This window comes from Rhinopithecus roxellana, chromosome 15 (assembly GCF_007565055.1).
Source record: "Rhinopithecus roxellana isolate Shanxi Qingling chromosome 15, ASM756505v1, whole genome shotgun sequence".
NCBI classification, from domain to species: Eukaryota; Metazoa; Chordata; class Mammalia; order Primates; family Cercopithecidae; genus Rhinopithecus; species Rhinopithecus roxellana.
The window spans coordinates 70,793,156-71,059,973 of record NC_044563.1 but is presented as its reverse complement, the minus strand read 5'-3'; the positions used below and the strand labels follow the sequence as shown (position 1 = coordinate 71,059,973).

The 266,818-nt window shown below is 48.4% G+C and overlaps 7 protein-coding genes, 1 long non-coding RNA gene and 2 pseudogenes across 28 annotated transcripts in view; 6 read left to right on the top strand and 4 right to left on the bottom strand.

Annotated features, from left to right (window-relative positions):
• Positions 1 to 23,530: 23,530 nt before the first annotated feature.
• RPUSD4 (RNA pseudouridine synthase D4) lies at positions 23,531 to 105,656 on the bottom strand. 3 transcript variants are annotated; one of them, XM_010353008.2, is made up of 8 exons: positions 105,429 to 105,656; positions 104,861 to 105,026; positions 103,498 to 103,699; positions 99,745 to 99,838; positions 99,525 to 99,669; positions 98,291 to 98,388; positions 97,444 to 97,718; positions 23,531 to 23,724 (listed from the first exon to the last, which is right to left on the bottom strand). In XM_010353008.2, exons 1-7 carry the CDS (start codon positions 105,615 to 105,617, stop codon positions 97,479 to 97,481), a joined length of 1,134 nt encoding a protein of 377 aa, XP_010351310.1. In that variant the 5' UTR covers positions 105,618 to 105,656; the 3' UTR covers positions 23,531 to 23,724; positions 97,444 to 97,478. The 3 variants fall into 3 exon arrangements, with proteins under 3 accessions (XP_010351310.1, XP_030774349.1, XP_010351309.1); XM_030918489.1 differs by lacking the exon at positions 23,531 to 23,724 and adding an exon at positions 69,544 to 69,763; XM_010353007.2 differs by lacking the exon at positions 23,531 to 23,724 and having other exon boundaries at positions 96,193 to 97,718.
• Positions 105,657 to 105,704: 48 nt separating this feature from the next.
• On the top strand, positions 105,705 to 159,328 carry FAM118B (family with sequence similarity 118 member B). 7 transcript variants are annotated; one of them, XM_010353010.2, is made up of 9 exons: positions 105,739 to 105,808; positions 106,395 to 106,459; positions 131,597 to 131,689; positions 136,813 to 137,065; positions 147,076 to 147,303; positions 150,890 to 151,018; positions 153,142 to 153,427; positions 157,666 to 157,725; positions 158,531 to 159,057. In XM_010353010.2, the coding sequence occupies exons 2-9, from the start codon at positions 106,431 to 106,433 to the stop codon at positions 158,542 to 158,544; spliced, it is 1,092 nt and encodes a 363-aa protein (XP_010351312.1). In that variant the 5' UTR covers positions 105,739 to 105,808; positions 106,395 to 106,430; the 3' UTR covers positions 158,545 to 159,057. The 7 variants fall into 7 exon arrangements, with proteins under 7 accessions (XP_010351313.1, XP_010351317.1, XP_010351312.1 ...); XM_030918490.1 differs by having other exon boundaries at positions 105,740 to 105,808; positions 157,669 to 157,725; XM_030918492.1 differs by having other exon boundaries at positions 105,773 to 105,808; positions 106,395 to 106,455.
• Positions 108,305 to 108,432, bottom strand: LOC115893826 (annotated as a pseudogene).
• Positions 159,329 to 165,332, bottom strand: SRPRA (SRP receptor subunit alpha). The gene is made up of 14 exons (XM_010353009.2): positions 165,066 to 165,332; positions 164,389 to 164,472; positions 163,933 to 164,096; positions 163,559 to 163,719; positions 163,149 to 163,308; positions 162,859 to 163,015; positions 162,564 to 162,655; positions 162,344 to 162,462; positions 162,118 to 162,204; positions 161,645 to 161,817; positions 161,336 to 161,549; positions 160,762 to 160,925; positions 160,575 to 160,673; positions 159,329 to 160,428 (listed from the first exon to the last, which is right to left on the bottom strand). Exons 1-14 carry the CDS (start codon positions 165,180 to 165,182, stop codon positions 160,300 to 160,302), a joined length of 1,920 nt encoding a protein of 639 aa, XP_010351311.1. The 5' UTR covers positions 165,183 to 165,332; the 3' UTR covers positions 159,329 to 160,299.
• A 39-nt stretch (positions 165,333 to 165,371) lies between these two features.
• On the top strand, positions 165,372 to 175,960 carry FOXRED1 (FAD dependent oxidoreductase domain containing 1). The gene is made up of 11 exons (XM_010353016.2): positions 165,372 to 165,667; positions 167,814 to 168,034; positions 169,313 to 169,423; positions 169,684 to 169,802; positions 171,222 to 171,316; positions 171,624 to 171,725; positions 172,091 to 172,167; positions 172,358 to 172,518; positions 174,231 to 174,360; positions 174,914 to 175,018; positions 175,270 to 175,960. The coding sequence occupies exons 1-11, from the start codon at positions 165,382 to 165,384 to the stop codon at positions 175,522 to 175,524; spliced, it is 1,662 nt and encodes a 553-aa protein (XP_010351318.2). The 5' UTR covers positions 165,372 to 165,381; the 3' UTR covers positions 175,525 to 175,960.
• A 3,480-nt stretch (positions 175,961 to 179,440) lies between these two features.
• On the top strand, positions 179,441 to 179,538 carry LOC115893792 (annotated as a pseudogene).
• A 1,178-nt stretch (positions 179,539 to 180,716) lies between these two features.
• Positions 180,717 to 192,822, top strand: TIRAP (TIR domain containing adaptor protein). Of its 9 annotated transcripts, XR_004053652.1 has the most exons (6): positions 187,420 to 187,792; positions 188,415 to 188,541; positions 188,759 to 188,917; positions 190,373 to 190,945; positions 191,569 to 191,680; positions 192,172 to 192,822. XR_004053652.1 is itself a non-coding variant. In XM_030918277.1 (5 exons), exons 4-5 carry the CDS (start codon positions 188,851 to 188,853, stop codon positions 191,005 to 191,007), a joined length of 702 nt encoding a protein of 233 aa, XP_030774137.1. In that variant the 5' UTR covers positions 180,717 to 180,927; positions 187,609 to 187,792; positions 188,415 to 188,541; positions 188,759 to 188,850; the 3' UTR covers positions 191,008 to 191,129. The 9 variants fall into 9 exon arrangements, 8 of the variants coding, with proteins under 8 accessions (XP_030774137.1, XP_030774140.1, XP_030774143.1 ...); XM_030918277.1 differs by lacking the exons at positions 191,569 to 191,680; positions 192,172 to 192,822 and adding an exon at positions 180,717 to 180,927 and having other exon boundaries at positions 187,609 to 187,792; positions 190,373 to 191,129; XM_030918280.1 differs by lacking the exons at positions 191,569 to 191,680; positions 192,172 to 192,822 and adding an exon at positions 180,717 to 180,927 and having other exon boundaries at positions 187,602 to 187,792; positions 190,373 to 191,129.
• On the bottom strand, positions 192,201 to 202,476 carry LOC115893595. Its single transcript, XR_004053653.1, has 2 exons — positions 202,362 to 202,476; positions 192,201 to 192,494 (listed from the first exon to the last, which is right to left on the bottom strand). It is a non-coding gene; the product is annotated as an uncharacterized LOC115893595 (long non-coding RNA).
• DCPS (decapping enzyme, scavenger) lies at positions 201,931 to 241,857 on the top strand. Its single transcript, XM_030918275.1, is given in 7 exon segments — positions 201,931 to 202,455; positions 204,350 to 204,524; positions 227,418 to 227,563; positions 234,319 to 234,432; positions 239,386 to 239,496; positions 241,453 to 241,686; positions 241,688 to 241,857. Coding segments are annotated over 7 exon segments (1,014 nt in total). The 5' UTR covers positions 201,931 to 202,254; the 3' UTR covers positions 241,721 to 241,857.
• Positions 241,858 to 251,322: 9,465 nt separating this feature from the next.
• Positions 251,323 to 266,818, top strand: part of ST3GAL4 (ST3 beta-galactoside alpha-2,3-sialyltransferase 4) — a 61,185-nt gene continuing 45,689 nt past the window's right edge. The window contains exon 1 of one of the 5 annotated variants that reach the window (XM_030918269.1): positions 251,323 to 251,520. The gene's annotated coding sequence lies outside the window, so the exon portion shown is untranslated. Of the gene's footprint in view, positions 251,521 to 251,556; positions 251,961 to 266,818 lie in introns of those variants that run through there. The other 4 variants (XM_030918270.1, XM_030918271.1, XM_030918272.1 and 1 more) reach the window with 4 other exon arrangements.

Sequence of the window (266,818 nt, the reverse complement as noted above, 5' to 3'; positions counted from 1 at the left end):
CGAAATAGCCCAGCCCTCATGGCTGAGGGGGTGTTTTCAGAGACTGTCAGCACGGCGGACTCCTTTGATTGTTCTTACTCTCGCCTCATGACTTGTGTTGAAGGATTTTTGTCTACTAGACAAATTGAATTCATTAAATGACTAATTAACTTTGCTGGCTTGTATTTTACTAGTCGGGCCTACAGACCTGGTCATCCGAAGCTGCTGATGGCAAGAGATAACGGCTGCTTCCACATGGAGATGATTTAATTGCATCCCAAGCAAAGAATTGTGATGTTATGGTGAATCTGAGCAGCCTTGTTATTTATTTTACCCGGTGGAGTTTACCGAGTATGTGTGAACAAAGCAGAGTTCCTGCCCTCCAGGAGAGTTGAGTCTTGGAGGAGATACAGACAGCGTGATGATGTTATGTTCCAGGCAAGCACAGGGTTCCAGGGGCACAGCCTTGGGAGGTGGGTTACATGTTCTCCTTCTGTCCCTCCAGACGCACTCTGCACCTGCACCTACCTACTGCATGCCCCAGGCTCACTCGAAGGACTGTGCCAACCGTGCTCCTCTGCCCTCTCTCTTCCAGTCGAGTTTTTGCCAGTGGGATTCCCTGGCAGGAGGGGGAGGAGGTCAGCTCCCTCCCTGATCACCCACATGGATCTGGGGCTGCTGGGGCTGTGATCCTCTGCTGAAGGCCACAGAGCCTGTCAGGAGGCCCCTTCTTACAGCTATAGGTCTTGCACGGTTCTGGTAGCTACCCCCTTCCCTTGTCCCTGTGGACCTACGGTGGAATGAGGACTTGAGCTGCTGTTGAGCCTCTTGGTGCTAGTTGTTTCACCATCCCTTGTTGGTGTCCTTTAATCCAGCCAAATACATTGTCAACAGTCCCTTCTTAAACTCTCCTCAGTTACCCCATTTGCAGGACTCATCTGTTCCGGCTAGGAACCTACCTGACTCACACATGTAGGAAAGCTTCCTAGAGGGTTACCATTGAAGTTGTTATCTGAAGAATGACTAGGAATTAGCCTTAGTGCAGAAGTACATGATTTATAGGAGATGTTTTATACACACTCAAATAGCTGCTCCCCAACCTCCTTTGCTACCTAACGGACATTTAGGAACTAGGTGAAGTCCAGGTTGGGAATCACTGGCCTAAAACCCAAGAGGCTGCACAGATCCAAATGCAGGCGCCTTGGCTTTCTGCTTGCAGACTCTAAGGTGGGAAGAGAGGAAGTCAGGGGCTGCCTGCACCACAGGGGCACTTCCCCTCAGGGGCTCTCTGGGACATGAGTGGAGGCCCTGCCATTTCCATTCCTCTCCCTGACTGGCTCTGTCCTTTCAAAGAGCCAGCCCTTGGGGAGGCTGGTGAGAATGATGCCTGGGGAAGGAATGTGTCCTGCTCTGTCAGGCTGAGGGGGACAGCTGCCTGAAAGATCAGGTTTCAGGAAAAACAGGCCTACCTCCTCCTGCATAGCAATCCGGGGGCTCCTGGGTGCCTGGACACCTGCCGAGGTCCCCTCCCCCAACCCCTCCCACTCTTCTCGGGGATGGGAGAGAGCTGAGCCCAGCTGTGGGTCTGTCACGCTCTCCCTCCCATTGCTTCTGGTCCCTCTCCCACTCCCTGTCACCTCCAATTAGACAACTCACATTCATGCTTTTCAGAATCTGGCCTTCCCACCAGCTTAATTCAGCACCTGCCCATGCCCTCCCCTGCATCTCCCCCCAACCCCTGCCAGTTTCCGGGGGCTTCCATTTGAGATTTCATGCTGGCCTCACCCTCATGTCTTTATGGAGAACGCATTGCGCTTCTTCCTGCCAGGTCCTGGGCTCCAGCTCCCCTTCCTCTTCCATCTACCTGAGCCTCCGGGTCCTGCCATCTTTGGAGGTTAGCCTATGTCCCTCCAACACCACCAACACCAGCACCTGCACCTCTCATGAGGAGCTCTGCTACCCTGTATTATTATGTAAATAACCAGCTACTATTATTTTCAGCGCCTACTCTGTGTCAGGCGCTTTGTCGTGAGCCAGCTCTCACTATAACCTGACTAGTTAGGGTGCTACCATCACCATGTCACTGTTGAAGCCATCAAACCCAGAGACCTGGGATCTTCTGTCTTGAAAGCCCTGGCTCTGAGCACTACACACACTGCCCTGTCTCGTCTCCCAGGCGCGCTGCATGTCTTTGGGGTAGGGACCATCCAGTGCAGTTCTCATGCTCCGCTTGGGCTGCCCAGCAGCATTGGGCACATGGGCTGTTCTCCACAGGACAGCTACAATTCTCCATTTAGGGCTTGAATCAGGTCGTGTAGGGCTCTGCTCAAAGGCAGCCATTCTCAGGATACAAGCCAGAGTCTTGTTAGTGGCCCACAAGGCCCTGTGCGATCTGCTGCACTCTCTGTGCCGCTTCCCTGCTCTGCTCCAAGCACACTGGCATGCTTGGGACATGTTCCAAGCGTGCTCAGAGTCCCACCGTGAGTAACTGGCAAAGCCAGCACCCAGGACTCCTGTCTCAGGCCAGAGCTCCGTCCACCACGTGAGGCTGCCTCCCAACTGCCTGCTCCACAAGACCTTATTTCCTGCCAGAGCCGAGGAAGCTGCGTCCTTGACGCAGTGGCTCTGTTCCCACGTGAGCACCGTGGCCATCGTGAACTCTCCCACCCTCCTGCTCCTGCAGCTATTGAGGCCTCCGGGTTGGCCCCACCTCTCTCTCAGAACTGTGTCCCCCCCTCCCTTTCTCCCCACACTCCCAGGCCACAGGCGCCCTATCCTTCGGCTGCACGTACCACTCCCAGGGGGAACCAGGACCCCTCGCCACTGGGCCTTCGCTTGTGCTGTTCCCCACTTGTGCCTGTCCAAGTCCTTGAGGTCCTGTTCTAATCACACCCACCTGTGAGCTGTCCCAGTCTCCCCTCTGTCCCTTCTCCACTCGAATAGCAGCCACTCTCCCTCCCTCTGCTGTTCTCCATGACCTGTTGATGATCCGTCTCCTCACCCTCAGCTCCCACCTCTGCCATCAGGCCACTTTTCTTTTTTTTCCTTTGAGATAGGGTCTCACTCAGTTGCCCAGACTGGAGTACGGTGGTGGGATCTCGGCTCACTGCAACCTCCACCTCCCAGGCTCAAGCGATCCCCTCCCCTCGGCCTCCCAAGTAGCTGGGACTACAGGTGGCATACCTGGCTAATTACTGTCTTTTTAGTAGAGATGGAGTTTCGCCATGTTGCCCAGGCTGTCCTCAAATTCCTGGCCTCAAGCGATCTGCCCACCTCAGCCTCCCAAAGTGCTGGGATTACAGGCGTGAGCCACCGCGCCCAGCCTGGCGCCACATTCTCAGCCTTTTGCTTATGTGTATTTCAATCTCCACCTTTAGACTGTGAGACACTAAAGGCAGAAAAAGCGTCATGTACATGTCATGCCCCATGGTGGCTGGTGAACAGTCCATACATGCATATTTTAAATAATTCAGTGGAGTTCTCTGAGGGGGTAACTGAGGACCAGACGAGAAAAGAATTGCCCTAGGTCATGAGGCAAGGTCCACAGCGGGTGTCATCCCAGTAGGGATGCCAGATGCGGTTTTCATTTCAGAGAAGCAGCCCGTATGTATTTAGCGTAAGTGCCAATCAGACCTGTAGGGCAGCCCCAAGACTCTTGTTTCTGGGCGTTACTAGTGCAATTGTTATATCATGTGACAAAAGAGAGATGACGCAGAGGAGCCTACTGTGATCTCAGGAACCCTTCAAGGCAGTTTTCTTTGGCCGGGGGCCGGGGTGGAGAGGAAGTCAGAGATGAGAAACGTGCTTAATACGGTAAGTATGTCTCAAATATCACACGGGACATAGGCTGAAAACAGCGTCAGTCAAATTTAACTGGGTCTTCTGTCATTTTATCTGCTAAATCTGGCAACCTTATATCCCAGGTAAGGCATGGGCAGAGTCGGTGGGGCATCGACTCACTCAAGATGTCCCCAACTGGCACAGCGTTCCCCAGACTGGAAGTGGTTTGCACACTCCCTCCAACCAGAGAAAAAAGAGAGGGTTTCTAAGGAACCCACCCAATACCTGCACATAAGTTGTAGCAACTTTCCTCACCTGGAGCCCGTAGATAGAGTTCAGGGGTCTGTGACTTCTGATGGGAAAAACCGTACACCTTCATTTTCCCTACTGTCTAACTTAAATATTTCCTTCAATTAAGAATATAGGCATTGTCAGTAGCTATGACATTGTTACCAATAGAAATCACATTACAGCTTTTCAATTAGAATGGCGATCATTAAAAAGGAAACAACAGATGCTGGCGAGGCTGTGGAGAAATAGGAACACTTTTACACTGTTGGTGGGAGTGTAAATTAGTTCAACCATTGCCGAAGACAGTGTAGTGACTCCTCAAGGATCTAGAACCAGAAATATCATTTGACCTAGCAATGGGGCCCATGGACTTCACCAGACTGCATCCATGGCACAAAAAGATGAAGAACCGGGCTAGAGGCCAGGCCTGGTGGCTCACGCCTGTAATCCCAGCACTTTGGGAGGCCAAGACAAGTGGATCTCCTGAGGTTAGGAGTTCGAAACCAGCCTGACCAATGTGCTGAAACCCTGTCTCTACTGAAAATACAAAAATTAGCTGAATGTAGTGGCAAGTGCCTGTAATCCCAGCTACACCACAGGCTGAGGCAAGAGAATCCCTTGAACCCAGGAGGCAGAGGTTGCAGTGAGCTGAGATTGCGCTACTGCACTCCAGCCTGGGGACAGAGTGAAACTGTCTAAAAAAAAAACTGGGCTAGAGGAGGCAATGTGGCATAAGGAAAGAAAAGTCATAACTATCAGGCCAACTGGGTCCGGACCTCGGTTTGGATGCTTCATCTCTGTGAAAATGAGGCCATTTGTTCACCCTTTTGAGTCTCAGTTTTCCCATCTGTAAAATAGAGTTATTGAGAGAATTAAATAATACATGTGAAGCACCTAGCACAGGCTGGTCCTCAATGTGAAGCACCTAGCACAGGCTGGTCCTCAGTAAATGAATGCTAGTTATGATGATCAATGCCCACCATGATCGCCAGTACTCACAATCACAGTGCCGTTGATTCTGCCTTTCCCTCTTCTCCAAATCTGAGCATAGATGCCCTTGGCTCTAGCAGGGACAGTGGTGTCCTGTGGCCTCCAAATAGCTTTGCCCCATATAACCACAGCCCCTGCCCTGGGTCCCACAAGGCTCTGGTGAGCCCTTCTGACCGCCTCTGCCCTGTCTCTGGCTCAGCCCACACACCCCACCGTTCCAGCAAAGAGGATTCACTGTTCCAGCAAAGAGGACAAAAATGCACATCCACCCTATGGTGGTGACATCCTGCAGTTTGCTAATGAGAAACAAGTGGCCTTCCATGCTCAGTGCAGAGGGAGGAGGACAGATCCCCACCTCAGCCCAAACCCGCATTCCTGAGGTGGCACAGGGTGACACAGCCAGGAGGGTGCAAAGGACTCCTCCACCTAGATGGCTCCTTGGACGTGGAGGCCCTTGGTGGGGCAGCCTTCCCTTCCTCCTCTCCCACACCACAGCCCTTCCTGTTATGGGGCACTGGACAGGGCTTCGGTGTGGGCAGGAGGGCAGCCAAAGCCTGAGTCACTGGGAGGGGACAGCTGGGTCTTGAGTTGTGGTCTCCGTGGGGAGGACTGGGAGGATGGGGACGGGTGCAAAGGCTCTTCCTCTCCACTCCAGAAGAATCTCTTCACCCTCGCTGAGGTGTGAGCTGGAGGCCTGTCTCTGGAGTCCTGTGCAACCGTCTCAAACCTCACTGCCCTTCTCAGCCTCCAAGGCCCACCTCCTTCTCTAGGGGCACCCACTCCCTCCTCTGCAACTCACTTCTTTCTCGCCGCAGCCTCATTAGTCAAACAGAAAACAGAGGCCCATAGAAGGTCATTGACTCATTCTGGGTAACAGAGCAGTGTGAGGACTAACGTCTACTGCCTTAGACTCTGAGTCAAACTGGAGACTCCGGCTGGACCCTTGGCACTGGAAAAAGGGACTGTCCCTGTGTCTGGGGTGACCCGGCATGTGTCTCCCAGTCTGGCCCACCGGCAGCTCCATCCCCAGCTCCAGAGGCACAAGTAGGTCAAAGCTAGCCTCCCTGAGCAAGGCCTGCCTGACACCTGCCCAGAACCCTTGGTGCCCCTCTCAGCTATCTGTCCAACGCACAGGCCTCTCTGGCACCATCCGAGGCTGCACACTCTGGCTCTTGCTACCTGCGTCCTGCATCTACGCCCTCCACACCCTGGGTCCTGGGGTCCTTGGCGACTGTCTTCTACAACACAGCAGCCTTGGGGTGTCTCCTTGCCTGGGTTTCAGTATCTTCTGGAGCTCTGGAGGGAGAGCTTCCTTTCTCTTATCAGCCCAATGCAGCCCCGCTCAGTCGGCTTGTGCAGCCTCCTCTGAAAGGGACTCAGTGTCTAGTGAGGGCCCATTTCCTGGTTCATAGATGGTGGCTTCTTGCTATGTCCTCACATGGTAAGGAGGCGGGGCAGCTCTCTGAGGCCTCTTTCATAAGGGCACTAACCTCATTCTCGGGAGCTCTGCCTCCATGACCTAATCACCTCCCAGGGGCCCCACCTCCCAAAACCATCACACTGGAGATTTGGTTTCAACACATGAATTCTGGGGGGACACAAAACATTCAGACTCCAGCATTTCCAATACGACTCCAATACCCCAGCACACCACCCAATTCTTGGCAGTCCCTTCCCTTGGCCCTTGTGGCCCCCAGAACCCACAGGGTCCCTGCACGCAATGGACTGAGCCCCAGAGCCACGCTGCTGCGGCCCTTTGACTTTTCCCAGTGTCCCGTCCCATCCAGAGAATTGGACCTCCTTGGAATGATGCTGACCCAAAAGAAGGCTGATTTGCAGCACACTCTGGGATGCTGGCCACGGGGCCAGTGCTCTCAGGGCCCAGCGTGATGGCTGCCTCCCCCCAGCTCTCCCGTCTCACACCAGACTCCCTCATGCCTTGGAGTTGAGTCTGCAGGAGCTGTGGCCAAGGCAGGTTCTGGACCCCATTCCACCTCCCTAGCCCCTCCTCTCTCCTCCAAGCAGTCCCGTAGAGGGTGCCAGCCCTGCCTGGGGCTTTGGCTCCACGACAATTTCCAGGTCTACCTTGCGTGGGGACTGGGGATTGGGCATGATAAGAAACAGCCCATGACAAATGTAGGGTTGAGAAGGTGGCCTGGAAGGCCTCTGCAGCGTGGATGTAGAAAACTCAGAGGAGAGTGGCTGGCAAGAGCTGCCCAGTCCTGGGCTGCCCAGCACGAAGGGAAGCCGGACCTGGGGGTGGAGAGAGGGGCCAGGAGATGCCCTCATCTCCCATGGAGCCGCCTGCTTACCTTCCGTCTGCTCTGCTCGCAGTACTGTCTCCAAGCTGCTGGCACAGCTCCCTCGCAGGCTGTTATTGTCAACACCTTCCCTGATGCCTGGTGTTCCCATGGAGGCACACTGCCGTCGGCCACATCTTTGCCACACCCTGTCCTTGCCACGCCCCAGAGACCTGGGAGAAAGGACCGGGGATTCAAGGTCCCCAGGCAGCCCAGAGTGCTGAGAGACCTCACCCCCTTGGTTGCCAAGCCCCTCTCTCCTTGGCTTCTCTCCTGTGAATTTGAGACCCCTCTCTGCTGTTCTACCTATGTCTTCTCCAAAAGCCTAGGGAAGGAAGGCTCTGAGTGGTGGAGACCCCTCACTCCTACACACAGGAAACATCACTGGTGTCTCCCAAACCCACCTTCTCCAGGGATCTTTAGCCCCCAGCCTAGCAGGTAGGTAGCATGGTTTTATTTTGAACAATGAGCCCAGAGCCGAGCTGAGCCCTTTCTCCACTGAAGGCCAATCTCTTGCCTATCCCCTGCCACACAACGTTCCCACCCATTCTGGAACATCCTTAGTCAGGGACTGTCTGCATGGACTAAGGAGAGGCTTGGGGTGGCAGTAACTGGACACTGTCTATGCCTATGTCACCGAGGGATACAGAGGCAGCTATTTCGTGGAAGAAGAAAACAGAGAGGCCCAGAGACAGGCTGGGGAGAGACAGAGGCAAAGACCAAAAGCAGCGTGACAGACACGAGCTGGGGGAGACAGAAGGCCAAATTGACACCACATGGCCGCCACGCTGGACCCCAGGACCCAGCAAACAGGCTTCATGCCGTCAGTTGCCATGGTGACAAACATGCAGGAAATATCCAAGATAACTAGAATAGTGGCAATTACATGTGTTTTGGATAAAACCTTCCGTGGCCCCACCCACTGCAATGTATTCGTTGCATTACTCAGGATATACTTCCATTTTGCACAATCGCCTTCCCCAAGAGGCTGGGGCTGGGGGTTCTCGGGTCATCGAGTGAAAGGCACGGCTGCCCTAGGGAAACGGGTGGACCTGAGGCAGATTTTTGCTCAGGAAAAAAAGGTGCATTTTGTGCCTCTCACCTCACTCCTGCCTCTCCGAGTCTGATTTTGGGTACCCATATCCTTCTGCTCTGGAACACAAAGACCGGGAAGAGTCTGAATTCCTGTTTGAAGTCACATAGCAGGGTCTGAGGATAGATGGGATGTCCTGGGAGGTCCTTCAGGAGCCCACAAAGCATCCCAAGGGAGTTCAAGATCCACCAGGAAGCCACAGCTCAAGTGAGGGCACCTGAGGCTGTGTGCAAGCTGGACACCCTGGCAGTGCCCATGCCTCCTGCTGGAGTGACACTGCCGCTGCTCCCGAAGCAAGGGCAAGGTATCCAGGGGGAAGAGGCAGAGAAGGCAGGGAGGAACAGGACCGCTTTGGGGCAGGTGACTCTGAGAAAAGGAAGAAAAGGACAAGTTTGGCCTAGTATTCACACAGAAAGGTAATTCCCACACCTGCGAGAATGGAAGGAAGGGGGACATCTCAGAAGAGAGTAGCGCCTCCTAGAAATACCCCCATCCCCCCCAGCTTCTCAAGATTGACAGAGGGTTGGCGGGGGGTGTGCCAAAGTCACCACAAAAGGCTCAGCTGGAAGCCAGCCAAGACAGTCGGTGCTCACCAGACTGTTTGGACTCCCCCTGCACTCTCTGGGTTGCTGGCAGAAAAGATTCTGTGGAAAGGACACAAGATTTCAAGTCCTGCCACCTACTGCCCGTACAACCTCTGTCAGGCCCGTGACTTTCCAGGGCTTCCATCCTTGCCTCTGCTGGGTGGAGCTAACACACTAACTTATCTCTCCGGGCTGCTAGACGGAGTAAATGCCACAGGGCACGTGGGAGCACTTGGCACATTGTAAAGTTCTGTGTCCAAGCTGTTGATTGCTGTTGTGACTCAGGCAGAGAGCAGCGGGCAGGCCTAGGGGCCAGGGAGAGGTTGCAGGCAAAGGTTCATGTGAGGAGACTCTGGTTTTTCTAATGACACTACACCCAGATTTTCCGATCTAAACAACCAGCTTCAGTTGTGATTTCCCATGTTGGAAAGTTTCTGGAAAATGATCCCTGATAGAAATGGGTTTGGGAATGGTCCACCTGGACACAGTGGACCTTACTTGGCTTGGAGCATTCCCCTTGGGAATGCCAGAACCAATTCGTGGCCTAGGGGACAAAGGGTGCCGCTCTAACCAATGACCCTTGCTCCTGACCCTCTTCAGTGACCACAATCCTAGCCAGAATCCCCCACCCCCCACCCCTACCACCAATCAGGAGCATGAGCCAGGCCTGGAAGCGGCCCTTAAATGACCCTCTAGACCCAAGTGAGGTTTATGGCACCAGCTCCCTTGGGAATCTAGGGATCTTACAAACTGAGATGAAACCAGATTCGCTTCCATTTTTGCTGTTGGGGAGAGTGAAATTCACCCCACTCATCCCAAGTTCAAAGCCTTACTTTGGTACCACGTTGCAAGGAATGTGGATGGAGGTGAGACAGAGAGGGAAAGTAAAAAAATGGCTCAACCCTTGGTGCTCAGTTTACCCAGTAACTGCCAAGTGTAGGGAGGGACTGGCTCAGGGAATCCTGTTTCCCAAACCTAGGACCAAGGCAGGACCACTGGAGGAGCAAGGAGCTGTCAACCCCTCGCAGACGGCACACCAGCTGGGCATGCAGGGGAAAAGGCAGACCAAGGCTGGGCCCAGGACCTCCACCATCCCTGGTTCTGGGGGAGGACAGCAGGAGGCCTGCTCGGCAGAACACCACCCACCACCTCCCCAGCTGGCTGCCTTTTCTGTATCTGGTTTCACTCTCTCCACACTTATTTGCTACACCAGCAGAAGAGGCAGCTTCAGTGGCAGAAGGCTGGGTGTGTGTGGTGGGGGTGGGGGATGATGGGGGCAGAGGTGGGTGGTGGAGTGATGGGGTAGAAGGAGGACCCAGACAATCCCAGTTGCTTCTCCAAACGCTATCAGGAAAGTTCAGAGCTAATAAGAGCTATAGAAGACTGGAGCCCAGAGGAGGGCCTAGTGCCTGCTTGCACCCTGTCTTCACAGTTCCCTAGGGTGTTTGAGAGCAGCAGAGGCAAACGGTCCATTACAGAAGAGCCTTAACCTGAGAAGGGGGAACCTGATCTCCCTTCCCTACTCCATAGCCCCAGCTGGGACCCCAGCCCAAGCACCGTGGAAAGTGTGGGCAGAATATGGAGGCCCAAAATCTGCCCCCAAAACTTTGGGGTATGGTGTTTCATGGCCTCAGGGTAGGGACATAGTGCCGGCAGCCACTTTTTTTCTGTTTGCCAAGGAGCTTTCTCCCTGGGGATTAACAGGGCCTTCCTGCCACCCCATCTGGCTGGTACAGGAGCCAGAACACCACCCCTGGCTGCCAGCCAGCCCATGTCGGGGGAGCCAGGGCTCTCTCAGACACTTACAGACGTGGTGCTGGGGCCGTAGGGCAGGAAGAGGGAGGCAGAGGCCTCTGGGGAGTCCCTGGCCACCCAGCTGGGAAGTCCTGACCCTGAAATTCAGCCGGTCCCTACCTCTGGACTGTGGCTGAGGGGGTACAGAGAGTCAGGAGGGTCTCTTGTTTTGCCTTCCTCCTCCTCTCTCTCCTGAAGACAGGGAATATATAACCAATCTATAACCTGGAAGACTGAGGACAGGAGACTAGGAGGCAGTGGACTTCAGTCTTGGTAAGATGTGATCGCCCACTGGAAAGGCCAAGCCTAACTAAGGGTGGACATGCTCTTTGACAGGGTAGGAATGGGACTGAGAACCCACTGTCTCCTCCTCATACCACTGCCTGCCTTTTATCCACTTTCTCTCAGGGACCCCCGAGACCCCGTAGCCAGGAACCCTCCCCCAGCCCCAAGAAGGGAAGGAGGGCCCACTGCCCTGCGGGGTACTGAGCAGCTCCACCCTGCTTGGGAGGAGGGTCAGTGAGAGAGCCGCCAGCACATCAGATAAGGCCGGGCCTGTGTCCCGGAAGGCAGCTCTCTACAGCCAGCAGCACCCATAGAATGGGACCACGCCAAATGGCCCCCAAGACCAATTCTCATCTCACGCTATGTAGCCCCCACCAAAATGACTGTAGCCTGCACTTGTCTCTCCGCTCGCCCTTCCCTGCACTGTGCTGAGTAAACAAACACAGCACTGAGGCAGCCCTCTGCTGGCAAACACGTCTGACTTAGCAACCGCTCCTAGAATAAATAAACACCACAGGCTTACACACACACTCAGACACACTTGCTCGTGCTCTTTCCTGGAACTGGGGACTGCTCCCTGCCCCACGTGCAGCTCCCGCCGGGCCCCAGCCTCCAACAGGCTACATCAGAGTTGTGCCTGAGACTGTCACCTTTTGCCTGGGTGTGGGGACGAGCTGGGCCCTCAGGTGCACAGAGACCTGGACCCAGGCTTGGGGCTTCCTCAGGCAGCCCACCAGTCCCAGGGCGCGTGGAGGGGGTGCTCTGTCAAGAGCCACTCGCCCTGAGGGGACCACTGGAATGAGACTCTAGACACTTGGAATTACAGAAGTAAAAAAACCTTTGACAAGATCACCGGCTCAACCAGCAAAACCTCAGGCAAGAAGGGGGTGGCCCGAATCCTAAGGATAGGCCTCACAGAGCCTCACAGATCAGAACTGGGGCCCCAAACCCTTTCCACTGCTCCACAGAGGCCCCTCCCCCATCCTCTGGATTCTTCTGACAGTTGCGTCCCTTCGGGGCTGGGATAGCTTAAGGAGGGGAACACCACCCAGATGGCAGATTCAGAGATGACAATTGGGCAGTCAACCTCCTGCTTAGTCCTGGAAGGACCTTCTCAGCAAGGCCCTGCTGGCCTTTACCCTTCCCTGGGAGCTTCCCAGGAGGTGTCCTTGCCCTCTCCTTGGGAAGGGTGGCGTCTTGAGACTGCCAGCCCCACAGCAAGTGCCAGGTATCCCCATCAAGAAGTCAGATGAAAATGTCAGTTACCTGGAGGCCTGTATTAAATGTAGGGGAACAATATAGGAAAAATCACTTAGGCCAAAGAGACTGGAAGTTCCCCCCAGGAATTTGTGTTTAATACATAAGAAAATGCAGGAGCACTGAGGCGGGGGTGGTGGTAGCGTCCATTCCTGCCTTGAGAGACAGCTACAGACCAAGACAGGCCTGGCGTCTGGCAGAGTAACACAGCAGAGGCACATAACTTGAGCTTCGGGCAGATCTGCTTTCAGATCTCAGCTTTTCTCTTATGAGCTGTGGAGGACTGGGCAATTTACCTCATTTCTTTTGTCTGTAAAATGGGGGAAATTCCCCTCTTTCATGATTGCTGTAAAGATTAATAAGGTGCCATATATAAAGACTCCAGCATAGCACTCTTGCCTTCAACAGTGACTGACAGAGATGGCATGATTTAAAATCCCACCCTTTGTTAAAGCTGGAAAAAACATATTTACTGAGCTGAAACAGCATATGTGAGAAAGTGCATTATAGTAAAAAAGACCTACAAAATTGAGGCATTATCATTTAAAAGTTTCACTGTTCAGATTAATCTGCACTTTGTATATTTCTAAAGCCCACGCCTTATTCAATGACTGCATATTGTTACTATAATAATTGTAGTCAGGTACAATAATTGTTCAATAAAATAGCAATAAAAGTTGAATGAAAAATATTCATCTTGTCAGTCAAGAGGGTATTGTTACTATAATAATTGTAGTCAGGTACAATAATTGTTCAATAAAATAGCAATAAAAGCTAAATGCAGAATATTCATCCTGTCAGGCAAGAGTGTATTTCTTTTATTTGCACTGTCATAGTGAGAAACTAACGGTGGCCAAGAAGAAAGCACATAAAGAATTCGCAATCGCAAAAATATGGAGCTGGGGACTGGGCACAGTGGCTCATGTCTGTAATCCCAGCACTTTGGGAGGCCAAGGTGGGCAGACTGCTTGAGCTCAGAAGTTTGAGACCAGCCTGGGCAACATAGTGAGATCCTATCTCTGAAAAAAAAAAGGAGTCAACTTAAATGCCCATCAACCAACAAGTGAATAAAGAAAATGTGGTAGGCCAGGCACACGCAGTGGCTCACGACTATAATCCCAGCTCTTTGGGAGGCCAAGGTGGCGGATCACCTGAGGTTGGGAGTTCAAGACCACCCTGACCAACATGGTGAAACCCCGGCTCTACTAAAAATACAAAATTAGCTGGTCGTGGTGGCACATGCCTGTAATTCCAGCTACTTGGGAGGCTGAAGCAGGAGAATCTCTTGAACCCGGGAGGCGGAGGTTGCAGTGAGCCAAGGTCACGCCATTGCACTCCAGCTTGGGTAACAAGAGCAAAACTCCGTCTCAAAAAAAAAAAAAAAAAGAAAAAAGAAAATGTAGTATATGTACATCATGGACTACTACTCAGCCGTAAAACAGAACAAAATAATGGCCTTTGCATCAACTTGGATGGAGCTGGAGATCATTATTTTAAGAGAAGTAACCCAGGGATGGAAAACAAAACCATATGTTCTCACTTATAAGTGAGAGCTAAGCTATGGGGATGCAAAGGCATAGGAATGGCAGAAGGAACTTTGGAGACTCGCAGGGAAGGGTGGGAAGAGGGTGAGGGATGAAAGAGTACACACTGGGTACCATGGATACCCTGCCCGGGTGGCAGATGCAGCAAACTCTCAGAAATCACCACTAAAGAACTCATCCATGTAACCAAAAACTACCTGTACCCTCAAAACTATTAAAATATACATTTTTAAAAAGAAAACAAAACATTGGGGAATAAAACAAAGCCATCTTTGTATACAAAGACAACGAAGAAGAAAGCCCATAAAGCCGGCTGGTGGCTGCAGAGGCCCACAGGTGTGCCCCTCAGGTTGCAGGTGTGGGGGTGAGGACTCTGAGGAGGCAGTCTCACCTGGACTCCTGGAGACCCGCATAGCCCTCCCTGGGAGACACTATGGGCCTTTTCTACGTGTCCCTCACCTCTCTGTCTTCTCTGGCTGTCTGACCCCGAGCTGCCATCCGTATGAGCGGACACGGTACTCAGGGCCAGGAGACTCAGAGCAAGGCCAGGAGGGCACCAGGGCTGGAGGTTGGCAGGCTGAGAGTCCCGGGGCTACACGGGAAGTGGTCAGCTCAGAGCCAAGGCTGTGGACCAGGGCTGCTCCTCAGAACTAAAGGCTCGCAACCAACTACTGGCTAGACAGGCTGGGAAATCAGGCAGCACGGAGTGCTGCTGACTGTGAGTGCGTGGGCAGGAAGTTGAACTCACAGCCGGTAGACTAGGACATTGGGCAGCAAATCTAGGAAGGGTCTGGGCAGCAACTATGGGACCTTAGTGGCAAGAAAAGACTTTGATATGGGACCAAAGACTGGCTGAAGAGGGAATGCCTACATGTTGTTTGCCAAGTGCAGGCCTCAAGGCCTGAATTGATAGGTACAGGGAAGCACTAAATGGCCTGGGGTGTGACAGACTGTGTGCAAGACAGTTCCTTAGAACAGACGCAGAACTCGCCATCCTGAAACTACCCGCGTGACTGACTGCAAATAGCAGCATGCACTCGTGGGGAATAACATGGTTTGTGGCTCTTCTGTGCCACTTACCAGCTTGGGAGAGTTACCTAGCCTCTGTCAGTCTTCAGTTTTCTCATCTTTAAAATAGGGATAACGACACCTACCTCATCTGGTAGTGGTGATTGTGTGAACTCAGTGATGTAAGGGATGTGGAAATGCTTTAGCACTTGGCCTGGCCCTGCTGAAAGTGCTCCATAAAAGCTGGCATGATTACTAATTAAACATTTATTGAGACCACCCTGGCCAACAGGGAATCCCCGTCTCTCCTAAAAAATATATAAAAATTAGCCAGGCATGGTGGTGGGCACCTGTAGTCCCAGCTACTCAGGAGGCTGAGAGAGGAGAATCACTGGAACCCAGGAGGTGAAGGTTGCAGTGAGCCAAGATCGTGCCACTGTGCTCCAGCCTGGGGGAACAGAACGAAACTCCGTCTCAAAAACAGCAACAACAACAACGACAAAAAGTTTATTGAGTGTAGGCCAGGCACGGTGGCTCACGCCTGTAATCCCAACACTTTGGGAGGCCGAGGTGGCTGGATCAACTGAGGTCAGGAGTTCAAGACCAGCCTGGCCAACATGGTGAAATCCTGTCTCTACTAAAAATATAAAAATTAGCCAGGCGCACTGGTATGCACCTGTAATCCCAGTTACTCAGGAGGCTGAGGCAGGAGAATCACTAGAATCCAGGAGACAGGGTTGCAGTGAGCTGAGATTATACCATTGCACTCCAGCCCGGGCAACAGAGCGAGACTCTGTCTCAGGAAAAAAAAAATAAGTTCATTGAGTGCCTATTATATGCCAGGCCCTATACTTTGTATAAGACATACAAAGATGAAAAGGTGTAGATACTACTTTCAACAGGTCTAGGCTTCCAGGGGTGGGCAGAGGCTCCTACTTAAGATAAGCAATCACAGCCCAGCATGCTTATCAGCAGTGGAGGCAGGTACAGAATGCAGAAGGGGAAGGTGGGGCAAACAGCATTCGAATTTGCCTTGAGAAATCAGGGAAGGCCTCCAGGAGGAGACAGGGCATGAACTGAGCCTGGAAAGCTGAATAGGAGGTTTTCTGCTGGACAAGTGGAGACAGAGCAGTGCAGGTAGAAGAAGGAGCAAGAGCAAAGACACACACACAAAAATCAAGTCACAACAAAGCCTGCTGTGTTCTGGGAGTTTGGACAATGAACTGCAGTGCTGCTGTGGCTTAAAGAGGAGAGCTTGGCAGGGGAAATGAAGCTGGGCTGACAGATGGGACCAGAGCATAAAGGATTTTTTTATGCTATGTTAAAGAATTTAGATTTTACCCTGAGTGATGAGAAGCCACTAAAGCATTTTAAGTAAGGGAGTGATGGACAAGATTTATTGTATAAAAAGACCACTCTTGCTGCTATGGGTAGTATGGATCGGCTATGGTCAGGACTGGCTGAAGGGAAACCAGCTGGGAGACTAGCAAGAAGTGAGAGCCTGATTGAAGGAAGCCAAAGTGGGGCATGCTGACTCACCCTGTAATCCCAGCACTTTGGGAGGCCAAGGCGGGCAGATCACAAGGTCAGGAGTTCGAGACAAGCCTGGCCAACATGGTGAAACCCCATCTCTACTAAAAATACAAAAATTAGCCAAGCGAGGTGGCGGGTGCCTGTAATCCCAGCTACTCGGGAGCAGAGGCAGGATAATCGCTTGAACTTGGGAATCGGAGGTTGCAGTGAGCCAAGATCTTGCCGTTGTACTCCAGCCTGGTGACAGAGCAAGACTCCGTCTCAAAAAAAAAAAAAGCCGGGTGGAGGTGGGCTACAGGTGAGCAGATGGATGCTTAAGCAGGAAACCTGGCAAGACAGACTGGGTGTTAAGAATGAGGCAGAGAGGCCGGGCGTGGTGGCTCAAGCCTGTAATCCCAGCACTTTGGGAGGCCGAGGCGGGCGGATCACAAGGTCAGGAGATCGAGACCATCCTGGCTAACACGGTGAAACCCCGTCTCTACTAAAAAGTACAAAAAACTAGCCGGGCGAGGTGGCGGGCGCCTGTAGTCCCAGCTACTTGGGAGGCTGAGGCAGGAGAATGGCGTAAACCCGGGAGGCGGAGATTGCAGTGAGCTGAGATCCAGCCACTGCACTCCAGCTTGGGTGACACAGCGAGACTCCGTCTCAAAAAAAAAAAAAAAAAAAAAAAAAAAAAAAGAATGAGGCAGAGGCCTGGGAAATGTTGACACCCTTCTCCAGGATGGGGTCTTCAGAAATGTGACCAGACTCAGAGGGAAGCGAGAGTCCTGCTTTGGTCTCAGAGAACTTAAGGTGGAGCTCAGAACAAAGTCCCTGGTTGGACATGCAGAGCTGGGGTCATGGGCATGAGGGTGTAGCTTAGCTGCAAGCGGGGAGTGTGCAGAGGGAGGAGGGAAGACAGCATTGGATAGCTGCAGATGGCCATGGGAAATCCCAACCAACGTGCACGCATCTACTGAAGAAAAGAGGACCCACAAAGGAGACTGAAAAGAATCTTACAAAGTTGTAGGAAGAGATCCAGGAAAGAGCAGTGTCACACAGCACGAAGGGGCAAAGCATGTCAGGATTGCGGGTAAGGTCAATGATGTCAAATACTGCTGATAAGTCCCGTACAGAAAAGACTGAAATGTGACTACAGGTGGTCTCTGATGACTTCACAGAGGGCATTTCTTTCTATTTCTTTCTTTCTTTCTTTCCTTCTTTCTTTTCTTTTTTTTTTTCTTTTTTTTTTTTTTGAGATGGAGTCTCACTCTGTCACCCAGGCTGGAGTGCAACGGCGCAATCTCAGCTCACTGCAACCTCCACCTCCTGGGTTCAAGTAACTCTCCCACCTCAGCCTCCCGAGAAGTTGGGATTACAGGCACTTGCCATCATGCCCAGTTAATTTTTGTATTTTTGTAGAGACGGGTTTTCACCATGTTGGCCAGGCTGGTCTTGGACTCCTGACCGCAGGTGATCTGTCCAACTCGGCCTCGCAAAGTGCTGGGATTACAGGCATGAGCCACCACGCCTGACACACAGAGGGCATTTCTGTGATGACAGTGCATACCAGACTACAGTGAGTTGTGGAGTCAATGTGACATGAAGGGAGAAAACACAGAGGACACTTGTGAGAGGCTTGACTAAAAAAGAAGACATGAGGGGTCATGGAGACTTCAGGTGGAAGGAAGGTTTAACTTTGTTTTTTAGTATAGGAAATACTTGAATGAGTATATATGCTAAGGAGAGGTGGAGCTTAAAGACTCAGAAAAAACTCAGGACAAAAGAGAGGATCTTAGAGCAAGGTCCCAGAGGACACAGGAAGAAATGGGATCCGGACGACATGACCCTCTTCCTGAAACATTCTTAGCTCACATCAGCAGAAACAGACTCTGAGACTCTGAGGTTTTCATGCAGGAGGATTACTGGGGAGAGATCTTAGGAACCAGCCCTGAGAGGGAGCTCTTATGGAAAAGGAGGGTGGCTGAGGCATGGAGGTTTGCAGAGCATCACAGGCAATGGAGGAAATTCTTTCCTGAGGGACTCCTTTTTCTTTTCAAAATGAGAAATCGTCGAAAAAGAGTGCTTGAGGTCTCCAGAAGAGTGGAAAAGGCCTGGAATGACAGTAGGAATCACAAGCTGGGATTAGTGTGTACCCTGGAGGGTACAACAAAGATCAGATGCCATAAATCTGTGGTGTCACTATCTTCTGGGCTGAGTGATTTTTCCCCAGTCAGGCTCTGCGTGCCAGAAGTACAAGCAGAAGAGGAGGCTTAGGGTGAGGTTAACCTAAGGCTTATTTCTGGGCTTCTGGCCTACTCTCTGCTCCTGCTGGGCGCCTGTCTCCAGCTGGGACTAGGGGAAGAGCCTGCAAGTCGTGCCTCTACTTGAAGCTTCCTTCTCTCTCTCAGGGTTGCTATTTATTGTGTCTTGGCCAGTGCACCAATCCAAAAGTTGAAAAAAAGCAGAGTACACATCAAACCATTCCCAGAATCAGACTCTAGGATGATTTAGAGATCAGTGACTCAGATACATGTGGATTATATTTTCCTCTGACTACATACTTGGTTAGAAAATCCTAGCCTGGGACTTGGAAGTCATGGGTCCTATTTGGGACACCCAAGTTGCTATAAAGGGGTAAAAGGTGTGATCAGTTCCAGTCCCTGGATCACCTGGCAAGGTCTGAAAACCTCTGTTTGAGACGGGATAAATTCCCAGGACTGCAGACCACTGGACCAAACTTCTAGGAGGCAAGACTTGTGGACCCTGGTAAGAACCCAAGCCAAACCTTTCATGGGGCCAACCCAGGGAGAAACTGGCCCTGCTTGGCTGGCTTCTGCTACCGTCACTCATCCTTTCTAAGTGAGAGCAGCCTTGAGGCCACAAAACAAAGGCCAAAATGGCCTCAAGGACAATAAGCTCAAGGTGAGCTTGGATAACTTCTTTAGGTCAAAAAAGAGGAACCCCAGGTTAGAGGGCAGGTATTCTTCTGGAATAAATGAGTTTGAAAATATGAAAGTATGGAGAAGAAAAGAGCAACATTTTGTCAGGGACAGAAAAAAAAGAGTCAAAAGACCCCAGTCTTCACTCCGGTTCTGTGATTTTAAAGAAGTCAATATCCCCTTGAGGTTGTGGCACCCTCTGCTGAAAATGTAAAGGTTTGGATTCGATGATGACTCATCTTTTATTTCTGATCTTACTTATCTAGTTTTATGTCCTTTATGCTCAATTTAAGCTCTTCCATGCTCTGCCTCTCCCATATCCATTTTTCTTCTTCCCAAAGGGCATGAAAGTATTTGGTGAGCTAAAAGATGTTGGCCTTCTCTTCCTGTTTCTTGCTCAAACTCCAGTTCGCTCTCCAAGCTGTCATTAAACCATCCATCGATTCATTCATTCATTCATTGATACCAGTTTCCCCTCCACCACTCTAACTGGAGCTGAGCCATTACACACATGGTAATCTTGTGCACAAGAAGATAAGAAGTCTACCAGGGACCCCAGGGGCCAAATAATTGGGCAAAAACTAGGCAAGGGGTGGGCCCACTCGGACCCCATACTTCTTCCTCATCAGTCAGCAAAGGGAGAGGTCTCTTTTTCCAGCCCTCTCTTCCTCTGCTCATACCTTGGTGAAAGGAAAGAATGACCCACAACGTGACCCCATGCCAAGGATGGAGAGGGGAGAGAGATATGCAAGGGTGATGAGGCTTTGTGTCAGGTGGCAGTAGCTGGCAGCTCTCCATGCCTTGATCTCAAGGCCATATTCTCTCAAAGGAATGATGGTGGGAGGAGAGCCAGGAAGAGATCCTTGAAATGAAACGCTGGAGTGCTCGGGATGGACCGAGCTCCACAACAGCTGTCCTGCAGATGGGGAAGAGCATTTGAATCTTGAGTTTATATTTCTAGAAAAACTCCCCCTCCCACTCTCCCTTGCTGTATTATGGAGTTTTTGTGAGGTTTAGAAAAACAAACAGAATCTAACCATAACTGTCTGAAAGTGCTAAATTACCAAGAAAGACATAACAGATTAGCAGTGCAAACTGAGCCTGGGTGGGAGACAGCCAGCACACGGGGGATCCGAGAACAACCCATAGGGTGGTGGTTTCTCTGCTCCCCTTCCTCCCTGAGGATGAGCTGTCTTCGCACACTGCAGCCTCTCTGGTGGCTCTGAAGGCTGAGCTGCATTGTCCAGAGAGTCTGAGGTTTAGAAATGGGGTACCATGTCCACTTTCAAACCAGCAACACCCCCAGACTTGAAAAGATATAACTCATGCCATCAAGTCCATCTCTGGCTCTCAGGTAGGACTGCTCCTATCACCCTGGTTGGAGGTGAAACTCTTTTCTGTTTCTAGAGACAACCTTCTCAGATGAACCTGGAGGGCATTACATTAAGTGAAATAAGCCAGTCATAGAGAGATAAAGACTGCATGATCTCACTTATATGTGGAGTGTAAGAAAGTCCAACTCACAGAAACAGAGTGAAATGGTGGATCCCAGAGGCTGCTGCGTTGGGGGATTGAGGAGATATTGATCAAAGAACACAAAACTTCAGTTAGACAGGAGGAATATGTTCAGGAGACCTATTGTACATCAGGGCAACTACAGTTCATAACAATATATCTTATATTTTAAAATTGCTCAGAGAGTAGATTTTACATGTTCTTACCACCATTAAATAAGGATGTGAAATAATACATATGTTCACTAGTTTGAATTAGCCATGCTGGCCTGTATACATATATCAAAACATGATGTTATATGCCATAGATAGGCACAATTTTCACTTGTCAATTTTTTTAAAAAATAAGCTTTGAAAAAAGAAACAACCTTCTTTATCTCTTCCCCAGGAATCTGGGAGGGTGTTTAGGCAGGTAATGATTCAAAACTCCCAGAATGTTGGAATCCAAAGGACCTTAGAATACAGCCCCCATCCTTCACTTTACCAGTAAATGAACCGAGGCTCACAGGGAAGAAGCACCTTGCCCAAGATCCCCCAGCTGGTGAGAGGCAGAGCGGGGACTGGAACCTGGGTCTCCCGAATCCCTGCAGATGCACATTCTGTAGCAGCTACTTACAGGCCTTCCATCCAATTGCCCAGTTCCCCTTTCCTTGTTATTTTTCAATGGGTTGCGTCCAGTGAATTTATATCCTTTTGACCAATCTGCAACTATAGCTTCTATGATTTTGAAGTTCTCGTATCTTTTCCTTAAAGTCTCCTCAGTTAAAATCAGTAGCTTGCCTTTCTTGAGCCCCTGCTATTTGTCAGCCACCAGGAACTCAAAGGTAAAAAAGGCACAGTGCCTGTCTTTAAAGACTGATGGCCAGGAGCAGTGGCTCATGTCTGTAATCCCAGCACTTTGGGAGGCCGAGGTGGGCAGATCATCTGAGGTCAGGAGTTCAAGACCAGCCTGGCCAACATGGTGAAACCCCATCTCTACTAATAATACAAAAATTAGCCGGGCCTGGGGATGCATACCTGTAAACTAGGGAGGCTGAGGCAGAAGAATTGCTTAACTCAGGAGGCAGAGGTTGCAGTGAGCAGAGATTGTACCATTGCACTATAACCTGGGTGACAAAGCCAGACTCCGTCTCAAAAAAAAAAAAAAAAAAAAAAAGATTGACATGAAGCCAGAGGGGAACTCTGGAGTTCTCTCTGACTAACAACCTAAACTCCTCCTGCTAACTCTACCTATTGCCCCGCTACATCTTCAGGATGTGTGCAGAATGGGTTAGGAAGGAAGTAGAAGTTACTAAGTTAAGTTACAGTCTGCAAGGCACTGTTCTGGGTTCTGGAAGAGAGACCTCCCTACTCTCCAGGAGACATGTGAAAGACCAGCCTCTAGTTTACTAACAGATGCGGGACAGATAACTGGGATTTGAATTATAGCTCCACAATTTACTAGCAATGAGACCACAGGCAAATTATCTAATCTTTCTGGGCCTCAGCTTCTTCTGAAATGAGGATAGTGAAGCCCACCTTACAAAGCTGTTATGAAAATCAAACAAAATATGTGAACTCCCTAATTCCATGCCCAGTGCACAGGAGACCTCAAAAATGCTACTTTCTTTCCTTTCTCTTGAATTCTGGTCTTATGTGACTGTGTGTTACCCAGAGTGTGATGATCGCTGAAGATTTCAATGTGTATTGGTCTGTTCTCACACTGCTAATAAAGACATACCTGACAGTGGGTAACTTATAAAAGAAAGTGTTTAATTGACTCACAGTTCCACATGGCTGGGGAGGCCTCGCAGTCTTGGAGGAAGGCAAATGACAAGCAAAGTCACGTCTTACATAGCGGCAGTCAAGAGAGCTTGTGTAGGGGAACTCCCCTTTATAAAACCGTCAGATCTTATGAGATTTATTCACTATCATGAGAACAACACAGGCAAGATATGTCCCCATGATTCAATTACCTCCCACCAGGATCCTCCCATGATATGTGGGAATTATAGGAGCTACAATTCAAGATGAGATTTGGGTGGGGACACAGTCAAACCATATCACAATGCTTTGTGGAGAGAGTGTTTCACTGCTCTTCTCTTCGAAGCACAGCAAAGGGGACTGGCTGGCCACCCTCTCCCTTGTAAGTATGACTTCCCACTTCAAGTCTGCCTGGTGTAGACCCTGATCTTGGCTCGGCATGACACCCCTTCCTTCAGGCTAAACTCTCTCCCTTGGCATCCACCACTGGAAAAGGATGAGCTGCCCTAATCTGAGCCACACTCTATCTCTTTTGAAGACAGAAAAGTGAGGGGAAGCCATAGGGAGATGCATTCCTCCTTGATGCGTCATAAAAGACATACAGATTTAATGTCAGAAGACAGGCTGGAAACCCAGCCCTTCCTCCACATCTGTGTCATCCTAGCTCCACTGACCCTCAGTTTCTTGATCTGTGAGAAGGGAAAACAAAAGCTGCTTCAGTTAGTACTGTGGAGATCAAATTGGAAAAGACACACGAATAGTCATAACAAAGAGGAAAACATTAACACTACGCTGATACCACTGTACTATTATTGTCTCTCCTCCTGTTCCCCTGACACATCTCGAGTGAGAGCAGGCCCAGGCCAAATCTGCAGAAATCGTTTTATTCTTGCCAAGCAGCAGTCCTACCTGATGCTTTCCAGTTGGTAAGGGCAGGGCTCTCCTCCCTCCACCTGAGCTGTGGGAGGCAGGAGGCGAAAGGCCAGTCCCAGAACGGGAGCCATGGAGCTGTCTCCTTCTCAATCTGTCTCTGGGGGAGTGCTCTTGGCAAGGAGCAATGGTTCCAAAGGCAAATGTCCAAGGTGAAATCCATCACAGGGGCCCTGGACTGGGATAAGATAGAAGAAAGTAAATCAAGCCTCCTTGAGATAAGAACACATAGCCTGGAACATTTAAAAAATGCAACTCTACCAGCTGCCCACTTTTGCGAAGTTTTAAGGCAGAGGACTATGCTAGGTAAGAAGGAACTGAGACCCCATCCACCTATTTAAAAAGTGGGAGAAGCCCCAGTGTGGGGCTTCTCTCTTCTCTCTCCCTCTTACCACAAGTCCCAGCCAGAGAGGAGCAAAAGGCATTTTTAATGAATCTCTATCAGCAAAGAAACAGGGAAACACAGAGGCTGTCCATTTGCTATCAGAGATTAAGGACAAGGGTTCTAGGGTCAGGCAGTCTGGGTTCTAATCCTGACTTTTACACTGTACATGTAGTCTTAAACAATCTACTTAATCTCTATGAACCACAGTTTCCAATAGGGATAATACTATGCTACCTTATAGAACTGTTTTGAAGACTACATACGGGATCATTTTTATGGAGCATTTACTGCAGTGGTGCGCAGAAAGTGTGTAATCAACAGTGTTATGACTATTTATAAGATCTGTAAGAGATCGGGGAGGCCAATACCTCTCTAACTTCCTTTATATCCCATTTGTATAGTCATTTCTTTAAAATTCTCTGAATGGTATTCCCCAAAAACAAATCTTGTAGCATCAGTCTTGGGTGTTGACTGCTATTGAACAGTGGACATTTTTCTTGCCATTATGTCCCATTTGTAACCTATGACCATACCTGTCCCACTCACCACCTCTCCAAAAATGTGTATGTTTAAGTGTTATGTCTGACTGGCTGAGATTGGAACATCTACAAAGAGGCGTTTTGACCACACTCAGGTCATGAAGGGAAGAAAATCGTTAACAGACACCTGGAGTCTGAAGATAGAGATGTGGGGAAGCAAGGGAATAATGTCTTAGGCAGGAGGTCCCTCGGTCAGAGGGGAGGACTCTGCATCTGAAAGAAGACTTTTGTGTCCCTTGAAGTCCCCCTAACCTTATCTTCATCTTTCCCTCTCTTCATTATCAATAAGCCACACATGTTTTCCATGTGCCTGGGCTTGGCATGTAATAGGAAATGTTTATATCTTGGTCCCCAATCTAAAGCTATCAACAGACGGGTGAGGTGGCTCATGCCTGTAATCCCAGCACTTTGGGAGGCTGAGGAGGGTGGATCACCTGAGATCCGGAGTTCGAGACCAGCCTGGCCAACATGGCAAAACCCCGTCTCTACTAAAAATACAAAAATTAGCCTGGCATGGTGGTGTGCACCTGTAATCCCAGCTACTCGAGAGATTGGGGCAGGAGAATCCCCTGAACCTGGGAGGCGGAGGTTGCAGTGAGCAGAGATTGCACCACTGCACTCCAGCCTGGGTGACAAAGCAAGACTTCGTCTCAAAAACAAAACAAAACAAAAAATAACTAAAAATAAAGCTAGCAACAGTCTAATCAGAGAGGGCACCCAGAAGCCTGGGATGTCTCAGGGAGTCTGGGAACCTGGCCTTCTTGGCATGGAACCCACGGTAGAGGTGAGACGGATTCATGGCAGGGAAAGGGAAGCAAAAACTCAAGGGCCCTGGAAGGGAGGCACAAACCTGTGGCTGCGGCGGCACAGTCAGCAGAGAAAGCTTTACGGCTTCCTGAGCAAGGAAAGTGCATGATGAACGTGTGAACATGGTGTGTGGGGTGGGTGGGCCAGACCAGAAGCCCTTGCGAGAGAATGAAGGAGTGCGAGACCCAGGTTTGACGTTGGCTCAGCCACGCACCAGCTGTGTGAGTGACACTGGGCAAGTCGCTTAACCTCTCTTGGTTTCTCACTTGGAATCATAAAGCCTGACTTCCAGGTTTGTCATGAAGCTGCGAGGTGACATACGGAAGGTTGCTTTGTGCAAATGTATGGTTCTAGTGGCTGGAGTGGTGTGCTGGGGAGATGAGCACTGTGGGAAGGGAGGCCACCTGGGGACAGGTGGGGCTGTATGGCCAGGTAGGCTGGTGGGGACAAGGGCAGCATGGAGTGGGGGAAGCACTTGAACCTTCTTCTACTGTGTGGCTCTCCTTCTGCTGCCCACGGGTTCTAGGGGCTGCATAGAAAGAGTCCCGGGCGCGGTGGCTCAAGCCTGTAATCCCAGCACTTTGGGAGGCCGAGGCAGGCGGATCACGAGGTCAGGAGATCAAGACCATCCTGGCTAACATGGTGAAACCCCATCTCTACTAAAAAAAATACAAAAAACTAGCCAGGCGAGGTGACGGGCACCTGTAGTCCCAGCTACTCGGGAGGCTGAGGCAGGAGAATGGCATAAACCCGGGAGGTGGAGCTTGCAGTGAGCTGAGATCCGGCCACTGCACTCCAGCCTGGGCGACAGAGCGAGACTCCGTCTCAAAAAAAAAAAACAAATAAAAAAAAAAAGAGTCCCATAGACTTAAACCCTCTCTCGGCTTAAAACCCACAGTAAGAGGCAGACAGCTGAGAAGATCAGGGAGTGACAGAACATGAGTGGATATACAAATAGACAAGATTAACTATTTCCACTGTATACACAAGAGGCTTTGCTAACACTCGGCCAATTAGAAAACTAATCTAAACAGCCACCAGCTTCCATTCTCCTAGGAGCTCTCCAACAGCTGTTCGCTTGCACTTGCCGCTGCTCCCAGCAAGTGCCCCGAGGCTCCTCCTTGGGTCTGGTCCCCACTTGAGCCTCAAGGGCTCCTCAAGAGCGAAGGATTGTGTCACTTCCCTTTCCTTTCCCTGAACTCCCCATCGGGTCCTGTTGCTGTTATTACAGGGGGCTCCCTCCATGTCACTGCCTCTGAGAAGCCAATCCCCGCACAGAAGGACCATTACAGCACTTTCCAGGCGAGACTGCCATTCATCTGGGAGGCATGTACATGAAGAGAGGAAGAGCAAAGCCTTTGAAGTCTGACAAACTGGAGTTAAAAACTCCTAGATCTCCCACTGTTGTGCTCTCTCTGATACCCTGTTCCCTCGCCTAAAAAGAGGATAATAATGATACCTACTTGGGAATTAAAAGCAGGCTAGGTGCGGTGACTCCTACCTGTTATCCCAGCACTTCGGGAAGCCGAGGTGGGCGGATCGCTTGAGGTCAGACATTCAAAACCAGCCTGACCAATATGGTGAAACCCCGTCTCTACTAAAAATACAAAAAATTAGCCGGGCGTGATGGCGGGTGCCTGTAATCCCAGCTACTCAGGAGGCTGAGGCAGGAGAATCACTTGAACCACTGCACACCAGCCTGGGCAACAGCGAGAAAGGAACTAAAAGCAAATATATATGTACAGGTGTATGTGTGTGTGTGTGTGTGTGTACACACACATATCCCTCTATTTAGATAAGCAAATATGTATATATGACAAGCTAGTACAGTCCCTGCACACTGTAAGTATTCAATGCATTGCTTTTGCCATTATTATTACTGTTGTACTACTACTACTATTGTAATTGTCATTATTGCTCTTTCTGAGTTACCCAAAGGCCAAAAACAACTTTGACTTGGGGGCAGGTCGCTTCTAACATGGTTCCTGATGGTCTCTGTCTCGCAGCCTCCACATCCTTGTGTAAAGCCCTCCCCTGGAGTGTGGGTGGAACCTGGGACTTGCTTCTAATCCACAGAATATGGCAAAGGCAATGAGATGTCACTTCCTTCCTCAGGTTACAAAAGACTGTGACTTCCGTCCTGCTGGCTACCCTCTCTCCAGCCTTCTCAGCTTGCATATCTCCACAAAGCAAGCTGCCATGCTGGCAAGACTTATGTGGCAAGGATTTGAGAGCATCCTCTGGCCAGCAGCAAGCTAGGAACCAAGGCCCTCAGTCCAACAACCCTTGAGGGACTGAATTCTGCCAACGAACACATGAACTTGGATGTGGATCCTTCCCCAGGTGAGCCTTCAGACGAAATGCCAACCCTGGCCAAAATTTTGGTTATAGCGTTGTGAGAGATTCTAAAGCAAAGGACCTGGCTCAGTTGTGCCCTGACTCCTGGCCCACAGAAACTGTGAGATAATAAAAGTGTGTTGTTTTAAACCATGATATATTATGGATTTGTGACACAGAAATAGATAGCTAATACAACCTCTCTGTCTTCCTAGCCCAGCACTTGGCATATGGAGTAGAAGTCAAATGTCAGTTGAGTGTATGAATGAATGAATGATGATGGTAACAGGTAAACTCATCAGGACCTAAGAAAGGCCTAGATGGGCTAGATCCAAAGAGAGAGCTCTTTCCCAGCACCCACTGCCTGTATCTCGTGTCTTCTCTCCCTCACAACCCTGGCTCCCTCCTCCCTTCCCCTGTCCTCAGGACCTTGCTCTCCTCTTGGTTCCTGCATTTAGTCATTCTCTCTGAATTTTTATTTTCCTCCTCCTAAAAAAAAAAAAAAAAAAAAATCCAGCTCTTTCTAAAATATCTGACCCTGGTGAATTGGAATAATTTTTGATGGAAAGCAGTCTTGTCCAGAAAGGCTCTTACCCACCCTGCTCAGGAATGTAGTTGCTGCAGATATTAAAACAGACCTGCAGGCGTCTGCAGTGAGTGGGGAGCTCGTGCCAGCAATGACCTCAGCCTGCACAGCAGGGCTCTTACCTAGGACAAGCTGCTGCGTTGAGCTGGATCACAACAGACCTTCTCCAAACTCTTCCCCTTCCAGGTATCCCAGACTGCACCCTCTAGTTTAATGCCTGAGACACACCTTTCCACCCAAGCCTGGTGTCAAAAGTCAAGGGCAGTGCCACCAGGCCTGTGAGACAGGATGCTGTGGGTCCCACTGTCCCTTCACATTCAAGTGGCTTTGGCTAAAGAATGTGGGCCTCACGCTGGCAGCCCCCTTTCCTGTCCTCTTCTCCTGACTCCATGCCTCCCACTCCTGACAGCTCCAAGGGATCCTGTTCAGGTTGAGAGGTATCAGGCTTCATTTCTTCTGCAAGAGGCACCCTCCCAGGGAAGGCCAGGATTCTCAGGGCAGAAACTGGAGCCTGGCACCCCTCATGGTTAAGGCTCCCCATTGTGTGGCTGAGCTTGCATTCAGGCTTAGATCTTGCCCTGCTGAATTCAGCTCCCATTGTTGAATCTGAAGTTGCCTAAGATGAAGTAGAAACTTGTGTCAGTTTTCAGATTCCCCTCTTCCACTGGGAAACTCAGAGAACTAGGAGTATTCCAGCTGTAATGTATTCCAGCCTCCAAACTCAGAAACCTATCCCCGGATCATCCCAGGAATTACCACAATAGCTAACGTTTACCTAACACATTCTTGTATGCAAAGTACTTGTACACATGCTATTTCTCGTAAGAATCCTACAATATTTTTAGCCCCATTTAACAGAGGAATAAACTGTGGCTCAGAGATAGTAAGAATTTTCCCAGTTATGTAGTGAGCAAGTGGTAGAAGAGGAACCTAAACCAAGGTCTGTTGACTCATACATAGTCCAGTCTTCTTTCCACTACTACTCATGCTCCCAAATCTGTAAGGCTCATTTTCTTCTAACTTTGCATTTCATTTGTAAGTTGATCACTTTGTACTTACATGTACCCATTATATTGTCCAATTCCTGCTCCTTCCTCCTTAGTCTTCCCCCATGCCAACCTCTGGAGGGCTGGGTCAAGTAGCTTTATGCAGATCAGCAATGGATTGACCACTGGTCTTCAAGTCTGGAGATCCAGGTTTTAAGTTCTGGCTCTACCACTAATGAGGGGTATGGCTTTGAGTCAGTGACCTCACTTTTCTACCTTACTTTTGCAATGTGAAGGTGACAAATTGCGTGGTCACTGGAGTCACTTCTAGCTCTAGAACTATGATTCTTTGATGTAATTCCTGGTTGGGCTTCTTCTTGGGGAGGAACAACTTTTCAAGTCAATGGGAAATTCACTCTTGCACTATGAATGCCATCCGGAGCTTGGGCTGAGAAGGGCGAGCACTTAGCTAACCGCTCCAAAGATAATAGGAAGACCCTGTCCCCCACCTCTGCCTGAACAGGTCCCTTCATTCCTGGCTTCTTTATCTGTCCTTCCGCAACACGTTGTGACCTCTTTTGGGTAGGATTATAAGCTCCCAAAGGCCTCTGTCCTTGATCCTCTTTGACCAATGATTATTGCCCAAGCCGGTACCAGACAGGCTGGCACTTCCCTGATCTCCTCAGGATGTCTGTGAGCCCAGGCTGAAGGTTATTCACAATCCCCAGTGCTAGGGAGACCCAGGGGGCCCCGCAGCTGCTCCTGGCTGTCTGGCTGAACAATGCCGATTCTGTCAGGTCTCTCGGCTGAGCCTTCTTGCAGAGGGTATTCGGGTTGCAGTATTAACTGGAGGCATCTCAGCTGCTTCCTGTTCCTTGGGTCTCAGCACAGATTCCTGAGCAAAGACAGTCAGCCCAGCTTTGCATCTGACCTGAGCCCCCAGCAGTTGGGGTTGGGGGCAGGAAAGATGAAAGAGCTTCGCCATCATCTCAAAGCAAGGAGTCAAAGCTCCTCAGCTGGAAGGGGCCCCAGGGACCAAGTGCCCACTGGACACTGCTCCCAGACATGTCAACCAGGTACAGAGACAGGAGTGTAGCTCCGTTCTCAATCTTTGGGAAAGTAACTCTGCAGCCTCCTAGGTCACTTCTTTCAGGACGAAAATCTAAGAACAACTGTCCTCTCTGCAGCCAAACCACTTGTACAAACTACTGATATTACTTGTACCAGTGTGAACTCCCCACTTCAGCGAGACACATCCTCCTGCCTGTCCCCCCCCCTCAGCTGTCCCACCCAGTTACGAAGCATGGCAAGTGCTGTCACCACACTCCTATGTCCTTCTCATTTCCACAGCCACTCCAGTTCTTTTCTGGCATCACATCTCTGCTATAAGACCACTTATCATCTCCCTAAAACTGCTGTAACTGATACCATGAGACTCTAGCTAGGCTGTGCATTCTCATTTGTTTTTCTTCCAGATTTCTTTTTTTATTTTTTTCTTTTGAGACAGAGTCTTGCTTTGTCATCCAGACTGGAGGGCAATGATGTGATTTCTGCTTATTGCAACCTCTACCTCCTGGGTTCAAGCTATTCTCATGCCTCAGCCTCCCAAATCGAGTAGTTGGGACTACAGGTGTGTGCCACCATGCCCGCTAATTTTTGTATTTTTAGTAGAGACAGGGTTTCGTTATGTTGGCCAAGCTGGTCTCAAACTCCTGGCCCCAAATGATCCACCCGCCTTGGCCTCCCAAAGTGCTGGGATAACAGGCGTGAGCCATCACACCTGGCCTTTCCCCAGATTTCTAAATACCCCATGCTTACCTGACAATTTTTGCCAATGTAGTGATCTTTGTATATTCTTTCTCTCTCTCTTTTTTTTTTTTTCACCTTAGTGTCTCTCTAACCTACTCCAGAAACTGGGAGCTCCTCTGCTGTACAGACCAAGTCTCCTCCCTCTCTCTGAACTGTTACTGATGCTTGCTTTCTGATTATTGACCATCAGGAAGTCCCACCTGAGAACTAACGCTCTGGCTACAGTTGAATCCCATTTCCTGTTTGGTTGGAGCCTGGAAATGTGATAAGGCTTTGGCCAGCTGCCACTGTATTAGCTGGTTCCCAAGGCCAATTTGGGGATACGAAGGAGAAAATGACTCCTATTACTGAAACAGTGTTTCAGAAATGCCCCAGAGTAGAAACAATGGTCCCTGCTGCACCGGGATCCACTGTAACCCTCTTCTTTTGCACCCAGCATCCTGGCCTGCCACACGGCAGTTCTAGTAAGACGTACTATGTAATGAGGAATGTAACTCAAGCCCGGTCACACCAGAGACTTGTGGAAGGGCGGCCACCAGGCAGGGGACACAGAGACACCAGTCAGGTGGCCAGCGCCATCCTCTGCTATCTCCACAAATGGGCTAGTTTCTTTAAGGTTTTTTTTCCTTGAGTCCTAATGAAAAACAAGTTGGAACCATGATTGGGGGCGGGGGTGGGGGCTGCAGGGCAGAGTTTACAGGCACTTGCAATTTCTTAACGGCTCCCTCCTCACACATTCCTCTGCATTTTTCCCTTTTATTAACGTGGCATCTTTCCCGGGACACTTTATGGGACCGTGTGTTTTCACTTATGCCCTGATTGGGGTTGATCGTGTCTCTCCCTATGAAGAGCCCTCAGATCTCGCTCAAGGCCTCCCCTGCACCCCCTGCAACGGTGCAGGCCATTCTTTCGCTCTGGGGCTCCTGGGCTCATCTCTTAACCTGTCCCCAAGGGCTCCATTGTGTTTTCTACCACACAAGGTGCTCTTCTGCCTTAGGATCGCACCTCATGTGGACCCCAAATAAGACACCCCAGTTGGCCGACTCAACTCTGAAGTCACCTCTGGCACTTGCCCCCAAATTAAATCTGCCCCAGAGGATGAAAAGGAAGATTTGCCACACTGAAGATTTTCAAAGCAATGTGTTGTGAGTCCTGAAGGCCATTGCCCAAGAGGAGCACTGAACACGTTTTGAGCTATAGCAGCTCTGATAGAACACAGCTCTCCGAGGGGCCCGCTTTCAAAGGCGCGGCACGCTTTTCGGAGAGTCAAGCTTTGGCGTGTTTATTAAAAAAGACACTCATGTTGCTTTCAGGAACGCTGTGCTCTTAGCTCTTCTTTTCTCTTTAACTCAGTTCCAAGAGGGGCTGGGACTGAGGTTTGGAGCTTACTTGCTCTCCTTCAGCCCTGTTTTAGACATGTTTCCACCTAGCCATCTCCTGTTATCTGGGAGATTGCCCCGTTTCACTCAGACAGGAAGCGGCAGGCTTGGCGGCAGCTCTGTGGTCTTTGAAAACATACCCGCTGGGAGTTGCAGTTTCTTCTTCTGTAAAACGGGGAAAGTAATATACATTCTGCAAGGCCGTGAGAAAGACCTGGAGCGACGTCTGTAAGAGGCCTGGCATGCTAAAGGCCTCAGTAAATGGTAGGGATTTTTGTTATTAATACTATTACCAATATTAAGCAATTAGCCAATATATATTGACCTCTTTGAGAATCTGCTTTTGTTCCCTGGTCCCTCCCCTTGTTCATCCAGGCCTTCTCCCACTGCAACGCTTTCTTTCTGGAATGTCTGTGGACAATACAACATCAAACTCCCCACTCCTGGCTCCAGGGCAAGAATCTCCGAGTTCTTTGGGAAATGCAGTGCTGGGATCGTTTTCCTGTTGTCAGCAGGCTCTGGAAGAGGCATTAGCCCCACGAGGTTTGATGTGGGAAGTTTTTACAGGTACTGCTCATCTGGTGGGCAGATGTAGCTTTGCAGCAAGATAGAGCTCTGTCTTCCAGATGGGAAGTGCCTAGGAGTCTTGAGGTAGAACTGGTTCCTCTCTGCTTGGAGCTAGTGTGGGTACACACATGGGCCTGTCACCTCCTTCAACAGCCCAGGGATCCTTGAGCCAAGTTAGATGGAGTGACTTTAGCCTCTGAAACTCACATCCTGGCAATCAGCTGACCATACCTCCATCGTCTCCGTTCCCCGCAGCCCAGACCTCTGCCATACCCCAACACACAGACACACACGGTGTTATTTCCAGGGAAGAGGAGGATAATCCTGGCCAATAGCAGTGGACACACTGGAGGTTTCCCCACAAAGTAAGAGTTTCATTCATTCCAACATTCTCAAGGTAGTGAAACCGGATGCAGAGGGCTTCTCAAGGTAGGGTTACCCCAGAGCATTTGAGCATTTTCCTAAAGGAAGACGAAGGGGGGTAGTAGCCCGTGGCTGAGTTCTCCTCCCTTATACATCCCATTGGATATCCCCAGTCCCTAATTCTCCACTCCAAAGCCCTGGCTCTGCCTTGATAGAGTGGGGATGTGCCTGGGCCATTAGTAGCCATTGTCCACCCTTTTATTGCTCGGGCTTTTTGGGGGGACCTTTATGCAAAGTTGCTCCCAACCTCATCACATCTGGTCAAAGTGCTTTTAGTCACAAGGGGCAGAACTCAGTTCACAGGAACACATATAGAAAGTAGATATAGAAGGGGCCGGGCGCGGTGGCTCAAGCCTGTAATCCCAGCACTTTGGGAGGCCGAGACGGGCAGATCACGAGGTCAGGAGATCAAGACCATCCTGGCTAACACAGTGAAACCCCATCTCTACTAAAAAAATACAAAAAACTAGCCGGGCGAGGTGGCGGGCGCCTGTAGTCCCAGCCACTCGGGAGGCTGAGGCAGGAGAATGGCATAAACCCGGGAGGCGGAGCTTGTAGTGAGCTGAGATCCGGCCACTGCACTCCAGCCTGGGCGACAGAGTGAGACTCCGTCTCAAAAAAAAAAAAGAAAGTAGATATAGAGATAGCTATGAGGGATATGAGACTTCAATTAAACTAAGTACCCAGCCTCGTCGTTCTCTCTCCTCCTGGGCTGCGGTCTCTTGGTTCAGCTTTTCTCTGTGCATGACTTTGGTTTGCCTATGGTTTTATAACATGGCCCTAACAAGTCCTCACTGATCATGACATTTTACTTGAGCTCCTTACGACCAAATGGCTAGACTCTGCTTTTTAATTTCAAACTCCTAAGAGAGAAAAATTGGATGACTGTTTATTGCCAACACATTGGCTGGTCTTGGGGACTTATTGCTGGTCTAGTTAGCCGTGGCTGAGGAGCAGAGCACATGGTATGAAACCCATATAAGGCAGCAGGGGCTGAAAGTGGGAAACAACTGCTGTGGGACGCAACACAGGCTGGTACTCCATCCGAGGTGGGCCTGACGCACCCGCTGTGTGCTTCTGGGATTCACCCGAGGGACAGGAGTGGGAAACAACTGCTGTGGGACGCAACCCAGGCTGGTACTCCACCCGAGGTGGGCCTGACGCACCCGCTGTGTGCCTCTGGGATTCACCCGAGGGACAGGTAATAGCCATCCTCAGTGACTCTGTCTCGGTAGAGGCTAGCCTTGGAGCTCAAAGGCCAGGGAAGCAGCAGGTCCACTGATGCAGCTGCCGCCTCCACAGCATGCTGGAGACATGGTGACATTCTCCTCAGAGCACTTACAGAGACAGTGTCCTGTGAAAACAGCGCTGGACTGGGAGTCGGCAGTCCTGGCTTGTGATCCAGCTCGGCTGCTAACCCCCATGACCCTGGGGAACTGGCCTTCTTCCTCTAGGTCTTAGATTCTCCAGAAGTTAAAAATGAATTTAAAAACTATTATTATTAATAATAATAAACCATGTTGAATGAAATCATCTCCAGGGTTCTTTTCAATCCCTAAGATTCCCCTAAGCCTCCCCCATCTCCTCTTGACAACTTCCCAGAAATGCTTTCAAACGGAGCTCTTTAACCCATAATTTGGTAGGGCCTCTGCCAGCTGCCTGTCTCCCACAACACACCCAGTCCCTGTGATAAGTCCTCCTCAGGGGCTTTCCAGCCTAGACCTGCAGCCATTCAACAAAGTCCAGGCAGGGCCTTCCCAGGCAACTGATTTCTGAGCTTCTTAGAGCGGGAGGACGGGGTCTGAGCATTTGCTGTCTGGCCACACCAAAGAGGGAAGTCTGGGCCTGAAGATGCATCCACTGGGGAGTTTCCATGTTGGTGATCAGGGCCTGGGAGACCAAGAGAAGCGCCAGAAGAAGGGTCAGCAAAATCCCCAGAGAAACGGGGACAATGAGGGGAACGGAGCTGGAGAGGAAGAGAGGAAAATACTGTGGGTTCCTGGGGAGGGGGGCAGGGGTGAGGGAAATAGTTTGTGTCTTTTGGCAAGAAATGAATAACATTCAAAGAATATGCAAAATGCCATTCTAATCGGCACCTGTTCTCTTTGGAGCCAGTCACTCGGCCCACAGCATCTGAGGGTGAGTCTGGTTTGGGTCTCCCCAGGGGAGGAAATACAGCACATTGAGATCCACTTGAGTGATGACAGAGGCACTGGTCCCAAGAGGGGCAGAGGAAAGGAAGGTACCCTCGGCCTCCATTGCTCCTTCCTAGCCCAAAATACTCTGTCACAACCCCCCCAGCTCCACCCCAGGCAGATGGCTACAAATTTTGCAGGGGCCTCTGAGCATTCCCTTGGCTAATAGCCACATTCCAGAACAGCATATGTTTCATCTCAAACCCACAAGGTTTGCACTTCCAAGTGGAGCCAAAGAGAAAACCTTGGCCCAGGCTGCAAATTTCTGAGGAGAGGTGGGGGTCGGGGCGGCCCCAGGGAGGCTGTAGCTGTTATGTTGAAGAACATTTGAGTTCGAGTTCCTGCAAAGCTAGGTCCCAAATATATGAGAGACGCAGTCCTAATTCAGAACCCCTCAAAGTACCTACCAGGAGAAGGAGTGAGCAGCGCTGCTTCCTCTCGCTGTCACCCAAATGGCCCTCTGCCACCTGCATTGCCACCTGCATTGCCACCTGCATGTTCCTCCAACCCCACACCAGTTCTGCACCTTTGCCTAACTTCATGGCCCCTTTGGAATCAATGATTCACAACCCAGGGCTGCGTGGGGTCTGGGTGGGGAGGGAAGAAAGAGGGTGACTCCTGATCTCACTCTACCCCTTCAACGATGCCTGGGCCTCATCTGCGCCGGCTCCCATCTCCGTACTCTGAAATGTATTTGGCTACTGAAAGGCATCATGTCTGGAGGAGGGTTTCGGAAGCACAGGGCTGAGCTGGGTGGAAAGGAGGAGTGAGGCAGGGGAAATACGAAGACATGAGAGCTGGAGGGGCGGCGGGGCAGAGGTGCAGAAAGGGACACAGAAGGGTCTCAGCTGGGAAGAGGGAGAGGCACCTTCTCTCCTGGCGGGTGGGGAACGGGGGTGGGGGATGGTGGGAGTCCGGGTCCTCTGGGGGTTCTGCTCTGTGGTAAGCTAAGGGATTTCTGACAGCAAAGTAAACTGTGGTGTGCTGAGTTTACCCAGCTCCAATAAGCAGTGTTGGAGTGTTTAATGTTTCCTTCCCACTGAATTGGTTGACAGGCACTGAACCGCAGCCAGCCTCTTGCTCTTTCTTGAGGAGGTAGTAGGTGGGGAGGTTAGTACAGGGCTGTCAGGAAAGCTGGCGCCCCAACCCAGGATGCAGAGGCTTGCGTGGAAGCTGGGAAGTTCCCCTCACATAGGTCCAAAGTTCGCATCAAGGAGGAAGAGCCTGAAATACAAGTCACCTCCTTATCCCAACCATCCCAGCCCGGCCAGTGTGCACCAGCCCTCCTGCCCTCTGCAAAACACAGCCATTTATTTCTTTCGTCATGCTCAGCTTTATTAAATGCCTGCCTATGCGGCTGCAGCCTCAAACAGCCGTGCTTATGCGGATGGATGCAGAAGACACACACAGACCACAAAATAAATCAGGAAGACACCAGAGTTCAGCACCCAAGTACAAAATAAACTATGCCTGGCAGGATGCCCAGCATGATGTGCTGGTGGGTTTTGTGCTAAGCAAGGATGAATGGGTTGAGGGATAGGGAAAAATAACTTTCTTTTCTCTCAATCCAAGGAGACTCCTGGGAAGAAACTAGCATGCGCAAAGTTCTTAGATGGAGTGGAAGAGAAAGCTGGGACAGACGAGATCTCAGGGAGTGGAGTGGACACAAGCCCTGAGGAGGGGCAAGAGAAGCAGACGACGGTGCATCCAGACAGTGGGTGTGTGTAAAGGGCATGGAACAGCTCAGAAAAAGGACACGGGGAAGGTTGGAGTGGGCTTTAGGCATACAGCCAGAAGCTGGCCAGGAACTGCAGCAGAGAGCCCTGGGCTACTACTGCATCCTCCCCATCCAACTAGCAGAGAATCGGAGGTACACCCTGGACCTACAGAACAAGGGGAGGGGACCAAGTGCTGGGGAAGTGGGAGAAGCCACAGTGGCACCAAGGAGCAGCCCAGGTGAATGACCAGGGCATGGGATGCCCATTAAGCAGTGCGCATGAAGAGGGAGGGGGAATGTGACAAGATTATTAAGGGGTGCACAGCAAGGTCAGGGAGCCGCCTGGATGAAGATAGCTTAAAATAGAATAAATAAATAAATAAATAAGCCAGCAGGGGTCATTCACGGCTTGGAAGTGGGAGGATGAGAGAGTTTGAGGATACTGCTCACAATGGTGGGTGTGTAGATATGTAAAGGTAACACTGCTGCTAAGATCTTTATGCAATTTCAGTCATATTTTCTAGGATCTCAAGTCCTGCATTTCTACAAAAAATATTTAGAAATAGCCCCCCCTTGATCAGATGTGGTGGTTCACGCCTATAATTCCAGCACTTTGGGAAGCCAAGGCAAGTGGATCCCTTGAGCCAGGAGTTGGAGACTAACCTGGCACACATGGCTGAACCCTGTCTCTATTAAAAATACAAAAAATTAGCCAGAAGAGGTGGCACTTGCCTGTAATCCCAGATGCTCGGGAGGCTGAGGTGGGAGGATCACTTGAGCCCAGGAGGTCAAGGCTGCAGTGAGCCATGATGGCACCACTGCACTCCAGCCTGGGCGACAGAACCAGACCCTGTCTCAAAAATATAAAAATTAAGACAAAATAAAATAAAAATAGCCCCCATAAAAGCAGAGAGTAGAAGAGACTAGTAGCTTTCAAACAGGCTCCAAGGTGCACTGGTAGAGCACCCTGATGCCCAGGTCTCATTTCAACCAGAGCAGCTCAGCTTTATCTGTTATATTTGTTTATGCATTGTGTAAGATTTCTTTGAAAGAAAAGCCTACCATTGTAAGCCTGTAAAAGAATAGTTTGAAAGCCACTAAGGTATAATTTCTTTTGGAATTCCCTACCAGCTTGAAGAATGACCATTCCCAAAAGAAACCTGCAGTGAACACATGTAACAACTTTTGGGCATGATTCCCAAATTCAAATCACCTGGCCTGTTGTCAAATCATTTGTTCTCACTCTTTTGTTCAAAGGAAAAATTATGACCAGCATAAGGAATTGTACCTCTCCCCTCTTTTCATTTGGTCCAGGAATGGGAGACACACACACAGCACAGGTTCTGCCATGCCTCCAGCTCGTGCCCACGACAGGCACCATGAGTCAGTTATTACACTCTCTGAACAATGACAACAACACAGTCTTGGGGTCCTTCTAAACAGAGTGCCCAGGCAGCTACCCCCAATCTGGACAAATTGATACATTGGCTGAAACCTCTCTGCTAGCCCAGATTTTGTTGGCTGACTCCAAGAATGTCAGCTAAAAGGAGCACCAGTGTCCCTCCCTATCCAACTCCCGATGTTTTAACGTGGATTCTTTTCTATTTCCTAAGTGTCTCGGCTGGGTTGAGAAATAAAGGGAAAGAGCACTAGAGAGAAATTTAAAGCTGGGTGCCCGGGGGAGACATCACATGTCAGCAGGATCCTTGATGTTCCCCGAGCAATTTTCAAAAGGGGAGGGAGTGCACGAATAGGGTGTGGGTCACAGAGATCACATACTTCACAAGGTAATAAAATATCACAAGGCAAATGCAGGCAGGGCGAGATCACAGGACCACGGGATGGGGCGAAATTAAAATTGCTAATGAAGTTTCGGGCACGCATTGTCGTTGATAACATCTTATCAGGAAACAGGGTTTGAGAGCAGAAAACCTGTCTGACCAAAATTTATTAGGCGGGAATTTTCCTTGTCCTAATAAGCCTGGGAGCGCTACAGGAGATCAGAGCTTATTTTATCCCTTCGGCTTTCACCGTAAAAGGTGGCACGCCTTAAAGGGGCCGTCTATAAGCCTACCTTCAGGGCGCATTCTCTTTCTCAGGGATGTTCCTTGCTGAGAAAAAGAATTCAGCGATATTTCTCCTATTTGTTTTTGAAAGAGGAGAAATATAGCGCTGTTCCGTCCGGCTCACCGGCGGCCAGTTCAAAGTTACCTCTCTTGTTCCCTGAACATCGCTGTTATCCTGTTCTTTTTTAAGATGCCCAGATTTCATATTGTTCAAACACACATACTCTACAATTTGTGCAGTTGACACAATCATCACAGGGTCCTGAGGTGACATTCATCCTCCTCAGCTTACGAAGAAGATGATGGGATTAAGAGATTAAAGTAAAGACAGGCATAGGAAATCACAAGGGTATTGATTGGGGAAGTGATAAGTGTCCATGAAATCTTCACAATTTATGTTCTTCTGCCGTGGCTTCAACCAGTCCCTCCATTCGGGCTCCCTGACTTCCCGCAACACCTCCCCATCCCAATATCCTTCCTGGCTCCTGGATCTGTTGGACAAGGGACCGGTTATATATTTTCTATTTTTATTTTTAAATTTTACTTTAAGTTTTGGGATACACGTGTGGACATGCAGGTTTGTTACATAGGTATACATGTGCTACGGTGGTTTGCTGCACCTTTAAGCTCCGCATACATTAGGTATTTGTCCTAATGATCTTCCTTCTCCTTTCCCCCCATCCCCACGCTGACAGACCCTGGTGTGTGATGTTCCCCTCCCTGTGTCCATGTGTTTTCATTGTTCAACCCCCACTTATGAGAACATGTGGTGTTTGGTTTTCTGTTCCTGTGTTACTTTGCTGAGGATGATGGTTTCCAGATTCATCTATGTCCCTGCAAAGGACATGAACTCATCCTTTTTTATGGCTGCATAGTATTCCATGGTGTATATGTGCCACATTTTCTTTATCCAGTCTATCATTGATGGGCATTTGGGTTGGTTCCAAGTCTTTGCTATTGTGAATAGTGCTGCAATAAACATATGTGTGCATGTATTTTTATAGTAGAACGATTTATAATCTTTTGGTTATATACCCAATAATGGGATTGCTGGGTCAAGGATCTAGGACTAGCCATATTTTTAACAGGCCAGGTAGGCCCGGCCTTAACTGGGGGGGCGTGAGGGGGTCAGGGTAAGGCCTTCAAACTTCTTGTTAGCTGCCTTGGCCCTAGAGAAAGAAGCTTACAACCTATAAAGAAGAGGGCCATTCCTCACACCTTGCCATCCAATGCAAAGTTCAGGGACTGCTACCATACACGACGCAGTCTGTATCTTCAGACCCTTCCCATCTGTTTATTCTCTAAAAATATATATGTGTGAGAAAAAGACACTCGGGAAAAATTGTAAAGGACTTTGAACTTGTTGAAAGGGGAAGTCTAAAAAGGGGTCGAGACAGAACTGGATTCCAAATCCAAAGCTGGATTGGGAAAGAGGAGCTCTCTGGTGGCATCCAGTGAGGGTGCAGGGAGAAAGGCACGTCACGGCCCAGGAATGATCTGGAAGGGGCCACTGTCAATGAAACAAGACAGAAGAGATGAAAAGGCTTATGTGAATGTGGGAGAGGTAGGAGGGATGTGAATTTGGTTGATGGTCTTCGACCATTCATTCATTCATTTAGAGAAAGGGTCTTACTCTGTCTCCCACGCTGAAGTGCAGTGGTGTGATCATAGCTCACTACAGCCTCAATCTCTGGGGCTCAAGCAATCCTCCTGCCTCAGTCGCCTGAGTAGCTGGGACTCAGGTGCACACCACCACCATACATAAATATATTTTTTGTAGAGATGGACATTTTTTTTGGTTTCAGTCGTCGCTCTGTCACTCAGGGTGGAATGCAGTGGCATAATCTCGGCTCACTGCGACCTCTGCCTCCCGGATTCAAGTGATTCTCCTGCCTCAGCCTCTGGAGTAGCTGGGATTACAGGCACCAGCTACCACGCCTGGCTAATTTTTGTATTTTTAGTAGAGATAGGGTTTCACCATGTTGGCCAGGCTGGTCACTATGTTGGCCGTGCATGGAGAGATGGAATGTTACTATGTTGCCCAGGCTGGTCTCGAACTCTTGGCCTCAAATGATCCTCTCCCAAAGCACCGGGATTACAGGTGTGCTGGCCTCAACTTTTTAAAGAAGCAGAATTACCTTTTCAGAAGAAATCTCCCTCAGATCCCCTAGGATATAAGCTGGTAAAGGAGTTACTATAGTTTGATGTGGAGAGCAGTTCTCCCTACACCAGCTCTGTGCCTACACCAGCTCTGTGCCCGCCCTCAGGACTGGGACTCAGAGAAGTACAGTTACTGCCTGAGGTCACCTGGCTAGGAAGTGGCTCAGAGGGGTTTAGAACTCACACGTGTTGGCCAGGTGCAGTGGCTCATGCCTGTAATCCTAGGACTTTGGGGGACCAAGATGGGTGGATCACAAGGTCAGGAGTTCGAGACCAGTCTGACCAAAAGAGTGAAACTCTGTCTCCACTAAAAATACAAAAATTAGCCAGGCGTGGTGGCGCACCTGTAATTCCAGCTACTCGGGAGGCTGAGGCAAGAGAATCACTTGAACCCGGTAGGTGGAGGTTGTGGTGAGCCGAGATCACGCCACTGCACTCCAGCCTGGGCAACAGAGAGAGGTTCCATCTCAAAAAAAAAAAAAAAAGGAACTCACACGTGGTGATGACAGAGGGTCCCATGTCTTCTCAGGAACAAGACACACCCACTGCTTTGTTCATCCCTGTGTGCCCAGTGTCTGGGATGGGGTCTGGCACCCAGAAGGCCTTCATATGGGTGTCTGCGGAAGGCTCCTTCCACCGTAGCTGTCCTCGGCATTGACTCAGCCTCGCAGGTCATCAGGCACTCTCAGGGAAGTTTTCTGTGCCTGGAGTCTACTTCAGCCCGCTGTTCTGGGTGCTGTCTCGAAGGCCAGTCCCTCTGGGATGTGTGTTGGGATGGGGATTGGGCGAGCACCCTGGGCATCGGCAGGTGAGGTCCTTCACCTCTCCTTCTCCGACGGACTTCTGGAAACTTGAGGCATCCTCTGAGCAGCGTCGTTCCTGCCCTTACTTGGTCAGGGAGCTGTGATGCAGCCCAGAGACCCCCCAGTCCTTTCCTCCCCCCATTCTCCTCTCTGTGTACCTTGAGCACAAACACTCTGGAGAGCTCGTGGAGAGACGAGTTCCAGCAGGAAGCAGGGGGTGTCCTGGGGGCCCAGGGAGAGAAGGCCCTGTCGTCTGTAGGGGCGGCAGGTCTCCACCGGTGCTCAGCCCCCTCCCTCACCTCCTCCCATCTTCCTCAGGATCCCGCTCCCCCACCCCCTCATCCCTCTGCCCTGCCAAGTTTGGGACATGAGAACAGGCCAGGTCCCCTCTGGGGAGCCCGGGGTGGGCGGAGTCAGGCCTGGCTGGGCCTCCAGGTTGGCCTGCCCTGGCCCCTGGGTTTAATAAACTCTGAGAGAGGTTTTCAAAGGCTGCTTGATCTTACCCATCAGGCAGCCCCTGTCTCCCTTTCAGAGCCGCAGAACTGGAAAGAAAAAACCGCTCAATGAACAAGGCGGCCAGAGAAAGCTGAGCCGCGGGGCACCTTCTATGAATTTCTGATGAGCGCACGGCCCTGACTCCTGGGTCCTGGCCCAGTGCAGTCAGGGATGTTAGTTTAAGTCATTTCGCACGGTTCACTGGCTCTCTGAGAGCAGCTTGTCTCCAGCCTGGGCCTCTCTAACAAGCTCTTTTTACTCAGGGCTTCTCTGAGCATACACCTCAAACAATAGCAGCTTTCAAGGGGCTCTGCCCTCCTCTGGCGGCTTCCCTCTCCCAACCCCAGCCAAGCCTAGCCTCTATCGCTCACTGCCCACCTGAGTGCCCCCACCCACAGCCTGACCCACAGCAGCATTCAGGGAAGACTCGCTCCTTCCTTCCTTCCTTCCTTCCTTCCTTCCTTCCTTCCTTCCTTCCTTCCTTCCTTCCTTCCTTCCTTCCTTCCCTCCCTCCCTCCCTCCCTCCCTCCTTCCTTCCCTTCCTCCCTACCTTCCTCCCTTTCTTTCCTTCCTTTCCTGTCTTCCTTCCTCCTCCCCTTCCTTTCCTTCCTTCCTTCCTCCCTCCCTCCCTACTGCCCCTGCCCTTTCTTGCTGTAAACAGGGCAGGAGTGTGCAGCGGTGCTCTCAGGAGCAGGCCACACTGCCACGCAACTCTAGAACACTGAGTGGATGGCACCCCCTGGGGTTGTGCAGTGAAGAGCCCCCAGTCAAACGCAGCTCATTCCAACACTCTAAGCCTATTGGGCTCCTCAGCCCTCTTGAAACTGAGCAATTTCCTCCTCCCTTTAGTCCAAGGAGGGAGCTGGCTTCCTCCACAATGGAGGCTGTCACCTGCCCCGCAGGGCCCAGACCTGGTGGGGTTGATGGAGGAGCCTCCAAGAAGCATGAAGCCAGCTCAGAGCACCTCTAGTGCACAAGCCTGAGAGTGGAACATTGGCGGCAGCGTCCCCCTGCAGAGGGGCTCCCCAGACACAGGAGGGGCCATGGCTCTCATCGGTCCAGGCCTCTCTATCTTCCCCATTCCCACTTTTCTCCACTGTCCCCTGCTATACCTCAGGGCAGTGATGAGACAACTTCCAGTCCTCCCTACCTGCCTCTGGCCTTCTTGCTCGCTAAGGGGTCTTAGGAAGAGACTCCTGGGAGGAGGAGGTTCATTAATCAGCAGAAGAGTCATTTACATGTTTAGACTAGACCCCCGGCCAAAGCAAACAAACAAACAAAGTTCATATTGAGACAAGTCAATATTTGACTTAATGAGACTGCCTTGCCCGTTGAATGCTTTGATGATGACCTTTGACCTGGGAGCTTTGGAAGGCATTGAGCTGCCATCCCACAGACACTGCACTTTGGGAGGGGCTCCAGCCCCACTCCTAAAGCACCTGCCAGCAATTAAAATTCCTTCCCCAGGGATCTAGGCCCCGCCTCTGAGGTCATGGGGTCTCTCACCTTTCAGGAGTCCCAGGCAGCCCAGGACTTCTTTCTTTCTGGAAGCTGCTAGAGAAAGCCCAGTTTCACATCCCCTTTGCAAACCCCCCACCCTAATAACCCACTTTCTTCAGGAAGTGAAGTCTGATCAGAGACAGCCTGGCAAGAGGAAAGAATAAGAAACTGGGGACAGGACCCTGATCCCAGCTATACCTTCAACCCCTGTTTGCTGTATGACTTTGGTGAACATTCCTGTTCTCCAGCCTGACTTCCTCATGACAGTGTGGGGACTGGATTTCTTTCTTTCCTTCTCCTTCCTTCCTTCCCTCCCTCCCTCCCTCCCTCATTTCTTTCTCCTTTTTTCCTTCCTTTCCTTTCTCTCTTCTCTTCTTTCTTTCCTTCCTTCCTCCCTCCCTCCCTCCCTCCCTCCCTCCCTCCCTCCTTCCTTCCTTCCTTTCTTCTTTCTTTCTTTCTTTCTTTCTTTCTTTCTTTCTTTTTCTTTTTGACAGAGTCTCAAAGAACAGAGTCTAAAGCGCAGTGGCTTGATCTCGGATCACCACAGGCTTGACCTCCTAGGCTCAGGCAATCCTCCCACCTCAGTCTCTCATGTAGTTGGGACCACAGGCACACACCGCCACACCCAGCTAATTTTGAATTTTTTGTAGAGACAGGGTTTTGCCATGTTGGCCAGGCTGGTCTCAAAATCCTGGTCTCAAGTTATCCACCTGCCTAAGCCTTCCAAATGCTGGGATTATAGGTGTGAGCCACCACTTCTGGCCCCATGTTTCTTAAGAGTTTAGTTCCTACTTGTCCAGTTTCAGAATCCCCTGGAGGACCCATCAAAAATGCAGATTTCAAGGCCCCTCCCCAGACCCGCCACTAAAGCAGAATTTCTGGGGGTAAAGCACAGTCTGCATTTGAACATGTGCCCCAGGTGAGTTTTAGGTCCACCAGAATTAAGAACCACTGTCCTAGTTGGTCCCAAACTACAGCTTTAGCTGAAAATCTGCCTAGGTGCTCAGTTCGAAGTCACTTTAGCCCTATTCAGGGCTGGATTTTCCAGGAAGCTAATGGCCTTTGCACAGGATCCTTGCAAGGCCCTGGGAGGAATCCTGGTATATTTGTGTTCATACTTCTGAATTATTTTACTTAAAAAGAGTTCCCACTACGACCACCAAATTGTAAAAGCTCAGGCCCCGCCAAGCCTGACTTTGCTCCTGGTTGAACAGTTGATTAGTGATTTTATATCGAATCTGAAGTTTTGCCACAACTCTCCCCTCTGCTAAGTTCATCTTCAGTTTCTCTTGCATTCCGTGTCCTTGTAGAGTCCAGTGTTCTTTGCACAGTGAGAGCCATAATATTATCTCTAACTATCACTTCTACTGAAATCCCAGAGGTCAAATTTCAATGACCCACTATGGCCAGAGGTAGAAGTAATTCCAGAAACAGAAAAGTGTCCCAGGCTGGCTGCTGCCCCCAAACTCAGACTCTATTCACCAAAAGAGATTTATTCCCAGGTGTGGAACAGGTCAGACCAGGCCAGGTCAAGAAAGTCAGGCTCAGTTTTTAAGCCAATTGGCCCATTCTTCACATCAAATCAGATTTAAATTCAAATCTTGACTTGGCCTCTTTTCAACTGAGCAGTGCTAGAACCTCAGACTCCTCTTGCATGAGGAGATGAGGATCCTGTATCCAGGACTGTGGCGAAGGTTGCAGGGACAGTGGATGTAAAGACACAGTTGTAAAATATTGCTCATCAGGCAATATGGAAGCAGAGGGGCCTTGACACCATCAGTGATCTAGAGTGTGTGTGGACTGTGCCAAATCCTTCCAATGCAGCTCTGTTGCAGAGAGGGGACCAAGGCCCCCTACTGACCATACTCTCAGGGGTAGGAGTCCTGCCTAGCACTGCCCAGCACCCCTCATGCACCAGTGCACCCACAGGGACTAAACAGTACCCTGGTGTGCACTGCACTCCCTTCCCTCCTTAGTGTGGGTCACAGAGCTGAGCACAGAAGCAGCGGGGCGGGGGCGGCGGGGGGGGGGGCAGGACAGGATGTGGGTGGAGAACCTCTGCTCCCCTGACCCCCTGCAGCCCTTGGCAACTCAGGGGGAGGGGGAGAGGGAGGAGGCGAGGAGGAGGAAACTACATCTGGTTTGAGTGAGGCTCATAGCCAGGAGAGCAGGGCCCTAAGCTGGGAGGAGAGGAAGCAGGGAGGGCTGGCATGGGCCTTGGCCAGTCCAGGAGAGCAGAGGGAAAGTGGCTGGTGTTCGGGGAAAGCAAATAAATAGAGAGGTTGAGACGATAATAATAAAGAGAAGAGCCATTAAAGTGAAGAATAGAGATTGTGTCACACCCAAGACAAACAGAAAATAAACAGCCAGTAGATCCCCTCCGCAGATGTTCGGCACTGAGTGAAGACAGATTAAAGATGCGTGGAAGATGCCTAAGTCAACCAAGCCTCCACCAGCAGCAGCTGGAGAGCAGGTGGACGGAAGCCTCTGCCAGAGAGGTCTTTGCGGCTGAAGGGAGCCAGCCCCAGAGACCACAGCACCCTCCGGAAGCCGGCACCTGCAAGCACAGTGTGGGAGGAGAGGAAGATGCCGTCCCTCCCTGGACAGGGCTGGTCCCTGTGTTGGTGCAGTCCCCTTGGCCTCCTGCAGGACCGCGTCCCCCAGCACCCAGGTGGAGTAGGTTCTTCAAGTGGCCTCATAGAAATCCTGCCCCTTTGCTGCTTTGCCACCAGGCCCATTTCAATGACTCTTCAAGGACCTGGTCTTTTTTTCTTCTTGGCATCTGGTTTCTGAGCTGACCTTTGTCTTGTCCCAGTGAGAGGGTGGGGGAGCTCAGCATCGGGGGTACTGCACCCCCATTGACTCAATCTTCTTCTCTGGGTTCTGGCACCACAACAGGCGCCTTGGGGGTTACAAAGATGAATAAGACACCATTCCTTCTCCAAAGGTATTTATGATCTGGGATAAAGGAAACTCAAATTTTTTGAGTGTCCATTCCATAATACCACTCTGCCCGGTGCCTTCAAATGGTCTACCTTATTTATTCTTCAAAATAACCCTGTTCGTAGCAATTATCCCTTCATTATTCCTAACCAGGAGGAGGCTGAGGACCAGAGAGATTTGGTGCTGTTTCTACGGTTGCAAAGCTAGGAAAGGATGATCTGGCACTCAACCCAAAATCCAGTGCTCTTTCTCCGACCCCGTAAACAACCGTAAGGTGAAGGAGAATTTGACAACAACCAAAGAAAAGCACATGCTCTTAAAAGATACAAGAAAGAATTATCCTGTCTCGCATCCACCCCTGTCCCCTTAATGAGAACCAAACTTCATCTTTCTGTTCTGTGCGCCAGCAGGGAGGAGCCGGCATATCCCATGCCCAGCTAGGGCCAAGTGCCTGCAGGTGTCTGAGGAATGCTAATGGCCGTGAATTGGGGGAGGGTGTGCACAGGCTTTTCTGCAGCATTTGCTTCCCATTAAGCCCATTCCTCTCCAGACCCTCCTGCCCCCTCCAGCAACATGCAGCTTTCATGAGCCAATTACCATGTCCAGGTTTTTCTGCTCCTCTGAAGCCACTGACACTGCTAACCAGGCACAGATGCAGTAGGGCATGCCCCTGCTGTCCACCTCAGAGCAGGGTTTTTCTTTGCCCCAAGGACCACAGGTAGAGGGAGGAAGGTTAGATAGTCTAATTTCAACTCAGTCCCCAACAGGAAGGGGAGGCCTCAAAGGGCAATTTGGTGATTATGAGTGGATTTCTGAGTGGAATAGGATCAGCTGGGTGACTTATGCCTAGCCAGGACTGAAGAGTCATGGACAGGGCAGGGGACCCAACTGGGAAGAACAGAGACTAGGTTTGAAATAATGTGCAGGCCAGGAGAGCTTCCCCCGAAACCTTTAGTTTACAAACAGGTATCCAGAGTCTTTTTTTTTTTTGAGACGGAGTCTCGCTCTGTCGCCCAGGCTGGAGTGCAGTGGCCGGATCTCAGCTCACTGCAAGCTCCGCCTCCCGGGCTCACGCCATTCTCCTGCCTCAGCCTCCCGAGTAGCTGGGACTACAGGCGCCTGCCACCTCGCTCAGCTAGTTTTTTGTAGTTTTTTAGTAGAGACAGGGTTTCACCGTGTTAGCCAGGATGGTCTTGATCTCCTGACCTCGTGATCCGCCCGTCTCGGCCTCCCAAAGTGCTGGGATTACAGGCTTGAGCAACCGCACCCGGCCTCCAGAGTCTTAAGAGTAACTTAATTCAAAACAAATTGCATTAAAACCTACTTAGAAACTAATCAGAGAGTCTGAAACCTCATATTTTCTTCCTATTTCTTAAATCTCATCAGCCTTACCATATTTTCAACCTCTTAAAATTTTCTTTGACCTTCAAGTCTCAGTTTTCCATGAACTTCCACAGATATTCCTAGACAAATTTAACCTCTCCTTTTTCCTTAATCCCTCCACACACTGGCTGTATTTCCTTGAATCCAGTTTCACTCTACCATATCTCTGTGGACTTATTCTTATGTATTTCCCCCCAGAAATTCCAATGTTTCTTTAATCTGAGGACAGTGTCCTTTCATCAGTTCTGGAAAATTAAATGTTACCATGTCCCTTTCTCTATAATTCTTCTCCTCTGCAACTCCCTGTAAAGGTAATTTGGATCCTCTCATTTTATCCTGTATGCTTTTTGGCTTCTCCTTCATATTTTTTCTCTCTCCTGTTTCCATGCTACATTTGGTGTAATTTCCTCTGATCTGTCTTTCAGTTCACTAATTCTCTGCTCAGCTTCATCGAATCTGCTGTCTGACACATCTGTTGAGCTTTTAATTCAATGACTATATTTTTTTATTTCTAGAAAGTTCTTGTCTTTTTTAACAAATTTGCCTGTTTCTCCCAAAATATTCTATATTTTCCTTATGTTTCTATGTTTTCATCTTTTTAATCATTTTAAACATAGTTATTTTAAAGTCTCTTTCAGATTGTTACATTGTTTTATGTTATTGAAATGCTAAACTAGTTTGATATGTTTGCTGACTTTCTCTAATAGTGTATCATTTCCTGATGTGGTTTGTAATTTTTTTATTGTTTGGGCAACTTCAAAGGGGATCAGATTTTGCTGTGAGATGCTGTTGCTCTGGGGCACATTCCTCCCGAATAGTTTTGTATTTCCTTCTCTTGATACACCATGAGTTTTATTGGTCTGGGATCTATTTTTATATTAATTTCTCAGCTTGGGAATTCCAGCAGTGGAAATTCAGACACTGTAGTCACATATGGTTCAGGCCTGGAGCTTCTATTTCTCACAGAAGACTTTTTCCTATTTAGAGTCCTAGTCAGGAGATTAACTGTCCCTACCCTAAGCCTCTGATTGGTATTTTTTTTTTTTTTTTTTTTTTTTTTTTGGTCCTGGTTTCTCTGAGGGTATATCTCTTACAGGGTCCCAGTTTTTGCATAGGTCTCAATTTTAGCCATCTTCTTCTTATAGACTAGAGATCATGTCACCTTCCCCCAGGGCAGCATCAAAACCATAGTGCCTAGCACCTACAGATACATCCATCCTGATGTCCCACATGGAATAGCACCATGGCTTCAGCTGGGGGAGCTCACCACTCAGACTTCACATTCTATGTTTACTTACTGGTAATTTTTTCACTGTGTTTTCCATTCCAGGTCATGAATGTCAAGCACTTTTTTTCTCCTATGGTGCCTAGCATGGTGCTCTGTAATGAGCCTTGCCTTCTTTTTTAGCCATTCACATACTCAACATCCTTAGACACCTAAACAGGACTCCTTTATACGTGCAGAATCCAGAAGCCAGCAGGGCATGAGACGTGATGGAAGGAGGGGTTGCAAGGGGAAGAGGAGGAGCAGTAGCAGTGAGAACATGCCTGGAGCAGGATGCTCCCCTGCTCTTCCTGGAGCTTGTTTCTTTCCTAGGACCTAGTGCAGGTCATGAGGAGAGATCTGGACCAAGAGCTGGACCTCCTTTAGTCTAATCTCGGGCACGTATGAGCTGGGTGAACTGGGAAGTCACGTTATCTTTCTTGAACATCTGTAAAATGGAGATGAGGGGTTGGCCTGGGTGATGCCCAAGATCCCTTCCAGGTCTCACAGCCTTTGGAGCTGCAAGTGAAGAACATGAACTGGTCACAATGGGCTGGGCTCTCACTCAGGTGTCTGCCACCTTTTCCCCACCCCAAGTCACCCACTGGAGTTTCTGGCTCTCCTGTGCCACTCCTTCCTCTAGCACCCAAACCTCTCCTTTCCACGCAGCCTCTTTTCACCGTTCCCTGCTGTCCTGTCACATCTACTCCCTACTGAGGCCTTTATCCTGTGTCTGTGTCTTATGAGAGGAGGGTGACACTGTGGTGGCAATTAGTATCCCCTCCATTGGTGGGGGGATGAGTCTCATGGGGCATCAGAAGGGAAAGGCAGGTGAACAGTGACCCAGCACCTAGGTGTGCAGAGACCCCATCTGCTTCTAGCTTCTGGGGTTTCCTGAGTCTTCGACTGGAGACCCTGCAACTTAATGAGCCTCTTGAGCAGTTCAGAAACAATGAATCAAAACCAGCTGGAAGCTGCCCTCCGACCCAGCTAATGACTTGTTTATTGTCAGAGCAGCAGTGCGTCATATAAGGGAATTTCAAAGTGTCACTAATTGGCAGAGCGCCAGTAAATAGCACCATATAAATCTGAAGGCACTTCCACTAGGGCTGAGGACTGTGGAAGATACAGCTGAGGCAGGGGGAGAAGAGATTGCAGGGCGTGATGGTGGGTGCAAAGTGCACCTGTGTGTCAATGGCTGCAGCCTCTTCCCTGTATCTCTACCATCCCATGGGGACTGTGTTTGCTCCGTGACTAGGGAAGAAAGCCCTGTGATGGGCCCTGTCCCACCTTTGATGACACAGTACTGCACACCTCCAACCCCAAGATGCGTCGCTTCCTGCCATACTATGGGGGACGCAGCTTGTGGCACTGTATTATGGGAGAAGGTGTCCTCTTGCCGAGGCAAGGACTCCTGATCTCATCCGAGTCGGGTGAGTAGATCTGTAAACATAAAGTCCCTTCTATGCATTAAACAGAAATGTTCTGCTAAAAGAAGAACTGCAGCGAGACCCTTACTCCAGTGGGCCCTTCCCTACTCTCCCTTGAGTTCACTTCTTTCCTAGAAGGTAGTGCAGCTCATAAGGAGAGACCTGGACCAAGAGCTGGACCTCCTTTGGTCTGATCTCAGGCATGTATGAGCTAGAAGGACCAGGAAGCCACGACTGACAGGATAAAAAGAAGCCCCTTCTCACTCAGCAGGACCCATGAGTTCCTGCTGGAAGCAGAACGAGAAGGTGGGCCAGCAACGGGTAATCAGCAAAAGCAATGACTGTTCCTTCCTTGCTCCCAATGCCTCTCATCCATGCAGCCTTGCTGGCAGCTCCACACTTACCTATTGTTTTGAACTAACAATTTGGAGAACAGGAAGCAAGAGTAAGTGAGAAAGGAGGAAAAGCATAAGGTAGAAAATAAAAGGGGGTGGAAGGGAAGACAGGACGTCAGCATTTCAAGCGGTGTAACCTCTGTGAGGCTTGGCGGGCCAGGGCAGGCACAGAAAGCCTTTTCCTTCTGGCCCGGCTGGGAAGGCGAGCTTGGGCTCTGCAGCTCTGTGGAGAGAGCAGTGATCTGGGAGAGGCACTGAGGGCTGATTCCTTCGGGTTGACCATTCTGTGTCTGGGAGTGATGGCCCTAAGGTTAGGCCCAGCCTACTGCTGGCTAAGCTTACGACACGTGGCATCAAGAAGCGAGGTGGAAAATGGGAGGAAGGCAAGCTCTGTGTGCAGCAGAGAGGACAGGAAGTCCAAGGACATCTATGATCTCAAGATGACAGCAAACACTGCGTAAATTTAGGGACATCCATCAGGGCCAACGGTGCAGCAGAGAACTCCCTAGCATAACCCAGCTGATCTCTCACAGGTGAGTTCCATGATTGTCATCCCCATTTTACAGATGGAAAACTGAGGTCCAAAGATTCAGGACGTTTCAGGGCCTGTCGAGGAAGTTCTGAGGCCTCGAGGCTGCTTACTCGCCCACTCAAGCACTCCCAAGCATGGAGGGAGAACTCACGTCCTGCGCCCTGGGCTGGGAACGGTGGAACTTGGAGAGGTGAATGAGCCACGGCCTGTGTCCTCCACGGGCTTCAGAGCTAACAGGGGAAATGGCATCCCAACAAATAAAGAGAATGTAAAACGCGACGGGGAAAGAGTTGGGACAGAGGAATGAGCAGAACACATGGGAGAGGATGGGGGTAAAGTCTGATCTGGTAGCAACAGGGAGCACTTCACAGAGGGGTGAGATCTGAGGTGAACCTTGAAGAAAAGACAGATTTCTAACAAGTGAGCGAGGCCTGCAGGGGAAAGTCACGCCCCACCCAGAGGGCGCAGGCGCTGCAGCTGCATCTACCTGCCTCCCCGCCCACAGCCACGCTCACAGCACACGGAGGCTGCGGGCTCGTGTCCAGCTCACGGAATAGTAGCTGAGATGAGGCACTTGGGCAAAAAGTACCCAGCTGAGGAAATTCCCCCAAACAGAGACACAGGACATCCTGGTGGCCTTGGGCCCTAGGCCCCTCGATCTCCATGCCTTTCTCCTCCAAGGAATCCCTCACAATTAGCCCTTTACCTAACTCTACTAGCCAAATACCTGGTTTCAAGTATTAAGAATGCCTGAAAAACTTTATCCCCCAGTATACATACTGTGTTATATTTCCAACATTACAATTTTAATTGTATTACTTTTTATAATAGGTTTCATATGATGCAGACATAAAACAAGAGTTGAAAGGACATACAAGGAACTGGGCGTGGTGGCTCACACCTGTAATCCCAGCACTTTGGGAGGCTGAGGCAGGTGGGTCACCTGAGCTCAGGAGTTTAAGACTAGCCTCGCCAACATGGTGAAACCCCATCTCTACTAAAACTATAAAAATTAGCTGGGTGTGGTAGTAGGCTTAAGTGGGAAGAACCTCCTTGACAGGCCCTGAAATGTCCTGAATCTGAATCTTTGAAGCCAGGAGAAGGAGGTTGCAGTGGGCCAAGATCTCACCACTGCACTCCAGCCTGGGTGGCAGAGGGAGACTCCATCTCCAAAAAAAAAAAAAGGACATATAAGGGAAGTATTCCTCCCACCTCTGCAACAGGCCACTTAGTCCCTCTTCCTGTTCCCAGATATTCTCAATATTACCAGGGCCCTGAGTATTTTTTTATGAGACTTTGTACTTGTATGTCCTTTTTAAAGAAAGAAATACCTTCATCCACTGAAGTATACTTTCTGGGCTGTTTTAGACCTTCCCTGTGGGAGACAACAAGGAACAGTACATAATTCCTGGCCCATGCGGAAGAGCAAAATCCTCCTTAAGACTCTACACACAAATGCACAACATTCGTCCTTGGTAATCTAGCTCATGTTGTGTGCGTTATATGCATCCTCTCTTGCAATGCTCTCAGTAACCTATGGCCAGCATTACTGTCATTATCTCCATTTCCCAGATATGGAAACTGGGGCTCAGAGAGGTTCAAAAACTTTCCTCTCTCGCCCATCTAATAGGTGGCAGCATAAGGATTTGAACCCAGGCCTGTCACATTGCACATCTTTCTTTCTTTCTTTCTTTTTTGTCCAGACGGAGTCTTACTCTGTCGCCTAGCAGCATGATCTTGGCTCACTGCAACCTCTGCCTCCTGGGTTCAAGCGATCCTCCCACCTCAGCCTCCCAAGTAGCTGGGATTACAGGCGTGCACCACCACACCCGGCTAATTTTTATATTTTTGATAGACACAGGGTTTCACCATGTTAGCCAGGCTGAACTTGAACCCCTGGCCTTAAGTGATCTGCCCACCTCAGCCTCCCAAAGTGCTGGGATTACAGAGTGAGCCACTGTGCCTGGCCCAGACTGCACATCTTTGACTCTTAACCACTATACAACTGTTTCTAGAAAAAGGAAGTGGAAAGCACTTTGGATTTGGCAGAGCAAAGACTACACAGAAGTGAGGGGACCTGCACAGAGCAGAGCCTAAAATCCAGTCTCCCACTCCGATGTCCAGGGAGAAATCCACCTGCAGAGAACATCCCAAGTTTCTGCGTGAGATTGTTCTCCCCCAGCTCAGGGTTTGCACTGCATTTGGAGCGGGGGAGAGAGCTGTGCCAGGAAACAGAACCGCTGCACACAGAGAAATGTCTTCTGGGCAGCCTCAGTTGACAGGCCTCCCATGGGCAAACGCCACCAGAAGACCAGAACTGGCTTTCAAGGAGGCTGCACTGAGAGACCCACCTTTTCTGGACCTGATCCATCAGTAGCTGCCTTCCTATGGGCCCTGAAAAGACCTATGTAAACTCCCATACCCAACGCCACCTGGCGCTAATGGCTTCAGGGGAGAAATGCCCTGGTCACTCTGAGGACCCAGGACAGTGTTTTCCAGCAGTCCAGGAGGAGCCTCTGAGCAGACAGGGTTCTAAGAAGAGCTTGGCCATCACGCCAGACAGAAATGATTGCGTTAATAAGGAGAGAGTGGTGGGCCAGAGCCCTCCCTCGGCCCCAAGCCTCCAGTTAATGAGACTTCACAGGGAGAAAGCGCCTCTCGGGTGAGGGGGGTGGGGCCACAGGGGCCACAGAACAGCTGGAGGCCAGCAATCACTGAGGCTGTTTATTAGGAGACAAAGAAAGAACTTTGCTCCCTGCACTGAGGTCAAACTCAAGGTATCCCCGGGAAATGCCAGGGGAATTGATGGAGTGAGGAGGCAGCCAGTTTGACAAGCTGTTGGCTGGCCGCTGCTCCAGCACTGTGGTCTCGACCTGCCCCCACCCAAAGTCCTGGAAAGCACTCATCTTAGTGGAGCAAGATTCTCCCCAGCAAGCAGGCCAAGTCCCCAGGCTTCCAGGCCACTGGATGGGCTTCTGGCAAATGATGCACAGCCGAGCACCACGCAGGGAAGGGGAAGGGAGAAGACAGTGGCAGGAACTTCCTGGACTTGCACAGAAGTTCCAAACCACCTACCATGCACTTCCCAACTCACTTCCAGTTCAGACACATGCAGATTTCGCCCAGGGCTAGAATGCCCCTGAGGTAAGTAAACAGCCTCTGGTGATGGTTGTGGCAGCCTCTGCCTCTGGGGACAGGCAGCTGGGTCCCAGTTTTGAATGAGCAGGACTGCCCCCTACACTATCCTGACATCCTTGGATGTATAAGGAGGGAGGGGTTTGGAGCTTACATAGGATAGAGTGGACTCTGTGGGAGTCTGAGTGGGAGGAAATTCAAGCACTGCATTGTAGGACACTGGAGAAACAGATTGGGGGAAGACATCATGTACATTTACATTATTTACAGAATGGAAATTCAGACACTTGAGTCACTTAAGTGGCAGGTTTCCATGAAAATTAGGTTTCTATTTTTTTAATAAAAGAAAGGGATGTGTGTGTGAGAGCCTGTGTGTATGGTGTCTTGCACAAGTGAGTGTTTGTGTGAGTCTGTATGTGGGTAGCATCTCGCATGAGCGTGTGAGTTTGAGACAGTCTGTGTATGACATCTTGCATGAGTGTTGTGTGTGTGTGAGCTTGTGCGTGTATGGTGTCTTGTATGACTACATGTTTTTGTATGGTATCTTGCATGAGTGTGCGAGAGACGGTCTGTGTATAATGTCTTGCATGAGTACATGAGGGTGTGTGTGTGAGCGTGTGTGCGTAGTGTCTTGTATGACTATATGTGTGTATGGTGTCTTGTATGACTGTGTGTGTACGTGTCTGATATGACAGTGTGTGTACAGTGTCTTGTATGACTATATGTGTGTATGGTGTCTTGTATGACTGTGTGTGTATGGCGTCTTGCATGAGTACCTGACTGCATGTGTGAGCCTGTGTGTGTACAGTATCTTGTATGACTGTGTGTGTACGTGTCTTGTATGACTGTGTGTGCATATGGTGTCTGATATGACTGTGTGTGTGTGTGTATGGTGTCTTGTATGACTGTGTATGGTGTCTTGCTTAGTGGGTGAGTGTGTGTGTGAGTGCAGGGAGTGGGGCAGGGCAGAAGATGGTGATAAGAAAGGCAGTATCTGCTTTGCCTGCATACTAAGTTCAACACATGCACACATACCCGTACAAAACTCAGGAATTTTCACCTTTAACAAGATAGAAACACAACTCAAGATGGTCCTCTCTGGCCACGTCCCCCAGAGTGTAACTTCTCTTCCACATGGGGTCTGTTCTTCCTCCCTCCCCACAGCTTTTCAGCTGGGAAATTGATACCTTTCTCCCATCAGCAGCCCTTCTAAACGACCGGGAGCACCCTGCACCCTCAGCCTGACCTCCCTGTACTGAGCCTGGGCCCCTGGCCCCAGCGGGGCGGCCAAAGCTGCCGCCAGGGCCCATCCATCAGGCTCAGCACAGCCTCCCGCCCTCGCCTGCCCCCACCACACCCAGCCTATAAAAGTCCGCAGGCTGCTGAGAGGGATCCTCAGGGCCTATCTGCCGCCATTGCCCGCTCTGTGTGACAGCTACCAGACAGAAGTGATGATTCCTCCCCTCCCAGCCTCCTCCTTCTAAAGCTGACAGCCTCCCCCTCCTACCTGGTGACGTGCTGAGATCTGCTGAGACCAAAGCTGCAGGCCAAAGACAAAAAATGCCTGGCTATTGACTAAGACACAATAAAGGGCCAACCTGCATGTTATTTGCATACCCAGTTAATGTCAACATGGAATGAGCCCCCGTCCTGCTGCAGCTTTCCTCAGTGGCCCTGATCCCCAACCTTTCTCCACAGGCCCTGCACGGGGCAGGGGTCTCGTTCAGGCCTATGGATGGCAGGGGTCTGATCCCAGCCGGGCTGCGGCACACGGTAAGCAGCCCAGAGGGCACCTCCCCACTGTGTCCTCGTGGCCCCCGCCTCGGCACACTTTCTCAGCATACTTTCTTAGCACCCTGAGAGAGGCCAAATCCCATGCCGGCCTCTTGCCCCCGCCCACTGCGCCCCACGCCCCACCTGCTGTGTTTGTGCAGGGGTGGAGGGAACGTAATGAGAGGCTGATGTTCCTGCAGCTGGGCTGTGTTTGGAGTCTGGTGGAGTGAGGGGAGGGCGGCAGGGCAGGTCGGGGCCACAGGACGGAGGGCCAGGCGGGGCCTCAGAGCCCCAGGGCCCAGCAGTAACAGCTCACACATGATTTTTCTCCCCACAATGTTCTCCACTCCAAGCCTGTGGGCCCCCAAGTCGGAAGCTTCCAGGACTGTAACAAGCTTTAGTTTATACACAAACAGCTGCATTTTCCTACTACTGTTTACTGCAAGGGAGCCAGTGCAGTATCCTCCCAGCTTTGCTTGGCCTCAGCAGCGAGTTGAAGCTCGGGTCGGCCGGCCTGGGAGAGCGGGGACGGCAGGGCCTGTGGATGCGATGCATCACAGGCGGGTCCTGAGCTCCGGGGTCTGTGATTCAGTTTCTCCTCCTCCAGTTCCCCAGATTCCCCGTCCCCTTGGACTTCCGTGTGTACTTACTCCAGCATCCCTCATCTCACCCATGTATAAACACACAGAAGGAAAAGAGTTTCAGAATGGAGGCAGTCATTTCAGAATAAGTTGGATCATTTGCCAGGCAAAGGGACCACCCATGATGTCCTATAGCACCTTGGTGTGCCATCACCCCCAGGCAAGGGTGGCACACAGGAACTGTGCCTGTCCCCTCCCCTTCCACACTTCACCGCAGCCACTACCAAAGCTCTGCTCCCCGGTAGCCTCTCCCAAGACCCAAGGTGGCCAGGCTGACAAAGGACAGATCACTGCCCCAAGGAAGGGGCATGAAGAACAGTGGACCACGTGAGAGAGGGGTGTGTGGACAGAGGGGGCGTCTGAGGACAGGGGGTGAACCCAGCTCTGATGTGCTAAGGGCTCTCACAGCCCTGCAGTCCCCACACCCAGTCACCCTGCAGCTACCAGGCAAGGAGGAAGAAGGCTCTGTCCAAAGTGGGACTAAGCTCGCCTCTTCTGACCTATAGCATCAGAGAGTGGTGACCCTACCCCTGCCGCTCCTCCAACCACAGTTAGGCCCCTTCGGAGCGGCGTTGGGTGGGGACCCAACAGGGTTGGCAGCATCCCCCTCAGGGCAGCACGCTGAGCGTAAGCAGGGCGAGCTGGAAGCAGAAGCTGACACCGAACCGAGCCAACCAGTCACTCCACCTCTCTGTGCTTCCATCTCCCCTCTTACAATCGGGATAAAGAACCTCCTTGCTATGGCTGTAGGAAGAGTGAAATGTGAAGCACCCGTGTGAAGCACTCGAAATGGGTCAGGCACACAGCAGGCGCTCTATAACGGCAGCTGTTAGATCTCAGCAAGGTGCGGCAGGGAGCATGAGAGGGCGGCCGGGGAGAAGGGAAAGGCAGGCTTGAGGCAGACACTGGTCTTGCTGCCTTCATCTGCACACTGAGCGTGACCAGCCAGGTGCAGTGGCTGTGATCACCTCCAGGAATCTCCTGGCCCTCTTCTCAATCTTCCTTTAGAAACACAGCCAGAGGAATCAGATCTCCTCAACTCCACCGGCGTCCTTCAGCCCCAGCCACTCGCCCCCTTGATTCTGCTCTCCAGCCCCTGAGGGAGAAGGCATGGGTTTTGGAGGCAAACAAACCTGGGTTGAATTCCCTATTCCGCCTGGAACGGGCTGCGTGGACTTGAGCAGGTCTCCACACCTGGGAAGAACGTGAGCACCGCCTGAGAGCCAGCAGACCCTTGGACGATGGGGGTGCCCTCCCCACGAATCCCCAGCTCTGTGGGACCCAGGACAAGCGGCCCAGCCTCACACCGGCAGATTCTGCTCAGATCAAAAGCAATCATGAGCACGGGGCCTCAGGGCGATGAGCAGGACATGGGACCCCAGGATTGCCACAGCGTTCACTTGGAGAAAGCAGGAGCCTGGCTAATTCCCCACTCACGCGCAGACATTTCCAGGGGCAGTCTGGCCAAGAAACTTTAGGTCCCTGCCACGAGGAGCGCGGGGGAGCGCAGAGCAGCTCCCAGGAATGGCGTCTTCTGCCTTCCAGAAAGAGGGAGATTGATGGCACTTTTCAGGCCTCAATGAATTACGCTCCCATGTGGCTGCCTTAGCATTCTGGCAGCAGATGTACTCAGCAGTCACTGTCCTCAACAACAGCACGTTTCTCACACACCCAGATGCACACGCATTGGCCAAGTGTCTTCCCAGGAGGCACTCATGACCCAGTACCCACGGCTTGAAGTGCACGTGTGCAAATCGGCACAGCCCGTGCCTATGTTAGGCATAGCTGCGGCCAGCTCCAGCTCCTGAGACCCAGGCTGGGGCCCCAGGGCACAGAATGCCCAGTGGACCGCAGCAGCTCAGACAAGCCCCGGCCCCTCTGCCCTAACCCCTTCCCTGCAGGGAGAGTAGGCAGAGGGAGGGGGCAGCCTGAGGGAGAAAACAAACTTCAGACTCATTATCCCCAGCCCCAGTCTCTGCTCTTAGCACAATTAAAGGTACTCTAATCCGGAGTGAAAAGCAAACACAGCTCTCCTCTTGTCCCCCTGCCTCCTCCCATCAGGCTCGGAGCCCTGGCTCCTGTTTTCAATACAAATATTCAATTAAACTTTCCTAGAGGGTCCAGTAATTGGGTCCCAAAGGGGAAGGTTCCCACAGAGAGAGTGAGACCCCAAGACAGTGAGACCCAAGAGGAGCGGATGTACCCGGCGACAGAGAGCAACAGGCAGACCGGGAGACTAGACAGAGAATGGGAAGCCCCAGAGGGAGGGGTCTCAGATTTGCCCAGTAATCAGGAAACCCTTTCCTAGAGCTCTATGCCCTCAAATTCCAGCTTCCTCTGAACTGCCCTGAGAGAGGAAATGAATCTTCAAGAACAGACCACGGGGCCCGGGGTGCGGTAGCTCACACCTGTAATCCGAATACTTTGGGAGGCTGAGACGGGTAGATCACCTGAGGTCAGGAGTTCGAGACCAGTCTGGGCAACATGGCGAAACTCTGTCTCTACAAAAAATTCAAAAAGTAGCCTGGTGTGGCTACTCAGGAGGCTGAGGCAGGAGAATTGCTTGATCCTAGGGGACAGAGGTTGCAGTGAGCCAAGATCACGCCACTGAACTCTAGTCTGGGTGACAGAGCAAGACTCTGTCTCAAAAATAAATAAATAAATTAATTAATTAATAAAACAGACCAAGGGCCTGCAGCAATGTGCTTGTCCCCGTCACAGCCATCTTCTTCCTCAGCAGCTCTTGTTCCACCAGCCCTGAACCCTTCCAGGGCCAACAGCCTCTCCTAGGATGTGCCACATTTAAATCAAAACACTATAGTCCAGCCCCACCACCAAATCCTTTTAAGACCCCTCCACCTTTGATCTGAATTGCTACTAGTATAATCACTCCTTTTCCTGCAGTTGCTTAAATGGAATGGCCTCAAAAGCAGAAAAATTTGTCTACTCCTGTGAATAAACTGAGACCTGGAGAGGAGGAAAATCTGGCCCAAGGTCATCCTGCAAGGTAGGGTCTGAGCATGACCAGACCCCAAGGCTTCTGGTGCCCCATAGGTTATTTTTACCTGGTTACTGTCAGTCAGGGCTGGAGAAGGGATGTCTGAGTTCCAGCCCCAGCCCCATGACTGGCCAGCTGTAACACAAGGCAAAGAAACTCCATCCTCAACAACTTCCATGGATCCATTACCTCCATCAGAAACTTTCTCCTGCAAACCCTGAGGATGCTTAAACACCTAAGACACCAGGAGTCAATAAATTAAGAACCGGTCGGCCACAATGGTTCACACCTGTAATCCCAACACTTTGGGAGGCCAAGGTGGGAGGATCACTCGGAGCCAGGAGTTTGAGACCAGCCCGGGCAACACAGGGAGACGTGGCCTCTACAAACAAACAAACAAGCAAACAAAATAGTCAGGTATACCCTGCAGTCCCAGCTGCTTGGGAGGATCACTTGAGCCCAGGAGTTTGAGGCTGCAATGAGCTATGATCTATGCCACTGCGCTCCAGCCTGGGTGACAGAATGAGACCCTGTTACCCCTCTTTGACCCTACAAAAAAAAAAAAAAAAAAAAAAAAAAGTAAGGAGACTGGATACAAGGTGATTTTTAAAACCCAGGGAGGAGGTAAGGTTAGTAATTCATGCTCCCTTCTCTTTCTTTCCCTCCTTCCCTTGGTTCCATCTTAAGAAGTCAAGTTACAAGCCAGACTGGGGGGTGGAGTGGGGGACTAAAGAAGGAGCCCAGCTGGCCCTTCTAATTAAAAACTCTAAAGCTCTCTTGACAGATTTGCCTGCCTGACAGTGTGGGATTGACTCCCTTAGCCCAGCACAGGCTGCACCTGGAGGTCTCTGCTCACGACCTCTAGACGAAGGACAAGGTTGACTGGAAAAGGAAGAGGTGAGAGGAGGGGCGGGAACGCCACCATCAGAGCAGGAGACAGACTCCTGGGCAGCTGGCTGGAGCTGGCGTGGGATCCACACCCTGGGATGGGGCCCCAGAGGGAATGGATAGGCCTGGGTGTTGGGGCCTCCACTGAAGGGAGGTAACTGAGATTGATTTCAACTGGACTTTTCCTGGATTTCCTCCTCTCGTAACCCCCACTGGTTGGATGGATGGCTGGGACCTCTTCAAAACCCAGTTTATCAAGCCTTCCCCAAAATGTTAGGTCAGCATCTCAGGACCCAGTGACCTCAAATTTCAGAAAAACTTGAGGGTTACCGTTCAGCCCAAACATGCTCATTCATGGTAACCCAAGCAGGCTGGAGGGCTCCGGCCAGGCAGGGCACAGGCTGCCCACAACCAGAGCCAACAGTCAGTGTGTGAAGTCAGCTGGGAGAGAGGGAGAGCAGTCTGGGAGATGCTCCTCATGGCAGTGAGCCCGGGAGGCAAGAGCTGAGCCAGGAGCTTCCAAGGGAGTCTGGCTTTGGGATTTATGAGTCTCTTGTTTCCATTAAAAAGGACTCTAGGCCTCAAGTGCTCTGGAGAAGATCCTTCCATGAAGCCAAGACACCAGTCGAAAGGGAAGCTGCTTCCTCGCCAGGCACCGTCCTGTCCTCTCTGAGGCCAGATTCAGGACTCACTAACTCTCTCGTTGCAGGCCAGGGCTTAGAACTTCCTTTTCTATGATTTCGGGCAAAGGATGTGCAGAAGAGAGGGGAAAGGCCATGTTTCCTTGGTCTTGAACTCAAGGAGGAGCGTCAAGTCCTTGAAAAGTATCAGTGAAGGCAGGAAGTGCCATGACTCTCATGCCATCTGACTTGAAATTGGAAGTCACTATGTGTAACCTTAATATCTTTCCAGGATCACTTTTCTCAGTTGTCCAGAAATCTCCACTGTGACCCAAATCACGCTGGCAAGTCCTCTCCTCCTAGTCCCATGCTAGAATTTGGGTACCATGTAAGTCTTTGGTTTAGACCCCATATAAATCCTGAGTTTGGCATCAGATTGTCAGACAGAAGGGAACACTGAACTCTGTGTGGTGTCCAGCACAGGCCATGTGCAGACACTGCTGCTGCTGCTGCTGATGACGATGATGACAATGGTGGTGGTGATGATAATAATTTATCTTGCATTTGTTAGAGAAGGCTTTTGGTTATGGATCCTGCTTAGGGACAGTCCCAGGATGACTGGGATCATAAGAGATGAGATGAGAGTGACCCTAATGATCCATTCCACTGGGAAATGAGCTGGGTTAGTGTAGAAAAGAAAAATCCTAGGAGGCTTGGACTAAAAGTAAAAACACTACTGAGATCGTTTATGGGAGCAGAGAAAGAGCGAGAAAGAGGGAAATGGTGACAGTGAGGGTGGGGGATTCATATGACCCCAGTCCTACTAGGGAAAGCAGCTTTCTTGCTGGAGACTGTCTTCAAAGGAATAAGAATGCCCTGGAGGTGTTTGAAATCCATCTTACAGTCAACAGGCATTAGCAACTGCAAGATATTTACAGGAAGCTTTTCCTCCATGACAGAGAAAAATACTTACAGGAAGAGGCAGGTAGATCCCCAAATTCCGTTTGTATGCGATGCCTCCCCACCTTTGCACACACCATTCCATCTGCCTAAATGCCCTCCCGTCCCAGATGTACCTGTTTTTTTGCTTCCCACTTCCCTACTAAATTAGGTGGTCCTTCTCTATGCTCATAGGGTTATTGTGAGAATTAACACTTGTAAAATCCTTAGACCTGGGACACAAATATTCAATAAAGATTTTCTGTTGTTAGTGTTGTTCTACCAGTGTCCTTTGCACACCTCCACATGAATCCCGTGGGTTGGCAATCATATATGCTTGTGTATTGCACCCCTGTCTATGAGTTCTTGGCCAGCAGGAATCATTCATTAAATGCTTTTGTATCCTTATAACCTGGGCATGGTATGTGGGATTTGGGACAGTTCAGAACCTGGAATATGCTAAGTGATCCTTAATGTTGAATGCATGTATAAATGAAAAATGACTGTCTATGCACTTTTGAGATGTGTTATGAGCAAAATATGTGCCTGCCACCAGAGGTGGTCATATTTCTCCGGACATGTGTTCCCCCACCCCTCACCCACTGGTTGAGGCACTCAGCCAACAGCCTGCGGTCCACACTCTTAGGAGGGAGTTCATTTTGCTTTTCTCCAAGGCAGCCAACATCAACAGCAATGTAGAGATGGAAAACAGACCAGAACCAATGAAAGTTGTTCCTTCTCCATCTGAGGTTCCAAACGTTTTAAATCTGCTAATGAGACCCAGCTAGGAGTAATCAGGAAGTGTCTAAAATTAGCTGTTTTAATTTGAGCAAGAGGGAAAGGGACCAACTCAGAAGGGGGCACAGTCTCTAGTGGAGAGAGTGGGATTCTGGGAGCCTCCAGAAAAACCAGAGCAACATCTGGTGCTCCCGCACCCAAGGGAATGCCCAGGCTGGACCCCGGGTCCCTGTGGCTCCACACCTGGTCACAAATTAGAACAATGCATTGGCCACTTGTCCCAGAATCCATTGTGTGTCAAGTTAGAGAACGGAGGCCATGAGCTGCCACCTGGAAAACATTAGGTACAGTTTGGTTGCGAGAGGCCTTTCTCCTACCCAACTTACCACTTTCTAACTACATTATTTTGGCTCTCATTTCCCACCACTAAAAGTTGGGCATATAGTAGATGCTTCATTGCCTTTGTCAAACATTTTCTGAGCATTCTGGCCCACAGTGGTCCCTATAGTCTCTGAACTTCTATGAGAAAAGTGTTTTTACCATTCATTTATTAATCCATCAAACATTATTGAGCATCTATTATGTATTAGTCTGTTTTCATGCTGCTAATAAAGACATACCCAAGACTGGGCAATTTACAAAAGAAGAAGTTTTTGTTTGTTTATTTGTTTGGTTTTGGGATGCGGTCTCGCTCTGTTACCCAGGCTGGAGTGCAGTGGTGCGATCTCGGCTCACTCTAACCTCTACCTCCCCGATTCAAGCAATTCTCCTGCTTCAGCTTCCCAAGTAGGTGGGACCACAGGCACGTGCCATCATGCCCAGATAATTTTTTTGTAATTTTAGTAGAGATGGGGTTTCACCATGTTGGCCAGGCTGGTCTCAAATTCCTGACCTCAGGTGATCCACCCACCTCGGTCTCCCATAGTGCTGGGACTCCAGGTGTGAGCCACCGTGTCCGGCCCAGGAAAGAGGTTTAATGAATTTATAGTTCCACATGGCTGGAGAGGCCTCACAATCATGACAGAAGGTGAGGAGGAGCAAGTCACATCTTACGTGGATGGCGGCAGGTAAAGAGAGAGCAAGGATGTACAGGGAAAATCCCCCTTACAAAACCATCAGATCTTGTGAGACTCGTTCACTATCATGAGAACAGCACGGGAAAGACCTACCCCCATGATTCAGTTACCTCCCACCGGGTCCCTCCCACAACATGTGGGAATTCAAGATGAGATCTGGGTGGGGACACAGCCAAACCATATCATATTATAAACTAGATACTGAGGGAGGGCTCAGGGATTCATGCAAAGAGGAAAAGCACAGAGTGCTACTTTAAGGAGCTCAGTCTTCTGGGAAGACAAACATGAAAACAAACAATTGCAGTGTCATATGATAATTGCTCTCTGGGAGGTGATGTATTGACCAGGAACAATGGGAACAGACAGAGAAAAATCAAGGAAGACTTTATTTGACACTTAGTATATATTGCCTTGTGTTACTGGCTTGCTTTCTTATTTCCCTGTGCCTACATACGCAGTCAAAGAACGTGTCTTCTAATTTCTTATATCCCAACCTGCAGAGATCCTTTCACATAGTAGGAGTCCAATAATGTTTTTCATTCGCAGTTTTGTAAGAATTTGGGGATCTCTCATTACAGCAAATCACGACTGTCTCCATTCCTTTGAGCATCTACAAAAATAAGTCAGAACTACAGAAGAAAAGAATTAGGGTGAGGGCTCCTGGATCAACCAAGGGTTACCCAGTGAGCCTGCACGATCTCCTTCTTTAAAATGCTTCAACCACAGGAAAGTTTCCTATGTGTCCAGGACAACTTAGGCCTAGTACTCCCTAAGGACAAGACGATGGATTACATGAACTTCCAAAGGCCTATTGGCTCTAAGGATTCTGTTATGTTCAGAGGCCGCCAACGAAAGACAAAAGACAAGGTCTTGGGAGGAGGGAAATTTGCAAGTTAAAGGGTGGTGCCAGGGAAAGGCACCACCTTTCTTGGCCTCTACTTGGCTTCCACAGCTCTTCTCGGCTGGTCCCAGCCCTCTGGCCAGGCTCATTCCCATCATTCTCCCTGCATGCCTATCACTGCACTTGAACTTCCCACCTGGCACCTGCACATGCTCAGGACACTTTTTTCCTTCTTACGTTTTTAAAGAAATGGGGTCTTGTTCTGTTGGCCATGCTGGAGTGCAGGGGCCTGATCATGGCTCACTACAGCCTCAAGCTCCTGGACTCAAGCAATCCTCCTTAAGTATTAAATAGCTAGGACTACAAGCACATGCCACCACACTTGGTGATTTTTTAAATTTTTTGTAAAGACCAGGTCTTGCTATGTTGCCCAGGCTGGTCTCAAACTCCTGGCCTCTAGCAGTCCTTCTGCCACAGCCTCCTAAAGTGTTGGGATTACAGATGTGAGCCACCCAGCCTGGCCACCATTCTTTCTTCAAGCGAGAACTTGTGCATGTCCTTTAAGAACCGACTCAGCCCGGGCACGGTGGCTCATGCCTGTATTCCCAGCACTTTGGGAGGCAAAGATGGGCGGATCATTTGAGCCCAGGAGTTTGAGACCAGCCTGGGCAACATGGCAAAAGCCAGTCTCTATTTAAAAAAAAAAAATTAGTCAGATGTGGTGGTATATACCTAGTCCCAGCTACTCAAGAGGTTGAGGTGGGAGGATCACCTGAGCCCAGGGAGTTTGAGGCTGCAGTGAGCCGAGATTACACCACTGCACTCCAGCCTGGGTGACAGAGTAAGGACCCTGTCTCAAGAAAAAAAATAAATAAATGAACAGAAAACATACTCAAATGCCCTTTCCTCTCTAGCACACACCCTGACATTCTCCAGTAGAATTAGTCATTCAGCAACTCCAACATTTTATTTATATCTGGGTTGTGACACTTGCCATGTTGTGTTGTAAACATACTCCTTAGGACAAAAGTGATCTGGACTTAAAAGCCTGGAAAATCTTCAGGGCACACCTGAACTCACATATTCAAATAGAAGCTGGGGCGCTTACTGGGAGTGTTCCCATAGTGGTTATTTCCTAAAAGCCAGAGGCCCCTGGAGTCCACCTCTGGGGTTCTCCATGAATGTCCATCACTCACTATTCCCCCTTTCCTCTTTCAATACCTCCCCTTTCCCTGCCCATCATGCAATCAATTGTACCAAATCCCATAAATTGAAGTCTAAGGTACACTTCTCAACTCTGTCCACTTTTTCCTGCTTCAATTGCCGCCACCTTAGTCCCAGAGGTTCTCAACCCTGAATCCATATCCGAATCTCCTGGAGAGCTTTGAAAACCACCCAGCGGTTTCCCTCTGCTCTTAAGTTAGAGACCACATCCTGACTGGGCGCCAAGGCCCTCATGCTCGGGTCCTCTCCAGCCTCCCCTGTGGCCTGTCTCCTGTCCTCCACCACACTGACCTTTCTGCTCCTTACATGGGTCACGCCCTTTCCTTCTTGGGGCCCTCTCAGGTGTCTCTACCTCTGCCTGAGGGTTCTTCCCCTTTTTCCCTGCCTAGGAAACACCTCCACCTCCTCCTGGAGGCAGCAGAGGTTAAGAACGCGAGCTCCAGAGCAAGACAGCCTAGATTCAAACCCCAGCTGCAGGATGATACCTGCTGTAGAGGGATCCTGAGCATTTTAACCTCTCTAAGCCAGAATCTCTTCTTCCTGGTGTTGCTGCTTCAGAAGACCACTGCGGTCCGCAGAGCCCCCTCCAGGGGAATGGCACGATAACATATTCAGATGGGTGGCTCCCCTATTTTCTGCTACTACTCACAGCAGAGGATTGTGAGTTCTTTACCTGGGGCTTGTTACTGTGCCCAACACTTGCTAAGTGCTCCATGTACATTTTGTGCAATGAGAGGAAGTACCCTTGTCTGAGACCCCTGCCTGGAGTTCCCTCCAGCCTTCCAGTACTTGGGGTCCTGGATCCATCTCCAGCTTTCCCCCAAATGGGCAATTTACAGCTAGAGAATTGTGACTTCCTTTCTCTCTCCCCCCATAAAAAAGCAGAAAACGAGTGGGACATCAAAAGCCTCTTTAAAACCAATATTTTGATGACTTAAGAGTAAATGAATGAGAAACATACGGCTTAAATTTTCTTTATGATGCACAAGGGCTCTTTCTGGATTCACTTTCCAAAGCTGCCAGGCTAATGATGAGAGTGGAAGTTGCTCAATTGTCACATCATCAACAGATGGCTCTCCATATTGGGAAATTTTCACGTGGCAGAGGAAGGAAACCGCCAGCTCCTCAGATCCGTCATGTGCCCATGGCTCTCCTGCCCCCTTCCATATCTCATCCGGGTTACATGGGACATTCCATTCCCAGTGGCCCCGGAGTTGTGGGCAGTTGGGATTGCCTTCCTGGGGCCAGTAGCCACGTAGCAGACAGAGCACAGGACTGAGCAAAGATCTGCAGGCCAAGAGGCTGGTCCACGATTTGCCACTGGCAAAGTCACACAACTTCCCTGGCTGGACTTCAGTTTTCTCATTGGCAAGATGGGAAAATGACCCTTGTTCTATCTCAGAGAGTTGTAACCACAAATGAGACAACATTCAATCCCACGTCCAGCACACGGCAATGGGTCAACATCAGTTGACTCTGAACGCAATACACAATACAGGAGTCCTAACGTTCTGTGAACATGTCAATCAGCAGCTGGCTCCTTTTGCTCTTCTTGTTTGGAGAATTGAGATTACGTGGCTTGCGGGAAAAGGGAGGGATCAACCCACATGGAGAAGCAGAGTTTAGGTGACCACTCCCAGGACACCCTCATTCCCAACGCAGTGACAGGCCTCGTGTTCCCAAGATCCACTCTCACCTTCAAAGTCATTGGTGAATGGCTGTGGTTTCAGTGTCATTTTTAAAACCTTTCAAACACTGACTTGCGGTGACAGACAGAAAATACCTCAGAGTCACAGCCAGACCAAGCACACTGGCCTGAGGCATGAAACAAAGCAACTGTTATCCCAAAGGAACAGGAAGGCACAAGGCATTGCCACGGGCAGGTGGTGCCGGGTGGACACTGACCTCAACACTGTGGGTCCTCCCCATCCATTAACATTTGTTTATGGTGAAAACGAGTTCATGTGCACATCAAGCAAAGCCCAAGCAGGGTGTGGAGGTGAGGTGAGGTGAGGCGTGGGGAGAGATGACATAAGAAGACAGTAGGGCCAGGTGCGGTGGCTTACACCTGTAATTCCAGCACTCTGAGAGGCCAAGCGGGGTGGATCACCTGAGGTCAGGAGTTCGAGACCAGCTCCATCAACATGGCGAAACCCCGTCTCTACTAAAAATACAAAAAAAAAAAAAAAAAAAAAAAAGCTGGGCGTGGTAGCACATGCCTGTAACCCCAACTCCTTGGGAGGCTGAGGCAGGAGCGTTGCTTGAACCCGGGAGGCAGAGGTTGCAGTAAGCCAAGATCACGCCACAACACTCCAGCCTAAGCGACAAGAGCAAAATTCTGTCTAAAAAAAAAAAAAAAAAAAAAAAAAGACGAGCAGCAGGATGTTTTCTCTATTTTTAAAGCATTTTTACTTTGCAAACATTTTTGTTAAAAGCTCAGACCTTGGCCTACACAGGGTGAAAACCATCAGTATCACCGTCTTCCACCTCCACATCTTGTCCCACTGGAAGGTCTTCGGTGGCACTAATGACCACAGAACTGTCGTCCCCTGTGATAACGATGCCTGCTTCTGGGGACCTCCTGAAGGCTCTGCCTGAGGCTGTTTCACAGTTGACTTTTTAAAAAATAAGTAGGAGTGCATTCTGAAATGGTAAAAAAGTATAGTATAGTCATTTATCATCACCAGTATTGTGTACTGTGCATAGTTGTATGTTCTGAACTTTCACACGACTGGCAGCGAAGGAGGTTTGTGTACACCAGCATCACCACAAACACGTGAGCAATGTGTTGTAACACAACGTTATGGTGGCTGCGGTGTCACTATGTGAGGGAATTTTTCATCTCCTTAGAATCTTATTCAGCCCCCGGTCGTATATGTTATCCATCGTGGACCAAAATGTTGTGCAGGGCATGATTGTTCTCAAAGCAGACAGGAGCCAGGGTGATGCAAGCACTGAAAATCATGTTGCATGGAGAAAGTGTGAAAGATCTGGCATTTTTAGCCCAAAGAAGAAAAGGCCCTCAAAATGCTATCTTTCATTTATATATTCAAATACTCATGGGATGCCGATTAAGTGTTAGGTAGCATGCTATCTGTTACCATGGCAATCAGAAAGTCTCTTCCAGGTGTTCATCCCAGGTTCCATCCTCAGGAGGCAGACCCGTCTGCCAGCTACTGGGACTGTCAGCTGCTGGTGGCTTCTAGGCACAGTCTGATGCAGGGAAAGAAAGGCCTGGCCTCCTTGCCACAATCTAGGTCAACTCCAAAGAGCCACCCCAGCTCCAGGGCCCCTTGTGGGACCAGATGAGGCCTCGGTTCCAACCACAGTGGGATTGGCTTCTCCCTCTGACCAATATACCCTCTTCCCATTTTCTTCCAGGATGCCTCCCATCAGAGTCTGGCTGGGGGGTGACAGGGGCATGCCAGCAGGCGATGGCAACCCGGTTGACAGGGCTAGGGATGGACAGTACAAAGTTCTGTGTCCCCCCACTTCCCCCGCCGCCCCCTCAGGAAATGCACCTAACCCAGCCTTGGGGGTCAGGAGACTTCCTAGAAGAGACAAGCTGAAATGGGCTCCACCCCAGGGGAGGAGGGCGGGGAGAAATGATTTTCACCTCCAGCTTGTTCTACATGAAAGAAGAAAGACCACCCTCCACCCCTACCCCATTTACTGTGAGCCCAAGGCTGTGCTGACAAGGAGTGGCCCTGCTCCATCTCTGCTCTTCTGGCCTCGTGGATCACTGCCCAGAGCCTGCACGGACACGACCCCTAGTTCTCAGCTGCTGGACGCTGCCAGCCCATCAGAGGGACCCACGACAGGAAGAAGGGGCTGTACGTTTTCAGATTCAGTTTTCCTGCCCCCAACCCCCACCCTATCCAAAGTGAAGCTGAGCTCAGAGATTAAAAACTCATTCCCGTGAAGGAAGTGAAGACGTTGCCAGGACCTCCCAGCCGGGAAAATATGAACAAGATGCCTCGTGCCGTTGATGAACTCCCCGCTCTCAGGGCCTCGAGGGAAGGCGGGAAGATGGGCCGCTAGCCCGGGCACTCCCATGCTTGTTCTCAGCTGGGCTTCACCCTCGGAGTGTGGGAAGTCCCTGGCTGCTGTGGCATACATAGCCATAACATGCCCTGGCTCCCGTGGTCAGACACTGCCCATTCAAGAGGCAGAGAGGCATGGGAGCAACATGGAAATGGCTCTGGGTTCCAGCCCAGCTGCGTAGCCAACCGTGAGACCTGGGGTGTCTGTTCACCTTTCTGGGCCTTGGTTTTGCTACCTATGCAATGAGATTATTGGGCTTCTGGACTCCCCTGGTGTCTTCCATCTAATTCTAATTTCTGAGGAAGCAAAAGGAAAAGTTTACCAATATGATGAGAATCTTATAGCCCAACAACTGAGATCTTGAATCCAAGAAGATCTTGAGATCTTCCAAAGAGAGTAAAGGGCCCACAGACATCAGTGAGAAATCTCTTCAAAACCGTTCTGGAGTTTCCCTCAGGTTCTAGGTTGAGGTGAAAACTGACAGAAAGTTTAGACTGAGCATCTCCTTCAGCCCTGCTGCCAGAGAACCTGTCCTAAAGTGTGGATAACAGATGCCCTTGATGGTGCCTGGCACTCTTTCATCAGCCCCAATCTTAGGCCAAGGTGGACAGAGGATAATTCTGCAGAGCCTAATTCTGCAGAAGATAACTGACAGCCACAAGAGCTACTAGCATCTGGGAGCATGCACTACCATCTGGGACGGACATCCTTTCTGACAGAGGGACACAGGGTTAACATGAGAGACATACCGGTTATCCATCATGTAACCATCACTACAAACACATAAGCTTTTTTTGTTTGTTTTGTGTTTGAGACAGTTTCACTCTTGTTGCCCAGGCTGGAGTGCAGTGGCGTGATCTTGGCTCACTGCAACCTCCACCTCCTGGGTTCAAGCGATTCTCCTGCCTCAGCCTCCCGAGTAGCTGGGATTACAGGCGTGTGCCACCATGCCCGGCTGACTTTGTACTTTTAGTAGAGACAGGGTTTTGCCATGTTGACCATGTTGACCAGGCTGGTCTTGAGCCCCTGACCTCAGGTGATCGGCCCCCCTCAGCCTCCCAAAGTGCTGCGATTACAGGCGTGAGCCACCACGCCCGACAAACACAGAAGTTTAAAGCAGCATGTGCTTATTATCTCGTGGGTTCTCTGAGTCAGGAATTTAGACGCAGCTTTGTTAGGGTCCTCTGGTTCAGGATTTCTCACAAGGCTGTGATCAAGTTGCTGGCCAGGAATGGAGTCTCATCTGAGGCTCAAATGGAGGAGGATTCACTTCCACAGAGAACTGACGGGGAATTCAGTTCCTCGAGGGCTGTCAGACGGCACCAGCCCTCTGTTCCTTGCCATGTGGGCCTCTCTGATGTGACCACCTGCTTCATGAAAGTGTGCAAAGCTCAAGGGCAACAGAGAGGGCCTGCTAGCAAGAGGGAAGTCACGATCTTATGTCACACAAACAGAAACGTGACAGCCCATCATCTTTGTCATATTGTATTTGTTAGACATTAGGTCACAGGTCCCACCCACACTCGAGGAGCAGGGACTACACGGGCTGTGGATACAAGGAGATGGGGACCATTTCTGCAAAAAATTAGCCAGGCATGGTGGCGCGTGCCAGTAGTCCCAGCTACTTGGGAGGTGGAGGTGGGAGGATTGCTTGAGCCCAAGAGGTAGATGCTTCCTCACAGTTAAAACCAATCTCCTAACCCATTAAATTCCTGAACAGGTATTACAAAGGCAGAAAACTCTGCCCCTTATCCTTAACAGATATAGCGTATTTAAAAATAAAAATTGTATTTTAAAAGGAGGCGGGGACGGAGAGTGCCTTACAGCTTTGTCATTGAAGCTGCCTGAGGAGGGGGAACTCAGGAGGCAAAGAACGAGGACGTCTCCGAAGGACACCTTGAATTCCGGGGAGAAGGCGGATTATGCCTGGAGTTCCCCACCTCTACCGCACTGGACAGTTCCCTACCTCAACACTACAGTGGCTGTAGGTGGGGCTGATTCCTGGCTAGGGGATGGCAGGGTGGGTCTTTCCTGGAAAAGGCATATGATGACTAGGGGAGTGAAGGGTGGGCCGATCATCCCTCCCTCAGTTTATATCATAGCCCTCAAACGGTGACCTGGTCCTTTCCCTTCTCTTGAGAACACACACGGCCAGCACACAATCACCACCACATACCCTGCCACTGGCTCTCTCTTCTGACACTATTCTCCTGGGCTGTCAGTGCGCGCAGTGTGGCCTCATCTCATCCTGAGATGCCTCTCCTCTGGTTCTCACCTCCAGGACACATACCTTTTGGATGTGAGCTGGTCTGGCTGGGACACGTGGTCCTGCGTTGCTTGCCAGAGCTGATTCTGCTCAAGCCTCAGTGGGTGGCCTTTTTCTGCCTCCTCTCTGGCAGGCAGCCTCTAAGATGACTCCCAATGGTCCCCATCTCCTCGTATCCACCGCTCGTGTAGTCCCTGCCCCTCGAGTGTGGGTGGGACCTGTGACCTAATGTCTAACAAATACAATATGACAAAGATGATGGGCTGTCACGTTTCTGTTTGTGTGACATAAGATCGTGACTTCCCTCTTGCTAGCAGGCCCTCTCTGTTGCCCTTGAGCCTGGGCAACGTGGTGAAACCCTCTCTCTACAAAAATACAGAAAATTAGCTAGATGTGGTGGCATGAACCTGTAGTCTTAGCTGCTTGGGAAACTGAGGTTGGAGGATCACCTGCGTCTGGGAGGTCAAGGCTGCAGTGAGCTGATATTGCACCGCTGCACTCCAACCTGGGCAACAGAGTGAGACCTTGTATCAAAAAAAAAAAAAAAAAAAAAAAAAAAATCACTCACATAAGATTTAGAAAAATCAGAGTGACCTCAGGCCAAGGCACTACCCGGTGTGGTGAGGTTGACATTCAACCTCACACACTGGAGAGCCAGTGTGTGTGTATATGTGTATATATGTGGGTATGCATGTACAGATATCTACCTGTATAAATAACCATGTTCAGCCCCTTAAAAGCCTGTCAATATGATGTTGTGCTCCATATTCACTATTTGAAACTTAAAATACACAGGCCATGCAGAGCAGAGTTTCTTGTGTATCCCTGTTTGTTACCACCAATAAAATTGTGAAGTTTTCCAAATTACTGTTCATCATATATTTCCCTGGTAAGTGTTACCACTTGTGGATGAAGCTAATCATGTATTCACACATCATCTCTCTCCTCTTTTAAGTGGCTCCTACAGCATGTCGTGAATGAAATTCACAGGTTCAGGAGCCCAATACTTTGGGAAGTTTGAAAGCCAGTGCCCCTGTGTCCTCTAGGCAACCCCTAATGTTGTGCAGGTTGTGCCTGCACAAAGGCATCAGTTGAGGGATGAATGCAGCTCAGGGCTACACTGGAGGGAAGGGACCCATTGGGAATTCACCTGGAGACACTATATTCGCTAGCTGCCGCCAGTCTCATCATGACCCAGAGGCCAGCATGGAGGTCAAGTTCAGCTAAGGCTTCGTAGTCACATACATCTTTGTGATCTTGGTTAAACGACATTTCCTATCTATGACATTGAAAGCACAAGCAACAAAAGGGAAAATAGGTAAACTGAACACCATCAAAATTTAAAACCTCTGTGCTTCCAAGAACACCATCAAGAAAGTGACAACACAACCCACAGACTGGGATGACATTTTTGCAAATCATATATCTGATAAGTGGCTTGTATATAAAGAACACTTACGATTGGACAATTAAAAGACAAATGATCCAATTTAAAAATGACCAAAGGATCTGAATAGACATTTCTCCCAAGAGGATATACAAGTGGCCAATAAGCACATGAAAAGATGCTAAACATCACTGGCAATCATGAAAAGTCAAATCAAAACCACAGTGAGATACCACTTTGCACCCACTAGGATGTCTAGAATGAAAAATATAATAACACTAACAAGTGTTGGTGAGGACATGGAGAAACTGGAACCTCAGGCACTGCTGGCAGAAATATAAAATGGTACAGCCTGTATGGAAAACAATTTAGCAGTTTCTCAAAGACCAGACACGAAGTTTCCATATGACCCAGCAATTCCACTCCTAGACATACACCTAAGAGAAATGAAAACATATATCCACACAAAACTTGTACATCAATGTTCAAAGCAGCATTCTTCATAAAAGCAAAGAGTAGAAACAACTCAAGCATCCATCAACTAAAGAATGAATAAAAACAATTTGGCATATTCATTCAATAGAATATTATTATTAGAAATGAAGAGCTGGGTATGGTGACTCGCTCCTGCCAGCACTTTGGGAGGATCACTTGAGGATTGCTCACTTTGGGAGGCAGGAGAATCACTCGAGGCCAGAAGTTCAACTCCAGCTTGGGGAACATAGTGAGATTCTGTCTCTACAAAAAAAATTTTTTAAACCCAAGCAATTAGTCAGGCATAGTGGCACGCTCCTGTAAGTCCAGCTACTGGAGAGGCTGAGGCTTGAGCCCAGAAGTTCAAGGCTGCAGTGAGCTATGATCATGCCACTGCACTCCAGTCTGGGTGACAGCGCAAGACCCAGTCTGTTTGAAAAAAAAGAAAAGAGCCGGGCGCGGTGGCTGAAGCCTGTAATCTCAGCACTTTGGGAGGCCGAGACGGGCGGATCACGAGGTCAGGAGATCGAGACCATCCTGGCTAACATGGTGAAACCCCGTCTCTACTAAAAAATACAAAAAACTAGCCGGGCGAGGTGGCGGGTGCCTGTAGTCCCAGCTACCTGGAAGGCTGAGGCAGGAGAATGGCGTAAACCCGGGAGGTGGAGCTTGCAGTGAGCTGAGATCCGGCCACTGCACTCCAGCCTGGGCGACAGAGCCAGACTCCGTCTCAAAAAAAAAAAAAAAAAAAAAAAAAAAGAAAGAAAGAAAAGAAAAGAAAAGAAAAAAGTGAAGTACTAATCCATGCTACAACACAGATTAACCCTAAAGACGTTATGCTAAGTGAAAGAAGTCAGACAAAGGACCACATACTGTATGGTTACATTTAGATGAAATGTCCAGAATCGGTCAGTCTTTAGGGATAAAAAGTAGATGAATGGTCTCCGAGGGCTGGAGAGAATTGGGGGGCAGGGGATTAGAGGCATTGGCTAAGGGGTGCAGGGTTTCTCCTGGGGGTGGTGAAAATATTCTAAAATTTATTGTGGTGGCGGTTGCACAATTCTGTGAATATACTAAAAACTATGGAATTGCATACTTTAAATGTGTAAATTATACGGTATTGTGAATTCTCAATAAAGTTACTTTAAAAAGACAGAAAGGGGGGCCGGGAGCGGTGGCTCAAGCCTGTAATCCCAGCACTTTGGGAGGCCGAGACGGGCGGATCACGAGGTCAGGAGATCGAGACCTTCCTGGCTAACACGGTGAAACCCCGTCTCTACTAAAAAATACAAAAAACTAGCCGGGCGACGAGGCGGGCGCCTGTAGTCCCAGCTACTCGGGAGGCTGAGGCAGGAGAATGGCGGGAACCCGGGAGGCGGAGCTTGCAGTGAGCTGAGATCCAGCCACTGCACTCCAGCCTGGGTGGCAGAGCGAGATCCCGTCTCAAAAAAAAAAAAAAAAAAAAAAAAAAAAAAAAAAAAAAAAAAAAGAGAGAGACAGAAAGGGAGCACCTCATTTTCTAAGCTTGAGATTCTTTTTTTTTTTTTTTTTTTTTTTTTTTTTGAGACGGAGTCTCGCTCTGTCGCCCAGGCTGGAGTGCGGTGGCGCGATCTCGGCTCACTGCAAGCTCCGCCTCCCGGGTTTACGCCATTCTCCTGCCTCAGCCTCCAGAGTAGCTGGGACTACAGGCGCCCGCCACCTCGCCCGGCTAGATTTTTGTATTTTTTTAGTAGAGACGGGGTTTCACCGTGTTAGCCAGGATGGTCTCGATCTCCTGACCTCATGATCCGCCCGTCTCGGCCTCCCAAAGTGCTGGGATTACAGGCTTGAGCCACCGCACCCGGCCTAATTTTTTTTTTAAATAGGAAAGATGAGGTCTCACTACGTGGCCCAGGCTGATATCAAACTCTTGGGCTCAAGCAATCCACCTGCCTCAGCTTCCCAAGTGCTAGAATTACAGGGGTGAGCCTTACAGGTGAGAGCTTCAGTGGGTTCAAGGGCCCCAAGAATCTCCAGCCTAGAAAATACGGTTCTTCCTCTCTCTTTTTAATAACTTTTTTGAGAATCCACAGTACCATACAATTCACACATTTAAAGCATGCAATTCAATGGTTGCCTTTCCAGCCTTGAGAGATAATTTTTGCATGAATGAGGCACTGGCAAAATGAAGCTGAGGCTGCTATCACATTGCATGGGGCCGAGGACACCACAGAGCCTGGGGCCCTGTGTGTGGGCAGCTCCTGCGACCACCCTCTCCAGAAGAGTGGGTCTGAGAGGGCTGGCCCCACTGAAATGCACGCATGCGGATGCAGCAAGAGGTCGGCCGGAGGGGGAAGGGCATCCCCTTCCATTCCCAGAGCTGCTCTTCTCGCAGGTCACACGCTCAGGCCCTTCCCCAGAACCGTACTCCTTCCAGCCAAGCCCACTTTTGCAATGAAGAAGGGGCCGCCTTAGATTTTGTATCCAGGGCCCTTTTATTTTGTTCTTCTGGTATTTACTACCCATTTGACAAGTATGTCCCAAGCATTTCCTATGCACCAGGCCTGTGCTGGGCACTGGGGATGCAATAGAGAACAAGCCATCCAGATGCCTCTGCCCTGCAGGGCTGTCTTTAATCACGATATCCAAAGCTGGCTCCAGGGCTACACTTAGAATAAAATAAGGCAGTGATTCCTGGGTTCCTGCAATTTCTGGGTTTCTGGATATCTTCATGCGAACGGCCACCTTTATGTAAGCTTCATAAAGCCGATGGGAGAGTATCTGCTTGACAAGAGAACTTCTGGAGTGATATGAACCATTTTCAAATCTCAGTTCTGTTTCTTCTTGGTTGAGTCACACTTGATCTTAGCCAAAAGGCAGAGAAGTGATCTCCTTGGTTGTTATTTAACCTCCAGCTCATGTGTGAAATGTAGACAATCCCATCCACCTTGCAGAATTATCTGGAGGGTCCGATGGGTAACAGCTGTAAGACAACACAGTGTCCAGCACGTGGGGATACTCAGTAAATGGGGCAATGATCACCCCTGGGCACTGGGGTTTCGAATCCCAGCTGACGGTTCTGTTGGAGTTGGCATTACCTTGTGTTGCAAGACTGTGGTTCCTAAACTTGACTGGTTTTAAGAATCACTGTGAGAGCTTTTTAGAATTACCAATTTTCAAGCCTGAAATCAAACCAACTGAACCAGAAGCAGCAGGGATGGGCCTAGAAATGTGCATTTTTAGAGGTCTCCAAGTTTGCAATCCACAGTGTCAAGCAACTTCTCAAACCTAGCCCTACCCATTTATTTTCCAAAACTCCTGGGAGAGACAACAGAGGTGCAGCGCTCTGGAAGCCTGGCCTGCACTCCTCCCCCAGGCAGCCTCCTCTCCACTCTGGGACCAGCCCTGCCTTCTCCCAGGCTGCGGTGGGTCCCATCTGAGCACAGCGGCTGCTCATAAAGCTCCCGATGAAAGGCACGCTGGACAGGAGAGGTCAAGGTTCACACAAGCAGCTCCGCCTTCTGTTTCATTTACAAGTGGCAGTCACCTCATTAAACCCGGTCCGCCTCCACCCCTACCCCACCCTTACCCCCAGCCCACCGCATGCATCCCCGTACCCGGTCCCTCCGGCTCCGCCCTGGCCGGCACACAGAGGCTGGGGTGGAGATTGAGTGGTCCAGAGACGGGCGGGTGACCTGCTGGACACGCCCACCCATACCCCAGACTTGCCCAGTGCCTAATGTACGGAATGCACTCAACACGTTTGTTAAACTTGGTATTTATAAATGCATAAAACTGGCATTTTGTAGTTGCTGCAGCACAACTGGTACTTGGAAAGCAGTGCTGATCCCTTCAGAGTCCTGGGGAGGAGAAAAGGCAGCGACTGCTGTGCGCCCCAGGCTGACTTTTCACCTCTCCTAGCCTCTGTTTCCTCCTCTATGAAGGGGTTACCGAGGTGATTAAACGGACCAGGCCACACGAAAGAGCCTAGCTAACGACTGGAACATTGCAGCTGTGCAGTCGGTGTTCACGAACCCACAGAGGGCAAAGCAGACAGCATGTCACATGGAGTTAACTCTGCCCAGGCACAGTGGCTCACACCTGTAGTCCCAGCTACTTGGAAGGCTAAGGAGGCAGGGCAACTTGAGCCCAGGAGGTCAAGGCTGCAGTGGACCATGACTGTGCCACTGCATTCCAGCCTGGGTGACACGAGGAGACACTGTCTTAAAAAAAAAAAAATTAGAAAAATTAAACAGTTAACTTCAATGATGACGACAGCATGGAGGCTGGCAGGCATGGGGGCTGGCAGATCACACAGGACCTGAGGTCCTCGGGAGGGTTTGCAGGTGGCTCGAGACAGGAGCCTGGAAGCCTGGACCTGAAGCAGGGGCTTCAGCCAGGCCCAGGGGCTGTGATGGAGCAGAGAGAAACCTCATGCCAGGCCTCGAGTGGAAGGGGCGTCTGCACATCTGAGACCTGGGGAGAAGCAGGCCTGGTGACTCAGTGCGTGTCCAGCAAGGGAAGGGAGCCGGGCGAGGCAGGGAGTGGTCAGCTGGATGCCTGCTGGACTTCCCCCAAGGAAGGCTTCCGGGTTCCGACTGAGGGATCGTGAAGTGCTGAAGTGCCTTGAGCCCAGGGGCCCATGACTGGAGCTGCCCCTACCATTTCTTTCCCATCTTCAAGCCAGTTTATGAGTGACTGAAGGGTCCTAACTTTAAAGTGTTACCTTAGGATCATTCCCCAGGGCCCCACACATACCCCGCTCCCCTGCAACAGCAGAGCCCTGCCTCGCCTCTCCTGGACTCAGCACAGCGCTGGTGCCCATCTCTGAGTGGTAGAGGGTCCTGCATTTCTATACAGCAGGGGCCTGGAGAGGCTGGAAGGGAGGTAGAGTGGACCGGTCATCAAACATTTGCAAAGCAGACTCAGTTTGTTTGTTTGAGAGAGGAGCTGGTGGAGACCATCAGAGGCTAAAGTCCACTACTGCCCCACAGAGCCCCGGCTGCAGGATGCAGAGAAAAGAGCACCATTCCTGCCTCCGTCTCTGTGAAGGGCATCCCGGGCTGGGACTGGATGAGGTGAAGGTGGCTCCTCACTTCCCTGACCAAGGCCCTGCCCGTGGTTCTGACCACCCTCTCCTCGCCTCTGCCCATCCCTCCTTGCCTTCCCACACAGGTCTTGTGGGGGCTCGGGGCACCCCCATCAGCACCCCTGCATCGTGCGGCCGCTGCTGGGCCTCCCCTAAGAGGGACTTTCCCCAGTGAAAGGAAGGCTGGAGAGAAGACGGGGCAGAAGTTGCCACCCAGAGGAGAGAAGGGAAATGAACCCTGAAGGGGAGACTGGAGAGAGAAAATAAGAGACAGAAAATGAAAGCAGGGAGGCAGGTGTGAAGGGCCAAAAGTGCAATCTTAACAGAAAGGAAGGCACTAACCAGGGAACACGTGCTGCGGCACGGAGGGATGAATACCTACAAACACTGAGAGTCAGACAGGGCCAGAGACTGTGGCAGGGGCCACAACAGAGGCTGACAGATGATGGGCGGCCTGTCAACTTTTGGAGCCAGGCCGTCAGGAGAATTCTTGGCCTCAGTTGATGCTGGCGGCAGGACGCAGTGTGCCTTCCCTTCCATTTTTCCAACTGGAACCCTAAACACAGCTCCAAGATCTCCCCATCCTCTCTGAGGTTCCAGCTGCAGTCAGACCCCCAGGACAGGTCAGCCAGGTCGTTGGGCCTGAGAGTGGCCCCCCCAGGGCCCACCTTGGACAGGTGGGGGAGACTATGGGCTGCCGGGAACAAGGAGCCCCCAACAAGTACAAGAAGGACCCTAAGGGTCCTTGTAATCCTAGCACTTTGGGAGGCTGGGCCAGGCGGATCACGAGGTCAGGAGATCAAGACCATCCTGGCCAAAATGGTGAAACCCCATCTCCACTAAAAATACAAAAATTAGGCGTGGTGGCATGCACCTGCAGTCCCAGCTACTCGGGAGGCTGAGGCAGGAGAATTGCTTGAAGCTGGGAGGCGGAGATTGCAGTGAGCCGAGATTGTGTCACTGCATTCCAGCCTGGTGACAGAGCGAGACTCCATCTCAGGGAAAAAAAAAAAAGGACCCTGAGACCCACCAGCCAAACAGACCCTCCCACACCCCTTCCAGGTCTGCACCAGACACAGCTGTGCTAAGTGGTGAGCTGAGACCCAGGGAGAGCTGAAGCCAGGGAGTTTCTGGGTGTCTTGATGTTGATAGCTTGTTTGCTGCTTAGAGACTGGTCCTTTAGTCACTGGCTGAGAGGATTATCAGGACGGGGCAGGCTCCAGGTGTGCCACAGCCCTGACCCCTCAACAGCTCTGTGCTACCTACCTCCCCTCCCTGGGCTTTCCGGCCTCCGCCCTCTCGTGCCCCCTCCCCTATGGGTCAGGCGCCCTCTCGTGCTCCCCTCCCCTATGGGTCAGGCGCCCTCTCGTGCTCCCCTCCCCTGTGGGTCAGGCGCCCTCTCGTGCCCCCTCCCCTGTGGGTCAGGCGCCCTCTCGTGCCCCCTCCCCTGTGGGTCAGGCGCCCTCTCGTGCCCCCTCCCCTGTGGGTCAGGCGCCCTCTCGTGCTCCCCTCCCCTGTGGGTCAGGCGCCCTCTCGTGCTCCCCTCCCCTGTGGGTCAGGCGCCCTCTCGTGCTCCCCTCCCCTGTGGGTCAGGCGCCCTCTCGTGCCCCCTCCCCTGTGGGTCAGGCGCCCTCTCGTGCTCCCCTCCCCTGTGGGTCAGGCGCCCTCTCGTGCTCCCCTCCCGTGGGTCAGGCGCCCTCTCGTGCCCCCTCCCCTGTGGGTCAGGCGCCCTCTCGTGCTCCCTCCCCTGTGGGTCAGGCGCCCTCTCGTGCTCCCCTCCCCTGTGGGTCAGGCGCCCTCTCGTGCTCCCTCCCCTGTGGGTCAGGCGCCCTCTCGTGCTCCCTCCCCTGTGGGTCAGGTGCCCTCTCGTGCTCCCTCCCCTATGGGTCAGGACCCAAGTTCCCCAGGCTTGCTACTTCTCCCGCCATGTCGCTCCCTGCCCAAGTTCCACACTGCAGTGACACACCGGACTACCTGCAGGCACACCCAGAAAGCACACCACTCCTTCCTCGGGAATGCCCCTCCCTTCTCTCCACCCAAAAGCTCTCATCACCCCATGAAGGCCCCCTCCCCACCCAGGCCGCACGGGCACTTTGCTAGTGATCTCCTGAAGCCTGGGCGCCTCTCCTGCAATCTCTCTGCAACACGTCAGGTGTTCCGGGACAGGGCTACAGCTGCATCATAGCACCCACTAGGGCCAACACACAGCCCGGGCCCCTAGGTGATGGGCGGACACATGAGATGTGCTCAGGATTATAAGCCACACCTCGCCTGACTGGTTCTCCACTTCCTTTTTGTCTTTCCACCTCGATGGCAGGTGCACTGCGTGCAGAAACTCTATCTTCTGCTTCCTTGCCCTCTCCCTAGTTTCAGACAGTGTTGTGCATGACAGACATCTGCTGACAGCAAGAGGGGTCAGAGTCTTGCTGTGTCCCAAGGGATCCACCTGAATTCTTCAAGGACCCTGTGTTCTGGGCACCAGGGACAAAGCCAGGTCCATGTGTGGCTTCTTTCTTCTCTAGGAGCTGCAAGTTGGAGAGACGCCCTGCCCTCCCAGTAGAATCCCAAACCCTGGCCTGGAGTTCATTCAGGTAGATTTCAGGACAGGCCAGAGGGAAGGGGCAGCAACAGAGAGCTGGGAATGGGGGCGCTTTTCCTCGGAAAATAATGAGGCAATTAGAGGAGGCCCAGAGCGGTTCCAGATGTGGCGGCTGACTGCTGAGATAGTGACGTGTACTTCTAACATGTCGGCACGCTGGGGACTGAGGCTGTCTGCAGCTGCTGCAGCTGTCACCTGGCCCCACTGCCCTGCTGCGGTTACCTGGCCTAATGGTTTTGGAATGAGCTGGGCTGGGGTCCACAGCCTAGAACCCTGGTCTCCAAAACTTCTTGCCAGAAAGAAACTCAACCTCAATAAGAGCCCCATCTGATGAGGGCTGTCAAGACATTCACCATCACCTGCCTCGCCTTGAAGTTCAATCCCCTCCAGGTCAAGCTTTCAGGGGAAGCTCAGAAGGACCCTGAGTGAGCGCTGGGGACAGAACACAGTGTGGTTGGATGTGGCCCTAGGCCTGGAGTTGCCTAAAGTCCTGGTGCAGGAGACAGGACAGGCATGAAGCCCCTCTGACAGGAGGCAGCCGGTGGCTGGCACTGATCAGGTGCACACAAAGGCGTCTGTGTTCCTGTCTGGCCCCTCCCCAGTGGGCCCTGGACCCTGCCCTCTCCATCCCATATTTCCCAGGCGTCCTGAGCTGCCTGGCCTTTTCAGCGATGACTGGGACGGGACACCAGCACTGACAGCTCTTGTCACAGCCCCCCAGGCCTCATTCATGCTGGAGAGGCGAGGACAGCTTAATTCCCAAACTCAGACACAGGACTGCCTGCCAGAGAGGGCATGGGGCTGCCACTGTCCCCCACCTCGCCCTCCCCAGGAGGCGGGCACCTGGGAACAAAGTCCCTGGTGTCCCCTCTGCTCTCCTCCCTCCTTTGACCTCCCCTTCCCCTCTTTCTGCACCAAACAGCAGGCGCTGATGGCAGTTAAATTGTCCAGGGATGAGTGATGCTGGGTGCTTAGGAGGATGAGAAGGAACGAGCTTTGGACATGATAACCTCAACCCTTCCCCACTCCAGCCCCCATTTGGGGACGGGGAAAGGAATCGATGTCAGATGCAGGGGGTTCGCTTAGCCCCAGTATTCTGGGCTTCTAGCCCCCAAACCAGGAACCAAGGAGCACTGGCTTCATGACAACACCTTCAAACCAGCCCACACTCCATGTGGAACCCAACGCCCTTCAGGAGCTGTCGGACAGCCCCAGGGAGCTGCTGGCCATGCTGTGGTCTCCTGGCATCTTCCCATTCCCAGGCCAGCCACCTTGGCTGGGGGTATCTGCCATGACCTTCACTCCCTGAGCCCTTGGTCTTCACATCCATGGTGACCAATCCCAGACGGGGGTTCCCCTAGTCCCATCCAGTTTGGGGAACAACTGTGCCCCCTCCCATTTTTGAGGCCATCTCCTAAGCTAGCCTGCAGGCTCCTCACATGTGCTCCTGAGGTTTGAACAACCACTTGGGCATGACCTGCCCTCTCCCAAGTCAAAGCCACTAATTCAGCTTGGAATGCCCATCTCCACATGCAGTGGGGAGGAACTGACCCCCTTGTTCTGCTGTTCCTTTCCTAGCTCTCCCCGACACTGCAGTCAGAATAGCAGAGTTAGAGCTGTTCTTCCTTCCCATTAGGGCTCTAGAATGCTAATGGCCCCAAAGAGCGTAACCACGTGACCCACCTCCTCTCTAGAAAAAGTGCTAGAAATCTAATTGGGCAGCAATATAGCACCGGGGGTAAGTCCGTGCATCCAGGCCTGTGTCCTTGCTTTCTACGTGCGTGCCCTCAGGCAGTTTGCCCAAACTGATTTCCTCATCTCTGAAATATCTCCTTCGTGGAAGTGCTGCGGGATTCAGTGAGCTCACGCGGCACAGCCCCAGCACCGTGCCTGGCTCGCTGCAAGTGTCCGGTATTAGCCAGCCTCTGCTGCTGTGACCACCTTCCCCAGCAGCGGCTGGTGTGTGCTATGGGCTGACTGTGTCTCCCAAATTCCTACATTGAAGACTCAACCCCAGAACCTCAGAATGTGACGGCCCTTGGAGATAAGCCTTTAAGGGGGTGACTCAGTTGAAATGGGGCCTGGATATGTGCCTTCACCCACTCTGACCAGTGTCCATGCAAGAAGAGGTGATCAGGTCACAGGCCTACACCGAGAAGCTGTGTGAGGGCACACGAAGAAGGTGGCCATCAGCAACAGAGAGGCCTCCAGAGAAACCAAGCCTGCCAACACCTGGATCTTGGACTTCCAGCCTTCAGAACCATGAGCAAATGAATTGTTGTTGTTTAAGCCACTCAGGCTGTGATATTTCGTTCTGGCAGCCCGAGCAAACTAACACAGCATGACCAGGCCCGTCCCTCCCAGCCCAGGCACCGTGCAGGAGGCCAGGCCCCAGAAAGGATGGGAAGGCCCAGGGCAGGACAGTCAAAGGCCCGATGTTCAGGTCCCTTCTGGGAGGCTTCACTTCCAAGTACAGGCTGGATTCCTAAACTGGATCCAAATATTGAGTTTCTACACTGCCCTTCTCTGAGATGCTGAATTTGTGGGTTCCAGTAAAGGATTAGGGATGTTATGTCTTCTCCTAAATAAGTAATCTCGGCATAACCAGCCTCAGGGTCCTGAAACTAGAAAGGATCTCAGAGATTGTCTTATCTAAGGACTGAGATAATCAACTTTGTCTCATCTGCCCATTTTACAGGTGAGGACAATGAGGTCTGGAAAGACGGTGACACAGCTAGCTAATGGCAGAATTAAAAAAGAACCCAGTTGCCTTGTCTTTCCATTAGGAGACCTGCCTTTCTGCTCCAAGTGCACACCCGCTCATCCCTGCTTGGGATCTGGGAGGGCTGGAGAGAGGAGAATCGGGACTTCTCTTTCAGTCTCTTAGCACCTGGTTCACTGGAGACACAGGTTAAGAGTGGGGCTCCCAAGTTAGACGGACAGGTCAAAACCTAGTTCTGCTGTATACAGATGTGACCTCGGGAAATCAATGGACCACTCTGGGCTTCAGGGCTTCATGTTCGTCGTCTGTAAAATGGAAATAAAATCGAGGAAGAATAGTATACCCCTCACAAGGCTATTACTGGGAGCTTTTAAATGTAACAGGCTCCACACAGGCAACAAAGGTCGAATACAGAAATTACCATGAGTGTTGGGTTTCGGGGTTCCGTGTGGGAGTAGGGAAAGGAGGAGCGAGTCTCAGCTGTGATCACAGACCCTCTATGCCTCTTGCTTTCTTTCTCTTGTGGAATTTTCTTTCCTTTTTTTTTTTTTTTTTTTTTTTGAGGCGGAGTCTCGCTCTGTCACCCGGACTGGAGTGCAGTGGCCGGATCTCAGCTCACTGCAAGCTCCGCCTCCCGGGTTTACGCCATTCTCCTGCCTCAGCCTCCCAAGTAGCTGGGACTACAGGCGCCCGCCACCTCGCCCGGCTAGTTTTTGTATTTTTAGTAGAGACGGGGTTTCACCGTGTTAGCCAGGATGGTCTCGATCTCCTGACCTTGTGATCCGCCCGTCTCGGCCTCCCAAAGTGCTGGGATTACAGGCTTGAGCCACCGCGCCCGGCCGGAATTTTCTTTCCTAGACTGGAGAAGTAGGGTGACAAGGGAAATCTGGCTTATAACTCCAGAAAATAAACCCAAAGATACTTCTGGAAAATTCTGTAACTTTAGACAGGAAAAAGGCCAGACTCCCCGGCAGGGCCAGGATGGGCTGGCAGCCTTTCAGGCATGGCTTGAAGGAGGCCCTGGTGTGAGACAGAGGCTCAGACGGCCGCACAGAGCCCAGGGCACAGTGGCTTGCTCCCTCCCTGTCCTTCTGTCGCCTTCCGTCTCCCACCCTCTCTTCTCCTCTGTCTTCTTTCCTACAAAGGTGGCACCTTCAGTGGCCAGTGAGTCTGTGGCAGCTGTGAGTGAGACCAGTCTTGGCAGCTGTCTGTTAGCAATGGAGTTGGAGCGTCCCAGTGTCCCACTGGGGGTGATGCCCACAGCCTGAGGCCCTCCCAGCATAGGGAGATCCTGATTCCAAGGGGGGGATTCTCGCCTGACCCTCAGAGTGGGCGCTGCATGCATGAAGTGATGACCACATGCCCCTTAAAGCCAACTGCAGAGAAAATGGGTGGATGGGTCTGGCCACCACAAGCTCCTCGGAACACAGGCTGGAGGTCTGGGATGAGGGGCCCAAGGCTGTCCACCTGGGCAGCAGAGAGGCCCGAGAGGACAAGAACTGGCCCCAGAGAACAGAGAGATGAAAGGGGTGATGAGGACAAGCTGGCGTCTTCCTGGAAGCCTGGATGAGAGAGGAGACAGTACCAGCCGCTCTCCCCGTGGGCCTCCCCCCTGCTTGCTCCCTGACCTCGCTGAGCACATCAAAGCGGGAACCCCTTCTCCCAGGCTGGCTCCCTGAATGGCCCAGGTCATCACTGGCTCCTTGAAGCTGCTGACGGACAGATGGTAATCAGTCCCAGCCTGCTGAAAGAGGACGCGGCTCCAGGTCAGAGCTGGGCCTTGGTGGGCTCCCTGCATGGGAGGCTGTCTTGGCTGCCCCCTTCTCAGTCCCCCTCATGGCTCCCTAGGACAGTCTGGTTAGCTTGCCTTGGGGAAAGAGAGTGCTCGGGCAGCTCTGACGCTGGGGTTCAGAGGCCCACAGGCGCAGCAGGTGACATGTGCAGAGACCTCAGGGGTCTGAGGACCCCTCAGTCCATGTCAGACAGGCCGTGGGAGCAGCGGAGGATCTTGCAGGGAGGGCAGAGGTGAGGCCTGCCCTGGGGAAGTTCATTACCCAAGAACAGCAGAGGATGAACGGAACAGCCAGGCCGGCACTCACACACTTACGTGTCGAAAACACATCACTGTAGCAGACGCGCCCAAGTTGCCACTCTTACTTTCCCTCCACTATTTAGTAAATAATGCAGGGAAATCATCCATTTGCCCGATTTTACTTAGTCAAAATTGTACACAACTATCAATCAGTGTATCTGATCAACAGAGATAGCAACTTTTTACTACATTAAACCAAAATTAAATCAGCAAAGAGCTAAGAATGCTTGACGTTTAGCTAGAATGAACTCACGTGGTAGGGAAATGCCTGTTTCTATTAGGCTTTTGGGTAGTTGAGGACAGCTTGACTAGATTTTCTACATTTTTGTAATGAACATGTAACCAACACTCTTATCACTGAGCGTGGAGGAATCAAATTCTATTTGAACTTCACTCAAAAAGCCCAAACCATGACCTCCTACTACTCCACCCCCCATGAGAGAACAGAAAATCTAGTGTCAAACTAGCTAAAAAAGTAGGGGGCCGAGATTTACAACGCTGGAGTAGCCACGGTGAGGGTTACCGGGGGTTAGAGAAAGACAGTAAGGCTCTTGTGCAGGATACTTCACACTTGATTAAATCCTGTTCCCACTTTCTGGAGTAGCTTAGCCTGGGGAGGGATAAAAGCTGGAGTACTGCTGCCCTCTGGTGGCAACATCAGAAAATGCATTTTACTTCATTCATATTAATACAATAAAACAACTACATTTTACCCTATGAAATTGTCTATATTTGACCCAGTGTAACCATCAAAAATGACAACTTACAAAAAAATTTCACTTGGGAAAGAACAGCCTTCAACAAATGGTGCTGGGACGGCTGGCTAACCAGTCAACATTGGACACCATCCTTACACCACACACAGAAATGATTTAGGATTACAGACCTAAATCTAGAAAACTCTTAGAAAAAAACCCAGAAGGAAATCGCCAAGACTTTGTATTAGGTGATGGTTTCTTAGATACGACACCAAAAGCACAAGCAACAAAAGGAAAAATAAATTGGCTGATATCAAAATGGAAAACTTTCCTATTACAAATGATATAATCAAGAACGTGAAAAAACAACACAAATGGGGAAAATATTTGCAGACAACACCTCTACTAAGACAGTGGCGTCCAGGCCGGGCGCGGCGGCTCACGCCTGTAATCCCAGCACTTTGGGAGGCCAAAATAGGTGGATCACTCGAGGTCAGGAGTTTGAGACCAGCCTGGCCAACGTGGCGAAACCCCATCTCTACTAAAAATACAAAATTGGCTGAACATGGTGGTGCATGCCTGTAAACCCAGCTACTGGGGAGGCTGGGGCAGGAGAAGCGCTTGAACTCAGGAGGCGGTGGTTGCAGTGAGCCGAGATTACGCCGTTGCACTCTAGTCCAGGCAACAAGAGTGAAACTCTGTCTCAAACAAACAAACAAACAAACAGACAAAACCAAAAAAAGAGAGTGGAATCCAGGATACATAAAGAACTCCTACAAATTAATAATAAAAGCAAATAACTGAATTTTAAAATGGGCAAAAGATTTGCATAGATATTTCTTTAAGTTGTATAGTCAATAAACACACGAAAAGATGCTCAGTATCATTAGCCACTAGTGAAATGCCAATCAAAACCACAGTGAGAAACCACTTCACATCCACTAGGATGGCTATAATCAGAAAGACAGGTAACAACAAGTGCTGGTGAGAAACTGGACCCCTCGTACATTGCTGCTGGGAATGTAAAATGGTGCAAGCCCTTTTGAAAACAGTCTGGCAGCTCTAGAAACAGAGTTGCCATATGACCCAGCAATTCCACTCCTAGGTAGGTACCCAAGATAAGTTAAAACACACACATCCACATAAAAGCTTATACATGAATGTTCAAAGCAGCATGATTCACAATTGTCAAAAAGTGGAAACAGCCAACAACTGATGAAAGGATAAACAAAATTTGGTATATCAATATAATGAAATATTACTCAGCAATATAAAGAAGTAAAATATTGGCCGGGTGCTGTGGCTCATACCTGTAATCCCAGAACTTTGTGGGTGGATCACTTGAGGCCAGGAATTCAAGACCAGCCTGGTGAATATGGCAAAATCCTGTCTATACTAAAAACACAAAAATTACCCTGGCGTGATGGCACATGCCTGTAATCCCAGCTACTTCTGAAGCTGAGACATGAGAATCACTTGAACCCAGGAGGCGGAGGTTGCAATAAACCAAGATTGCACCACTACACTCCCAGCCTGGGCCATAGAGTGAGACTCTGTCTCAAAACCAAAACAACCAAAAAAAGAAGTGAAATAGTGACATATGTTACAACGTGAAGGAACCTTGGACATATGACACTGAAAGAAGCCAGTGGTAAAGGAGCACATATTGTATCATTCTGTTTATACAAAACATCTAAAATAGGCAAATCTATAGGGAAATAATCTTTCTATTTCCGGAAAACAGATTAGCAGTTGTCTACGGCTGGGAGTGGGAACGGGGAGTGAGAGCTTAGTGCAAGCCACTGCCACATGTTGCACAGAAGTCCGTGTCGGCCTCCTCGCTGGTCTCCACACTCCTATATGTTTCCAGACAAAGTACTCTGCAGCCCTCTGCTGAAGATCTTATGGAGTGAGCTGGGAGTAGGCAAACAGCCCAATAGGTGTGGAGGGTGGTTAGTCCTCGAGAAGTCATATGAACAATGTGTGGGTTTGGGGTGCACAGATACATCTAGGAGGTAGGAGCATGTGTGTGGACAGATTGATGGTAGTGAGAAGGCAGGGGCCAGCTGAGCTTTTAGGGTGTATCTGACTGAGTACAGGTCACCATGGCCGTGTCCTCACAGCATGTGAAAATACCTGGGAAAGGCTGGGCACATTGGCTCACGCCTGTAATCCCAGCATTTTGGGAGGCCAAGGCAGGCGGATCATCTGAGGTCAGGAGTTTGAGACTAGCCTGGCTAACATGGTGAAACGCCGTCTCTACTAAAAATACAAAAAATTAGCCAGGTGTGGTGGCAGGCACGTGTAATCCCAGCTACTCGGGAGGCTAAAGCAGGAGAATTGCTTGAACCTGGGGCAGGCAGAGGTTGCAGTGAGCCGAGATCCCACCATCGCACTTCAGCCTGGGGACAAGAGCGAGACTTCATCTCAAAAAAAAAAAAAAAGAAAAAAAGAAAATACCTGGGAAAGAAGAACTTCACCCATCTGCATAATCAAAATCCCTTTCCCCCTGCGAAGATGGCAGCAGATGGCAGTGTGCCACAGCAGGTGCCGGAAGGGGAGTGAACACAAATATCTGAAGGCTTCTTGCCTGAAAGGACCCTAAGGCCACAGCCAACAGGGGCATCTATGCAGACAGCCACCAAGGCTGCTCACTCGCTGGGGGACAGCAAGGTCAAGGGATCCCCAAGGGAGGACATCAAGAGATGACTAAGGGAGTGGGGGATGGAGAGGAAAACTCAGAGTTCTATAATAATTTGCCTTGCTTTTGTCCTTGTTTCCTGGGAGAGAGAACCTAAATCCTCAGAATTTCCCAAGTGATGGTAACATCTTTGTTATTCATGATGGGCCCTAAGAGTTTATGCTAATGTGAGGACTCACATGGGGCCTTAGATTCAGGACAGGGGCTGGCCATGCAAAAAGACCGACCATGTGATTAGAGGGTTGGCACTTTGAGCCCAGCAGAACTGAGTTCAACAATGTAGCCAATAGTTCAACCATGACAACATAATGAAACCCCAATAAAAACTCTGGACACCAAGGCTTAGGTGACATTCCTAGTTGGTGATGCACATCCATGTGTTGGGAGGGTGACATGGTAGGCAGAGGACATGGTAGCTTCATGCTGGAGACTCTCCCAGACCTTGCCCGTGCATCTCTTCTTTTAGCTGGTCCTGATTTGTATCATTTTATTGCTACAGTAAAACCACAATAGTAAGCATAGCTAGCCCTTTGCAGAGTTCTGGGAGTCCTTCTAGTGAATGATCAAACCTGAGGGGTTTGTGAACAGTCTTGAATTCGTAGCTAGTTGGTCAGAAGTACAGGTGGCTAGGAAACCCCAGAGCTTGCAGCTGGTGTCTGAAGTGAGGCAAGTCCTGTGGAATGTGCCATTAACTTGTGACATCTGGCCTAACACTGGGCAGCTGGTGTTCAAATTACATTGCCCTGAGCCAGCAGACTTTGCACCCCACTGGGAGAAAGCTGTCTGCATCCCCATGGCATGCTTTGCACAAGCACTAGCAGGAGGCCATGTTTTTGTATATCCTACCAGGCACTCTGGCTAAAAGCAGTCCAGAGAGCCAAGGACAGCAGACTTAGAAAACATGGTGGGAGGCTGCTCCATTTGCCTGTCCTGGTTAAAACAGGTACTCCCTCCCACAGTGCTCCATCCCCAGGAACCTGGGGATGGTCTCAACAGTCTGTTCTGAGTTTGGTTTCTGGTGGGAACTAGCAAGTTGTCTATGATCCTATTTCTAACCCACTATACCTTTCCACCTTCCAGACCTATCCCATCACAGCTGAAGGGTGGGGACGGTGACATTGGTGCTCAGGAGGTATTAAAGAGGGAAGTGCATTTTAAAAGAAGGGTTTTAGAGGGAACTGGCAAAGAATTAGTGGCTAATTGGATTTGGAGGCTGGTGCAAGGGAGGAGTCAAGGGTGAGTCCCAGGTCTCTGGTGATGCCATCTAAACTAAGGCAGGTAAGAGAACAGGAGGAACAGGACTGGAGAGGGAGCTCCCAACGGGAGATGACCACAGGCAGATGGATGTAAGATGAGGAGCTCAAGGGGGAGATCAAGGTCAGAGACAGACTTGTGGGTCAGCAGCACACAGGTAGAGGATTCCCAAGCTGGCCCAGCTCTCCCTCTAGGAGAGGGACAGGATGCCAAGATGGAGCTCTGGGGGGCACCATGATGGGGCCCTTCAAGAAGCCTGGAAGGAGGTCAGATAAGGAGATGCAGGAGTAGTTCATGGAATCAAAGTGAGTGAAGAGCTCAGAGTGGGCGATTTGGTTATCAAATGCAAAGACGTGTGATACGAGGATTGAGAAAGTGCTCTGTGGGCTTAGGTTGGGTGTGCCTAGCACGGAAAAAAAGTGACTACCCAAGAGCTGCCTCCTGGAGTAGTAGAGCCAGAGCTGCCACCAGAAGGGGCACTGGGAGAGCCGGCCTCCCCCCTCTCCTGAGCACAAGCACCTCCCGGAGCTCACAGCAAACACAATTCCCACGTGGGCAAGGAGCTGCTACTTTTCATGGCAAGCCTTTAGTTCTTGATTTTTCATCTTGATTTTTTCTTATTCTCTTCTCAACCAGAGTCATTTGAGCAGAATAGTTCTTGATTTTTTAAATCACATGCCTATTGAACTTTGATAAAAACAGAAATTTAAGAAGCCCATTTTCTTATACTAATTACTGTATATGACTTAATACTAAATCATATATTTTAGCTGGCTCTAATCAGTATTTCAAAACAGATGAAGTTCATTTTAGGCACATTCCAACCTCCTTTGCTGTGTAACCCATTTCTCAGGTCACACCAACATGTGGTAAAATTCCTCTTACATTATTGTCAGTGATTAAAGATAGCCACTGGGCCGGGCAAGGTGGCTCATGCCTGTAATCCCAGCACTTTGGGAGGCCAAGGCAGGTGGATCACTTGAGGTTGGGAGTTTGAGACCAGCCTGACCAACATGGAGAAATCCCGTCTCTACTAAAAATACAAAAATTAGCTGGGCATGGTGGCACATGCCTGTAATCCCAGCTACTTGGGAGGCTGAGGCAGGAGAATCGCTTGGGAGGCGGAGGTTGTGGTGAGTGGAGATTATGCCACTGCACTCCAGCCTGGGCAACAAGAGTGAAACTCCATCTCAAAAAAAAAAAAAAAAAAAAAGATAGCCATTGTACCTAGCAAGACCTGCGCTTGGGCAGTCCAGATCCCACTAAGAATCCGAGAAATGTTAATCCTTTCTTTAGGCCTAAGAAAATACAGGAAAGGAAGAATTTCATCATCCTTCACCCTTGCCTGACCAACCACAGCAGCAGTGCTGGATGCTACATGGTTTCTGCAAGCTGCTCCCCATCTTCCCAGCTGACACCTGCAGCCCTGGTCTGTGTCCAGACCGTGGCATGCGGGCTACTGCCTGGTCCCTTTGTGGTGCCTCCCTGGGTACCTGGGATTTCATCAAACACCCACAAGACCAAGGGTCTCTTCATCTGTCTCCCTGAATTAAAGTCAAAGATCAACATTTTCTTAAGGGTCACATTCCCGTCCCTTTATCTGGAGAAGCATCGTTTACTAGAAATATAAGCAGCCACACTAGAGCCTGCGGGCTGAATGTGGCCTGCCATCTGTTTTTGCATGACCTGTGAGTTAAGAATGGGCTTTACCTTGTTAAATAGTTGGAGGAAAATATCAAAATAATAATTAGTGTTAGGGACTGAATTGTGTCCACTTCCCTTCCCCGCTCAAAATTCATATATTGAAGCCCTAACCCCTAATGGATCCGCATTTGGCAAGGTTTAGAAACCAGCGGGTGCCCCACCCCTACCCAACTCCCATTTCAGAGAGTTGGGTCCCACCTCTGTGGCCAGTGTCCTGGGCTACATGGCCCGACCTGATGAGCAGATTCCCACACCTTGTCCTCCCTGCACATCCAGGGCGGCGTCTGTTCCCAGACCATAGCACCCTGGGACCCCCAACATGGGATCTGACTCCAGATAAATCTGTCACACTTTTTTTTTTTTTTTTTAATATGTATTGAGACAGAGTCTCTCTCTCTCTCTCTGACACCCAGGCTGAAGAGCAGTGGCACCAGCATGGCTCAATGCAGCCTCGACCTCCTGGGCTCAAGTGATTCTCCTGTCTCAGCCTCCCCAGTAACTGGGACTACAGGTGTGCCATCATGCCTGGCTAATTTTTGCACTTTTTTGTAGAGACAACAGTTTCACCAAGTTGTCTAGGCTGATCTCAGAACTCCTGGGCTCAAGCGATCCTCCCGCCTTGGCCTCCCAAAGTGCTGGGATTACAGGCATGAGCCACCACGCCCAGCCTACCATACTTCTTAACACAGGTCCCTCTCAAGCTCAGATGGTAACTAATTACAAGCAGATGACATGACCTAATATTTGAAGTTTCTCATGATGTGCTTAAATGTTCTATTAATTTTTAAAAGGCCATTCCGTATTTACAAATAAAAGTTATTTCAAACACAAACACATTGAAAAAATCATACTTTTATGGCTGACGAATCAGCATTTCAGTTGACTCTGCCTACCTACAATCACATTCCCTGCACCCTTAAAGTTGCAGATCAACCAGGTTGTCTGAGGTTGTTGTCCTGGTCCTTAAGCACCCCCATGAGTCAGTCGACACTAAAGAAGACAGTCCTTTTGTGGGGCATGGAACCGCTGCCATCGGCTTCAGAGAGGTCTGGGAAGGTGCAGCAGGGCAGACATCTGCCCCAGTCTCCAATGTGGTGACCCTGTATCCCAGGGAAGCTTAGGAATTCTCAAAAAGTCAACTGTCACTAGCTTGGTAGCTCCCAGTTCAGCAACCAACACAAAACCCAGCACTAAAGCGCTAAAAACTCACACAGAACAACAAAGCAGCATTTGTGACAAAGCCGGGCAGAAACAATGACACAGCTGGTTCTCCGGCCAGCTCCAACGTGCCCGCTTGGGGACCGACAGTCCTGCCTCACACTTACTTGTCAGTAAACCACACAGCTAACCGAATTTTCCCAGCTAATGCGCTCCCTGAGATGAGTGAATGTCCCCAGGTACCCGCAGCCTAGTAAATATTCAGTTTGCCAAATTAAAGTCTAGATCGACATCCTAGAGGAGACCATATTTATATATGAGAATATAAACCGTCGGCCACTTCTCCAAATGTATCCTATCTCCTTCTTTTCTCCATTTTCCAGTTCTAACTTTTATTTCTATCATGTGTTCTTCTAAGATTGCTCTCCTTGTTTTGAGACAGGGTCTCACTCTGTCACGAGGCTGGAGTACAGTGGCACAATCATGGCTCACTACAGTCTCAACCTCCTGGGCTCAGGTGATCCTCCTGGCTCAGCCTCCTGAGTAGCTGGGACCACAGGTGTGCATGTGCCAACACACCCAGCTAATTTTTGTGTTTTTTGTAGCAACAGGGTTTCACCATGTTGCCCAGGCTGGTCTCAAACTCCTGGGCTGAGGTGATCTGCCCGCCTCGGCCTCTCCGGCCTCTCAGAGTGCTGGGATTATAGATGTGAATCACCGTGCCCAGCCTGTTCTCCATTCTTGTGGGTATTCCTGTTCATCTGTTTCCCTGAATTAATGTCAATTATCAGTATTTCCTAAGTGTCACATTCTTGTTCCTTTTTCTTGACTAGCATGATTTACTAGAAATAGAAACAACAGCAAAAATATTTAGGTCTTATATAAACAAATATAGTCATCTCGTCTGTGCTTTCAAAGTTAAATTTATTATGCACAGTAATGGGTACCATGGAGTCAGGGAAGGGGCTAGAAAGTGGCATCATCTATACACAGGGAACACATAAAGACTGTCGCGGGGTGTATCTCCCTAACTGTGCTGTCACTCCAACTTTCTTTGTTAGAAAGAAAAAGTAGTGTGAGGTGTATTCGTTTGCAAGAAACAAGGTGGGAGCTAGATGGACCAACTGAGCAGGGAGGCCAAGGTCATTTCCATCTATCCCTAGTGATGTTCAGTATAGCCCTCTCCTTCCTGAGACCCAAGAACAGAAGATATGCTTCCACAATAGAGATTTTTTTTTTAATGGCAGCACTCTCCTAACTACACATTCATGGACCAACCAAAGCCATCTCCAAGTCTAGAAAGGATACATACTACACGCAGCTAAAATGCCGACCACTGATGCAGAATTTTCAAGATGGCACCTTTCCCCAAACTTCTATACCATTCATTAAACATAGACTGCAAACTGCTAGCCTGCAGAGCAAATTCAGCCTGCAAGTATTATTTGCTTCGCTGCCTAAGCGTCTTTAAAAATTCGATTTAGTTGGCAATACCCTGGGAGGTTTCACACAAATATCTAGGTTTCCAGCTTCTCTGAAGAAATAAATGATAAAATCCATTCCCACATGAACAACCAGCTGGAGCTAACAACTGTGAGACAGCATGCCGCTCCCCGCTACTGCCTTACATCCAGCCAGCTTCATGTATGCATGTTATCTGCCTGCCATTCACATCTGCTCTCCTTGCTCAGCAAATGTCCCACCTCAACCTCACACTCAATACCCTTGTACAGTTTCCATAATCAGAGTGCAGGGGGCCACCCACACTATAGCTGGGCAATCCCTGGATGCCATATTTGTTAACCATTATGTTCTTTCCAATCACAGGAACCTTCCTAAGAGCTCAAGAGCTTCACTGCTGGATAAAACCAGTTCCTGATCCTGGATTCTGTCCTTTAGTTTTCCTTTTCCAGTCACTGCCCCAGTCTGCCTGGCCCTGGGCTCTGTTCCACATTGGCAATGAGAGCCCACGGCAGGAAGACTTCCAGCAGGCTTTTCCACAGTGTAGCCAAACTATCAGTAAACAGACTTTGTTCTCCATTAAAAGCCCTGGAGCAGCTGAGTTGCTTCACCTTATCCCACCTGGCTCTTATGGAATCTGTTCCAAGTGAGAAGTTAGCAGAGTCCTGTAAACAAAGAACAGTTCAGGGGCCAACCTGCACTCCCAGGTACCAGGATGCTCCCACGGTCTTCACTGTGCTCCCAGACACTCGGCTTCATTGTTCTCATTTTGATTCTGATTTGGCATTTCTAAACCCAGGCGGCGCAGGGAACGTACAAAGAAGTGAGGAAGTTTGCAGACCAAGTTGAGATCCTCTTTCCTGGACCCCAGGGCAGGCAGGATCAGCTGCTGGGCATGCAGGTGAAGGGGGATGTAGCGGGCCTTCGACTGTTCCAGCCCCAGCTTCTTCAGGGTGCCCACGGACAGCTTCTATACAAAGAAAGGACAGACCCTTGAGACCAAGGCCAACAGTCGACCCTTGACGAACATGCAAAGTCAGGGGACTTCCACTTACAGGGAACCAACACTAACCCCTTGGAAGACACAGTCATGGAGAGCCTGCTTCAGGGGCATGTCTAAGAAGGGCTCTGAACCCAGGTGAGGGAAAAATGACCACACCAAAGACATTCTTTTTGGCCAGTGCTTTTTGGCCTACCAAGAAAATGGGCTGTGGTATAAGGATGAAAAGGCTTTCCCTGCGGTTCTTTAGCAGTAGCATGAAAACCTGCTCCCAGTCTTCAGAAACACCCCTCCCCTTGTCCACAGCCTCCCAACAAAATCAGACTAAACAAATGTAACAGTAAGCTTTTCACTAATAGATCCTGCAGTTCCACGAGGACAGTAACTAACTGCTTCTAAATTTCTCTAAAAGCAAGATAACGAGCTTGGTACCATGTCTGAAGACAACAAATAGTTTGTTGTAACTCATTTCAGAGATTTAAGAAAAGGAACGCCTAAGTTTTCTCCCGTATCTGTTGCATATTGGGTCAAATTAGTATTACCTGGGGGGCCAACCTATTCCAGTCTGAGTACTTGTGATCACCAAGTATTGGACAATCCAATCCAAAAGACAAGTGAACTCGAAGCTGATGTTTTATTCCTTAAAAGAGAAAGAGAAAGAAAACTTGTGAGGAGCTACAGAAACAATACCAGTATTGGCATCTGCTTCAAATCATATTAAATCAAAGTGCAGTAAACTGGCCAAGTCCCAACTATAATAAAGTAAAAAGAATAATATAGCAAACTATAAGCTATGTAGCACCAGCTAGCTTAGGAAGTAAACGCTGTAAATACCCTAAGTACCCCTGTCCACCACAATTCCCTCTTTCCACCACAGATAACCATTATTGTGAACTTGCCGTCTACCATTACCCTAACTTTTCAGTAATTTTACTACATGATGGTAAGTAGTATTGATTTGCACATTATTTGAATTGTAGTAAAATATACATAAAATTTCCTGGTTTAACCACTGGCATTATACTAAATGCCAAGTCAGTGGCATTAGCTGTATTCACACTGTTTTTGCGACTGTCACCACCACAATCTCTAGAACTTTCTCATCTTCCCAAACTGAAACTCTGGACCCATTAAACAACAATTACCCATTCATCTCCCCTTCTTTACCCTAACCTAGGATTTTGGCAACCACCATCTACTTTCTGTCTCTATACATCTGACTCTTCTAGGTACCTCACATGAGTGGAATCATACGGTATTGGCCCTTTTGTGCCCGGCTTATTTCACTTAGCACAATGTTTTCAAGGTGCATCCATGTTGTAGCATGTGTCAGAATGTCCCTTCAATTCTTTGGAAGCTGAAAATAACATCCTATTTTCTGTATATGCTACATTTTGTTTCTCCATTCATCCCCCAATGGTCACTGGGATTATCTTCACCTTTTATGACTGTGAATAACACTGCTATGAATATGTGTGCTAATATTTGATGATTTTGGGTATATACCCAGAAGTGGAACTGCTGGATCTTATGATAATTCTATGTTTAATCATTTTGAGGAACCACTCTGCACAGTTTTAATAGAGGCATTCAAACTGTTTGTATTCTTTTGCTAGTCACAACCATCCCTATGGGAGTCTCCCTAGCCTCAGATCAGCACCAGAAGCACATTCTCACATAAGTCAGCCACAGCACTAGCTGCTCGGAACGAGGCCCCGGACAAAACCTGGTGGCACAGGGTTGTGTGATCCCACTGCGGAACAGTGACACTCTCACCAGTGATGGGCTGGAGTTCCACGAGGGCGGAGGAGAGAGTGCTGCTGAGCACCTGGTACCGAGTTACAGCAACTTGTGCACTCCGGCTATGCCGTACTTTCACCATTTTCCCATTGTCCATGCGGTAGCTCGGGGACAATGTCATCTGAAGCCAAAGAAATCAAGGTATGATTCTCAAGGAAGAGCAGCAACCCCTGCCTCAGGGAGGCTGCCTGCCCACCTTGTGGTGCTGCTGCTGGCCTTGCGCCTCCTTCTCCACAATGGGGATGTCCACGACTCCTGCTGAGGGCATGGGGACACGCACAGTGATGGCCCTGGGGGTGACACAGATCACTGCTTTAGCCAACCAAGCCAGATAAGACCTCCTAGATTTGGCCACTTAGAGGATTTCACGCTGGACCTTCTGCACTAACACGTGATTTCTTATGATTGAAGGGTCATGCAAGATTCTCTTGGTGTAATGCTTAGCCTGAGAGCTGATAGATTTCACAAGCTTATCTTTTTTACTACTAAAGTCATACATGATAATTGTAGAATATTTGGGGTAAAAAAAGAAAAAAATTATATTAATAACATGGTCTTCCCAGCCTTCAAAAATGAATATGTACAGTTAAAATTATGATAATATAATTTTGTACTGTTTTTTTCAAATAATAAAAGATTGTAGATTCTGACTGCATGCTAAATGAACAAATGAATAAATAATTGGATGAATGAACCTAAGAAAAAATTCAGAGAACTGTTCCTGGCTCATTTGCCACATAGGTAAAACAGGAGGGAACTGTACCCAAAGAAGTCACAGGGGCCAGGTGCAGTGCCTCACACATGTAATCCCAATACTTTGGGAGGCCAAGGTGGGTGGATCACTTGAGGTCAGGAGTTCAAGACCAGCCTGGCTAACATGGTGAAATCCAATCTCTACTAAAAATACAAAAAAAAAAAAAAAAAAAAAAAAAATCAGCGAGGCCTGGTGGCATGCACCTGTAATCCCAGCTATCCAGGAGGCTGAGGCACAAGAATCGCTTGAATCCAGGAGGTGGAGGTTGCAGTGAGCCGAGATCATGCCACTGCACTCCAGCCTGGGTGACAGATCAAGACTCCGTCTCAAAAAAAAAAAAAACAAGAAGTCGTAGGAACCACAACCACAACTCAATAACTCATTCCAAATCACTTCTGTTGGTGCTCTCCCTCTCATGACCTCACAGACAGGTAGAAGACTGTTTAATCTGTCTGTATATTTATGCCTCTTTCAGGTTAATGATGGGAGATTCTCTCTGGGTACCTGGTGGTCTGTTGTATAATCACTAACCAAGGGGTCAAAATCCCACTCAGACACACGGTTTCACAACATAGACACTCCATTTCAGTTTGAGCTACTATCTGGTACATTTTATCGTATTTTATAGACTTTATAGATCTTCTGTGACAAGATTGCCCTTCCTAATGATACGACACTACAACTCAAGAATGTTCAATCAGCAAGACCCAATTGATTGATTTCAATTCCTCCATGAACCCGATACCGAGAATGGTTACCAATTTTGAACCTTAATGGACATTTTTCACAAATAACATAACATGTATTTTATAGTCTTAACATTTTGATAGCTTGAATAGATAAAATGTCTCTATTTTTTATTTTTTAACTTTTCCTATGAACTAGGTACTGTGTTAAATATTTCACATGACTCAGTCTTATTTAACCATCTCATAAATCCTATTATTTCCATTTGTCATATGAAGAAAACAAAGCTTATGGAAGTTTAATAACTTGCCCAAGGCCTCACAGCTGGTAAATGACACAGATGAGAGTTGAACACAGATCTTTTTGAGGTCTTAGCTAGTGTCCTAAATTCCTCCATTCTCCATAATCTTATTATAGTTGTTCTTAAATTTGATTGTATATCAAATTTTAAAATACAGATGCCAATGCCCACAACCATCAGACTTATGAATGAGAACCTCATGGGTAAGTCTCAATCATACAGAATTTTAAAGGGCTTCTCAGATCAACGTATCTGCAAAATCTGTAATCTAAAAAGGACTAACATTCAAAATATAAAATGAATACTTACAAACCAAATAGAAAATAATAACCTAGGCCAGACACATCGGCTCATGCCTGTGAGCTATAAGTGCTGTAATCCCAGCACTTTGGTGGGCGGATCACTTTAGGTCAGGGGTTCAAGACCAGCCTGGCCAACATGCTGAAACCCCATCACTACTAAAAATACAAAAATTAGCTGGGCATGGTGGCATGCACCTGTAATTCCAGCTACCTGGGAGGCTGAAACATGAGAACTGCTTGAACCAGTGAGGAGGTTGCAGTGAGCCGACATTGTGCCATTGCCCTCCAGCCTAGGCAACAGAGCAAGACTCCATCTCAAAGAAAAAAAAAAAGGCCAGGCATGGTCTTCAAATACATAAATAAATAAAAACAATAAACGACCCAATAGAAAAATAGGTAAAAGAAATAAACAGTCTGTTTCCAAAAAGGGAAACTCAAATAGCCAACAAACATGTAAAAAACATTGAAATTGATAGCCAACATCACTGTTATACAAGGAAATAGAAAATGTCTTTTTTTTTTTTTTTAACTTATCACAGTGGCAAACCCTTTAAAAATGCTTTGGCTGATAAGGGGAGATGGGTACTCACCACTGCTGGTGGGAATGTAAACTGATAAAACCTTGGTGGAGAGCAATGTGAGTACTATTAAAAGTTAAATATACACACCATTCAGCCCAGTGATTCAATTTTTAGAAATTTACCCTAAAAATACATTCACATATTCTTTGCAATGGGCTCTAAAAAATGAGAAATTACCTAAATATTCATCAGTAGTATTTCACAGAGCAATTAAAAAGGAGACAGCTCTAACTGTACAACACAAAATGCTCTAAGATATATGATCCAAGTGAAAACTGCAGGATACAAAATTGTGTGTAAAACACAGTACCATACAGTAATATGCTTACATATGCTCGATAACTCTGGAAGTTTACACAAGATACCAGTCACAGCGATTGCCCCTGGGGAAGGGAACTGCACAGATGGGGAACAGAGGGTTTCTTTTTTGTTCATGTATCTTTTTCCTATGAAAGACACTGAGGTAAACCTCTATGTGCTAACACAGAATGATCCCCAAGACATAGAGTTGGGCAGGGGAAAAACTATAATGTAAATTGTACAATGTGATATATATAGATATATATATCTATGTACATACGTATCTACACACACACATACTGTATATACTAGACATGTACGTAAATGCATTGAGTAAGAACTAGAGGAATAAAAACCAAACTGATTACATGGGTTGTTACCTCAAGGGAAAAGACTAGAATGGCAGAGTGGGTGGATTCTCCAGGAGTTTTTCACATTATCTTTGTTGTCTGACTATTTTTATCACAGGAATAAAATCATATATTACTTATATAATTAATTTTTATTTCTTTAGAGACAGGGTCTCACTCTGTCATCCAGGATGGAGGGCAGTGGTGTGATCATAGCTCATTGTAACCTCAAACTCCTAGGCTCAAGTGATCCTCCCACCTTGGCCTCCCAAGTAGCTGGGACTACAGCTATGTGCCACTATACCGGGCTACCTTTTTACTTTTTACAGAGAAAAGGTGTTGCTATGTTGCCCAGGCTGTTCTCCAACTCTTGGCCTAAAGTGATCCTCCCACCTCTGCCTCTCAAAGTGCTGTGATTACAGGCATGAGCCACTATGTACAGCCTATGCTTGTATAATTAATTTTTGATAATTTTGATGTATACCAGAATTAAGAACCACTGTTCTATCAGACTTAATATTCTAAGCACCAAAGCTGTTTCACATACTTTTTGTAATCTCGCAGGTCCTAGTGTAGTGCCTTCTATTAATTGGAGTTTCTGCTTTTAATGGATAAATAGGTGAAATAAATGCCTCCATTTATACCACCTCTACTGCCATCAGCAGGCCTCATACCAGTACTTCTTCACCACCTGACGGGTTCTAAACAACTCTTGGACTTGATGTGCCATGTCCTTGTCCCAAGCCAACACCATTACGCCTGTGGTTTCCTTGTCCAGCCGGTGGCACAGATGCAAGGGCTCTGCCTTGTGGCCATGAAGTATCTTTGCCAGGATAGGTAGTACATCACTGATGCAGAGCTGGACCCCAGGGCCACCTAAGAAGGAAAAAGCCAAAGATTTGAGTGGCCAGGAAAAGATCTCACCAAATAACTCTTCTTGGGAGAAAAGCCTTTAATGGATAAATTGTCAATATTTTCTAGAGCATTACTACTGAAGTGTGGTCCAGAGACTAGCAACAATGGCATGTCTAGGGAGCGTATTAAAACGAATTTCAGGCTCCCAACCTAGACCACTCAGTCAGAATCTGCATTTTACAAGCTGTCCAAATGATTCAGAAGCATAATAAAGTTTGAGAAGCACCATTCTAGAGCATGTGGCTTTCCTCTCAGACATGCTTTGCAAAACCATGAGGCCTTCAAGAAGCATTAAATAAGAGTGATTAGGAGGATAGGCTTCGGGGTTAGACATTCCTGGGGTTCTAGTCTACTCTTCTTACTAGCCATTTTTCTGACCTTGGACACATTACTTCTCTTTCCAACTTTGCGTTCTCGTTATAAAATGTAAATATCTGGAAAACAACTTCATTGGGGAATGGGAAGGCAAAAAACTGTTGTGAAAATAAAGAGAGAAAAAAATTATACAAACACTTGGCAATGTCTGATTTAGTTCCTTGTCTTTATGAACAACTATCTCCACATCTCCCAGAAAAGCATTACCTTCTTCTAGCTAAAATGGGCTTTTTCCCTCTGCAAAATTCTTTTGCAAATGCATTTTTTAAATCAATCTTTCCTGATTCACCTCAGCTGTCCCTGACAACTACATGCAGCATTTGTTGAAAGACATTTGAGCGTCCACTAAATTCCAGTCACTCTGGGGTTGTATGTTACATATACTCCCACATACACACCAACACACACACAACCTTTTTTCTTATGTATCATTTTCTCATTCCCAGTTTTGATGGAAGATAACTTTAGTCTAGAACCACACAGCCTTTGTATATCTCTACAGCGATCCCTGTGGTCTGCACACAGCGTATTCCACGAATTGCTGCTTACTGTCAGATATTTAGAAATGGAGGACTGTCTTATTTATTTCTGTGTCCTCGGTGGTTCCTTATATTGGACAGTAGTCTACAAAGGTTTAATTAAGTTGAATGCAAGGCTTTAGAGTGCACCACAAGTAACGTCTCAGTTTTCCTCGGTTGTAGCAGAAAGCAGCCGCAGGTTCCTCTCCCATTCCCGCGTGGTCCTTACCATGCACAGGGAGACCGTAGGGCTTATTGATGACCACAAGGTTATTGTCCTGGTGGAGAATTCCTCGGGTCAGTGCCTTAGCAAGCACGTTGGGGTGGACTCGCTGCAGCTGCCGTGTGAACCGCACTATTTCTTGCACTCTCCGCTGAACAGGGTTTGTGGACACCTAGGGAGAAAGAAGGAGCTGTGGGGAATGCCTGGTGCGGAAGCGGTGGAGAAGACCTTACACAAAGCTCTGGGTGAGAATCTGAGTGGGAATGACTATCTTTGCATCAGACCCGCGCCTTCCTCGAGTAATCTGAGAGCAGGGGTACCAGGGGTACCAGTTTGTCTAACCTGCGTACCCACGCAGTGGGTAAGACCAAGCCTGACAGTAGCCAAAGACCCAGCTAACGGGAAAACACCGTACCCTTACTGACCCCTCCCCTCCACCTTCTCCCCATTCTCCCACCTGGCGTCAGGGCTATTGACTCACAAGCTTTCAGTCAGAGGACCCTCCTACCTACTCCCCGTTCGAGAAACCAATGAGCGCACTGTCTCTTGGGAGTTGTGGTCCCTTCAGACTCACCGGCTTCTTGTTTGTGTCTTGTTCCCGTTTCTGGGCTCGGAGCCTCTCCGCTAATCTCTGGGCATTTACGGACGTAGAGGCAGCGGCAGCGGAACAAAATGGCTTTGAGACGGGACTGAAGAGACTCCCCAAACGCTGGCCGTTTCCCCGGATCCAGAGGCCCAACGCCCTCCACCTGGGCGCCGCCATCTTGCCAGGAAGGGCGGGGCGAGCCAAGACCACGTGGAGAAGGGCAGCCAGAGTGAGGCGGGAGTGGGTGGACCCTGCAGGTCACGTGTGCGGGGTGGGGCCTGGGCGAGTCACGGGGGGAAGGTGTGCGCTCAGTGCGGCTGCGCCGGCCGGTAGCTGCAGCTGGAGCAGTGGCGTTTGGAGGAGACTCGGTGAGTGTGTAGGGAAGCAGGGCTGGGGCTGGGAAATGCCGGTGCCTCAACGCTTTAACGTTTTCCGCGTCCTCGGGATTTCCGTTCAAGAAGAACACTAGTCCGAGAAACGTTTCTCCTTTTGGTACACAATCCCACTGAAAAACTCCTCCCCGCCCCCGCGCCCCCTTAGAGGCGATGTCCCATAAACACTCGCCCCAGAGCCCTCCTAGGCACCTACGCCGTCCCTCTTAGCCACCGAATCTCCGGTGATCCGCCAGTCCCCTGCGGGACTCGTCGGATACCCTCTTGATTGGATGCCCCGATCTCTGTAGCCTCTCCACCCGTCATCTTCCAATTCCCATCCTCTTTGTTTCACTTTGTAACCTGTCCCCCTCTCCTAAGGATAACGGCCCCTTCCCTTATCCAGGGCCCCCAGCCCCTACTTCCTACTTAGGAAGCACTATGAGTGGTTTTTCTGCCCTTCCTCAAGAATTCATTGCTTGGGCTCTCCTCCCTACCCTCGCTACTCCTAAAGAAAAAGCTGAAAGTACGGAGCACAGACCTTCACTTTTCCTGTTTCCTTTGTTTTTCCTCTCCTCCACAGTTTGCGACCGCACCAAACCCCCTCTCACGAGATGCGATGTTGGAATTCCCTTGCTCGAACTGCAAGTGACTCCCTCTGATTTCACTCAGGGGTGGCTGGGAAGATAAACATCTGCTTGGGATGGTAGTGTTAAAAGTAACTTAGGATGTACCTGCCATTTGTTAAGAGGAAAACTTATGCTGAGTTCAGAAAGAATGTCCTGAAAACGAATGAATCTGTGACGATAGAGGGAACAATTTTTGAAGACTGCTTGGAATGAAGGCTGCCGGAGGAGTTATTAGAGAATAGTTGAATTAGATTTGGGTTCTACACCTCCTAAGGGGTTTGGCAGAAGGGAGCTGTACCAACAAGAAACAAAGTTGATCGGGTGGAGCTAATCATAGAAGACTCAAGTTGAAGAGTTTGAACGAGAGGTAGTGGGGAGTTTTTGAAGCGTCTTGAGTAGGGCAGAAGACTCCTTGAAAGTGGAATTCTGGGCCGGGCGCGGTGGCTCAAGCCTGTAATCCCAGCACTTTGGGAGGCCGAGACGGGCGGATCACGAGGTCAGGAGATCGAGACCATCCTGGCTAACACGGTGAAACCCCGTCTCTACTAAAAATACAAAAAACTAGCCGGGCGTGGTGGCGGGCGCCTGTAGTCCCAGCTACTCGGGAGGCTGAGGCAGGAGAATGGCGGGAACCCGGGAGGCGGAGCTTGCAGTGAGCCGAGATTGCGCCACTACACTCCAGCCTGGGCAACAGAGCGAGACTCCGTCTCAAAAAAAAAAAAAAAAAAAAAGAAAGTGGAATTCTGGAAATGAATCTGGCAGTTGAATGCAGGACAGATGGGAAAGGAAAGGGTTTGATAGTAGGAAAACTAGTTACAACCTCGGTGGTCAGTGATGAGGTCTGGTCTTTTCCCCTGCACTGTAACTGTCCTTTGAGCTTGAATTGATTATGAGTTACGCAGGTAGAGACGTACTCTTGGCAGCTGCTGTTGATCTGTGAGTCCCTGGAAGACTTTTTTTTTTTTTTTTTAATCCTCTCGTCTGGCACATAGTAAACTCACAATATCTATTAGATGGCTGAAGTGCATCATACATGTATGCTAGGTGTGTCTGAACATTTTGAATTGTCTTATTTCTGTCACTGGCCTGAAGAATGAACGTAGAGGCAGATGTATTTGTAAAGTTGGAAAGAAGCAAGCCTTGTGTACGTTTCTGTTATAAGGCAGGTGTAAATGCCAATTCAGATATAAATGCGAAGAATTCCAAGGGAGATTGAGAAACAACATCCATTTCTCCTGTTCCCCCACCGCCCTGCACATTTACCAGTAGGACAGAGATCTATAAAAGTTGAGAAATTCCACCCTAAAAGAATTATTACCTTCCATGCTCCAGTCCTAGGTTCTAATTTCACTAAACAGATGAACATCATATATTACTTAGATACTTGAAGCTCCCTTTTCCAAGGACCCTGAAATTTTGACATCGGGAATTAAATTCATATCATTACATTAATTAAAAACTTGTTTTGGGTACAGGACTTTTATAGTTTTGTGTCCGGGATGGGAGAACCTGTTTCTACCCTAACTTTATGGCATTCGAGAAACCACACCTGTTCTTGCAGAATTGGCCTTCTGTGGCAGGAAACAAAACGAAGAACCAACTCAAATGTCATTGCTAGTGACACAGAGCTTATGCTCTAGGGTTTCAGGTTAACTCAAAGCACACAGTGACGAAGAATAAAAGTATTTGTTCCTTATTTCTGGAGCAGGAACTTTTAGGTTTGTCTTGTTGAAACTTTGTAGAGAAATTTAAAGAATCAAAGTTTTTGTTTGGTATGACAGTACAGCTTTAGCCAGTATGGGTACGTAAGTTACGACATCCTTGATGTTTCTCCCGTGAGTCTAGGCACTTGGTGATTTAAAGTAGAGTTGTTCTCAGTATAAAGAATTTATGCAAATGTCATGTCTTTTTTTTTTTTTTTCAATTTTCAAAGAGCAATAATCGCCCCTCAGATAAACCTCACTGGCTGCGATACTGCCACTGCCAAACACTCTTTTGTTTCTGATTTTTGTTTTTATTTTTTATAATCTCTATATTGCCTCCTCCCTCTTCCTCATTCAGCTGGTCCCTTTTAGGCAGTTCACTTTTCCATTTCTGCGTCAATGTCACAGTTCATTTGTTGGGAACTCCTCTTGTCTAAACTATTTTCTTAAAACAAGGAAGGAAATTCTATTAGTGATTTCTTCATTCTTGCAGAGTACAGCTCTATTCAAACATGACTTATTTACATTGATTTTGATATATCATAATATGTGCCCCCAAAATAACTATATGAAGAACTTGATAGTTTCTTTTTAAAGATAGTTGCTAGTCTATTCAGGAACAAAAAGGCTGCATTAGTATTTCATAAGTATAAAGAAGGACTGACTAATAAAGGAACTTGCGTTTATCATAAATTTAAGGTTAATCAGTGGCATGAAGTTTAAGTTACACCTCCTCAAACTGATTTGCTAGTTGCAGATTAACCAGCGATTCCATTTCCCTGAAAAGCAGGAAGTACTTGGACATTGTTTTATGGTTTTAATAGAGATTAAAAGACGCAATTAGCAGGAACTCTCGGGAGGTGCCCTGGAAAGTGCAATCATTGGGAGCCAGGAGATGTGGGACTAGTCCCAGTTCAGCCACTGTGAACTTGAACAAATAATTTGGGCTTCCGTTTTTTTGTCATTTAAAAGATCTTTGCAACTCTGTTTCTAATCTATGAAGATTTTCCACTGATACGTAAGTACTTCCTTTTCAGCCCAAATCAGTGGGATTTATTTCAGATTTATCTTGAATACGTTTAGCATTGATACTAAGAAACCGAATTCTGCTCTTGTCCCCAGAATTTAACTTTTCGCCACTGAGCTAATGTTTATATTTGGAGGTTACTTCATTGAGTGGTGTTGGAATATACTTGAAGCTTTCCAGCCGGGCGCGGTGGCTCACGCCTGTAATCCTAGCACTTTGGGAGGCTGAGGTGGGTGGATCACGAGGTCAGGAGATCAAGACCATCCTGGCTAACACAGTGAAACCCCGTCTCTACTAAAAATACAAATAGACAGGGATGGTGGCGGGCGCCTGTAGTCCCAGCTACTTGGGAGGCTGAGGCAGGAGAATGGCGTGAACCCGGGAGGCAGAGGTTGCAGTGAGCGGAGATGGTGCTACTGCATCATTCCAGCCTGGGTGAAAGTGTGAGACTCCGTCTCAAAAAAAAAAAGATTTCCTCAATGGGGGCGGGGTGCGCGGCTCACACCTCAATCCCAGCACTGTGGGAGGCCTAGCGGGGAGGATCTTTTGGGCCTAGGAGTTTGAGATCTCCTGGGCAACATAGCGAGACCTCGTCTCTACGGAAAATCACAAAATTAGCTGGGCATGGTGACGCACCTGTGGTCCTAACTACCCTTGAGGCTAAGGTGGGAGGATCACTTGAGCCCAGGTAGTCAAGGCTGCAGCTTCAGTGAACCGTGATTGCAGTACTACACTCCAGCCTGGGTGACAGAGACAGACCCGTCTCAAAGAAAGAGAAAAAGTAATTTGTGTAATATGGTTTAAAAGTCAAATAGTAATAAAAGATTTATATTTAAAAAACAGTTTCTCAGGCTGGGTGCACCTGTAATCCCAGCACTTTGGGAGGCTGAGGTTGGTGGATTGCCTGAGGTCAGGAGTTGGAGACCAGCCTGGCCAACATGGTGAAACCCAATCTCTACTAAAAGTACTAAAATTAGCTGAGCGTGGTAGCGTGTGCCTGTAATCCCAGCTACTTGGGAGGCTGAGGTAGGAGAATCGCTTGAACTGAAGAGATGGAGTGAGCCGAGGTTGTACCATTGCACTCCAGCCTGGGTGACAGAGCGAGACTCCGTCACCAAAAAAAAAAACCCAACAAAACAAAAACTGTTCCTCTGCCCTCCCTACCTCATAGTCCCATTCTTTAGAGGCAACTACTCAGTTGTTTTCCTCTTTTCCTCTGTCTTTACAGTAAGTTGTCATCATCATCAGTATTCTTGAAACACCATATAACAAAACCAGTTTTACCATATGGTTTCTATGGCGTTTTTCTGGTCACAAAAACATACCCAACTTCTAAATAAAGACCAAAACATTTCTAATATGAAACACTGAAACAAGTAAGATTTTCACCCACTTTTTGGTGAGTCAGTGAGTTACTGCAATCATAGTGGTGGTGGGTTAAATCGAGGAATAAATGTGTGCAAAGTGAAAATTGTCAGAAGCATTTCCTACCACCATACTCAGTTCCAAAACAATCAATCACCAATAGGGCAGGCCCACTGAGAGCTTTTGTGCCACATCGGTTATTGTTGTGCATTTGAATGATTACCATAAACTTTGCAGATTTTTGTTTGCTGGTAATTTGTATTCATTCATGTATTTTCCAGCTCAGGCTCACAGGTGACTGGAGCCTAAACCGGCAGCTTAGGACACAAGGCAGGAGCCAGCCCTGGACAGGATGCCATCTATCCCATAGGGTGCGCGTGTACACACACACAAACACAGGGACCATGTAGACACACCAGTTAACCTAGTAGGCACATCTTCGAGACGTGGGAGGAAAGCAGAATACCTGGAGAAAACACACACAGACGTGGGGAGAATGTGCCAGCTCCACACAGATGGGTGACCTCAGCCAGGAATCACTTACTTTCTCATCAATGTTATAAAAAAACGATGTTGAACAAAATGCCTTTTTTTGAGAGTCTGCTGTATCTTCTTGTTGCTAAATAGTTGGTTGGTTATTCTTTCTTGGTTTTCCCCTCATGTTTGGCCTGTTGATTTCTTGTAGCAATAGATTAGTATTTAGCTCTTGCATCCCACCACTTTCCTTTTTTTCCATGCCCTCTATCCCCTAATACAGTTCTATTGTAATTTTTTGCTAGAACAGGTAGCTTTTATGTACTTACACCTCTGTCAAATACTGTTCACTGTTGAGCTAGATGATCTGTGACAGTATGTTCCTCCTGGTGTGTAGGTTGGCCTTCACCTGTGTGTTTCATGTACCTACTGTTAATTTTTTCCCAAATGCTCCAATATATTTGTCACATTCTTGTCAGTAACATTTTCTGTGAGCTCAAATGTATCACCTTTTTATTGGAGCTCTGCCTCCTCCTCCTCCTCCTCCTCCTCCTCTTCTTTCTCTTCCTTCTCCTCCTTCTCCTCCTTCCCCTCCTCCTCCTCCTCCTCCTCCTCCTCCTCCTCCTCCTCCTCCCTTTACTGTTGCTCTCAAGAACTGCTGCCCTGGGGTCCTCCTGGACCTGCCCTTTCCTGTGCAGGAACCGTGTCTTCCTCTTTCTGGGTTTATGTCTTTATTTTTTAAAAGCACATACTTCAGTTATTTCTAAGAAGTATTTGAATGACTTTGTTTAGCCCACACACTTGTTTGATAGTTTGGCAGTTACATAATTCTAGATTGGAAATAAGGTTCTCTCAGAGTGTTGAAGGCATCTGTAATTGCTCTAGAGACATGGTGATTCAAATCCTTCTTATGCAACCTTATTTTGTTTGTTTTCTCCCCTTCTGAAAGCTTTGAGGGTATTCTCTGTCTCTGGTGGTCTGCAGTTTCGTGATGTGTATTAACACCAGGATGTGGGTCTTTACTCAGCTGTTGTGCTGGCTTCTCACAGACGGATTTGGTTCTGGAAATTCATGTTCTCTAGTTCCGGGATGTTTTCTTATACTATTTTTGTGATTTTTCGTTCAATCTTTAATTTTTCTTTGATACCTTTTTGTAATATCCATTCTTGTTATGTGGACATGATGGGCTCAGAGGGCCCATTGTAGTGTTTTAGTTTTCTTCCTCTCTGCACGGGCTCCATTTCCTCCAGGTGATGTGGGCCTTTGCACCTGTGCCTCTGTCTGGCTGTGTCTTCCCTCAGATATCCAGTGACTTGCTCCCACACCTCACTTCGGATGAATCCACAAGTCTTTGCTTAAATGTCACCTCAGTGAGGAGAGCACTGGATTGAGAGGTTCAGACCCCCATCTCACTTCCCTTCTTTGTTTCTCTCCAGAAGCATTTCCGACCATCTAGCATCCCATGTATTTATTTACTTCTCTCCCTCACCACTAAAATAAACATTCTATGAGGGCAGGGATTTTGTTTTTTTTGTTTGCCTCTATAATTCCAGCCTCTGAAACAGTGCCTGGTGATGAATAGATGCTTAATAATTTAAGGAATAAATGACTTATTTTATTGTGGGATTTCTTGGAATGTCGAATGATTCTAACTGTTCATTTTTGTTTTTTGTTATTTTAAGTTCCCAGCATGGGTCTTGTTGGGTGGTGGGCATCACTGGAGGGTGACTGGTATACATGGGTTTTGTGTATATGTTTGTACAAATGTATATGTTTGCTAATGTTTCTTTAACTGACAGTACATTGGTTGCTGGGACAAGGATGGGGGCTTGGATAACCTTTTAGTGTGCATCTGTTGACATAATCTGTGTTTTCAGTTCTTCATTGCTGCTGCTGATGTATTTCACTCCAGACCCATTTCAGATTTCAGTTCATTTTTCTCTAAACCTCTGGATTTGGAGGTGGAGAAAACAGATGAAAATAGATAGTGCTGTGGCTTAGCAGGGGGTGAGGAAGACACTGCACATTAGTTAAATAGACTTTATGCCAATCCACATTTTCAGGTCTGCATTTAAAGCTTGCTTTCCATCTCCAAAAATTCATTGAAAACTTGAATGCCTCTCTCCTGCACCTCACGTTCTTGGTTTTATACCTTGAAAAAAGAAAAACTGCTCTGTTGTCATTTTAATAGGGTCCTTGGGAAAAGATTAAGAGGTGAACACTTAAGGACGGAAGTTATGTTTTATATTCTTAGTGTCATGGAATGCAGCACAGTAATATCACGTAAGGAAAAGCACGAATTTCTTGTTTTCCTTGTTTATTTTTGGAAGCTTATCCTTCAGCTCTTATTTATCTTTTTTTTTTTTGGAGGAAGGGTCTTTCTCTGATGCCCAGACTGGAGTGGGCGTGATCATGACTCACTGCAGCCTCGACCTCCTGGGTTCAAGCGATCATCCCACCTCAGCCTCCCAAGTAGCTGGGACCATAGGCATGTGCCACCACACCTGGCTAATTTTTTATTTTTGTAGAGACAAGTTCTCCCTATTGTTTATATGCCTTAAGAGTCACATTGACAGTGCGTAAGAAACACTCTCTTTTAGCTCTCTTGCTAAGGAGCAGGTTTGAGTGCTGTTGTCAGAACTTAGTACTTCCTTGCAGTTTTACAGATTCCGCGAGAGTCTTGTCCATGGGGCTGGGAAGTGTCTACCCTCTGCTGACTCTTCTAGGTTCCTGCTCTTCCCCAGTGCCTCCCTACCCCCAGCCACTAGAAATAGACTGCTTCTTTCTTTATTCTACTGCGGAAAACATGCACTACTGTACTTATTAAAATTAACTAAAAAAAAACTCAAGCAGCTTGAGTTTTTTTAAAGTTAATTTTAATAAGACATTGAAGGAAGAATTTTGTTTCAAAGGAGGGGCTTATATGTACGAAGATTTATGGCGTAAAAGCAGGGGCAAACTAATGAATGACGTTTTTAGAATTGATATGAACATGAACCCAGGATGCTCAGACTTACTCCGAGAGTTCCTCTTAAAAACTGCTTTTCTCCCCATAAACCCTAATGTCAGCAGTGGTTAGCTACACATTGGAGGAAGGGGGCTTCATTTTGTTCTTTCTGCATATTTCCTGCAGTGATCTGTTACTTTCAAGTCTGGGAGAAAGATGCTCTCTTTATCCTGAATGAAGTGTCCATCTGCTTCCTTTGAGCCCAGGCTGCCCAGCTTTCTGGTTGCTCTCTGAGAGTCCTCCTTGGTCTTCCACTGATCACGTTCACTTCCTTACGAAAGTATGTTTTTAGTCTCCCTAGACTGTTTTCTGTTTTCTGTCTCCTCTTTTTTTTTTTTAAATACCTTCAATTGTTTTCACTGGCCACTTTTTTTTTTTTTTTTTGAGATAGAGTCTTGCTCCGTTGCCCAGGCTGGAATGCAGTGGCGTGATCTCAGCTCACTGCCATCTCTGCCTCCCAGGTTCAAGCAATTCTCCTGCCTCAGCCTCCTGAGTAGCTGGGACTACAGGCACATGCCACCATGTCCAGCTAATTTTTGTATTTTTAGTAGAGACGGAGTTTTACCATGTTGGCCAGGATGGTCTCGATCTCCTGACCTCAGGATCCACCTGCCTCGGCCTCCCAAAGTGTTGGGATTACAGGCGGTGAGCCACCATGCCTGGCTTACTTTTTTTTTTTAAGACTGATGCTTGGCTGGGCTTGGTTTTTTTTTTTTTTTTTTTTTTTTAAGAGTTTTCAGATTCTTATTTCAGATCTAAACAGTGCTTTTCAGCTCTCAGTTCATCTTCAGATCAAAGAGAATAGTAGACCGGGCGCAGTGGCTCACACCTGTAATCCCACCACTTTGAGAGGCCAAGGCAGGTGCATCATTTGAGGCCAGGAGTTTGAGACCAGCCTGGCCAACATAGTGAAACCCCGTCTCTACTAAAAATACAAAAATCAGCCAGACATGGTGGCGTGGGCCTGTAATCTCAGCTACTTGGGAGCCTGAGGCAGGAGAATAGCTTGAACCCGGGAGGCAGAGGCTACAGTGAGCTGAGATCAAGCCACTGCACTCCAGCCTGGGTGACAGTGTAAGACTCCGTCTCAAAAAAATAATAATAATAATAATAATTTTCAGTTAATTTTTATTGGGAAAAAAAGAATATCCTAAAAAGAATATCATGCTAGTTTAAGGTTACAGATTTACTTTCTTCCCTGGATTCCCTTTGATTCATATTCTCTCATTTGGAAATGATCCAATATGTTATTCTGAAGTATATGACAGATTTTTCAAAATCAGTAAATACATATGTTGGTGCTTAAAACAGAAGGAAATAATGGACTGTAAGTATTATCACATAGCTTATTTCTACTATTCAGAGATCTGATTAACTTAGGATAAGGAGCAGATTGTTGAATTGTTTTTTGGCTTCTAAGTTGGAAGTACAATCTGAAAGTACCTCTCAGTGTTGAAGGGCTGCCTGACTGAAACTTAAGTGGGTATCTCCTGGGCCTGAAGCACCACCAAGATCTGAACTGAAGGTAGCGTTTTGGGAGTCCTTAGCATTTAGTTTGGTATTTTAAGGTCTAGGGGTGAATAGGGTGGGAAGGGAAGGGAGTATGTAAAGGGAATAGACCAGAGAGCCCTGTGGATCCTCAACATTTAGGAAACAGGGAAGACCTCCCTCTAGAGGGGAGGGAGGGAAACCAGGAAAAGGCGAGATGGACTTCAGCGTCGGGTGTTTCAGGAGGCAGACGAGGATGAATACGAACAATTTCATTGAATTTTGCCAGAAGGGTGTTTATCTCCCATAAACCTTTCCTTGATTTTCCTCAAGCACAAGTGCTTATCTCCTTGGTACCTCATCCAGGCATGTTAAACTTGGCACAAACATGTTGTAAAGATTTGTTTATAGTTTGTTTCTCCAAAGGTGTAGACTTGTTAAGGGTGGGGCCCATGGCTTGTTCAGTTTTGCGAGATGCTATTGTTTTGTGTCTTAACATCATGGACACTGACTCCATGTCTAATGTGTAATAGTCGTGTGACTTTTAACAAGCTGCTTACCATCTGTGTGCTTCTGTTTCGTTATCTATTCCATTTATGATATGAGATGACAATAGCTTCTACTTCACAGAAGAGCGAATATGTGTGAAGTAGAGAAAACGGTGCCTGGCTTAGTGTCAGCGCCATGTAGTGTTTGGTGGAGGAGAACTGGAGGCGATGCTTGATGTTTAACAGATATTTGAACGTGAAAACGTAGCAACCTGTGGCGAATTCAGTTCCTAGCATTTTAAAATTCTACAAGCATATACAGAATGTAATCGTGACCAGGCCATAGGAGAACTACAAATGGAAGTGGACTGGGAGGAAAGTGCATGCAGCTTTGTTTTATGAAGCAAGTCTATAGACTTTTGGCAGAAGTACTATGTGATCCTAATTTCTTGTTGTTAGGAAGGAAAAATCTAAAAGATGAAGAAGACTCCTCTAGAGCAGGTGAGAATCTTTATGTGTAGGGATGAACAGCTTTAAACAGGTGAGTGGTGGATGTCAGCATGGAAGGTATTTGTTTGGATGAGAGAAAATACTATAACCTTTCCATTCATCCTAATTTTTGCAGCTCAGAAAATTAGAAATATCAATTGATCCCTTGGACTTTAGTGAATGGTAGATACACACTCAATTGATCAGCAAATATTTGAACATTTTCTGTACCATATACACACTTTATAACAGGAACTATGCTATGGGATGGGGATAAGTTGATAAATAAATTAGACACTGTACTCGCCCTAGAAGGGCTTTTATTCTTGTGGGAGAGGCCAATAACTGCAAGTACTGAGAGATACAAACTAGGAACTGAAGTGTAAATGAAGAACTTGGGGTAAAGGGAGTGGAAAACCAGGCTACAGATGGTAACATTTAAATTGAGATGCCAAGGAGGAGGGTGTGGGGAGGCCCTTGCAGAATATTGCTCTGAGGAAAGTCAGTAGCCAGGAACTTGAGGTGGGGCAGGGGACGGGGGTGGGGGTGATGTTCAAGCAGTTGAGAGAGGCCTGTGCACCTCAAGAGCCCAGCGAGTGAGGGAGGGAGCTGGATGGATGTTGTGTGGATGGCGGACACTGGATCATGCCACGATGAGGAGTATAATGTTATTAAACACAGTGAGAAGCCATAGAATGATTTTAAAACATGACTTAACCCAATTTGTGTTTTGAAATCTCTTTTGCTGGGGCCGGGCACAGTGGCTCACACCTGTAATCCCAGCACTTTGGGAGGCCGAGGCGGGCGGATCACGAGGTCAGGAGATGGAGACCATCCTGGCTCACACAGTGAAACCCCGTCTCTACTAAAAATACAAAAAATTAGCCGGGCGTGGTGGCGGGCGCCTGTAGTCCCAGCTGCTTGGGAGGCTGAGGCAGAAGAATGGCGTCAATCTGGGAGGTGGAGCTTGCGGTGAGCTGAGATCGCGCCACTGCACTCCAGCCTGGGCCACAGAGCAAGACTCCGTCTCAAAAACAAAACAAAGAAAAATCTCTTTTGCTGCTACATAAGCTTTTCTTTTTTCTCTATTTGTATTTTAGATAGATTTAATATGTAAAATAAGAGAAACTGCTTTCTTAGCTCGAAATACTGATGCCCTTGAATCATTTGCCAGAAATAGTTCTTCCCCTAAGAATCAACCCTTAAAAATCAGTTTACAATGTAGACATCAGAGACTTGAGTTATAAAGTTATTTATATATAAAATGTTCCGGTGCCAAACAATAGTCTTGGAACCTTAAGTTGAAGTTTTCTTCTGCCGTCTAGGATCAGATTACATTCACTGCTAGTACCACTGGCGTATCTAAAACATGATAGTCTGAATATTGATTTATTTGTGTATACAGTTTTCCCATTTGTTCCATTTAAAAACTAAATGGCTTTTTATGGTCCTTATTAAAAGCAGTTACAGGGTGTTCTTTCGTTTGAGTTAGTTTGTGAAATAAATATCTGAATGCCTGCTGTGTGCCAGGCACTGTTCTGCACTCTTGGACTACATCCATAAACTAAACAGGCAAAGGATCCCTGTCTTTGGGGGACTTACATTCCAGTGGAGGAGGCAGATAACAATAAATATAATTAGGGCCAGGTCCAGTGACTCTCGCCTCTAATCCCAGCACTTTGGGAGACTTGAGGCCGGCAGATTGCTTGAGCCCAGGTGTTTGAGACCAGCCTGAGCAACATGACAAAACCCCGTCTCTACAAAATACAAGGAAATCAGCTGGGTATGGTGGCATGCACCTATAGCACTGGGAGACTAAGATGGGAGGATTGCTTGAGCCCCGTGGAGGTCAAGGCTACAGTGAGCCATGATCACGCTACCATGTTCCAGCCTGGGTGACAGAGCGAGACCCTGTCTCAAAAAAAAAAAAATTTGTAGAGTCATACTACTAATAAATAATTGGTATATTAGAGGGTGCTGTGTACTATGAAATAAAAAGTAGAACAGCTAACATGGTAGGGGATATAATTTTAAATAGGATGGTTAGAATAGCATCATTGAGAAAGGTACAATCTGAGTAAAGGCATGGAAACCTGTGCAGATACATGGAGAAAGAACATTCCAGGCAGAAGGAACAATCTATACAAAGGAAAACCCCAAGGTTGGGTGTACCAGCCTGTTTGAGGAACAGTGAAGAGGCCAGTGGGGCTGGAGGGAGGGAATGTGAGAATATCTTGGCTTTCTAGGAATATGTTTCTCCTCAGTCAATTTCAAAAAGCTCATAAGCCAAAACAAATGAATAATTAGGCAGAGAACTCCCATCCCATGAATGTTCTGCAGATGGTAACCTATAAACACCCAGACTCATGTCTTAACTCAAATTAGGTAATTCCAAAATAATGCAAACATTCCTTAAATTCAGTTCACAGGGCAGCTGAGCAAACAAGATCTCTTTTATGTGAATAAGAAACTGAAGACTTTTGCCAGTGCACTTGGCATCTTAAGAGAGGCAGCGATTGCGGGCTTAGGGAGAACTGCCTTTTAAGAGCAGCTTTTCTCAGGTCCCTTCTTTCTTTCAAGCTCAGTAGCACCAAATCCTTTTCAATTTTTATTTAGCAATCCACATTTTCTGTTCTTTGACACAGTGAAATTTTCCATTTGTTCCCTAAGTTTCCAATCTTAAATTTGGCACACTACTTTCATAAGGTCATAATCAATGCCCACTATAGTAGAATATTGCCCAAGTTGTGTGTACATCACGTGTATTCTGTGGGTGTAGATCATCAGCACTGTCTTTGTTTCAGAGGCACAATACTTTTTATAAAGAGCCACACCCAGTTTCTCCTGTGAGATCGCTAGAGCTGTTCCAGTAATACTTGCCCACAGCTAATCCTTTCCCATGTTGTTTCTGAATTTTATTTTTGATAAGTAGAGTATCCTTTTGTAGTTTCTTAAGCTTCAGATTGATTCCTTTCCCAATTTGTCATGGTTGGTCAGTTTGAATCCTCTTCTGTAAGTTGCTGTTCATTGTTTCCAGCTTAGTTTTCCATGAGGCTGGAGTGAGGTAAGATTACTAAAGACATGTAATCCCAGCACTTTGAGAGGCCAAGGCGGGCAGATCATTTGAGGTCAGGAGTTCAAGACCATCCTGGCCAACATGGTGAAACCTGTCTCTACTAAAAATACAAAAATTAGCTGGGAGTGGTGGTGGGCACCTATAATCCTAGCTATTTGGGAGGCTGAGGCAGGAGAATTGCTTGAACCCAGGAGACAGAGGTTGCAGTGAGCTGAGATTGCACCACTGCACTCCAGCCTGGGTGACAGAGTGAGACTCTGTCTCAAAAAAAAAAAAAAAAGAATACTACTAAAGAAAATGTTCAGAAGCATGGATCTTTGACTTTCTGAGGCAAAAAATAGTCCACATTCTTCTCATAGCCAAAAAGGAACATGGTACAAGTTCATATCACTGTGAATGAGAAAGGCCTTTGAGAAATTTAACAGGCCTTTTCTCTCCTTCCCCCAGGCAGGGCTGCGTATAGATCACCCCCAAATCTACTAGTCTGCTCTTTTTCTTTAAAAGGAAATGCAACTACCTCTTTTGGCCTCCAGTTCTGTTGCCATTTTAAATAGGAAGGTCAAGAACCTAGCATTGGCCAGGTGCAGTGGCTCACACCTGTAACTGTAGCACTTTGGGAGGGCTGAGGCAGGCGGATCACTTGAGCTTGGGAGTTCAAGACCAATCTGGGCAACATGGTGAAACCCTGTATCTAAAAAAAATTAGCCAGGCACGGTGGTGTGTGCCTGTAGTCCCAGCTGCCTGAGAGACTGAGGTGGGAGGATCACCAAGCCTGGTGGTCGAGGCTGCAGTGAGCCATGATCGTGCCTGGGCAACCGTGAGACCCTGTCCAAAAAAACAAAACAAAACACCTAGCATTTAGTAGACTTAAATTGATTAACTGTTGAATGATAAATTAAAAGAGAGAAATTGAATGCTCTCAAACAAAACAAGCTTCTTGTTCTTGTTTTTTGTTGTTTTTTTTTTTTTTTTTTGGAAACTGAGTCTTGCTCTGTCACCCAGGCTGGAGGGCAGTGGCGTGATCTCATCTCACTGCAGTCTCCGCCTCGCGGATTCAAGCGATTCTCCTGCCTCAGCCTCCTGAAGAGCTGGGACTACAGGCGCCCATCACCATGCACAGCTAATTTTTGTATTGTTAGTATAGATGGGGTTTCGCCATGTTGGCCAGGCTGGTCTTGAACTCCTGACCTCAGAGGATCCACCTGCCTTGGCCTCCCAAAGTGCTGGGTGTCGTGAGCCACCGTGTGCAGCCACAAGCTTATTCTTAAATCCCTCTTTAGTTCGTACTCTGATAACTGGGTTTTATATATAACTAAACCTATGATGGGTGTTTATTCAATTATTTTTAATCCTTTCTGTCTGTCTAAAATATTGTACACTTGAATGTAAACTCGAACGTAATTGTGTAATGATGAATAAAGTGAACTTGAGTGATTTTTTTTGTACCTCTTCATGTTGTAACACATTTGTTTTCCTTTTAATTCTAAGAATAACTGTAACACAGATCTACTTCATATCTTTCTTATCTTCCCGTTCTTGGTTTTGCTATGGGTGGGTTTTGGATTCCATGCTCGCAATGTAGAGACCTCCAAGATACTTCACCGGGTGTAGCCAAGTGAATTCACTTAATCACTATAGACAGACAGTTACGCTTAAGGGTTTTTAATGGTAAATATTTTAAATTTTCAAAATCTGTTATTTATTTATTTTTGAGATGGGTTCTCACTTTGTCATCAGGCTGGAGTGCAGCGGCGTGATCACGGTTCACTGCAGCCTTGACATCCCAGGCTCCAGTGATCCTCCCAACTCAGCCCTCCCACGTAGCTGACACTATAGGCATGCACTACCACACATGGCTAATTTTTGTATTTTTGGTACACATGGGGTTTCGCCATGTTGCTCAGGCTGGTCTTGAACTTCTCAGCTCAAGCATTCTACCTGCCTGAGCCTCCCAAAGTGCTGGGATTATAGGCGTGAGCCACTGCGCCCAGGCAAAAACCTCTTTTTTAATTTTTAGCTCTGTTTAAGTTGGAAATCCTCAAGGAAGTGAAAAGGGGTGAAAATTAAGTGGAATATATTTACTAAGCATTTATTTATTTATTTATTTATTTATTTATTTATTTATTTATTTATTTTTTGAGACAGGGTCTCGCTTTGTCACCTAGGCTGGAGTGCAGTGGCACGATCTCAGATCACTACAATCTCTGCCTCCTGCGTTCAAGCAGTTCTCCTGCCTCAGCCTCCCTCCCAAGTAGCTGGGATTATAGGTGTATGCCACCACACCGGGCTAATTTTTATATTTTGTGTGGAGATGGGGTTTTGCCATGTTGGCCAGGCTGGTCTCAAACTCCTGAGCTCAAGTGATCCTCCTGCCTCGACCTCCCACAGTGCTGGGGATTACAGGCATGAGCCACCAGGCCTGACCCATTTTAATTTTTATAACAGAAAAGTCTTCCCTTTATTAAGAGTTGTCAATTTTTTGTTTGTGTGTTTGTTTTTGTTTTGAGACAGTCTCATTCTGTTGCCCAGGCTGGAGTACAGTGGCATGATCTTGGCTCACTGCAACCTCCGCCTCCCGGGTTCAAGCAATTCTCCGCCTCAACCTCCTGAGTAGCTGGGATTACAGGTGCCCACCACCACATCCGGCTAATTTTTTGTGTTTTTAGTAGAGATGGGGTTTCACCATCCTGGCCAGGCTGGTCTTGAACTCCTGACCTCTTGATCCACCTGCCTTGACCTCCCAAAGTGCTGGGATTACAGGCATGAGCCCCCTGTGCCCAGCCTCAAATTTTAACTCATAGAGAATATCCTTTATAATGATGGCATCTTCTGGAATGCCCCAGACTTGGAAGACTGCATTTGTACACAGTATATTGTGTTTACTCTGTTGACATAAAAGTAAGCTACTGAGGGTTATTTCCCGTGGGTAACCCATGTTATTTTCGTAGTAGAAATTCAATTGTTAAGGACTCACTAGAGTCCTTAAAGAGTTATCTTGCCCTTAAAGAGTTACTCAGTTTCATTTTTTTTTTTTTTTTTTTTTGAGACGGAGTCTCGCTGTCACCCAGGCTGGAGTACAGTGGCCGGATCTCAGCTCACTGCAAGCTCCGCCTCCCGGGTTCACGCCATTCTCCTGCCTCAGCCTCCCGAGTAGCTGGGACTACAGGCGCCGGCCATCACGCCCGGCTAGTTTTTGTATTTTTTAGTAGAGACGGGGTTTCACCGTGTTAGCCAGGATGGTCTCGATCTCCTGACCTCGTGATCCGCCCGTCTCGGCCTCCCAAAGTGCTGGGATTACAGGCTTGAGCCACCGCGCCCGGCCCTCAGTTTCATTTTTAATGAATAACCTATGCCATTTTTGATGGCATTGTTTGTATGATCATACTACTTGATTTATGGGAAATATCTGATATTTTTAAAGTCTCCTTCCTTAGCAACATGTGTCATTATTCTCAGGATATACCTTCTCAGAAGCTGCACAGGAGGAAAAGCAGTGACAAAGAAAGAAGTTGTCATTCTTTGCACGGTAAAAATCATCACCTCCAGCCACCAACTTCTAATTCAAATTAGGTTTTAATTTGTTCATTATTTCTTCTTGAAACACTTTTGTTCCCTATACATAGGCATTACTTTGGCTTTATAATAGAAAATAACAAGCAACATCTGAGCTGTTTTGTTTGTTTGTTTGAGACAGTGTCTCGCTCTGCCGCCCATGCTGGAGTGCAGTGGCGCGATCTCGGCTACCTGCAGCCTCTGCCTCCTGGGTTCAAGCGTTTCTTCTGCCTCAGCCTCTTGAGTAGCTGGGATTACAGGCACCCGCCACCCCACCCGGCTAATTTTTGTATTTTTAGTAGAGACGGGGTTTCATCATCTTGGCCAGGCCGGTTTCGAATTCCTGACCTCAAGATCCACACACCTCAGCCTCCAAAAGTGCTGGGATTAAAGGCGTGAGCCACCGTGCCTTAGGGTTATTCTTCTCAATCCTTGAGGTCTTTCAGAAACCTTACCTCTGGTGAGGTCTTTCTCCTTACATTGTTCAGATAGGGGGTCATTGTTTGCTGGTAAAATGGCAAGAATAAGTGGCATCAGTCTGGCATTTCCTCAGTGACTCTGTTAAGGCACATGTTCAGGAAATGAGTGTGATACAGATCTTATCTGTATCTACCTTCTACAGAAGGTAGAAGGTCTCAGCCATGCTAAGGGATAAAAGTAAGAGCCAATCAAGCTCACAATAGATAGTGGAAATATTTCAAGTCTGGGATCCACAGAGGAATCAGATCTTGGCACAGCTAGACATTATTCCTGTCTCTCTGTGTGCTGAGATGGAGGAAACAGTGAGTTTGCTTTATCCACTGATGGGAAAGGCTGCAGTCTACATGTGGAACTGAATTTCATCAACTACCCAAGCAGAGTCTTTAGGATTTTATTTAATTTGTTCACTACTGACAAGCTTGTTGTTGAGAACTCTTTAGTAGTACTTTACACCGGGTATCTTTCCCTTCCTCCCAATTCTGATAGTTGATAAAAACCCGGATGTGTTGGAATTAGTCCAAAAGCCACAATTAGAAAGGTTTGGTTTCTTCTCAAGTCAGAGGATGACTCTTTTCCCTTAAGAAATGAAATTAACCCTTTGCTATGTTTATGCTAGAGAAATAAACCATTCTTTATTCCAGTCACCCCTTTGCTATGTTTATGCTAGAGAAATAAACCATTCTTTATTCCAGTCACTTTTATTTTTTAAAAAGCAGTGGAGGAAGCTTTCTGATCCTTTTTTCAGCAAGAAACGTACCACTTTCTCAAGCTGGTAATTGTATATCTTTTATTTCCAGGCAAAAATACGTTTTATTTATTTTTATTTTTTTATTTTTTTATTATTTTTTGTCTAAGTGGTAATTTTATTATGTGAAAAGAACAACAACAAAAATCCTAGTGGCTAAAGACAATAATAACTTATTAACATTTCTGAGTATTTCTTTTTTTTTATTATTATACTTTAAGTTCTAGGGTACATGTGCATAACATGCAGGTTTGTTACATATGTATACTTGTGCCATGTTGGTGTGCTGCACCCATCAACTCGTCAGCACCCATCAATTCGTCATTTATATCAGGTATAACTCCCAATGCAATCCCACCCTCCTCCCCCCTCCCCATGATAGGCCCCAATGTGTGATGTTCCCCTTCCCGAGTCCAAGTGATCTCATTGTTCAGTTCCCACCTATGAGTGAGAACATGCGGTGTTTGGTTTTCTGTTCTTGTGATAGTTTGCTAAGAATGATGGTTTCCAGCTGCATCCATGTCCCTACAAAGGACGCAAACTCATCCTTTTTTATGGCTGCATAATATTCCATGGTGTATATGTGCCACATTTTCTTAATCCAGTCTGTCACAGATGGACATTTGGGTTGATTCCAAGTCTTTGCTATTGTGAATAGTGCCGCAGTAAACATACGTGTGCATGTGTCTTTATAGCAGCATGATTTATAATCCTTTGGGTATATACCCAGTAGTGGGATGGCTGGGTCATATGGTACATCTAGTTCTAGATCCTTGAGGAATCGCCATACTGTTTTCCATAATGGTTGAACTAGTTTACAATCCCACCAACAGTGTAAAAGTGTTCCTATTTCTCCACATCCTCTCCAGCACCTGTTGTTTCCTGACTTTTTAATGATTGCCATTCTAACTGGTGTGAGATGGTATCTCATTGTGGTTTTGATTTGCATTTCTCTGATGGCCAGTGATGATGAGCATTTTTTCATGTGTCTGTTGGCTGTATGAATGTCTTCTTTTGAGAAATGTCTGTTCATATCCTTTGCCCACTTTTTGATGGGGTTGTTTGTTTTTTTCTTGTAAATTTGTTTGAGTTCTTTGTAGGTTCTGGATATTAGCCCTTTGTCAGATGAGTAGATTGCAAAAATTTTCTCCCATTCTGTAGGTTGCCTGTTCACTCTGATGGTAGTTTCTTTTGCTGTGCAGAAGCTCTTTAAGTTTAATTAGATCCCATTTGTCGATTTTGGCTTTTGCTGCCGTTGCTTTTGGTGTTTTAGACATGAAGTCCTTGCCCATGCCTATGTCCTGAATGGTACTACCTAGGTTTTCTTCTAGGGTTTTTATGGTATTAGGTCTAACATTTAAGTCTCTAATCCATCTTGAATTAATTTTCGTGTAAGGAGTAAGGAAAGGATCCAGTTTCAGCTTTCTACTTATGGCTAGCCAATTTTCCCAGCACCATTTATTAAATAGGGAATCCTTTCCCCATTTCTTGTTTCTCTCAGGTTTGTCAAAGATCAGATGGCTGTAGATGTGTGGTATTATTTCTGAGGACTCTGTTCTGTTCCATTGGTCTATAGCTCTGTTTTGGTACCAGTACCATGCTGTTTTGGTTACTGTAGCCTTGTAGTATAGTTTGAAGTCAGGTAGCGTGACGCCTCCAGCTTTGTTCTTTTGACTTAGGATTGTCTTGGCAATGCGGGCTCTTTTTTGGTTCCATATGGACTTTAAAGCAGTTTTTTCCAATTCTGTGAAGAAACTCATTGGTAGCTTGATGGGGATGGCATTGAATCTATAAATAACCTTGGGCAGTATGGCCATTTTCACGATATTGATTCTTCCTATCCATGAGCATGGTATGTTCTTCCATTTGTTTGTGTCCTCTTTGATTTCACTGAGCAGTGGTTTGTAGTTCTCCTTGAAGAGGTCCTTTACATCCCTTGTAAGTTGGATTCCTAGGTATTTTATTCTCTTTGAAGCAATTGTGAATGGAAGTTCATTCATGATTTGGCTCTCTGTTTGTCTGTTACTGGTGTATAAGAATCCTTGTGATTTTTGCACATTAATTTTGTATCCTGAGACTTTGCTGAAGTTGCTTATCAGCTTAACGGACAGACTGCCTGCTCAAGTGGGTCCCTGACCCCTGAGTAGCCTAACTGGGAGACATCCCCCACTAGGGGCAGTCTGACACCCCACACCTCACAGGGTGGTGTACACCCCTGAGAGGAAGCTTCCAAAGTAAGAATCAGACAGGTACACTCGCAAAAATACTTTTTAAAACATTAGAATTTCTCTCTACATTTGATTTATTTCATCTGCTAATATACCCAAGTGTATTACTCTGAGCTCCTTCTGGCATGTCACTTGTTTGAGTTGAGGACTATGCACTGGACATACAGGAGAAACATAGCTCAGAACGAGGAAGGCGGGCTGGGAGACCTCACTCTGATTCTCAAGTGAAGGGAATCCCAGAGCTTGCTATCTTTTTAGCACCAAGATGCCATGAAAACGAGAGCTGCTGGGATTCTTTGATGTGTTCGAGTCCACAGGTCCTCTGCTGTGTGCAAACTGAATTTCATTTGGATAACCAGTTCCTTTTCTCTCGTCCCTTTACTATGTTTCTTCTGGATTTTTTCTAGAACACTAGCCTGTTTCCCTTTTTCATCCCCCAGAGATAGAAGCATTATGTTTCCTGCCAAGCTGACAGGTTTGAGAGCACAAGTGTTCTGTCTCCTATGAAGACTTCAGCCTTAACATTTCCATTCATGAGGTTGCTGTTACTTTTCTCGGCGTTTACCAAGTATCTGACTTTTATTGTGCTGTACTCTATTGGCTTTGAAGGATTTCTCAGTGGCTTAGCAGTGATTGAGGTAATGAAGACACTGCCACAGGTAATTGACTTTTGTTTTCTTGTGACAGAAAAACATTTTCCACTTTTGCTCTACATAGCAAGTCCCACAAAAATGAAAACTCAAACCGTGATCACATAAAAAAAATTAAAGTGTGAACTAGCTGATGCATATTGGGAAAGTTAGCTTTGAAACTCTTTAGCAAGAACTGCATATTGTTTAGGGTACATGCTAAAACTGACTTTTTTTCCTGAAAACACTACTCTAGAAGGAATAAAATATGGTTTATGCTTATATGCCGCTGGGGTATACATGTGAGATTGTGTCATGTGAGGCATGCTTTAGGCTAAAGAAAAGATGTTTCTCTGTTAGAAAACAGGATGAGTATATGATTGGATATGATGTAGGCATACTGAGCTACGTCTCATTCAGTACCTAAATAAGAAGACCCTAAACATTCTCGGTCAGAAGCGATTGGCTATATTTCATTTTTTAAAGTAATAATAGATGGAATGGACCTTCAGAAAAGTTGACTGTGTAAAGAAATAAGTCAGAAAGCTTAGTATTCAGGTCTAGATGTCATGAATTGACCATCTGGCAGAACTAGAATCCAGCAAAAACGATCTTACGTAATTTCCAGGAGAAAATGGTAGGACAGGCCGGGCGCGGTGGCTCAAGCCTGTAATCCCAGCACTTTGGGAGGCCGAGACGGGCGGATCACGAGGTCAGGAGATCGAGACCATCCTGGCTAATATGGTGAAACCCCGTCTCTACTAAAAAATACAAAAAACTAGCCGGGCGACGAGGCGGGCGCCTGTAGTCCCAGCTACTCGGGAGGCTGAGACAGGAGAATGGCTTGAACCCGGGAGGCGGAGCTTGCAGTGAGCTGAGAGCCGGCCACTGCAATCCAGCCTGGGCGGCAGAGCAAGACTCCGTCTCAAAAAAAAAAAAAAAAAAAAAAAAAAAAAAAAAAAAAAAAAAAAAAAAAAGAAAATGGTAGGACAGATCTAGGCTCTGGTGGATAAGTGGTGGTGAGAAGTGTATAACAAATAGTGCTTGTTATTGGAGAGAGTAGTTTTCCCAGCTTCCGAATGTAGTTGACTGCCAGGATTGCATCAATGGAGTGCCTAGTTAACAAGCAACTATTAAGGGTTACTTGGGATTGTTTCAGGTAAATCTACTTTCTAGAATGCAGGCACTTTCTTTGTTCATAGTTTTGGACTTTAAGTTTTTTTTTTTTTTTTTTTTTAAGGCTGAAAAGTTAATACAGGTTAATTATTCCTTATCTGAAATGCTTGTGACCAGAAAGAAGTGTTTTGGATTTCTGGCTTTTTTGGGGAATATTTGCATTATACTTAACGGTTGAGCATCCCTAATCCAAAAAATCTGAAATCTGAAATGTTCCAATGAGCATTTCCTGTTTAGCAATGGTGTAGTTAAGAACTTGGACTTGGGGCTGGGCGCGGTGGCTCAAGCCTGTAATTCCAGCACTTTGGGAGGCCAAGACAGGCGGATCACGAGGTCAGGAGATCGAGACCATCCTGGCTAACACGGTGAAACCCCGTCTCTACTAAAAAATACAAAAAACTAGCCAGGCGAGGTGGCGGGCGCCTGTAGTCTCAGCTACTTGGGAGGTTGAGGCAGGAGAATGGCGTAAACCCGGGAGGCGGAGCTTGCAGCGAGTTGAGATCCGGCCACTGCACTCCAGCCTGGGCGACAGAGCGAGACTCTGTCTCAAAAAAAAAAAAAAAAAAAACTTGGACTTGGGAGGCAGAGTTGCCATGGTTTGAATACTGGTACTACCACGTACCCGATCTTTCTGTGTCTCAGTTTTCTCGTCTGTAAAATAAGGTAACAATAGTGCCTCATAATGTTATGCAGATTAGTGAGTTAATGTTTATAAATAGTCCATGGCATGTAGTTAAGAGCTTGTAAACTGGTTTAGTAACTGAATTGAGCATTAAATTCTGAAGATATCCATCTTCAAAACTTAATAAGCATTATTCCCTCTACATTTTACTTCCATCTCTCTCAATATAGTGTTTTTACTTGGATGTAATCTGTTTAGATGATGGGTTTGTAGAACCATAGTTAAGAAAAGAACTTAAGCACCTAAGTTTTTTCCTTGTGTACTTAAATATATATATGTATTATATATATGTATTATATATATATATATGTATATCCCCAAACAGATGGGTTGTCATGTGTGTGGAAGAAGTAAACACATTCTATCCCTAGTTCACCATTCTAGAGCGTTGACTTTTAGAGTCGGAAGTGATTCACATGAATTAAAACTTCAAAAAAATATTTTAAGGACAGTTAAAACCTGGCTATTGGTATAAGCAAACTGGGAAGTCGTTAGACTGTAATAAGTTACTACACTTAAGGAAAGATGGCTTAATGGTATACCTCATGTGCATCCTATATTAAACAAAATTGTTGCATTGTAGAAAAATTAAGTTTGCTTCTTATTTAGGTGTTTCCTATTTGAAGGAAGATTCTGAAGATTCTGGAGAATCTCATTCTGTAATTTTGGAGTAGAGCCTAGAAACAAACTTTTTTTTTTAATTAATTAACTTTATTTTCAAGAACATACATACTTTTAACAAACATCCCAGCTGGGCATGGTGGCTCACGCCTGTAATCCCAGCACTTTGGGAGGCTGAGGCGGGCACATCACCCGAGGTCAGGAGTTCAAGACCAGCCTGATCAAGATGGAGAAAACCTGTCTCTACAAAAAATACTAAATTAGCCGGGCATAGTGGCACATGCCTGTAATCCCAGCTACTTGGGAGGCTGAGGCAGGAGAATCGCTTGAAGGGAGCAACTGCCGGGAGGCAGAGGTTGCAGTGAGCCGAGATTGAGCCACTGCTCTCCAGACTGGGCAACAAGAGCGAAACTCCATCTCAAAAAAAAAAAAAAAAAGAAAAGAAAGAAAAGAAAAAACCCACATCGTTGAGTTAAGACAGGATTTACTGAGATTAGTGACTCATCTGTCTTCTCCTGAGCTCAGCTTTCTCATCAACAGAATCAAAAGATTTGACTAGAAACATGATCTACTTCCTAACTCACTACTATGATTTTATTGTTTCTATTTTCCTTATGATTATGATATTAAAGAAGAATTCCACTATGTGTGATGGACTGTGGGGTGAGGAAGTGAGCCTTCTGTTTACCACAAAAAATTAATTGAGAAACTTAATGTTTTAATAAAGAAAAAGGCTTTATTGGGCCGAGTGCAGTGGCTCATGCCTGTAACCCCAACATTTTGGGAGGCCAAGGCTGGAAGATTACTTGAACTCCGGAGTTAGAGACCAGCTGGGCAACATGGCAAAACTCCTTCTCTACAAACAATACAAAATTTCACCAGATGTGGTAGCACGTGCCTGTAGTCCCAGGTACTGGAGAGGCTGAGGTAGGTTGATGATGGCTTGAGCCCAGGAAGCCGAGACTGCAGTGAGCCAAGATGGCACCACTGTACTGGAGCCTGGACAACAGGGCAAGATGCAGTCTCAAAAAAAGAAAAGAAAAGGACTTTCCAATAAAACCGTAAACTTCCAGTAATTATTAGTAATTCAGTTCTAAGTAATTAGTTCTATATGTTGGCAATGGCATGTACTAAAACACCCCAAACGGTGGTAGTATGTATTGTCTTCTATATTGTGTGTGTATTTAAAATCTGCTATTTTTAAATTCACAGCCTTTAGATTTAACTAGTTTGCTAAAGTTTGAGCAGTTAGAACTTTATAGTATTCATTCTAATCCGTGGTAATTACTTACTTTTGCCAGTTATTCCAGCACCCGAACATAATTGGCCATTTTTCATGCATCTGCTTGATAAAACCTTTACCAGTTATCACAGTGGCTTGATTTAAAGTCCACTTCATGTTCAGTTAGAGAGACATGTCCCACTGGCTACGAGGTCACCATTGTCCAACAACAGAGAATGTCATTCAGCAAATTAGTATTGATTGTCCTATTCTTGACTCAGTAATTTCTTCAGCTGAGAGTAAATGGATAATTGGGGGCTATTAATACACTTATCTATGGGTGGTTTTTATCCCGAGTCTTCCGCAAACCCAACTTGTGGGAGAATAACTGGTTTTTCTTAAGTTCTACAAAGTGAGGGCCAGTAATTGACATGAGTTGACACTGTTTTTGGTGGGAACTTGGGGGCAGGCCTTCAGAAACAGAAGCAAGATGGTAGTATGGAACACCAAATAGTCTTTTAGACTAATTTAATTTAGTTCCTTGTTTGGAATGTTCATTAATTAACAAATTTCTGTTAAGTAGGGGGTACCTCCAAAGCACCTTTAAGGGTATACAGCTTTTTAAAACTGTTTAATGTATGTGCTATTTTGAATGGTATATTTTACAGATCTAATTGTGGTCCATGGTGTTTAATCTATTTTAGAAACTGGATGGCTTCTACAGGGAGCCAGGCCTCTGATATAGACGAGATTTTTGGATTCTTCAGTGATGGCGCACCCCCCACCAAAAAGCCCAGGTAAACAAGAAAGGGAATCAGAGAGCAGAGTAAATTACCATTAGTGGGAGAGAAAGAAAAGTAGCCAACTTACACCTTTTATGTCAGTTGTTTTCATAATCAGTATTGACCTTCATACTAAAAATTAAATTATTTTTATTTTGGATTTAATTTTTATTTTTTATCAAGGCAATACAGGTACATAGTTTTTAAAATCAGTATTTCAGAGTCCACCCTTCTTCAGAGATAATTACTTTCAACTTTATCTGTTTCTTCTAATGTTGACATCCATGTTTTAAAATACTATATATATTGCTGCTTTTTAGTTTTTCAGTTTTATTGATTTCCGAGTATGGAATATAAGGACTGCTTTGCCCTCATGACTCCTCCCCCTGTATTGCCACTCCACACACTCTCCCCATGTTCTTGTATGTTTATATCACAGCGTTTGGTTCAATCCACTTTTAATATTTACATTTATTATGACTGTATAAATAGTATTCGTAGCTGAGCCTAACGCGTGACGATTGTATTTCCTTTCTCGCCCATTTTTTTCGCTTATGTCGTTAAAGACTGTCTTTTTCGTTTGTTTGCTTTCAGTGTATTCTCACATGCTCTGACGGAAGAATACATCTCCTAGCTATACTGAAACACACCAATAACTTGCTAGTTCGTGTCATGGATTCTTCCCTCTGGACGCTAGGCCGCTCTGGACACTTGTTTCCCAGGCCTCTGTTGCATTGCTGATACTTGCTGTTTCCCTTTCCCATCGTCCTGATAATTTCCTTTACATCTCTCCTGTATTGATTCTCTGTTTGCTGAATCTCATGTCTTCTTTTTTGGTGCACTCTTTCATTTTCCTGAAGCGTATCCCTGCATAGCCTCCTAAGGAAGGACCCATAGGAGAAAACTTTTTGGACGTATTTGAAAATGTCTTTATCATACACTTACATTCATTGGATGGTTTGACTGAGTATAAAATCTTTGGTATCTCTCATGCATTCTCTGCTAACATCTAAGTATTCCTGCCAAAATAGCCACTCTGTTCTGATTCCTAATCCTTTGTATTATATGACCTCTTTCCCTGTTTTGTTTTTTGTTTTTGTTGTTGTTCATTAGAAGCTTATAAGGATCATTCTTTTATTCTCAGTAACCTGAAATTTCACGGTGATGTGTCTTCTCATATGAATCTGGACACGGGGCAGCTCTTTAAAGCTGGCAACTAGTACCTTCACTTTGGAGAAGTTGACTTGTATTACTTTTTTGATACTTTCCATTACAATGTTTTATCTATTCCGTATTTTTTTTAAACTCTTGTTATTCAGATATTGGACTTCTTGTATTAAGTCTCTAATTTTCTTACATGTTTCTTGATTTTTTTCCCCCCATTTCGTGTTTTAAAATTTTGCTTTCTCGGAGGTTCTCCGTTTTATCTTGTGGATTTAAACATTTCTGTTGCTATATTTTTAATTTGTGAAGTCTTTCTGTTTGTTTATTTTTCATAGCACTCTGTTTATGTTTCACGGATGCATTTTTTTTTTTGAGATGGAGTCTCACTCTGTTGCCCAGGCTGGAGTGCGATGGTGCGGTCTCAGCTCACTGCACCTTCTGCCTCCCAGGTTCAAGCAATTCTCCTGCCTCAAACTCCTGAGTAGCTGGGATTACAAACGTGCACTACCACACCCAACTAATTTTTATTTTATTTATTTTTTTAATAAAGACAGGGTTTCACCATGTTGGCCAGGCTGATCTTGAACACCTGACCTTAAGTGATCCACCTGCCTCGGCCTCCCAAAGTGCTGGGATGACAGGCATGAGCCACCCCACCTGGACAATTTTTTTAAAATCTATGTGAGGATGTCATTGTTTCCTTTTAAAATTTTTTTTCTCCTTCCCGTACTATCTCTTGTGTCCTTCAAATTTCTCTCTACCTGCTAGTTTGTTGGGTATAACTGTTGTGTCGGGGGCTTTCCTCAAATGTGAGGTGACCCTTGTTTGTCTGCCCATTTTTAAGAGAAAACACTAAAAAGCCAATGGAAGAGGCCGGGCGTGGTGGCTCACGCCTGTAATCCCACCACTTTGGAAGGCCAAGGCGGGCAGATCACTTGAGGTCAGGAGTTTGAGACATCCTGGCTAACCTGGTGAAACCCCGTCTCTGCTAAAAATACAAAAATTAGCTGGGCATGGTGGTGCGTGTCTGTAATCCCAGCTACTCAGGTTGCTGAGGCAAAAGAATCACTTGAACCCGGGAGGCGGAGGTTGCAGTGAGCCGAGATCGTGAGATTCCATGTCAAAAAAGAAAAAAAAGCCAATTGGAGAATCTGCGTGTACGTAAGGAGCTTGGTCCCAGACTCTACGTAGAGTTAAGGAATTCCCACCTGTCAGAATCTGCAGGTTTTTCATCTCATACTGGCCACTTTCCTGAAAGAGGAATCCTCCTCATTTCCCCCCTGGATGGGGGATAGGGGTACAGGTACAGGGTTGATTCCTAGAGTCTGAAAAGCTGTCTCTGGGGAAAGAGAGTTGGGGGAAATCTTATGTTTTATACACAGACTTTTACTTAATCCCCACCTTCAGCTGCGTGCAATGTTCTCAGATGTAGTCCTCTGGTCAACCTCTGCAGGAGGGAAACCCCTAGTCTGCTTAAAGTCACAACTCTTAAAGGCTTGTAACCGAATTCTCCTGTTTTAGCCCCACCAGTCCCTCTACCTTTGGGAATGTGAACATTCCCAAAATTCTACCAAGGGAATCAGCCTTTGCATTACAACTTGTAAAATTCTGTTGCCCTTTGACCTCTGTTGTCTGCTGTCATCTTTACCTAGCCTAGTTTTTAGGTATGTATACCTGCTGCTAAAAAAAAAAAAAGTAACTGTTATTTAGTGGTTTACAAAGAACTGGTAATAAAACACAATTGTTACATGTTTTGTTTTTAACTGGAAGTCTTTTTTTTTATTTTTTGAGACAGGGTCTCGTTCTGTCACCCAGGCTGGAGTGCAGTGGCGCAAACACAGCCCACTATAACCTCCACCTCCTGAGCTCAAGTGATCCCCCCGTGAACTTAGCCTCCTGCTTAATGGGGACTACAGACGTGCCTAATTTTCTTTTTCTTTTCTTCTTTTTTTTTTTTTTGGTAGAGATGGGGTCCCACTAAGTTGCCTAGGCTGATCTCGAACTCCTGGACTGAAGCTCAGCCTCCTAAAGTGCTGAGATTAAAAGTGTGAACCACTACGCTTAGCCGAATTGAAAATCTTGATTAGGAAGAATTATAGTCCGAATCTATATGTTATATATTTAAAAAAATACAGTACAACAGTATAAAATGAAAAGTAAAAAGTCCTTTTTCTTCCCATCCACAATTTAACCACTATTTATAGATCTTGTGAATCCTAGAAATTTTCTATGTGGATATTTGTGTATGTGGATTTGTGTGTGCTTCACTATCTTGATTGCTCTGAACTGAAACTCATCTTTCATCATTTGCTTCTAGCATCTATTATTAATGTCTTTTCTGGCAGACTAACCTTTCAATATCAGGGAATCCGTTTTGTTCCTGGATACATCACTAGTGACTCCTGTGCTGTCTGGTACATACAGGTTTTTCTTTCCTGCCTCAGCCTCCCGAGTAGCTGGGACTACAGGTGTGCGCCACCAGACCCAGCTAATTTTTGTATTTTTAGTAGACACGGAGGTTCACCATGTTGGCCAGGCTGGTCTTGAACTCCTGACCTCAAGTCATCCACCCACCTCGGCCCCCCAAAATGCTGGGATTACAGGCGCGAGCCACTGCACCCAGCCTCAGTTTTTCATATTTGTTGAATGACTAAATGCAGAAGCTCAGGATAGGGAAAGCAATTTTAGAGGCTGTGTCCCCAAAACTAGGCTTCCCAAGGCTTGAAAGTGCTATTCCTTTCTTGGGTTATGCCAAAATGCTGATCCTCTCCATTTTATTATTTAGACAGAAAGGTTGGGGAGAATCCGTTTTCGGGGGAGGGGAACATGCCATCAGCAAAAATTAAAGTGAAGGAACATATTTCAAGCGGGGATAGTCTCCAGAATGAAAGAGGGGAACAAAAACAAAAGCTAGCACCCACGCTGTCTCACATATGGGCCTCAGAACAGAGAAGTCTGTCTCTGCTTATCATGGTAAGAAAGGAATGTTTTTCACTTGTTGTCATGTCCCTTGAATAGTTAATGTCTTTAGTTAGATATGTAGGGCTCCTGTGTTTTTAGAATTCTATTGGCCACTTGCTTTTTCTTTTTTCTTTTTTTTTTGCCTGAGGTTAATGTTTACAAAATTCGGAGTTAGGGGCCGGGCGCGGTGGCTCAAGCCTGTAATCCCAGCACTTTGGGAGGCCGAGACGGGCGGATCACGAGGTCAGGAGATCGAGACCATCCTGGCTAATACGGTGAAACCCTGTCTCTACTTAAAAATACAAAAACTAGCCGGGCGACGAGGCGGGCGCCTGTAGTCCCAGCTACTCGGGAGGCTGAGGCAGGAGAATGGCGTTAACCCGGGAGGCAGAGCTTGCAGTGAGCTGAGATCCGGCCACTGCACTCCAGCCTGGGTGGCAGAGCAAGACTCCATCTCAAAAAAAAAAAAAAAAAAAGAAAAAAAAAAAAAAAACAACAAAAAACAAACAAACAAAAAAAAAACAAAATTCGGAGTTAAATTTTTTATTGCCTTTCTTTCCCCTTGTGTTTTACATTTCTCAATAATAGGAACTTAATTTGTCCTGGGGTTCTTTTCTCTTTTTCTAGAGTACAAATCAAACGTCTTCTTTTGAAATTGAATATTGGTTTAAAATATAATTTGGTTGGCAGAACTCAGCTGAGCTGTAATCTCTTTGGATCTTTTCCTAATATTAGTGGAATTTCTTAGGTTGAGAGGACTAAGAAGGAGAAAACTGATTTTAAGATTGGTTTTGGGATTCCTGAAATAGGTTTATGACTGGTTTTTCAGCAAGCACTGACATAATATTCTGGTTGTTTTCTTTAAACTGCTTTGGAAAAGTGTCAAAAACCGCCATTGATCTTCTTTGCAACTATAAAAGTTAGCTAAAAACTAGAACCTTAGTCAGACAGTCTTTCTGTGGGCCTCATATCTATGGGATATTCCAGTCCTCTCATTTGTTTTGCTTTTATAGGAAGCTGCTTCCAAGCTTAAAAACTAAGAAGCCTCGAGAACTTGTGCTAGTGATTGGAACAGGCATTAGTGCTGCAGTTGCGCCTCAGGTTCCAGCCCTCAAATCCTGGAAGGGGTTAATTCAGGCCTTACTGGATGCTGCCATTGATTTTGATCTTTTAGAAGATGAGGAGAGCAAAAAGTTTCAGAAATGTCTCCATGAAGACAAGAACCTTGTCCATGTTGCCCATGACCTTATCCAGAAGCTCTCTCCTGTGAGTACCTTCATTTGTGCCACAGTATTTGGAATTTCCTAAAATTTGACTATCATAACTAGCATGATTTGGCTGTTACAACTAGCATGCCAAGTGCAGCAGGGATATTCATTTACAGCTTGTAAGTTTCCATAACACTGGGCTCTTCTGCACAGTGTCTATTTATGGACCCTATTCAGGGTAATTATCTTAACCCGATTTCACTGTGTGTCTCTGAGAGAGAAATGATGTTGAGGACTTTATATGTGCAAATGACCGCTGTGTTTTGAATTTATTTTTTTCTGCATCACTACTATAAAAGCTGTGTTCTGTGGCATCCATGCCTTGTATGGAATCCCACAAAGATTGGAGATAATTTTGTCATTTTATAGATGAAACAAAACCAGTTTTTAATGTTCTTTTTAGAGGTAATAACTCAAAATATTTATAAGGAATTGCACCTTATTTTACCAAACTGAGTTGGATAAAAGGACTCTCTGTCTTGCTTTGTCTGAATTTTTTTTTTTTTTTTTTTACAGAGTCTACCTCTGTCACCCAGGCTGAAGTTCAGTGGTTCGATCTCGGCTCACTGCAGCATCTGCCTTCTGGGTTCAAGCGATTCTCCTGTCTCAGCCTCCTGAGTAGCTGGGATTACAGGCATGTGCCACCATGCCCAGCTAATTTTTGTATTTTTAGTATAGACAGGGTTTTGCCATGTTGGTCAGGCTGGTCTCGAACCCCTGACCTCAAGTGATCTGCCTGCCTCAGCCTCACAAAGTGCTGGGATTATAGGCATGAGCCACTGCGCCCAGCCTGTTTTAAAAATTTCTTAAAAATCAGGCTTCTAGGGCCAGGCATGGTGTGGTGGCAGGTGCCTGTAATCCCAGCTGCTCAGGAGGCTGAGGCAGGAGAATGGCTTGAACCCAGGAGGTGGAGGGTGCACTGATTTGAGATCGCACTACTGCTGTCCAGCCTGGGCGATAGAGGAAGACTCCATCTCAAAAAAAAAAAAAAAAAAAAAAGGAATTAATGGGGTTTTAAAGCGTTCATGGAATCTCCACCTCATACCGTTTACAAAAATTAAAAACGGATCAAAGACCTAAATATGATATCTAAAACTGTAAAACTCTTAGAAGATAATACAGATATAAAATTTCATGACTGAATCTGGCAGTGGTTTTTTGGACATGACACCAAAAACACAAAAAACCAAAGTAAAAAAAATATATACATAAACTGGACTTCTCCAAAGTTTAAAAACTGTTAGGCTGAAAGGACACTGTCAAGAAAGTGAGCTGGGGATGGTGGCTCATGCCTATAATCCCCAGAACAAGGCAGGAGAACTGCTTGAGGCCATGAGTTCAAGACCAGCCTGGACAACATAGTGAGACCCTGTCTCTACTAAAAGAAAAAAAAAAGTGAAAAGACAACTCCCAGAATGAGAAAATGTTAGGAAATCACATATCTGTTGGGGTGTAATATCCAGAATCTATAAAAAACTATTGTAACTTAATAAAGGCTAATAATTCAATTTTAAAATAACAATGTAGTTGAATAGACATTTCTCCAAAGAAGATACACAAATGGCCAATAAGTGTACACGAAAAGATGTTCAGCATCATTAGTCATTAGGAAAATACAAATCAAAACCACAACAAGGTGCCATTTCACACCTGCTGGGATGACTAGAATCAAGAAGACATTAATGAGTGTTATTAAAGATGTGGAGAAATTGGAACCCTTGTGGGAAAGTAACGTGATGTAGTTGCTTTGGAAAACAGATTGACAGTTCCTCAAAAAGTTAAACAGTGATTCTGTGACCCAGCAGTTGCACTCATAAGTATATACCCAAGCGAATGGAAAGCATATTCATGCAACAACTGTACAGTCATGTTCATAGCAACATTATTCATAGCAGCCAAAATAGTGGAAACAACTCAGATGTCTAGCTCATGAATGGATAAACAAAACGTCCGTCCATGCAATGTTAATTGGCCATAAAAAGGAATGAAGTACTGGTCCATACAACAACATGGATGAACCTTGAAAACATTAAGTAAAAGAAGCCAGACACAAAAGGACATATATTGTATGATTCCATTCGTATAAAAGGTCCAGAACAGGTAAATCCATAGAACAGAAAGTAGATTATTGCTTGACAGGGCTAGAGGAAATTCTTTCCAAACTACTCTAAAAAATAGAGTAGGAGGGAGTACTTCCAACTCATTGTATGAGGCCAGTATTATCCTGATAACAAAACCAAATAAAAGACATCAGAAGAAATGAAAATGACTAAACACTGTGGTTCACGCCTGTAAGCCCAACACTTTGGAAGGATGAGGCATAAGCATCACTTGAGCCCTGGAGTTCAAGACTCCACTGAGCTATAATCGTGCTACTGCACTCCAGTCTTGGTGACAGAGCAAGACCCTGTCTGCCTCTTAAAAAAAAAAAAAAGAAAGAAAACTACATACCAACCAGGATCTCTTAGGAACATGGACACAAAAATCCTCAACAAAAAACAAAATACAACCAAACTGAATGCAGTACCCATGAGGAAGTCAGAGTCTTCTGGGGAATGAAAGGTTGGTTTAACATCTGCATATCAGGCCGGGCGCGGTGGCTCACACCTGTAATCCTAGCACTTTGGGAGGCCGAGGTGGGCGGATCACTTGAGGTTAGGAGTTCAGGAGCAGCCTGACCAACATGGCAAAACCCTGTCTCTACTAAAAATATAAAAATTAGCTGGGCATGGTGGTACATGACTGTAATCCCAGCTATCCAGGAGGCTGAAGCAGGAGAATTGCTGGAACCCAGGAGGCAGGAGCTGCAGTGAGCCAAGATCACACCACTGCACTCCAGCCTGGACGACAGAGCAAGACTCGGTCTCAAAAAAAAAAAAAAAACTGCACATCAATATAATATATCATGTCAATAGAATAAAAGACAAAACCACATGGTTTTCTCAGTAGATGCAGAAAAAACATGTTAGCAAAATGTAACACTCTTTCATGATTAAAAAAAAAAAAAAACACTCTACAAATGAAGGAATAATAGCAAACAATAGAAGGAAACTACCTCAACGTGGTAAAGACCATATGTGAAAAACTCACAGATAGCATATTTAATGGTGAAAGACTAGATTTTTTCCACTAAGATCAGCAACAAGACGAGGCTGTTTTCCCACTCCACTCCTGTCCAACGTAGTGCTGGATGTTCTAGACCGGGCAATTAAACAAGAAAAATAAATCAAAGGAATCCAAATCGGAAAGGAAGAAGTAAACTGCCTCTGTTTGCAGACGACATGGTCTTGTCTATAGAGAATCCTAGGTTATCCTCTATTAGAACTAACGAGTTCAGCAAGGTTGGAGAATCCAGGATCAATATATTAAAAAATAATATTGTTACACACTTGCAGTGAACAATACTAAAATGAAATATTAAAAATTCTTCCACTTAACATCAGAAACAATAAAATAGGAATAAATTTAACAGAAGAAGTGCAGAAGTCCGGGTGCAGTGGCTCAGGCCTGTAGTCCCAGACTTTGGGAGGCCGAGGCGGGTAGATCACCTGAAGTCAGGAGTTTGAGACCAGCCTGGCCAACATGGTGAAACCCCATCTGTACTAAAAATACAAAAATTAGCTGAGCATGGTGGCGGGCGCCTATAATCCCAGCTACTCGGGAGGCGGAGGCAGGAGAATCACTTGAACCTCGGAGGCGGAGGTTGCAGTGAGCTGAGATCTCACCCCTGTACTCCAGCCTGGGCAACAAGAGTGAAACTCCATCTCAATAAATAAATAAGTGCAGAACTTACGCTTTGAAAACTACGAAACATTGAAAGAAATGAAAGAAGATCTAAATAAATGGAAAGACATGCCATGTTCATAAATCAGAAGACTTAATATTATTAAGATAGAATACTCTGCAAATTGGTCTACAGATTAAGCACAATCCCTATTAGGATCCCAGCTGCTGATTTGGTAGAAATTGACAAACTGATTTAAAATTCATATGGAGCCAGGCACCATAGCATGCACCTGTAGTCCCAGCTACTTGGGAGGCTGAGGCAGGAGGACTGCTGGAGGGCTTGAGCCCAGGAGTTCTGGGCTTTCAGGAGCAGGGGACCACTGGGTTGCCTAAGGAGGGGTGAATCAACACAGATTGGAAATGGAGCAGGTCAAAACTAGGCTGATCAGTAGTGGGATTGTGTCTTTGAATAGCCACTGCACTCTAGCCTGGGCAACATAGTAAGACCCTGTCTCTAAAAAAAAAAAAAATTAAAACTTCATATGGAATTATAAGGGACCTAGAGTAGCCAAGACAGTCTTGAAAAATAACGAAGTAGGGAGACTCAAATTTTTTTTATTTCAAAGCTTACTACAAAGCCATGTAATTAAGGCAGCATGGCAAAGGATTCTTAGATCAGACACTGAAAGCACAAGTAACAGAAGAAAAGTAGATAGCCGGGCGCGGTGGCTCAAGCCTGTAATCCCAGCACTTTGGGAGGCCGAGACGGGCGGATCACGAGGTCAGGAGATCGAGACCATCCTGGCTAACACGGTGAAACCCCGTCTCTACTAAAAAAATACAAAAAACTAGCTGGACGTGGTGGCAGGCGCCTGTAGTCCCAGCTACTCAGGAGGCTGAGGCAGGAGAATGGCGTGAACCCGGGAGGCGGAGCTTGCAGTGAGCTGAGATCCGGCCACTGCACTCCAGCCTGGGCGGCAGAGCGAGACTCCGTCTCAAAAAAAAAAAAAAAAAAAAAAAGAAAAGTAGATAAATTGGACATGATGAGAATTTGAAACATAAGTGCTGTAATGGTTGTCATCAAGAAAGTGAAAAGAGAGCCAGGCACAGTGGCTTGCTCCTGTAATCCCAACTACTTGGGAGGCTAAGGTAGGAGGATCATTTGATCCCAGGAGTTCGAGGCTGCAGTCAGCTATGATGTCATTGTACCTCAGCCTGGGCAACACAGTGATACCTCCGTCTCTAAAAAAGAAAAAAAATGAAAAGAGAACCCACAGAATGGAGGAAAATATTTGTAGATCATATTTGACAAAAAAAACCTAGTATCCAGAATATATAAAGATCTATTACAACTTAATAATAAAACTGATATATTTAGGGGAAATTTGAACACTAATATTAAGGAAGTAATATTTTTTAGGTGAGATAGGAGTATTGCAGTTTTGTTTTGTTTTGTATGTACTCTTCTAACTTTTGTGTGTGTTTGGAAATGTCCATATTAGAAAAAAATCAAATCTATCAGTATCAACTCAGCAGTACTATGGCAGGGTTAACAGGCCCATCTACTGAGCCAGTTTAACGTATACCAGGAAAGTGACGTTACAGATTCACTGCAAAGAGCTTGGGTTTTATAATCAGACTCTGTCACTTACATGCACTGGAACCCTGCACAAATCCCTTGTCAACATCTGTTTTTGCACCCGTGAAACCGGGATATTACTTCCTTGTGTCGCTTTGTGAAGAATAGGTGAGATAATGTATATAAAATGTCTGGCACATAGTTGATGCACCAGAAATGTTAACAACCCTGTGGGAGAAAACAGGGTTTTTTGTGTGGTTTTTTTTTTTTTTTTTTTTTTTCTTTTTTTTAAATAGAGATGGAGTCTCCCTGTGTTGTCCAGGCTAGTGTTGAACTTCTGGGCTCAAGTGATCTTTCTGTTTCAGCTTCCCAAAAACTGAGATTACAGGCTTGAGCTACCATGCCAATTTTTTGTTTCTTGTTTTTACTAAGTTTCAGGGTAGAAGGAAATGAAGGTCACTGTTTTAGATGAATGGGAAAAGGTCCTTAGAAGTTGTGTGGGAGTTTGGCATTTCCTTTTGACTACTGAGCCTCCCTGTTGATGTTTTCATTCCTTTGTCTTTGCTTATAAAGGCCACTGGTGGGAAGTTTAGTTCTAGGGTCATCTGCTTTAAGAGAAAAAAACTTTCCAGCTATGCAACAAAGCAGGACCCCCTACCGCTACAAAAATTTTAAAATTAGCCTAGTGTGGTGGTGCACGCCTGTGGCCCCACCTACACAGGAGGTTGAGGCAAGAGGATCACTTGAGACCAGAAGTTTGAGAACAGCTTGGGAAACATAGTGAGACCCCATCTGTACAAAATAAAAAGTAGTAGGCATGGTGGTGTGCGCCTGTAGTCCTAGCCACTTGGGAGACTGAGGCAGGTGGAGGCTGCAGTGAGCCATGTTCTTGCCACTGTACTCCAGTTCAGTGACAGAGCGAGACCTTGTCTCAAAAGAGACAAACTTCTGTTTTGCGTCTGAGGAAATCAGTGCAGTTACAAAAGCATATTTCCTTCCTATGTTGATATGTAGGATTTAATAACTTAAATAGGACTAAAAGATATTTAACTAAAATGAGTGACTTGGATTTTTTTCCCCCCAGGTTTTAACCTTTTGTATTCTTTTTCTCAGAAGCAAGAAAATATGTTCCATACCCATGATTACGTGATTGTATACCCAGGCCTTTTTATCTGTGTGTGTAATAATAAAACTGGTGTTAAAATATAGTATGTATTTGACGGGCGCAGTGGCTCACGCCTGTAATCCTAACACTTTGGGAGGCCGAGGTGGGTGGATCACGAGGTCAGAAGTTCAAGACCAATCTAGCCAACATGGTGAAACCTGTCTCTACTAAAAACACAAAAAGTTAGCCAGGCGTGGTGGCAGGCACCTGTAGTCCCAGCTACTCGGGAATCTGAGGCAGCGGAATTGCTTGAACCCAGGAGGCGGAGGTTGCAGTGAGCCAAGACCACGCCACTGCACTCCAGCCTGGGCGACAGAGGGAGACTCCATCTCAAAAAAAAAAAAAAAAATATATATATATATATATATACACACACACACACACACACATATATGTGTATTTCTATATATAACGTATTGATAATGTGTGTCTGTGAGTCAGAGTACAAAAGTTATAAAACACAGTGTTCTTATTAAGAAAACCAAGGAAGTGACTGTATTCTTTAAATTTAATATTGTTTTTTTGAATAGGTATTGTTTATACACATTGCAGAAGTCAAAACACTATTAAAAAGGTGTCATATATTGAGACATCTTACTCCCATGCAGGTCTTTATCTTTCTCTTCTCCCAAAACCCACCTTTTATAGGTCACTATTACAAGTCTTTCTGTATACCCTTCCAGTGTTTCTTTTTGGAAATACAAGCAAGGAGGACTATATTTATTCTTATCTTACGACCTCCATCCCCTAGCTCAAAAGATGGCATTCTAGACATACTATTCTGCCGTTTTACCTCACAGTATAGCTTGAGGATCTTTCCATCTCATTCTCCTGTATATGGGTACTTGGCCATACTAGTCTGTTATATATGGATACTTGGCTTGTTTCCAGTCTTCTGCTATTACAAATAATGATGCAGTCGGCCAGGCATGGTGGCCCACGCCTGTAATGCCAGCACTTTGGGAGGCCGAGGCAGGTGGATCACGAGATCAGGAGATCAAGACCATCCTGGTGGCCGGGCGCGGTGGCTCAAGCCTGTAATCCCAGCACTTTGGGAGGCCGAGATGGGCGGATCACGAGGTCAGGAGATCGAGACCATCCTGGCTAACACAGTGAAACCCCATCTCTACTAAAAAAATACAAAAAAACTAGCCGGGCGATGTGGCGGGCGCCTGTAGTCCCAGTTACTCGGGAGGCTGAGGCAGGAGAATGGCGTGAACCCGGGAGGCGGAGCTTGCAGTGAGCCAAGATCGCGCCACTGTACTCTAGCCTGGGCGACAGAGCGAGACTCCGTCTCAAAAAAAAAAAAGAAAAAAAAAAAAAAAGACCATCCTGGCTAACACGGTGAAACCCCATCTCTACTAAAAATACAAAAAATTAGCCAGGCGTGGTGGCACGCACCTGTAGTCCGAGCTACTTGGGAGGAAGAAGCAGGAGAATCACTTGAACTGGAGAGGCAGTGGTTGCAGTGAGCCAAAATTGTGCCATTGCACTCCAGGCTGGGCAACAGAGCGAGACTCCACCTCAAAAAAAAAGTAAAAAAAAAAAAAAAAGATGTAGTGATAACCTCCTACATGTCATTTCATTTGTTTGAAATTGTATTTGTAGGATACATGCGACTGCTAGATCATAGGGCAAATGGATTTGTGATTTGGGTGGACATGAAAAGAGTGTCATATTTTTTATAACAAATCTGAAGAAGTATCTGGCCTTCAATAGTAGTTGACTCTTTTTTTTTTGAGACAGAGTTTTGCTCTTGTTGCTCAGGCTGGAGTGCAATAGTGCGATCTCAGCTCACCGCAACCTCTGCCTCTCAGATTCAAGCGATTCTCCTGCCTCAGCCTCCCAAGTAGCTGGGACTACAGGCACCCGCCACCACGGCCAGCTAATTTTTGTATTTTTAGTAGAGACGGGGTTTTACCATGTTGGCCAGGATGGTCTCGATCTCTTGACCTTGTGATCCGCCTGCCTTGGCCTCCCAGAGTACCGGGATTACAGGCATGAGCTACCACACCCGGCCCAGACACACTTTTATAACTGACACGCCTAGGATAAAAAATCCACTGCTGCAATAATGACATTAATCAATTCATGGAGGCACGGCCCTCGTGACCTAATCACGTCTTACTAGGCCTCGGCTCCCAACACAGTTCCATTGGGGTTAAGTTTCTAACACATGAACTTCAGGGGACCAGTTCAAACCCTAGCAAATGGCATTTCACAGACAGGTTAGAGATCAGATATTTATTACATCACATTACATAGTTACTTTCCCATTTTGAATTTTCTCTGTCCCAAGGGCTACTTTTTCTTTTTAGTTGTAAAGCCAGCTTCCCACCTGAAGTTGGTGTTATAGTTCCTCATTAGTACTCAGGGATATTTACATGTATTCAAAATGAATCTGAAAAGCACTTATTTAAGTAAACCATATGTTAAGAAATAGGAGGTCTGGAAAAGTGGCTCATACCCATAATCCCAACACTTTGGGAGACTGAGGTAGGAGGACCACTTGAGACCCCAGGAATTCAAGATCCGCCTGGGCAACATAGCCAGATCTCACATCTGCAAAACAAGACGTGGAGATTCTGTTTAGAACTGATTGGTGTTTGATGTTTTTAACAGTTGCAAAATGCAAACTTTTAATTTTAAAAAAAATGTATTAAATTGTTTATGTTAACCTTTTGTATACTGGATATTCTTCAGCATAAACCTATGAACTGCTGAATTATGGCATGTAGAACTTAAGTGGTTTTTCCTAAATTCATAAACAGCTGTACAAACACCTAGGATTAGAAAAGAAGATGCTGAGGCTGGGCGCAGTGGCTCACACCTGTAATCACAGCACTTTGGAAGGCTGAGGTGGGTGGATCACGAGGTCAGGAGTTCAAGACCAACCTGGCCAAGATGGTGAAACCGCGTCTCTACTAAAAATACAAAAATTAGCCGGGCGCAGTGGCAGGCGCCTGTAATCCCAGCTACTTGGGCGGCTGAGGCAGGAGAATTGCTTGAACCCGGGGGCGCAGAGCTTGCAGTGAGCCGAGATCATGCCACTGCACTCCAGCCTGGGCGACAGAACGAGACTCTGTCTCAAAAAAAAAAAAAAAAAGGAGATGCCAAACCACACCTGGGCTGTGTTTCAGTGGCGCTTCCCTAAATCAGGAAAGATGAACAGAAAGTGTTGCCTTCTTACCCGGCACCTAATGAGAGGGTAGTTGTTGCTCTGCTTTCTACCCCAGCTTCCCTTTAATACCGACAGTAAATCCCTTGGCCATGTTTATTTTCTTCATTCTATAAAAATGCCTATTTTAGGAAGGTTACGCTTGTTTGCATAAGTATAGTAGCACTTGCTATGTGCTAAGCATGGTGCTAAGCACTTGGCATGTATCATCTCATCTTATTATGTTCTTATGAGATAGATAATATTTTATCTCTGTTTTGAATCCAAAATATTCTTCAAAAATTTGTTACTGCTGTAACTAAAACAACTGACCTACCAAAGCACCTTGGACTAATTTTCTTTTTTCAAATCCCTCCTCAGCGTACCAGTAATGTTCGATCCACATTTTTCAAGGACTGTTTATATGAAGTATTTGATGACTTGGAGTCAAAGATGGAAGATTCTGGAAAACAGTTACTTCAGTCAGTTCTCCACCTGATGGAAAATGGAGCCCTCGTATTAACTACAAATTTTGATAATCTCCTGGAACTGTATGCAGCAGATCAGGGGAAACAGCTTGAATCCCTTGACCTTACTGATGAGAAAAAGGTAAAAAGTAAAGCATTGGTCCTTTCTTCAGGCTAGTGGATTGTATCTTCATCAGAAAAGCTGTTTTCTGGTTGGCATATTGGTATTTATGTAGAGCTAGAAAGGAAAATTTTTTTCCCTGGTTGGATTTTTTGTTTTTCTTTCTTTTCTTTTTAAAGATGAAATCAATATGCAGTAAAATGCATACAACTTAAAAAGTGTTCAGTTCTATGACTTTTGACAATTTCACCCAGTTTTAAAGCAAGATTAGAGGAAGTCATTTGAACTGTAAGATCTCTTTAGCACTCGACAATATTGAGTGGTGTAATATTGATAATACTGGTTCTATTTTCGTATACTTTTTTTTATGGCATCTATTGGAAATGTATGAAAACTACTTTATACTGATTGGAAGAACAACTTCCAGGCCAAGCGATGGCTGAATTGAGGTTAATGTTTAGTGGAAACCTCAGCAGACTTTGTTTTAGCATAGTCTATACTGTACCTACCATAATTATTGAACTATAGATGTTGATCCGTGTCAGCTAATGAGAGGAGTTCTTAAAGTCTCATTTGTCCTACTCTGTGATTTTTGTAATTTTTTTCTACACTTTGTTTTCCTCAGGAATCTGCCTTTACGTCCAATTTAGAGCCCAGCAAAGTACAGCTGAATAGAAAAGTGATTTGCCCGCTGGCATTCAGTACTACAGTATTGCCCCTGCCAGAGTGGTAGCTGTAATACCGCTCTTGTGGTTTTGCTGACCTTGATGGCAGGACTTAAAGGGAACTGAATTTAGAGAAAAGTTGCCCCATGAAGACTAGTTCTCTCTGACCCAAGTGTCTTCCGCTTACTCCCTCATATTCTGTATGGTCAGCTCCTTCTTCATTTGTAACTCTCAACCTAGGGATCCCCTCCTGAGAGACCTTCTCTGACCATCCTGTTTAAATTGGATACTTATTTTTTGATCCAGTCTCTTGTCCATTTCCTTTGTAGCACTTACTGTAACTTGCAGCGTTTTGGTGTTTTGTTTTGTTTTGTTTCATTTTGTTTTTTGAGATAGTTTCGCTCTTGTTGTCCCAGGTTCAAGCGATTCTCCTGCCTCACCCTCCCGAGTAGCTGGGATTACAGGCATGTGCCATCACTCCCGGCTAATTTTATATTTTTGGTAGAGATGGGGTTTCTCCATGTTGGTCAGGCTGGTCTCAAACTCCCGACCTCAGGTGATCTGCTGATCTCAGCCTCCCGAAGTACTGGGATTACAAGCATGTGCCTGGCTTTTTTTTCTTTTGAAATGGAATTTTGCTCTTGTCGCCCAGGCTGGAGTGCAATGGCGTGATCTCAGCTCACTGCAACCTCCTCCTCCCAGGTTCAAGCGATTCTCCTGCCTCAGCCTCCCGAATAGCTGGGATTACAGGCATCTGCCACCACGCCTGGCTAATTTTTGTATTTTCAGTAGAGACAGGGTTTCACCATGTTGGCCAGGCTGGTCTCGAACTCCTGACCTCAGGTGATCTGCCCACCTTAGCCTCCCAAAATGCTGGGATTATAGGTGTGAGCCACCATGCCCAGCACAGTTTTTATCTTGGCTGTTTATCTGTTTTCTGACTGTTTACCCCATAGGAATAGTAACTTCACTTGGACAGGTATCATGTTAGTCTTTCTTACCCTCATAGCTCAGATAAAACCCTCATGTCTCAAATATGACAGAGTTAGGTGCTTGGTAAATATTTTTTTGATTAATAAATGATTAGGCTGGGCACAGCGGCTCAGGCCTATAACCCCAGCACTTTGGGAAGCTGAGGTGGGAGGGTCACCTGAGCCTAGTTCGAGACGAGCCTAGGCAACATAGCAAGACCCTATCTCTACAAAAAATTTAAAAATTAGCTGGGCATGGTGGTGTTTGCCTGTGGTTCCAGTTGCTTGGGAGGCTGAAGCAGGAGGATCAATTGAGCTGAGGAGGTCGAGGCTACAGTGAGTTGTGATCGCACTATTGCACTCCAGCCTGGGTGATAGCGTAAAATCATGTCTCAAAAATAAATAAATAGGCTGGGCACAGTGGCTCATGCCTGTAATCCCAGCACTTTGGGCAGCCGAGGTGGGTGAATCACTTGAGGTCAGGAATTTGAGATCAGGCTGTCCAACATGGTGAAACCCTGTCTCTACTAAAGATACAATAACTAGCTGGGAATGGTGGTGCACGCCTGTAATCCCAGTTACTCGGGAGGCTGAGGCAGGAGAATCGCTTGAACCCAGGAGGCAGAGGTTGCAGTGAGCCAAGATTGCGCCACCGCACTCCAGCCTGGGCGACAGACCGAGACTCTGTCTAAAAATAAACATGATTGAAATTTTAAAACTAGCAGCTCAAGTAGCTTCTATGCTGTTTGTGATAAAATTTCCAAAGATTATGACCAAGCATGTGCATGGATATCAGAAGCATAAGGACCTTTTAAAAGCTGAGGATATCTATCACATTTGATGTTTGCCTGCTCATTTCATCCTTGGGCCTCAAGATTTGCATTGTATTTTCAGCCCACATTAGGGGCAGTGTTGCAGTCTAATGGTTAAAGACATTGACTGGTAGTCAGAACGGGGCCTAGTAACATCCAAATTCTAAATCTCTGTGCCTCTTGACTACTTGCCTGATTCATAGCCTGTTTCTCCAAAAGGTGATAAGAATAAATGTATGCTGTCTCCAGTCCTTGGGAAAATTGAGCCATGGAATCAGGTGGCTATTGCATTCACTGTTGTCTAAATGATTGTTCTTCTCTGGCAGCCTTTTAGGTTCCTCAGAGGTGACTGAAGTGATTTTTCTATCACTTATCTATTGCTGTACAAGTAATGGCCCTGAAACTTTGTGGCTTATAACAACAAATACCTTGTCTGCCCATGATAAAGTACATGAACAATTTGAACTGGGCTCAGTGACTCAGCTGGGCATTTGTTCTGCTGATTTTTGCAGCCTCTTGACATACCTGCAGACATCTGCTGGCCGCACCAGGGCTGAGTGATAAGGGGACCATAATTCCATGTCTGTCAATGCAAGCAGTTGGCCAGGCCATATATGTCCTGGCAGGCTAGCCCAGCTTCTTCAGTTTCTTCACATGACAGCTGGATTCCAAAAGTAACACAAGAGAAGTAAGACTTCTTGTGCCAACACTTACCAAGCTTCTGCCTGTGTGGGTTTGCTAGTATCCCACTGGCTAAAAGCAAGCCATGTGGTTAGCCTGGAGTCACTCTGAAGAGGGGCCACACAAGGGCCTGGATGCAGAGGCTTGATTTCTTGGGGCGATCACTGAAGCAGTTGTCCATAGTTCTCATGCATGTCACCAGTACAAAGGATCCCTGTTGTTTCTGCAAATTATAACAAATTGTAATATTTGATGGTTACTTTCAAAGAGAAATCACCAAATTTGCTGCCATCATTCTTGACAGTCATTCCTGAAGTGGAAACTTAGACCACATCAGGTTTTGCATTCATGTCCTATATCATGAAGCTAGAGAGTTCATGTCAGAAGTCTAGTCCTCCAAACAGTGTCTTGCCCGTTGTGACCTTTAAACAGGTGCCCAGCCCTGCCAAGCTGGTTGGGCTATGTGTGTGTCGTGCAGGTCCTAGAGTGGGCTCAGGAGAAGCGGAAGCTGAGCGTGTTGCATATTCATGGAGTCTACACCAACCCTAGTGGCATTGTCCTTCATCCAGCTGGATATCAGAATGTGCTCAGGAACACTGAAGTCATGGTGAGTGGGGCCGATCTTGCTGGTCTCAGGAACTCCTTCCTGGGAAATCTCTCTAAATATGCCATAGGTCTTAAAGGGAAACATCTTCTTTTCATTAAGTGAAAACGGAAGGTCAGGGGCTAGGAGCAGTGGCCCGTGCCTATAATCCCAACACTTTGGGAGGCCAAGGGGAGAGGATCGCCTGAGGCCAGGAGTTCGAGACCAGCCTGGGCAAGATAGTGAGACTCTGTCTTTACAGAAATAAAATTAGCTAGGCATCATGGTGCATGCTGTCCCAACTACTTGGGAGGCTGAGGCAAGAAGATCACTTGAGACTAGGAATATAAGGCTGTAGTGAACTGTATCTAGAGCTGCTGCACTCCAGCTTGGGTGACAGAGCAGGACCCTATCTCTGAAAAAAGAAAGAAACTGGAAAGTCAGACATTCTTCCTGTGCTTTTTAACTTGTCAGTGTGCATGCTGTTGTAGGAGATGTAGAACTTTTCTTAAGGTATCAAACCCTATGATCCTTGTTAGTACTTAATTGACAGCCAGCAGATGGCATGCCATCATTGGCATCATCTTCACATACAGAGGATACATTGGCACCCTTTAGCATCGTTTGGTTTATTAATAGCCCTCTCTATGTCAGAAATAATTGAGGCAGCTTCTTACAAACCAACCACTACTAGAGAATACATTCTAAGAGACTTTGTATAAATGGCAATGGGCTTATATTGAATTAACCACACTTATTCACACTTACTCTTTGTGGAAAGCTTATTGATCTTCTGTGATGCACATTTTCAACTTGTTCAGATAAACATGTTCAAACCAGAAGTATTCACTGTCCCCCAGCTCTAAGAATCTTGTTTGCTATTTTCAGGGCTGTGTCACATAGGATATAGCATCTTTAAACAATAAGGCAAAAGACCAAGAAAATGTATTGTCTGAAGCACAAGGGACTTTTTTTTTTTTTACCCATTCTTTCCCAGCATCTGCCATAACTGCATCCATCTCTGACAGTGAGTGATCCCTTAGGCAGAGTCATTTCTGTGTTTTTTTGTGTGTATAAATACACACACACACATACTGATGTTCTAAGTATCAAGCACCTTTCCTTGAGCAAATCTGATGATGGAATTATCTTCTCCGGTGACTCACAGTTCAGTTTGTAAGACAAAAGAAGGCAAATATGGTCCAGAAATGGAAGGATTAAGATATATGAAGACCTCTTTACCTAATGACCTCTGGGCACAGAAATCTTAAAAAGTACGCCTGTAATCCCAGCACTTTGGGAGGCCAAGGCGGGCAGATCACTTGAGGTCAGGAGTTCAAGACCAGCCTGGCCAACATGATAAAACCCTGTTTCTACTAAAAATAGAAAAATTAGCTGGGTGTGGTGGTGGGTGCCTGTAATCCCAGCTACTTGGGAGTCTGAGGCAGGAGAATCGCTTGAACCTGGGAGGCAGAGGAGGTTGCAGTGAGCCAAGACCATGCCACTGCACTCCAGCCTAGGTAGCAAAGCAAGACTGTATCTCAGAAATGAAATAAAAATAAAAAAAGTAAACTAGTGGCTGGGTGCAGTGGCTCACACCTGTAGTCCCAGCACTTTGGGAGGCCAAGGCGGGTGGATCACTCGAGGTCAGGAGTTCCAGACCAGCCTGACCAACATGGCAAAACCCCATCTCTACTAAACATACAAAAATTAACTGGGTGCGGTGGTGCACACCTGTAATATACTCAGGAGGCTGAGGCACGAGAATCACTTGAACTGGAGAGGTGGAGGTTGCAGTAAGCCGAGATCGCACCACTACACTGTAGCCTAGGTGACAGTGAGACTCCGTCTCAAAAAATATATAAAATGTAAAAAATAAATAAACTACTGGGCCAGTACACTGACACCAGCTCTATGAAACCCTTATTAGAGAGCCAACAGAAGAATGCCAGGTAAAGATAAAATTTTAGACCAATCATCCAGTTACAGCAATAAGCGAGAGATCCCACTCCTTGATGGGACATACCAACATGTAAGTCTTGGTTAATTGGTCATCATAGTCTGCTCAATGTAGCATGACCTTCTTGGTTCATACCTGCCTTGAGTGTATTCTCACAATGTCAATATGTTTTATCTTTTCCTTCAAGAGAGAGATTCAGAAACTTTACGAAAACAAGTCATTTCTCTTCCTGGGCTGTGGCTGGACTGTGGATGACACCACTTTCCAGGCCCTTTTCCTGGAGGCTGTCAAGCATAAATCTGACCTAGAACATTTCATGCTGGTTCGGAGAGGAGACGTAGATGAGTTCAAAAAGCTTCGAGAAAACATGCTGGACAAGGGGATTAAAGTCATCTCCTATGGAAATGACTTTGCCGATCTTCCAGAATATTTCAAGCGACTGACATGTGAGATCTCCACAAGGGGTAGATCAGGTAAGATGCATTTTGAAGCTGAGGGGAATCAGAGAACAACAGCTCTTCAGCCGTTGGTGTATTTGTGATGGACAAAATAGTTGCCAAGATGAGGAATGTAATGACTGACCAAATTGTAAAGGAGGCCACAGTCTTCAGGTTAGACTAAAGTGCCATTTGGATTATGGGAAAACAGACAAAAAGGAATGCTCGAGTCATTCAATATAGACATAGGAAGATTGAAGAAAATAGATGTTCAGCCTCACTAGTTATCAATGAAATGCAGTTTGAATTTAGATTACAAAATAGAGAAGAAAGATCACTCTGTTTTGGCTAAGGCTGTGGAAAATAAATTTATTCATGGAGTATTTGTGGAAAGGTAAAGTTAGTACAACCTTTATAACCATAAATTTAGAGGATGTAATAAACATTTTCAAATCTTTGACCCGGAAATCCCATCAAAACAATTTGTCCTAGAAGAAATTTCTCATAGAATATAATTGGATTATTGCACAATCACGATTGTACAAAGATGCATGTGTAGGAATGTAATCTCCATTGAATGTAGTGGCAAAAAATTGGAAGGAACGTAAAATTAGTAGAGAGATTCTACAGATATCCCAGTATTTATTTAACTGATGAAATGAAGCCATAAAAGGGAAAATGTTTTCATTGCCATAAAAAAAAGAGACATATGGGTAAAGGAAGAAAAAGCAGGTTGTAAACACCACAGTCACCTACATTCATATAGAATTGTAGTTTTTTTTTTTTTTTTGGTGCATATAGAAATATGTCTGGAATGTTTTCTGAATTAAGTGGCTGTCTTTATGTAGTATGATTTAAAGTGTTGATTTTTTTGGTTTCTGTGTTGGCATTTTCTATGATGATTATGTATTATCTTTACAAACAGAAAACTTACTTTTAGAAATGCTATTTGGAAACGGATAATGGTGGTATTCAAGTCAGAGGATAGAAGTATCATTCACTTGATATTTTACCTCCACATTCTAACATTAAAGAGCAAAATGGTGATTAAAGATTCAGCTGATTAGTGGCTGCAGGCAAATTCCCAGTAACCGCACAAAACACAGACATTTTTGGTATCAGCTAAACTGAAGAATGCTTTTTCAAAACCTCACATTGCCAGGCTCCAGAGTATGGCTAGTTTTACTCATCCATCTAATTCTGAAATAACTTTGCTGTTGTACACAAAATATTTCCTGAAAACTTACGTGTTTTCATTGTCAACCTGAATGCATCTTAGGAGGGCAAAAGTACAGGTAATTTGGCCTGTAATCCCAACACTTTGGGAGGCCCAGGTGGGAGGATCACTTGAGGCCAGGAGTTGAAGATGAGTGTGAGCAACATAGTGAGACCCTGTCTCTGCAAAAAATTAGCCAGGTGTGGTGGCACACACCTGTAATCCAATTGCTTGGGAGGCTGAGGCAGGAGGATCACTTGAGCCCAGGAGTTGGAGTCTGCAGTGAGCTATGATTGTATCACTGCACTAGTCTGAGCAATAAAGCAAGACCCTGTTTTTAAAATAAATAACATACAGGTAATTTAATAAACATAAAGCAGTTTTCCTAAATCAAATCATCCCCAGATTTCTTAACTGAATCAGATGGCTTCAAGTAGAATTCTCCTGTCATGAAAAATTATACAGCTTCTTCCATGGCTATGCATTGATGGAACCAGACTTTTAAAAGCCATCACCACGTGAACAAGTCTCATTTGTGAAAACGATTTACTATTCTTTGTTGGAAATGAGTTTTTCTGGCGTCCTGCAGTGTTCTAGACTCTTCTGCTGTTGTTTGCCCACACTTGAGACTTTGAGTAGGCTTTTCTGTTGCATATATTCTGTTTTCATTAGCAAGAGATACATATCCAAGTTCTACATATTTCTTTTGATCTGTATGCTGAGGAAAGATGATAAAATTTAAAACAGCAAAATCTCTCTGGATAACTTTCTGTTGCACTAAATCTTAGCAAAAAAAAAAAAAAAATATGTATGTCGTTAGACTGTTGCATGACATAACAAAGAATCATTAAGGTTCCTTAGTGCACTAAGATTGCTCTAAGGAACCTTAACAGCTATTGTGGAATGGCACAAATTCTGTTATTAGCTGTGAAGGCTTCCCACCAGAGTAGCTTTCCCCAAAGTTACCTGTCATTAAGGTGTTCTGTATCTTTCAAAAAACTTGGATTTTCAGTATGGCCAGAGTGCTTTATGGGAATGGTCAGCTGAGTTTGGCATGTGAAATGTAGTAGAGCAGTTTCAGGTGAAAACATCATTTCATTTTGAAACAAGTCAACCTTATCTTTTACCCTTGCATAATGTTTTGAGTCTCTGTAGATATAGACTAATAAGAGTTTACAGGTCTTTTGCTGTTGTTTTTCAACACTGAGCGTTTGCTATGTGCCTGGCATCGTGTTGTATACTCACTTTTGCATAGTGGATATTAATTGTCCTCAGAGGATTCTGTAGTATGTAGTTATGCATATTTTAGAAAAATCAAGCAATGGGAAAAAGAAAAATAATTCTTATAATCCATTACCATACAAGCAATCGTTTTGGTACTTTTTTTTTTTTTTTTTGAGATGGAGTCTTGCTCTGATGCCAGGCTGGAGTGCAGTGGTGTGATCTCGGCTCACTGCAACCTCCGCCTCCTGGGTTCAAGTGGTTATCCTGCCTCTGCCTCCTGAGTAGCTGGAACTACAGGTGCGTGCCATCATGCCCAGCTGATTTTTTGTATTTTTAGTAGAGCTGGGGTTTCACCATGTTGGCCAGGATGGTCTCCATCTCCTGACCTCGTGATCCACCCACCTTGGCCTCCCAAAGTGCTGGGATTACAGGCGTGAGCCACCGTGGCCAATCCTTTTTATTTTTATTTTATTATTATTTTTTGATACAGAGTCTTGCTCTTTCACCCAGGCTGCAGTGCAGTGGCGCAGTCATGGTTTACCACAGCTTTGACCTCCCCAGGGCTCAAGTGATCCTCCCACCTCAGCCTCCAAAATAGCTGAGACTAAAAGGCACATACCACGATGCCCAGCTAATTTTTGTATTTTTTGTAGAGATGGGGTTTCACCATGTTACCCAGGCTGTTCTCAGTCTCCTAGGCTCAAGCAGTCCTCCCGCCTCAGCCTCCCAAAGTGCTGGGATTACAGGTGTGAGCCACGGCGCCTGGCCTTGGTACATCTCTGATGAAGTTTTCCCTGTGCATTTTTTCATACTTGTAAACAAAATATACAGTTTTGGTCCTTTCAAAATTTAGTAGTGGATCATACATTTTCCCACATCCCTGTCTTCATAACCACTATTTTAATTGACTTTTATATTCTGGTAGGGTTGTTACAGTTTACCTAATTATTCCTGTTAGGCAATGTCTGATCTTTTTTTTTTTTTTTTTTTTTTTTTGCCAGTTTTTTGTAAGTCATGTTGTGAAAATAACATCTGTATCTCTTCAGTTTTTCCAATAATTTCCTTGATGAGTTCTCAGTGTAATCAGGTCAAAGATCAGGAACATTTCAGTAATTGATATATATTGCTAAATTGTTTTCTGTGAGGGTAATACCAATTTGTGTATTTGAGTATCATGCCTGTTTATACTCTAATTGACCATATTTCTAATGACTGTTTTCTTCCATGTGTTCAGTTTTTTACTTTTTCTGAACTATTATCTATGCCAGTGTTATCCAATAGAATTTTCTGCAGTCATAACAATACTGTATAATCATCACTGTTCAGTATCATAGTTAGGAGCCACATGTGGCTGTTGCACCGTTGAAATGTGGCGTGACTGAGGAAATAAATTTTTAATTTGAAACTAAGTAGCTGCATATGGCTAGTGCTACCATATTTTATATTGTGGGAGTATTCTGCTACTTTTCACTCTTCTGTTTGAATTTGCTCACTCACATGCCATTTGCCCATCCGTGGTGAGATTGAATTTTTACCTGAACTTGGTCCTCTAGACTGTTTAGGGACAGCAGACACATGTTCCCTGTATATAAGTTTTGTCTACAAGCAATCATAGTGCACTGTGGAAACTCACTGCTTCCCTGTTAGGTAACGCAAGTCTAAAGACTACTCCAGTTTATCCTCTCTGCCTCCTTCTCTTCTCAATGATTGTTTCATTTCTAAATGCCATCCATTTCAATCATACCATATATCCTCATCTCCCTTTAGTTTTCTTTTTGCTATTAATAGTTTTAGCTTTTCAGTCTAATGTCTGATGCTGATGTCCTCTGTTTAGCAGGGATGGTGAGAGAAGGTCAGCTAAATGGCTCATCTGCAGCACACAGTGAAATAAGAGGTATACTGTTTCCTATTCTACTCTTTATCACTCTGTAGCAGAAAGTGTTTCTAGGTCCTTGGTTAAGACTATAGAGAATGTTACTTTGAACCTCACATTGCCAAATTTAAAAAAACACTATAGAGAATGATTTTCCTCTCCTACCCGTTAACGATTCTATCTTTTCCTGTCAAGTCTATAACAATGTAGTGAAATGATCAGTTAATTTTTAAAGAAGTACTATTGGGTGTGGTGGCTCAGGCCTGTAATCCCAGCAATTCAGGAGGCCAAGGTGGGAGGATTGCTTGAGCCCAGGAGTTTGAGACCAGCCTGAGCAACATACCTAGATGTCGTTTCTACAAAAAAAAAAAAAAAAAAAAATTAAAACACTGCCAGGTGTGGTGGTGTGCGCTGCAGTCCCGGCTACTCAGGAGGCTGAGGTGGGAAGATTGCTTGAGCCCAGGAGTTTGAGACCAGCCTAAGCAACATAGCTAGATGTCGTTTCTCCAAAAAAAAAAAAAAAAAAAAAAAAAAAAATTTAAAACTGCCAGGTGTGGTGGTGTGCGCTGCAGTCCCGGCTACTCAGGATGCCGAGGTGGGAGGGTTGCTTGAGCCCAGTGAGCTATGATTGTGCCACTGCACTTGAACCTGGGTGACAAAGACCTTGTCTCTAAAAAGTAAATAAAATTTTAAATAAATTACAAGATTCCTAGCATCTCCTGTCTTGCCTTCTGAAGGGTTAGGATTGACTTAAGTATCTGCAGCTTCCGATGCATAAACCTGTTTTGTGAAACTTCATTTTGTTCTCTTTTCTTTCTCCCCACAGGCTGTAGTACATGAGCGAGCTAGAGAAATCACCACCGTTAGACCAAGCTGTAAGGCCCTACCGCGGACAGTGTTTAACAAATAAACTTACAAGAACCCAACACAACTCCCAGAAAGTAACAATAGCCAGAGGTTGAAGGGCGGGGTAGAAGAGGGGGGAATGTTCCAGCGTAATCCTTCATACCACCTGGTTCTTGATATTCTGCTGCCTGTTCAAGAATAAAAGTAACAGCAGGACCCAGATGCAGCTCCCGACCCACTCCCCAGGCTGGACATGCTTGTGTCTGCACAGCACACCAGTGTGGTACCTCCACTGACTGGCTGCAGCTCTGCATGAAGGACTCGGGGGCTAGATGCCATGGAATCACCGTGGCTCTTGTTGCAGTTTTGTACTCTATACTTGGTTTTTCAATTAAGCTTAATGGCTTTTTTAAAACATGACTTGAAGTTCTAGTTTTCTAGATCTTTTACAGTGTACAGTATTTTACATAACTGAGCTGTATTAAAAGCTTGTTCATTTACTTGCCAGTACCCTGGCTCTACTTTTAGAGTCATTGTAGAAAACTCTAACTTGCATCAAAGTACTAACTAATAAGCTTAATTTTAATAACCCAAATTTTAAAGGTTCTGATCTTTCACCTTGGGGTGATCTCATTCTTAGGACAACTGTTTACTTACCTGATTCCTTGGAGTAAACTTCTGCTCTGTTGTCCTGACCATATATAAGCCCTAGAACCATAGTTATGTGTTGCGGAATTTTAGTTTTGAATCCTGTATAAAAGAACTCCGAGACCTAAAAGGCAATTTATTTATGAAATTTATTTTCTTATATAAATTACTTATTTCTCTGGGCAGACAGCCTTCACCTTATTGCACTAATAGCACATCTGTAATACCAAGCTACAGGACAAGTCTTAACAAGAGGTTTGTATTCTTCAACGTAGCACTTGTCTACCAGGCACTGTAGAGGGGAGTGATGAGGAAAAGCCAGGACTGCTTGGGAGGATGGGAGGGGAGGGGGCAACATATACCCTTCTGACAGTTGGTTTCCTCCCAGGAAGGGGAACATGCAAAGCTGACTTCTGGATTCTGGGAATGGGAAGAGTTGGGAGGCTGAGAAGCCCAATGCAACCTGCAGCTCACCTCCCTTTATTTCTGAGGGAAGCAGGGACTCATTTTTTGCTCACTTGTAACAAATCACTCCAGCCTAGCTGATGCTTTGGGGTAAACAATGGAGTAGGAATCATCATCAGAATTAGAATTAGCAGCAATTAACAGGCAATACACTGCCACAGTGAGGCGGGTGTCATCCAGGTCCTGGGGACCTGCAGGCTGTGTATCCTAGGGAGAGGTGCCATTCAAGACCTGGCGCTGGCTCTGGAAGTCTCTTAACCTAATGCAGCTGGGACTCATCAGGCTCAGACAGCTCCTGACCACACTGATTATTAGCAAAGCTCTGGTGTTGGGTTCCAACCACTGGTCAAAGCTGTTATGAGACTGAGTCTGTAGGCAGAGTGAAGGGGGTGCCTGAGTAGGAAGGGGAGGCCTGCTGGGAGACGGTCAGTGGGCAGTGATTGTAACATGATTAGGCCCTCCTTGCAGATGGCGGCTGTGCTGAACGGGGATGGGGTTGGAAGGAGCCACAAGCCCCCTCGCTCTGCCTTTGTACTACACTGAAAACAAGTTGCTCACATACTCTAAAGCACATTCTTGATACAGGAAGAAGGGCTTGTGGGGAAAGCGGCGATTTGGTATTGGGCAAGAGCCACGTTAAGCCTTCATGAGGGCAGCCACCACAGCCTTGGCATTGAGACTGCGTAGGTCACAGTAGGTCTGGCCGGTGCCCACAAAGACGATGGGTTTGCTTGTGATGTACGTCATAGAAATAGCAGCTCCCACCTAAGTGGAGAAAGGGGACAGCCAGTCAACACGAGCCCACCTTTCACTCACCCTCTCAGGAACAGGAAGCGCTGGAGCCAAGGTTTCCTTGCAGCCTCAGCTCCTTTGTGGAGGATGCCCATTCCACCCTCTAATCTCACGTTTACCTTGTCATCAATGGTATCAAATTTGGTAAGAACAATGCCATCAATGAGCCGAGGTGTCTGAGCCATAGAATGGTCAGCCAAGGCTCTATTGAACTTGACCTGGAAAGAAAAAAGGTGATAGAAGTATAAGAACCATCTAAATTGACTAAAGCTTAAGTTGTAAAGGGAACTGGGCCCACACTCTCACCAGCTGGTCCACGGCTTCATTGCCTACTAAGGCTTCTCCTACAAACAGCACCAAGTCAGGTGTATTGACAGTAATGAGTTTGGCCAGGGCAGTCATCAGAGGGGCATTGTCTTGCATGCGGCCCGCCGTGTCCACCAGCACCACATCAAAGCCTTGGTTACGTGCTAAAGAAAGAAAGTGGTCAACTCTGAAAACCTGGACTACAACTAATCTCATTCCCAGCTTCCTTTCAAAAAATCCTAGTTTGGCTACCTGTTCACTGTCTTGGGCCCTGGATTTGGTTTCAAGGTAATGTGAGAAAAACTTGATTCTATGCTTGGCCATCACCAAACATATTCAGAAAAAGGAGAACAGGATAAAGGTGACCAAATTCAGGCTTCTTTGGTTAGGGTTATTAACTTTGCCTGCAACTACATCTATTACCCAAAAGCAGGGCATGGAAAGTAACTGATCTGACTTTTTACTGTAATTAACAAGTCTGTAATAGCACAAGCCTGATCTTCTGCAGATTCCAAGAGAACCAAAGGAGGAAAAGGGACCCCAAATAAGCCCCCAGACTTCCTGTGCACTGTACCAAAAGCAATGGCTTCCATAGCAATGCCAGCAGCATCCTTGCCATAGCCCTTCTCAAACAACTGCACCATGGTGCGGCCACCATGCTTCTCTGGAGGGTGTAGGGCACTCAAACGCCGGGTGTGTGTACGCAGCTGCTCCACAGCCCCAGCACGAAATGTATCACAGGCAGCAATGAGGACACTGAAGCCATTCTCTAACAACCAGAAGGAAATCTGTGAAAAAGAAGCGAGAAAAGTCACCTAAAGCCAGGATTTTGAGACACGAGAAGTACAGAAATATCAGCGACAAGCTGGGGAACTGCACTGACCTTGGCAAGATTAGTAGATTTCCCCACTCCATTAACACCGCAGAAGGTGACGACATAAGGGCGCTGCCGACGCTGGGCGTCCATGATGTCCCGGAGCATGTCTACACGACGCTGTGGCTGCAGAATCTGCACCAGGGACTCCTGTAGGGCTTGCTTTACTGTGGAAGTCACCGCTGAAAGAGGAGGTGGAGGAGGTTTGCAGCTGTGAAACTTAAATGCTCTCAAAAATGCCTAACAGCTTTCTGAGCTAAGGGGACTAAGACAGTTAACTAGACTCTCTTCCCAGAAATCCAGAACAGACGCACATTACAAGGACTGACTCATTTAATCCTCTCGATAACCCTTAAAATCTAGGTTACAGAGGTTTAGAGGTTAAGGATTTTGCCAAAAGTCACATACCTAGTAAGAACGGAGATCTATGCACTTAACCTCTTGGTACACATAAGCACTTTCTCACTTAGGGCAGTACTTACTGCTGAACGTCCCCATCACCTTCCCTTCCAACTTGTTGGCAACAGATTCACAGAGCTGGACGGCAATGTCTGCAGCCACGTTCTTAGCTGAGGAGAGGGGGGCCGGTAGGTCAGTTCCATGTCAGCAACAACCAATCTTTATGGTACAGGTGAGAAACGCTAGGTGACACTGCTCTCAATGACCCGTATCCCGTGAACATGTGTCAGCCCGGTCCTCAGAGCTTACCAATTAGATGATCACGCATCTTGTCCAGCACAGATTCCATGTCTTCACGACTCAAGCTCTTTGAACCCACAAGACCCTTCAGCATACCAAACATGCCACCCAGTGTTCCCTTGGTCGCACTGCAGGGACAGGAGACGACACATACACAGCGAGAAGGTGGGAGTTGTATCTTACCAGTTTTGCAGATGCATATGCCACCCCCCACCCGAAATCTCCCTACCTAGGTTTGGTGGAGTTTTGAGCAGCCCCTTCATCATCGGAGCTGCTGCAGTCCAGATCCTGAAGCTGCCCCCCAGGCCCAGTCCCTCGAATCTGGAAGATACATAGAAAGGAGATGGGGTCAGAAACACTAAGGTCCCTGAGGAAAAAGTCCACATTGCTCTATCTCTTTCATTTGGGGAAGCTCCAAGTATAACTTACCCCTCATTCAAATCCAAGTATCATGTTCCCACACTCTACTTCCTCCCAATTTGTTATTAAAGATGACCTTCACTTTGACCCCTGTTGCCTCTTACCAAGTTGATGTCCTCAGACAAGGCAGCCTCCATTGGGCTTCCATTGGTGGTGGGAGTACTGTAATCCAACGCTTCTTTGTTAGCGCAGCCACCCAGTTCCCACACCCGGGGTGCTTTTTTGCCCTTCTCCTTCGGAGCATCTGACTTCGTGGACTTACTGCAACAGGTGATGATACAAAGGGTTATGGTGGAGAAGCGGGAAAGGAAACATGAGCCGGAGACCAGAACTCCCTTGCACCCATCATGTCTAGATCACAGTATTCTGAGAGTACTGGAGAAAGAGCGCTCACTTGGACTTCTCCATACCCCTCCCATGCTTCTGAATGAACTCCTCTCGCTTCCTGCGGATCAGCTCCTCTTTGGAAAGTTCTACTCCGTTCTCAGGACCCACTGGAAGACCTGACTTTTCTGCAGGGACGGCTTTGCTGGTAGCCAAAGGACCATCAGAACCTGTTGGGAAAAAACTTACTGAAGGAAAAAAAAGACAATCTCAACCACTAGACAATGGCTAAAAGTCTTCCAAATTGTTCAAAGGAAATTTGGACCAAACATCTTGGAGTTCACAAGGCCTGGGGATTATAGGATGGTGAGCATTTGAGTGAGAAGGAGGCAAGCAATGACAGAAGGAAGGAACACCTCAGTCCTTAGCACTGTCTTAACACCTTTCATGTCCCAGTGTATCCAAAGAACTCAAACTCGCCTTCCTTCTTGGCCCCCTTTTTTTTGCTATTCTTTGCTTTTTCCTTGGGCTTTTCCCCGCGTGTCTCAATCATGGACCTCACAGGTTTCTTGGCCTTTTCAGAATCTTCAAATTTCTTCATGGTAGTGGGAGCTCGGATCTTACTGCTCTCCTCTGCTTCACTAAACAAAAAAGAGAATGGTTTATCTTTCTACCCCGTGCAGGAGGAAAAATAACAGTCCAGAGAAAGGACTCTCACACCCAAGAGGACAATGAGAACTGGGGAGCAAATTAGGAATGTCTTTGAACACACCAATTTACTACCCTTGAACCACCTTCAGAGAGATCATCAAATCAGGGAAATAAATTGATTTTAGAGAAGGCAAGCCTCTCACCGAAGGAGCTGCAGGAAGTCATTTTGGAAATCAAAAGTGCCATTTAATAAACTTAAAGCACTTTGCTGTTGGATCTCCGTGCGGTACTTGTCCCGAAACAGCCGGTGCACGTCATCTATCAATTTGTCTACATACGTCAGTGTCAGGATCTTCTGAAAACCAACCTGTTTAGGGGAAGAAACAGAGCCAACAGATCTGCTTACATGCCAGCCTAGAATGGAGGGACGCCAACTCAACCCTGGCTTTCAGAGATAGGTTCAGCTACCTGGCTGGTTTCCCTGTCCTGACAGGCAGCCAAGCTCCCTGCCTGGGCCCAGTAGCTGCTGTTTTCCCCCATCTACCTTTCTAGTTTTTTCAGTTACGTCATCATATACACTGGCTGCAATTAATCAGAGTTCTCTTAATAATCAGGACTATGTTAACAATGTAATCGTCCCTCTACAACACCCCACTTACCACAAACACCAGCTCAAACTGGTTGTCCAATTTATACTTGAGTGTGAGTGCCTCATGGGTGAAGGAGTTGTTACCTCCCCGTTCCTGGAGAAAGAGTATGTCTCAGTGTTCAGACTATCCCCAGAAAACCCAGGTTTGGGTCCTGGGTTTGGATTACCTTTGGGAAAAAGACTTTCCCTCAAACTCAAATCTGTCCCCAGGACAAGAGGATGCCGGGGCACTTCTCTCTGACATTCCACCAGAAATGAGAGAAGATAACCAAGTCGGGGGAAGGAGGTGAGAGGCAGCAAGGCACATAGGAGCCAAAACGGAAGTAGTCATATAAACAATCAGATTATTAGCAGCTATACAGCATTCAGTTTTGTAAAGGGGGTTTCCCATCTGTTATTTCACCTAGCCTCGAAACAACAAAACCAAGCTGCTGGGGATAAATGGAGCGGAGGGGAATACCAAAGGCGCCGGAATTCGGCTAGAGTCCAGACGCCGGAGTGGGGGTCGTCACTAAGTTGCAGGGTACCCTGAAGGGGACGAGAAAACGAAGCGGAGTCCGGGTTACGCGTGAGTGGTCAGTTTGAGGTGGGCGGGGAGGGTGGGAGGAGGCGCGGAATAGAATCGAAGGGACCATGGATCGGGTCAGGAAAGAAGAGCCTGGAGTTCTGATCCCACGGGGGCGGTACCTGCAGCAGCACGGAACGAATCAACGCGTTAACGGGCCCGGTGCATGAGTCGCTAACGCCCTGGAAGCACCAGAGCACAAGCCCACCCTTGGAGAAAATGGTGAAGAAGTCGAGCATGGCGGCAGCGGCAGAGGAGCTGGGGCCGGCGCCGGGAATTCAGGCTGCGATAGTCGCCGCTTCCTGCTGCGCCAAGCGCGGGACACGTCACACCAGCGGCCCCGGAAACCGGCTCAACCGCACTTCCGCTCGGCACGCTGGGTGCCCTCCCCATCTCCGCCCGAGGGCGCGCAGGCCTGACGTATCTCAAGGCCAGCCAATGGCGGGTGGGAGCGGGCCTGGGCGGGGCTCCCGGAGAGGTTACGGGGAGACGGCCACCTATAGCGTGGGGGGCGGAGCCCTGAGGGCCGCTGGCCAATTGGCGCGCTCGTCTGAATGGCGTTTGGCGCGGAGCAGTGACGGCTGGGATAATAGCGAGGCAGCTGTGCCGCTCTCAGAGGGTCCAGGTCTCAGAGGGGCCATGATTAGAAGGGTTCTGCCGCACGGCTTGGGCCGGGGCCTCTTGACTCGGAGGCCAGGCACTCGCAGAGGAGGCTTTTCTCTGGGTAAAGTTGAGGACGACAGAGGGTATTGTGGTTCCGGGGTGTCCCCAACCTCCGACTGTGTGTCCTTCAGGACCCGAAACCGTGGCCCACACTGGCAGGACAGTGGGTCGGCTTGGGGAAGGGGGTAAGCTTGCCTACCAGAGCTTGTACGGGCTGTGCAGGTGTATGGCTCCCAAGGCAGCCCTTCTCAGGTGACAGATCTCACATCATTCTACGTTTCCGCTTACAGTCAGACTGATTGATAGGTGGTACAGATGTGCATTAAGTCCTGCCCGCGTTCAGGATGCTGTGCTTAGTGCTGTTGCGGTGAAGGAGTGAAGAGAAGACGGGATTCAGTGAATGTCCTGGAAGATGGCTAGAGTGGACCTAGAGAGGGAAAGTTTCAATAGACAGTAGGCCAGTTCAAGACTGGATAGAGGCCGGACGCGGTGACTCACGCCTGTAATCCTAGCACTTTGGGAGGTCGAGGCGGGTGGATTACCTGAGCTCAAGAGTTCGAGACCAGCCTGACCAACATGGTGAAACCCCGTCTCTACTAAAAATACAAAAATTAGCTAGGTGTGGTGGTGGGCTCCTGTAATCCCAGCTATTCGGGAGGCTGAGGCGGGAGAATCGCTTGAACCCGGAAGGCGAAGGTTGCAGTGAGCCGAGATTACGCCATTGCACTCCAGGCTGGGCGACAGAGCGAAACTCCATCTCAAAAAAAAAAAGATTGGATAGAACTCAACTTAAAGAATGCTTTGCACTGCTGGCTAGTATAATGGTGGAAGTGCATGGAGCAGGTGGGAACTGAGATCAGCCTTGAAGGATGTTTACTGGCTTAAGAAAGGTGTGTGTTCCTGTCTCTGAATAATTGAGTGCAGATTAGGAGAAAAATATTGTTCTTATGCAAGGAACTAGCAAAAGCCATCTAGATAGACAGTGTGAGTAGTAGCATGAAATATAGTGTGGACAGGTGAGCTAAGGCCAGACCAAAGAAAGATTGCAGTGCTGCTGAGAAGAGTTTGAGTGAGGTATGAAATGGCAAAATGATTACTTTATTTAAGGTACTTACTGAGCACTTACAGTATGCCGGGTGTTGCCACAGGCTGGAGATTCAGTGGTGAAGGTAAACACAGCCTACCCTCTCATGGATTTTGGAGTATGTAACAATACAAACTCAAAGCTGCAGTTGTGTCCAAGAGACCATGTAGAGTTTGAGCTGATCTGGGGGTCAGGAAAGGCTCTCCGGAGCAAGGAATTAGCTAGGCAAGGAAGTGGACACAGTTTCAAAGCAGAGAGCACGTGTAGGTTCCCTGTGGTGGGAGGAAATAAGGTGCCATCAAGGAACTAAAGGGCCTGGAGTGTGGGGGAGGATAAGATGAACAGGAGCGAGATTGTGCCGTACCTTACAGGCTCTGTTTAAGACTTTGGACTTTGGTTCTTAGAGTAATGGAAACTCACTGAAGGATTTTAATCGAGTGTTTGTGATTAAATTTGTGTTTTGAAAAGATATTTCTAGCTATATTGTAAAAATGTTTGCAGCAGGGGGTGGGGTGGAAGTGGGGAATCAGTGGGAACAGTTAGGATGCTTTTGCTTTTGTCCAGTTGAGAGATGATAGTGGCTTGGCCTAGGATGATGGTGGCAGAGGAAGAAAGGGGACAGACTGAGGAGTTACGTGGAAACCAGAGCCCTCAGGACTTGATTATAGATAGGATATAAATGTAGGTTTGGTTGTGGTGATGGATATCCAGGATAAGGTGCTGCTTAGAGGTGCCATGCTTCAGAGGGTGCCGTGACTTGGGGTGTGCCAGGGCCTCTTGGTCCAGAGGTCTGGAAGACCCAAGTGGGGATGACGGTGCAGTTGAATATGTGAGCTGGGATCAGGAGAGGTCTATGCAGGAGGTAATGTAGAAAATTAATTTTAGGGAATTGAATCTTGCAGTGCTCAGCACAATGCATGAAAAGGGAGACTGATGGCATGTGGACTATTCAGAAAACTGTGGCAACACTGTTGGGTGCAAGGTGACCTTATGAGACGGACTGACAGTGGGGACTGCCAATTCATGTGTCTGTTTAGCTCACCTTTTCCAGTGTCCATTCTCCAACCCCCCAACCATGTGGGAAGGAAATGTGTGGCCCTCTGATCCTAACTACATCCCACAGACTGGGATGGAAAGGTGTCTGAGATTAAGAAGAAGATCAAGTCGATCCTGCCTGGAACGTCCTGTGATCTACTGCCAGACACCAGCCACCTGCCCCCCGAGCACTCAGATGTGGTGATCGTGGGAGGTGGGCTGCTTGGCTTGTCTGTGGCCTATTGGCTGAAGAAGCTGGAGAGCCGACGAGGTGGTATTCGGGTGCTAGTGGTGGAACGGGACCACACGGTGAGGCCTGGGGTAGGGCAGAGTCATGAGTGGGGCAAGAAAGATGACTCACATTTTATTAAGGACCCTAGGGACAAGGGAAGGAGAGGAGGGGAAGACCTCAATCTCAGGAGATCCAATGGGCAGAGATTGTGCTTTGGACCTTGTTGAGAAATTGTCCTAGGATCTTCCTCGGTCAAACCAGGAAGGTTGGCAATAAGGTTTATTCTTTTGAAAGCAGATTTCATAATATTGGATTTTTCGAGATCTCACAGCTCTGCACTCAAGCTATAATTAAGTGTCTCAACTTTCTTTTTTTTTTTTGAGACAGAGTCTTGCTCTGTTGCCCAGGCTGGAGTGCAGTGGCACGATCTCAGCTCACTGCAACCTCTATCTCCCAGGTTCAAGTGATTCTCCTACCTCAGCCTCCTGAGTAGCTGAGATTACAGGGACACACCATGAAGCCCAGCTGTTTTTTGTATTTTTAGTAGAGATGAGGTTTCACCATGTTGCCTAGGCTGGTCTCGAACTCCTGATCTCAAGTGATCCTTCTGCTTTGGCTTCTCAAAGTGCTGGCATTACAGGCATGAGCCACCATTTCCCGCCCTCAACTTGCTTCTTTCAGGTCCCATTACTTGTGAGGTTTTTGCATTTTATTGTATTTATTTATTTTGAGACAGGGTCTGGCTCTGTTGCCCAGGCTGGAGTGCACTGCAGCCTCTACCTCCCAGGCTCAAGTGGTCCTCCCACCTTAGCCTCCCGAGTAGCTGGGACCACAGGCATGCACCACTACACCTGGCTAATTTCTGTATTTTTTGTAGAGATGGGGTTTCGCCATGTTGCTCAGGCTGATCTCGGATTCCTGAGCTCAAGCAATCTGCCCGCCTCGGCCTCCCAAAGTGCTGGGATTACAGGCATGAGCCACCACCCGGCTGGTTTTTGCACTTTAGATGTTCCCATTTGCATTGCCAGCTAGCCCTGAATCTTGCTACTTTGCTTCAATCATGACCTTTCCTTTTCCCAATGGTAGATCAAATGTTAATCGTCTGCCCTTGGACTTCCAGGCCATTACCATTCTGTACCACTGTGTCAGCTCTTTCCAGATGACTGACCCTCTCTGCACATCCGCTGCTAATGATTTTAGACACTGTTGCCTTCAAGTTGACATATGCATGGGTCTTAGATTATAGACTTGCAGATAGGACTCCCCTTCAACTTTAGGTGTATAGCTCAAAGCTTTCACTGCGGTACTCTAGTCACATGTGATAGGTTACCTCAACTTTTCTTGTCTTTCCACAGTATTCACAGGCCTCCACTGGGCTCTCAGTGGGTGGGATTTGTCAGCAGTTCTCATTGCCTGAGAACATCCAGCTCTCCCTCTTTTCAGCCAGCTTTCTACGGAACATCAATGTAGGTGCAATGATATTTGGGATGTTGGGGGTGGTAACCCCTCCTTTAGCCCAGAGTGGGGAGGAGCCCAGCTAGCAAGGTAGCCAGAGAGCAAGAATGGGTCAGTCAACAAGAAGTGGGGGGGCCCTGGCCTTTCTTCCTAGTGGTGGGTGCCTCAAGGTCTGGGGCACTGAGCCCGGGGAGCTGTGGGGGAAGAAGGCGGAAAACTCTTCCTTGCATCCCTAAGTCAGTCTCTTTCAGGAGCTTCTCTCTGCACACAGGAGTACCTGGCCGTCACCAATGCCCCTCCCCTGGACCTCCAGTTCAACCCCTCAGGCTGCCTCTTGCTGGCTTCAGAAAAGGATGCTGCAGCCATGGAGAGCAACGTGAAAGTGCAGAAGTGGGTGCCTGGCACGGCCTCTCAGTTGCTTTACAGCCAAAGGTGTTGGGTGGCTCCTGCACCAGATTAGCAAGGGAGAAAGTGGAGTTGATAAGACAGATCCCTGCGGTCTAGGACCTCAGTGTGTCAGGAAGGAAATACACAGACCTGCAATGCCCGGTGAGAGTGCAGTACCATGAATATGGACAAAACACTGCCAAGTGCTGCCTAATTTGTCAGAGCATGAAAACCACCTGGAACACATCCCAGACCTAATAAACTAGAATCTCTAGGGAAGGAACCCACAAATCTGGGTTTTAACAGGAACCTGAAGTCAGGAGTTAGCAAACTTTTTCTGTAAAGGGCCAGATAGTATGTATTTTAGGTTTTGCTGGCCGTACAGTCTGTTCTAACCACTCTGTTATCACAGTATGAAAGTAGCCATAGACAGAAGCACAAATGAAGGAGTGTGGCTCATTTACGAAAACAGGCAGCAGGTCAGATTTGGCAACCCCTGCTCTAAATGATTCTCATGGTCAGGTGAGGGTGGGCATCTTTGTGATGCAATATGCCCGGAGGCTTTATTTTTATGTTTATTTAACAAACAGCCAAGTCTCACAGTGACATAAATATCCTAAATGCTATACAGATATGAACTCATTTAATCATCAGAACATCCCCATTTTACATATGAGGAAACTGAGACATAAGGCACTAGTAAGTGGTGGCAGTGGGATTTTATTTGAAGCCAGCAGTCTGGCTTGGGAGTGTTCTGTTGGTGCCTCCGCTATGAGGCAGCTCTGGGGGACAGTGTCCCAGAGGAGATACCTGTACTCAGGAACAGGATTGTAAAAGGAGTGTAGGGAACAAGGTTACCCCCTTGTTGTGAAAGTTAATGGAATAGGCTGGGTGCAGTGGCTCATGCCTGTAATCCCAGCATTTTGGGAGGCTGAGGCAGATGGAACACCTGAGGTCAGAAGTTCGAGACCAGCCTGGCCAACATGGTGAAACCTCATCTCTACTAAAAATACAAAAATTAGTTGGGTGTGGTGGTGTGTGCCTGTAATCCCAGCTACTCAGGAGAATCGCTTGAACCCAGGAGGAGGAGGTTGCAGGGAGCCGAGTTCACGCCATTGCACTCCATCTTGGGTGACAGAGCCAGAAAAAAAAAAAAAGTCATGGAATAGACCGGGATAGCAGGGAGTTCTCTGTGCTGAAAGGAGACGAGGGAGTAGGGAAGGAAAGGCAGTCAAGGCTGAAGAGCCTGCCTAGGTGGCTTGGTCTTCAGCCACTCAACAGTGAGGAAAAATAGGGGCATTTGGGGCAGAGAAGTGACATGACTGAGCTGGACTCCCCACTTGTGAGGTTGGGGTCCATACTTCACCCCTCTGCACACTCTCCTCTGTGACACACATATGCCGACCCACATGTTTATCTCAGACAGGAGGGAGCCAAAGTTTGTCTGATGTCTCCTGATCAGCTTCGGAACAAGTTTCCCTGGATAAACACAGAGGGAGTGGCTTTGGCATCTTATGGTGAGGCTTGCTTGCAGAGGGGACAGCTTTTTCCCTGAAGGTAGAGACTAAGGGGTGCCACAGGTTGGGAGTCTCGGGTACCCCACAGCCAAGCTGAAGGAGAAACACTTTCCTCCCATGTCGTGGGGACTGCCCTGGGCCATGCTAGTTCTCTATCCTTCAGCAGGCTTTGTCTCTGTGGTTCAGTTGGTCAGGATGACCTTTCCTGGCTTACAAGCCCTCGAGAGGGGTTGGGGGCACAGGAAATACAATCCGAGAGCAGAAGTCCTCATCTGTCTTTGTGACAGTTCTCTTTTTCTTATCACAGGGATGGAGAATGAAGGTTGGTTTGACCCCTGGTGTCTGCTCCAGGGGCTTCGGCAAAAGGTCGAATCCATGGGAGTCTTTTTCTGCCAGGGAGAGGTGACACGTGAGTCTGAGCTTGTTTCCTCTAGTAACTGGGGCCTAGGCCTAGACTAGGTCTTATCTTCTCAGTCACAAGCTAAGAAAGGGCTGGGGGGGAAAGGGGTCTCCCCTGAGAGCAGGTCCTAGGCATCCTGACCCGGGTTCCTCACTGAGCTGCGCTGTGACTTGTGATCTGCTTGATGATTGCACCTCAGCACTGTCCTGTCAGAGTGTAGCCAAGCTCGTGCCAGCTCCCTCATCTCTGTTTCCTTCAGTGTCTGTAGGAAAGCTCCCATCCTTCCAGCTTTCTTTCCTTAGGAAACAAGTGAAATCCCCATTTCCTTCCTTTTCAGGGCCTCCAAGGCCTATTTTTCATATTCCTCTCTGCAGGTTTTGTCTCTTCATCTCAACGCATGTTGACCACAGATGACGAAATGGTGATCTTGAAAAGGATCCATGAAGTCCATGTAAGTTTCTAGTTTGGTGATGTCCTTTACCAAAATGGAGGGACAGGAAAGGTAGTGACTCTCCTTGTTTTGGTCTTCTTTGACCCACTTTCCAGTATGGGTAAAACTAAGGCTCAGGAAGCAGTGCACCTCTCAGGGTGCCTGGTATGTGGTCCAGGTCTTCCCACCCCTCACTCTCTGGTGCCCGCAGGTGAAGATGGATCACAGCCTGGAGTACCAGCCTGTGGAATGCGCCATTGTGATCAACGCAGCCGGAGCCTGGTCTGCACAAATCGCAGCGCTGGCTGGTATTGGAAAGGGGCCGCCTGGCACCTTGCAGGGCACCAAGCTACCTGTGGAGCCAAGGAAAAGGTAACTGTCCTCTGGGAAGCTGAGGAGGTTGGTGAGAGAAAGAAAGAAATGACATCAAAGTTGGATAGCATGTGTGTGTGTGTATGTGTGTGTGTGGGGTTGGGGAGGGGGTGTGTGGGGGTGTGTATGGGGTTAGGTCTCGAGAGGGTGTGTGGGGAGTTTAGGGAGGGGGGGTGTGTGTGTGTGTGTGTGTGGACGAGGTTGGGGAGGGTGTATGTGTGTGTGTATGGGGTTGAGGAGAGTGTGTGTGCATGTGTATGGGGTTGGGGAGGATGTCTGTGTGGGGGGTTGGGGAGAGTGTGTGTGTGTGTGTATGGGGTTGGCGAGTGTGTGTGTGTGTATGAGGTTGGGGAGGGTGTGTGTGTGCCTGTGGGGTTGGGGAGAGTGTGTATGTGTGTGGGGGTTGGGGAGGGTGTGTGTATGGAGTTGGGGAGGGTGTGTGTATGGGGTTGGGGAGAGGGTGTGTATGTGTGGACGGGGTTGGGGAGGGGGTGTGTGTATGTGTGGGGGGGGTTGGGGAGGGTATTTGTGTATGTGTGTTGGGGGGGTTGGGGAGGGTGTGTGTGTGGGGTTGGGGAGGGTGTGTGGGGGGGTTGGGGAGGGTGTTTGTGTGTGGGGGGGTTGGGGAAGGTGTTGTGTGTTTGGGGGTGGGGGGAGGGTGTGTTTGTGTGGGGTGGTTGGGAGGGTGTTTGTTGGGGGGTTGGGTAGGGTGTGGGGAGTGGTGATGGGTTTGTGTGGTGGGGGTGGGTTGGGGGAGGGTGTGTGTATGGGGTTGGGAGAGGGTGGTGTGTATGTGTGGACGGGGTTGGGAGGGTGTGTGTGTATGGGGTTGGGAGGGGTTTGTGTGTGGGGTGGGTTGGGGAAGGTGTTTGTGTGTTGGGGGTGGGGAGGTGTTTGTGGTGGGTGGTTGGGGAGGGTGTTTGTTGGGGGGTGGGGAGTGTGTGTGGGGGGGGTGAGGAAGGGTGTGTGTGTGTGTGTGGGGTTGGGAGGGTGTGTGTGGTGGGGTTTGGGGAGGGTGTGTGGTATGGGTGTTGGAAGGTGTTTTGGGGGTGGGGAGGGTGTTTGTGTGGGGGGTTTGGGGAGGGTGTTTGTTGGGGGGATTGGGAGAGTGGGGGGTGGGGATGGTGTTTGTGTGTGGGGGGGTTGGGGAGGGTGTGTATGTGTGGACAGGGTTGGGGAGGGTGTGTGTGTGTGTATGGGGTTGGGGAGGGGTTTGTGTGGGGGGGGTTGGGGAAGGTGTTTGTGTGTTGGGGGTGGGGAGGGTGTTTGTTGGGGGGTTGGGGAGGGTGAGGGGGGGTGGGGATGGTGTTTGTGTGGGGGGGGTTGGGGAGGGTGTGTGTATGGGGTTGGGGAGAGGGTGTGTATGTGTGGACGGGGTTGGGGAGGGTGTGTGTGTGTGTGTATGGGGTTGGGGAGGGGTTTGTGTGTGTGTGGACAGGGTTGGGGGGGGTTGCCAGCCATGCTGTTTCTGTAGTTCGTAAGCGCACTAGGTGTGTGTGTGTATGGGGTTGGGGAGGGTGTGTATTTGTATGTGTGCTGGGTTGGGGAGGGTGTATGTGTGGGGGTTGCAGAGGGTGTATGTATGGGGTTGGGGAGGGGTGTGTGTGTGGGAACAGGGTTGGGAGGGTGTGTGTGGGTGGGGGGTGGACGGGGTTGGGGAGGGTTGCTGGCCATGCTGTTTCTACAGTTCATAACCTCACTGGTTGTGGCAGGTATGTGTATGTATGGCACTGCCCCCAGGGACCAGGCCTAGAGACTCCGCTTGTTGCAGACACCAGTGGAGCCTATTTCCGCCGGGAAGGATTAGGTAGCAACTACCTAGGTGGTCGTAGCCCCACTGAGGTAAGCTGAGTGGGGTGGGACATGCTGGCAAGGAGACATAGAATAATTGTCATGAAAGAATAAGGCTTTTGGCCGGGCGCGGTGGCTCACGCCTGTAATCTCAGCATTTTGGGAGGCCGAGTCAGGTGGATCACCTGAGTCCAGAAGTCGGAGACCAGCCTGGCCAACATGGTGAAACCCCATCTCTACTAAAAATACAAAAATTAGCTGGGCGTGGTGCTGGGTGTGTGTAATCCCAGCTGCTTGAGGGGCTGAGGCAGGAGAATCGCTTGAACCCAGGAGACAGAGGTTGCAGTGAACCGAGATCGCGCCATTGCACTCCAGCCTGGGCAACAAGAGCAAAACTCTGTCACAAAAAAAAAAAAAAAGAAAAGAAAAAGAATCAGGCTTTTCTGGGGGGCTGCGTGCTGTGTTAATTGATATTAGATCCCCCTCCAGATTTGAACTGGGACCATTTCTCCCCATCCCCTATCTGCACAGGGATTGTTAAACAAGTCTGGGTCTGTCCTTGTGTCCCAGGCAATGTAAGCCTTGTCCCCACCTCTCACTCCAGGAGGAAGAACCAGACCCAACAAACCTGGAAGTGGACCATGATTTCTTCCAGGAGAAGGTGTGGCCCCATTTGGCCCTGAGGGTCCCAGCTTTTGAGACTCTGAAGGTAACTGGCAAGGGCTGGTTTTCCTTTTTATTTTTGGACATTGGATGGGACAGATGATGTTGGTCCCCTCACACCTGTGCACTGCCGTAGTTCCTCCATGTCACAACTGCTAAGGAATTTGTTGGACACATTGCATTCCATAGACCCCTCAGCAGTGGGTAGATGGTACTTTGCGCTGACCCCTGACGAGGAGTGAGGATAGCGTGTGGCTGCAGCCTTCCTGAGAACCCCAGTGTTTTGTGCACCCGCAGGTTCAGACAGCCTGGGCCGGCTATTACGACTACAATACTTTTGACCAGAATGGCGTGGTGGGCCCCCACCCACTAGTTGTCAACATGTACTTTGCTACTGGCTTCAGTGGTCACGGGCTCCAGCAGGCCCCTGGCGTTGGGCGAGCTGTGGCAGAGATGATACTGCAGGGCAGCTTCCAGACCATCGACCTGAGCTCCTTCCTCTTCAACCGCTTTTACTTGGGAGAGAAGACCCAGGAGAACACCACCATGTGAGCATGTGTGCTCTGCACTGGCTCCACTGGCTGGCATCCTGGCTGTGTTCACAGCCTTCTCTGCCGCTCCGGTCTTCCCCAGCACTGTGCTGGGCCTTCTCCCCTCCCCAGTGTCCTCTCCTCTCAGGCAGGCCATTGCATTCACATGGCTGGGCAGGCACAGGCACTGAGGCCCAGGCCAACAGCAAGTGATGAGTGGAATCCTAGGACTGATCTGTAGCCCATGCTGGTGTCCCCCACCAGGGCGATCCAGCTGGAGGCCTGAGCACCCTGGCCCAGGACTGGCTCCATCCTGGCACTGACCAGGAAAGACTGCCTCTGACCCTCTTGGCAGACAGCCCAGGCATGGGAGCATTCTGGGGCAGCCTGGCTCAGGTTTCTTGATTGTCTGTTTACCCTATCCATCAACCAATACATGTGATTAACTCCTTCCCTCCGGTCTTCTGTCTCTTTTCATTGTACAGCAGGAGCTTTTGAAGCACCCCATTAGCCTTATACCAGGACAGGGAGCTCTTTTACAACAAAACAAAACAAAAAATGAGCACAAACCTTTCACCTTTCATTAGTTAAATCCTTGAGCGGTGCAGTATCACACAGATTATGTGTCCGTAGTCTTAGCAGGAAGATTGGGAATTTGGCGTAAACCATGCCACGGTTTCCATGAACTCAGGCTACTTTTTACCAGATTACTCTGATTTTGTTTGGTGTGCCACCAGGAATCGCTGTGTGGTTCTTTGCTTTGTATACATGAGCACATCTCTTGCCCAAATAGAATTGAGTTTCATCCAAAGCATAAATGCTCAATTTTAAGAAGAGCTGTGTGCCTACTTTGGTTCTGGAAACCCCACTTATAACCAGCAAAAATGGCCTTGGATCACAGCCTTCCTGTTCCCAGCAAGCCTCCACAAGCTCCAAGATGGCGGATAGAGTCCTTCTTAGATCCTAGGTGGTAGGTGTCTTGCTTGTAAGCAAGTACCTCCCATTCCTGAGTTCCTGCAGGGAGTTGGTTGTAAAGAAGAGGGATGGGTTTGCCATGTATTCTACCAACATTTATTTAGTCCAACTGTTGGCCAGGCTCAGGGTCACATGTTGAGATATACCAGCAAGCAAAACATAGTCCTGTCTTTGCTGGAACTTTCATAGCCCTGCCCCTCCTAGCCCCTCATCCCTAGATCAGATACAGTGTGACCCCCACAGTGCTGGCATAAGCACACAACACAGACACCTCACCCAGGGTGGGAGTAGGAGGGTGGCAAAGGGGTTTCTCCATGAAGCTTCTCCAGGGAAGTTGACCTCTGAGCTGAACCTAAAGGATGGGCATTTAGTGAAGTGAATGCAAGGTGGCCAAGGAAGGATCCAGGCTGAGGGCAAACCATATGAAAAGGCCCAGAGGCAAGAACTAATAAGATTCAGGGATTTGTCCTAGTCTACTTGGGCAGCTATCACAACATATCCTAGAATGGGTAATTTATAAATAATAGAAATGTATTGCTCACAGTTCTAGAGGCTGGGAACTCCAAGATCAAGGCACCAGCAGATTTAATGTCTAGTAAAGGCCTGCTCTCTGCTTCAAAGATGGTACTTTCTCACTGCATCCTCACATGGCAGAAGGTGTAAGGCAACCTCTTTCAACCTCTTCCAAGAACACTCATCCCTTTCATGAGGGTACAGTCCACATGATTTAATCACTTTTCCAAAAGCCCCACCTCTTAACACTATCACATTGGGTATTAGATTCCAACCTATGACTGTAGGGAGGACACCAACATTCAGACCATAGCAGGATTCAGTATGACTTTTTCTGCCTGGATCGTGGAGTGCAAGAAGAGGAACCAGAGCCACTGAGGGGTTTTAAACGGGAGCAACACGATCAGATTTTCCTTTTAGAAGAATCACCTGGGTGACCTTGTGGAAAGCAGATGAGGATGTCAAGGCAGTAAGGAGGCCAGATGGAGGCTGTGGTTGCAGTCCGTGTGGCAGAGACAGGGAGTGCCTGAACCATCATGGTTCCCAGGGTGATGCCAGCAACAAGAAGTGGGTTAAGTCGGATAGCCAGGTTTCTGGATGGAGGTACTGCCCCTCCCAGAGATGAGGAGCACCAGGGAGGAGCGAAGTGAGGGACAGTGAGTGGTGCAGTCTGGGATGTGAATGGGGGGTACCTGTAGGGCATCCCTCAGATAAGGAGTTGGGCTGATTGGCATGGTCCTTGGGGGACAATCTGGGCTACAGATAGAGATGTGGACATCATGGAACAGGATGGCATCACCCCAGAGGGTAGAGTAGTGGACCAAGGAGGGAAGCTGGAGGGACCCCACCAACATTTAAGGGACAAACCAAAGAAGGGGACACTAAAGAGGTACCCACAGAGGCAGAAGAAAAACCAGGAGAGTGTGGCGTCGTGGAAGCTAAGGAGGAAGTGATCACAGTACCTGCTGGATTCAGTCCCAAGTAGTTCAGTGTTGGCCTCATTCTCGAAGAGCAGTTTCAGTGGAATTTGAGGACTGGACATTTGCAGAGAAGGAGACGTGAATGGGAATAGAAACAGCTGGTAAACTGCCCACTCTGCCTCGAAAGCAGCCTTTGGGGTTGGGCGCAGTGGCTCACAGCTATAATCCTACCACTTTGGGAGGCTGAGGTGGGAAGATCACTTGAGCCTACGAGTTCGAGACCAGCCTGGGCAACATGGCAAAATCCTGTCTCTACAAAAAATACAAAAATTAGCTGAGCGTGGTGGCATGCACCTGTAGTCCTAGCTATTAATACTTGGGAGGCTGAGGCAAGAGGATCACAAGCCTTGGAGGTTGAGGCTGCAGTGAGCTGTGAGGCACCACTGCACTCCAGCCTGGGTAACAGAGTAAGACCCTGTCTCAAAAACAAAAACAAAACAACGATAAAAATAGTGGCCTTTGTGGAGAAGGATGAAAGGGAGGGAAGAATTGATGGAGGTGGGCCTTACTAATGGCAGGGGAGGAGATGTGCTACCAGAGAGGTAACAGCAGAAGCCCCTGGGGTTAGGGTGGGGGGCCCAGGCCTCAGGCAGAAGGCAGAAGAGGAAGAAGGCGGTGCTGAAAGACAGGAAGGAACTTGCCAGGGATATGGAGGAGGGACAAGTCAACATCCGGGTTGACCCTGTGAGATTCCCCTAGGTGCCAGGCAGTTGCTCCCCCTCCCTTCAGCACGGACATTGCAATCTCAGGGTGAAAGGGAAAAGGCCTTCAAGTGTTTCTCACCCAGAAGCTGCTCCCTTCCACACAGTGAGTACTATGTTTATTAAGAAGCACTGAGACCTGTAATCCCAGCACTTTGGGAGGCGGAGGTGGGCAGATCACTTGAGGTCGGGAGTTTGAGACCAGCCTGACCAAATGGAGAAACCCCATCTCTAGTAAAACAAAATTAGCTGGGCATGGTGGTGCATGCCTGTAATTCCAGCTACTCAGGAGGCAGAGGCAGGAGAATTGCTTAAACCCTGGAGGCGGAGGTTGCAGTGAGGCGAGATTGCACCATTGCACTCCAGCCTGGCCAACAAGAACGAAACAACGTCTCAAAAAAAAAAAAAAAGCACTGAGCAACTCCCCTGTCCTCCCACAGGGCTCTACTTCCCCCACTGAGCTGTGCAGAACTGGGACCAAGCCTTCTTCATCCTTGCTCGACACTCAGCTGTCCCAACGCTTGGCCCATACTTGGCTACTTGGCGCAGTCAAGTCCTGTTTATCTGAGTGTTCCTCAAGTGTCCCTCTGCTCTGGCTGGAGCCTGAAGAACCATCCCTGGCCTCGGGGAATTTTTACTTTAAAATGGGAGCTAAGCAGCCAGAGCACAGGCTCTTTATAATGAAAAGCACTACTGCCTTTGAGGGATGGAGGTGGGAAGGGCTGGGTTAAGCAAAGCTTTCCTGAATAAGCTGCAAAAATGGGCCTTGATCCCTTTGTAGTTCATAAGCATGATATTTGGGTGTTCACGCACATGTGTGAGATGTGCCTCCCTTAAACCTTGTTAAGGGTTGTTACCTATGTGATGTTAAAAAAAAAAGAAAAAGGAAACAAACAAAAAAAATAGGCCTTGCTAGAAGAAGGGCGTTTTGCAGAGCAGAGCTGGGCAAAAGGAGGGCCCTGGGTGGAGGTATACTTGGTAGAGTCAAAGCAAACTGGGCATTTGGGTGCAGGGCCAGGTGCCTGATCTACTTTATGTAGACTCATCTAATCCTTGCAAGAACACCAGCGTTCCATCTCTCCATGCTTCATGTCTCCATAATTTGATGAGGGAAGCAAGCCTAGAAAAGTCGCGTGACTTCACCAACACCACACAACTAGTAAGTGATGAGCGCTGGTTGTGAACCCAGGCAGTTGACTCCAGAGCCCTCCCAGGATGGGCAGCTCATCCGCTTTGGCGGGCTGGTGAGAAAAGGAGGAAATCAGACTGGAGGGGGAGATCATGAATCTTACGTGGCCTAATTAAACTACCTCCACCCTCCAGCATTTCGTGCACAAAGTTTGAGGACAGTGTTTTCCAAACTGGCATGCCCTGTAGCAAGACGCTCAGGAAGACATTCACATTTCTTGTAGACTGAAACAAGGGTGGGGAATGCTCCGTTCCCTTCTCCCCAAGGTGCTTCACAGCGTTCACCAACATCTGAACAGCTCCAAGAAGTGGGAGGCAAAGGCATCTCTTTCACCCAGGACTTCCAAGCATCTTGCCTACACCAAAGCTGTTTGCAGCGGCTCTGCAGCATCCTGCAGCGCTGTTCATAACGCCCATGTGGGATCACTGCTTAGAGGAGCGAAGAAAGCACTTTGGCATGAGACGGTGTTTCCATCCCCATCGGCATCAACCAGTGTCTGGGACAGGAGCTGGCGGCCCAGCTGCTGCCCGGGTCTGCCCCTCCTACACTGCAGCCCCGTACACCCCTCGCTGTGTGTGAACCTTTGGAAAAGTCGTTCCATCTCTCCAAGCTTCATGTTTCTCCACTGTATAAAAGGAAAAAGGTACGAACACGCCCCTTGCAGGGTGTTAGGAGGATTAAATGGGTGGAATAGGGTTTTTTTTTTCCTTCTCCCCCACCTAGAACAAAACCCAGGCTTTAGGTTGTCACGGTGGGCGCCGGGGAACCCTGGCCACAGGCTCCTCTCCGAGTTGCTGCGGACCGCCCCGATGCAGCTAGCGTAGAGGACGGGCACCCGGAGTCATACAGAAGCCAGGCTGGCCGGGGCTCAGGCTGCGGTGGACACGGGCTGCCCCGTCCCGCGTCTCCCGCAGCCCGATCGTGCCCGAGCGCCTCCCGGGTCTGGACTGGGCCGGGCTGCGTGGGAGGGGCGGTGCGGCGGGCGGCGCTTCCGGGGAGCGGGGCCTGCGCGCTGCTCTTCCCCGGGGAGCCCGCGCAGCCCGCGTCGCGGCTGGGCCCGCACACAGGTGAGCCCGGGGCGGGGTCGCGGGGGACCGGGAGGCGCAGCGGGACTCCGTGGGGTGGGCGGGGCGGAGCGCGGCCGGCCTGGGCCCCGGAGTCCCGGCCCCACCGGGAGCCGCGGGGGTCCGCGCCGCCTCCAGCCCGGCCTTGCCCTGCTGGCGGCACATCCGCTTCCCTTCGCCTTCACCTTTTTGGCACCCGCAACACGCAAGCGGCATGAAAGAGCCCTCCGAGGAGGCTGTCACCTTTTCTGTCGCAAAGAAGCTGGCGCGGGGCGGCTGCCCTTTCGCTTGCCTCGCTGGAAGAGCCTGGCGGTCAGTGCCTTGTGGATGTCGTTTCTGTTCACATACTTCTCTGCTCCGGCCACAGCCTCTTCCTCTGCTCTTCGGGTTGTCATTGCGGCAGTGATTCAGCAAGTGCGTAACATTAGGTAGGGTTAGGGACCTATCGAGGCATTACACCACAGTCATTTAATGAGCAGCTCCACACGGGCTGGGCAGCCACTGTGCCAACGACTAGGGTGACCGCGGTGGACCAGCCAGATCCAGTTCTCTGGTCCCCAGGGGACAGACAGGTACGTTAGAATCACAGCACACCCTAGAAGTGCAACCGAGAGGGGGAAGTGTGGAGAACTCCCGTTGAAACACCAAAACTAGGGGACACCAGGGTCAGGAATGACTCAGAGGGAACCACATCTCCTTATTTTTCAGATTTAAGAGTTGATATGCAGGCACACAAATCACAAGTGTACAGCTCAACCATTTTCCGTAACATGCACATTTCCTGATTCAGAGCAATAAAGAAAACATTACTACATTCCCTGGCTTTTAACGCCATAAAATAGGTTTGCCTGTTTTGGATTTTCCATCCATGGAATCATACGTCATGTACTTTTTTTTTTTTTTGAGATGTAGTTTCGCTTTTGTCGTCCAGGCTGGAGTGCAGTGGCGCAATCTCGGCTCACTGCAACCTCTGCCTCGCGGGTTCAAGCAATTCTCCTGCCTCAGCTTCCCGAGTAGCCGGGATTACAGGCGCCTGTCACCACGCCCGGCTAACTGTTGCATTTTCAGTAGCGACGGGGTTGTACCATATTGGCCAGGGTGGTCTCGAACTCCTGAATTCAGGTGATCCGCCTGCCTCAGCCTTCCAAAGTGCTGGGATTGTACAGGCATGAGCCACTGAGCCGGACCTTCATGTACTCTTATGTGCGTGACATCTGACATTCAATATGTTTTGTGATATTCACCCATGTTTCGTTAGCAGTTTATTCTTGTTGGTGTATAATATTCCACTGTATGGCTAGACCACAATTTATCCATTCTACTGGACACGGGTTGATGGACAGTCGTTTCCACTGTGGGGTTATTTTGTATCTTGCTGCTACAGACATTCTTGTGTCTTTTGGTAAACATCTGTAAGCAGGCCGGGCACAGTGGCTCATGCCTGTAATCCTAGCACTTTGGGAGGCCAAGGCAGGTGGATTACAAGGTCAGGAGTTCGAGACCAGGCTGGCCAATATGGTGAAACCCCGTCTCTCCTAAAAATACAAAAATTAGCCAGGCGTGGTGGTGGGTGCCGGTAGTCCCAGGTATTTAGGAGGCTGAGGCAGGAGAATCGCTTGAACCCAGGAGGCAGTGGTTGCAGTGAGCCGAGATCACGCCACTGCACTCCATCTTGGGTGACAGAGGGAGACTCCGTCTCAAAAAAATAAATAAATAAATAAAATAAAATAATTTTAACAAAAATCTGTAAGCACTGCTGTATGAGTATATTCCTAGGACTGAAATTACTGATGTATGTATGCTCATCTTTAATCTATGGTGCCAAACACTTCTCCGAAGTAGTTGTATGGTTTACATGCCCACCGGCAGTGCTGGGGTTCCCATTCCTGCACTCTTACCACTACTTGGTAGCCTTTTTCTCTGTAGCCATTTGGCTGAGTGCCCAGCAGTGATGCATTGAGGTTTTAGTTTGCATTTCTCTGATGACTAATGAACTGTTTTTATGTCTATTGCTCATTTGAATATTCTTTTTGTGAAGTGCCTGCTCAATTCTTCTGCTCATTTTTCTGTCGTTTTCTTACTAGTTCCATTGAGTCCTTGAAATATTTGTGATATAAGACATTTATTGGATATGTGTGTGTGTGTGTCTGTGTGTATATATATATATATATATTTTTTTTTTTTTTTTTTTTTGAGACGGAGTCTCGCTCTGTCACCCAGGCTGGAGTGCAATGGTGCTGTCTCAGGCTCACTGCAACTTCTGCCTCCCGGGTTCAAACGATTCTCCTGCTTCAGCCTCCTGAGTAGCTAGGATTACAGGCACCCTCCACCACGCCCAGCTAATTTTTGTATTTTTAGTAAAGAGGGGGTTTCACCATGTTGGTGGGGCTGGTCTCAAACTCCTGACCTCGTAATCTGCCCGCCTGGGCCTCCCAAAGTGCTGGGATTACAGGTGTGAGCCACTGCACCCGGCCCTGGATATATATTTTTAAACATTTTCTCCCTTGGGAGATTGCCTTTTCACTCTCCTATTTATGTCTTTTGATGAACAGAAGTTATTCATTCTAATTTTTTTTTACCATTTTTCCCCTTATAGTTGTATTATTTAAGTCTAGTTTTTTTTGTTTTGTTTTGAGACGGTGTCTCGCTCTGTCGCCCGGGCTGGAGTGCAGTGGCCGGATCTCAGCTCACTGCAAGCTCTGCCTCCCGGGTTTACACCATTTTCCTGCCTCAGCCTCCCGAGTAGCTGGGACTACAGGCACCCGCCACCTCGCCCGGCTAGTTTTTTGTATTTTTTAGTAGAGACGGGGTTTCACCATGTTAGCCAGGATGGTCTCGATCTCCTGACCTCGTGATCCGCCCGTCTCGGCCTCCCAAAGTGCTGGGATTACAGGCTTGAGCCACCACGCCCGGCCTAAGTCTAGTTTTTAAAAAATCTTCCCTAGCAAGAAGACTCAGACAAAAGTAAAATTAAAGCTGGGCGTGGTGGCTCACGCCTGTAATCCCAGCACTTTGGGAGGCTGAGGTAGGTGGATCACTTGAGGTCAGGAGTTAGACCAGCTTGGCCAACAAAGGAAGATCCTGTCTGTACCAAAAAAATGAAAAATGAAAAAAATAAATTAGGTAGGTGTGGTGACTCACGTCTATAATTCCAGCTACTCTAGAGGTTGAGATGGAAGACTGCTTGAGCCTTGGAGGTTGAGGCTGCAGTGAGCTGTAATCACAACACTGCACTCCAGCCTGGGTGACAGAGCAAGACCCTGTCTGAAAAAAAAAAAAAGGTCGGACACAATGGCTCATGCCTCTTTGCAATCCCAGCACTCTGGGAGGTTGAGGTGGGCCAATCACTTGAGGTCATGAGTTCCAGACCAGCCTGGCCAACATGGTGAAATCCCACGTCTACTAAAAATATAAAAATTAGCTGGATGTGGTGGCGAGCACCTGTAGTCCCAGCCACTCAGGAGGCTGAGGCACAAGAATCACTCGAACCCAGGAGGCAGAGGTTGTAGTGAGCTGAGATTCCACAACTGCACTCCAGCCTGGGTAATGGAGTGAGTCTGTCTGAGAAAAAAAAAAGTCCCACGTGTGAACACAGGGGCCACCCAAATCTGCACCATAGTCTCCAAACCTCTTTGAGAACACTGTTTTGTGTCTATCAAGCTATAAATGAATTATATTCAGGACTTTAAGTGACACTGTCCTACAAACCAGAATTAATCCTACCCAAATGTTTTAGCAAGTGACTGAGAACAAAACAGCCTTTGAAATCAAAATTCTTTTAAATGTAAAGTCAGGTGAAGATGGTAATTTATTTTTAAATATATAAAAACTGTTGCAAACAATTTGAACCTTTAAACAGACCAGTTTTTAGCACTCAACTGAAATCCAATACTTTCTCCATTCATTGGCCTGATCTAATCAGACATAGTGTAGTAGTTTCCTATTGCTGCTGTAACAAATTGCCACAAACTTAGTGGCCTCAAACAACACATATTGATTATCCTACCGTTCTAAGATGGCCATCAGCAAGGCCGTGCTCCTTCTGAAGCCTCCAGGAAAGAAACCACGGACTTGCCTTTTCCAGCTTCTAGAGGCCACCTACATCCTACTGGCACCTGCTTCCCTCAGCACAGCTCTTTCGTCTGCCTCAGATCTTCCTGCCTGCCTCTTGAAAGGATCTTTGTGGTTACATTAGGCTCACCTGGGCAATCCAGGCACCCCCTCCCCATCTCAAGGTTCTTAATCACAACTGCCAAATCCCCTTTTGCCATGGAAGGTAACATATTCTCAGTTCCGGGGAGTAGGATGTGGGCCTCTTTGTGGGCCACTATTCTGTTTACCCCAGATAGTGATTCCTGCTTAACAAATTGAATATGAACTCTAAGAGATACATATTCTAAGTATATGCCTTCACAGGCTTCAGTACATTTCCTATATAATAGAAATTGGAGACCAGTTTGATATTGGATACTAAATACACTTTGGATTTCTTTTTTTTTTTTTTTTTTTTTTTTTGAGACTTGACTCTTGCTCTGTCACCCAGGCTGGAGTGCAGTGACACAATCTCGGCTCACTGCAACCTCCACCTCCCAGGTTCAAGCGATTCTCCTGCCTCAGCCTCCCGAGTAGCTGCGATTACTGGCGCGCACCACCACACCCAGCTAATTTTTGTGTTTTTAGTAGAGATGGCGTTTCACCATGTTGGCCAGGCTGGTCTCAAACTCCTGACCTCGTGATCCGCCCGCCTCAGCCTCCCAAAGTACTGGGATTACAGGTGTGAGCCACTGTGCCCTGGCCCACTTTGGGTTTTATATAGCAAAACTCCATAGTGTTTCCTTTACATCAATTTCTGCACATAATATTGGAAAAGCATTCTAGAAAGCACTAAAGGTATTGTGTTACTTCTTTTCTGAAGAAATTCTTTACTAATTTTCTTTTATTTTTTTGAGATCGAGTCTCGCTCTGTCACTCAGGCTGGAGTACAGTGGCGTGATCTCGGCTCACTGTAGCCTCCGCCTCCCAGGTTCAAGGGATTCTCCAGCCTCAGCCACCCGAGTAGCTAGGATTACAGGTATGTGACACCATGCCCGGCTAATTTTTGTATTTTTAGTAGAGACAGGATTTCGACGTGTTGGCCAGGCTGGTCTGGAACTCCTGAGCTCACATGATCTGCCCACCTCGGCCTCCCAAAGTGCTGGGATTACAGGCATGAGCCACCATGCCTGGCCTCTTTACTAATTTTCTATCAAGTCTTTGTTCTTACAAAGTGGGCATTTTTGGTATGATTCTACTTTATTAATTTTTTCAAATCACAAAAAAAGCGACTGCATATTATACTACACAGCAAATCAGAGAATAGGCAGAGCTAGTGAGTAGAGCTTCCAGTTGGATATTTGGGTTCATTATCTTACCTACTTGTCAACCACATCTCAAGATATGATGACAGTTACCAGGTCTTGGAAACATTAACACGTTTCAATGTGTGACAGTTCCACAGCCCCAGCTACTAAAGAACTGAAAAGGAACAAGGAAGGTGCATGGCATCTTGGATTGCAGGAAGTAGGCAATGGGTACGGTTACTGGAATTTACCTGCCATCTTGCTCAATTATCCTGTCAAAGGTGCTATTATTTTTCTTAAAACATTTCCATAATGTTTCTCATGAGGGCTTATACTACCCCACTTCTAGTGGCATATACTGCTGGACAACTGGATTTCTTCTTAACCAAGCAATGGAAAAGCAATTTCCCCAAATCAGCATGTTTTGCCAAAAGGGCAAGTCATTTTATAAAATGAGAAACTGAAACTTTTAAATCTACATATATTAAGTAGATTAACATATTATGCTAATTTTTAACCTTTAGAATATTTAGAAATCAAATGATGCTTTAGTTTACAAGTGCACCAAGGCCAAATAATGAATATTAAAACAGAATTGAAAAAATATTTAAATAATGCAAAAACCAACTGACATCATGTCTACTACTAGGGGCAGAAAGGCATTCTGAATGGCCCTAGCTGCAGCCTACCACTTAGGCTGTCTGAAATCCCAAGCATATTAGGAAAGAAAAGAAACTCATACGTATTAGTCAACTTCCAGTGCCTTTTTGGTGGCTTCACATTTAGCTGTGCTGCTTTTTCAGATGTCTTCTCTGGTTCCTGGACCCATTCCAACTCTTCACTCTGCCTCGTTTGCTGCTATGGTTTAAGTTCTACTTCTTTTTTGAACTTTGATATATGTTCACAAATCCTCAGCATCCCTTGTCTTCTAAGCATCAGTGAACAAAGCATTAATGTGCAGCATAGAAAGACATTCTTTAATTTTTTTTTTTTTTTGAGATGGAGTTTCACTCTTGTTGCCCAGGCTGGAGTGCAGTGGTGTGATCTCAGCTCACTGCAACCTCCGCTTCCAGGTTCAAGAGATTCTCCTGCCTCAGCCTCCCAAGTAGCTGGGATTATAGGTGCCCGCCATCACACCCAGCTAATTTTTGTATTTTTAGTAGAGATGGGGTTTTACCATGTTGGCCAGGCTGGGCTTGAACTCCTGACCCCAGGTGATCCGCCGCATTGGCCTCCCAAAGTGCTAGGATTACAGGCATTAGCCATCGTGCCTGGACACATTCTTTAAATTTTGAAGCGTTTTATTTTAGTGTGTCTCCTAATACTTGTTTCTATGAGTTTTCAGGTTTTGATCTCACAGATCCACCAAAGAGAAAGCGGCCCTGCGCCAGTTGCTCTGCTAGCTCTTCACAGGAGAAGTGTCACTAGAATCCTACAGCCCCCACAGGCTCTGCTCCACAGAGACTTAAGGCTGAAGGAGTGTCCACTGTCAGGGGCATCCACTGTCACTGTGGTGGGAAGAGAACATGGTGGGTTGCCTTTCTAAGGGATTCTTGGGCTTTCTTATTTCCATATAAATGTAGAAGCAGTCTGACAACCTCCCCACCAAAAAACCTAAAAAACAAAAATCTTCTAGACTTTGCAACAGCACTGAATTAATGATCAGTTGGGGAAACATTAATGTTACAAGTTTTATAAACCATGAACATAATATATCCCTCCAATATCTAATTTTATATACATAGTAGCCCACATTTTCTAAGCATTTATTACATGCCAGGCACCATTAGGACTTTACATAAATTATTTCATGTAATCTTCACAATAATGCTGAGAAGGACGCTTTAGTACCTCCATTTCATAAATGGAGAAACCGGAGTTTAGCAAGATGGCCAAAGGCCACGGTTAACCAGAGGTGAGACTCAGGCACTCTACCTGCAGTCTGCAGTCTTCACCACTTTTTGACATGACCTTCCTGAGCTGATAGCTCCAGGAGCGATGGGTCTATGGATGGAGTTATTCAGGGGGAGGCAGACTTGGAGGAAAAGTCTCCCAAGATTTCCTGCATGTGCTCTCTACTGTTCAGCTTCTGTCTATCTGGATACATAATTATTTGTCCAAATAGCAACTGTCCTTCTTCTACCATTTCAGGTCTTACATAGGAAGAAGTCCTTGTAAAGAGCTGCCTGACAGCTGCCCTTCCCCAGATCCCAAATATCCTCCTGGCCAGGTGGAGCAGAGAACAGTCCCTCAGCTGGTCATGCTGAGCTCACACCCTGTAAGTCTGACCACACTACACAGCTCTGGCTTTATCTAGAACCCAGCTCCAATCACAGTCGTGTCTGGCCCTAATCTCATGAGGAATGCAGGACCCTTTTAGAGAGGAAGCCTCTGTCAGCCATTAGGAGAGAAACCCAACTTCCCAGAGCTCCTCCACGGGGAATGAGAGCAGGGTAAGTGCAGCCTTTGTGACTCTCTCTCTCTGCCCTCTGTAGGATGGCTGCTCCATGAGGTCAAGACTGGGTCTTCTCCCTCCTCCCCCTTTACCGATGCCTGGTCTCACGGGGCTAGTTTTGACCCCCACGCTATGGCATCATCGACCTCCCTCCCAGCTCCTGGCTCTCGGCCTAAGAAGCCTCGAGGCAAGATGGCTGGTGAGTGGAACTGGACTCGCGACTCTGCTGTGTTCCTGAGTGTAGTGCTTAGTCTCCATAGGGTGTGGTGGGAGGCCTGCCTGGTCCAGACTCAGAGAGAGACGCAGGAAGGCTGACGGGGGGAACTGCTGACCTGACTTCAGGGCCTGGACGCATGGTGGAAAGTGAGGAGGGGAGGCCTGCGCCAGCTCAGCCAGATCTTGATCCTTTTGGCTCAGAGGTTTTCCAAGCCTGCTCAGCTAGCTTTCCCAGCCTGGAAACCAGTGTGCTGAGGGCTTGACACTGTCTCTCGTTGTGTAAATCTTTGTTCCAGAACCATCTGGAGGAGAAGCCAAGCAGAGAGAGAAAATGAATCAATCCCCACCACAACTATCTGTCCTTATCAAAGGCTGGGGAAGCTGGGTTTTCATCTCCTTACGGAGTCGCTACAACGCACCTGACACTGCATTCTCAGTGAACTTTCAGCACCTAAGACAAACCCATTTTACAGATGAGGCAATGGAGACACAGACTAATTTGCTGAAGGTCATACAGAAAGTGAGCCACAGTCAGAACTGTGTCCCTGACTCCAGAGTGTGGGTTCTGAATCGCGAAGTTCTCCGCTCCTCAGCAGCTCTGAGCAGTAGCCTCTTCCCCATCTGGCGACAATCTAGGATTTCTTGGGGCCAAACAGATGCCAGTCCTCCATGCCCCTTCCTAATCTAAGTCCACCTCCTCTCGGTGCTGGAAGTGGGCTCTGGGACTGATGGATCCTTCTCGCATAACGTAGCTCTGCCTGCAGACTCCCAGGTGGTTGACTAGTCAGCTCTAGTGGGAAGTTCTGCTTAAGGTGGGCTGGGGGTACCAGGTATCAAAGAGCCTGGGAGTAGTGCAAGGCCATTTCTCTTAACCAGGCTGGTGGGACACTCTCACATAAGGATTCCAGAGTTCTGACATACGTCCAAAACCTTTACCTTTAGAGGGCACTTTTAGGCAAGTCCCAAAGGATATACAAAAATAGCGGAGTGTCGGGCGCAGTGGCTCATGCCTGTAATCCTAGCACTTTGGGAGGCTGAGGTGGGCAGATCATGAGGTCAGAAGTTCAAGACCAGCCTGACCAACATGGTGAAATCCCGTCTCTACTGAAAATACAAAAATTAGCCAGGGGTGGTGGTATGCACCTGTAATCCCAGCTACTCAGGAGGCTGAGGCAGGAGAATTGTTTGAACCTGGGAGGTGGAGATTGCAGTGAGCCAAGATCACGCCACTGCACCCCAGACTGGGTGAGAGTGAGACTCTGTCTCAAAACAAAAAAAAATAGTAGAGCAACAGGTCTCTGAGAATACGATGTTTCCCAGTGCAGGGAAGCGGACTGCAGTCTGTCTGCCTCGCTGTGAGGTGGGCTCCTCCCTGTGTAGGCAGTGAGAGGGCACCTGTTAAGAAGACACAGGCCTGAGCGGTGTTTCTCCCCCACAGACTGGTTCAGGCAGACCCTGCTGAAGAAGCCCAAGAGGCCGGACTCCCCAGAAAGCACCTCCAGCCGTACTTCACAGCCTCCCTCACAGGACAGACTATCCCCAAGCCTCAGCTTAGTCACGTCTCCCAGCCTGCCACCCACACATGCCAGTGACAGCGGCAGTAGTCGCTGGAGCAAGGACTATGACGTCTGTGTGTGCCACAGTGAGGAAGACCTGGTGGCTGCCCAGAACCTGGTCTCCTACCTGGAAGGCAGCACCACCAGCCTGCGCTGCTTCCTGCAACTCCGGGATGCAACCCCAGGTGGTGCTATCGTGTCCGAGCTGTGCCAGGCACTGATCAATAGTCACTGCCGTGTGCTGCTCATCACGCCGGGCTTCCTTCAGGACCCCTGGTGCAAGTACCAGATGCTGCAGGCCCTGACCGAGGCCCCAGGGGCTGAGGGCCGCACCATCCCCCTGCTGTCGGGCCTCAGCAGAGATGCCTACCCACCTGAGCTCCGATTCATGTACTACGTCGATGGCAGGGGCCCTGATGGTGGCTTTCGCCAAGTCAAAGAAGCTGTCATGCGTTGTAAGCTACTACAGGAGGGAGAAGGGGAACGGGATTCAGCCACAGTATCTGATCTACTTTGACTTTTAGGAGACAGCCCTGTAGCCTAGTAGTTCAAAGTGCAGCCTCTGGAAAAGGCTGTCAGGGTTTGTATCCTGGCTCCTGCACTTATTATTAACCCATAAAAAGTAACTTGGGCAAGTTACTTACCCCCTCTGTGCCTTGGTTTCCTCACTGACCACCACGTTTCCATTGCTATGAAATGAGAACAGTATATAGACTAAGGGCTCAGAACATGGCCTAGCACATGTATTCATAATAGGCAGAGCCTAGCACAAATCAGGTCCTCAATAAGTTATTAGCTAGTAGTAGTAATAGTAATAGCATTACGTTTCTCTGAGATCAGGCTGGAGATGTCCATCAAGAGCTGGGAAGGTGCCAGGAGGGACATTGGTTTAGTAAGGCAAAATAATGCAAAATAATAGGAAAGAAGTGCATATGAGTGTATCTGGGGAGGGCCATGCTATTGCAGTAGGTTTGGAAGTGTGGTAATAGATAAAAAGGTAGAAGAGGCAGGACCTGTTGGAGAAAACAGAGATGCTGGGTTTGGGAAGGGTGACAATGCTGTGACTGGTCTCTTTCAGATCTGCAGACACTCAGTTGACACTTTTTATATCATGGGACCCCGGAAGTTGGAGTAAAGCTGGAAATAGAAAACCCACGCAGGGCCTTGGATTCCCACAGATGTGACAAGAGGTATAGAGAGCGAGTCTGCAGCGCTTTGCCCGTGTCCCTGGGATCACAGCACCCATCAGGCTTCCATTACTGTGGGCTCCCTAAGAACCATGGAGAGGTTGGGAACTCCCCCAGGAAGGCCATGAAGCTGGGGATTCCCCCTAGGAAAGCCACGAGGAAGCTGGGGACTCCCCAAGACGGCCATGAGGAAGCCAGAAACTGGAGGTGGTAGGAGGTGGTATTGACCAATGATGGCCAGCAGGGCTCGTATCCTGCCTAACTGGACAAGAAGCCTGGCACACACTTCTTTCTTCCCCTGGAACTGGGTACTGGCATACACTGGTATCCCTCCTAAAAAGGTGACTCACCTGACTGATCAGCAAGCAGCCTAGATTGCAGGCCTCACCATGGATGGTCTTCCCAGTTGCCTGGGGAAACCCTGGAATGGGCGTCAGGAGAAAGCAAGAGGAATCCAGTCCTTCACACTCACACTACTCTGTTCCTCTTTCCAGAGACATCGATTCACTTCAGAAAGCTGTAAGGAAGACACAGTCAGCACTGCACTGTATTTTTTATTTATTGCCTAAGTGCCATTAAAGACACAAACCTGGAAGCCATTCCGAATGTGGGGGTGAGGTGGTGGAGGGAGCAAGTGAAGAGATGGGAAGCCAGGGCTCAGGGTTCAACGCCTTCACCTGAGCTCACAAGCCCACGGATGCTGTGACATCTGAGAGCTTCATCCGTGGTCTGGCTAAAGCTGATACTTTCACAGTCACCATCTTCACCTTTGGACTGGGAAGAATCAGCATTTTTCTTCTGGCAGATGACGGTATTCCTTATAGGACAGGCAAGGTTTCATTCATCTGTTCTCAGTAAGTTTGTTTCTGAACTGAAATGAATTTCATTATTTCCTCCAACATGTACTTTTGTGCCCTCTCTCTCACTTCTCCCTATCATGACCCCTCTTTTGCTGAAAAAAAAAGTTTTATTATTTTTTCTATCTCTAGTTCTAGAAAGAGAAAATTTACTTTTTAAATTATAAATTATTTTGCTGGGCACCGTGGCTCACACCTGTCATCTCAGCGCTTGGGGAGGCCAAGGCGGGTGGATCATGTGAGGTCAGGAGTTCAAGACCAGCCTGGGCAATATGGTGAAACCCCGTCTCTACTAAAAATACAAAAATTAGCTGGGTGTGGTGGTGGGCACCTGTAATCCCAACTACTCAGGAGGTTGAGGCAGAAGAATTGCTTGAACCTGGGAGGTGGAGGTTGCAGTGAGCCAAAATCATGCCACTGCACTCCAGCCTGGGCAACTGAGCAAGACCCTGTCTAAAAAAAAAAAAGGCCGGGCGCAATGGTTCATGCCTTTAATACCAGCACTTTGGGAGGCCGAGGTGGGCAGACCACAAGGTCAAGAGATCGAGACCATCCTGGCCAACATTGTGAAACCCCGTCTCTACCAAAAATACAAAAATTAGTTGGGTGTGGTGGTGTGGGCCTGTAGTCCCAGGTACTTGGGAGGCTGAGGCAGTAGAATTGCTTGAATCCAGGAGGCAGAGGTTGCAGTGAGCCAAGATCGCACCACTGCACTCCAGCCTGGGTAACAAAGTGAGACTCCATCTCAAAAAAAAAAAAAAAAAAACAAAAAATTATTTTATTATACACAAAAGGATTAACAAATAATATGTCCACTCATGTGCCGACCACCCAGTTTAAGAAGCTATACCTTATCATCTCTTATAGTGGTCCCTTTGTGCCCTGAATTGCACTCCCCCCTCCCCCACCAGAAATAACCAATATTTTGAATTTTGAACTTCCTGCTTTTAGCTTTTCTGTATACATTTACCACATATGTATGCACCCCCACCAGCATATTGTTTAGTTTTACATGGTTTTATATTTTATGTAAACAGCATTACAGTGTTTGTATTCTGCAGATTCCTTTCCTTGTTCACCAAATGTTTGTGAGATTTATCCATGCGGATGGATGACACGCCAGTTATTAATAATACACTTTCATCCCACGATGTAAATATGCCACTATTTAGTTACACATTCTTCTCCAAATGGATATTTGTTGTTCCTAGGTTTTTGCTATTAAAAACAATGAGCCTCTGAACTTTTTCGTACATTTCTGCAAGCAAGATTTTCTAGGATTTAGCCCAGAAAATCATGCTGGGGCTGGGCGTGGTGGCCCATGCCTGTAATCCCAGCACTTTGGGAGGCCGAGGTGGGCGGATCACTTGAAGTCAGGAGTTTGAGACCAGCCTGGTCAACATGGTGAAACCCTGTCTTTATTAAAAATACAAAAATTAGCCAGGTGTGGTGGTGCACGCCTGTAACCCCAGCTACCTGGGAGGCTGAGGCAGGAGAATTGCTTGAGCCTGGGAGGGGGAGATTGCAGTGAGCTGAGATACCGCACCACTGCACTCCAGCCTGGGTGACAGAGCGAGACTCCATCTCAAAAAAAAAAAAAAAAAAAAGATCCTGGTGGGTAACAAATATACTGCTGCTGGGTAGTAAAGAAACTACATGCTGTTTTTCTAAAAGATGCCACAGTTTCTTCCAAATTGGCTGTGTCAATTTAAATTCCTACCATTTGTGTTTAAGAGTTCCCACTTTTGGCTGGGTGCGGTGGCTCACGCCTGTAATCCCAGCACTTTGGGAGGCCAAGGCGGGCGAATCACGAGGTCAGGAGATAGAGACCATCCTGGCTAACACGGCGAAACCCTGTCTCTACTAAAACTTCAAAAAATTAGCTGGGTGCGGTAGTGAGTGCCTGTAGTCCCAGCTACTCGGGAGGCTGGGGCAGGAGAATGGCGTGAACCCGGGAGGCGGAGCTTGCAGTGAGCTGAGATCCAGCCACTACACTCCAGCCTGAACAGAGCGAGACTCCATCTCCAAAAAAATAAATAAATAAATAAAAGAGTTCCCACTTTTTCATGTTCTTGCTAACAATCAGATTTTTAAATGTCTGCTAATCTGGTGGGTGAAAACTGGTAACTATTGTAATTTTTTTTCCTTTTCACCATTTTTATGAAAAAAAAAATCAAGCATATACTGAAAGGAAAAGGTTTGATGAATCCCTATGTACCCATCAGCTAGTTTCAACAGTTACCAACTCTGAGCTAATCTTTTACCAGTAATACCCTACCCATATCTCTCACTCCTCCCAAGATCATCTGAAGCAAATCTCAGAAATCATTTTATTCCTAAATATTTAAGTATGCATCTCTCAATTTTTAAACTGTTTTTGGTTTTGTTTTTCGTTTTTCTGAGATGGAGTTTTGCTCGTTACCCAGGCTGGAGTGCAATGGCACAATCTTGGCTCACTGCAACCTCTGCCTCACAGGTTCAAGTGATTCTCCTGCCTAAGCCTGGGATTACAGGCGTGCACCACCACACTCGGCTAATTTTTGTATTTTTAGTAGAGATGGGGTTTCACCATATTGGCCAGGCTGGTCTTGAACTTCTGACCTCAGGTGATCCACCGGCCTTGGCCTCCCAAAATGCTGGGATTACAGGCATGAACCACCATGCCCAGCCTAAAATATTTCACCTTTTACTTTGTGCTTTTTGTGTTTTACTCAGGAAGTCCTCCCGACATCTGTATATTTTCTTCTGTCTTTAATCCACCTGGATTTTCTGTTTGGGCTTTTGTTGTTCTTTAGTCAAAGATCCAATTCTTTTTTCTATTTGAATAACCATCATTTACTGACTAGTCCATCCTTACCCCACCCCTACTGATGATGATGTCACTGCTGTCACATATTATCATATGTTGCGGGCTGTTACTGGGTTCTCCAGTCTCCTCCCTTTATCTGTTTGTGTAACCCTGTGCTGATGCCACACTGGCTTGTTTACTGATGTTTTTAATAAGCCTGGACCATTTGTAGGTCAATTCTTCCTGCTCTTCTTATACATCAAAAATCACTTTAACTTTTCTTGTTCCTTTACTCTTCCATGTAAATTGTTTATTCAACCATCACGTTCCAGGAAAAAGCCTGTTAGTATTTTTATTGGACTTACATGGAATTTATAGATTTATTTTGAAAAAACAGATATGTTTATGAGTCTTTCTATTCATAAAAATAGTATGTCTCCATTTACTTATATCTTTAAGTGTATTTCAATAAAGCTTTCTATCTTTTCCACATTGGTCAGCTCCTCTTTTTATTAGAATTATTCCCTACCATTTCATATTTTCTGTTGCTGTTGTAAAGGGTAATTTTACATTTTTATCTATTACTGATATAAAGAATTGTAATTTATTTCACATATCGATCTAGTATTAAACAGCATGCTGAATTACTTAATTCTATACGACTATAAACTTTGCAGGGTCTTGCTGTTGCCCAGGCTGAAGTGCAGTGGCGTGATCATGGCTCACCACTGCCTTGACCTCCTGGGCCCAAGCCATGATTCTCCTACCTCAGCCCTCTGAGTAGCTGGGACCACAGGCCTGTGCCACAACTCCTGACTAATTTATTTGTACTTTTTGTAGAGATGGGGTTTCGCCATGTTGCCCAGGCTGGTCTTGAACTCCTGGGCTCAAGCTATCTGCCTGCCTGGGCTTCCCAAAGTGCTGGGATGATAGGCTTGAGCCACCACTCCTGTCCTGTCGGATTTTCTATAAACAGTCATACAATTTGCAAAAGAAAATAAAAACTTTAGTTTCTTTTGTGGCTCCTAAGGCCTCCAATAAAACAAAGTGACAATAGCAGCCATCCTTGTCTCATTCCTTCCTTAAAAGGAATGCTTCACACACTTCTGCACTAAATGTGTGCGTTTTAGGTTTTCTGATACATAATTTTTTCTTTCCCTTTTTTTTTTTTTTTTTTTTTTTGAGACAGAGTCTTGCTCTGTCTCCCAGGCTGGAGTGCCGTGGTGCGACCTTGGCTCACTGCAACCTTTGCCTCCCGGGTTCAAGCAATTCTCCTGCCTCAGCCTCCCAAGTAGCTAGAACTACAGGTGTGTGCCACCACAACAGGATAATTTTTTGTATTTTTAGTACAGACAGGGTTTTACTGTGTTAGCCAGGAGGGTCTTGATCTCCTGACCTCACAATCCACCCACCTCGGCCTCCCAAAGTGCTGGAATTACAGGTGTGAGCTACTGCGCCCAGCTTTTTTTTTTTTATTATTTGAAGAATTTACGATTGGAATTAATTGCTCCTCAAATGTTTGTTAGACTCATCTGTAATACCATTTGGGCCTAGAATAGTCTCTGTTTTTTTGAGATGGAATCTTGCTCTATTGCCCAGGCCTGAGTGCAGTGGGATTACAGGCGTGAGCCACCATGCCCGGCCAGAATATTCTTTATTGTGAAATTTAAAGCTACAATTTCAATGTCTTGAAGAGTTACAGATCTATTTAGATTTTCCATTTCTCCTGGAGTCAATTTGGTATAAAAGTCAATAAAGACTACAAGACCAGTTTAAGTAGATTTTTCAGTCTGAGTGTCCTGGATCATGTACACAATCATGAATGTGAAGTCTGTCTGCATGAAGAATCATCTGTGGTTATAAATTCTTAGGAGGTTTTTTCCTTCTTCCCTCAGGGACAACGGTTGAAGCAGGCAAGTTTCCTAATCACCTTCTCTCCTTTAGTAGGGCAGCATTTTTCTTTTTAAAAAATAGTTGGCTGGGCGCGGTGGCTCAAGCCTGTAATCCCAGCCCTTTGGGAGGCCGAGACAGGCGGATCACGAGGTCAGGAGATCAAGACCATCCTGGCCAACACGGTGAAACCCCGTCTCTACTAAAAAATACGAAAAACTAGCCTGGCGAGGTGGCGGGCGCCTGTAGTCCCAGCTACTCGGGAGGCTGAGGCAGGAGAATGGCGTGAACCTGGGAGGTGGAGCTTGCAGTGAGCTGAGATCCGGCCACTGCACTCCAGCCTGGGCGACAGAGCAAGACTCCATCTCAAAAAAAACAAAACAAAACAAAAAATAGTTGGCCTGGCCAGGCACAGTGGCTCATGCCTATACTCCTAGCACTTTGGGAGGCCAAGGCGAGATCACCCAAGGTCAGGAGTTCAAGACCAGCCTGACCAACATGGCGAAACCCTGTCTCTACTAAAAATACAAAAAAATTAGCCATGCGTGGTGGGCGCCTGTAATCCCAGCTATTCAGGAGGCTGATGCACGAGAATTGCTTGAACAGGGGCGGCGGAGGTTGCAGTGCGCCGAGATCGTGCCACTGTACTCCAGCCTGGGCGACAGAGCGAGACTCCGTATACAAAAAAAAAAAAAAAAATTGTTGGCCCCTTCATTGAGCTGGTGGACCTTCAGGGATCTTAGCTCTATGGAAAGTTCTGTATCTTAATTCCTCTTTCAGACATAAGCTCAGGTCTTGTTTCTTGTCCCTTGAATCATGTGCTAGACGTCTAGAGATCAGCAATGGCCCTTAAAATAGCTTTCACCTTAACAATCCCCTTACCACTCTATAGATTCAAACTCCCACATCATTTTGGTTCCTGCAATTTTTACTTTTTTGAGAGCTCAGCAACGTAACTAAAAGAATGTTTTCGTTATGTTCGGGTGTCTTGTAGCTGACTTGTTTTCGGTTTAGTCTGTCATAATGACTGAAATGGAAGTGGGAAGTATCCAGTCCTTCTTTAGACTAAAAAAGAAAAGATTTGGGAGGTTTTTTTTTTTTTTTTTTGAGACACAGTCTCGCTCTGTCACTCAGGCTGGAGCGCAGTGGTGCAATCTTGGCTCATTACAACCTCCGCCTCCAGGTTGAAGCCATTCTCCTGCCTCAGCCTCCCGAGTAGCTGGAATTATAGGTGCCTGCTGCCACACTCAGCTAATTTTTGTATTTTTAATAGAGATGGGTTTCATCATGTTAGCCAGGCTAGTCTCAAACTCCTGACCTCAAGAGATCCACCGCCTTGGCCTCCCAAAGTGCTGGGATTACAGGCATGAGCCACTGCACCTTGCATGGGAGAAATTTTAAGATTTCTAAAAAACTAAACAATTGAACAGGGCTTCATAATAAATGAGTAACCTAATATAGCATTGTCTAGTAGAACTTCCTTTGATAATGAAAATGTTCTCCATCTGTGCTCATATGGTAGCCACTGGTCACAAGTGGATATCAAGCACTTGCTAACTGGCTAGTGTAACTGAGGAACTGAATCTTAACTGTGCTACCATAAAGATTCCTTTCACTCTGAGGTCTGGTATTTAATAGAACTTCTGGTAGCTGAGGCTTCCTATGAGCTCATCCTTTCCTCGAAACAGGCATTCTTTTTTTTTTATAGACAAAGCCTCACTCTCTTGCTCAGGCTGGAGTGCAGTGGTGTGATTATAGCTCACTGCAGCCCCAAACTCCTGGGCTGCAGTGATCCTCCCACCTCAGCCTCCTGAGTAGCTGGGACTACAGGTGTAAGCCACCATGTGGGGCATGAGCCAGACTTTTTGAAGAGTAGAATTCTGGTTTTATATTTTAATCAAAATTATACCCATATTGATGAATTTTGCCGCTAATGAATATATTCCTCTACTATTTCATTTCAAATGTTTCTCTTTTGCTCATTATATTTTAGCTACACAGGTCATTCCTTTTTTTTGAGACGGAGTCTTGCTCTGTCACCCAGGTTGAAGTGCAGTGGCGCGATCTTGGCTCATTGCAACCTGCACCTCCTGCGTCAGCCTCCCAGGTAGCTGGGATTACAGGTGCACACCACCACACCCGGCTAATTTTTGTATTTTTAGTAGAGACTATGTTTCATCATGTTGGCCAAGCTGGTCTCAAACTCCAGACCTGAAGTGATCCGCCTGCCTCGGCCTCCCAAAGTGCTGGGATTACAGGTGTAAGCCACTGCGCCCAGCAGTTATTCCTATTTTTAAAAAAATGTCAAGTACATTACTGCTCTAGGGTCTTTGACAGCTAATATTTACTCTGCCTGGGCTCTTCATATGGCTGGTATGGCTGGTTCCTTCTCATTCAAGTCTCAGCTCAAATGTCACCTTTTGAGAGGCTGACCACAATCATCTTATCTAAAGGGCTTGGCCAGGCATGGTGACGCATGCCTGTAATTCTAACACTTTGGGAGGTGGGCAGGTCACCTGAGATCAGGAGTTAGAGACCAGCCTGGCCAACATAGCAAAACCCCGTCTCTACTAAAAATACAAAAATTAGCCAGGCGCGCTAGTGTATGCCTGTAATCCCAGCTACTCCGGAGGCTGAGGCAGGAGAGTTGCTTGAACCTGGGAGGCGAAGGTTGCAGTGAGCCAAAATTGCGCCACCGTACTCCAGCCTGGGTGACCGAGTGAGACTCTGTCCCAAATTAAAAAAAAAGCAGTGGGCTCCTATCCCCAGGCTCTTTCACACTGTCCAGTTTTGTTCTATTAACAGTACTTGGCCTGGCACAGTGGCTCATGCCTGTAATCCCAGCACTTTGGGAGGCTGAGGCGGGCAGATCACAAGGTCAGGAGATCGAGACCATCCTGGCTAACACGGTGAAACCCTGTCTCTACTAAAAACACAAAAAATTAGCCGGGTGTGGTGGCAGGCGCCTGTAGTCCCAGCTACTGGGGAGGCTGAGGCAGGAGAATGGTGTGAACCCAATAGGCGGAGCTTGCAGTGAGCTGAGATTGCACCACTGCACTCCAGCCTGGGTGACAGGGGAAAACAAAACAAAACAAAAAAACACCATACACAGCACTTAATCATTATCTTGTTTACCTCACATACCCCATTTGAATATACAGTTTATGAAAGAAGAGGCCTCGCTGTCTTGCTCAGAACTAATAGTGGCTGGCACATGGAAAATGGAGACCTGGAGAGGTTAAGAGACTTTTCCAAAGTTGCACAGCTAGTCAGTGTTGGGGCCCGACTTCATGGCTCTCAATTCTGGGCTCTTTTTGTAAAAATGTAGCTACTTTGGCAGTGTACAGTGGCTCACACCTGTAATCCCAGCACTTTGGGAGGCCCAGGTGGGCAGATCATGACGTCAGGAGTTCGAGACCAGCCTGGCCAACACAGTGAAACCCTGACTCTACTAAAAATACAAAAAATTAGCCGGGCCTAGTGGCACGCGCCTGTAATCCCAACTACTCAGGAGGCTGCGGCAGGAGAATCGCTTGAACCTGGGAGGCAGAGGTTGCAGTGAGCCGAGATGGCGCCATTGCACTCCAGCCTGGGTGACAGATCCTAAGTCTCTCCTAATAATGCTTTCTGCATCACAAAAAAAAAGCAGTCTTTTATCCAACTCCTAATCTATATTTCTGGTAGAAGTAATCCAAAAATCAAACTAACACATGGTACACTTTGTTACTGACCAAAACTGACTGTAAGTTGCATCTTGTTGCTAATGTTGAAAATGGCCAAAACTGTCCCATTAGATCTGTCTTAAAACCTAAACTCAAATCACTGGCAAAAATAATGTGTGGCTGACTGAAACGATGTAACTCTTTTTTTTTTTTTGAGACGGAGTCTCGCTCTGTCGCCAGGCTGGGGTGCAGTGGTGCTCTCCGGGCTCACTGCGACACTCCGCCTCCTGCGTTCAAGCGATTCTCCCGCCTCAGCCTCCAAGGAGCTGGGACTACAGGCGACGGCCACCACGCCCGGGGAATTTTTTAATTTTTGTATTTTTAGTAGAGACAGGGTTTCACCATGTTGGCCAGGATGGTCTCGATACCTTAACCACGTGATCCGCCACCTCGACCTCTCAAAGGGCTGGGATTACAGGCGTGAGCCACCGCGCCTGGCCGTAAGTACCAACTCTTGACAAAATTTAGATCTGTTAAATAACACCAGCGAAAAACGGGCTAACCAGAAACAATGGTCACTAAAGAAACCCTCAACAGCAGAAGTTACAAGTAATCATTTTATACAGCAAAAAAAAAAAAAAAAAAGAGAAACGAAACCCTGGGAGACGAATCATACTGCAAATCATAACCCCGGGTAGCAGGGCAGAAATACAGGCCAACTAGATAGAGAGGAGGGGGATGCCTCCAGGCCGGAAATAAGTGGGTGATGGAAATGGTTCTTCTGGCCCTATTCCTTTACCTTTCTTGTCAGCAGAAAAGTGCTGAGTCTACAAAGTAAAAAACTGATCACGATGAAAATTTCTGCAAAGTAATTAAAATGGGAGAAAAATGGAAATGACTTAAATACTCGGTATAAAAAATCAACCAAGGAATAAAATGGGTTCACGGATTTGCGTCAGAAACGTTGCTTCCCTTATAATTGTCAACGTCGGTGAAACTATGATTAAAATGTCAGTATTCAAACAAGGCCTCCAACGCTCCCGTGGCCCCAGGGGGTCTTCGGCTCCCACCCCGGGGCGTGGGCCTGGGGGTCCCTCTTCACTGCGCAGCCACTTCTAGCCCGCCGCTTTCGGGACTCTCAACCTTCTTTTCCCTTCCCTGCGGGCCGGCCAGCACCACAACGGGGCCAAAGCCAGTAACTTGGTTGAAAGGCGCGCCCTGGGACAGGTCTACGGGCTCCGCTTTGCGCTGCACGCAGCCCGCAGTAGCGGGTGCCAGAGCAGGGTACGCCGGGAGTTAGCAGCCCAGCCAGGCCGCTAGGCTCGGGCGAGGGGCGGGGCCGGCGCAGGACGCGCAGGCGCACACCGCCTCCCGGGCAGCATGGCGGATGCAGCTCCTCAACTCGGCAAGAGAAAGCGTGAATTGGACGTGGAGGAGGCCCACGCCGCCAGCACAGAAGAAAAGGAGGCAGGAGTTGGAAATGGTACCTGTGCTGCTGTCCGCTTACCATTCTCCGGCTTCAGAGTGCAGAAAGTGCTGAGGGAGTCTGCGCGGGACAAAATAATTTTCCTACATGGGAAGGTACCAGGAGGCAACCCTGAGGCGGGATGCGGGAAGCGGTGAACCAATCATCGCCTCGGAGGCGGATTTTTTTTCCGGATCTCGGCCGGAAAATACCAATCATTATCACTCGGGGGAGGTGGGAGTGCGCCACTAGAATGCATAGAGGGGCGGTAAAAGGCGGCAAGATTGCCCTTGAAATTAAGGCAATGAACACATCTAGCTGTAATTTTTCTAATGTCTCTTTCACTAGAAATATCTACTAGGAGAGTGTATTGCAGATTAAAGATCACATGTTACATTCCCCAAGCCGTTCATCATCCATTTATGTATATAGGGACTAGGAACCCAGTAAATGTTAGATGTCTTGCTCATCCCTGTCCCTGGAAACATGTCCCTCAGTCCATGAGAGTGTAGGAGATGTGATCTCTGCCTTACACGACTTCAGCCCTAACAGAACAATATATTATAATTGTTAATTCAGTTCTACACACGCGCTTTCATGCATGCCAGACACTAACCTAGGTCCTGGGGATGTGGAGATGAAAGTTACCTGATCTTCAGGACTACGGAATATTTCTGGCGAGACAGATAAAGCTTGCTCCAATACCAACGTGCTCAGCAGTCTGGCAGGGGCTGAGGAGAGATGGAGACCATTCCAGGAACTAGTGAGGAGGCCTAGCCAGGGCGGGTATGGGGGTTCCCCAGAACTACTAGTAGGAACTCTCACCTTTGGGAGGATCGGGGAACCTTGGCCTAGGCTTCCATGCCTCTGTATCTGTTTTTTTGTTTTTATTAATTTATTAATTTATTTTGAGACAGAGCGTCTTCTCTGTGTCGCCCAGGCTAGAGAGCAGTGGTGTGATCACTGCAACCTCCATCTCCCGAGTTCAAGTGATTCTCCCTGCCTCAGCCTCCCGAGTAGCTGGGATTACAGGCGCCTGCCACCATGCCCAGCTAATTTTTGTATTTTTAGTAGCAACGGGGTGTCACCATGTTGGCCAGGCTGGTCTCGAACTCCTGACCTCAGGTGATCCGCCCGCCTCTGCCTCCCAAAGTGCTGGGATTATAGGCGTGAGCCACCGCGCCCAGCCTTATTTTTTATTTATTTATTTTTTGTATGAGGTTCTGTCTGGTTTTCTCAGCCCAGCTGTCCTCAGTGTGCAGCACCTGTTGAAGGTGTTAGCCATGAGAGCCTTTGAGCTAGGAGTCACTTGGGAGACCCAGGTTCTAGTTTCCGTTTCAGTGCTGACTGTTCGTGTGACCTTGGGCAAGTCACTCAAGATCTGTTTTTCATCTTTTCTTCTGAAATGGGGAGAACTTGACAGAAGTCTTGTAAGCCTAAAATGGAAGACAACCGAGAAGCCTTGTATTCTGGGGAAGAAAGGTGTGAGAGCTGCCACAAGGATTTGGGTGGAGATGCCTTCTTTGGCTGGGCACGGTGGCTCACGCCTGTAATCCCAGCACTTTGGGAGGCCAAGGCAGGCGGATCATTTGAGGTTGGGGGTTCAAGACCAGCCTGGCCAACATGGTGAAACCCTGTCTCTACTAAAAATACAAAAATTAGCCAGGTGTGGTGACATGTGCTTGTAGTCCCAGCTACTTGGGAGGCTGTGGCAGGAGAATTGCTTGAACCCAGGAGGTGGAGGTGGCAGTGAGCCGAGATTGCGCCATTGCACTCCAGCCTGGGCGACAGAGCAAGACTCCACCTCAAAAAAAAAAAAAGAGAGATGCCTTCTCTGAGCAAAGAAATGTGAGTGCCATTGGCTAGACTTCCCAGAAGGAAAACTTCAGGGAAGGAAATCCCAAGTACTTTCAAAGTTGATTTCAAAGGCCCTGGGAGCTTCTGTCTCTGCTCTCCAGAGTCTCATTGTGGTTCTGCCCTTGAGCCCACTGATGATGCTTCTACCCACAGGTGAATGAGTCCTCTGGGGATGGGAATGGAGAGGATGCCGTTGTGATCCTGGAGAAGACGCCATTTCAGGTGGAACAGGTGGCTCAGCTCCTGACAGGCAGCCCTGAGCTCCAGTTGCAGTTCTCCAACGATATCTACAGCACCTATCACTTGTTCCCTCCAAGACAACTGAGTGGTGAGCAAGAGGTGGCCAAGGTGGCTGTATGGAGGGTGAATGGGATGGTGGGAAATTAGGTGGTCTAGTGACCAGACTTTCTATTTGCATATTCTAGTACAATAGAGAGATTTCCTCACTAGTGGACATTTGGCCATCGGTGAAGACATTTTTGGTTGTCAAGAATAGGGGGTGGTGGTGGGGTGTTACTTCTGGCATCTAGTGGGTGGAGACCAAGAATGCTGCTAAACACCTTACAATATACAGGACAGGCTCCCACAGCAAAGTAATGTCAATAGTGCTGAAACTCAGAAACCTGGCCAGGCGGGGTGGCCTTCGCCTGTAATCCCAGCACTTTGGGAGGCCAAGGCAGGCAGATCACCTGAGGTCGGGAGTTCGAGACCAGACTCTTGGCCAACATGGTGAAACCTCATCTCTACTAAAAATACAAAATTTAGCCAGGGTGGTGGTGCTCACCTGTAATCCCAGCTACTTGGGAGGCTGAGGTGGGAGACTCGCTTGAACCCAGGAGGCAGAGGTTGCAGTGAGCCGAGATTGCACCACTGCACTCCAGCCTGGGTGACAGAGCAAAACGCTGTCTCAAAAAAAAAAAAAAGAGAAACCTTGTTCTAGTGTAGTATGTTTTAGGGAGAGAGTGTGATTCATGGGACAGAATAATAGATTTTTTTTTTTTTTTTTTGAAATGGGGTCTTGCTCTGTCGCCCAGGCTGGAGTGCAATGGTGTGATACTGGCTCACTGCAACCTCCGCCTCACAGGTTCAAGCAGTTCTCCTGCCTTGGCCTCCCAAGTAGCTGGGATTACAGGCGCCTGCCACCATGCCCGGCTAATTTTTGTATTTTTAGTAGAGATGGGGTCTCCATCATAGCCAGTGTGGTCTTGAACTTCTGACCTTGTGATCCACCTGTCTTGGCCTCCCAAAGTGCTGGAATTACAGGTGTGAGCCACCATGCCCGGCCAGAATAATAGATTAATCTACTAATTGAATGATAAAAATTGTCAGCACTTAGGAAATCCTTACTATTGTGCCAGTTAGCATTCCCAATAATCTACATGTATTAACACAGTTAATCCTCAAAACAGCCCTCTTGTGAGAGGACTTTACAAGTAAGGAAACTGGCTTTTGAAAGGTTAAATAACTTGTCCAAAATCACACAGCCAGTAGGTGGCAGGAAAGCTAAGGTTTTTCAGTAGACTGGAGGCTTGCTCACCATACGCATTCTGTGGGCCGGCCAGGGTGTCGGGTGCTGCAAAAATCAGTCACTTCCCTGAAGGAACCTACTTTCTGGTGGGAGAGACAACTAGTGTGATCAAGGGGGATGGGAGAGAAGGGCAGGAATTCATGGGTTAAAAGGCAGAGATTTGTTTTTCATTGCAAGCATTTCTTAATTTATTAAAAAGAATATTCCATGCCAAAAGCCAGGTGTGACATGGGCATTTTTTCTCAAGATGGTTAGATTTTGTAGGCAGCTTTGTTAGAAACATGAGGGAGACTGGTTGACCTTAAAGATTCTTTCCAACCAGCAAATTCTGTAATCTGTTTTACAGCGCATGGTGACTGTCATATCCTTCTGTCTTTTTGTTTGCCCTCCAGCATTTAATAGCAGTCTGGCTTTACAGATATCCTGCCCCATAGTCTTTTGATAGATATTCTTTTCTGCCCTCCATGAATGGGTGCCATTATTGTCCCTTAGAAATATATGTGAACACGTGATGGTGAGACAAGCAAACCTTTCATGACTTAATGCAAAACAGCCTTGTCTTCCATTGAGCAAAAGCCAGATTAATTGGTACAAGTTGATGGAAATGGACAGCGGTATTTACTTTCTCAGGCATTGACATTTAAGCAAATGTATTCCTCAGCACAGGGCGGCAGAAGCATGACAGAAGGCACTGTGGCCAAACACAACTTGGGGTGGCCCCCACATTACAGGCTCTGAGGCTGTTATTTTACTGCCACACCCTTTCCCTCACCTTCCGAAATCCCTCTACCTACCCTCCCCACCCTTGGCCAAAATTCAGAAGATCTACCCTGTGGAATTCACAGGCTCTCCCCTTTATTTTCCCAGTACTTCTGTGGCACTGCACACAAGTAGAGGTAGTCCCTGCCCGTTCCTTCTGTTTCTATTGTCTTTTCCAAGATAAACACTGAAAGAGGCAGTGCGTTATTGGCCCACCACAAGTCCTTGTTCCCACTCAGAACCCCAGGTGTCTCCATAACCCTTTCCCTAGGGCCACCCCCACCCACCTGGGAGCCTCAGATGTTAGTTCACTTTTTCCTGCCTTCTTTTTTTTTTTTTTTTTTTGAGACGGAGTTTCACTCTTGTTGCTCAGACTGGAGTACAATGGCGCGTTCTCGGCTCACTGCAACCTTTGCCTCCCAGGTTCAAGTGATTCTCCTACCTCAGCCTCCCAAGTAGCTGGAATTTACAGGTGCATGCCACCATGCCCAGCTAATTTTTGTATTTTTAGTAGAGATGGGGTTTCACCATGTTAGCCAGGCTGGTCATGAACTCCTGACCTCAGGTGATCCAAAGTGCTGGGATTATAGATGTGAGCCACTGCCCCTGGCCTTCCTGCCTTCTTGGCGTAGAAGTCATCCCTCAGTATCCACTGGGGATTGATTCCAGGACCCTCCTCAGATACTAAAATCTACGGATGCTCAAGTCCCTGATATAAAATGGTGTAGTATTTGTATGTACCCTAAGCACATCCTCCCATATACTTTAAATCATCTCTAGGTTACTTAACTACCTGCTACAATGTAAATGCTATGTAAATAGTTGTTATACCATGTTTTTTAGGTAATAATGACAAGAAAAGTCTGTACGTGTTCAGTATAGATGCAATGTCCTTCTTTTTTAAAGCATTTTTAATCTTCATTTGATTGAATCCACAGATATAGAACCCACAATACAGAGGGCCGACTGTACACGTGGTGCCTTGCACTCCTGCTTTCCTACCAAAACTAGGGATGGGGATTTGGAAGTCACAGCAGTTTGCTTCAGGGCCCAGTTGCTCCCTTGTTTAGCTGCATGCCTTGTCCCTGGGTGATATTGAAGGTCAGGGTTGGCAAACTTTTTCTGTCGAAAACCAAAGAGTGAATATTTTAGGCCTTGTGAGGCACAAATGGTCTCTGTCTCCTTTTCTTCTTTTCCTCCCATCTTCCTCCCCAACCCCTTCTTCTTCTGCCTTTTCCGCCTTCTCCTTCCTTCTTCTTTTTCTCAACCCCTGTGAAAATGAAAATATCACTCTTGGTTTGCCGACTGTACAAATAGAGGCCCAGCTGGCTATAGTTTGTTAACCTCTGTTCCAGATTTTTACCACTCAAAGTGTGGTTTGTGAACCAGCAGTATTGGCACCACCTGGGAGTCTGGTAGAAACAGAATCTCCGCCCTGTTTCAGAGGACAGAATCATTGGAGTCTGCATTGTAGCACAACTCCCTGGTGAGCCATAAGCACGTAAAACTTTGAGAGGCACTAGTCTTTTAAAAAACACCATCTGTGTGCCTCCGACGCCCACCTTTATTTCCCCATCCCTGACCTAAGAACTCCAGGCTCGTATTGAAATAAACCTCTCCTTGACATCTCCATTTGGAGGTCTCATAGTTGCAATTCACGAATCCGATGCACTAATGTACTTAAAAGCACTGAGCACCTATTAAGCAGTAGCTGCTATTATTAGTCTCATGTGCCAGGCCCTATGCCGCATACTGTACCGTCCTTGTCCTCACAGTCTTGTTTGGGGTCAGGGGTGGAGACACAGTGGTGAAAAGCAGAGAGTTTGGTCACTGCCTGGATATAAGGAGTGAGGTCCTTGAAGGTTGGAGCCATGTCACCCATATTGTACTTTCAATAAGTGAAGAATGAACCCACAAACTGAATTGTGTCGATTTTTTTCCTGTGGGCTGGGCATTCCACAGCCACAAGGTGGCAGCCACAAGGTGGCAGCATTGCCAAAATAGTCCTGTGGCCACTCCAGCTGTCCCCTCTGTGGGAAGGCCAGCCAAGTCAGCGCCTGGGACCTCCCTCTCCAGTCCCAGCCTTGGAGTCAATCAACGCTGCCCACCCCAAGGGCCCTGAATGTGCAGTTCCTGCAGCCTCAGCTGTGTGTCCCCCTGCATGGTTGCTCCTTAGAGTTTTTCTGCTGTCTTTGGCTGCGTCTCTAGATCTCCTTTCTAGAATACTATTTGCCTAGGGGAGCCCCCACCCCTCATTTCTGAGCTGGCCACAGTGGAAATCATGGGCTCAGCTGATTTTTTTCTGGTATTTCTCTGGTCACTGGCAACTTTCTTTTTCTCTCAAGTCTGGAGGTTTCGCAGTCTCCTCATTCATTTATCCCCTCCACGTTCTCAGCTCCTGTGAGCCACTCATCCTGCCAGCTGCCATGTCTGTCCCAATGACATAATGGAGAGAGCATGGGCTTTAGGAGTGAGTCATGCTGGGGCACTCATGCTTTCTCATGGTGTGCACTGGGGCAGCAACGTGCTGTTTCTGAGTTTTAGCACAGCGCCAGTGCTGAGAACAAGCCTCATGACAGACAGACCTGGGTGCGAATCCTGGCTTGGCCATTTGCTAACCCTGAGGACCTGGGACAATTCTTTATTCACTTAACACATGTGAAGTGTCTGCTATGTGCCACCTACTCTAGTAGAAGCGAGGTCTGTGCTGGTGAAGATAACCAATGTCTCCCTGTCTCTGCAGTTCTAGTGGGGAAGGCAGACAGCAAACAAGGAAGCAGATGTCTGAGTGGCCGTGAGCAGGAGAGAGCCTACTCAGACCAGGGCTCTAGGAGGGCTCTCTGCAGTGGAGATGACACCCAGGCTGAGACCTGAAGGATAGGAAGAAAGCCAGCCGTGCAAAGAGGGGAGAACACTCTGGGCTGAGGAACAGCACGTGTTCTGGGGAAGGAAAGAAGAACAGAAATGAGGCTGTTATGTCGGGAGTGATGGGGTGGGATGGTGGCAGTGGTGTGTGCTACAGATGAAGTTGGGGAAGTAGCTTCAGTTATTTTCTCTGTTAAATTAGGATAGAAACTGAACTTACCTCAGTAGGACAGTTACGAAACAGATAAGGAAGTTTTCACAACATTCTTTAGCCACTGCCTGCAGTGAGAGATACGTTTCACTTTATGGTCTATTACACATGGACTAACAGACATGAATAGAAGTGAAACTTTATTTATTTATTTAGTTTGTTCGTTTGTTTTTGAAAGGAGTTTCGCTCTTCTCATCCAGGCTAGAGTGAAATGGCGCAATCTTGGCTCACTGCAACCTCCGCCTCCCGGGTTCGAGCCATTCTCCTGCCTCAGCCTCCTGAGTAGCTGGGACTACAGGCACCCAGAAGTGAAACTTTAAACAATACTTACCCATCCACTATAACATACTGTCTAGTATTTTCTATCTAGTTTCAGTCTTACTGGTTTCCTTTTTCATTTTTTAATTTTTACAATTATTCATTGATTTTTGAGGCAGAATCTCTCTCTCACCCAGGCTGGAGTGCAGTGGTGTGATCTCGGCTCACTGCAACCTCCGCCTCTTGGATTCAAGCCATTCTCCTGCCTCAGCCTCCTGAGTAGCTGGGACTACAGGCACCCGCCACCACGCCCAGCTATTTTTTTGTATTTTTAATAGAGATGGGGTTTCACCACATTGGCCAGGCTGGTCTCAAAGTCCTGATCTCAGGTGATCCGCCTGCTTTGGCCACTCAGAGTGCTGAGATTACAGGAGTGAGCCACCACGCCCAGCTGGTTTCCTTTTTTAAAATGCTGGTCTTAATCCCCTAAATTGACTTCATGGCCACTGTCCTGGATTAGGACCCATTAAGAGAAGGCGTATAGAACATGTGGCACAGTAGCTGGCATATGGTCTGCATCCAATCAGTGTAATTATGGTGTTGCCTGTAATTTTTTTCCAACTGTCAATTTATGTGAGCTTTAAATGGAATAATATATATAACATGGAAAAGTGACTGGCTCTGCCCATGGGTAGGTTTCCTTTCTTCTTCCGGTTGCTGTGTGGCACATGTCTGGAGCTAGTGGCCTGAAGGCTGGCATCTGAGAGCTTCCTCTGACCCTCTAGGCGGGGTAGGGCCTGTGTCTCCTTTCTATCAGAGCTGTCACCCTGCGGCCTGTCAATGGAGCTCTTTCATTGCGGTCTGTTCTCTTTTACCTGGGGAAGAAGGTGGAGGTAGCAGGGAGAGGGGTGTGACTCAGAAATCCCGGCTACCTCTTAAAAGGCCAATTGTTTCCCCTTGTAAACCAGGAGGTGGAATCTCAAGTTCAGAAGAGGAGACAGGCATTTGTGAGTGAGGCCAGGGCGCGGAGCAGAGGGATGGGATCCTGAGAATCACGTCTCTGGTTGCAGAGAACTCCCGGTACTGGAGCCACAGGCCAGGGTTTTCCGCCCTGTGCTATTTGCAGAGGCAAAACCCAGACCTCCTGAGGGAGGGGTGAGGACTTGTTTGGAAGGAGCATTTTAAAAGACAAGCCATTCTCCAAAGAGTTTGCTTGGTAGCATTGTTAATGATACAACAAACTAGAAACAAATAACAGTAGAGTAGGTAGATAAACCGAGGTATAGCCCTACAGTGCCTCTCTACAGCAGTGAAAATGAACTACAGCTGCCTGTATCAATGAAGGATAAATCTCACCATGTAGGGCAAGAAAAGCAAGACACAGAATACACATGGTGTGATTCAAATGGTACGAAGTTGAAAGACAAGCAGAACTGAACAATATACTGCTTAGGGATGCATACACGTGTAATAAGACTATCAGGACAAAAAGGAAATGATTAACCCCCCAATCAGGGAGGTGATTATCCCTGGTCGGGGTGAGGCAGGACAGAGAGAAGGTTAAAATTTCTGGTTATATTCTGTTTCTTGGATTGTGTATTCTGAGCATATGTATTCTTTTTATTTTACTTAGGTCTTTAAGTGGTACATATTTTATATACACACACACCCATGATTTATATGTACAATGTATTTCACAGTTGAGAGTTAAGACAAATTGGCAGGTCCTTAGATGGACTAGAAAAATCATCCCATGAATTTCAAGGGCTCCATCCTCCTTCTGAAGTATGGTTTTCAGTCACAGTTCTGAAAGTGAAGGTATTTGGTTTCAGCCTCCTACTTCTAGGTTTTGGGCATTTGTGGACTTTCATTTCTGCATGCTTCCCCTTCTCTGGGGTGTGGGGATGACTGGGCTGGCCCCTTTTCTCCCCGATGATTGTTGTTCTCTTCTTTGTGTCCGTATGTCCTCAATGTTTTTCTCCCACTTATAAATAAGAACACACATATTTGGTTTTCTGTTCCTGCCTTAGTTGGCTTAGGATAATGGCCTCTAGCTCCATCCATGTTGCAGCAAACGACATAATCTCACTTTCTTATGGCTGTATAGTATTCCATGGTGTATATGTACCACATTTCTTTATCCAGTCTAGATGTTGGTGTGGATGCAGTGAAAAGGGAACACTTCTACACTGTTGGTGAGAATGGAAACTAGTACAACCATTACGGGAAACAGTGTGAAGATTCCTTAAAGAACTAAAAGTAGATCTGTTCGATCCAGCAGTCCCACTACTAGGTATCTACCCAGAGGAACAGAAGTCATTATATGAAAAAGACAATTTGCACATGCATGTTTATAGCAGCACAGCTTGCAATTGCAAAAATACGGAACCAACCCAAATGTCCATCAATCAACAAGTGGATAAAGAAAATGTGGTATATATAATACCATGGAATACTACTCAGCCATAAAAAGGAATGAAATAATGGCATTTGCAGCAATCTGGATGGAATTGGAGAATATTATTCTAAGTCAAATAACTCTGGAATGGAAAACCAAACATTGTATGTTCTCATTCATATGTGGGAGCTAAACTATCAGGATGAAAGGCATAAGAATGATACATGGGACTTAAGGGAAAGGGTGGGGAGTGGTGAGGGATAAAAGACTATACAGTAGATACAATGTACACTGCTCAGGTGATGCGTGCATCAGAATCTCAGAAATCACCACTAAAGAACTTATTTGTGTAAGTTCCTACCTGTTCCCAAAAAACCTATTGAAATAAAAATATAAGAAATTTTTTAAAATTGCTCTACCGTAAAGACACATGCACATATATGTTCGTTGTAGAACTATTCATGATAGCAAAGACATGGAATCAACCTAAATGCCCACTTGAGGGTGGAGGGTTGGAGGAGTGGGAGGATCAAAAAACTCGCTATCCAGGTGTTACGCTTATTACCTGGGTGATGAAATAGTTTCTGTGCCAAACCCCTGCGAGACAGTTTACCTGTAAACAAAGCTGTACATGTCCCCTTTTACCTAAAATAAAAGTTAAAAAATAAAAAGAATATTTCTGGGCCGGGTGCAGTAGCTCATGCCTGTAATTCCAGCAATTTGGGAGGCCAAGGCAGGCGGATCACTTGAGGCCAGGAGTTCGAGACCAGCCTGGCCAACATGGTGAAACCCTTTCTCTACTAAAAATACAAAAATTAGCTGGGTGTTGTGGTACGTGCCTGTAGTTCCAACTACCCAGGAGGCTGAAGTTGGAGGATTGCTTGAGCTCAGGAGATCAAGGCGGCAGTGAACCGTGATTCTGCCACTACACTCCAACCTGGGTACAGAGCAAGACCCTGTCTCTTAAAAAAAAAGAGAAAACCAGTAAAACCAGTAAGCAGTGTTTACATGATTGAGGCCACATTAATATGCATGCTCAACCAGAGTGCTAAGGTTTTAGTTTTTTTCTCCACCTGCCCAGTGTATAATCTCCATGCCACTCAAAGGACAGTGCTTTTTTTTTCTTTGAGACAGTCTCACTCTGTTGTCCAGACTGGAGTACAGTGGTACATCTTGACTCACTGCAACCTCCACCTCCTCGGTTCAAGCGATTCTCCTGCCTCATCCTCTCGAGTAGCTGGGATTACAGGCGCCCGCCACCACACCAGGCCAATTTTTGTATTTTTAGTAGAGACAGGGTTTCATCATGTTGGCCAGGGTGGTCTCGAACTCCTGTCCTCAAGTGATCTGCCCACCTTGGCCTCTCAAAGTGCTGAGATTACAGATATGAGTCACCACGCCTGGTTGGAGAGTGCTTTTGATGTCCAGGTCGAGTGGATTCTCTTTTCTTGCATTCTAACAGTCCTTCAAATCATGCTGCTTTTTAGTTTGTTTCATGTTTGAACCACTTCTTTATTAGTTTTCACTTTTTCATGGAGTTTTTAGTTGCCTCTTTTTTCACTGTGGTTAAAAGAATAATGCACCTTTACTTTGCTCTTGAAATTATCCAGTTTGATAATCCATTACATCAAGCTTGTCCAGCCCGCAGCCCAGGACAGCTTTGAATGCGGCCCAACACAAATTTATAAACTTTCTTAAAACATCAGATTTTTTTCGTGATTTCTTTTTTAAGTTCATCACTTATTGTTAGTATTAGTATATTTCAGGTAAAGCCCAAGACAGTTCTTCCAGTGTGGCCCAGGGAAGCGAGAAGATTGGACACCCCTGCATTACATCGTATCTCCTTTCTTGCTGGTAACATTGTTTCCAGAAAACTCTTTCCTGCTTCTCCAATCTGAACAGGTGATTCTTTAAGGAAGTTGTTCAGGTATCAATCTGAGACTTCCTTTTGCAACTTTTGTGGGTTAGATGTTTTCTGGATTCTACCTCTTTTTCTTTCTTGTTTTACTCTCTTGATTAGCTGAAGTACATTCTTTTTTTTTTTTTTTTCTTGTTTGTTTTGAGACAGTCTCGCTCAGTTGCTCAGGCTGGAGTGCTGCGGCGTGATTTCAGCTCACTGCAACCTCCACCTCCCTGGTTCAAGTCATTCTCCTGCCTTATCTCCCGAGTAGCTGGGTTTACAGATGCCTGCCACCACGCCCAGCTAATTTTTTGTATTTTTTTTTTTTTTTTTTTTTTGAGACCGAGTCTCGCTCTGTCACCCAGGCTGGAGTGCAGTGGCCAGATCTCAGCTCACTGCAAGCTCCGCCTCCCGGGTTTACGCCATTCTCCTGCCTCAGCCTCCGGAGTAGCCGGGACCACAGGCACCTGCCACCTCGCCCGGCTAGATTTTTGTATTTTTTAGTAGAGACGGGGTTTCACCGTGTTAGCCAGGATGGTCTCGATCTCCTGACCTCGTGATCCGCCCGTCTCGGCCTCCCAAAGTGCTGGGATTACAGGCTTGAGCCACTGCGCCCGGCCAATTTTTTGTATTTTTAATAGAGGCGGGGTTTCACCTTGTTGGCCAGGCTGGTCTTGAACTCCTGACCTCAGGTCGCCCACCCGCCTCAGCCTCCCAAAGTGCCAGGATTACAGGTGTGACCCACTGTGTCTGGCCTCTTTCTTGTAATCTGGTAGATTGTCTGCATTTTGTCTTGTAGACCTTCTAGTGAAGGTGTTAATTTGACAGTCATATTTCAAATTCTCCTCTCTCTGGTTCTCTGATTATTTCATTCTCATAGCATTTTGCTCCTTTTTTTTTTATAGAGGCCAAATTGTGTTGAATCTCTCTGGCACACTAATTAGAATTATTTTAAAAATTATCTCCTGACCCTCCAATTATTTTATTACCTCTGGGATCTGGTTGTTTATCTTGGTCATCCTTATTCAGGCTGCTGGTTTCTTTCAATGGCTGGTGATTCACATGAGCTCACTCATATTTCACAATGAAGCACAGTATGGCGTGTCCAGTGACAAACATTGAGACTTGGTACCCATGCCCCTTTCAGAGTGAACTAAAGACATGCCTTCAGGCAGGAAGTGGAGAGAGGCCACATTTTGGAGTGTTCAGCCTACAGCTCATATTGTGGTATGGTCTGCTCAACCCCAGCGTCGTTTCTTTCTGTGTGTGGGGAAGTAGGGGGCTTGCAGCTCTAAGGCCAAGCCTGTCATTTCATAGCCCCCCGATGCATTGCATATCAGCTCTTGCTCTTCCTGTTCACGTGGAGCTTTGCAGAGTGCCATTAGCCCCACAGCCATCCTGAAGTAGCATTTCCCACTCTCTATCCATTGTAACCGAGGGCCTCTCCTGCCACCCCAGGGCTGCGTTTGGAGTTACCAAATTTGCTTGTGGGCCAGGAGACCCTGGGGTTTTGCCATCAGGTCCTGTTGCATCCCTAACCCCTCTGCTTTCTGGACTTCAGAGGACTAGCAAGATGGGGAGGGACGGAGCTGAGGGTTTGTACAAGAAGCCTGTCAGATCCAGGGTCTTGCTAAAGTCAGCGTCTGCCTCTCCTCTGTCTCTAATAGCAGCTCTGTGCTTTCCTAGAGACAGGTAATTAGTGGTTAGAGGCTTGCTGTGGAGTGGTTGAAGTTTCCAGTAGGATCCTGACCACACCCTTCAGCCGTGTTTATCCTTGACGTGGAGGTCTCTTCGGGCTTCACTTGAGCACTTCCAGTATCTCTGTAGTGTAGGACAGAGAACACCCTGCCTTGCTTGGCCTGGGGCCAGAGGATGACTTAAGACCCAAGGCAGCCAGCCTTCCCTCCACCCTCTGGCCTGGTCTCCCCGTTACCACGCAGCCAGGGCTGAGGAGAGTGTCACCCAGCCAGGGGACATCCCACAGAGGAGGAAAGAGAAAACAGATCCAGGAGAGCCTCCCACCAGCCTCTCGTTCTTTGAGGCCTTCTCTGGCATGCCTCGGGAAGCCCAGTTATCTGACCCATCACTGGCTGGCTCTGCCTGGCTCTTGTGGAGAGGACATGGCAGGTGGGCTTCAACTCAGATCATGCATTGCTGTTGCTTCTTCTGAGTGCTGCTGGGCCTGCACATCTGGGTTAAATAAGTTAAGCTGGCTCCTCCGAGCGAAGGGGAAGCAAAAGCCACAGACCGAGCCATGGAGATGAGCTCATCCTGTAGAAGCCATCAGCAACGGCTGGAAAGCAGTCTTGTTTGAACATGTGTATGGGAAGGAGAGCAGACTGTCTGTGGTTTGTGTTTTCATGTTTCATGTGCAGCAGCATTTTCCTGGGGATTTGGCTAAGCTAGCTTTGGCAGGGAGCAGAGAGGCAGCTGCTCTTAACTTTCCTCTAGATAGCTCTACCTCCCACCTCTGAGAGCAGTTGGGCTTTTGTGTCTAGACTGGGGACAAAGGGTGGCTTTATTTATTGGAGAAGGGCTTGCAGCAGATCCTGAGGGTCTTGATGGACAAGTCAGAGCTGTGTTAGGCCGGGGCACATCAGCCTGCTCATCTGAGCTGCAGAGAGAAGGAACATATGCCTAGAGGGGTGCTTTTCAGCTGGAGACATCACTATCATCATTCTCGCTGCTAGAACATCCTGTAGATGAAGAGCTGCTGCCCTGGACTTCACCAGGCCCCTCTTCTGGGACTTCCCCCCTCATGCCTCCCACCGCATAATCTAACACTGCCATACTTGGTGGGGGTGATGGTAGGGTACAGGATGGTACCACAAATGTAGGCCAAAACAGCTATTGTTTCTAGTTGTGAGCCAGTCTGGAAGCAAGGTCCTCTTCTGTCCCTTTGAGCTCCCCCCAGAACCTGCTATCCCGCAGCATTTGGCCACAGTACCCCATGGTGTGGCTGTCCTCACACGGCTCTCCAGAGCCCAGGGGAGTGGACTCTCTTTCCCTGAGCTTCTCAGGAAGCATCGTGGAGAACACAAGCAGAGCATGAGCAGCGTCATCTCTGCATGCTCTGACCGCACCCCTCTGTCTGTACCTCACTTGCTCTGGCACCTCATTTTGCCTTCTGGTTTTGCTGACAGCTGTTTATGTGTCTCTAGGAAGAATTGGAACTAGTCATGCTTGTCCTATCTGATAGGGCTGCTTGTGGAAAACATGACCCCAGCACAGGTATCCTAGGAACGGCCCAAAAGAGGATGGGCCTTTGGGATACGGGAGTACTGCATAGAGGAACCAGACTGCTTGGGTTCAGATCTCAGCTCTGCCACTATTAATAGCTGTGTGTCCTTGGGCAAATTACTTAACATCTCTGGGGCTCAGTTACAAGGGGTAGCTTCCTTTTAACACATTTGTTACACAAGTGATACATAAATATATATAACGCTATCACCCAGGATTGATCGCTCTTAACATCTCAGAGTATGTCCTTTCAGATTTTTTTTTTTTTTTTTTTTTTTGAGATGGAATCTTGCTGTGTCACCCAGGCTGGAGTGCAGTGAGGCAGTCTTGACTCACTACAATCTCTGCCTCCTGGGTTCAAATGACTCTCCTACCTTTGCCTCCCAAATAGCTGGGATTACAGGCACCCCCACAACGCCCAGCTAATTTTTGTATTTTTAGTAGAGACAGGGTTTTACCATGTTGGCCAGGCTGGTCTCTAACTACTGACCTCTAGTGATCCGCCCACCTTGGCCTCCCAAAGTGCTGGGATTATAGGTGTGAGCCACCGCACCCAGCCTGTCCTTTCAGACTTTTCTGTGTGTGCATATGGTATGCAGTTGCATGTGTACACACTTTTTTTTTGAGACGGAGTTTTGCTGTGTCGTCCAGGCAGGAGTGCATTTGTGCAATCTCTGCTTACTGCAAGCTCCGCTTCCTTTTTCACACCATTCTCCTGCCCCAGCCTCCTGAGTAGCTGGGACTACAGGCGCCCACCACTGCGCCCGGCTAATTTTTTGTATTTTTAGTAGAGACGAGGTTTCACTGTGTTCGCCAATATGGTCTCAATCTCCCGACCTCGTGATCTGCCCACCTCAGCCTCCCAAAGCATGAGCCACCACGCCCGGCCATTCTTGCGTTTTTTTTTTTTTTTGGAGATGAAGTCTCACTCTCACCCAGCCTGGAGTACAGTGGCACCATCTCAGCTCATTGCAACCTCTGCCTCCAAGGTTCAAGTGATTCTCCTGCCTCAGCCTCCTGAGTAGCTGGGACTACACGCGTGTGCCACCATGCCCAGCTAATTTTTTGTATTTTTAGTAGTGACGGGGTTTCACTACGTTGGCCAGTCTATCCTAAAATTCTTTTTTTTTTTTTTTTTTTTTTTTTTTTTTTTTTTTGAGGCGGAGTCTCACTCTGTCGCCCGGACTGGAGTGCAGTGGCCAGATCTCAGCTCACTGCAAGCTCTGCCTCCTGGGTTTACGCCATTCTCCTGCCTCAGCCTCCCGAGTAGCTGGGACTACAGGCGCCGCCACTTCGCCCAGCTAGTTTTTGTATTTTTAGTAGAGACGGGGTTTCACCGTGTTAGCCAGGATGGTCTCGATCTCCTGACCTCGTGATCCACCCGTCTCGGCCTCCCAAAGTGCTGGGATTACAGGCTTGAGCCACCGCGCCCGGCCAAAATTCTTTAGTAAAAAGAAAAAAGCAATTTTTGAGACAGGCCTTACTTTGTTGCCAGGTTGGAGTCCAGTGGTACAGTCAGAGCTCATGGCAGCCTCAAACTCCCGAGTTTAAGTGATTCTCCCACTTCAGTCTCCCGAGTTCAAGTGATTCTCCCACTTCAGTCTCCCGAGTAGTGGCGACCAGAGGCAGGTACCAGCACACCTAGCTCATGTATTATTTTTTGTAGAGATGGGGTCTTGCCATGGTCTCGAACTCCTGGGCCCAAGAGATTTCCCCCGTTTCAGCCTTCCAAAGTGTTGAGCCACCACACCCAGCCACCAAATTCCTAAGTGTGACAGTAGAATAAATATATTTTTAGATGTTTCAAGTCTCAAAATATATCTTGCTTGCACCATGTCTCTGGACCCAACTTGAGTTTGTGATTCACAGTTTACAAATTTGGTGATTCTGTACTGTTACCAGTAGTTACAAGAGACCTTTTTAATCCTCTTATCTGGGAAACAATTTTCAAAATACAATTATTGTTTTACCTTGAGCAGTAGAAAGTTCAGCTTTAGAAACATTGTGTTTATTTTCATTGTAATGTTATATATGCAAACCGATGCTTGTATTTTTCAAAGCAGATATACTTTAATGATTAAAAAAAATACACGTGATGCAAAAAGTTCTTTGACCAAATAAGGCATTCAAACAATGCTAAATGTATTAAAGTTGCATTTCTTTCTTTCTTTTTTTTTTTTTTGAGACAGGGTCTTGCTCAGTCACTCAGGCTGGAGTGCAGTGGCATGATCACAGCTTACTGCAGCCTTGACCTCCCAGGCTCAAGCGATCCTCTCACCACCTCAGCCTCCAGAGTCGCTGGGACTACAGGCATGTGCTATCACAGCCAGCTAATTTTTGTATTTTTTGTAGAGATAGGGTTTTGCCATGCTGCCCAGGCTGGTCTCGAACTCCTGGGCTCAGGTGATCCAAAGTGCTAGGATTATAGGCATGAGCCACCAAACCTGGCCCTAAAGTTGTTTTTTTGGTTGGTTGGTTGGTTGGTTGGTTTTTTGAGACGGTGTCTCGCTCTGTCGCCCAGGCTGGAGTGCAATGGTGTGGTCTCGGCTCACCACAACCTCCACCTCCCAGGTTCAAGCGATTCTTCCGCCTCCACCTCCCAAGTATCTGGGATTGCAGAAGCGAGCCACCATGCCTAATTTTTTTGTGTTTTTGTAGAGACGGGGTTTCACCATATTGGCCAGGCTGAACTTCTGACCTCAGGTGATCCGTCCGCCTTGGCCTCCCAAAGTGCTGGGATTACAGGTGTGAGCCACTGCACCCAGCCCTAAAGTTGTATTTCTACAGTTATTTATTGTATTCACATAGCAGATTGCAGTAGCAAAAAAAAATTTTTTTTTTTTAGTATAACTTTTAAATTTTAACTGACAAATAATTGTGTATAACGATTTCTGTTTTATGCTGTGGTGGAACTTTGAATACCTATCTGCTGATCTACTTGGTAAATTATTTCAGAGAATTGAAAATATTTTCTCAGTTTTCCTAATGAAAATTCCAGGAATTGAATTTATAATAATAATAATGCCACACTAAAGTTTGAGAATTACTTCTGGGGGTGGCAACCGGAAGTTCTGGGACGACACATTGTTCATGTGCCTGATGAGGTTTTTTGTTTTTTGGCAGGGTCTCGCTCTGTCCCCCAGGTGAGAGTGCAGTGGCGAGATCTCCGCTCATCACAGCCTCCATTTCCTTGGCTCAAGGGATCCTCCCACTTCAGCCTTCTGAGTAGCTGGGACTACAGGCATGTACCACCATGCCCAGCTAATTTTTCTGCATTTTTTTTTTTTTTTTTTGTAAAGATGGGATCTCACTATGTTGCTCAGGCTGGTCTTAAACTCATGGTCTCAAGCAATCTCCCTGCCTTGGCCTCCCAAATTGCTGGAACTATAGGCATAAGCCACTGTGCCTGGCCTGCCTGATGAGTTTAACACATCAAGAGATTTATGTAAACAGGGAAGTGGATTTGGGGATGAACTAGTGTCATGTTTATAGAAGATTAAACAAGTGGCCAGGATTTGGGTGGAGATGCCTTCTCTGGCTGGGCACGATGTCTCACACCTATATCCCAGCATTTTGGGAGGCTGAAGTGGGTGGATCACCTGAGGTCAGGAGTTTGAGACCAGCCTGACTAACATGGTGAAACCCCATCTCTACTAAAACTACAAAAATTAGCAGGGCATGGTGGTAGGTACCTGTAATCCCAGCTACTCACTTGGGTTGCTAAGGTGCGAGAATCGCTTGAACCCGGGAGGTGGAGGTTGCAGTGAGCCAAGATCGCGCCATTGCACTCCAGCCTGGGAGATAGAGCGAGACGCAGTGTCAAAAAAAAAAAAGAAAGAAAGAAAGAAAGAGAGAGAGAGAGAGAGAGAGAGAGAGAGAGAGAGAGAGAAAGAAAGAAAGAAAATTAAACAAGTAAAAATGTAATTACTTATTCCATACACCAAAAATTATGCTGAAGAGAAAAAATAATCACAATAAATTTGGCAGTGAGCAGCATTTACATCATCATCATAGCATCAGTATTGAATACTGATTTATCAAAAATTGTGGTAAAGTTGTACTCTGAGATTGAGGGTTAGGAAGTATCTGTATATGTGTGTGTTTGTGCATGTGTGTACATTTGGTGGAGGGATGGTAATAAGGTAAATCCTCATCTTCCTTAATGAGAAGTCAGTAAGTAATAGAAGTTAAAACTCAAGTAGGAACAAGATATAAAAATATAATTTAGAATTCTGGAAGTATATGACCAAAGAGGTGGCCAGAAGCATTGAAAGTGGTGCCTCTGAAGGAGCTGGAAATTGGGAGCAGGGAGGAGCAGAAAAGTGTTTTTGAAAACAAGCTTCGTTTGACTCTGACATATATGCAAGTACAATTTGAGTTTAAAAGACAAACACAGTGTTAAGAAGCATGACGGGAACTCTGTAAGGAGTGTCGGAGGTGCTCTTAATATATTGTGAACATTTTCCAGAGAGAGGTTTTTGAGGATGATCCCAGGCTGTTATGAGAATGCCAGCAGGAAGGCCGGGCGCGGTGGCTCACGCCTGTAATCCCAGCATTTTGGGAGGCTGAGGCGGGCGGACTACGAGATCACAAAATCGAGGCCATCCTGGCCAACTTTGTAAAACCCCGTCTCTACTAAAAATGCAAAAATTAGCCGGGCGTGGTGGTGTGGGCCTGTAATCCTAGCTACTGGGGACGCTGAGGCAGGAGAATCGCTTAAACCCAGGAGGCGGAGGTTGCAGTGAGCCGAGATCGCACCACCGCACTCCAGCCTGGTGGTAGAGCAAGACTCCATCTCAAATAAATACATAAATACATAAATAATTAATGAGAATGCCAGCAGGAGGGTGGGACTGGGGAGTTGGTCAGTTCTCTGGCCACTGGGAAGAGCTCTGGGTAGGGGCATTGCCCAGTATCACCCATCCTGAGCAGATGGTGCCCTCAGTCCATTTGCCAGGCAGCATGTGGCAGGAAGAGCCTGGCAAGGCCACCAGGCCTCAACTGCTGACCTGCTGTGGGCAGACGGGGCTGCTGGTGTGGGGCCCGGCCCTGAGCACCACACAGGGCTGTGGGCCCTTGGGGGCCACTCCAGGCCCTGGGCCTCAGTTTCCTCATATGTAAAATGCAATCATAGTAATACTCATTCATGTTGGTCATGAGGAATAAATGAGCTTATGTGTGTGTCAGGCTTAGAATAGTGTTATATTGGCCGGGTGCGGTGGCTCAAGCCTGTAATCCCAGCACTTTGGGAGGCCGAGACGGGCGGATCACGAGGTCAGGAGATCGAGACCATCTCTGGCTAACACGGTGAAACCCCGTCTCTACTAAAAATACAAAAAACTAGCCGGGCGAGGTGGCGGGCGCCTGTAGTCCCAGCTACTCGGGAGGCTGAGGCAGGAGAATGGCGTGAACCCGGGAGGCGGAGCTTGCAGTGAGCTGAGATCTGGCCACTGCACTCCAGCCTGGGTGACAGAACGAGACTCCGTCTCAAAAAAAAAAAAAAAAAGAATAGTGTTATAGGGCTGAGGTTCCCAAAGGTATTGACACCTTTAAACAATTTTCCTACTAAAAAAAAATTCCAATCCTGCAGAAAAGCTGTAAGAATAGTACAAAGAATTCCCTTATTAAAGGACTTCGCCTGTTAACATTTGCCACGTTGGCTTTTTCTGTCTCCACATATATACATACAATAATGATAACGATGGATATAAAAAAGGGTAAAATGATCAATTTCAGGAAATTCCCATTTGTATGAGACTTCTGTGACATACAGTCCATTGTTAGGTTGTGCCAGTTGCTTCAGTGCAGGGCGCCCCTCCCTGGATCCCAACCGCGGATGTAATCCAATCCCTTTAAGTCGCATCTCTTTAGTCTCCCTTCATCTGGAGCAATTCCTCAGCCTTCTTTGTCTTTCCTAACTGTGACATTTTGGCAGTGTTATAAAGCCACTCGTTTTGTTGAATGCCCCTGGATTTTGGTTTGCTGATATTTCCTAATGACTAGACTCAGATTGTGCGTTTTTGGCCAGAATTCCACATGATCAGGAGGCACGTGATGTCAGCGTGCCCAGCAGGGGTGACGGTGACTCCCATGGCCTGGCTGAGGTGGTAGCCTTTTGCTGCTGTAAAGCGACTCGTGTTCCCTTTGTAATTAATAAGTAATCTATGGGGAGATCTTTTTGAGACTGTGCCTGTGTATCCTGTTTCCCAACATGTTTTCACCTGATGCTTTGATTGTTTATTGAGCATTGACTCTTGACCAAACTCCTCCTGAAGTTCAGCTGCAGGTCAGCATCTTGACTGGCATTGAGGTAAACACCAGCATTCTTTTTTTTTTTTTGGCTGCCAACGTAAACTTTAGCATTAGGAAATATATTGATTTGTATCAAAGAGGTTTTATTCCATTCAGGACAAAAATGCTCTTCCTGGGTTTAAAGTTGAAAAGGCCAGATTAATTTATTCATTTGTTCACTAAGTATTTATTGAGTGCTTACTGTATGCCAGGCACTATTCCAGGTGCTGGGGACAATTTTTTTTTTCTTCTGGAAGCTGCACAGTAGTTGGGGAGTCAGTCAGTCCACAGGCTGCTGCGAGGGAGTGAGAAGTGAAGAGGAAGCAGGTTGGTGGAGGAGACAGGGCCACGAGGTTAGAGCTGCTGTTTTACCAGGGCTGACCGAGCCTGAGGAGCTGGCCTCAGAGCAGAGGCCTGGGTGAAGCAAGGAGCAGCGTGGCTCTGTGGGTAGGAGGGTCAGCCTGGCCGTGGGAGCGGCCAGTGCACGGCCCAGAGAGGAGCCCATAGCTGACGTGAGTTAGTGGGTCAGTGGGGAGCCGGCGCAGCTGGAGCAGAGGCCCCAAGCAGGAGAGAGGCAGCGCATGAAGGCGGAGAGAGGGCCAGGGCGAGGTGACCAACAGCTGCGTAGACCACGGCAGGAACACAGGAGCTGTGGAGCAGGGGACAGTTTGAGGTGGCAGCCCCCACCTCAGTGTGACCCTGACTGAGGCTTTTGGTGGAGATCTGAGGGAAGCCAGGCCCCACAGGAGTGAGTGCTCTAGGGGGCCGTGGAGAGCTATGAGAGTGCTGCAGTCGGGTTCCCAGCCCTGCAGGCGCACCTCAGGGAAGGCAGGAGGATGGCAGGAAGTGAGCAGTTGGAAAATAACGCCTGTGGATGCTCTTGCTGCTGAGGGGAGGCGGGAGGGGCTGGCTCAGTGAGACACCAGTTTCCCTGCACCCCGGGTAACTGGGGCAGGCCTTGCACAGGCCTCGGCAGACCAGGGCATGCTCACAGGCCAGGTGGCTTTCTGATCTGGAGCAGCCAGGAGCTGGGAGCCCAGCTGGGTGACCCTGCCCGCAGAGCCCGGCTGCTCTCCAGTGCCCGCTCTGCCTCTGTGTCCTGCCCATCTGGCCCCGACTTTCAGGGAGCTCCACTGCCCAACCCAGGCAACTGAGGCAACAGTGGAGAGAATCTAAGCTAGCCTTGGTGGAGCGCTTTTCTCTGTGTGAGGCACTTCCTGAATCTTTCCTTCTACTGACTCATTTAGTTCCCCCAACAGCCCTGGAAGGTCGATGCTGTTATTGTTACCCCAGATTGTAGAGGTCAGGAGACTGAAGCCACAGAGAGGGTCAGTCACTTGCCTGAGGTTACACAGCTAATAAGGGCAGAGCCAGGACTTGCAACCAGACTGACTGGCTCGAAAATCTCTGTTCTCATCCACCAAGCTCCACTGCAGATGTATGGATTTCCCTCAGGTCCACTGTAAGGGCGAAGGTGGTGCCGTTCAGTCTACTTCAAGCAGTCTCCCGCCTCTTGAGATCTTGGTGTGCCTGACCTCTGACCTCTGGCTTCTGGCCTATGACCCATGACCCTGAGCTGTTAGAGAACACAGTGAGAAGCAAGGAACAGTTTTTTGCTGTGTTCTCAGAGAGTTGTGAGACCCCTTTCCAGGGATGATGACCTTTCTTCATGACCCCTTTCCAGGGTCAGATCCAGGGATTCCCAGGATTGGGTGGCATTTATTTAGCACCTCCAGTGATCCAGGTGACATGTTTTATTTAATGTAAACAACTCTGTAAGGCAGATTTGATGACCACCCTTTAATCGGTGAGGAAGCCAAGGCTCTAAGACGTTAAGCCCCATGCCCAAGGGTACACAGCCAGTATGGAGAGTTATGTGGCCAGCCTGGGGCCAGCGTCCATGTCTTCCCACTGTGCTGCTGTGCCTCCTGGAACTGATGGACTGGGATGTTTGATGGGACAGAAGCCACGTGCCTGGTATGTCATCTCTGTGCATCTTCACTGGGACTTGGAAGTAGAAGTTGAAAGTAGCCTGTGGTGTTATAGGAGCGCTGGCTTTAGGGTAAGAAGGCCTCAGTTCCAGTCTCGCCTCTGCCACATTTCACAGTGTGATACTGAATGACTCTTTTGAGTCCTAGCCCACCCTTTTCACTGATGTATGAAAGTGGGGTTAAAGCCACTTATGACCTCAGACCAAATATGAAAGTATAGATTGATAGTTCTTAGCTGGGTTTCGCGGTGTGTGAGTGAGCATGAGGACGTCGTGGTGGTAAAATGTCCCTGCTGGGTTTTCAGCTCTCTCTTGGGTTTCTCTGGGAGAGCCTATCTGAACCCAGATTAAGAAAGTCAGAGGGGAACCATAGGTCTTTTGAAAAAGATCCAAGCTGATTTTGAAATACCCTTAAGATCTGTGTTAAAACACTATGTATAAATGTTAGAGTAATGATAACAATTGTACCAGATGTTACTAAAAATAAGGGAAGGACTTAACCAAAACCAGGTGGTTTTGGACCAGGATGCTAGCCTAGAGTCTGTTTAGGAAAACTGCAAGACATCCTTCTAGTTTAAAACTGGAGTTCTCACCTGGGGACAGTTTTTCCTTTCAGGTGACACATTTGGCAATGTCTGGAGACATTTTGCTTTGTCACAACTTGGGGAGGGTGCTACTAACATCCCAATAGAGGCCAGAGATGCAGCTGAACATCCCTCAATGCACAGGACAGCCCCCGCAACAGAGAATTATCCAGGCCAAAATGTCAGTGGTGCTGAGATTCAGAAACTCTGGATTAAACATCACAGCACTTATGTGGTATTTACTGTGTGCCAGACTTTGTTCTAAGAACTTCACAAGTAACTGACTTGTTTAATCCTCCCAGCCTTGTGACACAGGAGCTTTTACTATCCTCATTTGACAGATGAGGAAGTAGGGGCACCAAGAAGTTAAACAGCTGAACCTTGCTCCCGGGTGATGCCAAGGTCCCATTCAAAATAAGGAGCAGGCAGAGCCAGTACTTGAACTCAGTCTGGCTCCAGAGTCTGTGCCTGGAACCACTGCGCTGTGCTGCACTGCCCATCATTAAGGGGACTACTGGGCTTTAAACCATATATATATATATATATATTTTTTTTTTTTTTTTTTTTTGAGACGGAGTTTCGCTCTTGTTGCCCAGGCTGGAGTGCAATGGCGCAATCTGGGCTCACTACAATCTCTGCCTCCCAGGTTCAAGCAGTTCTCCCACCTCAGCCTCCCGAGTAGCTGGGATTACAGGTATGCGCCACCACGCCTGGTTAATTTTGTATTTTTAGTAGAGATGGGGTTTCTCTACGTTGGTCAGGCTGGTCTCGAACTCCCGACCTCAGGTGATCCACCTGCCTCGGCCTCCCAAAGTGCTGGGGTTACAGGCATGAGCCACCGTGCCCAGGCTTTAAACCATGTTTTCAGCTTTGGGTCCAGAAAGCCACATACCTAGAAATTTGGTATGTGAGAAGAGTTAGGGACCTCTCATTCCTGTACCTGGAAGGTGGAGCAGGAAGGGCTGGGGTTTGCCTGACGAGGGGCCCTGTGTTTTCCAGGTTCTGAGTGTGGCTCAGCTCATGAATGCAGTGGCACAAGGCACTCTGTGGGAGTGGATCTTGGATGCATGATCCTCTTGGATTTTAGCTTCCCTCAGGGAATCAAAGCCAGGGCGGGAGATCTCTCCTCACCGTGGTGCCTGTGGCATAGAGAGTGGGCATTGCTTCCGTGTCACGGGCTGTGCTGTGTCGTTGCAGATGTAAAGACGACCGTGGTTTACCCGGCCACAGAGAAACACCTGCAGAAGTACCTACGCCAGGACCTCCGCCTGATCCGAGAGACGGGAGATGACTACAGGAACATTACTTTACCCCACCTGGAGTCCCAGAGCCTCAGCATCCAGGTGACTGGCTGCATGTCTCAGATGCAGAGCACTGCTCCTGTGGCTGGTGCTTCCTCTTACGAGTGTCTATTGGGGTCGTATTAGGGGCCAGGCGCTGTGCTAGGTGAGGGGATGGGGGTACAGTAGAGAGCATGGTGGACAGAATCCCCACGTCGTGCAGCTTACATCCCATGCACAGTCACACAGTGTGTGACCATACATAGATATCTCAGGATCTGTGTGCTCTGTGAGATAATGAGGGCTGTGGAGAGAAATGGGCAGGGTAAGTGCGACCAAAAGGCCTGGAGTGGGCAGTTGCCATTTTATATAGCATGGTCAGAGAAGGCTTTGGGGGTGAGGGAACTGATGCTGGCCTTGGTCCCACCTGATGTGCTTGGGCATGCCATGGAGGCTCTCTGGGGACCTCAAAGCAATCCAGTCCTTTGGAAGAATGTGTGTCTGCTCTGCATTAGCCCCGATCCAGCCTCAGGATGACTGTGCCATTGCTTCGGGTCCATGAATGGGTAAAAGGCTGATGTTGAGTTAGTCCCACCCAGTCCAGACTCTTATTCCTGGTTTTACTTGTGGCAGACTGGCCTGCAGGATCTCAGTCTCAGAGTAAAAAGCTCTTCCCTCACCCACTCCCCCTTGCATTCGTCCAAAAGAAGGCAGGACTCCATTGGCCCCGGGGATTTGGTGCAGGGACTCCATTCACAAGCTGGCAGTCGTCTGGCCAGGCCAGATGCAAGGCCATTTAGCGCCAAGATCCTGACTCCTCCCTGGGCCTAGGCCCAGTGCCAACTGGAGCCTCTGCCTGGAACTGGCCCCATGTGAGTACTCAGAGTTAAATATGATTGATGCTTATTGACGAGTCAGTTTCTTGCCCACTCACTGACTCTTACACTGTTCCTTGTCTTTATCATTCACCCTTGTTCTCTTTGACCATTTCTCACTTTTCTCCCCAAGATTCAGGTCACTGTGGTGGAGGGTGTTGTGATGTGAGGAACTCACAGCCACTCCTCCCTGGCCCAGAGGAAGGGAGGGTGTGCTGTGTCTGTGGGCACTGCAAGGTGAATTGTACTTGAGAGGAGTAAGGAAGGGGAGGTTGGCAGGACCTGCAGGACCAACGTTTCCTTGGGAGACCTGTGTGCTGCCAGCCCCTTCCCCAGCCTGGTTCAGCCATGGTCTCCCTGGGCAGCAGTTTGCACGGGGTGCATCTGGCTCAAGCTGACTTGCTTTTTGTTGCTGTTGTTGTTTGCTTGTTTGTTTTTAAAGTCCCAGCATTTGTTCTGTTTTCCAAGTGGAAAGGAACTATGTCTCCACCTTCTTAGAGTTTCTGCTGTTCAGGGTCCTAGGGAATCTCCTGGAACAGTTGTTCTGTTGTGCTGGTTGCACAAACCTGAGATTCAAGTAAGGAAGGCCTGATGTAGTTGGTGTGAGTAGCTGGGATTACAGGCGCGCGCCACCATGCCTGGTTAATTTTTTGTATTTTTAGTAGAGATGGGGTTTTGCCATGTTGCCCAGGCTGGCCTCAAACTCCTGAGCTCAGGCAATCTGCCTGCCTTGGCCTCCCAAAGTGCTAGGATTACAGGTGTGAGCCACCGTGCCTGGCTGTGTATATTCCTTATTATACACCGTTCTGCAGTTCCACTCGGAGAAGAGCACAATGAAAACTCCACTACTCTTCCAACTCCTGACTGACGGGAGCGGTTCATGTATTCCTTCTTGGCTATTTCTAGTTTACAAGCACTCAGCTTAACTGGCAACAGTCATTATGTTTACTGAGTACCTACTATGGACCTGGTCCTCTGCCAGGCTTTGGAGAGTCACCAAGATGATGAAACCTAGACAGGATCCTCACAGTCTAACAGGGAAGATAGACTTGTAAACGGGCAGTTGTGACAGTGGGATGAGCACTCTGATCCCTAGATGAGCTACCGTGCTGATGCAGAGGGCACGTGACCAGCACAGACAGTCGGGACTTCACAGGGAGAGGATCCTCCCCTTGGGTCTTACAGGACAAATAGAAATTTACCAGAAGCACAAGGGGAGGGAGGAGCAAGTCCAGAGGCACACAGAGCTGGAATCATCTGATGCTTTGGGGGAGCTGCAAGGAGTTTGGTGTGACTGGGGCTTGGGCTGCTGGAGGGTCAGAGGGGACAGCACAGAGATGGTAGGCAGGGGCCAGGTGAAGGCACGTGGGCTTTGTCCAGGGGGCAGGAGTTCCTGAACCCTGCTTACCATTAGGGTTGCCTGGGGATTTTCATAAATACTGAGCACGGAGCACTATTCCGTATCTGCTGAATCTCACCCTTCAGGGAGTGGAGCTGGGAATTGTGCATTTAAAAAACCTCTCTCTCTCTCTGTCTCTCTCTCTTATTTCTGACAACCATCAGATGTGAGAACAGTTGCCATAGGCAGTGGGGGTGCCCTAAACGGTTTTAAGCATGTGGACAATATGGTCCGATTTGCAGAATTAATTGGTGGCGTTGGGGTGAGCATAGAACAAGAAGACTGGGAAAACCCAGTATGGGTATGAACCAAGGTAGGGATAGTGGGGAAGGATTCTGGAGCAATTTCAGAGGTAGGTCTTCACAGGGCTGGATGGGGCTTAGCAACTGGTTGATGTGGAGAGGGGAGGGAAGAGGTTGGGTGATGAGTGGATAGAAGGATAATTCATGACCCAGTATAGGGGACAGAAACAGAAGAGTGAGTTTGCATGGAAGACAGTGAGTTCAGTTTGGAATTTATTGAGTACTTACTATGCATAGTGCCAAGAACTGCTCTAAGCATTTATGTGTATCACACCTCATTTATTTATTTATTTACTTATTTATCTATTTTTGAGACAGAGTTTCACTCTTGTTGCCCAAGCTGGAGTGCAATGGTGTGATCTCGGCTCACTGCAGCCTTCTTCTCCCAGGTTCAAGTGATTCTCCTGCCTCACCCTCCTAGATAGCTGGGATTACAGGTGCCCACCACTACGCTGGGCTAGTTTTTGTATTTTTAGTAGAGATGGAGTTTCACCATGTTGGCCAGGCTGGTCTCAAACTCCTGACCTCAAGTGACCTGCCCACCTTGGCCTCCCAAAGTGCTGGGATTATAGGTGTGAGCCACCGCACCCAGCCTCACACCTCATTTATTCTTCACAGCAGCCATTTTGGAGACAGGTCTCAAAGCCCGGCAGTCTGGTCCAGTATCTGTGCCCTAAGCCAGAGATACCGTTTGACTCCTTAGATGTGAGGTACTTATAACTTCCCAGGAAAAACTGCAATGGATGTCTGGATCTGGAGCCTTCGAGATCACATAGTTACAAATGTCTGTTTGTGAGTCATCCAGCTAGACTTCAATCTCAGCCTGGTGTTTGGATTCTCTGTCTGTCATCTAAGAGCAGCGTGACATTGTCCTTAATTTCAGAGTCTTGGTTTCCTTGTCTGAAAAATGTAACTAGTGGCTCCTCCCTCCTGGGTGTTGTGGAAGTTGAGAGAGGTGCCATGTAGCATGTGCCTGCTATTGTTTCCAGCACGGAATGATGCCAGGATGGTAGCCACCATTCTCTACTCCAGGTAACTGTTCAGAGGAACAGGCACAGCAATGTGCAGAGCTAAGACACCTGGGAGACATGTCCAGGCCACACATGGCTGGAGCAGAAGTGCAAGGCAGCAGGCAGAAGCAGAGAGCAGGAGGTGATGAGGAAAGAGCAAGATGTCTCATGGGAGGTCAGGGCGGGAGAGAGGGTACCGAGGGAGCGGCTAGTGTCACCTACTGCAAAGAAGTCCAGCCAGGTGAGTTGCAGAAAGCTGATGGTATCACCCACTGCCCAGTTTATCCGCAGGGCTGGCCAGGTCTCTCGGGCTTGGTTTCAGATGGTGGCACTCCCCATTACATAGCCCTCTGTGTGTGTGTGAATTTTGTTCTTTCTTTCTCCTCTTTTTCTTATCTGGGCCTCTGGCCTTGAGGCTTCCTGTGGCTGCAGCTCCCTGCCACTCTCCCAGAGGCCTCTCCCAGGAGGCAGCATGTACCCCGGCCCAGGGCACAGGCTCAGGGGCCAGATACTTACGGTTGGAATTGGCTGACCCAGCGTGAACGTCCTTGCACTTGCATTCTCCTTACCTGTAAAATGGGGACAATGTCCAGGCGCGGGGGCTCACGCCTGTAATCCCAGCACTTTGGGAGGCCAAGGCGGGCAGATCACTTGAGGTCAAGAGTTCGAGACCAGCCTGGCCAACATGGCGAAACCCCATCTCTACTAAAAATACAAAAATGAGCTGAGTGTGGTGGCATATGCCTGTAATCCCAGCTTCTTGGGAGGCTGAGGCGGGAGAATCACTTAAACCCGGGAGGCTGAGGTTGCAGTGAGCCGAGATCATGCCACTGCACTCCAGCCAAGAGTGAAACTCCGTCTCAGAAAAAAACAAAAAACAAAAGCAAACAACCCGTCCCTACTAAAAGTGTAAAAATTAGCTGGGCGTGGTGGTGGGCACCTATAATCCCAGCTCCTGAGGCAAGAGAATCGCTTGAGCCCGGGAGGCGGAGGTTGCAGTGAGCCGAGATCATGCCACTGCCTTCCAGTGTGGGCGACAGAGCAAGACTCCATCTCAAAAAAAAAAAAAAAAAAAAAGGCGACAATGATAGCAGCCACCTCTCAGGGTTGTGGTGACACTGAGAGCAGTACCAGGCAGAGTGCAGCTGCTCTCACGGTCATCACTCCTTCCTGCAGTCGCTCGTCCTCCGGCCCTGCTCTTATTTCCTCTCTCACCACCTCCTTTGCTTTCACCGCCTTTCCCTCTTTTCCTGTCCCCAGTGAGTCTTGTAGCTTCTGGCATACCATCCTACCACCTTTGCCACTCGTAGGGGGCCTCCCTTATGCTGGCTGTGCTGGGCGCTTTCACGTGCATGTTCTCTCTGAAAGCCTTGACCACCCTTACGTAGATATCGTCAGTCCTCTTTTACGAAGGAGGCATCAGTCGCTCACCCAGTGACAGCTGGGAGATGAAACCAGGTCTCCTTGGCTCAGAACCTGCTCACTCTCGCTCTTATACCAGTCAGAGGCAGATGCCCCTTTTCTGTGAACCAGGGACGGACCGTGGGGAGGCCTGTTTATGGGGTGCGTTGGGGCTTTCTGTAGGGGATGCCATCTCCCTCCCTCCCTTTTATTTCCGCTGACTTTTTCCTCCGGCAGCACATTCCCAGGAGATTTCAGGTCAGAGAGGAAATGCCTCTGTGGATGTGCTGGCCATGCATTGCTCTGGCCCAGGCACAGCATGAGGAAGCGGCTGCCGGGTGTCCTCCAGACCCCTCCCAGGAAGGGGCCTCATTCACTGTCTTGGGAACTGCCTGTCTTTTGTTGTGAATGGACCACATTGTGACCGGCCTGTGGGCCTTGTGAGGGGTTTGGGGCCCTCTGAGCTGAAATACTTCCTGTGGGTAGAGAGCTGCAGGAGACCTCGAGGCCCAGCTGCCCTCTCCCCTAGTCCATCCCAGCTGAGCGGTGAGGATGCAGTGCAGTGTGTTGAGCCCTCCAGGCTCAAGGTGTGAGGTTGTGTGGACCCTAAGGCAGTCCCCGTGCCCCTGGCCTTCGGTGATGCTGCCTGTCCAGCACTTCTGGGAGTGGAAGGAGGACCGTGGATGGCTGCCTGGTAGTGTCGGTTCCCTGGCCTCCCCAGCCTACCTCCTGTCCGTGGCTCCTTCTCCTGCATCAGTGAGCTCGGAGACTGTTCTGACTATGAGGAGGAAGGGGCGGTAGTGTGTCCTCAGCCACTCCCCTCTCTGGTTTCACAGCAGGTCTCTCCCCTGGATGCAGGGCCGAGTTCACTGCCCTGCATGAGTTCATGTTTGCAAAGGGCCCTGAGAGCTGAGGGAAGTGGAGAAGAGCTGGGGGTACTGAGGTTTGAGGCCTGTGACCGCCAGGGCCTTCTCATCCCAACCTCCTGCAGCCTCCTAACCTCAGACAGGCCTCCAGGACCATCTCTGTAAAGTGATATCCTTGGGTCCACACAGGCCTGGGAAGGGTCCTCTGCAGACTGTTGACAGCAGATGATCCAAGGGTGACACAAGGGCCAGGAGCCTGGGTAGCCCTGAAAGGTCTTGGTGAGGTCGCTGTCTCTGTGTCTCCACATAGCTTTCATTTCTGCTTTGCCATGCGGGGCCTGTGTCAGCAGAGACTGCTGATGAACCGGCATCTGCAGCGGCTCCAGGCGGGCCGAGGTGCTGAGCCCGCTGCTGATGAGAATCCCGGCGCGGCGGGAAACCTGCACACAGGAGCTGCTAGAGGCAAAGGCTCTCACTGCCCTGGTGGGTAGCCGGCCTTCCACAGAAGGAAACCTTGGTGCCGTCAGCCTCCTACCTCGCTTTGCCCCGTAGTCCTGAATAGAGTCAAATAGGATCCATGGAGGCAGCTCTTCCCCTGAGTCCTATGGGCAGTGGAGGGGGTCACTGCTATAGAGGGCAGACACAGCCTGGGTCTGTGAGGCCTCCGCAGAGCGCGTGCACTGTGCTGACCAGGAAGAGCCTGGCCCCATCCGAGCTGCAGAGACCCTTGTGATGACTCATGGCTGAGTGCCAGCTGGAGTGGGAAGGGGAAAATCCCTTCTGGACCCCTAAGGACAGATGCTTGGGGACAGGGCAGCCCGGATGTAGCTCCTCTGAGCGTGGCGGCCTTTTATGGCTTGGTTCTGTCTCCTGGAGAGGCCAGGGAGTGCACCTAGCTCAGTTTGGGGTGTCTCTCAAGGGGTGATGAGTGTATTTGTGAACCATCTCTCTCCCCCTCCTTTCAGTGGGTGTATAACATTCTCGACAAGAAGGCTGAAGCGGACCGGATTGTTTTCGAGAACCCAGATCCCTCTGATGGTTTTGTCCTCATCCCTGACCTCAAGTGGAACCAACAGCAGGTAAAGGTTTCTGGCTGGAATGCCCTGGTCTCTGGCCACCCTGCTCCAAGTGCGGGTCCCTCTGACTGTCCTCTTTCTCACGCTGGCCTGTCTCTAAGCAGATTATAATTAACCAACAAGGGTTGGCCTGAGCTCTCTGTAGGAACCGGGTGGATACCTGTCATACCTAAGTGCTTTTGCTTTAATGGGTCAGCTTAAAACCCTTTCTGGCTCTCCTCCCACCCAAGAGGTAAAATGGGGTGATGTTTGCGCCCGTGACTACATAGGCCATTCCTTACCAGCCAAGTGGTCTGGGCAGCCACCTGTGCTTCCAGCCACACCTGGAGCCCTCAGGTGGCGTGTTTCCATTTTCTCCGTTCCCCTGACACCAGCAGATCCAGGCAGGCCCGTGTTCTGAAGCACTGGCAGGCAGGAACCGTGGTGACCAACCCAAGGCATCTCCTCCTCAGCCCGAGCTGTGGAGTAGCTTAGTCCAGACTTCCACTCGGGCCGCTCGGCCCCTTGGCCTGGCCTCCAAGCACCTCTGCTTCTCCTACTTTCCTAAGGAGCAGGTTTGGGAGGAGCCGTCCTCCCTCACAGGTATCCCTTTCCAGTTCCCTGTGGCCTTCGGTGTCTCCCAGACCAGCCCACCACCACAGTTATCACTTACCACCACCTCTTTTATACCTGAGAGTATCCAAAACTTTCATACCCTGACAGGGTCAGAAACTGGCAGAGCCACTGTGTTGCAGAGAGTGCTGTTCTTACCATAGACTGGAACCTGGCTATGCTCAGCCTGCAACAGAAGAGGGGCCTGGATAAGGCCGAGGTAGGCAGGCAGGCATGGGCACTGGGCGCGGACGGACATCTCTCCTCCACTTTCACCTGTGGAGTAATCCAGGCTCACATGGGCCGTTCTGCTCTTGGTGGGCCCATCTAGGTTTTGCACCCCTCACAGGCTGGAGAGACTCTCGCAGAGAAGGTCTGCCCCTCCATGGGCTCATTCCCTCTGCTTTCTCAGTTGTGGCTGCCCATGAGGCCTTCAGTTTTGACTTGGGGTAAAGGGGTGGGATTTGGGCTCAGAGTTACACAGGCAAGTGAGCATAATTCGTCTCTTGACAAGTGGCTTGTGGGAATTCCCAAATGTGGCCCAAGGGGTGGGAAAGAATTTGAAGGGATTTTCCGAACTTGCAGCATTGATTGATGATTTCCTAGAGCAAGTAAGTTCAAAGAAGAGGACTCTCCTTGTGTGGGGCGCTGCAGTGAGAGGCTAAGGGGACGCCTGCATCCACTCTGCCCTTCCCTGCAGCTTCTCTCTGCCTGTGCCACCTCCAGGCCTTGAAGGAGGGAGCCAGGACTGGCTCTATAGGCATTTGAAGAGGTAGGACCTGAAGGCCCCTTGTCTCAAACTGAGCGGTGGCTCTGCAAACCCCCATCTGTCCCCTGGGGCTGCGCTGCACCTAGAGATCCAGGGTCAGAGCCTGGGTCCCAGGAGGTGGGGCCCGCCATTAATGAGAACCCCAGCAGGGCGATGGAGGTGTGGGGTAGGAGGACCTTCTGCCGCACGAGACTCTTGAAGACTGAAGAGCTTGCCAGGGGATCGCAGTCTTAAGGCCAAGGAGGGACAACAAGAAATAGCCTTATCCATCTCTATTCCAGAAACCCTGAATGCATTTGAGCCCATTGCAGAGAAATCTGCCATCCTTCTGACCCCAGTGCTGGCAGGCTCTGCTTCACCTGCCAGCGGAACCTCCCTTTCTCTGTCCCGTTTAAGACAGGAAAGGCTTTAGGAGCTGCACTGTGGCTGCCAGCCACAGGGCTGGAATTACTTGTCCTCAAGGGTCATGAAAGGGCCAGCTTAAATGTCATGCTTTGCTTCATAGCGATGGCAGGTGTGGTCCTTCTTAACCTTTGCCTAATTCTTTATTTATTTATTTATTATTTATTTATTTATTTATTTTTGAGACAGAGTCTCACTCTGTTGCCCGGGCTGGAGTGCAGTGGCATGATCTCAACTCACTGCAACCTCCACCTCCCAGGTTCAAACAATTCTCGTGCCTCAGCAACCCAAGTAGCTGGGACTACAGGCGTGAGCCACTGTGCCCAACCTTAATTCTTACTTGACTTTTGATGATGCCCTATTTTAGTGTCTCAAATATTTGACTTGTGACAGCAGTGGATTTGATAATTCTCTTTGAATTAGGCAATGTGTCCAGCAGGAAGACAGGCCATGCCTGGGCTTCTACTCTTTGTCTTTGGGACAGGGAAGGGCTGGGGATAGGGAAGCACCCTGGTGTTTGCTTTGAGGAGCTTTCTTAGCCACCTTGAATCTCCTTCTGCCACTCTTATTGAAAGTTACTGTCTCCAAACTGATGGCCCTGAATTAAAGAGATAATCCATTTTTTCATCCATTCAACATACATTTATCAGGTGCCTGTTTGCTAGAGACTGTGCCTCCTTAGAGGTTATAACATCCCTTCTTCTGTTCTCTTAAAGGATCACCTATGTATTCTTTTTGTTTGTTTGTTTATTTTCTTGTAGGTTTAGGTTATGCATGTGGCAAAAATGCACACAGTACAGAGGATATTCAGTGAAAGTATGCTCCCTCACCTCACAGCCCTTCCTTTCCCTTCCCCAAAACAACTATTGTCGCTATTTCTTTGTCTCTGGTGACCTTTCTGTATTGGGTATATAAACATATATGTACATGTGTATATGGATACACACGCATGTTCAGTTCATATGATTTAAGTTCTTTGGTCTAAAGTTCTCAGACCAGGCAACTCTTCTTTTGAGTCACCCCAGAGGTTAAGAGCTGAGTCTCCAATGCTCCAGCAATTCTCTTTCTTCCTGCCAGGAAACTATTACTTTGATTTTACTGTCTTGACTTGTAAAAAGAGACTGACGATGTCTATCTGTCTTCCCAGAGTGACTGATGAGCCACCTTCTGGGGCGCCAGCCTGAGGCCCTCTCCTGCCCCGGCCTAGCTTTCTTCAGATCACTTCTCTGAGCGAGGAGGCGCTTTGGCTGCCAGCAGGAAATTCTGGGTCATGTCTAATATCAAAGAATGGATTATTTTTCCCGCCTTACCCAGCCTGTTAACTGACACCCAACACCATGGGCTGACACCCAGCACCAGGCTCCATGCCCTATTCTGTGCCAGTGGAGCAGAGAGTTGCGAGTTAGTGTCATGTTTGTGACTTGTCAGCAGACATCATCCAAAACAAATGTTACTATTATTTGGGAGTTCTGTTACAGTAACACGTAGAACAGCTGAAAACACACACATCCACCACTACGTGCACATGCGTGCATGCACGCACACACACACAAAATTCAAGTTCAAGCAATTTTGTTTCTGGGCTTCTCTTTGCACTCCTAAGTCCAAAGTGAGAGAGTACACAGGGGACTTGGGGCAAACTGAGGCCTGGTGCATGCAGCTCAGCTACACGTGGGAGCTTCCTGTGGGCTCATCTGCAGAAGGTCTGAGGCAGAGAACACAGATGCTTAGAACTCTGGCAGGAAAGAATGTTCATGGCATGTAAAGACCATGGCATAGTTGGATATCAGGCAGTCATATAGAAAAACCCATCCTGAATTTTCAATTTGAGGCCCCAGGAAATTTGGTTGGGTGAGTCATGGTCCTCAAATTATCTCCACAAGGAATCTGGTAGCTCAGACAGAAGGGCAGGACACTGCTGGGTTCTCCCTGTGCCTGGCCCCTCAGAGCCTTGATGTCTGGGGCCTGCCAGGCGCATGGATGTAATTACCAGGCAAGGCCAGGGTTTAGGTGAGCAGGGTGGGTTTTCTGAGCAAGAGGAAGAGTTCATTTGCTCTCTGGCACAAGATCTTGACTTTAATTCTTTGTACTGTTGTGACCTCCAGGTTTTTAGCCAGGCTGTGCTCAGGAAGGACAGCAGGAAGGTGTCCTGTGAGATAGGGGAAGAGAGAAACAGGCTTACTGCCCTGGTATGTGTGTGCTGCTGAGCTGGCCCTTGGCTCCCTTCTCGGCCTTCAAACCCCACTCCACCCCTTCATGGGCCTTGACTCCAGATAAATCAAGTTGCTTCCTCTCCCCTTACATATACATTCTATGCCCTATACATTCGTACCCTATACAGTCTTGCCTCCAAGCCTTTGCTCTGTTTCCTCTACCTGAATATCCTTTTTCCAAATTCTACCTCTTTTTCTAGACCTGGTCCTCTGCCTTCTCTTCCAGGAGGCCTTCCTGGGTTCCTCCAGGTAGCTAGAGTCTTTCCTTCCTCCTGTGCTGGGATTCTGTTGTGTCTTACAGCAGAGCTGCTTGCATACATGCTATGAGACTGGAAACTCTTGGAGGGAGAGAGTTGCCCTTGCTCTTTCTTGAACCTCCTGGCTCCCTGCCCCTGACAGCTCTAGGGAGTGAGTATATAGAACTGTCTACCGGACGTGGTGGCTCACACCTGTAATCCCAGTACTTTGGGAGGCCGAGGCGGGCAGATCATGAGGTCAGGAGTTTGAGACCAGCCTGGCCAATATGGTGAAACCCCATCTCTACTGAAAATACAAAAAAAAAAAAAAAGAGCTGAGCATGGTGGCATGCACCTGTAGTCCCAGCTACTTGGGAGGCTGAGGCAGAAGCATGGCTTGAACCCGGGAGGTGGAGGTTGCAGTGAACCAAGATTACGCCACTGCACTCCAGTCTGGGTGACAGAGCGAGACTCTGTCAAAAAAAAAAAAAAGAACTCTCACATGGTATTCTCTAGCAAGAAGCATACACAGAAGGCCTGCTTCTCAGCCCATCCCACACGCCCGGGGTATGCAGATGCCCACGTTGCCGGCGGGTCAGTCCTGCGGGGTTTCTCCTGCGGGGTTTCTCCTGGCGCTGTAGGCCTCAGGGGTGGGTGCTTCCTGGCTTACGTGAGAACTCCAGGGTTGGCAGCCTCCCCGGGTCTGTTCCCTGCTGAGCCTGGTCTCCCCTTGCTCTCTGCGCAGCTCGATGACCTGTACTTGATCGCCATCTGCCGTCGCCGGGGCATCAGATCCCTACGCGACCTTACTCCGGAGCACCTGCCGCTGCTCAGGAACATCCTCCACCAGGGGCAGGTGAGTGGCTTCACCAAACCACATGGAAGCCCAGGGAAATTAGACTCAGATTCCAGTGTGTTCCTGGGCCCCTTTCCTAACCCTTCCCAGAGTCTGTCTTGGAGAGACTTCTCTCTGGATACCAGTCTCGGGGACCCCATTAGGCTCTTCAGGTTGAGGAGCAGGGCTCTTTGTCCCTGGTCCTGCCTGGCGCCCCAGCTCTGCTTTCAGCCACCTTTCCTCACCCTCACACGCCTTCCTCAGCCTTTCTGCATCCGGGATGCACTTCCACCCCTCACCCCATAGACTCTGGTCCTTAAGTCCTGGCCCCTCCTACTCCAGGATCACCTGTCTCTCTCACGACAACCATGACAACCACATCATGCCAGAGTTTCTTGGGAGTATGGGCACATGACTTCGATATGTGTGTACACGTGTGTCTCCTTGTCTAGAGTGAAGACAGGCTGAATTCTGTAGCACCTGGTGTTCTGGGATACTTTCTGTCTGGGATATTTGTTGAATTGAATGAAATTATCGGGGCTCTAAACAGAGCCCAGGAGCAGCGGGGGATAGGGGAAGAGTGTCTAGAATCTTGGGTGTGGTCCTGGCCTGACATTTGGACCCTAACCAGCTGAGTGGCCTGGGGTGGGTCACTTCACCTCCCTAAACCACATTATCTAGATGGATCCCTTCTAAATCCACCATCCTATGGGGCTGGGTCTCAGTCTTTTTTCCACTCTGAAATGTGATGATCTGCCTAACACGCCAGAGCAAGCAGTCACAACGATGCCCAGCCAGGAGAGAGGTTGGCCCCTTTGTGACCAGTGCTGCTTCGAGGTATTAATGCAGACCTGGAGGAAAGGCTCTGCCCACACCCAGCTTCCCCCTGCCGCTGGGCCCCAATCTGTCTTCCCTCCTGCCCACCCATGGCACCACCCCTCGGCTGCCTTTATCTTTGTGGGGTGACTTGTTCAGATCCTGAAGCAGTTCCTGGATATTACAAATAGCAGAGAACAGTGTCTTTCTCTTGGGGAGATGCCAGGCCAACACTTTGATCTGCCCAAGGAGCTCTGACAGCTCCACCCTGGCAGGCAGACCTCACTTACTCCAGGATGCCCCTCAGGTGCCTTGGCCCTGGTCCCACCCTGCTGCAGAGATTCCTGCGGTGAGCTCCAAATGCAGAACACAGTTCTGGGGTGTATACTGAGCCCACTGAGGCCCTAGTATTTTTCTCTTCACCTCTGACCACCTCAGTGATTTGCCCACAATGGAGATAAGAGTCTCCGCTTAATTCTATGCCTTGCAGGCTCCTGAAGGTGGAGGCTGGTAGAAGAAGACCCGCCCCTGAGCAAGGCGGAGGTGGGCAGGGGAGCCAGGGCCACAGTCAGGGCTTTCCTCTTCTGCAAGGAGCCCACCGAGACTGCCCCAGGTCTGTGTGGGAGCAGCCCTCCCACACCCCTTCCACAGTCCTTGCTCTTTCAGCAAATTCTCAGCATAGCCCCATCCCCATCTTCATTGTTTCCAAGCTCCAACCTGTCCTGTGCTAAAAGAGAGAATGAGGCTTCCTCCCATCCACTTCATGACTGATTAAATGCTCCTAAATCATGAAAGTCCCCATAGTCTTGGGAGTCTGGGGCCTGTCTGTAGACACTGGGCCTTCCAAGATTCCCGGCAGCAGCTGTTTGAGGAAGCCAGTGTTTTATCCACGTTGGGTGGGGAATGCTGATTGAGGCCGCTCCCCCCTTCTTTTGGGAGAAAGAGTCTCAGCTTTGCTGCTGTCACCTGCACTTGTGGATTTCCTAGACTAGAAGACAGAGGAAGCTGAAGCAGACAGCAGGCAGAGAGCTGTTCGGAGGGTTTTTATGAGCTGTCCCAGGTCAACCCGGGATTCAGACGGGAGGAGGGTCTCGGTGGGGACATGGCACCGGGCCTCAGACAGCACGATGACTCCTGGCCTGCCTGCCCCTGTCTCATCAGGAGGCCATCCTGCAGCGCTACCAGATGAAGGGAGACCGTCTGCGAGTATACCTGCACTACCTGCCCTCCTACTACCACCTGCACGTGCACTTCACCGCCCTGGGCTTCGAGGCCCCTGGCTCAGGCGTGGAGCGGGCCCACCTGCTGGCTGAGGTGATCGAGAACCTGGAGTGTGACCCCAGGCACTACCAGCAGCGCACACTCACCTTCGCCCTCAGGGCCGACGACCCCCTGGCTCAAGCTCTTGCAGGAGGCTCAGCAAAGCTGAATTAACTCAGGCAGAAGAGCACAGATGTGTGGGATTGGGGGAGAAGTGGGGACAAGATTTTTTATCTCCAAGTGAATTTTCTAAAAATGTATTTTGTACCGGCTTATTCCTAGTAGTGAATAAACTAGTGGGCTCACTCAGTGTGGACAGTGTGGCCTGGGAGGCAGACAGATGGTGGGGGAGAGTGGGTGGGTAGAACCTGTGGGAAGGCCTTGAGAATGGTGGAAAGTCTCCAGGTGGTGGTTTCAACTGGCGGGTGGGAACTGCCCTGGAAGGGTGCCAAAGGCCTTCTCCAAGCCCCAGGGCTCACCGTCCGTGGTGGCTTCCTTGTCCCCACTCTGTGCCTCTCCTGTTTGCACTCCTTATTCTGCTCCTCCCCCTCTCCCCTCCTCCTTCCTCTGCCATCCACCTCTCCTTTGAGGAGTTCCCCAAAAAACCAAACTTGGAACCTTTCAGGAAATTATCTATAGAGGTTTCTGATGGCACTTCCTCCTTCCAGCAGTGAGGTCACACCCCCCTGTGAGTCAGTCAACCCTGTTGATAAACTTCTTGTTGACGAGGATAGGGGCTTGGTGCCTGGAAATGGGCGGGTGTTAATATGAATCAGATTATGCAAGCCCGAAAAGCCTGCCTTGCTCTGTTATTTGGTCAGTGAGTCCCCGGCCTTGAGTTTTTATCTCGGCAGGAAGACAAAACAGACTCACATGAAGCAGCCAGAAGATCAAGTGCCAAACAGTGAATCAGCAAAGGGCAAATGATATGGTTGCAGTTGAATACAAAAGCCCAGAGGCGGCTCAGGTTCAATGCCTATCAGAGGCAGATGTTCAGAGGATCTTGAGACCAGGAAGGGACCTCAAAATGTCAGAGGCTGAAGACCAGTTAGGGAGCCATCAGGACTTACCTAGGAAGGGTGACACCTGCCACCGCTCAAGCAGAGCAGGGACATGGCTTGTATGGGCGGTCACACAGGTAAACACAAGGCTTTCTCTCCAGCACACAGGACCAAGGCATCATGCTGCCAGAGGGGCTGGCATTTGCCACTTTGTCAGAGTAGGGCTGTGGATTTTGTGCCTTGCTTGAGAAGCTCTCGGGGATGGCAGGATGGTAGGCTCTTAAGTGACAGCCATGGTGAGGCTTGAGGCACAGTGGGTGGTCCTTACTCTCCATCCCTTGCCTGAGAACCAGGAAGCCTCATTCAGAGACTAGCCCCTGCACTTGCAGGTGGTAGCGCAGGTGCAGCCAGCCTGCTTCAGGGTCTCAGGGCCTGCTGTGGACCCCTGTGGCCCTGGGAGAGACTTCTTAGAAACAGCAGAATCACCAACATGGTGAAACGCCATCTCTACTAAAAATAGAACAAATTCGCCCGGCGTGGTGGTGGGCTTCTGTAAGCCCAGCTACTCGGGAGGCTGAAGCAGGAGAATCGCTTGAACCCTAGAGGTGGAGGTTGCAGTGCGCCACTGCACTTCAGCCTGGGTGACAGAGCAAGACTCCGTCTCAAAGAAAAAATAAAAAAATAAAAAAGAAACAGCCGGGAAGTGGAGGGTGTGGTCAGAAAGCCTCAGGGACCTGCTTCAGCCTTCAGGGAGTTCGGATGAGGCACAACGAAGCCACTGGCCTCCACTCAGCCATTCTTCCCTGCAGCTGGTTTTTTTTTTTTTTTTTTTTTTTTTTGAGACAATCTTGCTTTGTCACCCAGGCTGGAGTGCAGTGGCGCATCTCGCCTCACTGCAACCTCCGCCTCCCAGGTTCAAGTGATTCTCCTGCCTCAGCCTCCCGAGTAGCTAGGGCTATAGGAGTGCACCACCACACCCAGCTAATTTTTGTATTTTTAGTAGAAATGGGGTTTCACCATGTTCGCCAGGCTGGTCTCCAACTCCTGGACTCAGGTGATCCACCCGTCTCAGCCTCCCAAAGTACTGGGATTCCAGGCGTGAGTCACGGCGCCCAGCCCCCTGCAGTACTTCAACAGTCCCTAGATTCAGGCAACATGGAGTTCCAGCCAAGGAACTTTGAGGTGGTGACCAATGCAGGGGTCTGACAGAACCAGCAGGACCCATTTCATGGCCACCACACATCTGACTGACTCTTTATTGGGCTAAGCAAATACTTCTGTGGGCAGTGACACTGGCAGCTGCTGGGGTCTTGGGGGCAGGAAGCTGGATGGAGGCCTTTTCCCCGAGCAGTGTCCAGCTTGCAGGAATGCTCCCTAGGTCTCAGTTGTGCCCATTCCAGGTCCAGGGGAAAGAAGTGACCCGCTTCCCCTCTGAAAGTTTGCTTGTGGTCCCGACAAGCAAACACGGGCTCCATCTCGAGCACCGCCACGGAGCAGAGGGAGGCCTCCCTGTGGAGCAGCCCTTCCCTGTGGCCTGAACCCATGCCCTCCTGCCCGGCCCCTAATGGTGCCGCTGGAGGGTCTGGCTCGGTGGCCTCCTGCTGACCTTGCCGTTCCTTCCCCTCATCTTGTAGCGCCTGGCCCCTGGAGGAAGGTGGGTAGGAATTTGACACTGGATGAATAAAGGTTTGAGGGGCAAGAGATGGGACAGAGTTCACCCAACGGGACAGACAAGGCTGGGAGTCACAGCAGAGGGCAGGCATTCAGGTCTGGAGAGGCAGAGCATGGAGACAGGGACCCACACGCTGGAAGGCTTCTCGACTCCCCTAAGGGGCTGGTCAGTTCTGTCTTCCTTCTGCCCAATCTGTGGGGAGGGGCCTCTCTGGGATAGCATCCCCTGACTCCTCTCCCAGCCTCATTTATCTTCACCACGGTACAGAAGGGGGCCCCTCTCCAGGCCTCACCACTTAACTTTTCTTGTACATGGAAAGACAAGCCTCTGCTAGAAGCCTGGCAAGGGTTCCCCTTCAGAGCCAGTCAGTGCTCTGCTGCTGTAATCGCCAGGGACCCTGACGGTACGGTCCCCATGCAGCTCCCTCCCTCAATCCAACCCTCTTTGGGCTTATCACCTTCAAGGTCTAGAGTGCACCAGGGTTGGCTGCTCTGCCAAGCCCTGTTGAAACTCCTAAAAGCATAGTCTGTCTTTATAGGGTGACCTTCATATCAGACTCCTGGGAAACTCAAGATGATAGCTTTGCATATAGTGTCTCCTTTTGTTCCTATTTGTGTGTTTTCCGCTTTCCCCACTAGACTGAGAGGGTCTTGAGGGTAGGAGCTTTGTTTTAGTTATCTCTGTATCCCTGGCCCCTAAGACACTACCTGGCTCCGCAAACCAACCTTTGAGACAAAGCAACATTATAACACTACATTCATATAGCAGGTCATTTCATGACCCACATTCTCGTTCCTTTTTACAAAGAAATGGGCTCAGGATGTCTTGTCCAGCATTATGGAGTGAACGTCAGCTCCAGGAAGCAGAGACTTCTGGCCTTTTGTTCACCGTTTCCCCAGAACCTAGGGTAGTGACTCACCTATAAGTGCTCAATAAACATGTGGTGAATGGAGGACCAGAGCCAGGCTCTGAATGAGGCATCCTGGATCTCAGGCAGGGGATGGACAGTAAGGACCTGCCCCGCTACCTCATGCTTTCCTCCTGCTATCACTTAAGAGCCCATCATCCTTCTGTCCTGATCAAGCCACAACCTGCAGCCCTGCCTTGACAAAACGGCAAATGCCAGCGCCTCTCTGGCAGCATGACACCTTGGTCCTGTGTGCTGCAGAGTGTGCCTCACATGCTGAACTGTGTGCCCACAGAAGCATGCCGTGCCCCCGCTCTGCTGGAGCAGTGGCAGATGTCACCCTTCCTAGATAAATCCTGGACGGCTCCATGACTGGCTTTTAGCCCCAACACTTGGCCTACATTCTTTCTGGCTCGGTTGGAGAAGGAAAGAAGCAGTTGGAAGCATGACTGCTATTGTTCCTTGGCTTCTCTCCGTTTGCCTCAAAGTTTTCCTAACAGAGCAAAATTGCTGAGTGGTCTCTATTTATCAACATGAAACAGAAAAATACCATCTCAGGCTCCCCATTCCATGTCCCTCGTGAATACAGATCCCCGAACTGAGAAATAAGAAACAACTACATACGAAGTAATACTTGAAAATGTTTCTCTTGTAATGCTCCCATATCCAAAACATTTGAATATATTTATTTTATTGATGTAGGTCTGCCAACTCTTCCTTCTCAGGAAGGACTGTTTTTATTCCAAACATGTATATATAAGGTTAAAACGTACTTTTTAAAATAAGTAGATAGTGATAATTATTGATAGTTGTTTTTAAAATAGCGTTGCCTAACAAAATAAATGTTGGCAAACCTAAGTTTGTTCTATTATAATATTATTGACATTACATTGAATTCGGAAATCCATGTCAACTTGAAGTTACCAAGTTTTAACCACTGTTAGAAAATAAGCAGGAACGAAATCTGTTTCAAGTGTTTCAATATGATTTAATAAACAGGATTTGAGCATCTACCCCCACCCCCTTTTGGTTTTTTTGCAAGCACTTGGAGGCAGAGCTCATGTGGAGCTTACAATTTAGTGAGGAACACAGGCATTAATTACAAAGTAATTACAATGCTGATGAGTGTGTTGAAGTGGAGGGCTACGAGGCTTCAGTCCCGAAAAGCTAAACCTGCAGACTAAAACTTAAAAAAAAAAAAAAAATTATTTAATTGGCAAATAAAAATAGTATACATTTATGGTGTACAACATGATATTTTGTTATATGTATACATTGTGGAATCACTAAATCAGGCTAATTAACATATGCACTATCTCACATACTTACCATTTTGTAATGGTGAGAACATTTAAAATCTCTGCGAGCAATTTTCAAGTATACAGTATATATATATACATATTTTTTTTGAGACAGAGTCTCGCTGTGTCACCCAGGCTGGAGTGCAATGGCGCAATCTCAACTCACTGCAACCTCTGCCTCCCGGGTTCAAGTGATTCTCATGCCTCAGCCTCCCGAGTAGCTGGGATTACAGGCACGCACCACCACGCCTGGCTAATTTTGTAGTTTTAGTAGAGACAGGATTTCACTATGTTGGCCAAGCTGGTCTAGAACTCCTGACCTCAAGTGATCTGCCTGCCTTAGCCTCCCAAAGTGCTGGGATTACAGGCGTGAGCCACCACGCCCCACCCAGTACATTGTTATTAACTATTGTCACCATGTGGCACAATAGATTTCTGGAACTTCTTCCTCCCACCCAACTGAAAGTTTGCATTCTTTCACCATCTCCCTATTCCGACAGACAACCACCATTCTACTCTCTGCTTCTGTGAGTTCCACTTTGTTAGGTTCTACACGTGAGATCACGCAGTGTTTGTCTTCTTGTGCTCTAGGCTGGATCTTGGTCATCAGCCCAATGACAAGCAGAGCAAAGGCCCAGAAGTTAGGGAGACCAGGGCTCAGTGTGGCTGGCACTGAGAACTGAGCTTCGAGTGTGGGCCCCCACATACATTTAGGACTCTAGCCAATTTTCCCTTCAGAACCACGATGAAGAACTGAAAGCCAAGGCCAAGAAAATCTTTAATTCTGTTTAGTTCTGTTCCTCCCCTGCTTGAGAAGCAGAGTGGTCTGATGGCTCCAACACAGAATCTGTGCCATAACCAAGTCGCATCTGGGGCAAGTTACATAACTGCTCATGAAATAGGAGTGATCACAGTGCTTCCCCCAGAGGGTTTTTGTGAGGGTTAAATAAGAATTTTGTGGGACATAGTAATCACTCAGTAAATGTTCTGGTCTGAGAGTGACCAAAAGGATGGAACTAGAGATATTTGGGCATGAATGTCTGTGTTCCCCTAAAATTCATATGTGGAAATCCTAACCCCCAAAGCAATCGTGGGGCCTTTGGGAAGTGATTAGGCCATGAAGGTGGGGGGCCCCATTAATGGGATTAGTGTCTCACAGAAGAGATCCCAGAGTCACCCCTAGACCTTTCCCCTCACTGTGAGGTTACAGTGAGAAGACGACCTTCTGTGAACCAGGAAGCAGGCTGCTGGCATCTTGATCTCAGACTTTCTAGCCTACAGAACTGTGAGAGATTTCTGTAGTTTATAAGCCACCCAGTCTATACTTCGTATAACAGACCAAACAAAGACAATATTAAAAGTAACTTCCTGATTAGAAGCGCTATGAAATGTTAGACTACGCATGGAACCAAGAGGTTTTATTTATTTATTTTTTGAGACAGAGTCTCACTCTGTTGCCCAGGCTAGAGCGCAGTGGCTCAATCTCAGCTCACTGCAACCTCCGCCTCCCGGGTTCAAATGATTCTCCTGCCTCAGCCTCCTGAGTAGTTGGGATTACAGGCACCGACTGCCACACCTGGTTAATTTTTGTGTTTTTAGTAGAGATGGGGTTTCACCACGTTGGCAGGCCGGTCTCGAAATCCTGACCTCAGGTGATCTGCCCACCTCGGCCTCCCAAAGGCATAAGCCACCACTCCTGGCCAACCAAGAGGTTTTAAGGAAAAAAGCCATAAACTTTTGGTGGTTTATTGACTGTGGCCCTAAACAGAGGCAGGGGCTGCATGCAATGACTTCTCAGGATCTCTTTCAGCCTACAGGTTCCTGGAATGCATTTTAGCTAACACAACAACAGTGATGTCCCTTGCTATTGAGAACCCTGGGAACAGCTCAGCTCCATGGTCCAGCCATATAAATCTGATAAAAATAGGAGCTGAAATACCATCCTGGAGTTGCTATTTTTAAAAGCATCTGAGATGCTGGATGGGGTGTATTTCTTCCTCAAACACATCTTGCTGCTCCCTCCTCTTGGTGGGCAGGATACTAACGTGGCACATGAGACAGGAGCTGTTCCACGCTGCTGCTCACACCCACTCCTGCTACAGAAGGGCTGCAGGGCCAGGGCTTCCCAGGTCTAGATGCACCTCCTCCTCCCTCTGCTCCTGAGGCCCCTCTGGTTGCCCCAGCACAGAGGTGTCCTGCCATTTCCACCAAGGAGAAACACAGGAGAGTTTGGGAGGCAAAGGAAATGGGAATGGAGGCAGCACTGATGGCTTGGAAGGGCAATGTTCCTCAGGTTACCTTGGCCCCACTTTGGCACAGTTAACATCCAAAAGAAATGGTCCCCGTGGGCCAAAGCCCTGCTTACCCCATCCTACTGCCTCTTGCTGAGCTGCTCATAATGTGCTGTAGTTGCACCAAAGGGGTGCCTGGGGTCAAAAAAGCGCAAGGAGAGGAGAGAGGAAAGGAGAGGAGAGAGGAGAGGAGAGGAGAGTAGAGGGAAAGGAAAGATGGAAAGAAAAGAAAAGAAAAAAGAAAAAGAGAGAAAGGAAGGAAGAAAGAAAGGAAAGAAGGAAGAAAAGAGAAAGAAAAAGAAAAGAGAGAGAGAGAAAGAAGAGAAGAGAAGAAGAAAGGCACCAGAATTCTTCCCTCCTGCCCCAAAGATGATAGGGCTTCTAGGCAGTGAGCTAAGCTTCTGGCCCTGCTGTTAAGAAACTGGAGGGAAAAGATCATCATGAGTAAGCACATTGTGGCCTAACCTGAGGGGAGCAGAATTACAGTTAGCTTCTGGGCACCTAGTAACCAGGCTTGGGATAAGCTGGGGGAAGGAGGGGGAGAGGCCTGAATACAGCTTATAGGTTAGAAAAGGCATGCCACCTGCGTAGTAACAGCACACACTTATATATAGCAAGTTATGCTTTCAGAGCAAATTTGCATCCATTGCCTGATTTAATGCCAACGAATAGCCCTTTGAATAAGCAGTTATTTCCATTTTTCCCACCTAGTAAGAAAACTAAAGCTATTTAGTGGCAGAGATAGAGTTGGAACTCAGGTCTCCAGGAACAAATGCTGGTTCTTAAGTTCCATTTTCTGGTAGAGTGACATTTACGTGATTCACGGCAAGAACTGCAAACTGTGCTTAGATCTAGTTCATCAAATGGCCAAGTTTAGAGGCTGGGCTGATGCTTGGATCAGTTCTGCCAGATTCACCTAGTTATTGAGGGCAGCTGCTTACTCCCTTTGGGCCAGTTTTCCCATCTGTAGAACAAGGAGGCTCTTCCTTCTTCCTCGACTTGCCCAAGGCAGGGACTTAGTCATTGTGTTCTTTATACCCAGCTTAATTCCAGGCCTGGAGATGGCATGCAATAGTTGTTGAATGGCTCACGCCTGTAATCTCAACACTTTGGGAGGCCAAGGCGAGCGGATCACAAGGTCAAGATATTGAGACCATCCTGGCCAACATGGTGAAACCTCGTCTCTACTAAAAATACAAAATTAGCTGGGCGTGGTGGTGGGTGCCTGTAGTCCCAGCTACTTGGGAGGCTGAGGCAGGAGAATCACTGGAACCTGGGAGGCGGAGGTTGCAGTGAGCCAAGATGGCACCACTGCACTCCCGCCTGGCGACAGAGCGAGACTCCGTCTCAAAATAATAAATAAATAAATAAATTAATTAATAGTTGTTGAATCTATGTTTGACTGACTAAGCCAAAGGAACCATATTCAAACAAAATTAGACACTGGTGAAATGCCAAACAGCTTCTGCCCGTGCAAGGAATGATTTAGGATGGAGCACAGTCAGCTGCAGAGGAACAACTTGGAGGCAGACTCTCCTTATTCAGCTCATTTGGAGCAGAGCTTCCTGAGTTGGGGGTTCTTGACAGATAAGTCCTCCAGCTTCAGCTGAAGCAGGCTTGGAGCTGCCACTTCTCTGAACCCCCTCGCACTTACTGTCAGTTACTCACACCTTGCACTTAGTCACATCCTATCCTGCCTGGTTCTTGAATGGAGTCCATGGTGAGCCTTCTCTGTGCCGCTGGATGGTAAGCTTCCTGGGGACAGGGAATGGGTCTGACACTTTCCTTGGAGCCCCTGGCGCTGCCGGCACAAGGCTGTTCACACTTGGGGCTCCGGAAACACTGTGCTGACCTACGAAAGGGACTGGCCTGGGGGCTGTGGATTGTCCTGCAGGGTGACTTCTGAACTGCTCTGCAGCCTGGGCAGTTCCCAGGTTTACTGGGGCAATGCCTGGGTCCAAGGAACCAGGGTCAGGGGCCCAGGGGTTTCTTCCTGGAGACAGGATGCCTGGCGCCTTCAATAACGGAAAGGAAACTGAGAAACTTTCTGAGGCCAAGATAAAGAGTATGCAAGTGAGGGGTGCACAGGGAGCAGTTTGGAGGTGGCAGGCCCCAACCGAAGCAGAGGAAGGGCCCACGTCTGGGCCCAGGGGACTGACTGGCTGCCTTGCGTGCATGGGGCATGGGAAGCATAGGCTCCTGGAAGAAGGCCCTACCTCCCCCCTGCCTCAGTTTCCCCAGTGAGGGAAGGACACGGTTCCCCGTGCGACAGAGCACTGAACCCTTTCTTGATTTCTCATTGTTCCCGGGAGGGTACGCATTGGCTGCGCTGGCCATACCCACCCTGGCACCACTCACAGGCAGCGCCTGCCCTGGCCCTGTGCTCACCCCATCATGCCTCCTCTTCCGCCTCTCCGCCCCTCCGGCACCCTCGGCGCCCCTGCTTGCCTCCGTCCGGGCCTCGGAGGCGCGCACACCATCCCAAGCCGGCGACCGCACAGCATCGCCCCCGCCCTTCCCCCTCCTCCACCCCGCCCTTTCTCCCCCTCCCGGTAGCTCCTGGGAGTCGGGCCGCCGTGTGCGCAAGCGTGTCCAACCCCTTCCCCGCCCTCAGCCCGGGCCCGGGCCCCCGCCTCCCCTGCAGGCGGACTCGCCCGCTCCCAGGCCGGCCCCGCGCCCAGGACAGGGACCGGGCCGAGCGGAGCCGTCGCGCCAGCGCTGCGCCGCCGGTCGGTGCGCCTAGCGGATCGGAGCTGCGCGCGGAACTGTGCTGCCCCGCCCCGCTCCACCCGCGAGGGTGAGTACGCGGCGGCCGTGCGCGGGGGCCCGCGGGGCGGGGCAGGGAGCCGCGGGGTCCTCGGCCGCCTGACCTCAGCCGGCGCCGCGCCTCCAGGAGGGGGTCGGGCCCGGCACGTGGGCGCAGCGCGGGTCGGGGTGGGGCGGCCACAGCCCTGTGGAGCTGCTTTCCGGGGTCCCTTTCCGTGGACCAGATTTTCGCGGGAAGCCGGATCATCTCCGCTCCCATGGAGTGAGCAAGCGGGACAGTCCTGCGGAAAGTTTCCGCCCCCACTCCTCCAGCTCTGCGCCCGGACTTAAGCGGCGGCCCCCACCTCCAGCATCCTCGAACGATGGTTTCTCCCACAACTACCCCGGTCAGGTCCAGCACTTGGGAGCTGACAGGCTTTGCGGGGTCCGCCTGTGTGCAGGAGTCGCAAGGTCGCTGAGCAGGACCCAAAGGTGGAGTTGTCAGTGGGAGGCCGGCAGTGCAGAGTCCGAGGGCCAAGTTATGGGGGTCGTCAGGTCTAGGCCACTGTGCCTCAGAGCTGCATGGGTGGTGAGCAGTGGGAGGGATGCGATGGGGGAGTGGGCCCAGGTGTCTGCTGTGGGTGTTTCCTCAGGGGCCTGGCTGGCAGGGACCTCCCGGCCAGCCCAGAACTGCCAACATGTCTGCCAGCACTGCCCCTCCATTCCCAGTCCTGGGGGGAGGCTCTGTTTGGGCAGCGTGAGGCCTGACCTACTGTGGCTGCTTCCTCTGCTCTCCAGCCTGGGTCCCGAGGGCCTGGCTTAAGGGAACTGCTGCCAGAAGGCTGGGAGTGTAGGCAGTGTTCGGGTGCCCAGCTGTGCCCTGTCTGACCTCATGGCCACCCACAGGCTGGCACCCCCCCACAGGCTTCTTGGGGAAGCCTGTACTTTCCACCGCCGGAGGGAGGTACCGCGTGGAAGCCAGGCTCTGGCGGACTCGTTCTTTGTGAACTTTGGGAACAGGCCTGGTACAGGCTGAGTTCTCACAAGAGACACACACGCGTGTCACTCTCTCCTGAGCTGTGACGGACCCGTCCACCTCCTCTAGGTCCTGGCCCTGGCATCTGCCAGGGAGATTTTAAATGAGTTGATGTGTGCTAAGTGCTTTGAAAGGCACCTTCACGGAGGAAGAGCTGTATAAATGTTCACTATTGGTAGTATTTCTCCCATGCTGTTACTCTCCAAAGCTGCCTGATAATTCTAGAGAGGGTTCCGGGGACGCGCCGGCTGTTTGGGGCCTAGAAATGAACTCGGGAGGCTGTTTTGCTTGCTGAGAGCTGGTCTGGGAATGCCCCTTGACCAAGCTGAGGTGTCCCGGGTTCCCGGACCGTTCCCTGCCCTGCTCCTGGCCCGCTCCCAGACTGCTCCTGTGCCCCGCCCCATTGTGCTGGGTGGGTGATCTTAGGGCCTGGGCTCCGTCAAGACATGGGGAGCTTGCCAGGAGTTGGGGCCAGATCCCCCAGACTCCAAGATGGCAGGCGAGGTTGTGAGGGTGCATACATGGAAGGAGAAGTTAGAAAAGGGAATTCGAAATTGCCAGCTTGGACTTTGGGCAGAGTGGGTGTCTTTAGTTGGGGGATAGGTTGTTGTTCAGAGACAACAGGGCCGACTTCCCTGTGAGTTGACGGCCCAGGCTGAGGTGCCTCCGGGCTGTCTTCCCTACTGCAGCAGTGACTGGCCCTCTGCTTCTCGGGAACAGAGTGTCGTGCCCCCGCCAGCCTCCCAACCTCGTTAGACTCCTAGAATCAGTTTTCTGGATAGAACTAAGAATCTGCTCCTTTCTGGACTTTTAATCCTGGAAAGGGCTCCCTTCCCCGGCAGGAGCAGAGAGGCCAGACCCCCTTTCTGTGCTCCATCTTGAGGTGTCATTCTGTCCTTACTCCCCACTGGCCGCCATCTGCCCTTGCCTTGGGGGCTACCCCAGGTCTGACTTGGGCACATTCTCTGGGTCCCTCCTCAGAGGCTGCTCCAGGGGTTGTCCCAATGGAATTGGGAATTCTTCTCAGAATGGCTCAAAGGTTTGCACCACCTGTTGGAGGGAAGGGATCCCTCTATCTAATACAAATGTTTCTATGCCTGCCAAGTTCCAGACCCTGGGCTGATGGGGAAAGGAGCTGGCTGAGGGACCCGCAGGGGATGGAGAGGGAGCTTGGGCCGCAAGTCGGGTCTGAAGTCCAAGCCTACAGATTGCTATCTAATCAGCCACCAGAGCCTAGCCCAGCTCCTGGCTCCTCGGAGATGGATCTTGGATGCTGGAGGTGGGGCAGTCTGGCAGTGCAGGGTGGGACACCCCGAGCACACAGCCCCTGCTTTCTGCCCCTCAGTTCAGTCACACTGGGCCGGCTGGACGTTGCCCTGCAGCAGGCCGCTGCGGGGGATTTAGCTCCCGCTCTGTGTTCCCCTCACCCTGGGATCCTCCTTCCTTCTCGAAACCCACGACCTTGACCTGAAGCTTTTGGTTGCCGGGAGGAAATGGTGAGTGCAGGCAGATTTGGGTGACTGTTGTCATTAACCCCCTCTTCTTTGTTGCCCCCTTCCCAGAGGTGTTCAGTGCTACTGTATGAGTGTCCTGAGTGGCCCTGGATGGGCTACTGGCTGTCCCTGGCCTCAGAATCACCCCTAACCCCTGCCACATTTCGGGGAGGGAGGTGTGTGAATGATGTCCTTTATTCTGCAGACTGAGGAAGTGGTCAGTGTAGCTTCACGTGGTAGCAGTAGCATGCGATGCCCAGGCCCTAGCCAACGCTTGTCTGCCTCCGACCGGAGCCCCTGAGCCCTGCAGGGGCTGAATTCCCCCCAAAGAGTTGCTTGGGTTGTTGCTTTTCGGGGTTAGAGGGTGTGAACGTCCAGAGCTGTGGGGTTTTAGTGTAGGCTGAGCCCTTTACCTGGGACCTACAGCCAGGCCACAACCCCATCTCTGTTCCCCTGTACCTCACACTGCCCTGCAGAAAGATGATAGGATTGCCCTAGACTGAAGCCCTGGGTTCCGCTGCTGGCCCAGCAAGGAGGAGGTTGCTGCTGCTTGGGCTAAACTGAGGTGTGGGTCTGGCTGGGCCTTCAGTTTCCCACCTGGGCCTTGATTGTGAGGAAGGCCTGGCTGCAGAAGCCCAGAAACACCTGAGTAGGAGAGTCCCTTTGTCCCACCTGCAGCTCATTCAAGCCTGTGCATGGGGGTTGGGGATCTTGCTTTCCTATTTAGGGGAGGCAGCCCCAAAGAGTGCTGGGACCAGCTTGGAGAGTGCTAGGGCATGCTGGTCTGCAGCGACCCTACTTGTGCTCTGCGTCCTCTGCTAACTGCAGCATGGGTGAACATCTGTCCCCATAATGAAAACGGCCTCAGCAAATAACAAAAATATTACCATTTAGCAGTCAGTCACTTATTAAAAACCTGGCTCAATAAACTTAAAAAAAAAAAAAAAAGATGTGCTAGACACTTTACATCACTTCATGTGAGCCTCACACAACCCTGTAATTAAGCCCATTTATAAATGAAGAAATGGAGGATTGAAGGATTAAGTTACTTGGCCAAGGTCACATAGCTGGTAAGCAGCTGAGCTAGGACTCAAATCCAGGCCTGCTTCCAAAACCTTCACTTTTCAGCCCAGTTCTCAGCTGCCCCCTGGAGTTTGCTCATTTTGCCTGATGAAGAAACATCCCGGCTCAAAGGTGTGAAGGTGTTTGCTCAAGGCCACAGTGTATTAGTGTCAAAGGTGGAACACAAACCCTGGGCTCTGAGTGCTCTCCCAAACCCTGCGTCCTGGCTGGGCCCACACCCTGAGCACAGCCTTGTCCGCTTTCTCGGTTGGGCAGGGTGAGGCAGGACAGGATTCTCCTCCCTCCTTCCTTCCTCCTTCCCTCCTTCCCAGCGGGCCCTCCCAGCCCCCCAGCCCCCACCTCTGCTGCTTTCCCTTGGCAATTGCTTCCATCTGGCCTGCCTGCAGCTCCTATTCCTTTGGAAATGTGGCTGCCGCCCACATGACTGCAAGGCAACCACGGCCACACGTGGGGAAGGGGAGGGGCCTTATGGGGTCTAAGCACAGGGAACCCAGCCAAGGTGGCTGCTCCCGGCATCTGGCATCCTGATTTCCTGCCAGGCAGAAGCACCTTGGCTGCCTGGCCCTCCTTGATGCCTGTCCTGGGCTGGCTCAAGGCCAGAGAGGCTCCCAAAGACCCAATTCTCCTTCCAACATGGTGAGCTGTTTCGCCCACAGACAAGCTCTGCACCAGCAGCCCTCCCTGTCTCTTAGAGGTTGCTCAGGTTGGGAGGAGGGATTCCTGGCAGGAGAGAATTAGGGGCCAGCCGGGGTATACCCTGGATTCCCACTGGGTTCTGATCATTTGGAGGGAAGTCATGCAAGGGACTGACGAGGGCAGAGGCTGAGGGATCCGCGGAGTTCTGGGCAGGCGAGGAGGCAGCTGACTTGCTTCATGACTATAGGTATGCGCCACCACACTAGGCTAATTTTTCTGTTTTTTGTAGAGACGGGGTTTTGCCATGTTGCACAGGCTGGTTTTTGTTTGTTTGTTTGTTTGTTTGAGATGGAGTTTTGCTCTTGTTGCCCAGGCTGGAGTGCAGTGGCACGATCTCGGCTAACTGCAACCTCCACCTTCTGGTTTCAAGTGATTCTCCTGCCTCAGCCTCTTGAGTAGCTGAGATTACAGGCCTGCACCACCATGCCTCGCTAATTTTTGTATTTTTAGTAGAGATGGGGTTTCATCATGTTGGCCAGGCTGGTCTCGGACTCCTGACCTTGTGATCCACCCGCCTCGGCCTCCCAAAGTGCTGGGATTACAGGCGTGAGCCACCGCGCCTGGCCGAGCGCGCCTGGCTTGTTCACTGGTATATATTCTTAATGCCTGGAATGATGTCTAGCAAACAATAAGTGCTCAATAGATTCTTGTGTGATGAGTGATGGAAATGCAGCTCAGGTATGCTAATTTGTCTTTGCTGCATCTTTGCTTCCTCCTTCTCTCAGGGCAAAGGGAAAAAGTTTCCCTTTTGCCAGGTGAGCTGTTTGCCAGAGAAAGGTCTGGCCCCAGCTGTGTGCTGCCACCTCGGGGGTCTCTGTTCAGATACCAGAGAGGCAGGCAGGAATCCAGGTGAGGATGGGCAGAAGCTTGTCCCCTGGGAAGTGCGTGCCCCGTTCCACCCACCCCAGGGACAGCTGGCCACATTTCTCTACCCATCACCCCTCCCCAGTAACCTTCAGATCCCTGCAGACAGGTCCTGACCTCAGCTCCAATCCCTATGTCAGTCCTCTCCTTATTTGAGGCCCAGGAAAGGTACCCCTATGGTGGAACCCTCACTTGGGCGGCTCTCAGGAGTCACGGCTTTGGAAGAGCGAGGGGTTCACCCACATTTGCCTCCTCCTGAATAGCTCCACTTTTATTCCTTGTACATACTGCTTTTCCACTTAAATTTTGTTTGAAAATGCGACAGAGGGTTTCTTGGCTTTAATTTTTTTTTTTTTTAAAACCCCCTTTGAGCTCTAACTGTGACCCCCGTGGTTCTCATTTTCTGGTAGCATGCCATGTATGATCTCACCTCCTCGCCTTTGCTTCCACAGCCCCCTCGCATGGCTTAGACATTGTTGGTAATGACCTTGCTAGACTGTAAATGTCCTTCAGTATCAGCTGAAGTCCCAGGCCTGGGAAGCCCCCCAGCACCAGCACTTCCTCCCCCTGCATTCTCCACTCCCTGTACATCCCATGCCTGCGACAGGGAGGGAACCCTGTGCTGGGGTGACCCCAGCATGGACCTCAGTGGGGCTCAGGCTGAATCAAAGGTGGGTGGTTCTGAGGGTAGTACCCGAGGTGGTGGTATGGAGCTGTGAGATTTGTATTCCTAGAAGCAGGTTGGAGGCTCTCAGCCCTTCCCTGCATGCATAGCCTTGGGTACAGCCTTTCCTTCTCCTAGAAATTAACACTTTTTTTTTTTTTTTTTGAGACAGAGTCTGGCTCTATCGCCTAGGCTGGAATGCGGTGGTGTGATCTCGGCTCACTGCAACCTCTGCCTCCCGGGTTCCAGCGATTCTCCTGCCTCATCCTCCCAAGTAGCTGGAATCACAGTTGTGTGCTACCACACCTGGCTAATTTTTGTACTTTAAGTAGAGGTGAGGTTTCACCATGTTGGCCAGGCTGGTCTCAAACTCCTGACCTCAGGTGATCTGCCCATCTTGAGCTTCCCAGAGTGCCAGGATTACAGGAGTGAGCCACCGTGTCTGGCCAACACTTTTTTTTTTTTTTTTTAAGACAGAGTCTCACCCTGTTGCCCAGGCTGGAGTGCAGTGGCACGATCTCAGCTCACTGCAACCTCTGCCTCCTGGGTTCAAGCAATTCTTCTGCTTCAGCCTCCTGAGTAGCTGGGATTACAGGTGCCCACCACCATGCCCGGCTAATTTTTGTATTTTAATAGGGATGGGGGGGGGGTCTCACCATGTTGGCCAAGCTGGTCTCGAACTCCTGACCTCAAATGATCTACCTGTCTTGGCCTCCCAAAGTGCTGGGATTATAGGTGTGAGCTACCGTGCTCGGCCTGGCCAACACTTCTTAATGAGATAACATTTCAGATAACATCCAGTGCCTGGAATCCAACACTCTATAAATGCTGGCTGGTGTGCTTTTCTGGGATTCCAGGATGGGGTCCAGAGACTGAAGAGGGTCTATCTACTTTCTGGTCCAGGGGAAGAGGGGCAGGTGGCTCACTAGGAGCTGTCCTGGCATCCTTTGTCCCTGTCCACTTACCAGTTATGTGACCCCAGGCAGGTCTTGCCCTCTGGTACTCAATTAGCATCTGTGTTAATTGGGATAAGAGTATCTGCCACATCTCACAGCCTGGTGATGGGCAAACAAAACAAACATTTTTCAGGCTGGGAGAGGCCTCAGAAGTTGGCTGTCATTTTGCAATCGAGGGAGCAGAGACTCAGAAAAGTAACTTAGTGGTTCAAGGTCACAGAGCCCCTCTCTCCCCACAGGCAGGGAGCAGGTGATTGGGCTGAGCCTTGGGAGTAACCCTTCTGTCTCTGCCTCTCCAGCCCCTACCTCATGCCTGGCCCATTCAGCTGGTGTGTTCTCTAGGCCCCTATGACTGGGTGGGCTAAGATGAGCGGTCTAGAAATCCCTCCCCAGCTGGGCTGGACTGAACGAGGGGCTGACCGAGGAGGGGTGTTGACGGAGCGTGGGAGGTTGTCCTCACAGGCAGTGTGGGCCGTTTCTCTAGACCTCCTGCCCCCGTCTCCTTCCTGTCCCTGTTTGAGCTGTGCTTTTCCTCTTAAGTCCCTTTCTGCCTGCCTTCCCTTTCCATCCCTAGATTTCTTACCGTCTTCAGTGATCTCTCTTCCTTCCTTTCTGCCTCCTCTGAGTTCTCTCCTTGCCCTTGCTTCTCTGATCCGCCTTTTTTCTCCAGCCTCAGCGTTCAGGTTGTCCTCATTGTGGAGCCGGGACTCTGGGGGTGGCCGGGTTGGGTTGCCTGGGTCTGGGGATGTTCAGGAGAGCCTTCATTGGGAGCCCATGGGAGCAGGAGTCCGCTCCTCTTGGCAGCTCCAGCATTTTCGAATGAAAATGGCTCTTCCAGGAGTTGAGTTTGGCGAAGAGACAGTGCCTGCCCAAAGTACGCAATGCTTTTATCGTTAGCTCAGCTCCCGAGCCCTCATGCAACTCTTTGGACATCTTCCTGCAAAAGACGGTGGGATCTCGTCTTTCTGGGGCCTGAGGGTCTCCAAAGATGGGCTGAGCTTCCCTAGCCTGGGACCTGAACCCTCCACCCTCCTGTCTCTTGAGCTCTTTCTCCCAGGGGAACCTGCTTGAATGAGGGAAGTTGGCCAACACAGAGAGATTTCTACTCTCAGACCCCATTGAGGTGAGCACACAACAGTGTGCTATGCTAGGGTCTGGATACACTCCACATCCTCCCAGGCCCGGCACAGTGCCGCCCTGCCCCAGCCCAGAGCTTGCCTTTATTGGCTTTGTGACCCAGGCTTTGTACTGTGGCTTTGTTCTGCCTTAGGGACCAGCTGGTCCCCTGCTGTGGTTCCACACAGTGGAGATGATCCCTGACCACCCATTCAGCTGCCTGGCAGCCCTGGGGCAAGTGTTTGTCCCCCATCTCCCAAAATGGAGGGGTTTAGGGGCTCCCTGCCCGGAGTCCCAACCCTGCCAAGGCAGAGGGAATGGGGAACAGCTGCGTTGGCCGATTCTGGCTCCATATGGATTTGGTTTGACAACAAAGCTCCCTCTGTGTGTTCCCAAGCCCCTTACATAACCAGGGGCTGTGGGCAGAGGAGGAAAACAGGAGGAGGTGGAGATGGGAACCAGGAGACACCAGGATGGGATGGTTGGAAAGGACACAGGGACCAGGAGGAGAGGGCAGGAGATGAGGGCCAGAGAGGAGGAGAGAGTGGGAGCAGGAGGGGAAAGTTCTGGTCTTGACCTCCCGGTTCTACCTCCTGCTTCCTGGGGAGGGAAGGGTGGAGTCCAGCCACCGACCTCTGCTTGTGGATGTTTTGTCTTCTTTTCTTTGGACCTTTCTCACCAGTCCTGGAAGGGCTGAGGAGGGGGCTGTGGGACCTGTCTGGGGTGGGGTGAGGTGAGGTCAGGTGTTGGGCTGGACTTGGGAGGCTGGTCTTTGGCCCCAGCCTGTAACTGCATAAATGCCATTAAAAGGGAATCCGTTTCCTTCCTCACTGCTGGCTTCCATTGCCTTCCCCTAGACCCCAGCCCTGGTTCCAGAACCCCTCTGACCACTCCCTCTTGCAATGCTCAGGGGGGCAGAATAACTGCAGCTTGTCCCTGTGCCCTGCCAGGCTGGTCTGGGGCCCCCTCCCAGCCCACTCATCCAGGGATGCAGCTCTGGCCTTGGCCCACCCCCATCGGAGGGCCCGTGGCCCTGATCACCGCACTCCCTACTCCGTGATGAGACGTTCTCTCCTGAGCATCACTGACCCTGCAGCTGTCCAAATAGAGCAAGAAGCGAATGTTCTCTTTGGGGCACAGCTGGACTGGCAGCCCTGCAGGGTCAGGTGAGCTGCCAGGCCTTGGTGTGTTCTCGGGGGTGGGGGTAGGAGGACCACGTCCTGGGCCATGATCCCTTCAGCTTCTCCTGGGCATGAGGAAACAGCCACGCAGGGGTGGCCAGGAGGACTGGGGGACCTCTGGGCTCTCCCAGCTTCGACTGGGGCCGGGACCCTGGGGGATATGACCCTGAGGGGCGTGACCCTGGGGGGCGTGCTCTCCTGGGTGTTCCCAGGCTCTGTGTCTGACTTGTGCCTCAGTGTCTGGGTTTTCTGGCACCAGGCTTCCTTAGGAAGAGCCTCTGGTTGTGCACCAGCCCTTAGGGTGGGTCTTATCCCAGGCTGCAGGGGACTGAGGGCCGAGCTCTTCCACCTTGAGAACAAGGATGGTTCCTCAGGGCTGGGAGGAGGAGGAGGCGCTGGCCAGGACCTTAGATTCCCCAGGGCTGGGGTTGGGGCCTCCCAGAAGATGGAGAAGCCAGGGTTCAGGCACTTGGCATGACCCCTGGCACCGCCTTCAGTTGATTTAGTGTCTCTGCCCCGGGGTATTCCATGGGACCCTGGGCTGGCTGCTGTGTGCAGAAGGGGGTATGGGCCATAGCCCAGACCTGCTGAACAAGTTGTAGGCTCTGGAATCCTCTGTCCCCAGGCAGTGACCAGGCCGTGACAGGCCTGAGTCTGTCCCTCCCATCACTCCCCCAGGTATGGGTGCAGATGACCGTGAGATTGCTAAAGCCTCAGGGCTTGAGCCCAGAAAGTGTGAGCAGGCTGGCGGGGCAGCTGGAGGAAGGCCTCGCAGCTTCCTGGATTTGGATGCTGGTTGGGCTGTGAGGACAGTCCCTGTCACTGGGACTAAGCACAGGTACGGAGAGGCTGAGATGGGCCCGGAGGACAGTGAGTGTTGTGTGGGTGCCGGGCCAGGGAGTGCCCTCCATGGGGCAGCAGGTTCTGCAGTACCCTCGGCCAAATGGCCACAGGCTTCCCTGGGGACACTCTCCAGGCCTGCTGGGGACACACCTGTGGGGCTCATTGGCATGGCTGGGTCTCCGGTCAGGAGCCGGACTCTTCCTGGGAGCTGAGTTTGCTGGACAGAAGGTGAGGAGCCCAGGGTTTCCCTTTCCTTGGCTTTGGGGGACGAGGTCCCTGAGGGCTGGCACAGCCACTCCCTGCCCCTTAGAGGCTCCGGGCTGCCAGGTAGATAGCTCCAGGGACCTGCAAGCCGACAAACAAAGTCTCCAGGAGCCAGAGCTGGGGTGGGAGGAACCCAGTGGGCCTGGGGGAGGTAAAGCATCAGCTGCTGCACCTGAGCCCGCCTCCCCCTTCCCCACCAGCCCTGAGGAATGGAGGAAGAGATCGCCCTGACTGGGGGAGCCCCTCAAGCCCTGGAAGCTGTATGTGGGCATGGGGTGGTGAGGAGGGGGCAGAGAGGAGGAGGACTGAGAGCTGGGTGTGTGTGTCTGTGTGATCTGGTTCCTGGGTGTCTGAGTAGGGACCAGTGTGTTTGTGCTGGAGAAGCCTGTGTAGGTTACTGACATGGGCAGAGGAGGGGGGCTTGCTTTCCTTACTCCCCCCTCCCCCGTCTTCACTGAGTCCTCATCTGGGGGCCCTGCTCCACTCTCCCTCCCATATGCAAGGCCCTCCCCTGGCAAATCTGCCTCTCCGTTGTTCAGCCCCTTTAACCCTGCTGGCTCCCAATGAAACTTCAGGTGTGGACCCTTGGACCCTCAGCTGCACAGATCCAGAAACATCCTTGTTCATCAAGTGCCAGGCTGACCATGGTGTCCGTCTCAGTGCCCAGCAGATGTTCTGGTGGGGGGAGGCGGGAGTGCAAGACCTGCCGAGTGAGGGTTCCTTCCGGGAGGAGGCAGGGTGAGCTCAGAAACCACTGCTCCAAAACACTTAAAAGCAGAGCTGTGAGCCCGAATTCAGAGGCTGTGCTGTGGGGCAGGGCTGGAATTTGTGGCACCTGTGTAGGGACTGCAGGGCTGAACATTGCCTTTGCTGCCCCTGCTTGGGGATTTTGGGGTACTGGGTTTGGATAGAGTGTGTCGTCTGCATAGGGACCACTGTTCTGGAAGTGGACTTTGCTCAGGTGTGGGGGGGCCTGCCTGTGGGGGGCACTGTGGTGGAGATGGAGCAACGCTCATGACAGGAGGCTGGTGTCTGGTCAGGCTGAGGGATCCATGTGCCAGCCTTTCTGCGAAGGCTGAATGGGGTGAAACTGGTCAGGGCCTGGTGCCAACTCCAGGAGGTGCTACACCCAGAAAGACAGAGAGATGGAGAGCCACCTCCCCAGGGGCCGCCTCCTCCTCCTCCTCCTCCTCCTCCTCCTCCTCCTCCTCCTCCTCCTCCTCCTCCTCCTCCTCCTCCTCCTCCTATCCCTCCTACCCTTCCACATGCCATTGCACCCCAGCAGCATCCCCTGAGGCTGGGCCATGGGTGATCTGAGTCAGGGCAGGGCAGAGTGGGAGTGGCAGTGCCTCTGCCTGTCTCCCTGGCAGCGGCAGGTCCTGTGTCACATAGAGACCAGGAGGGGTGAGTATGATTGTGGTAGTGGCGGGAGCTGTGGCTGAGGACCCCTCTCTTTGCTGGGCTGGGGCAGAGCTTGAATGGAGAGGGGCGGGCTGCCTTGTGCCTGGGAGGAAAGGACCAAGTGTCGCTGGCACCTTCCAGGTCCTGAGTGCTTGTTCTGTGCCCAGCCCCTGCTGAGGCTGTGGACGTTAAATACCAGGATATGTTTTGAGGCTCAGGACACCTCTGAGGACTTGCTGCTGTTACCCCCATTTAAAAGATGAGGACTCTGAGGCTCTGAGGTGCATAGAGTGTAGGGATTAAAAGTAGTTCTGGCTGAATTTTAGATCCTGGTTCACTATTTTCGAGCTTGGGACCCTCGATGTATTCCCTCTGTGCCTCAGTTTCCCCATCTGTAAATGAGAATGAAAGAGTACTCCCACATCTATTGGCTGAAAACTTCAATAAGACTACGCTTAGCAGGCCGGGCGCAGTGGCTCACACCTGTCATCCCAGCACTTTGGGAGACCAAGGTGAGTGGATCACTTGAGGTCAGAAGTTCGAGACCAGCCTGGCCAACATGGTGAAACCCCCATCTCTACTGAAAATACAAAAATTAGCTGGACGTGATGGTGCGCGCCTGTAATCCCAGCTACTTGGCAGGCTGAGCAGGAGAATCCTTTGAACTCAGGAGGCGGAGGTTGCAGTAAGCCGAGATCACGCCACTGCACTCCAGTCAGGACCACAGAATGAGACTCTGTCTCACAAAAAAAAAAAAAAAAAAAAAAGATTATGCACAGCAATTGCAGCACAGCCCCAGAGATGATTAAAAAGCGAATCCAGGGCCAGGCGTGGTGGCTCATGCCTGTAATCCCAGCACGTGGGGAGGCTGAGGCAGGTGAATTACCTGAGGTCAGGAGTTTGTGACCAGCCTGGCCAATATGGTGAAACCCCATCTCTACTAAAAAGAAACCCCTGTTTCTGCCATGCCACAGTGCCCAAGTCAGTGACCTGCTTGCAGTCGGCCCTTAGGCCCTGTGGCTTCTGTTTCTGCTGCCCTGTCCAGCCTCACGGTCTGGGGAGGCCTTGGGGTCCCCAGGCTGCACTGGGACAGGGGTATTATTCCACTAGCCCTTCTGTGGAGCAAGTAAGAAAGGAGTAATGTGACCTCTGTGGCTCTCCTGGGATCACACAGGTTAGTCCTCACTTTAGAGAGGGCTGGCCAGCTGTCCCAGACTTAGGAAGTGGGTACAGCTGGACAAAAAGTGGCTGGAGTCAACTCTGCAGAAGCCACACCTGCTCATGATAAGGATAGCCTTGTGAGTACAGGGGAAATGGCATGGAGAAAGACAAACATTGATGGGGTGGCTCTGCCAGCTTCCCCTGGGGTGCTTCTGCCAGATCTTTGCACTGTGCTGTTTTAACTTGGAGAAGAGAGGAGGAAGTTAGCTGCTCTGAATGATGTTGCTGCTAATCTCTACAACACTTTCCTGTAAATTAGGAAAGGGAATGCACCCCCCGACCTCTCTCTCCCCCGCCCCATTGGAGAAGCCCTGCACCAGAGCATACAGTTTGGCAAGCAGGGGGAGGGCTGCAGCCCAGCCTCACTTGCCACCCTGGCCAGGCCGTGATTGCTCAGGGTGCATACTGTGGCTGGTGCTCTGCCACTGCTGTTTCTGTCCTCAGGATAGGACACAGGTAGGCAAGTAGGGCCTGTCAGTGAGAGGCGCAGGGGATGCGTGTTCTAGGGTCTGAGATCGGCTGCTTCCATTTCAGTGATTGTCTTTGGAGCTACGTCATTTGCTCATACAACCTCCCTTCAAGATAGTGCCTCTCTTTCCTTCCTTCCTTCCTTCCTTCCTTCCTTCCTTCCTTCCTTCCTTCCTTCCTTCCTTCCTTCCTTCCTTCCTTCCTTCCTTCCTTCCTTCCTTCCTTCCTTCCTTCCTTCCTTCCTTCCTCCCTCCCTCCCTCCCTCCCTCCCTCCCTCCCTCCCTCCCTCCCTCCCTCCCCCCCCCCTCCCCCCCCCTCCCTCCCTCCCTCCCTCCCTCTCCCTCCCTCCCTCCCTCCCTCCCTCCCTCCCTCCCTCCCTCCCTCCCTCCTTTCTTTCTTTTCTTTTCTTTCTTGACAGAGCTTTGCGCTCGTCACCAGACTGGAGCACAGTGATGTGATCTCGGCTCACTGCAACCTCCGCCTCCGGGATTCAAGCAGTTCTCGTGCCTCAGCCTCATGAGTAGCTGGGATTACAGGTGCGTGCCACCATGCCCAGCTAACTTTTTTATTTTTAGTAAAGATGGGTTTCCCATGTTGGCCAGGGTGGTCTCGATCTCCTGACCTCAGGTAGTTGGCTCGCCTGGCCTCCCAAAGTGTTGGGATTACAGGCATGAGCCACCGTGCCAGCTGATAGTGCCATTTTTTAAAAATCCCTATTTACCCAACAGAAAACCTGAGACCCGGAAAAGTCATTCGCAGAAGTGATGGTCAGTCCAGAGCTCAGGCCCAAGTGTGAGACTTCAACATTTACATTCCTTATTTCTTCGTCTTCCTTTTTTTTCTTTTAATCAAATTATTAGTTGAAAATGTATCACACTCATCAGTTTAAAACAGTTAACAGTACAAATGGGAATATGAGCGAAAGTCACTCTCCAGCCTGCCCTCTTGAGAGGCAATAGCCTTGTTTTGCATCCTTCTGAGTACTCTATTCACATAAGATGTATCTGAATATGCATGTAATTCTTTTGTGAAAGTGCATTTGGAGATAAGATCACTGTTTTACACCTGCCTTTTACGTCTTAATATTATGCTTTGGAGCTCAGTTGACATCAGCATGCATCGATTTGCATCCTATTTTTCACAACTGCATAGTGTTTAGTTTTGTGTGCCTAATTTTTTAAAACACGTGCCTGTGCATAGATTTCAGGTTTCCGTCTTATACTGTTAGAAAAAGTGCTGCAGTAAAGATCCTAACAGGTAAGTCTCTTTGCAAATATAGGAAACTTTTCTGTGGAATAAGCTTCTGGCCACGGAAGCCCCAGGGTAAAGGGTATTTTGATAAATATTGTGAAATGTCTTCCTAGAAGGTGGCCTGGTTTTCACTTCCAGCATATGTCTGTGAGAGGTCTTGCTTCCCACACTCCCCCAGCACTATGTAGCTCAAGACTCTTGTTTTTTGCTGTTACTATTTATGAAAAATGGTGTCTCAACCACACTGGAAGTTTTAAATGTAGATAAATGTCTTATGTGCCATTTATATTTCTCTACAGTAAAGTATATATTCATAGCCTTAGCTTATTTTTAAAATATGTTCCTTCGTTGTTTGGGGAGGGGGGGTGGACTTGTGTGAGTATGTTATAGGCTAAAGAAATTAACTGATATGTTAATGTATGTACATATTGCAAATCACTTCTTAGTTTTTCATTCTTTTAAGTAAGAGCTTGCTTGCTTGCTCTCTGTATCTCACTTAACCTTTATGCGACTGTATTCATCTTTCATTATTTAGCTTCTGAATTTATGTTTTTTCAGTCTCCATTCTTTTTTTTTTTTTTTTTTCTTGAAATGGAGACTCGCTGTGTCACCCAGGCTGGAGCGCAGTGGCACGATCTTGGCTCACTGCAACTTCTGCCTCCCGGGTTCAAGCAATTCTCCTGGTCAGCCTCCCGAGTTGCTGGGACTACAGACATGCACCACCACGCCCGGCTAATTCTTGTATTTTGTAGTAGAGACCATGTTGGTCACGCAGGTCTCGAACTCCTGAACTCAATCAGTCCACCTGCCTTG

Excerpts from the sequence above, each read along its gene's own strand:
- RPUSD4 (XM_010353008.2), bottom strand. The coding sequence starts at position 105,617 with ATGGCGGCGCCCAGGTGGAGGGCGTTGGGCCTCTGGATCCGGGGAAAC. Across the intron at positions 105,027-105,428 it reads AAGACACAAACAAGAAGCCG|GTGTCCACAAACCCTGTTCA; the intron begins GTGAGTCTGAAG and ends CTTTCTCCCTAG. Across the intron at positions 99,670-99,744 it reads GCCAGCAGCAGCACCACAAG|ATGACATTGTCCCCGAGCTA; the intron begins GTGGGCAGGCAG and ends CTTTGGCTTCAG.
- FAM118B (XM_010353010.2), top strand. The coding sequence starts at position 106,431 with ATGTTGGAATTCCCTTGCTCGAACTGCAA. Across the intron at positions 106,460-131,596 it reads TTCCCTTGCTCGAACTGCAA|AAACTGGATGGCTTCTACAG; the intron begins GTGACTCCCTCT and ends AATCTATTTTAG. Across the intron at positions 131,690-136,812 it reads CCCCCCACCAAAAAGCCCAG|GAAGCTGCTTCCAAGCTTAA; the intron begins GTAAACAAGAAA and ends TTGCTTTTATAG.
- SRPRA (XM_010353009.2), bottom strand. The coding sequence starts at position 165,182 with ATGCTCGACTTCTTCACCATTTTCTCCAAGGGTGGGCTTGTGCTCTGG. Across the intron at positions 162,205-162,343 it reads GATGCGTGATCATCTAATTG|CTAAGAACGTGGCTGCAGAC; the intron begins GTAAGCTCTGAG and ends CCCTCTCCTCAG. Across the intron at positions 160,674-160,761 it reads ATGAAGCCGTGGACCAGCTG|GTCAAGTTCAATAGAGCCTT; the intron begins GTGAGAGTGTGG and ends TTTTCTTTCCAG.
- FOXRED1 (XM_010353016.2), top strand. The coding sequence starts at position 165,382 with ATGGCGGGTGGGAGCGGGCCTGGGCGGGGCTCCCGGAGAGGTTACGGG. Across the intron at positions 169,424-169,683 it reads GCTTTCTACGGAACATCAAT|GAGTACCTGGCCGTCACCAA; the intron begins GTAGGTGCAATG and ends CTCTGCACACAG. Across the intron at positions 172,168-172,357 it reads AAAGGATCCATGAAGTCCAT|GTGAAGATGGATCACAGCCT; the intron begins GTAAGTTTCTAG and ends TGGTGCCCGCAG.
- TIRAP (XM_030918277.1), top strand. The coding sequence starts at position 188,851 with ATGGCATCATCGACCTCCCTCCCAGCTCCTGGCTCTCGGCCTAAGAAG. Across the intron at positions 188,918-190,372 it reads GCCTCGAGGCAAGATGGCTG|ACTGGTTCAGGCAGACCCTG; the intron begins GTGAGTGGAACT and ends TCTCCCCCACAG.